Raw genomic sequence first — 286,588 nt, 5'->3', positions numbered from 1 at the left:
GTAGTTCATAACATTAAGTATATATTAATACATATTATTTGTTATTTAAAATTAGTTCTCAAGTATCCGTCCCAAGTAAAAAGTTGTATTCACCATTTTGAATAAGGTTTTACAATCTACTTAACTTTATGATGCAGATGTTTCCAGCATGTACCAGGACATGAATAATTAATAATGTTGCATGGTTTCACAGTTTGACAGTTTTCATTTCACTGTTGTTGATTTTATCATTTCAGTATCCTGTTGTTTTGTGACGTCTGGAGTTCATCTGCTTCTGTTCAAAAAGGTCTGTGTGTGCTTCCTAAATTCCTATTACTGTTGTCTCACAGTTTAGACAACATGCATTCAGTCCTTTATAAAACTGGGCTTTTGGAAATGTGCCACAATAACTGTTCAAAAATCATATACATTTTGTTTATGTAAAAAAAAAAAAACAAGTTAAGTGCAGGAATCGAAATGCATGCATCGAATCCTCGTTTCTTGGAAATTTAGAAAACGGAACCGGTTCTCAATACTTAACCCTAGTGTTCTCAAGTCACGTCTTATAATGAGGAGAGGTTTCTTTATAAGATATTAAATTATAGCCTATAGCAAACATTAAAAAAATATAACAGAGACCAGTATATCCAGAAGATACAAAAGAGACTTCTCAACCCAGAAAAGCTTAAAACTTAAAAACTTATGATTTTCATTTCTAGGAGCATGCAAACTTATTAAAATAAAAATATATATTTAAAATAATGACAGTTTGCTGGCAAAAAACCAGCAACTCCGATCATTTGTGCTTGAGGCCTGAATCATGACATTCAACTAAAGGCTGCTGCATTATCTATTAGGATTTCAGCTGTGTTTTCTCGTTACATAGACGTGCTTTGTTGCATACTGTCCTTGGAGAAACGAACAACAGACACTAGAAGCTGGTAGGTTTCACCGTGTTGTTACAGTAATCATGTTTTTTGCAGATATTGTTGTTTTCGGTCCTTGGGGATGTGAGCATATTCCACTGCCGGCTGAGAGAACTCCATTTCAAAGTCTTCTGCTTCGCTTCAAGTACTTTTGTATGGAAATTGGACAGTATTTTCCCCATCTAAAACCACGGGTCACCGCCTGCCTCCTCACTTATGAGGAGACGTGGCCATGAGAGGAGAGACTGCATGAGAGTTTGTGAAGTATTTCAAAGAACCAACTAGTGCACTATCAAATGGAAATCTGAGATATTTGCAGGACAAAATGAAAATGATTGTTGTTGTTCGGTCATCTTTTATTAATAATTAAGATCTATAAACATGGTCAGTGCTTTTTGTTATAAACTAAATGCTATGGCAAACGGGTTCAAACGCTTCCTGTGCTAGTTCCAAGAAAGTAAAGCTTTTTTTATTATTATTTTAAGTTCAAACGCTGATATGTTGGCACGTCTGCTTTGAAAATGAAGTGGTATTCTAAATAATAAGCCAGGATGAGTGTGTAACTAAGCACAGCCTTCAGTCGGAGAACTGTGAGTCAGACACAAAGCGGGAGCCATCGCCTATATTCCTTATACAAATCATATCAACAAGAGTTTGACATTGTCTTTATTGCCAATATGAGCTTTGAAACACACCTTAAGTTGGTTGAAAGTTGATTGAAACAGTATTTCCAGTATCATAAAACTGTACGCCCACTCTCTGTTTGCTGATCGTCTGATGTTGCGCACAATACTGGTAATTATTTTTTCAATCGGCCAAGTTAGGATCTGATCGGCTGACTTTTTGCAACTTCTACGAGTAAAGGCTCATTCACACACCAAGGACGATAACTATAACGATTCTAAATGTGAAAAAATAGCAGAGTCCACACCACAGCTATAACGGCACAGAGAATTGTATGAATCACTTTCAGAACGATTTTTTTTTCAGTTGATGAATGATAAAAATCAGCAGACAACAAAACTGCTGCATGCGCTTCAAATAAACAGAACAATATTGTGCGTTGGTGTGAATGCTGATGTAGTTATCTTTATAGTTCTCGTTCTTGTTGTGAAGGGGCCTTAAGGGCAGAGGTATTTATTTTCCTCAGACCACGCTAGTCGAAGGCCAAAAGCATTTTGTGCATTATTTCTGATATAGCTTCATTACTTTTATTTTTTTTTAGTTGCTGAACTTTTAATCTATTAAGGTCTCGCCAAACATTATAACCGGGAAATATTCCAAATTACTACAATATTCTATGTAGTATATTTCCAGACAGACCGACAGACAGACAGACAGACAGACAGACAGATAGATAGATAGATAGATAGATAGATAGATAGATAGATAGATAGATAGATAGATAGATAGATAGATAGATAGATAGATAGATAGATAGATAGATAGACAGACATTAAAGGGTAAGTTCGGCGTTTTACAAGTAAAGAAAAAAAATTCTCAGGACAGCGGTATTTGTCCAAATTTTAATCTTAACTGTTCGATTTCATTAGAAACGATCTTAAAACAGGGCTTTACTTGTAAAACGACGAACTTACCCTTTAAGTACTCAGTTTTAAACTTTTCTGATTCTACTTGAAGTCGTTATGTTGTAATTAATTTTGATTCATGACTCAGAACTTATTATTAAAGATTAGTTGCCTATGGAGAAAATTAATAAGAAAAATACTTACACAATGGGCTGCTAAAAACTGCTGTCATGCAGTCCAAGTGACTAATGGACCAGACTTTACAAATTCTCACTTAAAAAGGAAAATTATCAAAACACAGCATTTAAAGTTGGACTTTGAATTTGGAAATGTTCAAACCCGAGCAGCAGGTCTATGATGTCATGCCAACTATTCACTTTTAAGTTTATAAAATGCATCAATGAGTAATTCTATCACAATAAGCCTGTACTGCAAATGTCTGATAATCACACACGTAGAATACATGCCAGCATTGCCATTTAGTTTCTTAATACAGCCGTCAGACAAGAGGATGCTACATGGTTGAATGTCTGAGATATCAAGTACCACGTCTGAATTTATGAAACACAACATGCAGTCAACATATTAGACTGCCAAAAACACTCTCAGATTAGTTTCAGCTCTACTTAAAATGAATAAGAGAACGTGTTTTACTTCAGAGATCACAGGTGAGGATGAGATATTGGCTATAGAGATACAGTTGTGGCCAAAAGTGATGTCCGGCCTAGGAAAATGTACATCTTCACCCTCTATTAAAATTGTATTAAAAATTAGTAGAAGATTCATTTGGCCACTACAATGCACTTTAACACACTCAAAGGTCAAGGTCAAAGTTTATTTATAAAGCACATTCACAAGCAGTCACTACTGTCCCAAAGTGCTGTGCAGATACAGGGAACTGCATGAGAAAAAAACATAATAATTAACCAAAAAACCCTTCTAAAGCAGAATATGCCAAAAAAGAATAAAACACACAACAATAAAACAATATTTAAAAAGGACTTGTCCGAAAACCTTAGATCCATTAGTGCAATTGCCCTGGTTAATGATTGACTTGGTTGTAATCACAGATTTCCACAGGACACCTAATCTAGCACAAACAGAACATAATTTAGCACAGTGTCTATTTCGAACTGAAATTTGCACTGCATTTGTCCTTTGCACGTTTCCCAAGAACACCACCAGGAGACTCTATTTTGGAGGTCACTGTGATGTTTTTGAAGCACATTTCATGGAGAGCTGATGGGGACATAACGCATGAGAACTCATGGAACAATTCAAAGCCCCTGTGCATCAAGTTCACTTACATTCTTCCCAAAGTTTTAGCTTGTTGTTCCAGATGTGCTTTTTGTGCCATGGAAAATTGGCCTTATAAGTTATGGCTCAATTGTGTCTATAAGTGTCTTTAAAGACATCTGCACATCCTGTAATCAGACTCATACACCTAAATTAGTAGCCCAAATTAGCAATGAAGTTCAAAATTGTGCATGGTAAAAACATAGCACTGAACAGTGTAGCTTGACGTTAAATTACACTTTCAGTAGGTAAGATAACAGCCATTACATGGCTGACATTGGTTCTGACCCAGATTCCAGCTGCCAGTTGTTGGCTGGCTGAAAATTACTTGTTATTTCAGGAGACACATGCAGCTATTCAAACCAAACAATGGGAACTGTACTAGTCTTGATTAAGGTTACCCACAAATTTCACCCTATAATGCAAAACCTTGATAAATGCAAGCTGGAATGCAGACTGTGCCAAATACCGTTGGTCTACACATTGTTAGAGAAAATAAATAACTCATTCTTAATTGTCTTGATGAAACCTCTGTAGAAACGCTTGTTAATGAGTACAAATTAATTTTTAATTTTGGAAGAAAGTCCAATTTATTGACCAAAGTTGCAAAAGAGAAAAACACACATTCACTGTCTTATGCACGATTCATAAACGCATGTTATTCCAAAGAAAAGATGTGTTCCTATTCTGTAATCATTTTTTGTATTATTTTCAACTGATGTCACCAAGGTCATAAAGGCTATCAGTTTATGTTAATGTAAAGAAGGTTACAGCAATAACTTAAATATTACCATTGAGGTCAAAAGCCTGAAAAGTGTGAGCCGGTGAAATACTGAGATACTGATATGACCTTTACACAACATTAACCTTAATCAGCATTAAATTAATGCATTAACTCTTATTACGTTTTTTTAGAAGGCATCCATTACCATCGACAGTTGCTGAAGACAATGTCTATAGCTATTTGGCTTTTAGTGAACATTAACATTAACCAATAGCCTGCATGACAAAGCTTATAGGTGACGACAGCTGGAAAAAAAAACGGAGCAAGTTTCTTTCTCAGTAGATTTCCGTAGATTCTCAAGTATATTTCTGTAAGTTTAAGAAAATAAGCATTTTCAACATGCACTGATGAATCATTCACAATAAAACCGGGACATTCAGAAAGTGCATCAAAGTACTGTGAATTGAGTCATTTGTGAGTTCATGTCAATTTTAAGGAAAGTTACTGTGTGAAACTGATTATCTACCTACTTTTTAATTTCTAAAGGATCAAGGACACTGTTCAGATATTCTTGTTGCAGTAATTACTGGTTTAGAGCACTTCTGTTATTCATTAGGCTGCGATGTGTTTTTCATTCTATATGATGGCTAATGTTAAGATTATGGGCTGCATAATTCCAAATGAGCTTTCCCCTTAGACTACACAGTGCGATCCGGTGGATTTATTGGACTATAATATACTCTGATCTCAAGCACACTTGAACAATACGAAATGCGACATCAGCAGTTTTGAAAGCCAGAAGACAAGTCCTTAAATTTTACTTGTTCGAGTCAAAGGGGGTCTATACATATATGGTGTCTTAACTCTTAATTAAGTAATTGTACTCTTAACTTAAGTAAATCAATTTAACCATTTGCTTAAGCCATGCTGTAATTTAGCTTGACCCATAAAACCTGTTTTGCAAAGGCCTTCATTTAATAAACTTTATTCTTACTGAGGGCATCTTTAGGCTTAATTAGTTCCTAAACCTTACAAAGAAAACTTACAAAGTGAAGTCATATTTAGTGATTTTCACAATGCATGATTGTTTAAAGCAGCTTCACAGAAAATCATTTTGTTAATGTTTATAACATCATAATATCTTCAAGCCTTATAGTCGCATTTAGCTGATTAGAGCTGCACGGAAGATAATATAGTTTATATTTTGCGACAATGCATGCAATCGTTAAGTTGAGATTTGCTATATTGGCTATATCGCTCTAAGCCAGCATACTTCACAGTATGTATGCAAATATAGACATACTTATTTATCCAACTTCATTTAAAGATCTGTGTTATAATATGTCATTGTTAGTGCATTAAATTCCAATCAAATAGAGTCTGTCAAATACTAAAACCACCTGACAGCACTCCTTTCTTAGTCCTTATAGGTTGCTTTACTTTACGGAGCAAGAAAAATAATTGACATAATGAGTGACATCTTGCCTGAAAGAAGTGCAGGGATCTTTTAGATCAGTCAGTACAAATACGACACCTCATCCAGATTCATTTTGGAAGTGATTTCATTGTGGACATCACAAATTAATCTCATTTGCACTTTGACACTGATTAAATGACTTGTGCATTTTCACTCTTTAAAAAAAAAAATGAAACCAAAAACAAAGAAGTGAGAAGGCAGAAGAGCCTTATTTCCAGAAGAGGGTCGTGCACAATTATGTAATGCTGAAGCCATTTTCAGCCCAGGATATTTCTCTGGTCCTTGTCTGAACCGCAGGACAAAGGAATTAAATTTGCATTTAAATAACCTCTTTCATCCCCCGTAAGGAGCCAAAAATGACTGAGGTAAACTCAGATCTCTTTCTCAGCTGCTCCCCAAAATGATACGGCTCATAGCAACACCAAATTTAATAACCTTCCCAAATCTACCTTTACAACCCTTGTCCTGTATCATTGCACGTGAATCACTAAATCGTCACCTGGTGTCTTTAATCTGCCTTTTCAGGTTATGGAAGCTCTTCAGAAGTCTGTGTTCATAATATGATGGCTTATTCATGGATAATCCCTGCTCGCTGCTAATCTCAGTTTGCGAAACTAGAAAAAAAAGCGTAATCACCTTATAATGTTACAAACAAGATCACACCCAGAACAGTGTTGATAATGATGGGACTGAACTCCTATGACAGAATGATACGTTTTTTTTTTACAATCTCAATATTATCATTATAAAGGAAACATCATTATATTCTTCAAAGAACAGCACTAATGACCTCAGGTAACTCATAAGGGAGAGATTCATTAACAAGCCCATCTCTGAGGAGAATTCACCAGAGACCTCATTGAACAACTCAATGGTCAGTTAATCATTGTTATTCTTTTCATCTTTCAGCATAATGCTAATACTAGTTTGGCAATGAGAAGTATGCACAGTAAGTATGATATGTGGATTTATGTATATGTAATATTCTGCACCAACCTCCACACTTTCCAAAATGTGACCTCCTATTTCTAGTGCAAATGAATGAAGTATCATCTGTCTTCTATCTTTTCCTGTCTCATTAATTGACTGGACTATCAAGTTAAGAAAGGTTACACTTTATTGCAATGGTCCTTTTACCAACTAATTTTACTAACTATAAGTAACTTTGCAGCTACAGGTCATTATAGAGTATTAGTAGACTGTCTGCTTAATATCTGATAACACTTCATTTTGATGCTCCCCCAACAGACATTCTACTGATATAATTAACTTTGCAACTACATGTCAAATTATTCTACTAACATGTCGAGGTCAGACGCCCGCGAGTGAAACATTAATATACTGGAGCTACCTTATAGTTCAATTTAAAGTGTAATTCTAATTGAAACCAACACTAACATTTTGTTCATGTTTAATCCTGTAAAGCTCTTTGGTTTAAAGCATTTTATTGTATAAAGTGCTATATTGTTTGTGCTTAGGAGGAAATGGAGCAGCACATATTTGAGCGGCATTGAGATGTTCACTAACAGTATATCGCTGAAAAGGTATTTCAAACTTTTTTTTACCCCCATACTAAACCAAGAACGAAAAATAACTTTGCTGTGAGTATATCAGGGTCTTAATACCCTAGTTAGTTATGTACTGTAGTTGCAAAGTTACTCATAGTTAGTAGAATATCTAACGTGGACCATCGAAATAAAGTGTAACCTTAAAAAATGAAATTTAATTAAATGAAAAGAGATGTTAACTGGATGGCACTGGGAGTTTTTCCTGACTCATTAATTGACTGGGCTGTCAATGCAATGCAAAGCAAACATGAGAAACGCAATATTTAAATCTAAATAAATATGATAACTGGTTATAACTGGTAAAATTAAACAATATGACATAGCACATTGTTGTAAACCATACACTAAGCCCAAATCTGATCACAGCTTCATTTTGTATTATGTCATACTGTAAGTGATTTCATCAGTGACATCAGAGATCATCAATTGGATTCTGATCAGCGACCTCATCAGTGACTGCATTTGTCTATATTTGACATTATTTTTACAGATGATTGGAAAACGTTTTGTAACAGTAAGTATCATGTGGCAGAATGTATTTTCACAGTGAATGCACTTTACTTTGTATAATGCGTAAATGAGCATACAGAGCATTTGTAGTTCAACTAAACTGCTCAAGTGCTTCTACCTCTTAATCGGTTTTCTCAAGGATTTTTTAAGACGGACAAAACCTGTAATTGAATAAATAATTTAATACATTTTTGTTACTCTATAATTTTGCAATACAGTATAAGATAATCCCCAATGTCATTATGAATTTAGCAATGTATTCATTTTTTAACTGAATTCAAGGACTCGCAATCAAAAAGAATCCAGAAAAAAAAAAAACGGTGGATTTATTTAGAATGTTATTTTATTTACCCTGAACCTTTTGTGTTTTTCATAAGATTTCATTTTCAAGCCTGTAGACGCCTATGCCTGAACATTAAAGACCCTTTTAGATGTTCGGAGTGAGCTGTATTAGACATTTACTCTAGCATTAATATCACCTCTTTCATAAGAATGTTTTTTTTTCAACTCCATTATAGGACAGCTGTACACAGTATCTCTCTGTTAGCTGAATAACTTTGAATTGCGCCGCTTCTCATGTCTCTGTACCTGAATGATGTCAATCAAATATCAAGGGGTGTTCTGAGTGAATTTAGATGAACTTATACTTATTATTTTTAATTGCAGCTTTGCATATAATCAATAATATCTGCCATGACTAGTTGCTGTTTTAATATTGAGTATTTGGGCTCATAGCCTCCTGTTGCTTTCACACATGAATGCTGATCTGATGGTGGGCTACTCTTTGCCATAATGAGACATTGATTTTGTGCTGGTCAACCCCCGTTCAGAGGAAAATCTATTGGAGACTGCTAATCAGACTTCGCCTCAGAGGATTTGGGACAAAAGCATTGCATTGAATGACATCTTCATAAGGAAATCCATTAACATGCTTGCCTGTACAAATTATTTAACAATTAGACATAGGATTCAATATTTGTCTCCTTCCAATATAATAATAGTATAATGTTAATAGCTAATAATAATATGCTCAGTGTGTAATATTACCTCATGGATCCAACATATAATTTACAAAAAAAAAGTACCATGGTACTTGGAAACACCATGGTACTATACAACATGGTAATAATTTGGTAATGCTTCATTTTACAGTCCTGTTTCCCATGTACTTACTATGCACTTATTATAGTAATTACAATAACTGGGTAATAACTGGGTAATAACTAGGTACTAACCCTGAACCTACCCCTAAACCTACCACTAACCCATGTACTTACCTTATATTACCCAGTACTTTCTAGGTAAGTGCACTGTAAGTACTGCACTGTAAAATGAAGCGTTTCCAATAATTTAAGGCCAACATACTACCATAGTAGTTTGTTAGTATAATCATAATAATAATAATAATAATAATAATAATAATAATAATAATAATAATAAATAAAGTTGTTATTAAAGTTGTATAAAATCATTTATATTTTTGTTATTAGTAGTATAGTTTTCATCTCCATATTTTTCTTTAATTTTCTGATATTTGCAATTTGTAGGCCAATTGCTAAACTCGCTACATTGCTGTTTTACCTGTTAAAATGTATATGTATTGGTTAGAATATATAAAAATATATATATATAGTAAAAAAAAATACCTTTCTGATGTGAATGTGATTTGGCATTACCACGTTCAAAAGTTTAAACACGCCTGATTCTTAATACTGTGTGTTGTTACCTAGATGATTAATGACTGTTTTTATGTTTTGTGATCGTTGATCATGAGTCCCTTATTTGTCCTGGGCAATTAAACTGAGCACTGTTCTTATGAATCCTCCAGGTCCAGCAAATTACTTGGTTTTCCAGCATCTTTTGCATGTCTGAACCCTTTCCATCAGACTGCATGATTTTGATCTTCTCACACTGAGGACAATTAAGCAACTCTTATAACAACTATTACAAAAGGTTCAAACATTCGCTGATGCTCCAGAAGGAAACATGATGCATTAAGAGCCAGGGGTGAACAGGGTGATGATGTGTAAATTGTTCTTTTGTTTAAAGATCATATTTTTCATTTAGCACCTCCCTTCAGAAGCTACAGAAGTTATTTGTTTCCCAGACAGACAAAATAAGTACAAGTTACCCTGATCTTCAAATTCAAAAAGTTTTCATCCCCTTCCTTCCGGAGCATCTGTGTCTTGATTAGCCACGCACTCCCTGGGTGATCACGGACTACATTTCCCTTCATGCACCTCCCTGGACTGATTACACTTTACACCACTCACCTGCACTGCGCTGATTACACACACACATACCTGCATCTCATTCACACACACATATAAACCACTTCCACGCACCACACCAGTGCGAAGTCTTGACTTTCCAGGCTGTCATTTCTGAGTGTTTCTCCCTGTGGATTTATTATTACCTTGACCTTGGATTGTCTATCTTGTTTCTGCCTGTTCTCTGCCCGCCCCGACTTGGATGCTTACTGGACCTTGCTTCTCGCTGCCTGCCCCGACCATTGCCTGTTATCTGGTTTGTCTCTGCCTTGTCTCCGTTGCCCCTTTTGCTGTTGTTGATTCCTGCCTGTGTGACTTCAATAAAAGCTGCAAATGGATCCCCTTGTGTCTGCTGCATCATTACGATTGGTTCATCGTTTCACCTTTTGTAGTTGAGTATACGTCCCTCAATTGTCCTCAGTGTGAAAAAAAACTTTGTTTTTATGATCCCTCTTATTTAACTTTCGACCACAACTGAGTATGTGTATATATATATATATATATATATATATATATATATATATATATATATATATATGGTCACACTTTAGATTAGGGTCCAATTCTCACTATTAACTACGACCTTTGTCTCAATCTCCTAATTATTGCTCTTTAATAGTTAGTATATTAGTTGTTAAGTTCAGGTATTGAGAAAGATTAAGGGATGTAGAATATGGTCATGACCAATACGGCATTAATATGTGCTTTATAAGTAAACAGCCAACATCCTAGTCATACAGCATGCATGCAAATAAGCAACTAGTTAATAGCGAGAATTGGACCCTAAACTAAAGTAAACCATATATCACAAGTTGAATGTCCAAATCTATAGATCACATGCACATCAGAAAGGGAAAAGTAAATGTTTTCTGTATCTCCCAATGTGTTTTAAAGTGTAAAGTAAAAAATAATACAAAATAAACTACAGTATATAATGTTACAAATGCTATATACAATTTAGAATATGCAAAATAGTCCATTATGGGGAGCAACCACAATTTCCTGCAAAAGTGTATAGGGAAACACTTATAGATATGCACATTTTGGTCAATAGTATGCTACCATCCAAGTAACAATAATGTTAGGCCTAAATTATGATTTCATTGGATACCACATTTCAATATTATGCTTTCATTTTATTAATAATCCATGGATTTTGAACAAAGTCAACATTTATGAATAAACCATGTTTCCATTGTCACTTTTCCATTATTTTTTGCAGGTTAAATTATTTATCCATTTTTGAAAGAATGTAATCAGTCCACTTTCTTCTCTCAGTAGCTCAAAATGACAGACCCGCATTCAGCATTTCATTTCCGATCCAAAAACGCTGTTTAATTTACAAAACCAGATTGGACTCCACAGGTTTCCACAGAATGCTAAACCATTGCTGTGCCTTCAAAATAAGCTCCTTGAACCTTCACAAGTTTGTTTTTTAACATTTAGCCTGGAAATTGAACTTGACCTATAATTATTGTGGTGCCCACTTGATAGATTCAGGCGGTGCATTTTTATTAAACCGTTGTGGAAGAGAACAAAACAACGGGGAAATAAACTCGGGCATGCACCGAATCTTAAATGTACTCAGGCAACAAATTTATTTCCTCTGAGTCTGTCAAACTGTGAACATCTATCTTGTGTACAGCGGACGCTCCCAATGCTCTATTTTTGGAGACTGTATCAGTCAGACTCTCAGAACAATGTGGTCGTCATCTAAATGTGGATAAAATCTGAGGCAGAGAATGAAAAAAATATAATTGCAGAAGTGCAATTAAGGTTCAGATATGGGAAATAGTTCTGAAGGGTTTCAAATGGCACTCTGTATAAAGTAATGAGAACGTACATCATCTTTAAGGTTCAGGTCACAGAGGAACAAGGTCTCCACTAATCAATACACCAATAATGAGAAAGCCTTTCCTATCTTTCATGTCAGATCACATACATTCTGTTACATTGAAGTGCTCAGTGTGAAATATTACCTTGTGGATTATCTATAGAAAAAGTACCATGGCTGTACAATGTACTGTAAATACCATGGTATGTGAATATCATATTCAAGGCCACCGTACTGCATAACAAAATATTAGTGTAGCCTTTATGAGCATAGATTACATAAACTGCAACAATACAATCATTTTAATCATACATAAATCAAGAAGCAAAGTTTCTTAAGATACTGAAAAACAATGACAGTTAAATGAGTTAATGCTTAAACCAAGAATACATATCTTCCAATGAGGGTCATAATGTTTTTTCTGACCCCACTGACTTTTTGTTATTGTTGTTGTTGTTGTTGATTTAAGCACAAAGTGGCATCATTTTGATGATTTTTTTTCTCTCCAGAAAACAAAACAAGCATTTTTGCTTTTCAAGTAAATGTATCTTGATTTAAGAATTTTGTAATCTTTGTAATGAAAAACAAGAGAAAAACACTTTCATTTTTTGCAGTGATCGTTTAAGTCTTAAGCTCAAGTTTCATTTGACACAGAATTCAAGACAGAAAAACAAAACTAGGCTTTAATGTTTGTAAGTTAAGAACGTTTCCTTAAGAGAACATCTGTGTGAATCAAAACAATCTTACAATGACAAAAACAGAAAGTAATGATGTATTCAGGGAAAAATAACAATGCAGCAACAATGGAGATAATTATAGACCGTAACATCATGGATGCTTAAAGGTCAAACACACCTCGGCTTGGATTAGAGACGTATAATTATTCATTAGTGCTTTCACATAGAGCCAGGCTCTAATATTCAACCACATCTACCTTAAAACATCACACTGACAAGATTGACTCCTCAGCATGAGCGCTACACAGATAAGCACTACTGCATGTCCATGGGTTTTTAAGACGTGAAACGTGTAAGTGGTGATGACCTGTCAAATCAAACAACCGATCCCATTTCAGAGGATTCACTGATTGTTTCACCATTATTGAGATGCTAATTGAGCCCCACGGACAGGCTGTCAACTGTAAAACAAGAGAGCTCTCCAAAACACTTCACTGTCAGCGCCAGTAAATCCACAGCGCTGTGAAGAGAAACGCTCTCCCAGTGCAAAGCTTGTGAATGCATAGTTCATGTGAAATGTCCTCTTAAAAGACACTGTCCTTTTTCAATGCTAAAATATTCTATTCTGAAGAGTCTAAATAATGTGTGTCTGTTCTTTCTCAAAACCCTGAGCTCTTGTTTGAGCAAACCGCCATGCCAAATTCTGACTCGACCAATGGTGTGGTTTTGAGATTAAACCTGTTTATGTGAACAATGAACTCTGCCGTTCACAAGTTTGAGGTCTGTAAGATGTCTCTTCTGCTCACCAAGGCTGCATTTATTTGGTCAAAAATACCGTAAAAACAATAGCATTGTGAAGTAGTTTTACAATTTAAAATAACTTTTCTATTTGAATATATATTTAAAGTGTAATTTATTTCTGTGATCAAAGCTGAATTTTCAGCATCATTACTCCAGTCTTCAGTGTCACTATTTTCCTGAATAGACGTGTTGCTCCTGGAACAATATTCCTGTCTGAAATGATGTGTCTGAACCTACCCCTAAGCCTACTCGTAAGTTATCCCTAAAATCAGAGGGAAACGTTAGGTGAATAACACTGATGTAAAGCACTGGTTGTAAGCCATAAACTGTATACTTGTCCCTCAAATCTGACTGGTTGAATGGAATGTTGTTCCAGGATCAACAAAGATGTTGATCCAGGAACATCTTGCACTTGGCGAAATCAGGTTCTCCTAATGTGACATACAGCAAAATGCTAATAGAGCCAGAAAACCTGATGAGATTTGTGAATATGGCTGATACAATAACAGGTCTGATTTTATACAAAAGAGGAATGTTTATGGTGAAAAGAACAATAATGACTAAACGTAGATGCAGATTTTAAAGGGATAGTTCACCCAAAAATGTAAATTCTATCAGTATTTACTCACCCTCATGTTGTTCCAATCCCGTAAGACCTTCATTCATCTTCGAAACACGAATTAAGATATTTTTGATGAAATCTGAGAGCTGGATCACTCCTCCATAGGCTTCTAAGGGATTGAACCTTGCCGGCCTCGAAAAGTTATTAAAGAAGTCGTTAAAATATTCCAAGTGACTACAGTGACTCAATCTTAAGTTTATCAAGCGACGAGAATAGTTTTTGTGCGCAAAAACAAACATAAATAACGACTTTATTTCAACTATTTATTTCCTTCTCTTTGGGCCTCTAGTCAGTTAGCGCAGTGTAATTGCGTAGAGCTACGTCACATGTAGGCTCACTATTGGCCGACGCTGGTCATGTGGGTGATGCGTGTGACGTACAACAACAGATCATACGCTGTTAGGCCCAGAGAGAAGGAAATGAGTAGTTGAAATAAAGTTGTTATTTTGCGAACAAAAAGTTTTCTCGTCGTTTGATAAACTTAAGATTGAGCCACTGTAGTCACTTGGACTATTTTAACGATGTATTTAATAACTTTTCGAGGCCGGCAAGTTCAATCCCTCAAGAAGCCTATGGACAAGTATTGGAGGAATGATCCAGCTCTCAGATTTCATTAAAAATATCTTAATTCGTGTTTCGAAGATGAATGAAGGTCTTACAGGGTTGGAACAACATGAGGGTGAGTAAATACTGACAGAATTTACATTTTTGGTTAAACTATCCCTTTAACACGTTTAGCAACTGGTTTAACTTGATTGCAGGTGGTTAATGAATATGACGCTGTGTTTATGCTTTAATTCTGCGAGAAGTTGGTCTAATTGACTTTGCATATCAGTATTCGCATAACATCCTTTCCTAAAATGTAAGTGTTATTCCACCTTAGCCTGCCATGTAGCATTTGCTCAGTCTCACAGAACCGCCACAGTAAGTGAATGTGATTACCTGGAACAATTAGTCATCTTCAAAGAAGGCCCGTTTCACTTTTCTCGGGCACCGTCTGATAGCTTCAACTAAAAATAATGTCGGGGGAAGATGAAAGGTACTCGATGCTTATTCAGTGGCTTATTTTAAGAGAAGTTTTTATTATCTCCGCTTTCTTTCATGAGCAAGATGTCAGCAGGACAGCAAACAAGTTAATTAAAAGAGTCTGAACGTCCAGGTGTAATTATGCATCTTCAGAACAAGAGCTAGAAAGAAGAGACAGTGTGACAGCGAGAAAAGGAGGACAGGGGATTGTAGCGTGTATGGGGGATGAATCGCAGCCTATTAAATTTAGGCAGATAGGTCTGCTGTTTACTGTCCCTTATCTCTGTTTTGCTGCCAAGCCGTGGTGGAATATTCAACAAGAAATGAAAATCTAAGAAATAATTCTGCTCTAAGTACAGAAGCCCCAACAACGATTTGGACTGCTCTCAAAGAAGAAGAAAAACGCACCGCATCAATATAATCAAGTCAATATATGGCTGGAACAAAAGAGAGTTTGTCCTCAAGCATGTCCTTATCATGACTTGTGAAAAGCTGAAAGGTAACAAAAAAAGATACATATAATTTAAACATATATTCTTAATCTAATTACAGTCTATTTTCAAAAAGACTATGCATTTACATTTTACCTTGTAAAATATATATTTTTTAAAGTTAAATTTGCTGTTTTTGCGTCTTGTGAAGTGACTCACAAAACCATTTCTTAGACCTTATTGTAAAGTAGGTACACTGCAAAAACAGTTTTCTTACTTAGTATATTTGTCTTATTTTCCAATACAAACATCTATTTATATTTGTACTTAAAACAAGAAAAATGATCTGCCAATGGGGTCAGAAAGATAAAATTAATTAAAAGGGAAAACAAGATTTTTTTTCTGTCCCCACTGGCAGATTTTTTTTGTTCTTGTTTTAAGCATATATTTGCTTAAATTTGATTTTTTTTTAAAAAAATTCAGAAAACAAAGGTGTTTTGCTTCTCAAGTAAAGGCATCCTGATCTAAGAAAATACAAAATTTTGCAGTATAAAACATTTATATTGCAAATTAAAGTCTATGTCCATGTACATTTGTATAGTGAAGGTTGCAATGATATATTTTTAGATGCAGCAACTGTTCACCATTTCTGTTAACATTTTCAACACTTTTTCAATTTTAAATGGCTCTGCAGTGTGACAAATGACTTTTTATAAGTATAAAGATTTCATGAATTTCATGAATATGAACATCAAGCACGATTATGATAATGCAAAAGGAAAAATACTGTTGTACATTATAAGAAATTGTAATGTTTCTACATTCTAAAAAAACAATTCAGTGGCTTATAAATATCACAGTAATAATTAACTTTATTAACTTAATAAAATCTCTGAATATCATTTACTTGATTGTTGTTAAACATACCAAAATAATAATTGACTAAAAATCCAACAGTTAATTTTGTCTAAAATTTACAGTTATATTTAAGGTTGTTGTTTTTTTTTACTAAAAGAATTTAGTATTTGACTAACCAATTGTTTATTTATAATACACTTAATATATTTGTGAAATTTCTATCAAAATATTTGAAAATGGAGAATTAAACTGATCTGTTTTAATTACTTAATTCAAATCAATATTATTAATATATTTCGCACATTCTTAAGAAATTGAGTAAGTTTACTCAATTGAAACAATGCACCCCTCCCCCCCACCCTCTGATGTGACCGGTTGTTTGAATACTCTCCAGTCTCCAGAACTTCTCTTATCTTCTCAGCGGTGCAGAATTGGTGCATTTCCTCTGTGAAATTCAGGTGTGTGTATGTTTTATTTTATCTATAAAATCATTACTGTGCTTTAAATGATTTTATTTCATGCAAAACAACATAGGCTACTGGGACGCAATGTGAGTCACCTAAACGAATGTCACCACGTCTGTCTTTTCGCTGACTGAAATGCCTGATGCCTTGCATAAAACACACGACTTTATTCCTATAAAGATAATAAATATAATTAATTTGGACGATAAAATGTTCTCAGAACTGTGCACTGTTTGTTTATTGGTAGGTTATGGAATCTGTCGCGTCGCAGCATCTTTCGGCGTAGAGTGAAACGCAGGATGGCGGTCTGAAGTTCGAAGTCCGAATCCCCGGAACGAGAACCAGCGCTGATCCGGTGGAAATTGGATAACAGACCGGTTGATTACACTTGAATTTATTTTTTTTAATTTTTGTTTTTACTTCTAATATTTTTGTTATTTGACTTTAATGGTGTATGGTGTATAGCATACATGTTAAAACAATATAAAATATTCCATATCGCTGACTGTACTCAACGACAATAAAGGATGATTGTAACGTTATACCTGTGGTTGTGTGAAGGTATTTTACAAAGATGTACAGGAAATTAAAAGTGAATATTACTCGTAAATAAAAACAATTAATATTACTCATAAATATATATATTTTTTTATGTTTTCCTCAATTATTTCTACTGAATTTTATTTGTTAATGTACTAAATACTCAGATCTACTTAAAGGTGCTCTAAGCGATGTCATGTGTTTTTTAGGCCAAAACATTTTTTGTCACATACAGCAAACATCTCCTCACTATCCGCTAGCTGCCTGTCCCCTGAACACACTGTAAACAAACGTGGTCTATGCAGACACCCCAGGCTCCACAAACACAACAAAAACAAACTGGGCTAACCCGCGCCACGAAACATAACAAACTGTTCCAGCCAATAACCGATAAGAAGGGTTTGGGGGGTTAGTGTGCGGATGAGGAGGAGGGAGTGTCTAGCTAGCCTTCGTTTGGTTTGACGTCAACAAGAAGTGACGTCACCCGACTTTGCTTAGAGCACCTTTCCTTTTGTTTACTTACATTTACTCAGTTCATATGGTATAAGGTAATTGATTTCATTGCGTTAAAATTGAATCAATATTTTTAAGTGTAAACATTTTTCACCAAAAAAAAAAAAAAGAGTAAATCATAGTAAAAGTTTTTAGAGTATGGACATGTATGTATCACTGTCACAATAATTGTGTTTCCTGTGGGACACTTATTCAAGCAATGACAACATGTGGGTGTATCAATTTGCCTTCAATTTGGGCCGCCCTCACTCGCTGTAATGATCTGACAAAAGCAACAGTGAACCCAAACTGAGACAGATTATACCGTGCTGATGCCAGACAACAAAGATTGTAAAAGCACAAGAGGGTCTTTTCAATCCGGTTATGACACTGAATCTGCCAAGTCATTATCTGACATATGCCCAGAAAGCATTCAAAGCATTCAGAAAGAGGAAAAGAAATATCATTTGGAATGTTGAATGTTGGAATTATTTTTTAGGCTATAAGAACACAACATGTTTGTTATGAATTCCCACCACCTTTAATGGATATAAATTGCACAATGAGTCCAATTTATTCTGCATCAAGGCAATACCAGAGGCTTTGGCATTCAGTGAAGTCATGGGGCAAATCAGATAATGCCAGTTTCGCCTGCAGCAACAACGGCGACAGATTTCGTTTAATGGAGTACTTGAATGAACAGACTTTGCAATAAATGCAACAAAGTAACACTTTATTGGTACGGTGAGCGGCTGTAGACAATTACTGCAGGTCTTCTGCAAAGAGAACTCGAAATGCTCTCACTTAAGTTAGTTAGCTGTGTTTGTAGAACAAATCTATTTTTAAAGCCTAACCTGTTTTACCAGAAAAACACATAAAATAGTATATACTGTAATCTCCTTAATAGCTCAAGTGTCTCTCCTACACAGCAAAGAGATTACATGGACAACAAATGGAGTCTGCTGATTCTCAAATTTCTCCTCAGAGTTTCAAAAGACATCTTAAAGAGGATCTATTATGCCCTTTTACAAAGTCTTCATTTTGGGCACTACTATAGGTTTTCACGCTGAATGTACAAAATACAAGTTATTTTTCACATTTTTGCCATCATTGCAGCACCTTTCTTCCCAGCCTGTCTGTAACGCTCAGGGGTGCGTTTCCCGAAAGCATTATAGTTAGCCAACTATGGTCACTCAAAGCAAAGTTTTGATGTTGGAACGAAAGCTCTCGACCTGTGGACCGAAGCATGTTTGGTGTTTTTATGACTCATGGACTACATAAGGCGTATCTTAAGCAAAATAAGCAAGCTGACATTCAGGACAATCTATATATTTTATTTCGGATATGTCTTTTAGCTTGTCATGAGATTTAAAACACCTTTTTTGAAGAGTGAACGTGTGTATGTGCTCTAGACCATAAGAACGAGCCTTTGATTTAATCTGGAAATAAAGCAAAGTAATTGAGAAACATTTGAATTAGTCCTCAGATGCCATGTCCGTAATTTATAGCCAAATTAGAAATCAGCGTTAATTCGATATCAAACAGATTAATTATAAGTTATCATCCACCAGCTGCGTGACATCATTAACCAACATGGTTGAACAACAAATCTGCGACCATACAGTTTTGGGAAACAGTCATGACCAGCTATACTTGATTTCTTCAACGATGCATCATAATCTGGTAGTTAAGCCGCGAGTTACGTCACTGTACGAGAAACACACCCCGTTTAGTTCCTGTCTTTATGAAGCCCCTCCTTCTGAAAACCAAAAGTTCCTCTGATTGGTCGGCTGGATCAGTGTGTTGTGATTGGTCATTGTTTGCGCATGTTTGGGAAATGCCCCGCTCCTTACCATAACCGCAAGTTTCAACACACTACTAATCCAGCTCAACCAGGCTTCACACCCTTTTTTTTTGTGTGTGTGTATGCCGTGGATGGGAATTATTTAAATAAGGAATATTGTTTAATGTTCGTTCCCAGAAAAAAACTCAAGACTACAATGGAGGCATTTTAGGGAGTTCAGAAATGCATAATAAGTCCTCTTTAACATTACATTATGAAGCAACTGAGCTGCTATCCACATTTGTTTTATAGCTTTATACTGTTGAGGATTGTTTCATTTGTGTCTGAGACCAAGTTGATTTAATAATCATACATAACTGAAACTCTTTCTAAAAGTTTGGATTTTTTTGTTTTACTGCTCCCCCTAAAAGGTTTCATCCAGCTTGAGATGTCATCTTGTCTTTTATGACTTAAAAATGTAAATGTTAATTTAATCACACATGCTGTCATCCATCTGAGGTAAACAGTTTGCAGAATAAATTGTTTATTTCTGATTTGAGGTAAAACATTGCGTACGGCGGTTTAATTCCATTTTCTGTTGATTTGTCAACACAGAGGAAACATCCCATTTCTGACTGAGACTGAACATTTGTTTAGATCTCTGATAAATCAACATGTCATCTTCTTTCATTCTGATCCCTAAAGCTGATGAAGTCATTTTTTATATATCTGTTAAATATTTGTGAAAGTTCCATTCATTTTTTGTTATTGCAAATGAGATGTCTTAATTAACTTGATTAATCCAATTGCGGTTCCTTTCTACAAAACAAATTCCACCAAACAAGAACAAGCTGTGTAACTTAAGCAGGTCAGCGTAATTTGAAAACTACTGTAATTATTATTATAATTGTTTTTGTTTACTAAGCCAAGGATCACTATCGCTAGCAATTGCTTTATGAGAAGACATTTCTTCACACAACAATGCATGGCATGAGAACAGTTGGAGACTTCTGATGCTGTGAGTTTGATCTGAATTTTCTCTTGTGTCTTTTCTCCTCTGGCCAACATTTTCATCAGTTCCAGTTAATGCCTTCGATATACTTGTGGAGCCGGATCAATCTAACCTCCATAAGCCAGCTGGATATGATTCCATTGGCCCTGTCTCTCTGAAAAAATGTGTCTTATACGGTTTTTGTGGCAGTAACTCATTGCTGTAATCTCTTATATGACATGACTGAAGGCCCCGGGGCCCTTTTCTGTTCTACCTTGACAAAGTTGTCTGTCATTTTACTCTTAATTCCAGTTTTTATGAATTAGTGCAAAGGTGTCTGGGTAAACGACCCCAATCAAATCCAAGCCTGAACTGAGGCATTTGAATGATATCACTATATGACCAGATGACTCTTGACCCAGGTTTTGGCGTACACTGAGAAATTAACTTGATTTGCATCAGAAATCCATTTTCATCCACATGAGTTTATCATTTAAAGTGTAATACTCCAGGTTCAATTCTGTGTGTGACATGCCACAGAAAATAATTAACTTGTTCTTCAGCTTATAAAAAATTTGAATAGGCAAGACAAAACATTTTAATTAACATCAATTAGGCTGGAACCACAGAGGTCTCTCGAGAACATTTCTTTACCTCTTCCAACTCTCTCATCACAGTCTCCACAGTCAGCTGAGGTCATTTTAAAAATGGAGAAAGTCTGTCATCTGCTGTTTCATATGAGAAACTGCAGCATTAAAAATGTATGTCTGAAGTGGAGCATGTTTGCTCTTAATTTCATAATGAAGGTCACTTTATGTAAAACCTCTCTCTCTCCCTCTCCCTCTCTCTCTCTTCTCTCTCTCTCTCTCTCTCTCTCTCTCTCTCTCTCTCTCTCTCTCTCTCTCTCTCTCTCTCTCTCTCTCTCTCTCTCTCTCTCTCTCTCTCTCTCTCTCTCTCTCTCTCTCTCTCTCTCTCTCTCTCTCTCTCTCTCTCTCTCTCTCTCTCTCTCTCTCTCTCTCTCTCTCTCTCTCTCTCTCTCTCTCTCTCTCTCTCTCTCTCTCTCTCTCTCCCTCTCTCTATATATATATATATATATTTTTTTTTTATTTTTTATTTTTTTTTCACTGGTCAAAAGATTGGAATAATTAAGATTTAAAAATAACAATAATATTAATTTATTCAGCATATTAGAATGATTTCTGAAGGATCATGTGATGCTGAAGACTGGAGTAATGATACTGAAAATTCAGCTTTGATCACATAAATAAATTACATTACAAAATATATATTACTGTTATACTGCATTTTTTTTTGTGCTGCATTAGTAATAAAATAAAAGTATTTTTTCAAAAACCATTTTTAAAAAATAATATAAAAAAATTACCCCTAGTTTACACAGTAATGTTTATGCAATAACACAAAATGACGTGTGGGAAGAAATGTAAAGTCAAAACTCTCATAATTGAGTGTTTACTTTGTATAGATTCAACTTTATGAGGTGCATCCAATTATGATCCAATGAACACTCCTGAAAGAGCTCAGAGTTAATAAATAAATTTGTCTTTTTATGTAAAGCATAAATGGAGTATTTGTATTAGGCTACCTGTAATGAATTAGCTGCAATGAACGTAAAATGTAATGCTATAGGGGAGAGCGGAAATGCTTTTTGACTTTCTCAGTTTGTGTAAAATTACTTAGGGTTCAGAGAAATTATTTTTCTGATACAGTTTTTTTCTTATATCTGGTACAATTATGTGTTTTTCTTTTTTTAATAGCCTACAGTGTATACTTTTTTTCTTGATATACCCCAAAAGAATGGAAGTGAATTGTGACAACATGTCCCATGTGGGGCACATTGTAACATTACCATATGACAGCTTATAATGCTACCTGATCTAATAAAACAAAAATATACAAGACAAACTAAAATATGTTCTCAGAAAAATACAATTATTAACTTTTTATATAATATAATGGGATTTTTTAATAATTAAAAATAGACCATTTTTTTTTTACGAACACACCAGAAAACACAACTAGGCTATACTACAAAGTTCAAAACATAATAAATAATTTCTGAACATTGACTCAGTCTTTAGTCACCTTTTTTCTCATGTTTTCTCAATAGAATTCATAAAAGCATAGAATAGAATAGAATAGAATAGAATAGAATAGAATAGAATAGAATAGAATAGAATAGAATAAAATAGAATAGAATAGAATAGAATAGAATAGAATAGAATAGAATAGAATAGAATAGAATAGAATAGAATATCTCTAATAGGAATGCAGTGTTACAACATGCACAACTGGGATTTAAACCTAGTGTCTTCTGCTAGTTAGCGAAGCATTAAAAGAAAAATCAACTGTTAAATAGCATATTGGAGATTACATATTTGTCTCATTTTAAATTAACACAAAAAATAGAGATGAAAAAAATAACATAAGAAATTTACTTTTGCTATGGATAATTAAATGTTCAGTGACATCTTCCAAAGATTTCTAAATTTTGCCGCATTTTTTTCTCTATATAGTCTAGTGTTGATATGTGGCAACTAGTAAATACACTAAGTTTCGTCATGCTGGCATGTGTAGAATTATTTAAACCAGTGTGTTACAAATAGCCCCGCATTACATTGTGCCCTGTTATTAATTTGACTATTTGTGTTAATGCTGCGCAGTTTTACACATTTAAAACAATCGTACGAAAAGTAGGCTACATTTGAACTACCCCACAGTATATGCAAGTAGGCCTAATGGCTAAATATTGTTGTGCAACACACAGCTCTGTATTTAATTTCACATAGACTTGGTCAGCAGACTTGATAAAAAAAAAGTGTTACTGAAGTACAAACAAAGTTTAATATAACTGTATGTGTACAAAAAATATATATATATATATATATATATATATATATATATATATATATATATATATATATATATATATATATATTTATACTTATAGGCACTACGTTTTTATTAAAAAACAGGCGAGAGCAGAGTCTCTGTCGACAGATCAAGTTCAAGTTTGTCGCGAAACTCACTCCATCTCCACCTGCTAGCCTCAGCTAGCCCGCCTCAGCTAGCCTATCTCATCTACGCTAGACCGCCTCAGCTAGCCCATCTCAGCTAGCCCATCTCAGCTAGCCCGCCTCAGCTAGCCCGCCTCAGCTATAGCCCACCTCAGCTAGCCCACCTCAGCTAGCCCATCTCATCTCAGCTAGACCGCCTCAGCTAGCCCATCTCACCTCAGCTAGACCGCCTCAGCTAGCCCATCTCAGCTAGCCCATCTCAGCTAGCCCGCCTCAGCTAGCCCACCTGAGCTAGCCCGCCTCAGCTATAGCCCACCTCAGCTAGCCCACCTCAGCTAGCCCATCTCATCTCAGCTAGACCGCCTCAGCTAGCCCATCTCAGCTAGCCCATCTCAGCTAGCCCGCCTCAGCTAGCCCATCTCATCTCAGCTAGACCGCCTCAGCTAGCCCATCTCAGCTAGCCCGCCTCAGCTAGCCCGCCTCAGCTATAGCCCACCTCAGCTAGCCCACCTCAGCTAGCCCACCTCAGCTATAGCCCACCTCAGCTAGCCCACCTCAGCTATAGCCCACCTCAGCTAGCCCGCCTCAGCTAGCCCACCTCAGCTATAGCCCACCTCAGCTAGCCCACCTCAGCTATAGCCCACCTCAGCTAGCCCACCTCAGCTATAGCCCACCTCAGCTAGCCCGCCTCAGCTAGCCCACCTCAGCTAGCCCGCCTCAGCTATAACCCACCTCAGCTATAGCCCGCCTCAGCTAGCCCGCCTCAGCTATAGCCCACCTCAGCTAGCCCACCTCAGCTAGCCCACCTCAGCTAGCCCGCCTCAGCTATAACCCACCTCAGCTAGCCCGCCTCAGCTAGCCCACCTCAGCTATAGCCCACCTCAGCTAGCCCACCTCAGCTATAGCCCACCTCAGTTAGCCCACCTCAGCTAGCCCACCTCAGCTATAGCCCACCTCAGCTAGCCCGCCTCAGCTATAGCCCACCTCAGCTAGCCTGCCTCAGCTAGCCCACCTCAGCTATAGCCCACCTCAGCTAGCCCACCTCAGCTATAGCCCACCTCAGCTAGCCCACCTCAGCTAGCCCACCTCAGCTATAGCCCACCTCAGCTATAGCCCGCCTCAGCTAGCCCACCTCAGCTAGCCTACCTCAGGTAGCCCCCCTCAGCTATAGCCCACCTCAGCTAGCCCGCCTCAGCTTTAGCCCACCTCAGCTAGCCCGCCTCAGCTATAGCCCACCTCAGCTAGCCCATCTCAGCTAGCCCATCTTATTGTACCCTTATATTAAGTTGAACACAATAGAATTTATTTTGCAAATTATCCGAGCTGATCTCATAAAGGGAATAAAATGTAATGGTGGCTGTTGTAAAAAGCCCATACAACTATCCTATATGACTTGTACATTGTGCATGACAGTTTTGAAATCCCTGTTCCAAAAACCATTTGTTTGGTGAAAGAAACTAGATTTTCGGTGAACTATACTCCTTTAATACACTGAGAATACTTTGATTTTTAAATGGATTATTGGTGCAGATTTAAAGGTACACTATGTAATTTTTGGCCCCCTTGCTATTAAAAAAAAAACGTGCATTTTGCGTAAGAACATTATTTAATAAACAATATTTGCATTTTGTTACTTATGAACAAAAAACGTAGTGTGCAGAGGAGCCACTGACTTTGCTTGGGTGATGTACTACATCTATGATCCACTAGAGTACACTAAACTCCATCATTTAAAAACCTCGTACTCAATCCACAGCAACAGTATGCACCGCATATGGTGCATTTATGTTATTTAGCGTTTTTAATGAATGAATGTGGTAAATATATAATCAAGCTGTTTAGATCCAAGAGAACATCAGTCCCAATAGTCATAAACATATTAATCATGCGTATGTTGATTTTCCCAGCACACAGAAAGCCTTTGCAAACAGTATGATTTTTTTATGCCCTTTTAACTCAATAAGGACTGCGGCAATGAGAAAGATCTAATTATTGCTGCACTCATCATTGATTTATTATTATTTTCACATTCAACACAATTATTAAGCAGTACAATCAGAGGCTTTACTTTCACAATTACAAATATTTCTCCAAAGTGTCACACAGTAATTATAGACACAATGCCTCTGTTCAGCGGCTCACTCAAGGACATAAAGATGATGGTTTACAAATGTGAACAAACAAACAACCACCCAGTAGACAACTGTCATTTTCTCTGGACTTAATTTTGATTATGGGTAATTTAGGTATCAATTTAACTAATCCAGGCTTAGATTATATATAATCCTGCATTAGCTCTATATTATTAGGCAAAAGATTTTATCCACAGCTGTGTCTGATCCACGTGCACAAAAGCACAGTGGGGTTAAAGCACAAGCTGTAACCTGAAACATCCTTTGAGAATGAAAAGCTGATTTTATTTTTTCTTTCGTTCTAAGAGTTTCACCGTCATTTCTGACACATCTCAACCTTTTAACCCTTTCTTTTCACACGCATAGAAAATGCCATATTGGATTTTCGACACGGTCAATGCCAGGTTTCTCTTTCTTGCCATCTAATTCCCCCCAAGCTTTGATCAATTGTTATCACCTTTCTCACGGATGAAATAGACAGGGATTTGAAGTTCATGTCGACCGCACTGCTCAGACCGCAATCCTCTTTGTAGTGCATCACTTTAAACTAACAACAGTTTCGACAAACTACTAACCCAACAATCATGTGGCAGCTTAAACCAGCCCCAAACTCCTGTAATGACAGCTGACTGGTACACAAACAACTCCAAACAACCATAAATGTCCTACAGAAGCATGAGTGTGTAGCTTCTGTGCATCTAACATCACCAAATGGAATTGCAAAACCTCACCCAAACATCATGTTGACTGATATGCTTAAACTAAAAAAATAGATAGTTTGATAAATAAATACATATAAATAACATGCACTACTGTTTAAAAGATTTTTTTTTTTCAATAGGCTAAGTCTCTCACCAAGGTTGAATTATTTGGTAAAAAATATAGAAAAACTTTAATATTGCGAAATATTATTAACCTGTAAATGTATATGATCAATAAGTTATGTCAACATGTTTTTTTATTGCTGTAACTCATCAAAATAAGTTAAAGCAATTTTCAACTGTTTTATAAGTTATACAAGATTCAACTATTTTTTAAGTTAGTCAAATGGAATTTAAGTTGACTTAAAAATCCAAGTTGATTGTACTTATATTTTAAAATGTAATTTATTCCTGTGATGTAAAGCTGAATCAGCATCATTTCTCCAGTCTTCAGTGTCACATGATCATTCAGAAATCATTCTAATATGATGATTTGCTGCTCAAGAAACATTTTTGATTATTATTAATGTTGAAAACAGTTGCTTCACATTTCTGCAGAAACCATGATTGTGTTCAGGATTCAAAAGATCTGCATTTATTTGACAGAAATATTTTGTAAAATCATAAGTGTCTTTGCTATCACTTTTATTAAGCAAGGATGCACTCAACTGAAAAAATTATATTCAAATTATAAGTATTTCAAAAGGCACATTGTATAGCCTTTTTCTAGAATAAATAAATAAATAATCTTTGTACAGCGAGTATGTGCGACCATTATGATTAAGTCAAGTCCTCAAATACTTGAACTGAACATATTATCTGATAATATTATCATTAAATTTGCCTTTCTATGGCTGAAGGACAGAGGCTTATTGGTTGAAAGATGAGATTAAGGAGATTTCAGTCCAGATACGAAATTCATCTGATTGTTATAAATGTATATAATTATAAACATAGGAAACAGAAACAACTACTTTGCCCAGAACACCAAAACTGAACACCATCTGTCTTCGATTACAATTACCCTTATCATTCTCCATCTTTCCAAAAACAGAAATGGACAGTGAGGACTTTCAGATTCATGAGGTAAACAGTCTGGATAATGAATGAGAGGTACATGGGAAAACAGGTCAATGTGAGAACGTCCAAAAGTGTAAGCTTGTTAGGTTTGTAAGGAATTGGGAAAAGGATAAGAAGATGAAAGAGTGGGAGCAAGCTGTGGGAATAAAGGAAGCATTGAGGAAAAAAAGCTCTACTCTACACAACTTCACAGAGCTTTGTCAGGATACATTCCACAGTTTCACATATACACATTAAATGTCGTTGTAGTAGTTGTTTTCCCACTCACTTCTAAAATTGCCAAAAATTCAAGGTCTAATCAAGGGTTTTCTTGTGACCCGCTGTTGTAAAGTTTTCCTTCTCCCTGGGGTTGGATGATTGAAACAAACTCTGGTTATAGCAGTCAAATCGGCACAAATGTGGATCTGTACAGCTAGTTCATTGTAAATGTCAAAAAATTCACAAAAATACACTGTTGCAAAGTATAGCCACAAACCACATGCTGATATGAGACTAGTCCAGACAATAAAATGATAATTTAGACACTTACCGCACAGCTCAAATAACACATTTTTATTTTGGAGGAATTAATAAGTGCTTTAAACAAAGTGCTGTTGCAAAGTAATTATTTGGAATGTTGCCCTTAGACTTCCATCATAAGTGCATTACCGAAAACATGATTTTTGTTTGTTATTACAAACTAAGGGATTATTAAAAAAATGTTTGCTTTGGTACTTGACAGCTCTCCATTTGAAATGATTCAGCATTTATGAACTTGTGCATTGTTGTACAAGTAATTATGAAGCAGAGACTTTTGATTTTTTATAAGGCTTTGGTGGTATTTAAATGCCATCAGTTTAATTACATAAGCAGAAGACACAAGTGATGAAGTAAATAACTAAAGGTTCCGTCTCAGGTACCTGTAGAGAACACCTAAACGCTAAATATAATGCATGCTCTGCTGTTGTACGTCTTGTGGACAGTCTTCAGACAGATGAGCTTGTGAAAATTTCATTAGCCATTAGAAAAGACATGAAATAATGCCTCTACATTCATGAAATATGCATGAAAATAATTTCTGAATAAACCACATGATAATGTAGAGTGAGCCACAACATTAGGGAACTCATAACAGCTCATTTAAATCACAAAAAGTAGCTCAAATGAAAATGCCAACTCGGTTACACTTTATTTCAATGGTCCACTTTAGACATTTTACTAACTATAAGTAACTTTGCAACAGCATGTCAACTAGCAGTCATTAGAGTATTAGTAGCCAGTAGACTGGTTAGGGTTAGGGTTAGTAGAATAAGCTGACATGGGGTTGCAAAGTTACTTATGGTCTGTGTAATGTCTGTTGGGGAGCATAAAAATAAAGATGTCAGCAGATATTAAGCAGACAGTCTACTGATACTCTAATGACTGCTAGTTTACGTGTAGTTACAAAATTACTTATAATTAGTAAAATGTCTAAAATGGATCATCGAAATAAAGTGTTTCCGGCAACTTTTTTGCACTAATAATCCAAATCCAATACTAACTTAAAGTCTTTTCTTAAGCTCCATCAATGAAAACCACAGCAACTCAGAAACTTTGCTTCTCAAGTAAATGTATCTTAATCAAGAATGTTTAGATGTTTGTACTGGAAAAGACAAAAATACTAAGTAAGAAAATATTTTTTTTTGCAGTGTACCTGGTTTAACTTGGAAGTCCTTTAACTGAGGCCTGGTTTAACTTAAAAAGACTTTAAGCCACTAACCAAATCCCTAGTTCAAATCAAAACAACTAGGTTTTTTTTTTTACTTTAAAGGGCCATTCGGCAACCCTAGATATTTCTTCGCTGATTTTCACTTTTGTTTTCTCAACGAGCTCCCCCTACAGCTGTGAGGCGTATATTTCACAACAATGTCGTAAGAAAACAGACTTGTGGCCCCCTCCTCCCCCTTTCTATCGCTGCTCATGTGCATTTGTTATTATCGGAGCCGGCCAACTTTATCATGTGGAGCTGTGTCTACCGAGGTGGGTAATACATCATACACATTGAGGGCGGCGTGTGTGTTTATGTCGAATTGCCGTAAAGCAGTTTGTGTTACTTGCTCGTTCTCGCTTCTCATTTTTCTCAACTTACCGGGACGTTAATCCTCATGTTGCAAGGTTGGTTTTCCAACTATAAACGCTGGGGGGAGTGGGGAAAGTCACCATTCTCACTAGAACAGGTTATTAAACCATCCAAATGATTTCTAAACGGTTTTATTAAGCTGAAATAGTTGCCGAATGCCCCTTCAAGCCAAATACCTAGTTCAAATCAAAACAACTAGGTTTTTTTTTTGTTTTTGTTTTTTTAGACTTTAAACCACTAACCAAATCCCTAGTTCAACAAAAACAACTAGTTCCCACCCACTTTGTGTTTTTCAATTGACCCTTCGCAGGGAGCTTGATTGACAGGTGATCTGACCAATCATACTTCGCCATCCGCCATTTTGTCCGACGAAGCAGTCAGGAGAGTTAGTAGATTAACATGGGAGGATTTGAACTTGAAAAACTGAATATACAGACGCCTTTCCGCGGCTAAAACAACATTCCTTCTTATGTTCATTCATGTTTATTTGATGCTATAAATGAACTAGAAGGAAGAGATGATTGGTTCACGAGCAGCTTTAACTGAGGCTCTACAGCGATCTGTCACGACACATTAAAGAGCCACAAAACGGTATTTATTGTTTAAATTTCTTTTTAAAAATGACCAAATTTGAAAGGTGAGACTTTGTTTAATATGTTTAATATCAAAAGCAACCCAAAAGTAAGCAGGTCTGTCGCGATGTATTTTTCACTGCGTGAGAACATGGTGTGTGTGTGAGAGCGGCGTAGCTTGTCGGACATATCGACAGTAACTAAGGGGGGCGGGTCTTTGCGAAGGGTCAATTATGTTTGCAGGCGAACTGATGCACCCAAACTCCCAAAAGTTGCATCAAAATGCAAGCTGCATTTTCTTTCTTTTTTTGCTAGTTCTTGTCGGTTGTGTATGCAATATATGCACCAACAGACCGTGGGTGCACAACAGACAGTATTTGTATAACTGGGGAGTTTGTGCAAAAATCCTCCACCATTATTTCTGTGCATGTTTATAATGACGTCACTGTAGGTTACCGAGGCCACTATCACTACACTGATTTTTAGATTAATTGCCTACCTTTTGTCACACAGAATCAAATGAATTGTAGGCCAATCAACTGCATTAGTAGTATTGAAGCTTCTTTATATAAGTGCCTGGCCATTGATACAGAAACTAATTTGTGGTCATATAAAATATGAGTATACTCTCATAATCCAGTTATGCCTTTTTCTTCTGTCTTTACAATGGTGAGTTCTCAGCCATTAAGTAAAGGAATATTTTCATCACTGAAATCTGAGCAGGTGATTAATGAGGGTATATGAAGGTATATGAAGAGCAATTTAGAAAATAAAGCAATATCCCTCCTATATTCTCAAAGAAAATATTAAAACACATCTATTGTCAGAGTAGGAGGAAGAAGCGAGGGGGGAACTTTCATTTTCATTAGGATAAAGAAAAATCTCAGCTGATAGAATTCAACAACAATCCCAACAGTGCCAACAATCCCCAACATTATCAGAGCACCACAATATTCGGTCTACAATAAAAGATTAAGAAAAATGCACAATTTGGAGAAAAACACACAATAATTGAGACAAGGACTGGTGTTTTTTTCTCGCTAAAATTTGTTTATATTAAAACTAAATAATACAACTAAAATAATAATAATTATTCTAATAATAAATAAATAAAGACAGTGTTTTCTCATAAAGATCCATTAACTGAAGACTGAATGGTTCTTACTCATCAGTCATCAGGGAAAAGCTCTAAAATCTCACTCACACTTATATTTATAAATTCAAATTTGACACATTTTGGTTAGGTTTGCAGACCAACCAATGATATCACTGCCATCAAACGCCATGATGCATCTTGAAGCTCTATATCAGAATGAGATTTGTGTTATGGCGGATGGGATTTTCAGCTAATATGACAGATTTTCTGATGTTCTTCTTTACACAAAGCCATCATATGACTTCAAAATTCTATATATATACACACTATATTTTATGACACTTTTATGGAATTTTACCCTTTTTTTCAGCCAGGACATCTTCTATGTTGCACAACATGCAAAAGCAAAATTGAGTTTGGAATGACGTGAGGACGATCTCTTAAAATAAACCAATAAATATAATCTCGTATTTGTATCACTCTCAGAGATACAGTACAGGCACATGCCCGCATGTTAAATGGTTGAGAGCACTCTAAGTCCTACGCCTCTGATTGTAATGCTGAGATTTCGGAGGTTCTTAAATGTTCCAGTGCATAGATTGAACTAATTCACATCATTGTGCTTGAATCAGCAGCCGACTGCGGTCTTTCTAGGCCTCTCAACCTCCATTTGCTGTCCCTCTCCTGCAGGCTGTTTCCCTAATGGAACTAATGCAGTCCACTAATACAAAAATCACACTGCACAGAATACCAGATTTTCATTAGAGCTCTAATGGCTGAAATGTGAATACTTTCTGATTGCATGAGACAAATTCTATTCTGAAAAGTTCTGTGTACAGATAGAGTAGATAGAAAGCAGCGTGTTTGACTCGCAGAACAATATAATCAACTAATCAAGTGCTGATGTGCTTGATAAAAGTTCCATGACTGGCGTATAATATTATAATTATTCTCCCGAGTACAATGCTTTTGCTATATACTATACAGCAATTCATAACAGCCTTCATTTACTGTAATACAAAGTGTTGCAAAGCGGAGGACATTTAAAAATAAATATATAATACCCGCAAGGGAACCAAAGATCCTATAATCAATGCTCGACTACGCCACCTGGAATACACTAGGGAAATAACAGCCCTATACCAGAGCACACAGGTTCGTTGCCAAATGCAGGGGTGAGCAAGGATGTGTGGACTAAAATACACAAACAACAAGTCACTTTATTAAAATACAAAAGAACATGAATGAAGACATACAATACCTAATGCCACAGTCGCACTAGTAAACCGTAGGCTACCAAATAACATTTACTGAAGACACACAGGAGGAAGATGGCCAGCAGAGACACTTTGGATTTCACCCCACACTCAATTTCCAACACACACACACACAGTGTTAAAATATTAAACGCACTACGTGCAAATACACAAAATCAAATTATAACCACGGCCAACCCCTCCCACTCAGCGATCCAATGAAACAATGGAAAGAAAATACACATTCATAAACCAAAATAACAAATACATTTACTCAGAAACAAAATTAACTCAAGTTTAGACAAAACTCAAAACAATAAAAATGAAGCAAGTTTCGCCAACAAGAGAATTCAATTGAGACCCAGGCAAAGCAGCAGTTCAGTCACATTAGTAGGTTTAAATCCCACCCTAAAATAAATCACAGGAACCCCTGGATATTGTCGCACCACAGGAGGTTTGCGGCACTGTACTACACATCGCCACTCGCCTTATGAGAATGCCGCCGCTTACGAGACAACACACTAGCAGCTATTGCAAGAGCCAGTGCACACCAGAGAGCAAAACCAGAGGATGCATCAAACTCTCCATTACTCACAACATGAAATTTACAATGGGCAGGACCCATAGTGACGCATACCTGGCCAACAAACCACTCACATTTTTATACTCCCCAAACTGGGCACTGATAGGCTCACAGAGTTGGCATGACACCAACCAATCACCGCAAGGGCTATACATCACCCTGCTACATTCGGTACTGTTAGGCTCACAGGCATAGCATGACACCAACCAATAACAGCAAGGGTTATACATACCCTGCTACAAAAGCACACAAAAAACAACCAAATCAATAGGTCCAACCTGATTGGCTGGCTTTGTACAACACTGAGAAAAAAGCCAATTTGGAAACAAAAGCCATTTCAGAGGTCAAACTTCGAACTTGAGAAGTGTTAGGTCAGTGGCATCAAATCTTTGAAAGATGCTCAGAGTTTTGTTTAAAACTTTTAATAGCTAGATATGCATGAGTAGAACTGCATATTCATGTTTTTAATGTAAAAAGGAACTTTTTACATTAATGTTTGGATGAACAGATTTCGATAACAAATTCTATATAGGCTGCATGTTTGATGTCTACACAACTGATCAGCCAAGTTACATTTACTCATTTAGCAGGCGCTTTTAGTGAATTATAAATGAGTAATATTTAACAAGCAATACATCATGAGCCAACATTTACAGTACACAATACCAAATTCAAAGATTAAAGGCCTGTTCACATGACGGACTATAAATATAATGATAAAGATATACAACCCCAAATCAGAAAAAGTTTTTAGTTTTATTCAAAAGATTATCCAAATTAGATTAGCCAACTCTATTAAAACAGTCCACAATGAGCAGGTGAATTGGTAATTGTTGAGGGTATCATGTTTGGGTGTAAAAGTGCTTCTCAGTCTTTTTAAGCAAAGATGGGTCATGGCTCATCATTTAATCCCATTTCTCAATGCAAGATTGCAAAGCATTTATGCCTTTCGTCATCTTCCATACATAATATTGTCACAAGATTCAGGGAATCCAGAGAAATCTCAGTCTGTGTTGGGCAAGGCACTAGACCTCTGTTGAATGTGCGTGACCTTTGAGCCCTCAGATGGCATTGCACAAGATACCATCATGCTACTCTGTTAAATACAGACACATGTGCTCAGGAGTAATTTGGAAAACCGTTTTCACTGAACACAGTCTGACGCTGTATCAAGAAATGTCACTTGAATCTCTGTTACGCAAGGAGAAAGCTTTACATCAGTTCTATGTGGAGATGCCGGCGAGTTCTCTGGGCCCGAGCTCATCTCAGATGGTCTAGAAGACAGTGGACATGTGTGCTGTGGTCAGATGAGTCCATGTTTCAGCTTGTTTTGGGGAGAAAATGGACACCGAGTTCTCAGTCCCAAAGACGAAAGGGACCAACTAGACTTTCACCAGCGAGAGGTGCAGAAGCAAACATCTGTGCTGGTATTGAGGTGCATCACTGCAAACGGTATGGGTAACTTACATTATTGTGAAGGTACCATTGACATGGAGGCATATATTGGGATTTTACAGAGACATAAACTGCCATCAAGATGACATCGTTCCTGGGAAGCAAGACAATGCCAGGCCTCATTCTGCATGTGCTACAACTGAGTGGTTTCTAGACACTCTGCACCACAGAAGGGATGTGCCTGATGTTTACTGCAGTCCAGATATGTCTCTTATGGAAAATGTATGACCCATCATGAAAAGGAGAATAAGGCAACGATTACCACAGACTGTTGAGTGGCTGTCTTGTATCAGACAAGATTGAGCAAATATTCCACAAGCAAAACTCCAACAATTAGTATCCTCAACTCGCAAATGATTAAAAAGTGTAAGTAAAAGGAAAGGTGATGTGACACAGTGGTAAACATGTCTCTGTCCCAACTTTTTTGGGGGGTGTTGCAGCCATCAAAATCAAAATTTGTTCATATTTACAAAATACAATTAGGTTGGTCAGTGAAAACATTGGAAAATGTTTCTTTGTACTTTTGTCAGTTAATAAAAGGTTAAATAGAATGAACAAATCACAGATTACATTTAGCCTCTTTCCCAAATCACGGGAAAGAGGCACGCCGACTGGTTAAACATGAAATTTTGAAGGAGATAAACTATAATAGTATTTTCTTGTAAACCGTCCTTTAATAATCTCTTTTTTTCTGATTTAAATTCTGTTTTTTATTTGCAACAAAAACATTTTCTTCATTCCTATATATATATATATATATATATATATATATATATATATACAGAAGATCAAGAGTTTCTGAATCAAATCTATTATGGTGTATACAGATATTGGCAAATTTAGTATGTCAGCAGGGAATCAAATGTAGCATAATATGTACCATGAACACTGCACACTGAATCCCCTTTGAACCGTGTAGGCTAGAGCTCTATTCAAAGTTTTCTGCTGGAAAAAATAAGACCGCAGCTATGATAGTGCCATGACAGCAGGTGCAGCTTTCAGATACAGACCGGCTGAGATGGACAAGACCAGCTGGACCGCGCGAGCTGGAAGAACACCAGAGCTGCTCGCTAGTATGGTAGTATGACGATGCCATCTTCAGATCTTTGATTATTTACTGGTCATTTGTGGCCTATCTATTGCTCTGGGTGCTGGGAGGCAATGCAATTGTATTCAGGATTTGATGTAAAGCACATTGAATCTGAATCTGACGTGTAATCTGATGTGTCGACTCTCAATAATAATAATAATAATAATAATAATGACTAAAACTGACAGTGGCGAATGAGTGTATGGAGGGATAATCTCATACTGAACATGTTGCCTTGATTAAAAACGTCAATCGTTCCATCTGTCTCTCCATCTCAGTGGCGGTCTTAACATAGAGGCATAGGTAGGCGGCTGCTTGGGGCCCCCTAACAGCGGTCGTAGTAGGGGGGGCCCCAACCAACCAACCTACCAAAAAAAAAAAAATAGAAAAGAAACAAAATGAAAAAGCCTCTTTTCATCGTGAACACTTCAAAAGCATAGTAAATGTTATTAATATTCTTAAGAAATACGTTGAAATGTTGTAGTAGTTAAAATGTCCAGTTCAAGGTTATCTGTCCCTACACATAACACCCCTTACTTTCTCAATGGAATGGACTAGTCCATAACGGTGCGCGCTGAGGCGCGAAACGGCGAAAGATAAACACAATGACAGGAGGACTGGGAAGTACACAAAGAAGCAAGACGAGTCTAAACGCGAAAAGGAAACGAAGTTACCCAAGCGGCTCAAATAAAAGAAAAAAGACGCCGATATGTATTTTGCAACGCTGCCAAAAATGACTAACTTTTTTACGCCTTCTGTTAGGGATACATGCCGCTACAGCAGCAGCTGTTATGTAAAGTGATGCAAGGTAAGGATAACGTGTAAGTTATAACGTTCCATCCAACAGAAAGGGCAAAAGTAAATATGACATTTATTATGGGTTTATTTGATGATTGTTTGAAGTTCGCGGAAATAAAAAGTTGTTATATATTTTTTGAAGCCTAATAAATGTTAATTTTTCGGCTTTCAATTACACTGTCATGTTGGATGGCCATAATTAATGTTTAAAATTAGGGGGAAAATTTTTTTTTTTTTATCCAGACATCAATGGCTGTATTAGTATCTGTCATAGGTCTACTGACCTTCATTCATAAAAAGATGCCATTAAACAAGTATTTAATATATACTGTCTTTATGTTGTCTCTACATTCATTTGTAGATTAGCTGTGAAATTATTACATTATAAAATATATAAACTAATATAAACCTATAAAAATGTTTGTTTGTAGAATGTTTGAAATGTCAATCTCAAGTGCAATGCCAATTGCAACCTCCCTCACTCATACAAAGTCAATTATTCAATCCGGCAATATTTGCTATGTGTTGCTGTTTGTGATGTTTTGCTAAGTAAGCTATATGACTGTTTGTGGGGGTTTACCATAACGACCTGTCTTGCTGGTTATATTGATATTAATTTGATCTTAAAAAAGAATAAACCGTGCTGGTTGTCCTGGCATTTTGGCAAAGACAGGTGTTATCTGAAACCGTATTCTCTGTTGTGTTCCATCATGACTATTAGTTTGTGTAGTGCTACACTTTGTGTGTTCTCTCCTTTCCATCTTCATTTTGGAGTAAAGAAATGTATGCAGGGTTTAAAGGGGAAGGTTTTTTTCCTCCTCTCCAACCTTTACTTCCCCGTAGATTAGCTTTCAGTCGGTACATTTTTTTCGTTCTCTTTTAAAGAAGGGATGGGGGGGCCCATACCTACCTTCGCTTTGGGCCCCCAATTTGCTAAATCTGCCACTGCTCCATCTAGCAATCTTTCTTTCAATCCATCCATCCATCGTGCATTTAGCAGATGCCTTGGTAGCACTATTTCAATGGTCCACTTTAGACATTCTTCTAACTATAAGTAACTTTGCAACTGCATGTCAACTAGCAGTCATTAGAGTATTAGTAGATTGTTTGCTTAATATCTGATAACACTTTCTGTTATCTGTTATATACTTTCTGTTGTCTGTTATTTCTGTTATTCTACTGACTATAAGTAACTTTGTAAGTACATGTAAACTTATTCTACTAAACAACCGAACAGTCTGATACTCTATTTGAGTTAGTTGACAAGTTATTTATAGTTAATAGAATGCATAAAGTGGACAATCGAAATAAAGTGTAACCAACAGTTTCATTCAAAGCTGCTAAATGCATAAAATTAAGAAGGGAATGTATTAATTTATATATGTATATATATATACACACACACACACAAGTGATATATGGCAAATCTCAACTTCTTGATTGCTTGTATCAACACAAAATGTAAACTATTATCTGTAAACTATATTATCGCCTAGCTTTAATATTCTAAATGTGACTAAGGTATGAAGATATTATAAAAATTGACATGATTTTCTGCAGAGCTGCTTTGAATCAATTTTGTGAAACGGCAATACAAGTTGAATAATTTGGTCAAATTGCAAGACACACCTGGTCATGTGATTTTAAAAACAGCTTCGATATGACTGGACTCTTAACCTCATGTGAAGATATTCATTTTGATATGATTAAAATGCTACTGAGTGCACCTTTAACTGTGAGGAAACTCAATCATAATTACAAATGCATTTGCAAAGGTGAGTCACATTAAATTGATTGCTAATTAGCAATTAGCATTAGTATCTGTCAGAAATAAAAGAGGTCTGACAATTAGCATTTAGATAAGCACGATTTTGAGGCAACGTCTTCTACAGAAGACAAATAGCCTGAATAGACAAACATGACTGAATAGCAGATGCAACGTCAAGAAAAACGCATTATTTTATTATCAAAATAATGAGTGCAATTTCTAATCATGGACAAGCTGTGTTCGGTAAAAACAAACCATGGTCACAAATAGGTACAAACAAAGTATTGCAGAAATCAAGATCTGAATCATTACTGATATTTTAATTATAAACATAAGACATACATGAACCACTTGGTTCTAATACCAAAACCTAAATGACATAGAACCATTAATGTGCACAAAACCTGGAGCCCTGGGTAAAAGGATAATGCAATTGAGTCATGCGTCATCCTATTTCCTACCTCCATATGAGTTTAGGTTTTGGAGGAAGCTGTCATCGCAAAATACGTCTGCAAAGTAGATTTTCACCTCCATCTCACTAAGAACCAAAACGTCCTGGTTGCGTATGCAACCCACCGTTCCCTGAAGGAGGGAACGGAGGACGTAGTCGACGCGACTGAAATGGGATCACGCTAGGGAGCCTATCATCTTCGAGTACTATTGAACGAGCCAATGTAATTGGCGTGCGTGATTCGCATCACACACTCCGCCCCCGCGGCGCGGGTATAAATACGGAAGTGGATGCACGCACTAGTTGCTTTTCGCTGAGGAGCCGAGAGTAACCCGGGGTCAGCGGTGGTCCAGCGGTAGTGGCAAGGGGACTACGTCCTCCGTTCCCTCCTTCAGGGAACGGTGGGTTGCATACGCAACCAGGACGTTCCCTTTCAGTCGATAACGTCGGACGTAGTCGACGCGACTGAAATGGGATCAACCATTGAACACGCCACTAACGCTGCCACCTTCCAGTGCCTAAACCAAAGCCTCCTGATGCCCCCGTAAACTTAACGCGGGGAAGGACAGGGCTTAGGCCAGGGAAGTCACTGCTGTTCCTACAGGACCACTGGGAAAGCGTTCCCCGTACGTTGGAAGGAAGGGACGCTGCGGAAGCCACATCCAACCCGAGGGAGGAAATGTGGAGAATACACATATGAACTGGGCGGAAACCGGGCAGTCTAACATATGGAATGTCACTGGGGTGGCTCCAGCCTAAGACGGGGGGAGACACACCGGACAGTGACGGCAGAGAGACTCTGCCGAGGGAAGACACGGGCTCACCGCAGGGAGCCGTATCGTGGAAGAATACACACATGGGGTCACCGAAGGGACCGCAACATATGGACCCAGCCTAACACAGGTTCCACACTGCTTACGAGTGGTAGGCCTAACACCAGACGTTCCGCACGTCCGACGTCGGAGGGGTGTGGAGGAACTCAACAGGGTTCAATTTTAAGGGAACTCAACTGGAGTAGAAAGGCGCACGTATCCAGTCCATAGGAGGGGAATGGCGCAGCAAGCCGACACTTGAACCGGGCTCACGGTGAAACTGGCTTCATGAGAAGGGAGCCCATGGGAAGCAGCGGTTCAACTAGGTGTCGTCCAGCCCCCAACTCTAGAATCTGTTTAGCAAAGTATATCGTCAACGCCCAGGCGGAGCACTTTACACTCATCATAGAGGAGCTCAACACCTAAGTGGACATGTTGCATCTCGGATCTTTGCCGAAATGAAGGCAAGCACTAAGTGCAACTTTGCATGGAAACAGCCTTCCCTCTCTGCTGAATTCCAACAGATATTTGAAGAGCTGGTCTGAGGTCTATGACTTGCATTCTGTACACGTCCAAGCGAACGGACAGAGAAGCCAGGGCTGGATCTGCCTCCTCCAGGGCAGCGCTTGCAGGCTCACCACCTGCTCCTACTACGGGAGAGGTAGGAACCTTGGGCACAATCCGAGCCGGTGTCTCAGCTTGTGAGAGTTAGCCGGCCCAGACTCCAGGCACAATACGTTGACCGAAAGCGAGCAAGTCCCTACCCTCTAGTAGAGACCACGCGAGCAGGAGAACTGATATAACAGAATTTTTAACTCACTACCTGCAGTGGCTCAGGGGCGGTCTCTGCAGTGCAGTCGCACCAGGGACAAGGCCCAAGAGGATAAAGAGGGACACAAGGATTTACAAGACCTTGCTCCTCAGGAACCTGACGATCAGAACGTGCTTCTGCATACTTCTGCAACACGATGAGCGTCGTTTAAACACCGAGGCAACATCATTTTGAGGGTGATTTAGGAAAACAGCCTACCGCAACCCATTTTGCAGGAAAGAGAGCACTGAAGTGATCGAAAGCTTTCAGGATCTCCTCAGGGGAGAAGACGCACTCAACGACTAGGTTCCACTTCTAAAGGCGTAAGCACGCTACCCAATTCTAGGGGGTGCTCGCAGAAGTGATGGTAACTATCACATGTTCTTGTGATAGCCACCTGAACCTCCGCGCTCAGATGTAAGACCGCCCGGAATCTCCGGGGGAAGAACGCGTGTGCCATCGTGCCCCGTCCCCGAAAGAGTTTCCAGGGGAAGTCAGGAAGGCTGTTGAAGGGAACCAGGTCTAGTTGGGCCAATAAGGGGCAACTATGAAGACCTGTTCCTCTCCTGACATGGCACGTAGGTGCAAGTGACGGGCGCAAAAGACAGGAGCATTGCTCAACACAACATGTGAAGATCACTGGGCTTCAGGAGCATTTTCTGCTCAGCACTTGGGTGTGACAAGTTCACTGAGCTTCAGGAGCATTCCTGCTCAACACCTGAGTGTGATAAACTCACCGAGCTTCAGGAGCATTTCTGCTCAACACTTGAGTGCGAGGAACTTCACTGAGCACCAGGAGCATTTCTGCTCAGCACTGCGTGTGATGAATTCACTGAGCTACCTGTGATGGACTCACTGAGCTACAGGAGCATTGCTGCTCAACACCAGAGTGCGATGAACTTCACTGAGTTTCAGGAGCAAATCTGCTCAACATGAAGAGTGATGATTTCACTGACTTGCAGGCGCAAGGCGACCATGAGTCGCAGTCACTTTTAGAAGGCTCACTGGGGTTAAACGCATTTCTGCGGGCCCCTGGGGCCGCTGAGTCCCAGTGTTTGTCCAAGGGTAGTCCGCTCGGTTTACCCAAACACTGGCGGAAAAATAAAACCGGGGGGGCAACTGAGCGGCCCCGGAATGGTCATGACCCAGCCGGACCCAGGGGATGGAGTCTCCATTTGCCCTGGCTATAACTGTCGTGAGGCTCGATGGCGGCACGATTGAGTAAGCGGGAGGAGTGGAATAAGGCGCCCTCAGAAGCGTCTGACTCCAAGGAGGAGGTGACGGGTGAGTTTGTGACATGCAGGGGAAGCTTGCGCAACGGTCGCAATGTCTAACAACTCGAGGCACGAATGCCCGTGTAGTCGGGGGTCGCCCAGGCCCCCGTTAAAACACGCCCTTTGTACATGGCCGCTCTGTTGAAGAGGGTTTGGCAGCAGACCGGGATGAACTATAGTCACACAGGGTGAGCTGCTCTGCCACGGTCACCTCGGGACTCGATCGTGAAGCTAGCGCTGAAGCGGTCACATATGGAGGGAGCCAAAGGCTGCGACTACCATACACCCCAGGAGCCTCTGAAAGTTCTTTCAGTGGGACCCTTTCTCACTTCAACACCAGCTGAACACATTCTCATTGGAGAGACATGTTGGACCGAGTACCTCTCCAAAACTAGAAAAGAGATACTCAGCCCGTGGGCGAGATTACTCTCTTCCAGTTGACCTGAAGACCCAACGGGCTCTGGAGCACTCGAGGGGAAGGACACTGTACTGATACTCCACCCTTAGACGCAACACACAGGATGGCCTGCGGTGCGGGAGGTAGAGATCTGAAGCACATGTCTTTCAGGTCAAAGCTGCAGACCAATCTTGGGCCAAGACGGTCACGACCCACCACCTAGTAGCACGAAGAACGAGTTTACAACTGGCCTTCGTACCGGCTGGAGGAGCGGCTATATCAAATCCTTCGCCAGCAGGATAAGATAAGCACGCACAAGTCAGGAGCACTGCTCAACACTCGGTGTGATGAATATCACTGAATTTTCAGGAGCACGTCTGCTCAACACCTAATGTGATGACTATCACTGACTTGAGCGGGGTAGCCGAGCCTGAGGTGGGGCAGCAAAGTAGAGAGAGTGGTGTTAGTGTGCTGTGCAACACTTACCTGTCTCCACAAGCGGCAGGGGGCGCGTGAGAAGGCGGATGACCGGGTCCTCGAACGCACCAAGCTGCCTGCTGGCGACCAAGGGGGAGCTGAGGGGTGTAAGGCTATACAGGGTCACACCCGCCAGACTGGCCCTCTTGGGACCCAGGAACAGATGAAATTGCTCTCTCTTTGAAGTGTGGGTACCGCTTGCTCCGCTTTTTTTTTTTTTTTTTTTAGGGAGCCAGCGGCGGAACAGACACACACACAAACAAAGGCTCCACCCGGCCCTCACCCGGGGGGAGGGAGTGATCGTGCCACTCCAAGAGCATCTCATCCATTCCTGGGCGGCCCGCTCCAGAATGCTTTCGCTGTCGCTTGCCACCTGGCTTGGCAGCGCCTGGAGCGGGCTGGGCGTCTCTACTGCGGCCGGCTCCCTGCTGAGGCCTGGGTGGAGGCTGCTGCGGAGGCCCAGCAGGAGCGGCGGCCGGAGAACGCCCACGGCGACGAGCAGGCGGAGGAGCTGCCACCGGCGGCGGGTGGAGGCAGCAGCTGGCCACCGGGGCAGGATGTGCCGGATGACCTCCGTCTGCGCTTGAGCGGCAGAGAACTGTTTGATGCAGTTCTCCACCGCGTCGCCGACCAGCCCAACCTGGGAAATTGGGGAGACCAGGAACCGAACCTTGTCCGCATCCGCCATACCAACCAGGCTGAGCCAACGAAGGCGCTACTGGACCACCAAGGTGGACATCGCCAGACCGATCACGCACGCTACGACACCCGTACCCCGGAGGGTGAGGTCGGATGCAGTGCGGTGCTCACCTATGAGCGCACGGTCTGGATTACCCTCGTGCATGCCATGGGTGCCCTAGCCTGCAGCAACGCCATGGCACGCAAGAGGAAGGGGCTTGCCCACAGGCTTTGTAAGCTCTGCCCGTCGGAACGGACGAAACTCACAGGCCTTAGGGGGGAGACGAGGATCCCCCCAAAAGGCAGCGGCCGCCGGACACAGGTGCACCTGTGTCGACAGACCGCTCCAATGGAGGGACACCTCGCAACCCTTCACCGTTCCTCCATCAAGGGTAATGAGGGGGAAAAGCTATTCAGGCAGTTTCTGGCAGAGAAAGATGCTGTTCACCACCTGATAAGCTCTCCATGCATTTCGGGAAAGAAAGGCACTGGGGCGGCGAGCTGAGAACCAGCTCGGCCCGCCCCAAGATACCAAACTCCAGATTCCAACCGAGACTGAACGGGACACGGTGGAGGTTCCACTCGAGCCCGGCAGCCTCGGCGGCCCGTTTCAGCATAGCTGATAATTCTGGATCCGGCTCGGGCAACATTGACCTCCCGGAGGGAGACAATGCAGCCGAGTCATCATCTCCAGAAGTCAGCTCACCCTCTGATGCTGCAATCGGCGTCCTGTCCTCCAGGGGAGCCCCGAGTGAAACCGCTGGCCCACCCATTACAGATGGACCAGCAGACAACACAGGAGGCTCCAGTGGTTGCAGTGGAAGGGAGGAGTGAGGAGCCCACAGGGAATGGTTACCGGGCGGGACATCCAACACTATCCTCCGGTCACCCATCCCACACAGCACCCGAGGGTGGGGCATGGTAATGGGGACTCGCTCTCCGCGAACGAAGGCGAGTCTCGCCCTCAACACTGCGACAGTCATGTTCCCACAGTGAAAACATGAGCTGTCCACAAAAGCTGTCTCAGCGTGCTGTAAGCCAAACACGTGACACAACAGTTGTGACCATCAGAGAGAGACAGGGAACGACCGCACCCAGAAACGCACGGGCGGAATGACATCTTGAAAAAGACGCAAACGCACCCGTGTTGCTCTTTCAGAAAATAGGACCGTCACCAGTGCCGGAGCACACAGGGAAATGACCGCGGCAACACTGAACAGAGAACTGAAACAGTGAAGCACTCACTTTTCCGCCCTCTAACCAGCCATCAACACACACAAACATTTAGAAATTTGTTGCTGTTAAAACAGCAGTTGAGAGCTCAAAGCTCGCGATCACCGCTGCACTCGCGCTGTAGAACACCAGCACTGGGAGAGTCTTCCTGAAGAACACCGACACACTCGCTCGTTGTAGACAACAGCACTCTCAGAGACATCAAACGATCGGCTCCGAAGCGAAAGGCAACTAGTGCGTGCATCCACTTCCGTATTTATACCCGCGCCGCGGGGGCGGAGTGTGTGATGCGAATCACGCACGCCAATTACATTGGCTCGTTCAATAGTACTCGAAGATGATAGGCTCCCTAGCGTGATCCCATTTCAGTCGCGTCGACTACGTCCGACGTTATCGACTGAAAGGGAACTTCTCTACTTGAAGGATGGAACAATTACTATAATACTACTGCACTTTTGAGGACTTGTACAACATTACTTCAAGGAAGACTGACATTGTTCTAAGGCTAACATCATTCTTACTATTGCTCATAGAAGAGAATGAGGTTTGTTCTAAACCCCTAATGCAGAGTATTACTTTTATCCTTCACCGTTTATGCTACTGACATGAATCATACATCCAATTATTTGGCTTGTTTAGGAGAGATGTGTCATAAATATCTATTCTAAGTTATTAGATTCGCGAGAAAAAAAAGACTACCGAGTACACGACATTGACCAAATCTTAAAGGAATGGGATTGCCAAGTATATACATTACAATTATAGCATACAGTTAGTGTTGGCGGTATGGTTCTGTTCTGGGCAAAAACTCCTACACCTGTCCACGCTTCTACTCCTGGACAAAGCGGGGAGAGCAGCAAGTCAAACCCCCCTGGGGTACAGAACAGATCCAGTAAATGCATGCATATTACAATACTCAATTACATGAGTTGTAAAAACGCAAATACATGATAAAAGCTTGCAATGTATGAATGTACAGGAAAAACCAAAAAACAGTATGATTAAAGGTTCGTTGGTGGAGTTGGGGTTGGAGGAGGGAGTTTAATGCGAGCAGCGATGCTATGGAGGAAATGCTGAAGGAAAGGGAGTTTATATGTGCCGCTGTGATAGCTCACACTGATTGGAACACGTCATGAACAGCTGGCTATCAGCTGATGCGAACTTGGCTGACGTGGCCTGTCTGAACTAACGCAATGCTTGATAATTGTGCTGCCAATCATGCATGACCTTATAGGACAAAACTACTGGTTGGAAAAGCCATAATATGCAGTCATTTTCCTTTCAATCACAAAAAAAGAAAAAAGTGTCTTACAAAAGTTAAAACACTATTTTGTTTTTATGTGAATGAGCGAGCAGGATGATTCTCACATAATTTTGTTGCGAAAACTGAAATCCAGTACTCAAAAGTCTTGTGTTAAATAGCTTACTTTGTGTTTTATAACATTATTTCAGTGCCTCTTTTGTTTTTAAGACTTTAGCTTTTAAAATGGTTTAAGAAACATAAATAAGGTCAGAGCATGTCAAAACATCTCCAAAAAAACACCTCAGAATCCAGAACCCATGACTAGCTTAGATTAGAGTTTAGAAATGTGTCATATTGGTCTTTTATTTACTACCAAGAATTAATTAAAGGCATGATTAATTAAAAGCACATGTATTATAGAAAGTCAATTTTAATGTCATGTTGAATAAGTCAATATTTTGTGCCAATACAACCTTAACCTTAACTTAAGAAATCATAAAAAGTGTATAATGTTAATTTAATTATAAAGATGTGTGCTCAAAGCTCACAAAAATATTCTCACTTAACTAATTTTCGCATCCTGAGATTGGTCCCTATGTAAGATCCAGTCTGTTTTCATTGTATTTATCTCGTACACCTACACGAAGGATTCACAACCTACCATCTGCTACAAACTGAGTTAGGTTGAAACTTCACCTAATTAGATATAGGGATGTCATCAACATACACTTCCAATCCATTTCACCACAAAACTAGACCGTACAATCTTTGAGGATCACTGCACTTAACTAAAACTGTTCCAGGATGAAAGTTCAATTCCAACTCTATGAAGTATATGATCTGGAAAATATAACTTATAGGATGATCACCGGTTGAGCAGAGAAAATACCAAGTCGAAAAAAATCTCCAAAAAATTATTTCAGTGCTCTTTGTTTCTGAAGTCTGCAATTTTCAAAAGATTTCAGTTATTGAGATCTATTTTTTATTCTTTTACCAAGCCAAAACCTAATGCGTACCACTTACAATACATATGATCTATATATGAACTTCCTTCGGTAACACATTATTTCAATTGTCCACTTTAGACATTAGAGATTAGACCAAGCACTAGAAGTAACTTTACAACTACATGTCAACTTGCAGTCATTAGAGTATTAGTAGACTGTCTGCTTAATATCTGCTAACACTTTATTTTGATGGTCCCCCAACAGACATTCTTTCTACTGACTATGAGTAAACTTTGCAAGTACATGCCAACTCATTCAACTACCCTTAAACCTAATCTCACAGTCTACTAATTTTCTAATGGGAGTTAGTTGGCATGTACTTGCAAAGAAAAAAAGTCTAACCAAGAAAGTTGCTTACAACTGACTAAATGGGAGTACAAAGGTTGTTTGTGACATTAAACATCATCATGTAAAACTCATCAGGTAAACTCATTTACTCGCTATTCCATTTTTGCAGCCTTTTTGTGTTTTTGCTCTTGCAAATTATTAGAAATCAAAGTTTCCAACTTGTAGATTTTATAGATTGAAAGAGTTGTTGGAATCTCTGGTGTAATCCCTTTACTGCAGTCTAACTCTAGCATAAGACTAGGCTTAAGCTTAAGATATTGCTTAAACCTAAAAAGTTGTTAATTTGTGAAGATTATCTTGATGAAAAACATATGTAAGAATCATAAACTTATTGTCTGCAATGATCCAAAAGCCAATGGAATAATCATGCTGTTTTTTTTTTATTGATTCTGAAGTACAAGTCTGAATTGTAAGTCTGATCACTTAAAAGTAACAGCACACCTCTCCTCATCAAGCCCTACATTCTGAGATATCATTCATCTCCACATGCAGCGTAAACAGTGTGCATAAAAGTGTGATACTTAATGGTTAGTATGAGCAACAGTAAATGATAGTTGCTTTAGCAAGCGTCAAATGAGTGCATAATAAACGTCAACATTTTAGATGCTAAAGGCGTTTAACTAATCTATGCTTTGATGCACGACAGATCAGCATCTCGGGCTCGAAAAACAGAACATATTTCACAATTCAACTGTCAAGAGAAAATGAAATGAGTTTGCTTGCTGTCAAAGTTTCCAATGAGGTTTTGCAAGGTTTATTTGATTATTTCCAAGAGTTTATTTTCCAATACCAGTCTCAGAACTCCTCCAATTAATGTTTAAGAATAGTTGTCAGACAGGGCTGCTGAATAAATCATCATGAAAAAAAGAACACAACCACAACTTTGTTTAACAAGGTAGGATGATTCCATATGTTACACTCCATATGCTGCAATAACTTTATGCAGTGTAAGGCACAATGCCAGTTTGTGTACCTCTGAACCTAATCTAAATTGACATTTCTGTGTTTTTGTATAAGGAAAAGGAAGATGACACTGTATTTCGACATTCCACTAGACATTCAACTAAACTACAAGTAACTTTGTAACTAACTCTTAATAATTTGCAACTGCATGCCAACTTACTCGCATTAAAGTGTTAGTAGACTGTAAGGGTTAGTAGAATAAGTAGACATGCACGTGCAAAATCACTCATGTAAAATGTCTATTGGAGGACCATCAAAATAAAGTGTTAGTAGATATTAAGCAGATAGTCTACTAATACTCTAATGACTGCTAGTTGACATGTAGTTGCAAAGTTACGTATAGAATGTCTAAAGTGGATTATTGAAATAATGTTGCCACAGTGTTGTATTACTATTAATAATTACTAATGTCGTAAAATAAAATCAATATATTGATACTCGTGTTAACCACCTGTCTTATTTCAGACAATGTCTCCCCCCCCCAAAAAAAAAAACCTTCCGAAAAACATTGACTTTGGAAGGATGGACTTATCAAAAATGATAACTCATTTCCAGGGTTTAGGATTTTTTCCTGCAGCACATGATGACCTGGCAACCACCTATAATGTCTAAGCATTCTTGTTACAGTTGAAAACACTTCTTTTTTTTCAGTAAATTTAAAAATATACAATAGTTTTCTTGTTTTTTACATTTTTGTCCTTTAACATAATGTGTCCAATTTAGTGTAGTAATGGTTAAAAAAAAATGTCCTTGCAGCCAGTCTGAGGTAAATCATTTCTTTTTAGGAAGGATTTTTCAGCTCTGAAAGCCTCACACCTGCAGCAACTCTCCACAGCGATAAGCTGGCCAGTTCAACCCCTCTCAAGCAGTCCATCAGAGGACGGAGAGTCGGCTGCCAGCTTCTTCATAGCAGGTCAACAGACCTGAAGTCAGTGAACAACACAGCTGTGCTCTCAGCTGTTCACCAAAATCTCCCTGCATAACAGATCTTCATAGACTGCCGTGTGCCGAAATGTGATTAGTCTTGACAAACACTTCGCTTTCCCAAGTCTCGGTAGAGCAAAAAAGGAGGTAGGGTTGTACTTGTATTTGCTGTAATAACTTACTTACTTACTCACTTTATTCATGTCCTGCAAATGGCGATACAATCATGTTGAGATAGCGAAGAGGAAATGCAATGAGTTTAGAGCTTCACACTACTTGACATTGAGGTTTAATTTAGAAAAGCATGGTGTTAATTAAACTGAAGAATTTCAGATATTACCCTATTCACAGACTATTCAACTGCTAAATCCTACAGTAAGTCTTTTATGCATTAAGGCCCTGTGAAAGGAACAAATGCATGAGGGTAGATGTTTAGGTTCAACACTCAAGTGCTTATACATAAAAAAAAAATGTAGGCATTTTCTCATGAAATTGCTTGCATTCAGAAACTGCATTCAGAATACATAAGCCAGTGACCAAAGAATTTTTCTGAATGTTGCCTGTATAGCTACTGAAAGTCAAGGTATGATGAGCCATGCATTTACATAACTGCAATCCATTTATCCTTTTCCTTGAAACCTTTATTTTTGGTTCATAAGAAGTAGGGGGTTTATTTTCCCCAGTACTCTAATACAACCTAGTGGAGAAATCACTGCCGTCAACATCAATTTCGTTCTCATAAAAAGTGAACAGCATTGACAGTATCGATTTCAAGCATTGATTGTGGTCTCATGAAGTACCATATATTTATTCCTCACGCGTAACAAGAAAAAGACCGCCAAATGCAGAAGGAAGGAAGGTGAAGGCTTGCAATCATCGGCCAGATAAATGCCACCGGCTGACACCAGTGAAATATGGGTATCATTACAAGCACATGGTCAAACGTGATTGGGCAGTGAATGTTTACGGCCACCCTAGATGACTTTCATACCCTATTATCTTTCGACCCTTATACTCACAGCCTTGTAGAACATGGAGTTGCTGATGAGAATGGGTCAGACTTCAGGAAAAACCCATCAGTCTTGTGGATATGACACAGGTAAGAGGCACGCAGAGAGCGGTGCACGAGAAGCATGAGTCACTCTGCCTCGACACGCCAGCCTGGTGCCGCCCGCTGCTGTGCTGAGCTGAGCTGTCTCGATTGGCACTGCCTCTGCCCCATGTGCTTTGGTGAACATAGCCAGGCAGGCATGTGGAATAATGAACAACAAGCCTGTCAGTGTTTCGGGACTTTAAATTAGAATTAGTGGAAAGGGCTTTCTCTTTCTCACACACACAAGCACGCTACGGTTATCTCGCCGACTCCAAACTCTTCAGGCTGGTGTTACACCTAATTTACACGACTTGATGAAATGATGGAACCCCCATTCCTTTTATAAATAACAGTGTGGCACAGCGCAGTCCGCTGTCTTGCGTGCCATCGTGAGTCTTGGATTGTAGTGAAACTGTCTTGGCTGAAATTATTTTTAGGGGTTGAGGAGATGTGCTGAAAACAGATAAACTGACAGCAAGAAGAGTTGTGGCCTGTTAAATGTAACAGAGATGGTGTGTTTGTCCTCTAATACAGTTTCAGGTGTCTAATATTGTCCTGATTTTTTTTAACATAATAAAAGGACATTAAGATTTTTAGTTTTACTAAAGAAATTGTGAAAGTGTTTTTAGCATGTTGCTATGTGTTTGCTGGGGAGTTTTGGGTGGTTGCTATGTTAAAAGAGTCCACCCTTAAGTCTCTGTGATATTCTGACAGACAGACAGTTGCATAAACATAGCCACCATGTAGAGCTGCACTATTCTGGATTTTTTTTTTTTTTTTTTTTTCAAATAGAGATTGCAATTCTCCCATGATTCTGAACAGACAAATAATCAAAATAAAATGTAATTTACTAGAGGTTCTGACCAAATATTAATTGCAGAAGTCTATTTGGCAACACTTTAGAATACGGTTCCTTTGTTAATGAATAACTACACAGGAACACATGAGTAACACAATATTAACAATCTTAACTTCTATTTACTAACAAGAAATTCTGATTAACAAATTAGTAAGTAATAGCACACAGATGAAAGTGGTAGTTCACTATTAACTAATCAATAGTGAACTACACAATACTTATTTTTCACACCTATAGTCAAAAAAGCAATAGGACAGAGAGCATTAATGTTTTAGGCTCCTTCAGACTGAAATAACTTACCTTCAAATATACAATCTTTAACATCATTTCACATATTTAAAAATAGTTTGTCTTCTTATTTTGAACTTAATTGTTCATGTTTCAGATGATACTTAAATATAATTTACAAGTCACTTTATTCTTTATGTTTTTGCTGGCAAGTATTTGATCACAGCCTCTGTGTGGCTAACTAGTGGTTGTATTTACCTAAATACTTATCTTTTGATGTTTTTTTGTCGTCTTTGTGGCAGTGTGTTGATTGTGGTATTGTTTATGTCTTATTATTGTAATGTCTTTGTTCTGTATTGTATTGTATATTGCCCCCTCGAAAACGAGATGGTTCATCTCAAAGGGTTTATCGGATCCTATTCAATAAACTTATATTATATCTATATATATAATGAGTAACTACTATTTTTTACAAAACTAATCAATAACTAATGCAGGACAAATGACTAGCACTGCCGGTGTTGCCAACTTAGCGACTTTGTCGCTATATTTAGCGAGTATTTAGACCCCTCTAGCGACACATTTTCAAAAAAGTGACTAGTGACAAATCTAACGACTTTTTCTGGTGTTACTGGAGACTTTTGGAGACTCTCTGACGTGAAAGCACATATCGTTCTTATTCTTCTCAACGAGCAGCGGGTGCTGCCGTGGGTCCCACCCCCGTCCCAAAAAACTCACAGGCCCAGTCCTCGCGCAGCAGCCCCTCCCAGGTGCAGTTAGAGCACCCCTCCGCGTACACACTGCAAAAGAATCGCGCAAATGAGTCTCTATTTTTAGCGACTTTTCAAACGTCACTCACTCTAGCTAAGTCTACCCTGTTCCGTAAATGGCTGAGAGGAGCAGCAGCACATTCATCTGTTGAGCCCACGGCCGCTGAGAGACGTGTTCATCCGGCTCCCGAACTCTCTCAATTCAGATAATTTTCCACATTGGCCAAAAAAAAATTTAGTCATTCACTAGGCCTATATCATAGCTACTCGTTCTATTGTCTGACAAAACATATATAGGAAATGAGAACAGCTTTATTTTACATTCGGCTACATTATATTTTAATATATTAAATACAGTATGTGAGCTGAGCATTAATTTATAGAGAAAACACATTAGACAAGCAGAACGCAAGTACGACGCGATGACGTCACGAATATGCTAATTGACGTATGACGTCATCTAGCGACATTTAGCGACTTTTAGGGAAGGCGTTAGGTACTTTCCTTTGTAAATATTTGGCAACACTAAGCACTGCATTAACATTTTAACTGCTACTGTAAACAAATACACAATGTTTATCAATATGTAATAGCATAGCAGACTTATGATTTGGGAAATAATTACCCTATGCTCTCTCCTAGAGAACTATTTATCAACTGAATAATTTTAAAGAAATGGATTTTTTAAATGCAGTAGTCTGGACCTTACTTGTCCTGTGGCCAATTTCCGGGCATTCCTCTGGACTGGCATTGAATCACTAGAGTTACGGTGACGACTGGAACATATTTGACTGGAACATGATTTTACTATTTAACCTACCTCACAAATAAACATGTTTTTATGTATGTCTCCTAGCTCATATATGTGTGTGCAAATATCTTGTGAAGGATTAGAAGATTCTACACTTTAGGATTGGCTTTTCATTAGTAACTACTGTAAGAATCATGGTAACTAACTAGTAATGACACAAGTGTTACTACATACTTCTAAAGGAATTACTAATTATTTGGATCCGTATTCTAAAGTGAAGATCATGGTAACTAAATAATAATGACTAAAGTGTTACTACATACTTCTATGGGAATTACTATTTAAAACTTCACCAAAAACCTTAAAAGCTTAAAATAATTAGTAATTCCTTTAGATGTAGTAACACTTGAGTCATTACCAGTTAGTTACCATGATCTTCACTTTAGAATACGGATCCAAATAATTAGTAATTCCTTTAGAAGTATGTAGTAACACTTGAGTCATTACTAGTTAGTTACCATGATTCTTACAGTAGTTCTCTAGGAAGCATTAAAAAAATAGTAGTTATTGATTAGTTAATAGTGAACTAACACTTTCATCTGTGTGCTATTACTTACTAATTCGTTAATCAGAATTTCTTGTTAGTTAGTAGTTACTAGATTGTTAATATTGTGTTACTCATTTGTTCTTGTATAGTTATTCATTAACGAAGGAACCGTATTTTAAAGTGTTACCCTCTATTTCATGTTTAATTAATTTGAACAAATTATTTATTTATTTTAATTGGGTTGAATGAATGATTCAATGACTCACTCATAAATACTTCACTTGTTTCATTACTGGATGACTCAGCATTTTTAAACGAATATCTTGAATGAATGATTCTAAGACAAATACATTTTTTAAGTCACTAATCGCCAACTACTGGTGATTTGGTCTATTTTGATTTTGATCGCTACCATTAACATCAGTGTTAATATCCGAACCATTACCGTTTATCCCAGTACTTCTGTGATAATCTGAATACTTAGAAATAGTAATACTGTGTGGTTGAACAACAGTTTGTGAAGCTGTTTAATACCTATACCCACATGATAACTGCTTTCTCTGTATCAGCAGCACCAACGCAGATCTGAATGTTCCACTGTGATTTTGTAAAAGGTTAAATAGACACAGGTGAATCATTGTCATTTAGGATTATGATCGCGTGGGTGTTTGGATTGACATCTTTTAACAACTGATCGTGCAGCCCTACCACCATGTTAGGACTGTGTCTTTACAGTCTGTTCAAATGGCAATTAGCCAAGGGGAATCGGTCTTACTTTTCAGATCACCACATTAGACCAATCTATGTTTTATGACTTAAAAGGTATGAACAGTTTCAAAGAAAACAATGTGATGACTAACTTGTAAGATTAGTCTAAGCTGTTTGTGCAACTGTCCACTGCTGGTATCTAGATGTGACTCGAGTCCGTCTTTCAATGTCATTTTGTAGGATTCTTTCACACGTAGTATTGTAAACGAGGTACAAATCAACTTTCTAGTAACTAAATAAGAAATTAAAAGGATAGTTCATCCAAAAATATATTTTCTTTTTTCCAGAGAAGAGTAAATGGCAGAATTTTCAGTTTTTGGGCAAACTATCCCTCTAACTGTATTAGTGCAGTAGGCCTATTTATCTCACGCATGATAGCAAGTAATTCTCTCTTTTAAAGGATAAATTATTTAAATGTACAAGCTGGTAATATTGAAAGTGAGAATTATGAAATGAATTATGAATTGTTTGCGAAGATCAGTTGGTGTTTTAAAGCTGCAGTCATGAAGGCAAGTATTATGGCACTGCAACAAGCATTTACAGGACATTAAACTCAAGATTTGATGGATTCTCAATGAGTCACAACCCTTTTTTTAATCAGTACGTTTATTTTTTATATTTGCCCTGCAAATGCACCATGAAGCCTTGTAAAGCATTTCAAGGATCCTTTTGGCTTTATAGCTCATACAGTTTTAGCACGCTTTAAAAAACCCTGTAGTTGGGGCAATAAAGCAGCATATCATATAGACTAAAAAATGTTAATCTGTTTCACTGAGATCCGTACGTGCAGTGTTAAAGAATTTCTAATGTCAATATCTATGTACAGCATGCTATGCTAGAGGTGATAAGATAATTTGTATAACTATTTAGCAAAATTGTAAGATATCATATGAGTTGGTTCATACAAAACAGATCCAATCCAAAAATTAATTTCTAGGATGTGAAAAGGTGCCATTTTGTGATGATTGTGTGTGTGCTGGTTGATAGGTGGATGAAGTTCTTCACATGCATAACTCACATAATTCCTGTAGGTGGAATTTTCAGGATTGAGTCCAAATTATTGCCGCGGCCATTGAAAGCATGTCATAGACGTGATACATAGACATTAGATTCTGAAATCAAAAGGGAAACTTTTGTCAGATGGCATTTTAAATCAGAACGTGTTACAAACTGCTCCGAGGCACGAAAGTTGAGGATCCAAATGCAGTTTTATTGAAAGGGTAATCCACAACCATAGTCGAAAACAGGCAAAGGTCATAAACACCGGGTAACCAGTCCAAACAATAACAAACACAACAAGGAAGGGAACATGGGCAAAAGAGTCATCTACGGAACAGGCAAGAAATCCAAAAACCAAGAGACATGAAGCCAGGGAGAATGCTCAGATTGCAGTGTAACACTAATTAACGCCCGTTTCACACATACTCCTTGTGCAGTGTGTATGCGGTGCGTGTTGTGGTGCGTATGCGGTACAGGAGCAGCACGCGCTATAGTGCTTTCACATATAATGCGTTTGCAGTTCGCTACTGATTCGCAGTTTCTGTGTGCCACAAAATCAAAAATGGGTAAGTAATTTTGATGTACGATTACATAGTTAAAATTAGAACTATATAATTAACAAACTTAAATTGCACTCTGTTTAACTTCTGTATATTAAAAAATGTAACTATATAATTAGATTTACTTAGGAATTCAGGCATAGGCTACAACTACATATTCAGATGTTAATTTATATATTCAGACTTTCTATAAATATTTCCTGTTCAGACCTTCATACATTAAATTTTATAATTAAATAGATTCACATGACATGAAGGTGAAAGGTAATGACCAACAAAATAGATAAAAAGGGCAATAATCATATAAATACATTTTCTACAGGCTATTCATTAGATAGCCAACTAAAGCAAGTTTAAATACCCTACATAGGCCTATGTAAACATCACACTTGAAACAAACATCTTAAAACTTACCATCGACACCAATAGTCGAGGAAATTGCTTCCCATGCCTTTTCCTTGGCATTTAAATCTTTTTACAACATGTTCTTGTTAAATATGTTACAACATATTCTTGTTCAATATGTTACAACATATTCAACATAACTTTTGAAAACAAGTAGCCTAAAACAAGTTTTTGAGTAGGCTACTTTTCTGTCAACCCGCCTATCATGTGATTGCCTGCTGTGATGCCAAAGTTCCCCCCACCCCCTCCCCAATATATATATATATATATATATATCATATATTTTTTGAGGGGAAAAAAATTATATATGATTGCATTTTGCAACTTTTGGGACTATAATCATACTTTTTTGTTTTTCTTGACCCTGTAATTTAGTAACTGTAGAACACATTAACTGTAATTATGCGTATATGATGAAATTAATACAGTTTCTTGTCAATCTATGTCTATTTTAATGTGAACAATGCGTTGTCACTTTGATTCAGTGCGGTGCAGCACAGCCGAAATAGACTCTGTGCGGAAAACGATCTCTGCACATACGCACCGCACCTGGAACGGATCGTCGGACCACACCACGCGTGCAGTGTGAAAGCTCTAACCTGTTAACATAGGTACGTAAAAAAAATATGCACCGTCTACGCACTGCAAACGGAGTATGTGTGAAACGGGCGTAAGACTTCGCAGATAATGAATGAGAAAACCAGGCTTATACTGGGTGAGCTTAACAACAAGAGACACAGGTGAATGTGATAATGGATGAAGAGCACAGGCAGTGAGTTATGGGAAATGTAGTTTGTGAGGGAATAACAATAGTCTGTTGTGGAGTGCCCTCTGGTGGCTCTCAAGGGTACTCCAGCTGGAGACCGTTACAACATGCATGCACTTAAAGGCAGGGTAGGTAGGTTTAAGAAACTAGCAGAAAACTGCTGGATTTTGAAAGTATCCAACAGAGAAACTCCCACCCCCTCCTCAGCTGGGCTCCTTCCAAAGCCATGCCCCCAAAACACATGAACACGTGATGCCGACTGCTCAGCTGGAGGATGCGTTTACCAGCGCCGATCGGAGAGGAACGCAATGCATGAAGTGATATCACCTTTTTTGCCTTGTTTGCCTGCACTGACTGTAGATGCAGGTACAGGTGGTACTGGGAATTTGACTCCTCTTTCTCTGCCATAATTGTGAGACTTCCTAGCTTCCGGCCGGTACATGCCTCTCCTCTTCCGAAATGAGCGAGTCAACCGAGTGCGCGCATGTGGGCAGCTCCTGTTGCAGCAGGGCTGGTAGCCATAGCAACGAAGGAGAGTGACAGTCGCCCAGTCAATCATTTCGGTCCGAATGGAATAAATGAGCTGTGTTTATTGCAGCCCCGAGAGGACTAAAGACACTCTATTTTTATAAACTCCTTTTCAGAGTACTTACATTTTAGATATGTATTGGTATATAAAGACAATTTAAACAAATTTGGCAAAAAGTGTTTTAGAAACAAATTGCCAACCCAGCCTTTAATAGTCTCCATCTATACTTGAGTTAGATACATCTATACTATCTTTTTTTATTTATCAAAGTCACGAAATATCTATCTAATTTGAATAACATTGAGAACTTATGCTCAGGATAAAATCATGCAAACAATCTCAGCTCCCAGTTCGTCAGAGATCAGAACCTCATATATTTCTTTTTCCCTATGACTATGAAATAAATTATTCATGTTATTCAAATCTCACAAACAAGCTCAACAAGTAAAACCTTCATATTCGAATATTCCATGTTTGTGTCCGTAAAGATGTTTGACGCAGGCTGAGTCTTGTAATGGGGTTATACATCATTTTTGGCAATGCATTCCAACAGAGCAATCTATCACAAAGAATTACGCTGCTGTATTATTTACAAACATATGATTTAAAAGTCTAAATTCCACCCTGAAGACTGGCATCTCTGTTTGTGCCACATAATTGTCTACAGAAATTTGAAGGGAATTTGCACCACCTTCTTTAGGAAATAATTGTCCGTACCTAAAACATTTTTCTTAAATATTTCTCTTAAAGGGATCCCACAAACTTGAAAGCTTTACCTGGAGGAAGGAAACCTCAAAGAAATGGAATGATCAAATTCTGGAAGCCGAGCAGGACTTTAGCCGGAGGGACAAGCTCATGGTCAAGCTCAAGTCCCATAATCGGAATATTATTCAAGACACAATGATGATCTCTGTGACATGAAATACGAGGTGCCAAGAGGCGGACGTATGAGCTCTAAATCATGAAAGGGGGTTTTCAAAGTAAAGCTTATGAAACAATGCCTAAAATGTACTGTTCAGATCTGTCTGTTTAATTAAAAAAGAGATTCTCATCTACTAATTGTATTAATTATGAACACTATGCTAGATTTTTTAGTTTTCTGAAGAAATTTGTGAGTAGTCCAAAATTCTTTTTTAATCACATGACCAATGCTATTTTCATTAACTGATTCATCATCTTATAAAGGCTTTAAGCTCAGCTAATCAGTGGATCGCTCTATATCAATTCATTTATTCTCATTAAACACCCACCAAGTGTGTTGGATGGCATCATCCTTCAGTGGAATTCATTTATAATATGATCTACAGCTGACAACACAAGAGAAGAAGGCTTTTCTCGGGAATCAAATAAATACCTGCATGAATAGACATACCAGTATTAAAACAATACAGACTTACATTGAAGGAAGGACCTGAGCAGAATATCACACAGACTCTTTTGATAAGTAACCTCCCAAGCAACCACATACAGTAGCAACACACTAAAAAGATCTCAGAAGCAACCATGTACAGTAGCATTGCCTCAGCAACCACCCACAGCACCCTAGCATTGCGGTGGTGAGTTTTAGACAGGTAAGCACCACTCAGATATTCTTCAGAAAATGTAAAACTCTAGTTTCTGAGTTCTGACTCTAACCCCTAGCTCCACTCCAACAACTAAAAAAATAACCACACATTAAATATCTGTAGGCTATTGTGTAAAATCAGTTGCTGGAAGCAACTTAACCTCTTTTACTCTTTAAAACTCTGAAATCACAGAAAATGTTCATTTAAGTAATCCAAGGCACTTTAATATAGCTGGAAGATTTCTCTGAATGCACTTAAGAATTAATTTAGCGATTCAGTTCTGAATGCTTGACACACAGTGGATTGCACCCAGTTCCCATTTCTACTCTTACGATTTTGGTATTACACAGTTTGCAGTTCAAAAGTTTTGGTCAGTGAGAGTTTTTTTTTTGTTTTTTTTTGTAGGCCCTACTTTTATTCAGTCTGGATGCAATAAATTCATCAAAAGTGGGAGTAAAGACAAATCTTTTGTTACAAAAGATTTCTATTTCAAATAAATGCTGTGCTTTTGAACTTTCTATTCATTAAGGAATTAATTGATTCTTATTATCAACATTGATAATAATAAGGAATGTTTATTGAACAGTCCATAAAAATAGGGCCTGATATGCTGGTAATATAAAGGATTTTTCTGTATAGTTACCCGTATTTTGAATTTTTGCAAAATTACAAAGACCTTTTCGCTTTTTCTACAGATTTTGATTCGTACAGTGTGGATTTACAGCTAGACATAAATATATTGAATTGTCTGTTTCAACTGCAAGGTGAGGTATGAGACATTGTGTTGCATTTGAATCACATGTAATTCAAGGTCAAAGCAGGACAAAGAAGAGATGCTGTTTTCATCCACTGATTCATCTAATAAAGGCTTTAAGCTCAGCTAATCAGTGAATCGCTCTATATCAAATCATTTATTCTCATTGAATACCCACCCAGTGTGTTGGTGTAAATGGATGTAGTGTAGATGAGAACCCAAGTGCTGTTTATTTTTAAACAAGATTAAACATAAAACAAAAGCATGGTGTGACATGGCATGAACTCAAAAACATAAACATGAAAATGACGCATGCCAACAGTGGTTACAGTAGAACAAAACTTGACAAGGACACATTCTTCTTCTTCTTTGTTGTTTAACGGCGGTTGGCATCCAACATGATGCATTACCGCCACCTACTCTACTGGAGTGTGAACCGGAGATAAATAAATAAACCACAAAAAAAATTAAATAATAATAATATCCCTATATCCTTTCTACCAGTCTCGTTTCCTTTAAGAATCGAAATAAGTGTACTCATATCATTTAATGACTTCCCCAGCAATTCCCTAAGTGAATTCCCTTTCCCCCCTAACCTTCTTATGCCCTCTCTCATCTTTGCCCTTTCGCTCACATATTTCTGACACTCAAAAATCACATGTTCCACAGATTCAATATTATCACAAAATTCACACCTACCTGAAATGAGCTTTCCCATAATATGTAAATACTTATTTAACCCACAGTGTCCTATTCTTAACCTAGTGAGGATAATTTCTTCCCTTCGTTTCCTTCCCGTGACCCTCTCTGTCCCAACCTTTTGTTGAATGTTATATAAATGTCTCCCTTTCTCCTCTGCCTCCCATTGAACCTGAAATTTTTTATTAATTTTTGACCAGATTTGTGCTTTGACTTCTGCTTTTCTTATTGAAATTGCTATTTAAACAGCTTCCCGTTTACTAGCTTGTTTTGCCAATCTATCTACAGTTTCATTACCCTTCACCCCCACATGTGCTGGAACCCATGCAAACTTTACCCGTACCCCCATCTGACAAATCCGTGAATGAAGTTCTAATACTTCATATATTATGTCCTGTCTTGCTTGTGACTTAAACGATTGCAAACTCTTCAGAACTGCAGTAGAGTCTGAGCATATGACAACTTTTGCTACTTTAACTTTCTCCACCCACTGCAATGCCAACCATACTGCCAGCTACTCCACGGTGAATACTGATAAATTATCAGAGTGTCTCTTCTGCATCTTTACCCCTATCTTTGGTACACTGAAAGCAGATCCAGCTTTTCCAGACTCAGGGTCTTTAGACCCATCAGTGAATTTGACCAAATAGTCACTATACTTGTCATTCATCCTATCAAAAAATACCTGACATACATCCACCCCCGCTCTACTCCTTGAGCGGCTATTTAAAATCTCTAGATCCACACTCTAGTCTGCCAAAGAAGCCAAGGAGGTCTGACTGGCATCGGAACTGTTGGGCTAAATTCCTTTCCCTCTAGTCCCATCTCTTTTCCAGTAGCATCACCTACCCATCCAAAACTCTGACTTTTAACCTTTTCGTGCTCCCAGCATACCTGCATAACTGCTCTTGTGGGGTGAGACCTACCCTGTCCTTGCAGGTTTGCCTAATAGTCGGCTGCCAGCTGTTCCCTTCTTAATTGTAGAGGCATCTCACCCATTTCCACCTGAATTGCCACTGCAGATGACGTATGAAACGCCCCAGTACATATTCTTAGTGCTTGTGTTTGTACAACATCCAACTTGGCCAATGTGGTTCTAGCTGCATCTCTGTATGCTATGCAACCATACTCTATTACTGATTTAATCAATGCCTCATATATCCCCTTCAGTGCTTTTCTACTCGCATCCCAGTCCACTCCTGCCAAACACCTAATCACATTTAATACCTTTTTACCCTTAACTATAACTTTCTCAATGTGGCCGGCCCATGTCAACCTAGCATCAAACACCATTCCCAGAAGCCTAAAGGACTCAACCTTCTCCAGTACATGTCCATATAGTTTAAGATTGATATCCTCCCCCAACTTCCCCCCCAAAAAACACATGTGTTTTTACTTCTTTTACCAAAGGCATGTGTCTTATCCACTGTGCCATCACCACCCACAAGCATGATATGAATAAAACCAAAACGTGACAGTTGGATGGCATCATCCTTCAGTGATATTCATTTATGTGATCTACAGCTGACAACACAAGAGAAGAAGGCTTTTCTCGGGAATCAAATAAATACCTGCATGAATAGACATACCAGTATTAAAACAATACAGACTTACATTGAAGGAAGGACCTGAGCAGAATATCACACAGACTCTTTTGATAAGTAACCTCCCAAGCAACCACATACAGTAGCAACACACTAAAAAGATCTCAGAAGCAACCATGTACAGTAGCATTGCCTCAGCAACCACCCACAGCACCCTAGCATTGCGGTGGTGAGTTTTGCACAGGTAAGCACCACTCAGATATTTTTCTGAAAATGTAAAACTCTAGTTTCTGAGTTCTGACTCTAACCCCTAGCTACACTCCAACAACTAAAAAAATAACCACACATTAAATATCTGTAGGCTATTACACAGTTTGCGGTTCAAAAGTTTGGGTCAGTGAGAATGTTTTTTTTTTTTTTTTGGTAGGATCTACTTTTATTCGGCCTGGATGCAATAAATTGATCAAAAGTGGGAGTAAAACGTATTTTGAATTTTTGCACAATTACCAAGACCTTTTCGCTTTTTCTACAGATTTTGATTCGTACAGTGTGGATTTGCAGCTAGACATAAATATATTGAATTGTCTGTAGTACAGCAAGGTGAGGTATGAGACATTGTGTTGCATTTGAATCACATGCAATTCAAGGTCAAAGCAGGACAAAGAAGAGATGCTATTTTTTCTCTCTCTCTAAGTGATGAGACTAACGTTTTTATGCCTGAGGGCCAAAATATCGTCCAGATTATCGTAGATACTTGAAGGTGGGCTCTGTTCGCCTAGTGTAGTGAGCAAACACTTAGAAACCACCCTAGAAACCCTATAGAAAGTGCTAAAAAAAACTTCTGCGCGGGCAAACATCAGTCACACGGTTATTGATAATCTGGAATTATTATTTTTTAACATTTCCTCCATCTTCCTTCGTATCTCTCAGTGTAACTTTACTGATTTTGCAAATTTGAGAAAATAAAAGATAGCTACCGCAGCACATCTACTTACTTCGGTTCATTTAAACCTAAGAACGTTTCTGATCAGAGAGTAAATCGTTCGGGAGTTGCTGTAATGGGTTTTACAGCCATGCAGTGAATATGAAAATACACCCCCTGTGAGAGACTCCGGGTACGAAGAGGAACACAGAGCTTGTTCACATTGGCTAACAAATGCATCTATTCATTACATCAGCATGCAGAAGCGCTAAGATACGGCCCAGATTCTGCTCAGATACACACACACACACACAAACTGCATACGCAAAGATGGTGCATCTCCTGCCAGCATGGACTAATTTTGCTGTCCACATTTATTGGAGACTGTTAATGGAGCCATATCAAAAATCAAATGTTCTGATCAAATGCATTGAAAGTAGCTGCAAAAATAGCAGATTTAATGCAATGTTCTGATGTCAGACAGGTGAATACATTAAAGAAGCTATTCGTTTAATGAACAACACATTGACATGACAGTACAGAACAACTCTTTCAGCACTATCCTGAACATTGTATAAACATTTGTTTCATGTGTCATTGAACAGAATTGAGTCTCTCAGGAGAGCGCGTAACCTTCACATAATTTGGATTTTTCCGGCGGAACTGGCCCGTGTCCTTCACATAAAAATCAGTTTACAGGCCTTTATAGACAACCGAGGAAGTCGGGGAAGGTCTAATTTTTTAAGTTTTGTTACAAGCTGTTCACACATTGGCAATAAAAAAGTGATTAATACATGGAAATTCTTACATATACCCTTTAACTACAACCCCAAATCAGAAAAAGTTGGGACATTTTGTAAAATGTAATGAAATCAAGAATCTGTGATTTGTTCATTTTATTTAACCTTTTATTAGCTGACAAAAGTACAAAGAAACATTTTCCAATGTTTTCACTGACCAACATAATTGTATTTTGTAAATATGAACAAATTTTGATTTTGATGGCTGCAAAACACCCCAAAAAAGTTGGGACAGAGACCAAATAAAAGTGAAAAGATTATCCAAATTAGATTATCCAACTATTTGGAAACAGTCCACAATGAGCAGGTGAATTGGTAATAGTTGAGGGTATCATGTTTGGGTGTAAAAGTGCTTCTCAGTCTTTTTAAGCAAAGATGGGTCATGGGTCATCACTTTGTGCCAAATATCATGAGAGAATTGTCAAACAATGAAAAAATCACATTTCTCAGTGCAAGATTGCAAAGCATTTATGCCTTTCATCATCTTCCATACATAATATTGTCACAAGATTCAGGGAATCCAGAGAAATCTCAGTCTGTGTTGGCTAAGCCAGTAGACATCTGTTGAATGTGCGTGACCTTTGAGCCCTCAGATGGCATTGCACAAGATACCATCATGCTACTCTGTTAAATACAGACACATGTGCTCAGGAGTAATTTGGAAAACCATTGTCACTGAACACAGTCTGACGCTGCATCAAGAAATGCCACTTGAATCTCTGTTACGCAAGGAGAAAGCTTTACATCAGTTCTATGTGGAGATGCCGGCGAGTTCTCTGGGCCCGAGCTCATCTCAGATGGTCTAGAAGACAGTGGGAATGTGTGCTGTGGTCAGATGAGTCCATGTTTCAGCTTGTTTTGTGGAGAAAATGGACACTGAGTTCTCAGTCCCAAAGACGAAAGGGACCAACCAGACTTTCACCAGCGACAGGTGCAGAAGCAAACATCTGTGCTGGTATTGAGGTGCATCATTGCAAACGGTATGGGTAACTTACATTATTGTGAAGGTACCATTGACATGGAGGCATATATTGGGATTTTACAGAGACAAAAACTGCCATCAAGATGACATCGTTCCTGGGAAGCAAGACAATGCCAGGCCTCATTCTGAATGAGCTACAACTGAGTGGTTTCTAGACACTCTGCACCACAGAAGGGATGTGCCTGATGTTTACTGCAGTCCAGATATGTCTCTTATGGAAAATGTATAACCCATCATGAAAAGGAGAATCAGGCAATGATGACCACAGACTGTTGAGTGGCTGTCTTGTATCAGACAAGATTGAGCAAATATTCCAGAAGCAAAACTCCAACAGTTAGTATCCTCAACTCGCAAATGATTAAAAAGTGTAAGTAAAAGGAAAGGTGATGTGACACAGTGGTAAACATGTCTCTGTCCCAACTTTTTGGGGGTGTGTTGCAGCCATCAAAATCAAAATTTGTTCATATTTACAAAATACAATTAGGTTGGTCAGTGAAAACATTGGAAAACCTTTCGTTGTACTTTTGTCAGTTAAAAAAAGGTTAAAAAGAACAAACAAATAACAGATTCTTGATTTTATTGCATTTTCCAAAATGTCCCAACTTTTTCTGATTTGGGGTTGTATTAAAGATAGCAGTTTTTGTTATTGTTGTTGTTGTGGTTTGTATCAGGTGCAATATTTCTGTAATTGTGTTGTCTGCGCTGCATGCATTAAATGTATCCTGTGATCTCACACCAAGAGAAATTCCTAATAGGCTACATGAAAATATACATGGTGAATTCAGTGATAATAACAGACAAGTAACCAAACTCAAATAGATTATTCAATAGCAGAGTAGATCTTATTCAAGAATATACACATTTAAAGCAGCTACATTTAGTGCAGAGAGCAAATTAGAAAACATTTCAGTGCTGAATGTTGTGTGAATCTGTTACTTAATTTCATTTCACATGCAAGGACAGCATTTATGCATGGCGTTTTCTGCTGCTGTGCCTTTAAGGCGTCTATTTAACTCTAAGGGTCAGAGAAAGGGTAAAAAAATTGTCAAACTGTAGTACTATGACTGTTTTGGCAAACACAAAAAACGTTTCTATCAATACAAGTGAAAAAAATGCATGACATGACCCCTTTAAAAGAGAATGCCACCTCATTAATCTCCTTGACTCTGGCATGATTGGGAATTTCTGGCACGTTGTGCCACCCATAGAAGGCTTAAGCGATGCCACAGGGCACAGCTCCTATTGAGACTCAAAATTAAAACACCGGCCTCCCTCCGCCTGTGAATTTATGAGGAAGATTTCAAAGCTCAATAACTGTGTGTAAATGGCCAAACTCTCAAACTATTCTGCTTTATAGCATCATTTTAGCAGTGCGTGTGTTTTGTGACCGCACAACCCGTCCTGTTCACTCAGCTCAGCTTTATCATTAATTCAGTACCTGACCTTTCGGATGGGTAGTTAGTTGCTCCGGGATGGTTTTAGGTTGCTACACGCTTGAATTTAGGACAAGATTTTCATAATGCACACTATGTCAGCAAGATGCAGAGGAAGTAAATTATAGTGGACCAATCTGTAAAGTACTTTACAACTTTAAAACTTGAAACCCCAACCTTAGTATTATATATATATATATATATATATATATATACATACACACACACACACACACACACACACACACACACACACACACACACACACACACACACACACACACTTAAGACTTAATATAATATAAAATAATATAGTAATATGTTACTTCATTTACTTTATTTTATTATACATATATATATATATATATATATATATATATATATATATATATATATATATATATATACAAATACATACATATACATACACACACACACACAATTTAGAAATCATTAATAATAAGACAACAACATATTAAGAAATGATTTATAAATAAATATCATATAATATATACACAGTTTCAAAAAGGTTTAAATAATATGCATAATTAAATTTAAATACTCTTGATCATTATTATTATTAATTGTAAACATGTACAGCGCATCGTATAATGCTGTTGCCACCATTTTTTATAAAAGCAACACAAAACTATAGGCCATTAGCCACAACGTAAACCAATGAGTTAACCAATGTAACGCATGGCCTTTATGTAGGTTATTGCTTTGTTTTCATCAAGGCTGCCATTAAGACTGTAGGTTTACACTGTTACACAGTTCTGACAGTGCAAATTACATTATAATCTGTAGGGTAATACCATGGTTCAGCACGCTGTCATCTTATGTATTGTAGCTACATTAAAAAAGAGCTGTACCTATAGCCATGAGAGACGTGTAACACGTGTCTGAGAGACTCCAGTACATGATGATTCGGTTTAACTTACACGTTCACTTCATACATAGAGCACCACTCATGTTAACCTTCTCTTAAAGGTCAAACGACAAAGTATAGATGAAACCGCAAGACCGGTGGCATATACCCTGGAAGAAATGATCAAAGAAAGACCACAAAGGCATTACGAGTTTGAGTTCAGATCAATTCCCATACCTCCTATTTCAGAATTTCTTGAGCCATTATTTGCTTTCAGTGGAGATTCTGACTGAGCTTTTCTGCAGGAGAGAGTGAGTGTCTCATATGTGGGTGGGCGGCAGTGAGCCGAAGAGGAGTCGCAAATACAACAGAACTGTGAAAAGCCCTGAGATCTGCACATGCTCTTTCTAAAGACGTTTGACATCTTGCTCCCGATGGTAATCTCAAAGAGGAAAAACAAGAGAATCACATTGGATTCGATCCATAAATTTGATGAAATCTATCGCTGAAGGTGAAGTGTGCAGTTTCTGAAGAAACAACTCTGAAGAAATTTAAGTGGTGTTTTCCCATGCAAAACTGACAAACAAAGATTCCAGTGTGTTGTATGCGGTTGCAAGGAGAAACGCATTCCAAGCCTGCAGAAAAGTCTAGTCTATAGACATGGCTTCAATACAATGCAAGTCTGTGGCAGTTACAGTGTTTACACTCGAAACAATAATCAAACAATGTTTTCAGAGACACGACATACTCAGACCAGGCTTTCTGATTTTATTGACAGCTAAAATTAGCTGCCAGTGTATATATCCTTGAGCATCACTCATTCCTTATGAAGAACGCTTCAGTTCATCAATTTAAATAAAAGATGACAAACAGATGAAGAGCATTTGATAGTCACTATCAGTCATTCCAGCGCAGTCCAGAATTCAGAAAAAAATCTTTTCAGCAGCAAGTGTGCTGTTGATGGGATGAGCTATTGTACTGTTTTCATATTATGAATACAATAGCAAGAGCTGCATGCTAGAACATAACTTATTAATTTGTTTACGCCACACTAACAAACACGCCAGAGTGTTGCTGTACCGTGCGCTCATAAAGGACATGACACATTAAGTGAGGCTGTCATCCACTCGTTTCACAATATCCATGCAATGTTTTCCAAAGGTTCTCCCCTTCCCCGCAGAGACGAGTAGCACCACAACACAAGGGCAATGCTAGAGTCCCTGTGAATGCATTAATGAGCCTGTCGTTCATTTTAAGCATATTGACAGAGACATTCACAGAAAGGTTAGCAAATACTACGTTGTTCTGATCAAACGGTTTGCCATTTACAACCTCAACAAAATATAGACTTACACAAGCTGTATAAAGATATTCTATTCAAAGGATGCTAGCTGTACAGTACTTCCAGGCTTGTGCTTTGACTTCGAAAAAATGTACAGGTTACAATCAATTAGCATATGAGGCTAGTTTCTGCAAAATGATACTGGTATTGTCTCTGTGTAAACTACAGAAATGCGAATTTGAGGAAACAGTGGCGTTATGCGCATGCATATAACATGTGTTCAGTCTATAGGGTTTTTTTTTTTTTTTTTTTTTTACAAAGTGACATCGCCAACTACTGGCCTGGCATGAATAATGCAGCGGTTTTTGTCTTTTTGACAACATTTTTGGGATCGTTTTGACAACATTGTCATCTGTATGTGAAAAACACAAAGGAAAAACTTTTCTGTTTGTAAGCACAAAAGATTAATGAAAAGATTAAAGCTCTATTCAAGATCGTGTTTAAAAATGACGTACCAACTGAACTAAACCTTACCCTAAACTTAACCAGCGTTAACACAAGCAGATGAGAGATAAAAATTCCTTCATGTTCAATTTTCTCACATTAGTTCAATAACGTAACACTTGGTATTTTAATGTGATGGTATAACAAGAACATCTATGCCAAGAGCTCTTTTCAGTCGCTGCATTCTTTTCCTCCTGATTATTTTATTTTTTTCCTTTGTATTCCACTGTATGAAAAAAAAATACAACATATACTGCACATTTGTGGTCTCCTCTCCCAATTTAATTTACGATACATCTCATGAATAATTCACTGGAGTGCACTAAGAATCTCTCGATTTCTCCCCAAATCCTCACGTGTCGTTCCAGGTTTGTTTTCACACGGATGCTTTAAAATGTAATTGTCTCTCCTTATCACTTCTAATCCCTATTAGCAGTGTTTACTAGAATGTTTCTAAAGCAGGTAAATCTGTCAAAATTACGTAAAAATCACTTTGAAATATTATCACTCAATGTTCCATTTAATGAACATTTTGATTATGGCAATACAGTACAGACATTACTACAGTGACATTTAACAAGTCTGTATTGCTGCAGAAATAACCAATCTTTTATGGGGTTATTCATGGTATGCTGTAATTTCTTAATTCTTTTAAACTTAATTAGTTGAAGGGTGAGTAGAATAATGTCATCTCATTAGTTTTTGAGCGTGCTTATTATTGCATTCAAAGAGCGAACCTTTCGCTGATTGTTTACAGTTTAACGGAAGTTACTCCCATAATTCATGCAAAGCGTCATGGGCCAAAGGAAAATGTGGATAACGCCTTTTATCGCAAGTGCAATGCTGTACCAGATGAGCTGCTGAACAAGTTTACTACGTCAGAAAAGCCATTCATATGGAGCTGGACATGTGATACCAGCATCAAAAATGTATTAGCTTACAAATCATGCACTATTGTAAAAGTGTGCAAGGAAATGCATGAAAGTAAGTTTTTATTAATCAATAATCTGCATCTGTAAAAGTTGTTGGGGTTTCACTGCCACAAGTGTTCAATTCAACTGCAGTGAACTGTTTGTGTGAAAAACTTCGCATCATTGATCATTATTTTTCTCTTCGTGAAGCTGCTTTGTATTGTATAAAGCGCTTTATAAATAAAGGTTTCTTGACCTGACTTTTGCTAACCAATAGGCCAAAAAACGTAAATCACACATTGGCTCAGCAAAAGAGTTTATTCTACACCCCAAACTTTATTAAACTTAAGCTCATAACTCATACCACATTTTTTTGCTATACATAAATTATTCCTCAAATCATGCAGCTTATAAAGATGTGTGCTATTACTTTTCTAAGCAATCAGAAATGCACCTTGCGGATAATAAACAGCTAAAAATGCCTTAAAAATTAGGGATACGAGTCATAGAGACAGGGCTTGATGTTAATACATACACATAACAATACTATTACAACTTTACTTTCCTGTTATCTCTGTAAAGCTGCTTTGAAACAATTTGTATTGTAAAAGCGCTATATAAATAAAGGTGACTTGACTTGACTTGATGTCAATGAAATTTATAGATTTTTGTCAAAAGTGTGGTCAAAAATATAGATTTGTCAATACGTATGGATACTGAAATATCTGAAACAATTCCAATACTAAATTTTTCGCAGAATAGATACACGATACCAGCTTTTTTTTAACGCTCCGACCGAGAGTTGACACACAAACCTGCCTCCCCTCACTCACTCGTTTCTTTTGCTCCGGATGAAGATTGTTGGTGTTACAGGACTTGAGTTTCGGCTTGGGATTGTGTGTATTGCGCATAATTTTACTCATCCCTGCACATTTTGCACTCACATCCAAAAGTGCCCACACATAAAGCTATTTCTACTAAATTGAGTTATTTTTCGCTGCTTATTGTATTTAAACAGTCAAATACACACAAAATAGTGTAAAAATGCCGGTCTTGGCGAGTATTCAAGTAAACAGTCAGGCAGGTTTTAAGTGAAAGTAAACAGTTGAGAAAGAAAACACATGTGTAACAGTATAATGGATCCATGCATCAGGTCTTAAAGTGAAAGCAGCCTAATATGACTGCTGCCAAATTATGAGAAAATATAAAAAAATATCTGAATGGCAGATTTTCCACATGCTATCGACGTCAAAATTGTGGACAGTGAAAATGCTGAGTGGCTATTAATTTTGAAAAAACACTAGTCAAAGTGGTGAGTAAAAAAAGTTAATGTCAAACCCAGTCTAGAGACTACAATAGATGGATACTACTGACCTAGCAACAACCAGAAACCCTAGCAACCGCATAGCAACATGAACACCGGTGTTTGAACTAACATAACCTTATTCTTTCACTCTTCAAAATCTCTCACCTGTCTGAGACTGGAGACTGGTCATTTAAGTCATCCAAAACGTCATTAAAATATGTCTCAGCTTAATAGTTATATCAGCTACAGTGATGAGTCAAGAGAGCCGTATGAGGAGATGTGGAGAGGTCTGACGCGGTATGAGACGGTGAAAGAAAGACTTTGAATCAGGTGTATTTCAAGGTGAAGTGGGTCTGAGATCAAGAATAAAACCCGAGGGTGGAAGAACAATGTCACACTGCTGATGAACTCAGACAACACTCTCCTCTACATTTTTGAGGTACTTGTTGATGTCTTCCTTTTTAGACGCGTTACAAAACTTTAAACTTGTGCAAAATAGTCAAACGCCTCAAGACAAACTTCTTTATAATTTTAAACTCTAAATGTGGACTGTTCAACATTTTTTCTTGTCCCAACTAACCAATTATGTACAACAACAACAAAAAAGTCGTCGTCAATGCTTCATTTATTCTTTAAATCAAATCACAACAAATAACTCTTTCATTTCCCAATCGGTTATTCTAAGCAGAAATTACATCAAATGAAGAGAAAAGGCAGTTCACAGAAAAGACGATAAAGTTATTAATTGTTTTGAGAACAGCAACCATAATGATAACGACCCAGAGGAATGTTATTTTTGATTCACTTACAGAGTGATCTTTTTTCCAGCTGATGAACGATAGAAACTGACAGGCAATCAAAAAGGATGTGCACTTAAGGCAGAAAACACCATAACTGCGCGCGTAGCTTATAATAAACAGAATGTTATTGCCTGTTGATGAGGAAGATAATATAGTTATTGTTAAAATTATGGTTCTTTGTTTGAAAGGGCTGCTTTTCAGTTGTTTCTCTTGAGAGTTTCAGAAGAGTTTCCTCTAGAGTTTTCAGAAGAGATCTGGTCTTTTTCTGTAAAAATTACAAACATTACAGTTTAACCATATGCTCAAATATTCCAATATGCCAAAGTCTGCAATCAAAAGTCAGAGATCAATATGAACGCACATATTTCTCAGTTAATTTTACAGCACTACACTCTGTATGTCAACAACGGTCTGTTTTGAGACTCAAGAAAAAACATTTTACATGGAGCTGAGAACTCAATTATGTCTCCTGAGTTATGCAAGAGCAATCTCCAAGCAATACAATTTTCCTTTTGGTTAAATGGTTTGTACGTCTTCCACTTTGATATGATTTTTTTTTTTCTGAGAGGACGGCGGAACAAATTATTTATTTTCAGTGACAGCACAATATGCTTAAGGTGTCACAATAAACTAAGCAATATGTCTTTTCTTTGGGACTGCGCCCAGAGCGCTGTCTAAAGTGAGAAATATGACGCTTTCCTCTCATTTCCATAGTTCAGCTTTTCAGAGTTTATTCAATTGAAATTTGTATTCACTTACAGGGATTTATTCTACATCAATGCCATAGATAACATGGCTGTGTGGTCATAATGCAGAACAACATCAAGAACATTGGCATACAAGTTCTCCAATCTCACATGGAGTGAATGAATCAACTGTAGAATGAAGTCTCAATAATAAGAACACATTTATCAGACCATAAAAACATGTAATTCTAAGTAGCCTAAACAACCTGGCAACTCAATGGCAGTTGATTTACCATGCCATTTTGAGACAAAAGCAGACTTATTTCAGAATAGCTCTGCCTGTTGTGCAGTCAGAGAGCGCTTTTGCTGATAAATTGCATCTTGTCATTTTCCGAGCAGTATTCCCCATTCAATGAGATTGAAAGAGATTATCGATTAGGTGAATGTTTTAAGGGTTTCATGATGTGAACCACAAACCAGAACAAAAGCAAGGGCGTCTCATTTCTGTCTTTTTAGAACAAACCAAGAGAGTAAAAAACTTGCTAAACGCTAACAAGTGCCACATGAGGTCCTCAATCGATCCACAAGTCTCCATTCTCTCTCGCCTTACGTCTGCCAGGAACTAAAAGCTTTCTCATCTCACACTCGTTCCAGACTCGTGGCCCTCTTCTCCCCTCTATTCCTGCGGCAGTATCAGCAGCTCGCCTGTCTTCTGAACCATTTCTTAATTACTTTCAGATGAGACCTGACAGAGAGCGCTCCTTCTGATTAACTGGACGCAGCGAAAGCTTATACCTCCAGCATTCAGCATTCAGAAAGTTCATGAGGGGAGTTTTGGAGCATTGTTATGATACTGTTCTCCATTTTTGCATTGCTTTCCGCAATCTTGAACAAAGTGCGCTCTTGTTGGGATCCCAGTGGGTAATTTTATGGCAAGTATGAGTCAGTTTAAGTGCTCACAGTGGGTGAAATTAAAAAACACCAGCAGTCTATGCTGGAAGAGACTTTCAGAATGTGCATTAACACTATGGAAACAACTTGCATTATGTTCATGCAGTGATTAAGTCTGTTCTTAAAATACAGCCAAGAAAAGTCTTCAGACAACTGTTGCACCCAGATATTGTGGCACAAGTTACCCCAAAAAGGAATAAATCACCCAAAACTTAAAATTCTGTCTTTTACTCATTGACCCTATTGTCGTTATGATAAGATGATATTTTGAAAAATGTCCTTGGGTTACACATTATTTCAATAGTCCACTTTAGACATTCTACTAACTATAAGCAACTTCACAACTGTCAACTAAAAGTCATTAGAGTATTAGTATACTGTTTGGTTAAAGTTTGGGTTAGTAGAATAAGTTTACATGTAGTTGCAAAGTTACTTAGTCAGTAGAATGTCTGTTGGGGAGCATCAAAATAAAGTGTTATTAGATATTAAGTAGACAGTCCACTAATACTGAGAATATAAGACAGTCTACTAATGAGAGTTAGTTGACATGTTAAATTACCGTGTTTTTTATTTTTTATTTTTTTTATTGTCCATACAATGAGTCAATGGGCTCCAATGATGTTTGCAGCCCAAGAACCTTCAATATATCTGTGTGTGTGTGTGTGTGTGTGTGTGTGTGTGTGCGTGCGTGCGTGCGTGCGTGTTCCACAGAAGCCATACAGCTAGGTTTAGAACAACATGAGGGTGAGTAAATAATAAAATTTGACATTTTTAGGGGGAACTATCCATTTAATGCATTATCATGAAATAACAATGATCAATATCTTCATAGAATTGAGTAATCTAGATGTTATTCATAATGTTAACTTAATGTGCCAGTGCATTTTAAATTGTAAGTGGAGGGGGAAAAAATGCAATGAAAAATATTTTATTACAAATATGTCTTTTAACAGCTGATGAACCAAGAAGAGTCTTCAAGCAAATACTAAAATACATGTTCATTACTTTAATAATTATCACACAGTAGCACTTCAGCTGACCTAAATTTGATTCCCAACTCCAGGTCCTTTTCTGATCCTGTCCACTTCCTCCTTTCCTATAATTTCACGTCTTTACTCAATTATCCTATCAAATTAAAAGCGAAACAAAAAAACGGCATAACCAACAACAGACAGAAATGGATAGGCTATTGAACGTCCAAAAGTGCACTTCTCAGGCATAAGAGAACGTTGGTGTTACAGAAATTTTGCGTTACAACTGACCCTGACCTCTCCTATTTAACGGTTCCAGGTTTCATTATGGTTGTATAAAATCGTACATTTTAAATGCTATGCATTCTGTCAGCCTCAGTAATCTTATGGAGCTGAGGTGGCGTTTACAATACTGGTTTTGACATTAAAAGGTCAATACACAAACACTACACAACACAAACACAAAACACACACAAAACCTTAGAGTATAACATGAAGACGCTTGATAAAGCAGAATAAAGTATGTATAAATGTCATGTCTTTCTCCAAGGGTACCTTATTCCTGAATGAAAGAGATTTTTAAGGGGCCACAGATTATTTATTCATGCTCACTCTATAGAGACACACTGAAAAATGTTTAAGAGGCTTATTGAACGGGGGAAATAAACAGTAAATTGTGTTAACACTCCAGTAAATACCAAAGGTGCATGAATAAAGTCCATGAGTCTGTCGCCACAGGTAATAAGAACTAAATGCTTTTAGAATCAATTCTCAATGTCAGTCATTGTCAAGAAAAAAAAAACGTATAACCATAAAACCCGAATAAATCATGCACTGACAGCAGTAATTATGCAAGCGAACAGTTTTTTTCGTGGTTTTACTGGCACATAGCTCATTTAAGTAATTACCCAGAGGTCAAAGCAGACAGTCTTGCATAAGCCAGGGTAAGTCGTTTCTTGAGAATTGGTCTTGTATTTTCCAGCGCTAATGTGATCAGAAGCGTCAGGATAAAAGTTATGGCTTATGGTCTGCACAGCTGTCGGAGTGCATTCATTCAGATTACAATATCAGTTTAACGTGTTAAAGGTAGAGCTCATCTCTGCCTTTTCTTCATGCTCAAAAAAGAGTGGCCATAAATATGAAAAATGGCATGAAAAGTAGCTTACTGTAGCTGTTTAATCGGTGCTGGACTCTTTACAAAACTTAACTGAGAAGTAATTGATACTGCTTCAAAATGTCATGCTTCTGTGAAACTCTTTAAATGTCTTCAGTGAATTGGTAGGGAAATAAACTTATTTTAGATGTTTAGTTTCTGACTATATTCCAACTATTGATGCTGTTTTCATTTTTGAAACTCAGGAAGTGTTGTTGTGCTTGGAAACTTTGACTTTCCCCTCCAAAGAATCCTCCGGGAGCTCATAGAGCTACACACAGACTGCTGTGTACTTCAGCTGCTGCATATGAGATGAATTTTTCACACAACCTGACATTTAAAAAATTGATTCTTTAGAGATTCAGTATACCAAGACATTCTGTCCCGTTAATTTTGTGATTCACACATATACGTGCTTTTAATGTGAGGCTAGGACAAAAACAAAACAAAAATTACAGACTAAAGCCAAAAATCTATAACTATTTTAATTATATATATATATAATATATATACGTAATGTAATTTTCCCTAACTGAACTTTACAGAACTCCTCTCATGGTCAATTAGAAATCAAGCAAGCATTTAAATCAGCTCAGATAATACTGTAAACGTACAGGTTACTCAACCATCATTTGATCATATATTATACATCTATTATTATCTCTGCGACTGCACAGAGGTAATTCAATGTTTAATGAAGAAGCGCAGGGGGTTGAGAATAAGTGTTCTTGATTAAATATACAACACGCATGTTGGGCCAGGATAAAGACATCACAGATCATAATCGTGTGAGTCATGCTAATATGACCTTTAAAAGTCCTTATAAACAAATATTGCTCTGTATCAGAGCTGATCCCGATCCAAACCGATGGAGCTGCTAATGTGTTTAGCTGGTGAGTCAACAGTAACTCCTGACTTTGGCTGATGATGAGAGAATTACAACATAATTACATTTGACTTTAATTGGAGATCATAAGAGCATCGCCTACTGTCTGCCAACAACTTTAATTTATTCAAAGGGTGATTTCAATGAAGCATTAAATAGTCAAAAAAGCCCTAAGGCACACCAAATCGTTACAAAACTATCCTACTTTTGCATCGATGAATGATGGTTTCTTTCCTAAACATCTGCAGGGCAAACTTTAAAATCATACGGTCATATAAAACTTCTGATATTTATAGTGCCCTCCATGGAATCAATGAGATATAGGGGCTTATTGTGCACAGACTGATTTTGTTGGAGGTAAGATCTGTCATCATTTACTCACCCTCGTTCCAAACCCGCATTACTTTCTTTTTTGTTTGGTGGAAAACAAAAAATGATGACTCTTTTCCATAAATTGTGAATAGGGATGAACTCCATCAAGCTTTAAAATGGCAAAAGCACCATGATGGTTTTATAAAAGCGGTCTTCTTCTTCTTCAGCTTCAGTAAAATATCATAAAGACCTGATGCAAATAGCTGATATATAGAAAGATCTGATGCAGATATATAGCTCATTTTGTAAATATCTTCTCTTAATATAAAACCTGAATAGTGTCCTTCTGCCTGCTTTACAGATGGCACTGGAAGAGAAGTATCAATGATACCTCATTTACATGTCAATCAATGTCTCCTCTTTCTTACCATCAAAACTTTGATATTTTAAACTTTGAGTTTTCACTGTTTGATGCAGCAATTGAGGGATCAGGCTTTTAATTACCCCATGAAACTCAGTTTTCTTGCCTGTAATGATCTCTCTCTACCCTACTGAAACAAGAAGTCAGGAATCATCTAAGACCTTGTCCCTCTTTTCAAATAATCAGTTTGTCACTGGTCAAATCACGGTTTGCTAGTTGGTGGCAGGTGGACATTATAAAACCAATCATAAAAAGTGCATTTTATTTAGTTGGACAAATTTGTAGAAATATCACTTTTTTTTTTAGAAATATCACTCTTATATCTAGATTCTGCAGGGGGTATGTAAACTCATTAACAGACTTTAGTTGCTTTTGAGTGATAAATCGACTGTATGTATCTGCTAAATGTGTTTTAGAGTAAGAGAAGAAAAATAAAGGGGAAAAACAAACAATTAAAACTACAAAACAACACAGATAACAAATCTAATCCATTGCTAATACTGATATATAAGCCCATTCTACGAGGGTAATCGTGCCTTGGTAAATCATAATTATTGCATTTAAAGTCAAAATTGTGACATAGTAAGTCATATTTATGAGATAAACATTCAGAATTATGACACAAAAAGAGTTATATTTTTAAATGAAAAGTAGAAATTATGACTTAAAACTGAATTAGCATATGACATGCAAGATAACATGAAACAGATGAAATTATGATATACTTAGTCTTAATTATAACATGCTAATCCATAATTAGGAGATTAAAAAGTAAACATTATGACTTTTTAAGCCATGATATCAACTTCTAAGTAAATTTCTACCTTGCCATAGTTACAACTTTTAAGTCAATTTAAATTTTCATGTCATATGATTCTGTCATTTCGACTTTCAATAATTATGATTTACAACAGAATGATTTTTTTTTATTTATTTTTTTACTTATGTGGCAAAAATGGGCTTCCGTATAGATATATATGCGGTTGAACTGGATTTTACAGAAGACTAACAGGATGGAAAGTGATAAGTCCGCAGGAAAAATATATTACTATCATATCAACTGACAAATTCTCAAGAAAGAGTGTTTAAGTAGAGGAAGAGGAAAATGAAAAAAAAAAATATTTATTAATAAATTGCCAGATTTTCTCATGCGTGCCAGTGGCATGTTCAAAATCAACATCTACTCAAATCTTTTGTTGTGACATCAAGTGAAATGAACCCCTCTGTTAAAATACAATTGTTGTAATAAAATTTAGAAAAAATATTTTAAGATTATATTTCACCCGATTATAACACAACATGGGATATGACATTCACACATGAAAACGTGCATGTACATATCCTTTAAAGTGCCTGCAAGTAAAGAGTAGACATTGATGAATCAACACTTGTTTGAGTTGAGTTGATAACATGCAGCCTATCAGCTAGCAGCACAGATCTTCAATCATAGAATCAGTAAACCACAGCCACCCCCAGACGCGTGACGTGTGATCACTGCTGTCCATCCGCGACGCTCCTGGATCGCTCGCAGCGCAACAACCGGTGGATGCAACACGTCCTCGGACTCACTGGTGCTGAAGCTAAGCTCATTCGGAAGATTCCAGCATCCCGCAAACCTTCACATCTACAGTATGGATCGTGATGCCTTTTATCGCCTGATGAAACTTCCCTTCGTTTTGTTTTTTCGCTTTAACCATTACGTTCGTGATTTTAGGCAATTGAATGTTCGTGGGAAACAGTAACCTGAGGTATTTACTCGGTTTTTGGTAGTTATGATTGTCAATTTGACTCGCGCGCAACTGCGCTCAATAAACTGACGCTTTCATTTAGTTGCACTTCAGCTTCACCAAAAAGCGAGAGATTTCTGGACTGAATCGCCTTATAAACGCGCAACTGGAGCAGAACCAGTGCCATGGGTAAGAACATTAAGCAAAGAAACATTTCTGTTGGTTTGCTAAATGACCGTGCTCTTACATTTAAGTGCGTAATGACAAACAGCCTTTCATATTCGAGGCGCATGCAAATCATTGAACTTGAATCATCTGGTGTAAATTAGATAATTGTGCGTTTTGGACGCGTTTATTGACTATGGATTTGTGCGTGTGTTTTGCCTGCATTTTGATGGGCAATCAATTTCTCCATTCCCGATTTCAGTCATGTTCTTTTCCACCTTCCTGTTCATTCATCACTAGACCACATACATTAACGCAAACGCCTATAATGTATAGTGAATTATTGAGCTAAAATGTAAAAGCGTGAATGCTTCTGGACTTTTACATATGAGACTTTGTACAGAACAAGCTTTATCATGCGAAATTTTATGAATTTATGAACAAAAGCATCTCTTTTTCTTGTTTCTGATATAGCCTTATTCTTTAATGTTGTATTTTTCTAATTATTAATGAACATTGATCAACAAAACAAATACTTTCTTTACTGAGATGTGTTGCCCACAGTAACGAGTGCAGTAGATGTTGCAGTTGCTACACTTAGTTTATCAACATTGTTGAAAAATGTCTCCTTTTTTGCTATCACTAGTTTACAATTATTATTATTTGTTTTAATGAAAATAAGTATTTGTCACACTGCAGGACCATTTAAACTTATCTAAAGGCAGAAAGGTGACATGATTTATTATATATTCATATACATTGTTACCTAAGAAATTTGATAATTATCCAAATAGTTTCACAGTTATTTTAAAGCTGCAAGCAAGCATAATAATAATACAAAAATGACCACAACGTTGCTTTTGGCACACCCTATTAAAATAAATACTTTATGATAGGTCTGAGTCAAGTGAAAGGAAGCTTTTTGCAGTGTTGTAATTGGTCTCTTGCTGGCAGTCCATTGGAACATGATAGACCTTGCCTTTGTCATTTGCATTCTGGGCTGCACTCAGCAGTTGCTAGGCTTCATAATGGTAAATTTCCTTGTGCTTTACACTGAAATTCACAATTACCTCAATCATCATTTGAATCAGTGGCCATGTTACAATCAATTAAGGATGTGCAGAGCGCCTCCATCTGAACACTGCTAAATCTTTACTGAATAAGGTATAAATAGGAGCACGTCCTGGAGCCCATTACGCTACTCAGACAGATCATTTACTAAACAGAACTATGTTCTGCTCGTCCCCAGATGCATTAATGCCTCACTCAACACTCGAACATACGAAATGTAGGCTATATTAATTCCACAAAACATTCCAAGTTTATGTATAACGGAGGGCGGCTTGTTAGAGCTGTGTGAGTAAACCTCACTCCCCTGGCCTCAAGAGGCGCACTACCGAGTAGAGTTGGGGTACTCGAACTCGGACTCGAGTCCAATTTTGAATGAACTCGGACTTGTCACGCACTCGGGTGAATTTGTACTCGCACTTGACACTTGACTATTTTTTCCGGGTAGCCTACAGTCGAGTCCGGGCACTGGAGGACACAATAGAGGGAATGTACGTGACGTCACCGTTGGCCGGAGTGACTGCGGTTATGCCCACTAAGTGGCAAAAAGACTGAGCGGCAGCATTGGTTTTCAGCGTGAATGCTGCGGAAAAATACAAAAAACGCGTCTAAAACGGGAAAGAGCTTTGAGACTGACTGTACAACTAGATTTGACAAGAAATATGAGGTATATTTTTACAGACTATCTAAAGCTACAGAACAGAGAAGCAAATAGATCGCTGCAATTCATAGAAACAACTGAACTCCAGGCAGCGAAAGGTGGATTTGCAGTTATAATTTTTGTGTCAATATGCTGAATTTAGTGGTAAAATCAGTCTCTATATATTGTATTGTTATATATTGCAGTGACATCTCATCAATCAAATATTTACCACTGTATATTCTGTATAATTTGACATTTTTTAATAAACACGGACAAAAAACTATACAAGGTTTAAGTCTAGACGATATGATGATATATATATAACATTGATATAAGTGATCACCTGGATTTAGACCTGCCTATATTGTATTTATATAAAGCGTTCACAAGCAAATTTGCTGTATGTATTTCCCCGGTGTCAAAATCAGGCACATATAAATGTCAGGAAACACGATTCCTGGCTGCATGTCAATATCCATGATCACTGGATCTTTAGTAAGTTGTAAGGAACACTATATTGAGTCCAATCTATAGTTTAAACTGATAATCGTTTGTTTTACTTGCGTTTTCGCAGTTTCCCCCTATTAAATCCAGTCACGCATCTGCTCTTCTGCCACTCAGTCCGGCTGAGGGGGCGTGTTCCGGCGGGAAAGTGACGTTAATGCATTCCCTCTATATATTATTATTCAAAAACAAATCGAAACTACTGGCATTGTGTTGTTTCAGCGTTGAGCATTGTAACCAATCACAGACATATATCAAGCACATGAACGCAGTGGCCAGTGTTGCCAGATGTACGATAATTATCGTATTTGTATGATAATTTTGACCTCTGTACGATGTACGATCAATAATGAAAAAAATCCCATAATGTACGATAATTTCAGAGTTTTCAGTCATTCGTCCAAACACATCCTACCGCTTCCCTCTCTTACCCAGAATAATTTCGCAGGCTCACCTGCTTAACGCAAGCACATATATACACACACACACACACACAGGCACCACACGGTGTCGCCCGGCCCGCACCTCAACACTACAATGTTCAAATTGTTGGCTATTAAGAAGCCATTTCTTAAGATTAAGCTTAAAAGAGTTAAATGATGAGCACTCTCTAATTGGTTGAGGTACAGTATTCCACTGATGTGAAGCTCTGGGAATATGGGTTTTTTATGAGAAAACAGCTTGACCAAACGATGTTTTCCTACGTGAAATTATACAATCTGCTCTAATTACACCTCTTGTAATTCTGTTTTCAATAGATTTAAATTTAATAAAATCAGCCAAAGGAGGAGGAGCCAAACCATGCATAATCTTATTAACTAAACAATTAGTTTAAGAATAATTTCATACCAAAGTAACCTACTCTGTCTTGTCTGTTGGTGCATTGTCAGTGTCCTCTTTGCTCTACTATATATTTTTCACTGTGTGAGACTGGAGTGAGAGCGGAATGGCTTGTCGGATGTAGCAACAGTAACTAAAACGGGCAGGTTTTTGTGAAAGGTCAATTTGAAATAATTTAAATCTTTGTGGACTCGGCCGGACTCGACTCGGATGTTAAGGAATCGGAGTCTAGTCCGACTCGGCCCCCTTTCGACTCGGACTTGATTGGTAAGGACTTGGACTCGACTCGGACTCAACAAAGGTGGACTCGGACCCAACACTACTAGCAATTGACGCTAAAGACCACAGCTTTTATTAGCGCACCTATCTCCAATGCCGGTTCGAATCCTGCTCAAAGCGGAGCGAGATGAACCGAAGGGGTTACATTTGGGAATTTTGATAAGGTTTTGAACTTTATATGACATTCTTTAATAATTTGGAACTAAATGCAGAAAGCCATCTATGAGAGGAGCATGTGAAGTTCTCCTACAGAAACTACACCCCAAACCAGAGAATCCCCTACTTGGCATAATGTGTGGAACTGAAGATCATCCTATAATGTTAAATGAAGAAGTTACTTGACAAATACTCATTACCACTGGGACCATTTTAAATCTTAGAGCTATACAGTGTTAAATTAAAAATGTTGACATGAATAATGCATTTTCAAACCACAAATATGTTAATTTGAGCAAACACAATGTATGCCAGAATAACTACAAGAAAACACCAGCTGATAACTGCATGCTCTATCAAGATTAATCTAATTTAATATTATTAACAAAATGCATTATCTTAAGGACTCCAGGGCAAAGAGGGGCTTTGTCCATATGGCACAAGTCCAAGCACATTAGGATAATTCTGAAATTCCAGTCATGCACACCAAACTACCTTTAATATAGTATTAAAATAGCCACTTCTGCTTATTTTTGCCAGACTGTATGCAGCAATAATACACTTAAAACATGCTTTATTTAATACTTTTTCTGTTTATATTATTATTATTTTTAATATAATGAAGTATTCCTCCATGATTAGGGTTAGGCTTTTTGACTTAGACTTAGAATAATGCTAACCAATAGTCAAATTGTTAAGCATATATAAGTTTTAAGTTACTGTTTTAGGTAATGCTGCTTATTTACAATGAAAGCAAATAATGATGGATTTGAAACAGCAGTTTTTCCACTGGGATAAACAGAGATGCTCTTTAGTGTAAACTTGACCTCTACGCCTTCACATTCCAGTCCTCAAAAGCCTTCTCAAAAGTGAGTGTTTCAGGAGGGGATTAGTCCTCCACATCGCACTGCAAACTCCATTCAGCTATGAAACTCCCACTTTAAACCATCGAATCAATTCTGATGGATAAAATCAAGTCCCATTTGTTAGTGGCATTGGATATCCTGTTTCACTAAATAAATGTTTTTTTTTTTTTTTAAATACACACACTACGGAAACAAATGTACTGTAATTTACCTTACATTTGACATATACTGTATGTTCTACCTGGGATTTGAATCCTTAACCTTGACGTTGCTAGCACAGAGCTAGCACAACTGCACAGAGAACAGATGAGGTTGAATGCTTGTTAATTTCAGCCTCGCCACATGAAGTTCTCAGAACCACATTATGTTTTCACCTTTCCTCTGGCAAGGTTTAGTTCTCCCCAATGGCTCTTGACAAGGCTTGTATTCCAATCAGATTATGATCGGATGACACAAAATAGACTCAAATTAGGATTATCTACTCCCTTGAACATTAAACTGAGGACAGAGAGGAAAAACATTATAAAAAGCACTGCAAACTCATTGCAGGGGCAGTCTGTTGGGAAAGTCAGTCCCTGTGGACTGAGAGTCTGAAAAAAAGGAAACCTAGACCTCAATCGGCTCATTCTGTGCACTGGGAAATGAAGCTTGAGTGAAAGTTAATCTACCACAAAGCATGACATCAAGCAATATCCTTCAAAGTTTAAACCGGGGCTGTCAATTTATTAATTAATGTTAATTGAATTGATTGCATTATATGCCGTTTAATGAATAATTTTCATGTTGATTGTATATACTGTATCAATATAAGCTGAGGAAAATCTCCTAAATGATAATGCATTAATTCAAGTTAAATTCATTAAATACAGTTAATTGACCTAATCCAATTGACAGTCATCGTTTAAACTCAACATGTACTATAGAGTAACTCATGACCTTTCTCCATCTGCTGCATTTCTGGCAGTGTTGCTGGTTGTTTTGTTCTTTGGATAAAAAGATGGCATTCTGTGCTAGCACCAAAGATGTGTACTTTTGTGTACCTGGAGATATGGATAAATGTGGCTTGTTTGACACATTTGCTTTATTTGTTTTGTTACCCAGCTACATTATTTCTCAAACCCTCACTGCATTCATCTTGCTTCTTAATCATCTCCTGCTGAGTCTGGCCCGTGTATTACTCTCCATGTCAGGGTAATGGAACAGTGCAGGATTCATTTGAAATATCAACTTGTCTTTTTGCCAAAGGAGATGGTAGCTCTCGTTCTCTCACCCTCTCTCCCCGTCATGATGTCGAAAGCCCTGTTAATGGCCTTCTGAACCATAGAATCATGAACTTGAGTGTCCTTGAATGTCAATTAGTTTTCCTTGGGCTCCTAAAAAAGAGGTCTGTTAAAAAGTGGTTTGTGACACATGTGAAAAGTTCACAGTTCTACATTAAATTATCCATGTCATCTTGTGCATCCATCAGATCAGAACTATGGCCTCCATAGTGAGACATTGAGTGAGGTAAGAGACAGGGAGCAACAAGAAGAGACAAGCTGAAACAGAGCTTACAACACAATTTTACCAAAAGTAATGCGATGAATTTCAGAATGAAACAGAAAGCCGTAAGCCAAAATGAGGCAGAGCTATTTACATTTTGATAAAAAATTACAAACACAGACTTTTTTTAAGGAATCATGCTCGTTAAAGGAATAGTTCACCGAAAATCATTCGATCACCCTCAAGTTGTTACAAACAGTCATGTATATTATTTTTTTTCTTCTGTTGAACACGAAAGAAGATTTTTTGAAGAATGTCAGTAACCAAACAGGTTATGGGCCCCATTGACTTCCATAGTTTTTTTTTCTTTTCTTTTTTTCCTCCATACTGCAGACGTCAGTGGGGCTCATCAACTGTTTGGTTACCGACATTCTTCAAAATATATTCTTTTGTGTTCAGCAGAAGAACGAAATTCATACAGGTTTGGAACAACTTGAGGGTGAGTAAACTATGACATAATTTTCATTTTTGGCTGACCTATACATTTACAACCAGGATTGTGTATTGAGGAAGTAAACAGATCAATTTATAAGAAAAATCTAAAAAACAAATAATGTAGCATGTGGACAGTTAGGAACACACACTACAGTTTCGATAAAACTCTCCCTCCATGAAGAACATATTGGGTGGCTATGCTTTTAAAAACAGCCTTATCTGTTCTTGATTTTAAACAGTTAAGTGAGAGGAAAACATTAAGCGAATCAGCTCTGCAAATCTTTAGCCTCTAATGACTCTCAAAGGTTTAATTTGCTCATTGATTTCTTTTACAGCCAGACCTGGAGATTGATTGCAGAGGTTCACATGCAGTCTTTTTTTTTAGTTTAAGTTTTTTCCTGTTGTACCAATTTAATAACAAGCAAGAGAAAATGTTCCAGTTGCTCATGTAATACCCTAGAGAAAAACCTATCCATATCTCAGTGAGAGTGCAACTCTCATCGAATATTTTGCCCCCAATTAAGAGAATGTGCAGTATTAATGGGTCATATAATTCTTTTTAAAATGTTGTCTTCTGAGGCAGCTATATAAGCCAGCCTACTTGGTTGTGCGGTCTCATGTTGGAAGAATTACCACATTCTTATGGGGTCTTTATCCATTAAGACCATGTCGCTAATGATCTCTGCTGCTAAGGGAAGTGATGTGCTCTCAATACCATATCTCTGTTCCAGTAACTAGTCAGCAGGAGATGGGTGACTGGCCTTTAGCCACAGAACGAAACATATTTACTGCCCCAATAGGACTGTCACGATGAGGTGGAAGCAAGGAGGAAGCAGGATCCAATTGCAGCACACTTTATTTAATAAACTCAAACTACATAAATACTCTGGCTAGGGCACAAGACTCAGGAACAGAACCACCAACATCAAGGTACAACAACAACAAGAACTCACAAAGACTGGACTGAAACACAGGGCTTAAATACAAGGCCAAACAAGCTAAACAAGATAACAAGGGGGCGTGGTATACATGAACACAAACGAGGAGCGGGAAAACTGAACAGGACTGAACCAAAAGCACAAAGACCGGGGGAACACAGACAGACATTACAACATAGCCCCCCCTCTATGGGCGGCTCCCGACGCCCATCAAAACTAGAGACATAGTTCGGGAGGGTGGTGGAGCGGAGGCGGTCCCGGGGGAGGGATGGCGGGCCAGGTCCGTGCAGGGATCGGGACCGGGGTCTTGCGATGGCGGACCTGGGCCATGGAACATGGGCGGAGCTGGACGAACAGACTGCCAGGGCGGAGCAGGCTGTGGGCGTGTCCACGACGGAGCAGGCTGAGGGCGAGGCCACGGCGGAGCAGGCTGAGGGCGTGACCAGGGCGGAGCAGGCTGTGGACCCTCGGGCATCCAGGGCGAAGCTGTCGGACCCTCGGGCGTCCAGGGCTGAGCTGTCGGACCCTCGGGCGTCCAGGGCGGAGCTGTCGGACCCTCGGGCGTCCAGGGCGGAGCTGTCGGACCCTCGGGCGTCCAGGGCGGAGCTGTCGGACCCTCGGGCGTCCAGGGCGGAGCTGTCGGACCCTCGGGCGTCCAGGGCGGAGCTGTCAGACCCTCGGGCGTCCAGGGCGGAGCAGACCCTTCGGGCGTCCAGGGCGGAGCTGTCGGACCCTCGGGCGTCCAGTGCGGAGCTGTCGGACCCTCGGGCGTCCAGGGCGGAGCTGTCGGACCCTCGGGCGTCCAGGGCGGAGCTGTCGGACCCTCGGGCGTCCTAGGCGGTGAAGACCCCTCGGGCGGCCACGGCGGTGAAGACCCCTCGGGCGGCCACGGCGGTGAAGACCCTTCGGGCGGCCACGGCGGTGAAGACCTTTCGGGCGGCCACGGCGGTGAAGACCTTTCGGGCGGCCACGGCGGTGAAGACCCTTCGGGCGGCCACGGCGGTGAAGACCTTTCGGGCGGCCACGGCGGTGAAGACCCTTCGGGCGGCCACGGCGGTGAAGACCCTTCGGGCGGCCACGGCGGTGAAGACCCTTCGGGCGGCCACGGCGGTGAAGACCCTTCGGGCGGCCATGCTGGAGAGGACCCTTCGGGTGGCCATGGTGGTGGCCTACTGCCCCCCCCCAAAAAATTCTTGGGGGTAGCTACGGGGTCGTAGCCTGGAGAAGGCACCGGCTCAGGAGAAAGAGGCAGAACCAGCGGTGAAGAGGGCTTTAGGCTGGGCAGGACCAGCGGTGAAGGAAACTCTGGGCTGAACAGGACTGGCGCAGGATCAGCGGGCTCTGGTGCAGGATCAGCGGGCTCTGGCGCAGGATCAGCGGGCTCTGGCGCAGGATCAGCGGGCTCTGGCGCAGGATCAGCGGGCTCTGGCGCAGGATCAGCGGGCTCTGGCGCAGGATCAGCGGGCTCTGGCGCAGGATCAGCGGGCTCTGGCGCAGGATCAGCGGACACCGGCTCAAGTGTGTGCGTAGCCCACACACACCACATGGCTGTGGCCATAATGGCTAGTGTTGCGGTCACTGAGGGCTCAGGCGGCGCATGCGTGGCGTGATCAGTCTCTGACTGGGAAGACGTGACGAGAACAGTCTCTGGCTGGACGGTCTCTGGCTGGACGGTCCCTGGCTGGACGGTCCCTGGCTGGACGGTCCCTGGCTGGACGGTCTCTGGCTGGACGGTCTCTGGCTGGACGGTCTCTGGCTGGACGGTCTCTGGCTGGACGGTCTCTGGCTGGACGGTCTCTGGCTGGACGGTCTCTGGCTGGACGGTCTCTGGCTGGACGGGCTCTGGCTGGACGGGCTCTGGAACTGGTTTGACGGGACGAGATTCAGGCAGGACGGTGATCCTTGCAGACCGTACGGACCTTAGCGGGGAATCTGCCAAGCTGGACATCAGCCCTGAACGCCCATAGACCGATCCGGTGTCAGACCCGCTGACTGGCGTGACACGGGGAAACTCAGGCTCTGCAAGTGCCGAACCGCCCAAGGAAAGGGCCAGATCAACAAACCCTTTCAGGGTCCAGCCAGTATGATCCTCCGGCATCACTTGAGCGATGTGCCAATCCAGCCCGCTACAAAACAGGTCCACGAGCTGGGCGTCATTTAGCGTTCCCAGATGACAACACGCCAAAAAGTCCCTCACATACCTCTCCAAGGGCTGGCCATCTTGAGACAGAGATGATAGGAATTTCCTTAAGGCCTGGTTGCTAACAACTGCTGGATCCATTGGCGGTGAGTTCTTCTGTCACGATGAGGTGGAAGCAAGGAGGAAGCAGGATCCAATTGCAGCACACTTTATTTAATAAACTCAAACTACATAAATACTCTGGCTAGGGCACAAGACTCAGGAACAGAACCACCAACATCAAGGTACAACAACAACAAGAACTCACAAAGACTGGACTGAAACACAGGGCTTAAATACAAGGCCAAACAAGCTAAACAAGATAACAAGGGGGCGTGGTATACATGAACACAAACGAGGAGCGGGAAAACTGAACAGGACTGAACCAAAAGCACAAAGACCGGGGGAACACAGACAGACATTACAACAAGGACACTATTATATAAAATTGATTACTGTGTAAACCGTTTGGTATGCCCCATTACTGTTGCACATCTCTTCTTGTTAAAGCATCAGCGCAAAGCAGCAGAACAGCAGGAATCTTATTTGTCATGTGTTCCTTGCTAATAATACAAACAAACTTTGAGACGGATGACCCTGGTGTTGCCTTTCTCTCACTCTTAATTTAGCATGGCGCCTAAGATGCATTCAGTGTTTGGCTGTTTTGAGCTACATAGATTGTGAAGGCATGCTATTTTTAATCTCCAACATTAGTTAAATCTTTTGAGGGGTTGTACAAGCAACGGCGGACTGCTCTGTGCATATTTTAGACGTATGCTGATTAGCTCCACTCTGATAAGTGGAGCTCATTGATTCCATTCATTTAAAATACTCTCTTCGCTTCCCACTCACTTCCATTTTGTCTGAAACCAGGGTACATTAAAAGGTGTAGCGCTAAATGATGGATAAATCCACTCGAATCCTCGTATTCAATTAGAGGGTCCCCAGTGCGTTTTTTAGATGTCATGCATTATGTCTTAATAGCTTGAAAACACTCGCCACACTCTGCAGGATGTTCCCCATCCATCACAGTCATGAATCGTTTTACATGATGATAAAGGTGAGGCTGTGCATAATGGATGTGCTGCGCACACATGTACTCAGTCACCTGCAAACCTGTTCTCTCTAGGGTGAATACTAAAACTGACCTCAAATGTTGTCTGTCTGTTTTCTGTCTGTGTCTCTCTGCAGGGCCCTTACTCTGGGAAGGGCGCCTGTCATGTTTTCTTCTCCATGCTTCTGTTCTCCTGCTGCTCAGCAAGGGGGAGCGGATGTGCCCTGCGAGTTGCCGCTGCGAAGGCAAGATTGTTTACTGCGAGTCTGGCGCCTTTCAAGACGTCCCGGAGAACATCTCTCTAGGGTGCCAGGGTCTGTCCCTGCGCTACAACAGCCTCCTGTTGTTGCTACCTTACCAGTTTGCTCACCTCAACCAGCTGGTCTGGCTCTATCTGGACCACAATTCCATCAGCGTAGTGGATAGACTGGCCTTCCAGGGACTTCGTCGGCTAAAGGAACTAATCTTAAGCTCTAACAAGATTGTGCAGTTGCAAAATGGCACCTTTGAGACTGTCCCAAACCTGCGCAACCTTGACCTGTCCTACAATCAGCTGCAGGACTTGATACCAGGGCATTTCCATGGACTTCGCAAGCTTCAGAATCTTCATCTGCGATCAAACAACATCAAAAGCATCCCTGTCCGTACTTTTATGGAATGTCGGAGCCTTGAGTTTCTAGATTTGGGTTACAATCGCCTACGGACTATCACTCGTACAACCTTTCTGGGACTGCTCAGGCTGACAGAACTTCACCTTGAACACAATCAGTTTTCCAGGATTAACTTTTTCCTATTTCCACGCCTCTTAAATCTACAGGCTCTTTATCTGCAATGGAATCGCATACGGACTGTCATCCAAGGTTCGCCTTGGACTTGGCACACTTTACAAAAATTGGATCTATCAGGCAACGAGATTCAAATTTTGGATCCTGCTATTTTTAGGTGTTTGCCCAATTTGCATACTCTCAATCTGGAGTCTAACAAGATCAGTAATGTGTCCCAGGAAGTGGTTTCATCATGGATCTCCATTAGTACTATCAACCTGGCAGGAAACATTTGGGACTGTAGCTCTAGTATCTGCCCTCTGGTGTCTTGGCTGAGAAACTTCAGGGGAACCAGAGATGCCAGCATTATTTGCAGCACTCCCAAATCTCTTCAGGGAGAAAGAGTCATGGAGGCAGTGAGGAACAACTCGGTGTGCGAGGAGATATTTACTGTGGAACCGACCACGGAATTAACACTTCTTTTGACTACTACTATGACAACTCTTTATGTGACAAAGCCACCTACAACCACCACTATAACCCCACGCACCACAACTAGACAGTTTTCCCAAGTTACTCACATACAAAGACTCACCCCAAAAGTTGTATTCCCTGTTCAGTCTGACAAAGAATTCTTACCACCTCTAACAGTGAAGCCTAGCACCCTACCCTTCACCCCCGAACCTGAGTTTGAGCATATGACCTTCCACAAGATCATCGCTGGCAGTGTTGCCCTATTTCTCTCAGTCTCATTAATCCTATTAGTGATTTACGTGTCGTGGCGACGATACCCTAACAGCATGAGGCAACTCCAGCAGCACTCCATCCGACGCAAGCGCAGGAAAAAGACTCGAGAGCCTGAACATAACATCAACTCTCAACTGCAAGAGTATTATCTAAGCTACAACCATGCCAATGCAGAGACGATGGACTCTTTGGTTAACGGGGCGTGCACCTGCACCATCTCGGGCTCCAGAGAGTGCGAGGTATGACCCACCATTAAAAAACGCATTCTCTGCACCGGGGAGTCAGAGGTAAACTTTTTTAAGAGCATGACTGCCCGTATAATTCTTTCTTCTCTTTGTCCTGTCGTTACTTTGAAATGCTCACATAATTTGCACAAGTAGTGGAATAGTTCATCTAAAAACATCATCTTTTTATCTTTTTATTTATTCACCAGGTCATTCAATCATGCATGTTGTTATTGTTTATCCCCAAATGAGAATCTAAATTCAAAGATTTTTTTCATACAAGAATAGCTTGTCAAGCTGTAAAAAGGACAACTTCCATTCTCTTCATGGAATTAGCATAAATGCAATCCATCTGACTCGTGCACTATATTCCAAATATTCTGAAGCTTAAGTCATATGAACACCTTTTTTGGTTTTGCTATTTTTGGAGCTTGACAGACATTGCCACTATGACTGTTCACTGTGTTTTTAAAGTTGCCAGCCACTGCCAGCATTTATGATAATTTTCACAAAAGTTTCATGGCCCCCAGAATTTTATTTTCTTGTATGAATATCTGAATATTCAATATATCGAAAGAAAGAATAGACGTGCGTGCTTTTAAACAATTAAAAAAAAAAATTCTAGCTTCATGTATTTCTTTTTTATTAACACATGAATGTGGGTAAGTTTAATAAAAAAGCAACATTTTAAGCAAAAAGCTGAGAAAATCGCGTTTGTCAAGACTACATCCAGATCGGATTCAGAACAATGATCAAAACATAGATGGAGTAGATCAAGTCCATTAACACCATCTAAGGTTTCACAGTCCTATACCTCGTCCTGGGTCGGCATTTCATTCGGTAACATTAGGCAGTTTTGATTTATATGCTTTTGGTGATAGTGTTATTTTACACATGCATCTGCTTGCAAATGATATTGCTTGTTTCTGCTTCTTCTTCGCATGTGGTTTGATCAGAAGATTTAGTACTCTTTCAGAAGATATCGTATCACACCCCGTACCACATAACAGTGAAAACACGGAAAGCTGGAAATTTCCGTCAATGGCTGGGAAGCGTTGTCTCACAAATTACGAACATTTTCGTCTAAGGCGGAGAAAGAGTTAAGAAAAAAAAGACTTCAAAAGATTCCCCTTGCATGTTCTTCCGAAAAAAATAACAGCATACATGTTTAGAAAGAGTAAATAATGGCAACATTTGATGAATTGATGGGGACTTTTGGAGCCCTCCAAAGATTTATACTGTAAACAGTCCACACCCCCCTTATGATCAACACTGCACAGGAATTTAGTCACTATTAGTAAAAAATGAGGAAAGTAAATCAATGGTGGTTCATAGCAACAGTAAAGGATTGAGGTTGCTCACTGATAATTAAATATGTCTTATCGTGGCAGGTAACCGAGCAGCATCTGATCGTGTGAAAATCTCCTAATCTGCAAGCAAGGAGCCAAGAGTGAAAGAGGGATGTTAGAGGTCAGATCAATCAAGTCAGAGATTATATATATTTTAACTTAAAACGATAAACAACAGGATTCAATCACATGACCTCTCCCTTCATATGGAAAGTCATACTACTATACTAGACATCACAACACCTGATCCAACCAACCAATGAATAATGTGTAACTAAGACTCACTGGTTTTAAGTGAACTATTCCTTCATGCTGAAGTGGTTAGAGCTGTGGCACACTGACTAGTATTGCATGTGCTCATATGACAATCTGTTCTGCTACCTTGTTTCATACATTGACAATTGAAATCTTGTAAACAAGTTCATCCTTTGACCACCATAGTAGTTTGTTCAATTTTACAACCCTTGAGTGCTTTTAAATTGGCTCTATAATTTTCTCTTGATGGTCTCCCTCAATTAAACCTAATTCATAGCTAACAATCCCAGCAGAGTTCTGTCATCTTTAGTTGCCTTACAGAAACTAAGTCTTTTGACACGAAACAACACTCACAATGACATTCTATTATCAGCCCTGTGTTTATCATGGAACGAGAAGGAACTGAAATAGTGTTCAGTAATTATGTACTTAAATTATGGAGCTTTATTTTACAAAGTGTTCTTTTTTTCTAGATGCATTATGCTGCATGACTACATTTGCCCTTTACCAGTACCAGCTGTTGGAAATCAATGTACATATTCATGCTTTCCATCACCTTCAATTATTGCCTAGTCTTTCAACTCCTGCTTGGGGCTGCTACATCATTTATTTGATCACTTCTTTGGAGCTTTGTGTTGTAACGGGTCATCACGTATTTAGTTTTGACATTTAATGAGCGGGAGTACTCATATATGTGTGTTATTATTTATCATTTTTTTCCTGTATTTGTTGTCAAATTGACCTGGCTCTAGTTTAATCTCTCATCATTATAGAAAGCTTTTAAAAACCTAACCAAAAACTGCATGACATTTTTGATGGGGAAGATATCTGGCCTAATTTTACCTTGTAATTGTAATTTGTAATAGATCACACTGGATGGCTCTATTAAATCCTCACAGTACTGTATCTTTCAGGCTGAAACACTTTTCTGCTGTGCACCACAGTTGTTCAAAACTGATGGGCTGTATGGATAGGGTGACAGAAAGGGAGTTCAAAAGATAAAAATAGGCTTATCAATTTAACATGATAATTTAATGTAATTAATAAGTAATTAAATGTATTATGCCTCCTAATACTCATGTGAATTCCGTAGTAAGGGATTTTCTTACCATGGATATTCAAGCCGGAGGTATCTCAGTCTAGCTTTTGCGAGTCTGCAATCAGACCAGACCCATATGCTTCTATCATATCATAAATAGCCGCTATAGACATAATTGCTGAGGACTTTAGGTCAGGGTTGCACTTTATTTTGATGGTCACCTTTAGACACTCTACTGACAACTTTGCAACTCAATGTCAACTAACTCTCATTGGAGTATTAGTAGACTGTTAGGTTAGGTGTTAGGGTTCGGGTTAGTAGAATAAGTTGACGTAACCCTAACCCTATTAAAATGTATTTTGGGAGGCCGTCACAAAGTGTTAGAAGATATTAACCCAGTGTACTAATACTCTTATGATAGTTGAGATGTAGTTAGAAGGATGTCAAAAATGGACCATTGAAATAAAGTATTATTTCATAGTCAGTGATATACTTTATTTCTATATTATTGAAAATCAATCTATTTAATGATATATTGTCTTCCAAAGCCACTTTTGAAATTCAATGACATTATTTTCATTAGAGGATTTTCCACAAATCAATTAATTTGATGTATTAATTAGCATGCTTAAATTGATGCACAGCCCTATTTATGGTAAAAGTAACTAACCACAGATAGGTTTATTAAAAGGAAGGAGAAAACACTTCCCATTTTATCAAAATTATATTCCTGTGCTATTTCATCTGTGTATTGCAATCTAGCCAAATTACACAGATGCCAATATGAGCAGATGCATGAAATGCCTTCATCCATGAAAACCACAAATACACTAAAATTACGCATTACAAGGTAAATATCTGCAGAGAGCATCAATCCATTGCAATTCAGAAGACATTTAGAAACCAAAAACTGAACGTTATCCTATTCCTATCCCATTCTTTATGCCCAATGCAGCAAAACCAGCTGAGAACCATTGCCTTAACTTGTCACCATAATGATGAAAGTGATGCTATACTGACTTGTTTCCAAAGTGCTAATGTGTGACATTTAGAGAATGTCATATTTTACTGTGCTTGATAGTTCCATAAAGATGTCAATCATTTTCCCACCAGTCTTTAAAGCTCCTAAATGATAGAAATATACAGTGTGGCATATGCTCATATGCATCATGCTGAAGGCATTTAGATCTCATACCTCCCAGGGATCAGTGAACTGCATCATTCATCTCTCTGTTCACCCATACAAAAATTGTGTATGGTTTTTAGGAGGCTTGAGTATTTTAGGATCTGTACTGTAATTGTTAAATGTAACACCATGGGCAGGATAAATTTTGCGTTTGGGTAAACATCATATTCACATGCTGTTCATGTGCTAATTTTTCAGATCTCCCGTACGGTTGACAGTTCTCAATTCAAAACCAGCTGTTGGTCCTTTATGTTTTGATTCATTAAGACAACCTGGTGGAACAGGCATCTTGAATTTCAAAGGCAATTGTCTTGGCATAACCACTGTACATCAAGCTCTATTTTAATCTGTACTTCAGTACTGTGACTAACTTCTCCAATCTTCTGGTGACCTTATAATCGAGATTGTTTTCCTAGTCTTTCAATGACACTTCCACCTTGGCTTCACACTTAATCTCAGCATGAAATTGCTCATTTTTGCATCCCTGCTGAAGGTTCCTAAGTGGATACTTGCTCGCTTGTTTCTGCTGCCGATAAGGATGCTTTGCCTCCAGAACCGTGAAGTGAACTTGGGAGTTGTAATTTTGAACTTATTTTTTAGACTAAATGCTCATCTCTTCGGGTCCGATTTCAGGCAGTGCGTTTTCAAGGTACATACGCAGCAGGTCACCATGACTTTTATAGAACAAAACAGGGCTTTAAAGTATATGTGTAGGTGATTAGAGGTTAGATATAGTCCCTGTGTGAATCTTGTGAAGCCAGTCAAGAACATGCCTGTGTTATAAAAAATATATATTTTGCATAAAGATATTTAAGCATATTTGCATTATGACAATTAACCACATTTCTACACAACATTCTGATTACCATAATGTATTCTTAAGGTTTAATTTAGATTTATGTTAATATTTCCATTATTCCTACTGTAATTTATTTAGTTAAATTATATTTGAATCAGCACAAATTAAAGACAGTTAAACAAATATTTATATGAATATCTCATAACATACAGTGCTTTTTTTTTATTACCGCAATGAGAATATGGGTGGAAATAAATGGCTGAATGATACAAAAAAAGGCATTATTTTCTTCATCCAAAACGTCATTTATAAACAGTGTCAGGTAAGTTACTAAGTAAAAGTATTACTAGCTACTAATTAGATATTCAACAGTGTAATTGGATTACTGTACTAATTATTGTCTAGTATTGCATCTCTAATTACGTTCTAAATCCCTTAATAACATCAAGCAGTTGAACAATACAAGGATAGGCATGAAAATGTTCTTTTAATTCTGTCAAATAAATAATATAAAATTGCATAAATTATTATTGAACTGACCAAAGTATTTAAAGGGAGAAGGTTACATTAAAAACAATTTTGATATTGATATAATACACTATTGTTTTATAGAATTTTTCTACAGTATTTAATACATCAGACATAACTGTAAAAAAAGTAATTCCTTACTTTACTCCATTACAGTAATGAATTACTTAATGTATTACACCCAACACTGTTTGTATTTTAAAATAATTATTTTAAGATCCTAGCAATATTGATCAAAACTGGGAAGCTGTATGAATAGGCCTACTTTGATTGTGATTGTGGCTCATGCTGATCATTTAGGCAACAACACTATCAATGAACTGATAACTCCATCACTTCCTGCAACAAAACAGGCCTAATAATAATAATTGCTCGAAATATGCACTCAGAATTAAACTGCACGCCGCTCTTCCCGTGCATATAAGCCACCGATGTTTACACAGACATCACATTTATTAGCAATCTTAAAACAACAGGCTAAACGGATGAGATAAAAGACGAAGTGTATTAATAGACTGCAGTTGGCACATTTTTCTGAGGCTGCAGCGTTTTCCGAGGGAGAATGCAGTGCTTGTTTTGTGTCAGGAGCCTGCAGACTGACAGATCGGAGGGAAGATACTAATATTATGCATATGTGCATTACATGGGAAAGGGATTGTGTAACAATGTGAAGATGGATTTGTTTCATGAGCTGTGAATAATCAAATCATAAAGATCAATGTGAATTAAAAAAGGGTTTCTGTATCAAGATTTCATATTAAAAAGTAATACTGTAGAATCTGCAGGGGGGTTTGGTGACTCATAACTGTAAACTGTCCAATAAAATGTGTTGAATTCTGAGGAATATTAAGTGGCTTCACATAAAAATATCAACCTGCATTGTCATATCTTGAGGAAGCCATTCAGAAGATTGCGTATTATGTGTGTAAGGAGAGAAAATATTACAGATAATCCAACAATGCTCTTCAATCCTCCCTCCTGAGACTCACGCTCGTTGCATAAGATGCACAACCCTTGTTTTCTCTTGGATCAAAAGCAATGTTTAAGTCAACATGAAATCCAAACTGACTCTATTTACTTTCTTAAAATTATAAAATCTAATATAGATAATACAAATTATTTGTTTTCAGTGCATATAATTGCAAAGAAAAAACGTAGTATTTACACTATACCGTTCAGAAGTTTAGGGATGGTAAGACTTTTTAATGTTTTTTAAAAGTCTCTTCTGCTCACCAAGGTTGCAGTTATTTAATCAAAAATACAGTAAAAACATTAATATTGTGAAATGTTACTACAATTTAAAATAACTTTTCTATTGGAATATATTTAAAAATTTAATTTATTCCCGTGATCAAAGCTGAATTTTCAGCATCATCTTCAGCATCAGTCTTCAGCGTCACATGATCCTTCAGAAATAATTATAATATGCTGATTTGCTGCTCAAGAAACATGATATCAATATCAAGTCAAGTCACCTTTATTTATATAGCGCTTTTTATAATACAGAATGTTTTTAAACAGCTTTACAGAGATAATAGGAAAATAATGTTATAATAATATTGTTAAATATAAAATTAAATTTCCCCAACTAAGCAAGCCAAAAGCCAATGGCGATGTATGAACAGTGAACAGAAAGTTCAAAAGAATGTATTTGCATGTATTTAAATCATTTATTTTTTTAACAATGTAAAAGTGTTTACTGTCAGTTTCGATAAGTGAATCATTTCTGATGTTCCTTTTTCTCACTAACCCCAAACTTTTGAATGGTATTGTACATTATCTTTTATAAAAAGCAACTGTGTCATCAAGCCCTCTTATTATTCAACTCCTCCTCAATCTGTCACATATAGAGACCATTAAATATATACCAGAACAGTGTTGGGGAAAGTTACTTTTAAAAGTAATGCGTTACAATATTGTGTTACTCCCTAAAAAAGTAACTAATTGTGTTACTTATTTACTTTTTATGGAAAAAATTCTAGGAAAAAATATAAAGGCCCTTTCAAACCAAAAGTGAAATGAATAAGCCTCAGGCTGCAGGAAATGCAAATTTATGAACAGCTCAAACAAACCTTTCAGCAGTTCTGCCAATCAGCAATTAAAATAAAACACAAATGTGATGTTTAACTCAAATCATTTTGCTTATTCGTATGGTTAAATTGTATCATCAAAGGTCAGCAGCAAAGTTAATAAAGTGAGATTAAATACATAAAGTATATTTGCATTATATTTAACTATAGCTGAGTTCTGCCCAGGAACCACAAATGTAGAAGGAAGAGACTGTCTGACCATAAAGATGACGAACCACCGTTCTTTTTGTTTATATGCTCTAATTAGGGGTGTTTTATCTGAAATAGCTCATATCACAATAATATAGACCAATCATTTAAACACTGTAAATTCACAGCAGTGCTGGTCCGTGAGTGCTTACACAGAAAACACGAAAGAAATCTACAGAAATGTGTGCAGGAATAATCTGGATTTTTTGTCTAAAAGTAGTGATTATTTCACAGAAACAAGCCTAGAAATAAGCAGTTCTTCTCATGGATATCTAGTATACTTTCCAACAAATGTCTCAAACAATACACAGGAGTATCTTTCAAATGTTTGATGCACTAATCTGGAAATATTTTGCCAATGCACTCATTGTATCAATGCTGAGTCATCAACGTTTCTGTAGCTCTCGCTTCTCCTGACCTACTGAAATAATGCAACCATTTCTGTTTCTCCTCCATTTTCCTCCATCAGTTAAAGATGGCATACGCACATACAGTATGCCTGCGAACTCACACACACACACATAGTGGACAGCAGAGGTGCAGAGCTTGAGGGACGGTTGAGCTCAGAGTTTAGAGGATGTCCTCCCTTATTAGAGAAATCCATTGGCACAATCGCTTCATTACTGCCCTTATGGTCTCCTCTCTCTCTCTACGCTCTTTAAGGAGTGAGAGAGGAAATTAAAGTGAGCAGAGAAGCATGGAGCAGAATCCATCTTGGATTAAAGGTGCAGATTAAAAACAAACTGTGCGGCAGGTTGTGAAGGCTATTTATATCACACTGTGATGAGACTTCATCAGAGAAAGGAAGAATTTGCCTGAACCCTCGACCCAGTGGCTAATTAAACAGAAGGGTAATTCTCAGATTTGCAGTTCCTTCAGTTTTCTCTTTTAGTTTTCTCTCTTCCATGGAACACAAATTATTATTTTTCCTGAATGACTGGTATGTTTCCATTCAATAAAAGAGAATGCTGGATAACATAATAATGCGATGTTGCTTTATATTCTCAGGGCCTATAATAGACTAATTTATTTTATCTTATTTATAGATAAGATATTAGGTATTATAGAGAAATTTTCACATATGCTTGTTGAACTCCTGCATCTTGAGAAGTAAAGATACATTTTGTTAAAGAGAACTTTTGCCTATCCATTCCTCATTCAACAGATGCTATTAAGCTCCAAAAATGGTAAAAATACATTACATTTCCATTCAAGTCGTTTGAAGTTGGGTTCTCATACTGTCATTTTTAAGTTCAACAGGCCTCATCCTCATTTAAATTAATTGCATGAAAAGAGCAGCAAAGACAAAGGGCCTTTGTGTTTCACTGAAGAAATAAGGATTTTATGACAAAGCAATTTGGGTGAACTACTACTATAGAGCTAAAACACACATTACCCGGTTAAAGCCCAATATACTCATGGCAAAGTTCCCTTTCAGTCGAGAACGTCAGACGTAGTCGACGGTCGACTGAATTGGGATCTCGCTAGAGAGCCTGTCTTCTTCGAGTACTATTGAACGAGCCAATGTAATTGGCGTGCGTGATTCGCATCACACACTCCGCCCCCGCGGCGCGGGTATAAATACGGAAGTGGATGCACGCACTAGTTGCCTTTCGCTTCGGAGCCGATCGTTTGATGTCTCTGAGGGTGCTGTTGTCTACAACGAGCGAGTGTGTCGGTGTTCTTCAGGAAGACTCTCCCAGTGCTGGTGTTCTACAGCGCGAGTGCAGCGGTGATCGCGAGCTTTGAGCTCTCAACTGCTGTTTTAACAGCAACAAATTTCTAAATGTTTGTGTGTGTGGCTGGTTAGAGGGCGGAAAAGTGAGTGCTTCACTGTTTCAGTTCTCTGTTCAGTGTTGCCGCGGTCATTCCCCTGTGTGCTCCGGCACTGGTGACGGTCCTATTTTCTGAAAGAGCAACACGGGTGCGTTTGCGTCTTTTTCAAGATGTCATTCCGCCCGTGCGTTTCTGGGTGCGGTCGTTCCCTGTCTCTCTCTGATGGTCACAACTGTTGTGTCACGTGTTTGGCTTACAGCACGCTGAGACAGCTTTTGTGGACAGCTCATGTTTTCACTGTGGGAACATGACTGTCGCAGTGTTGAGGGCGAGACTCGCCTTCGTTCGCGGAGAGCGAGTCCCCATTACCATGCCCCACCCTCGGGTGCTGTGTGGGATGGGTGACCGGAGGATAGTGTTGGATGTCCCGCCCGGTAACCATTCCCTGTGGGCTCCTCACTCCTCCCTTCCACTGCAACCACTGGAGCCTCCTGTGTTGTCTGCTGGTCCATCTGTAATGGGTGGGCCAGCGGTTTCACTCGGGGCTCCCCTGGAGGACAGGACGCCGATTGCAGCATCGGAGGGTGAGCTGACTTCTAGAGATGATGACTCGGCTGCATTGTCTCCCTCCGGGAGTTCAATGTTGCCCGAGCCGGATCCAGAATTATCAGCTATGCTGAAACGGGCCGCCGAGGCTGCCGGGCTCGAGTGGAACCTCCACCGTGTCCCGTTCAGTCTTGGTTGGAATCTGGAGTTTGGTATCTTGGGGCGGGCCGCGCTGGTTCTCAGCTCGCCGCCCCAGTGCCTTTCTTTCCCGAAATGCATGGAGAGCTTATCAGGTGATGAACAGCATCTTTCTCTGCCAGAAGCTGCCTGAATAGCTTTTCCCCCTCATTACCCTTGATGGAGGAACGGTGAAGGGTTGCGAGGTGTCCCTGCATTGGAGCGGTCTGTCGACACAGGTGCACCTGTGTCCGGCGGCCGCTGCCTTTTGGGGGGATCCTCGTCTCCCCCCTAAGGCCTGTGAGTTTCGTCTGTTCCGACGGGCAGAGCTTACAAAGCCTGTGGGCAAGCCCCTTCCTCTTGCGTGCCATGGCGTTGCTGCAGGCTAGGGCACCCATGGCATGCACGAGGGTAATCCAGACCGTGCGCTCATAGGTGAGCACCGCACTGCATCCGACCTCACCCTCCGGGGTACGGGTGTCGTAGCGTGCGTGATCGGTCTGGCGATGTCCACCTTGGTGGTCCAGTAGCGCCTTCGTTGGCTCAGCCTGGTTGGTATGGCGGATGCGGACAAGGTTCGGTTCCTGGTCTCCCCAATTTCCCAGGTTGGGCTGGTCGGCGACGCAGTGGAGAACTGCATCAAACAGTTCTCTGCCGCTCAAGCGCAGACGGAGGTCATCCGGCACATCCTGCCCCGGTGGCCAGCTGCTGCCTCCACCCGCCGCCGGTGGCAGCTCCTCCGCCTGCTCGTCGCCGTGGGCGTTCCCCGGCCGCCGCTCCTGCTGGCCCTCCGCAGCAGCCTCCACCCAGGCCTCAGCATGGAGCCGGCCGCAGTAGAGACGCCCAGCCCGCTCCAGGCGCTTCCAAGCCAGGTAGCAAGCGACAGCGAAAGCATTCCGGAGCGGGCCGCCCAGGAATGGATGAGATGCTCTTGGAGTGGCACGATCACTCCCTCCCCCCGGGTGAGGGCCGGGTGGAGCCTTTGTTTGTGTGTGTGTCTGTTCCGCCGCTGGCTCCCTAAAAAAAAAAATTAAAAAAAGCGGAGCAAGCGGTACCCACACTTCAAAGGGAGAGCAATTTCATCTGTTCCTGGGTCCCAAGAGGGCCAGTCTGGCGGGTGTGACCCTGTATAGCCTTACACCCCTCAGCTCCCCCTTGGTCGACAGCAGGCAGCTTGGTGCGTTCGAGGACCCGGTCATCCGCCTTCTCACGCGCCCCCTGCCGCTTGTGGAGACAGGTAAGTGTTGCACAGCACACTAACACCACTCTCTCTACTTTGCTGCCCCACCTCAGGCTCGGCTACCCCGCTCAAGTCAGTGATAGTCATCACATTAGGTGTTGAGCAGACGTGCTCCTGAAAATTCAGTGATATTTTTCAGAAGAACTTTCAGAGGCTCATGGGGTATATGGTAGTCGCAGCCTTTGGCTTCCTCCATATGTGACCGCTTCAGCGCTAGCTTCACGATCGAGTCCCGAGGTGACCGTGGCAGAGCAGCTCACCCTGTGTGACTATAGTTCATCCCGGTCTGCTGCCAAACCCTCTTCAACAGAGGGGCCATGTACAAAGGGCGTGTTTTAACGGGGGCCTGGGCGACCCCCGACTACACGGGCATTCGTGCCTCGAGTTGTTAGACATTGCGACCATTGCGCAAGCTTCCCCTGCATGTCACAAACTCACCCGTCACCTCCTCCTTGGAGTCAGACGCTTCTGAGGGCGCCTTGTTCCACTCCTCCCGCTTACTCAATCGTGCCGCCATCGAGCCTCACGACAGTTATAGCCAGGGCAAGTGGAGACTCCATCCCCTGGGTCCGGCTGGGTCATGACCATTCCGGGGCCGCTCAGTTGCCCCCCCGGTTTTATTTTTCCGCCAGTGTTTGGGTAAACCGAGCGGACTACCCTTGGACAAACACTGGGTCTCAGCTGCCCCAGGGGCCCGCAGAAGTGCGTTTAACCCCAGTGAGCCTTCTAAAAGTGACTGCGACTCATGGTCGCCTTGCGCCTGCTCAAGTCAGTGAAATCATCACTCTTCATGTTGAGCAGAATTGCTCCTGAAACTCAGTGAAGTTCATCGCACTCAGGTGTTGAGCAGCAATGCTCCTGTAGCTCTGTGAGTTCATCACAGGTAGCTCAGTGAATTCGTCACACGCAGTGCTGAGCAGAAATGCTCCTGGTGCTCAGTGAAGTTCTTCGCACTCAAGTGTTGAGCAGAAATGCTCCTGCAGCTCAGTGAGTTTATCACACTCAGGTGTTGAGCAGTAATGCTCCTGAAGCTCAGTGAACTTGTCACACTCAAGTGCTGAGCAGAAATGCTCCTGTCGCTCAGTGAAGTTCTTCGCACTCAAGTGTTGAGCAGGAATGCTCCTGAAGCTCGGTGAGTTTATCACACTCAGGTGTTGAGCAGGAATGCTCCTGAAGCTCAGTGAACTTGTCACACCCAAGTGCTGAGCAGAAAATGCTCCTGAAGCCCAGTGATCTTCACATGTTGTGTTGAGCAATGCTCCTGTCTTTTGCGCCCGTCGCTTGCACCTACGTGCCAAGTCAGGAGAGGAACAGGTCTTCATAGTTGCCCCTATTGGCCCAACTAGACCTGGTTCCCTTCAACAGCCTTCCTGACTTCCCCTGAAAACTCTTTCGGGGACGGGGCACGATGGCACACGCGTTCTTCCCCCGGAGATTCCGGGCGGTCTTACATCTGAACGCGGAGGTTCAGGTGGCTATCACAAGAACATGAGAATTGGGTAGCGTGCTTACGCCTTTAGAAGTGGAACCTAGTCGTTGAGTGCGTCTTCTCTCCAGAGGACATCCTGAAAGCTTTCGATCACTTCAGTGCTCTCTTTCCTGCAAAAGGGGTTGCAGTAGGCTGTTTTCCTTCACCCTCAAAATGATGTTGCCTCGGTGTTTAAACGACGCTCATCGTGTTGCAGAAGTATGCAGAAGCACATTCTGATCGTCAGGTTCCTGAGGAGCAAGGTCTTGTAAATCCTTGTGTCCCTCTTTATCCTCTTGGGCCTTGTCCCTGGTGCGACTGCACTGCAGAGACTGCCCCTGAGCCACTGCAGGCAGTGAGTTAAAAATTCTGTTATATCAGTTCTCCTGCTCGCGTGGTCTCTACTAGAGGGTAGGGACTTGCTCGCTTTCGGTCAACGTATTGTGCCTGGAGTCTGGGCCGGCTAACTCTCACAAGCTGAGACCCCGGCTCGGATTGTGCCCAAGGTTCCTACCTCTCCCGTAATAGGAGCAGGTGGTGAGCTTGCAAGCGCTGCCCTGGAGGAGGCAGATCCAGCCCTGGCTTCTCTGTCCGTTCGCTTGAACGTGTACAGAATGCAAGTCATAGACCTCAGACCAGCTCTTCAAATATCTGTTGGAATTCAGCAGAGAGGGAAGGCTGTTTCCATGCAAAGTTGCACTTAGTGCTTGCCTTCATTTCGGCAAAGATCCGAGATGCAACATGTCCACTTAGGTGTTGAGCTCCTCTATGATGAGTGTAAAGTGCTCCGCCTGGGCATTGACGATATGCTTTGCTAAAACAGATTCTAGAGTTGGGGGCTGGACGACACCTAGTTGAACCGCTGCCTCACGTGGGCTCCCTTCTCATGAAGCCAGTTTCACCGTGAGCCCGGTTCAAGTGTCGGCTTGCTGCGCCATTCCCCTCCTATGGACTGGATACGTGCGCCTTTCTACTCCAGTTGAGTTCCCTTAAAATTGAAACCTGTTGAGTTCCTCCACACCCCTCCGACGTCGGACGTGCGGAACGTCTGGTGTTAGGCCTACCACTCGTAAGCAGTGTGGAACCTGTGTTAGGCTGGGTCCATATGTTGCGGTCCCTTCGGTGACCCCATATGTGTATTCTTCCACGATACGGCTCCCTGCGGTGAGCCCGTGTCTTCCCTCGGCAGAGTCTCTCTGCCGTCACTGTCCGGTGTGTCTCCCCCCGTCATAGGCTGGAGCCACCCCAGTGACATTCCATATGTTAGACTGCCCGGTTTCCGCCCAGTTCATGTGTGTATTCTCCACATTACCTCCCTCTGGGTTGGATGTGGCTTCCGCAGCGTCCCTTCCTTCCAACGTACGGGGAACGCTTTCCCAGTGGTCCTGTAGGAACAGCAGTGACTTCCCTGGCCTAAGCCCTGTTCCTCCCCGATGTAGTGTGCGGGGGCATCAGGAGGCTTTGGTTTAGGCACTGGAAGGTGGCAGCGTTAGTGGCGTGTTCAATGGGTGATCCCAATTCAGTCGACAGTCGACTACGTCTGACGTTCTCGACTGAAAGGGAACGTCCTGGTTGCGTATGCAACCCACCGTTCCCTGAAGGAGGGAACGGAGGTCGTAGTCCCCTTGCCACTACCGCTGGACCACCGCTGACCCCGGGTTACTCTCGGCTCCTCAGCGAAAAGCAACTAGTGCGTGCATCCACTTCCGTATTTATACCCGCGCCGCGGGGGCGGAGTGTGTGATGCGAATCACGCACGCCAATTACATTGGCTCGTTCAATAGTACTCGAAGAAGACAGGCTCTCTAGCGAGATCCCAATTCAGTCGACCGTCGACTACGTCCTCCGTTCCCTCCTTCAGGGAACGGTGGGTTGCATACGCAACCAGGACGTTCTGTTTTGTTCTATGCTTTGGGGTGAAAAGAAGTTCAAAATATGTGACCAGCAATATACTGTTAGCAAACATCCCGACACTACCCACGCTGCTGAAAGCGACGTTTAGATGAATCTGTAAATATGTGTTGTGCGATTTCCTTTCAACAACAAAAAAGAAAGTAGTAAAAAAGAGGCAGTTAAGAAAGCAACTGATCATAGTGATGTGGACATGTTTCCCTGGGCTCCGCAATTCGATAGTCCAGTAATGTCATATCACGTTTAGTTATATAGCATGTTATACGATAGATGGTTGCAAAGCATGCAGTTTTACAGCATCAAAAAAAAAAACAGTTTCAGTGTCTATTTCAATTAGAATTACAACTTCAGTTTCTACCATAAAGTGACTCTCCACCACTGAATTTATGTTTTTACTTGCTGACGTCTGACCTCGATTTCCACGTCAAAGAAGGCGGAGTCTCAGAGCCACACCTATCTATTACATCATCGCCATGGACCAATGGTAGTTCAATTGTGTTTACCAGCCAGAGCAAACTTTTCCGCTTTTTCGCTTTGGCAAACTGTTTAGAACCTTCTTTCTAAACGACATCACACCAGTTCGTTTTTTGATTTCGCTTGAAGTATGTCGGGGCTCTCAAACTACACAAAACCTACCAAAATGTGAAGTATTAAAGCACTCCATGTTGAACACTGTAGCTGTGAAAAGAACAGAAGATGAAAAACTCAAACTTGAGGCAACCGACTTCAGGACTTGGAGAAAAAAAAAATGTAAGTTGTTCTGTGCTTTCATCAAACATAATATAAGAAATTCTTTAAACTTAATAATAACAATACATTTTATTTACTAGTGGATTCAAATTCATTATGCTTGCATTTTAAGATAAGATATTATTAGTACATATTATCTAACCTGTGTATAATAATAATAATAACTATAGCTGCAAGCAGCCACTACCGGGGCCAAGCGCAAGAAGCAGCAACAATTGCCATCATGGGTGAGATTGGCAGACCAACTGCAGCAAGGAGCAATTAAAGACATTTTAAGATAATTTTGGCAAAATGGCTGAAAATCTGATATACAGTAACTTTTAAAATGATTTAATGGTTGATCACTTTCGACAAATAGGTGCGCAGTTTTTCGCAGTTATGAAATTGATTTGATGTGGTCAGAGTGAGGTGAAAATGACACAAACAAAGTTTGGTGTCAAAATGTGAAGGCATTGCAGAGATAAAGCCTGAAAAGTCATTTTGGCAGCATGCCTCAAATTTGATGCTGCGGAATGCGAAAACTGTTTTGTCTATCAACACGAAATCCATAAATTTTAGTCGGCACGGTCTGGGGAAGATACGATTCGATTTTGGTGAAAATTGGACAAACGGTCTAGGAGGAGTTCGAAAAAGTAGGTAATTAGTGATAAAATCAAGATGGCGGACAGGAAGTTTGGCTGACTTTGGCAAAAAAATGTATCTTTGTTTTCGGCATAACCCAAGGAATCAATTAAGACCAGAGTCATTACAATAGGCGAATTCATTCAAAAGTTATTAGCATTTTTGTATATTTAATTATGACTTTTGACCAAAAGGTGGCGCTGTCTCAATCTTTTGAGTACCTTCAGGGGATGGTGCTGGTGGCAAATTCTGACTTTCATAATGTTACAGCAATGCATTTGTTAAGTATAGCATTTTACATCAAAAAACTATATTGAAGTCAATGGGAATTTCATGTTTTGTTCTATTATTGTCATGACAGACTGACGGAAGCAAGTGCAGTATAACTCTTTATTTAAGGTAGAACAGTAATGAATCCAACACAGGCAAACAGGTAAGTGATGCAGGAACTCCGATGGTCAGATGATAGGTGAAGAAGCAGAGATGCGGTGATGAGTGTCCAATAGTGCGATAATGTCCATAAAAATCCACAGAACGAAAACCGGAACAAGGAAGGCAAGAGACTGGAACGCGACAGGAACACAGACACACCGGGAAACCACATACAACGATCTGACAGGGTAGATGAGAAAATGGTGAGTATAAATACACATGATCTGACAAGCTGCAGCTGGTGAGAGGGATAATGAGTGGATGGGTGATGAGCGCTGATGAGCGGAACGCCCATCTAATCAGCGCGCTGACATATAACAACAGAAACACAAGACAAGAAGAAAACGTAGGATTTACCAACCGTGACAGTACCCCCTTCCCTAGGAACGCCTCCTGGCGTTCCCAGACTCCCTTACCTGCCGATTGTAATCATCGATAAGGGAGTGATCCAGGATGTCTCTAGCCGGTACCCAACTTCTCTCCTCCGGACCGTAACCTTCCCAGTCCACCAAGTACTGGAATCCGCGTCCCCTCCGTCTAGAGTCCAGAACACGATTGACCGAATAAGTTGGCTCCCCGTCTACGAGACGCGGCGGGGGGGGAACCGGGACTGGCGGATTAATGCAAGCAAAAAATACGGGCTTAATTTTGGAAACATGAAATACGGGATGAATCCTCCTGTACACTGGAGGAAGATTGAGACGGACTGTCACTGGACTAATGATTTTAGTGACAGAGAACGGGCCAATGAATTTCGGTGCGAGCTTATTCGAAACGGAGCGGAGAGGAATGTCCTTGGTAGAAAGCCACACTTTGGAACCGACGACGTATATGGGAGGCCTCCGCCGGTGGCGATCGGCTTTGGCCTTGGTGCGTGCCCCCACTTGGAGTAGAGTCTCACGGGCTCTAGTCCAAGTGCGGTGACACCTCTGGACGAAGGCGTGGGCGGAAGGGACCGCGACTTCGGATTCCAGACTAGGAAAAATTGGTGGCTGGTAACCTACACTACACTCAAATGGTGATAGGCCCGTGGATGACACTGGCAACGTGTTGTGGGCGTACTCCACCATAGACAATTGCTGACTCCAGGAGGAAGGATTCTTAGACACTAAACATTGCAACGTTCTCTCCAAATCTTGGTTGGCTCGCTCAGTTTGACCATTGCTCTGGGGATGGAACCCAGAGGACAGACTGACAGTCGCCCCCAGAAGTTTACAAAACTCTCGCCAAAATTTGGACACAAATTGGGGTCCTCTGTCAGAAACCACTTCTATCGGGAGGCCATGAAGCCGAAAGACGTGGTCAATGACAACCAACGCTGTCTCCTTGGCTGAAGGTAATTTGGGCAAGGGAATGAAATGGGCCGCCTTCGAGAACCGGTCCACCAGGGTCAAAACTACCGTGTGACCCTGGGAGGGTGGGAGGGCGGTGATAAAATCTAGCGCGATATGGGACCAGGGTCTCGAAGGCACCGGCAGCGGTTGGAGTAACCCATCTGGAGGTTGATTGGAAGTCTTACCCGTGGCACAAACTGAGCAAGCCATTACAAAACTGCGAACGTCACGAGCCATGAGAGTTAACCAAAAACATAGTACGATTGACTCCTGGATGACAAGCCACATTGGAACAATGACCCCACTGAATGACGCTGGACCGTAAACTCTCCGGCACAAACAAACGGTTCGGTGGGCAACGAGTCGGAGGCGTTACCCCTTCTAAGGCCTTCTTGACCTTCGATTCGACCTCCCATCTGAGTGTAGAGATGAATAGATTCTCTGGTAAAATGCACTCGGGAGTAGACGGGCGATCGGAACGGTCAAAAATGCGCAATAAAGAATCGGGTTTGATGTTTTTGGAACCCGGGCGGTACGAAAGAGTAAAGTTAAAACGTCCGAAAAAAAGAGCCCACCGAGCCTGCCTGGAATTAAGTCTTTTAGCAGTACGAATGTATTCCAGATTCTTGTGGTCGGTCCAGACGATAAAAGGTACCCCTGACCCTTCTAACCAGTGGCGCCACTCCTCCAAAGCTAACTTGACTGCCAACAACTCTCTGTTGCCAATGTCATAATTGCTTTTGGCAGGGGATAAACGATGTGAAAAAAAACGCACAAGGGTGCATCTTGTCGTCTGAAGGAGAGCGCTGGGATAACACTGCACCTACCCCCACCTCTGACGCATCGACCTCCACCACGAACTGACGTGATGGATCAGGGGTTATCAGGATAGGGGCTGAAACGAAGCAACCCTTCAGTTTGGCAAACGCAGCTTCTGCTGCGTCTGACCACCTGAACGTCGTTCTGGGGGAGGTCAAGGCGGTCAGAGGCGCGGTTAGTCGGCTGAAATTGCGAATAAAACGCCGGTAAAAATTGGCGAACCCCAGAAACCTCAGTAGGGCCCTACGGGAATCTGTAATGCCAAATGCCAAAATAACGCAGCGGGCATATTTTGGCATTTGGGCAATTATGTGTTATTAACCAGCTATGGTTTCAAACTTCTGACGTTGGTTTCGTCTCTATCGTACTAACGGTTTCGAAGACATCGGCAAATGTTTTTTAAGCGCTAAATCACAACGCTACACAAACCGTGAGGCAAAACCTAGCATGTTTGGTATCTGTGGACTCGGCAAGGATTCAGGGACCTAACATGATGACTCCCGTGAAAATAAGTCAACCACACCCAGACTTATGAGCATTTGAAAAATAAAATGTACCACTAGGTAGCGCTGTTTCGAAACTTCTCAGGCTCCTTCAGGGCATCGTACTGATGACCTATAGTGAGTTTCGTAACAATTCGTTCATGCGTTCAGAAAATACAGCATTTTAGCACATAATTCAAAATGGCCGACAGCCAAAATGGCCGATCTGGGAAAATTGGATATCGCTCAACTCGACATGACACCCTGAATCTAACGAGACCACTTTTATGATTTTTGGAAAAACCGTTCAGAAGTTATAAGCAAAAATAGCCATTTTCTGTATCTCCGGACCAGTAGGTGGCGCTGCGCCGAAGCGCAGCATGTAGCCTCAGGTCATGCATGTGATGACATGTACCAAGTTTGGTCTCAATACAATAAAGCAGTGCAGAGATACAGCCTTACGTCCTTTTTCGAAGCGCTACGTAAACTTTTTTCGTGCGTTTTTCGAAAACGGTTTGACGAATCAACTTGAATTTCATGACTTTTTGTCCCCACTGCCTGAGGATGATCTGGTGCGATTTTGGTGAAAATCGGACAAACCGTCTAGGATGAGTTCGAAAAAGTAGTTTTTTTGAACAATTCAAAATGGCGGCCATATTTTTATGATGGAAAATGACGTCATAGGGTGCAATCGAATCGTCATGAGCTCTGGAATCAAAGGAAAAAATAATTTTGTTGATAGGCCTTACGGTTCAAAAGTTATTAGCATAATAAAAGTGAAGTTTTGGACAGGTGGTGGCGCTAGAGGCAATGAGTTAGAGACACCAAAATTTGTGTATTTAATGTTGGGACTGTTCTCTATCAGAATGTCAAACCAAAACAACTTTCCCGCAAACGGTTCTATGGGCTGCCATAGACGCCCAGTCGGAGGAAGAAGAAGAAGAAGAAAAAGAAGCAGAAGAAGCAGAAGCAGAAGCAGAAGCAGAAGAAGAAGAAGAAGAAGAAGAAGAAGAAGAAGAAGAAGAACCGGAACAGATACAATAGGTGCCTCAGAACCTTCGGTGCTTGGCCCCTAATAATAAATGTGGTATCAAATATTGATATTTTTCAAGGTATTGCATTGAAGTTTCAGTAGCGTGCCAACACTAGAGCACAGTATGCTAGTAATTCCTTTCAAACATAGCCAGCTTCCAAAATCCAAACAGCATTGAAGAAATCAAATTGCAGTATAATCAGCAAGCAAAAAGAGTCTTTCCTGCAGAGAGCTTTAAAAGGTCAAAATTCTCTCTCAGTTATCAATACGCCTGCAATTGTAGAACTTATTTAACTTGATTCGGTTATTCACAGCTAACAAGCTGTTCCACATGTTGCCCTCTTTCATAAGGGGGGACTTAAAAGTGCAGTTAAAAGTTTCTTGAAATTTCCCCTCTGAGAATGTCACAGTATTGTGAAGATATCACCATCTCTCCCAGCAGATGCTTGTCTATTTTTTTTTTTCAGCAATTACCAACATTTGACTTATAAAAGTCATTCTCCTGCTAGTAATAGAGACAATTATACAGATCCAAACCCTTTACGACCCCTCTGGGTGTGCATTTGCATACTGCCATCACAGTCATCAAAAAGGAAATTGTTGCGTGACCTACATGCTCATTTCACTCCGCAGGTTTTTCCCTTTTCCATGTTACCTGATAGGAGTATGAGTGAATATTGTGGGTGGGTGTGTAAACGCGGTGTCCACATACATGCAATCACCTCTGGGATCTGTTTCAAATTAGTATAATGTAAAACAATAAACTAGTTACAAATTAGGTATGATTCCACATGCATTTTTCTTCCCTTACTCTTTTATTGTAAATCCTCTCCCGTTAATTCCCAGAGGAAAGTAAAAGAACTTTCTTACACATCTTTTTTTCTTTCTTTCTTTTACATGTTCTACATGTGTCATGCTGTATAATACCTTAAAAGAACCATAGAAGTAGTCTGTGTGACTTGTGCGTTATATCAAGTCTTCTGAAACATCATGAAAATATCATGAAATATTCATGAAATATATCTTTTGGATTCCATCCAGACAGCAACATAGTGTCAGCCCCAATCTTACATGTGGATTCAACACGTACCAGATGAGGGCCGGATCTAGGCCGACACTATGTTGCTCTCTGAGCATGGACAATCAAAGCATGAATGAAAGCACATTTTATGCACATGAAACGTGTGATGCGTCAACAGATAAAATGACTAACAATTACATACATAACAAAATTCTGTCAGACTCTTGAGCTATGAAAGATAAGCCTCCACCTTTTTTTTTTTTTGGTCTCTCTACTGTTCGATTCACTTCATCCGTCTGCCATATAATATGAAATGTGTTCAAACCTTGCCAAGTGTTGATGTTGACATTTTTATTTGTCATCATAAGAATTTATGTGGCCCATCAGTTAATTTGCTTCACCGCATGACTCATGATTCTATTGTACAGGCGGAGGTAGAGTGGCCATCACGATTTATATGTGCACAGTGTTTGGCCCGCTTCTCTTGGAGCTGCTGTCCTCTGTTCACAAGGGCTGATAAATCAAGGGCAAGTTTGCATACAAACATATGCACATGTTAACACGCATGAGTGCAGACGTGTGTGGAAAGGGCAGTTAGGCTACAGAGGTGCATTTATAACAATCCAGAGCTGGCATAATGATAATAATTGCTATTTTGTTTAGAAATGAGTACCTCTGATGGACAGGCTCATTTAGAGTCTCTGAGGAAGACTAATCAATGATAAGGTGAGCGCTATCCATTCTCCGTCTGGAAACCTCTATTGCAGGACTGATGAGGTGCAAATTAAAAAGCCATTAGTGAAGCATCTCCCACCACGGTGAACAGAGTCCCTGGCTAAGTCGTTATCTCTAAGGTCTGAGTGATTTATAACAATCAAAGAAATCCCAAAACTCAAGATAAGCAGTAAACACACATATCCTGACACACTCCAGTGGTGCTTATATGAGCAATAGGAGTTTGAATTTGGCTCACAACAATTATACTCCTCCACATCATGTTCTTTGATTAGATAGACAGACAGACAGATAGACAGACAGACAGACAGGCAGACGATATCAATTATTGGCATCTAACCAATCAAACTCTCTAGTCAGATTGCTGAATTATGCTGGTTGCATAGCACTCCTGCATCCTTAAAAGCCTTGAACAAAACCATGGAATGTAATAAAAAGACCCAAATGTCATCAGATAGTAGTAAACATGGTCTATGCTAATAATTTATGCTAATACAGCCTTTATAATAGTTATGTCTAAATAAATCAGTCAGACTCACCGTAACACTAACTGGATGTTCATTCGACAATGCCAGTTATGAAGAGAGTTTTTATGTAAAATGTTTTGTAAAAATTTCATTAAAAAATGTGAACTTTTGACTTCCCTAAGTTGTTTTGATCAGTCACCATGTTATGCCTGAATGTTTCCTGCACATAACTGTTTTTTAATTTGCCTTTTTTTCAATATAATAACATTAGAAACAAAGTCATGCTCTTGCTTGCTATATCACCATGTTCAGCTCAGGATAAACATGGAGACTTAATCCCACTCGCTCAACTTTGTAAGACATGAAAGATGATTTATTCATAAGCTCAATAATTACAACTCTGTGTAGCCCTGCGATTGAGAGATTAGACCCCTACTGTTTTTGTATCTTCACACAGAATGAATATCATATATTAAACTGCAAAATATAAGCAGCATGTAAACTCCTCCGTTTGGCATTTGATTACACAAAAAGATTGTTGGCTGGATGAAAGGACATTGTAGGGAACAAACTGCACTTTTCTGAGCAGAAGTGGAACCACTGTAAATGATCTGTATGCATGCGGTAACTCACACTTGGTGCAACATGACCAAGCATGCATGGCTTCTTCACCAGAAGGGTGATTTTAATGCTTAATTATTATTTTAAACATGAAGAGCTGTTCGCCACACAGCATAGGTTACTCTCTATTTGAAGATGAGCGGATGTGAAACATGTTTATGTGAATTAAGTGAACTGTTCAGCTCTCGAACATCCCATTTAGAAGTTAATTGGAAAAAGGCATGCTTTTTAAAAATGTTCCTGGCTGCATGAAGAAAGATACCAAATATATAGTTGTGACAGTTAATTGATTCCTCAATGAGAGTCTAAGACTGCATAGCTCGATTAAAAGCAAAGGATTGTTTGCACAAGAAACATCATCTTGGGAACGCTATCAAATTAAACACATTTGAAAGCTAATTTGTCAGGCTGCATTGAGTCTGGGTGTAAACAACATGCTTAGTGCATTCCAATTGTGCTGGAAAAGTGCCCATTACAATGCTATATTTGTTGTGTAAACCTAATTCCTTCTTGGTTGTTTTCACAGAATGCATACACGTATCCCAGACCGCTACCGGGGACCTGGATGGGAGACATCCCCACAATTCACTGAGGGGGCCCTTGAGAAAATACACCACTGCCCATTATGATTTGCAGTGGCTCAGATTAAGCCTTTCCTGGATTTTGCTTCAGCCCTGAACATTTTCCAATACAAAAGGAGCGGAATCTGAAAAGAATTAGGCTGGAGGGGCAGCACACATCCTCAAACGCTCATCTGGGGCCCTTTCAAGAGTGGAGCAAGTGGATACGGCATCAATTTGGCACCCCATCCTAGATTCAAACCGGTTTGGTAGTCACTTCGACCAACAATAAACGTCCCCCACAATGGGGCTGGCAAGCACGCAAGGCAAATCTATCCGTAATGAACCAGCAAAATGTTTCTCGATGCTGCCATTGTTGCTGTATGATAGCTACTGCCTGCTCTCCCCACAGAATCGACACCTTCCGTCCGACTTCCTCCAAACTCCCGTCCTGTTCATCCCTTTGTGTTGTGTAGTGACGTATTCATGCCGATCCATTGGAAACATCTCTCTTGATCAGTGAACGGTAATTGCTCAATTGAGCACAACCCACGAGAACAACGAAACAGAAGATGATGTTGACTGCTGTGAAAACATAATGAAAAAAGCCTGTTTGTAAGGACTGTAACCTCACCGCGAGTTCCCACTGTGATTTGATTTCATCCCTGGCTGAACGTGGACTCACCACAAGAGAGTTGAATTGTGGGTATAGTTTGTGTGTTGTGGATGTGCTTTGTTTTCTTTTTCCGTTCTGTTTAAATCTGGAATTTCCATGCTTTCCCTGGATTTTTGCTTAGGAGTCCTTTCTCTTTGTTCAGACCGAAAAGTTAGCTGACTATTTTTGTATGAGCACCATTTCATCCTTACGCGAGTAATCAAAGAGAGATCGACTTTAAAAACTCTGCGATACCTTCACATTTTTTAAACGCTTGCATCTGGGTGCCTTCTTGTCGCCCAAAATCTAATGCCACTGATCAACCAATCAACAAACTGGACATTTTCTACAACAACAAGTACTGTCATTATTTTGTGCTGCAAACTTGGCATAGCATAAAACTGGTTTTAAACTGATGGGACGCAGATCTGTTCTGATTAGGGTCGTAGACAATAAATAATAAAATGCAGCTAACAATATAATCATGCATAGTCAAGAGAGCAAAATAAATGTGTGCACAGTATTGTGGCACAAATGCATCTACTAGGCAAAATATGAAGCCAAAATGGAGAGGGTACATGAAAAACCATGAACAAAACTACTGAACATAAAGAAAATGTGACCTAGGCTTAAATACGGGTTCACAGGGTTTGCATTGACCCCAATGTGTTTTATATGATGAATTATTTGTCTGTTGACAGCATCGTTAGCTTTTGTCATGGTAATAATTTAGCATACTGTCAGGCCTTAGCATTTCTTGGAAATATTACTACATTTTAAAGTTTGAATTTAAGGACATTTCTTACTTTTTGTACGATAAACAATTTAGATATCACTTCGGGTCACCACTTGATTTTCCTGTTGAGAACCACTGACACAAATCCACACTACAACCATCTACATTCATCACATTAGTATTTCCCCGTCTCTGCACTATGAGGAGATGTACAGGACCAATTCAGAATGATTTCTGAAGGATCATGTGACAAATTTTGCAGACCCCAAACTATTAATGCTAGTGTATTAGCTGAAAAAAGCCACATGTAACAAGTGTGTCTGTGCAACAGGAGGGAACAAACACGCACATATTAAATGTAGCTAAGTGTAACCAGTACATCAATGAATAAATGGAAATGGACTGGAAGGATTATGCACATATGCATGTCCATCTGTCCCCTTAATTGTTGTGTCTTTAGCAAGTAACTTGCTGAATGAGAATGAAACCTGCCAAAGCAAAACAAACGGTTATTGTTATCGGTTAAGGTTATTGGCTAAAGATGGCTGGATTTGAGTTAGAGAAAATGTGATGCTTGCAAATGCAAAAGAAGCCCAGCAAGGGCATTGCTATGCAGTTGCTAAGGTGTACTAAAAGGTTTAAGTGCATTGCTATGGTGTTCTGGGTTATTGCACTGTCATAAAAGGCCCACATGCAAGTCTTTATGGTTTTCTGATCTCTAGATTGAAGGCTTGGGTCCTTCTATTTCTGTGGGAATGTTTTGCCAGACAGAAACCATAAGTCAGATCACTTCGAAAAGTAATAGAACATCTCTCCTCAACAAGCTGCATGATTTGTGGCATCACGTCCAAAGCACAAATGCTGTGGATGAATGGATGAGTCACGCACTAAAACGGCTCTTAATTCTGAGCAATAGTGATAGTTATGTTTGCCTACGCAAACTCCGCTGAGAACATATGTAAAGCAAACCTCTAAAAGGTGTGCTATTAGTGAGAAACGCCCACCCTAAAAGTCTTGTGTTATCAGATCCTCTTAGGGAGAACTGTGTCTGTCAAGAACACACAATCTATCAATGTCACTTGCAGGATGGTCTGACGGTGGGGGTTTCTGTGCAGTTTACTAACATTCCACATCCTCTTGAAGAACAAGCCAAATCATTTAAAGATCTCAGAAAAGGAGAATGGCTCACCCCTGATTTTTTATTCTTCAGAAATCCTCAAGTCAGTAATAAAAAAAACAAAAAAACAGGTGCTTAAATCATGCATCTCGATCTAAAGTCTGATATAGTGTCTTCATACCTCCCACGAAAGAACTGGTCTCCTTTTTGGTCAGATTAAATATCTTTCAGTTCTCTGCGGCTTTTCACATGTTGATCGATCAATTCGAATGCATATTTCTGCTACTCATCCACTTCTCAGAAAGAACAATGACCATAGGTTTCTAAAGCAAAACTGGGCAGTTAATGCAATTTGGTTCTCTAAGAGATTAACATGTTCAAGGTTCTGTACCATTATGACTGATTTGAAGACAGACAGTGAATATTTGTATTTAGAGCTCATGTGTGGACAGGGTCATGGACAAATTGCCTAACTTTGCTCTCTCAAGTAACCCTCACATTTTATTAATTGAATGTGTTTTGTGGGAAAATGAGGATTTTCAAAGCATTGTTATTGTTTAGGTTCTTTTTTATACAGAACCGCTGTGATATTATATTCTATGGATTTGTCTTTGTATACTGTTATTCGAAATTCAAAATCCAAAGTCATCAGAAAACTCCATTTGTTGATGTTTTGACTTTCAATCTAGCCTTTGTAAGTGACTCTTAACCCAAAATTGTACCAATTGCTATTCGGAGTTCCAAAAGTTCACAATGAAAAGCTTGGATTATTTTGCCCATTAAAACCTGGAAAAAAAGGAGAGAAGCTATTCAGTACATCCCATCCTAATTTCTTGTTTGAATAGGAATTAAGTCACAGGAAACAAAACGTACTCGTCCATTACTTTCAACAGGTCACCTATTTCCAGGTCATTAATGCAAGAGAATGACATTGACCTTAAATCCATGTTAATATGACATATCACCATATATCAGCAATTTATCATGCTGATAATGTAATTTGCAATGAAAAACATTTACCAAATTAAACTAAAAATGCAAAATAGAAAAATCTCTTTGTAGTGTTTGATTTTGGATCCCAATGAAAAGTATCAGCCACTATGGACATTAAAACCAGGAGACATATGGGTTGGTTGGAGGTTAAATGCACTGACAATCTGAATCTGTGCTTGTGAGTGTTTGTGCGAAGGATAAACTGATCCTCCTCTACTGTAATACCAGAAACATACATGAGTTCAAGGAAAACAGTCACCCATATCATATGCAACACTCACAGGATCACGTTGACAGTAGAGACATTTGAGAGTGAGTTCAAGGAATATTTCTGGGTTCAAGACAAGTTAAAGCCTATCAATATCTTCTGTAACATGATCTGAACCACAGAAAGACATTGATTTGTACAATTATTAAATTTAAGTTGTAAGTTGTAAGATATCAAGCTGGATCCTTCAAATAGGAACTGCTGCTCCAAAATCTGATTTGTGCACTTTGTATTCAAGTCCCTCTGATGCTTTTGGTTGGTGCATTATTGTCATGGCTTCAGAGAGGACTTTGAATGTTGGGATATTGCACACATACCAGTCTAGACTTTTTATTTATTTTTTCCTTCAGTTTTCATTTTTGGAGCTCAATAGCACCAGTTCTCATTTACTCGTGGGAAATTAAAAGCTAAATTTTTAATTTCCTTTTTATGTTCCAAAGGAAGAATAAACAGGTTTATGACAAACTCGAGGTTCTTCTTTTGTAAGTCGTCTTAGTGACAAAATTTGACGTCTTTCCACTTTCGTGCGATGTTTTCTTTTATAACATATTCTTGAAAGCAAGATAGCCAAAAAGGAATGCATTTTTCTATCTGGAAAAGTGTAATTTGTGTATAGGGAGCAGCAGTATTGACATTGGTTAACAACATGAGACCAGTTTAATGGTTTACATTGATGCACTTACAGTGGTAATCATTCTGAAGGTTTGAGGAGTTTTATATTGGATATGACTTTGTACAGGAAAGGTCAGTACGTATTTTTAAAAATCACCCTATCTCTCATTAACACAACATACATACAGTGGGTAACACATTATATTTAAGTCTTGTCATCATAATTTTAAAAAATTGCGTACTTTAAAGTTTATCCTTGTTCAGTGTCCAGTGCAAGCGCATTAAGGTAAATGCACCTTGTGCTTGTTTTTACAAACTGAAGTTTGAAGTTGAAAAGATTTTTTCTGATAATCAACAGCATGTCACAGATGTTATCCATATAACTTTACTTATTGGACCTAGAACATTCCTTCATTAAGAACCCATTTTAAAGATACATCGAGCACACTGTGACAAACTCTGCTTTTGTACGTTCACCATTCTCTGTGATCTTAGTCCGCACCTGGCTGTGCCTTGCAGTGTGCATTTCATACAAATATCACAAAAAAACAACATAATGCTTGCCATGTTCATGTGTACAGACTTAACTCCTGGACCAGAGGTAAAAGATACGTTGATATTTGTATTTTTATCTGTATCCTTGATATGTATGTTGCTCTGTTTCTTTAGAAAAAATAAAAGTAATACTTTTCCTGAAAGACTGTGATTGGTCAATGTTAAAAATATGAGCTGTTGACTTAAACGTTGCAGGTTTGAATCCTGCAGGTCAATAACATTTCACTTATTTAAAATTGTGCTTATATAAAACAAATAATCATTTAAACTATGTCATTCCAAAAGGCTGTTTCTCGTGAAATTTATCATGAGCATATGTTTTAGCTATTGTCATCCAATGTTTGCCCTCCAGATGTCTTAAAATGCACATATTCTGTTTTTAGATCTGGGGAATGAAATGTACTTACACACACAAAATTGGAATGAATGTATGTAATTGAATTAAAAATATATGATAGATGGATGGATGGATGGATGGAGGGATGGAGAGATGGATGGATGGATGGATGGAAATAAAAAAAAATTCTGCTAAATTACTACATCATAAAGGAATTGGGAATTGTTAATCAATGCACTGTCCCTGAAATGCTGTATTTATATGTAGGCCTAATATAAAAGTTTAATCAGAATGACTGGCGTTGGCATCTAATCAGTCCCATTCTGTATTTCATAATAGCATAGGAAAGAAGAAATTGTTTCTTCATTCTCCCTCTGAAGGCGTGATCTCTCACTCTCACTCTCTCTCTCACTCACTCTCTCACTCACTCTCTCACTCACTCTCTCTCTCACTCTCTCTCTCACTCTCTCTCTCTCACTCTCTCTCTCTCTCTCACTCTCTCTCTCACTCTCTCTCTCACTCTCTCACACTCTCTCACACTCTCTCACACTCTCTCACACTCTCTCACACTCTCTCACACTCTCTCACACTCTCTCTCTCTCTCTCTCTCTCTCTCTCTCTCTCTCTCTCTCTCTCTCTCTCTCTCTCTCTCTCTCTCTCTCTCTCTCTCTCTCTCTCTCTCTCTCTCTCTCTCTCTCTCTCTCTCTCTCTCTCTCTCTCTCTCTCTCTCTCTCTCTCTCTCTCTCTCTCTCTCTCTCTCTCTCTCTCTCTCTCTCTCTCTCTCTCTCTCTCTCTCTCTCGTCAGTTCCTCCTCTGACGGTGAGGCTGGAGTTATGGGTGCAATGGTGTGTGAATAATGTATTGCCAAGCTGTCGTTGTCACTGGCTCGCATCCTTAAGAGAGGACACTAATGCGCTTTTAATTACAAGTGTCATTATAGAGACATATGAGTGACACAGTTGCAGTCATTCCAACATCTTCCTCTTAATCTGCAAGGCTTGCGGTTTAGTTTCTTAGTGGATTAAGCAGTGATGAAGTTGCGCCCTGCGCTGCTTTCTGCTGCGTGTGAATGTTCTCGCAACATGCACTTAAAGGAACCTAAAGGATGTAATGGTTTTGTGATAGAGGACATGTTGACCTTTTTTATAACACAAAAGATCACAATTGGTCAGATAGTTACCAGTGCAGATCTTTACCAGTGCAGATCTACTACGCCACATCCCACCAATATATAGTCCTGATCAAAAGTTTGGAATAATTAAGATGTTGTAATGTTTCTGAAAGTCTCGTATGCTCTCCAATGGTGCATTCTTTTGATAACAGTAATATTATTACAATTTATTAAACATATTTTAAAATGTAATTGTGATGATAAACCTTCAGCATCATAACTCCAGTCTGTGATGATAAACCTTCAGCATCATAACTCCAGTCTGTCACGTGATCACTGTCACAAGAAAGATTTCTGAAGAATCATGTTGAACATTCAGCTTTGCATCACATGAAGAATTGAACATCACAAGAAATTACAATGACATATTCAAATACATTTTTTTTTTTAAATTGTTATAATATTTCACACTATTCCTGTTTTTAAAGTATTTTTTTACTAAATAAATGCAGCCTTGGAGTGCACAAAAGTCTTTTCAAAAACAAACAAATCTTAATTATTCCAAACTTTTGACTGGTAATGTACAGTACACATTATATTAAAATGATATAATATTGTCTTTGCTGCAACAACAACAAAATAATAAACAGAACAGACAGGAATCACCTTTCCCTGCAAGGTGTTTAATTATTCGGCTCACGCAAATGATTTGCCCGTGCATGATTTTGCTGTGCAGACAAATAGTTTTACAGTGCACATCGGAAGTGAAGGGTGGAATTAAACCGTCGTGTATTAGTTAAATACCTCCCACGCTTCATGTAAGATGATGGGCCCTGCTCTGCTGAGTCATTTCATTTTGTTGCAGAAAGATTTCATTTGTACAAGCACCTCACATGAAGTGTCACTCATTTAATCCTGCTCTTGCAGTTATTGTCAGAAGAGACCTGATGGAGGGTAAATACAATGTGAAACATAAATCATAATGAACATTTTTATTATGTAAACGAAGTTAAATATGGTTCTTTTTTTGGGGACAGCGACAATGAAAGTGGTCTTTGATTGCAAGTAAAATGCATCTAAAGAATTTATTTTACTAGTGGTTATGTAAATGTTTTCCATTTGCATGTGCAGTTCAGAAGTTCCTCTCAGGCCTTGTCCACATTAACATGTTTTTCCTGGAAAACGCATCTTTTGGCCTTCCGTCCACACTGAGACAGCGTTTTTGTCCTGTGGAAACGGAGGTACGTTTAGTCATGTGACGCATATTGAACCAATAGATGCGCATGTTAATACCGCTATTGTGCCTGTTATGTGCTATTCACTTTGCACTGTTGCTAAAGATGTTACTTTGAACACTCTTCATATAGCAGTCCTGCAAAGATGACAGAAAAGTTGCGTTTTAGACCAAACATATAATGGTTAGTGAGTGCGACCTGGACGCATCAGTGATATTTTGCTAAATAAAATGATACAATTCTGACTACTATTGCTGTATTTGAAATAGAGATGGTGTGGTGCATTGTCAAAGGCCCTATTAAGTTGCATGTCTTCATTAGTAAAAATATTTAAATCCAATTTTGTGTAAAAATGTCTGATCAAATAAGCAGACAAGAAGAATTCGTGGCTGAAATGGCTTCCTATGCATTTGTCACACTGGAAATGGAACGTTGCATTGAGAATTGTCAGGTTTTATGCCAAAAAGGTTCTGTATAAGGAGAAATGTCTTAACCTTAAGCGTATTCATGAAAGTATTATGCAATAATTTATTTAAATTCCTGACTATGAGCTGATTGATTCATAAAATGTAATCAAATTTAAAAAATGAATTCAATCAAAATGGATTAATCAAAGTTAAATCCATAAAATGATCCCATGACTGGAACCCCTAAAGGTTTTATATACAGTATGAAGTGCCTGACGGTACCCTTTAATACAGAACCATTTATTATATGAGTGCATTGTGGGATATGACATGCTGTGCAGCGTTCTTCTGTTTTGCACATTTTGGAAAAGTAGTACATGCTGCAGAAATAGAATGAGTAGTGTGGTAGTACGCTTTCGAACACCAGATTTCCCCAATCCGTTCAGTTTCAGGCTTTTTGACAAAAATAAGATAAATAGCAGCTTTGAAAAAAGAATTAAGTATATCAGCATGCAAACGCTGTGCACCCACTCTTCATGCAGCCAAGCATGCCGTTTCCAATTACACTTATCAAATCCAATGTGTTTATGAAGTACAGTCCTATAACTAAAAGGCATGGCTGCACAATAGTTTAGTGACCAAATGAAATGTAGCATTTCTGCCGGAACGCATTGTGGCATCAGTGCTCATTTATCATACCGTTATCTGATATCCGGTTAATAAGGGGCTAGAACTTGCTGAATCCACATCACAATGCAATTATCCGCCTCCCAAACTCTCGTCTGACAGCTTTCCCTCCTTCAATTGAAAAGGAGAGAAAATCGGCGCAGAAAACAGTTTTGGTGTCCTGAAGGGAAACTCGGGTAATTGCAGCGCAGCTTTTAAAATGATGTTTATTGTGTCATCTCATGGATTTTTCTCCCCTGCATGGGAAGATTTGGGGAAATATCTCAATCTAATATGAATTTATGTCATAAGTATTGTTTTGCAAATACAGGTTAAAGAGTTTAAAATCACTGTTCCTTTGGTTAATGTACAACAATAATCACAATGCGTTTACAACTCACTGTCTCACTGTTTGCACTCTTAAAAATAAATGTTCTTAATTTCCATTGATGCATGAAGAATCTTTCACATCCATGGAACCTTTCCATTATGCAAAAGGTTCTTTTTTGTTTTTTTTGGCATTAAAAAAACTGTTATCTTTCAAGAACTGTTTACTGAAAGGTTCTGGAAAATGGTTCTTCCATGGCATCGCTGGGAAAACCTCCTTTTGGAACCTTTCTTGTGATATGTTCAGTATTTTCCAGACATAAATCGCAACATCCTCACTGCTGTTTTATTCCAGTGCTCCTGTCATTGGTGGCGTCGCCTATAATGCCCTTTTCCAAAAGCTTTTTACGTGTCAAAGATTGTGCTGCGACACACACTGCCGTTTACCAGACATTACAACTGACATCAGCCCTGACATTTGAGTAACTTTTGCAGGCTTATCCTACAACGCGTGTCATGTGCTTTCAGTCCTGAGCATTATAAATGTCTTGTACGATTTATTTTTAGAAACAGGTCAACCACAAACCTACAGGTTCCTGTATGTGTTTGCTTTATTCCTTATATTATGTACACTCATTTTCCTTATTATTCTACAAACCTAGTTAGGGTAGCTAATATGTTAAATGGGCAATAACAAATATTTTAGATTCTTCTCCAAAAAAGTTCACAAACGGGCAAAATTATGTACTCAATAATTGCACTTAAATTATTATGTATTATTATGTACTTAAATAATTGCAAGTGATTCAGTCAATGCAAGCAACATAAAGTACATATTCCATTTTCCATGTTCCTAATCTGCTATCAATACATTTTCAACAAATAAAAAAAATAAAAAAATAAAAAGTTTAGCATTGGTAATTTTTTTAAAAATGTTTTTGAAAGACTTCTCTTATGCTCATCAAGGCTGCATTTATTTGATCAAAAATACTGTTGTGAAATGAAATTCAAACGTAAAATGTTTATGAATACATTGATCACAGCGGGGAAAAAGTTACATTTTACAAAGCTGAATTTTCAGCATCATTACTCTTCAGTCTTGAGTGTCACATGATCCTTCAGAAATCATTTTAATATGATGATATGATGCTCAAGAAACATTTCTGATTATTATGAATGTTAAAAACAGTCGTGCTGCTCCATATTTTTGTGGAAACCATGATGCATCTTTCCAGGATTCTTTAATGAATAGATTTTTTTTTTCATAAATGCCTTTACTGCAATTTTGATCAATTTAATGCTTCCTTGCTGAATAAAAATTTAAATGTGTATGTTTTTTTTTTTACTGAGCCCAGACTTTTGAATGGTAATAAAGGCCAATATCATCATGTTTCATCATGTATTTTTTACAGTATGTAACTAACTATTGTTGGTAAAAATTGCTCTAAAACCAAAATATATATAATAAGTTTCACAGTTTCCCCTTCACAGTTTCCCCTCAACAACCCCTTCTGCATTTCTTGATAAATGGATGTGTTTGTTTGAGTTAGAGCATTTTATTGTTTTACTGCATACCGTACAATATTTGTAGTTTCTTTTCTTTTTACAGTGTCACTCCAAGGTTGAGAACCTTTCCATAAAACCCTAAAATATTGTTATGCTAAATGGTCAGTAGTATCCCAAACCTTCCATAGTCTTGTATAGGTAAAGTGCTGGATTGTTTCCCTTGACAGAAACCTCACAGCCGAACGAGAGAGAAAAAACACTCAAATTAGTCTGACTCTAGAATTAGCTGAATTTGACCTTTTTTCCCGGCGAAGCAGACAGGTTCCACGGCTGCCCAGCCAATGAGCTCCCTAGTGACAAGCAAAAGATCGCTTTGTGTCAGTATCGGGCAAAATAGTTTTCCTGCGGTTTTCAGCCAAAACCTGTCAATTTGTGAAGGTGTGCATGTCTGCTTTAGAGGAAGAAGAAAAAAGTGACAAGGCAACATGGAATTCTGCTCCATTGTTACAATCTGCCTCAGCTGGCAGCATTCACATGTGAATCATCATGCATTGTAAACCAGTCGTGATGTGTATAATCTGATGAACACTAACTCAAACAAACATCCATTTATCAAGGTGAATGACGTGTGATCAACAATGACACAGCATGAGTAACGAGTTCGACATCTCAACACTGTTGCCTTAACATCAACATGACTTCGCATTCATGAGACAACTTTAGACAACACATGGTTGTTTAAATGAATACATATACACTTCCATGCAAAAGTTTAGTGTCAGACATTTTGTTTATTTCTTTTTAAGAAATTAATACTTTTATTCAGCAAGGATGCATTAATTTGATCAAAAGTGACAGTTAAGATTTTTACAAAAATAAATGTCAGCAGCACAACTGTTTTCAACATTGATAATAATAAGAAATGTTTCTTGAGCAGCAAATCAGCATATTAGGATCATGTGACACTGAAGATTGGCGTTAATGATGCTGAAAATTCAGCTTTGCAGCACAGAAATAATTTACATTTTTAAATGTATTCAAATAGAAAACAGTTATTTGATATTGTAATAATATTTCACAATATAACAAATAAATGCAGCCTGGGTGAGCATAAGAGACTCTTTCAAAACATGAATTATTACAGACCCCAAACTCTTGAACAGTAGGACTTTTTAATACATTGTTCAGTCCATGAAAGCATTAGAAAAAATTTAAATGGTTCTCTGATTGCAGTTTGATTAAGATGTTTATTTAAAGAGGTTGTATAAATTAACTATGTGTATCTGCAGGCAAAACCACACTGAAAGAATATTTATGGATTAACTGTGCCTTGCTTACAGTCATATTATTGCATTTTTCCCTCACAGATGAAAGATGATTGTAATTGCAGTGTTGTGAATTACAGGTTTCCTGGGTCTAGAAGCAAATGTTTTATTTTATTCATATTGTGATCGGATTCTTTTCAGCTCCCTCTCATCTCTGTGCTACAATACAAAACGGGGCTGCAAAACAAATTGTTTTTAACATAAAAAAAAAAAGTTTGGAGTAATGCAAAATCACCACCACTATGCTCAGATAATGTGCACAGGTATTCTGAGTGTCATTTATCATGTTGCTATGGAGTTGCTAGGGTGTCAAGCCTTTATGTTATTCTGATCTCTAGTTATGGCTTGGGTCTCTCTATCAATGCAAATCATGTGCAAACTTGTTAACCATGAGCAATAATATGCCAATAATGATGCCTGGCTTAGCAGCACTAATGAACCGTCTAACAAACAAGAGCAATGTGTCGGGCCACTCAAACAAACAGAGAGAGTCACAGAACAACAGGGTTAAACTCTTCATAAAGTCATAATACCAATGGATAATATACAGTAGTTGACTCTGAACAATAAAGTGAAAGATAATCAATTATTTAAACATCAAATCAAAATTACACAGCACCTTGCTAACATGCATTTATCATACTGATAATTATCATTGATATATTGAAATAGCCTAAAACTGCATATGAATATATAATACTCATTAGCAGAATTCAAATGTTTTTGACTCATTAGCAGTCTCACAACTCATTCTACTTTCTTCACGCTCTTCAGGGTTTTGGTCCTCTAGACTGTGCATTTCATAAGTGGACTGTATGGATTACAATAATATTACAGTGAGCGATGCAGGATCTCTTCTGCTTTTCATCTCACAGTGAGTCCTCAAATGCAGACTTGATGACTCACTTGCATTGTCTGGGTCTCTAGACATCAGCCTTTTAGCCAACTTTGTGGGACAGTCAGGAGTGATGACTGCAATTTTAAAGAAATTATTCCCTGATCAAGCTCCCTTCCCTGCAATCTAAACCACAAAGCCTTGCACTGTCGACTGCTTTTGATTTTTCACAGAAATCTGGCACAGACTGGCTCTTGTTGGCTCTTGTTGTATGTGTTTAAACAGCAAGAACAATGTGAGATAAATGAGGTCAGATTTTTTTTACCATCTGATTGGACTACTGACTACGAGCAATAACAATCATAATATTCTCCAGTTTATATATATATATATATATATATATATATATATATATATATATATATATATATATATATATATATATATTCAGTTTATATATTTATTATAGTATATCATAATGATTGTAATAGCCCTTAATCATAATATAATATAATATAATATAATATAATATACACCCTTATTTTATCCTTAAATTATATACAGTAAATAAAAAATATATACACTGCCACCAAACGTTTGGAAGCATTAAGATCGATTCTTATTATCAATGATAAAAACAATTATGTTTTTGGGGACTAATATGTTTGTGGAAAACTTTTACATACATGCTGTTGACATATTATTGTTGCAGAGTTTGTGCTGAATACAGTGTAATCAGACTTTAGCCATGAAAATGTCACAAGTAACAGAAATAAGCACAAATGTCAGAGCATGTCAGAACACCTCTAACACCTCAGACCCCAGAGGGTTAAGTAAGATTTAAATAAAAAATTAATAAAACTTTTATTAGGCAAAGATGCATTAAATGGATTAAATATGACAGTAAAGACATTTACTGTCTAATGTTTATATAAAATGTTTTTATAATAAGATTTATATTTCAAATAAATGCTGCTCTTTTGAACTATTCATCAAAGAACCTTGGAAATTCCCACAAAATATGAAGCAGCACAACTGTTTTCAAAATGTATAATAATAAGAAATGTTTCTTGAGCATCAAATCATCATATTAGAATGATTTCTGAAGGATCATTTGACACTGAAGACTGGAGTAATGATGCTGAAAATTCAGCTTTGATCACAGGAATAAATTACATTTTAAAATGGAAAATAGTTATTTAAAATTTTAAAAATAGTTCACAATATTAAAGCTTTTTTCTGTATTATTTATCAAATAAAAGGCAGCCTTGAAGAGACTATCCACCGGTTTCACAGACATGGCTTCCAGACTAAAATGCATGTTCTGGCTGTTTTAACTGAAAGACACTTGCACTGACATTTCTTTATGTTTTGTCTCAAGATGCACACCAGTAATTTTAAGGCGCGTTTATAAAAGCAACTTAAATTCATTGAAATAAATTAAAAACCTAATTGAACTAAGGCCTAATCCTGGCTTAATCTAAACCCTGTCAGTGATAGTTAATAGAATGTCTAAACTGTATATTTTGCCTATAAACAATCATCAATTTTAGTGTATGTATATATATATATTATATTGAAGACTTAAATTGCATTCCTTAATATTATTTTCAGTATCATTATCTTTATTGGTAGTCATAATCAGTTTTATTAACACATTTGTGTGAGGATTACATGGAGAGATTATTTTAACCACATGTATATGCAATGTAGCAAATATTCTCCACTGTTGCATATGTCGACTGACGTATTCTCTATAAGTAATGGGGATTATGTAGCATGACATACCGTAATTCCTCAAATAAAAACCGGTAGTCAATTAAACGCCGGGCCTGTGATAGTGGCCGCGGTCAACACAGACTAATAAAGGCCGGTCTCAAATTAAGGCCGGGGAAAATTTAGTGTTGATAGGTAATCTCCTGTGCTTTTCATATAATGACATAACGTAACATACTCATTTTCCACTAGATATTTTCCTCTACATGTCATCATAGATGTCGGTCGGCTCGGATGCACATAACTGCCAGATTCAAACTGTGCTTTCACGCTGAGCTAAAGCCGGACTTTCAGTGCTTGTCATACTGTATATCACAACTATTCAGTGTTTTTAACCACATCATGTTTATTTAGGTTTCAGACTTTTAATAATTTATAGAAGAACAATACATTTATAGTTTGAAAATACACAATAGTGTCTATGGAGGCGGCAATAACAATTCATTCAAATATATTTGCCGAGGTGTTTTATTCATATCACAGTGCAAGTAACTATTAAGTTTACTCTGTTCTTCTCCTAGTTCACCGGCCACTTACTTCAATGTATTTCGTGAGAAACTGATGAATTCACGTGCTGTAATAAATCCAACAGACAGGAATCTCTGAACTGCGGCCCAAACAAAATCTCACGTTACAGATCAAGATCATTTATAACGTTAAAGGTTAACACTATGTCGTTTTTGCGGTTTTTGCTCTCGGGGTCCCCCTACAGTTAGGAAACAGTATTGTCTTCTACTACTGTCGTAAAATCTGTCATGGTTACACCAGGAGATACACGTGTGCATTTGTTTGCAAGCCGATACTGTCGAGTTCTCGCGGGCAGACTGCCAGCGTTGCGTGTGAAATGTCTTCATCCCAGGTACATTGGCATATATTTCAGCATGTCATATGAATATAATTTCATGGGTTTTATTTTTTTCAAACGTCAAAAGATCGCGTAGCTCACCTTTACAAGATAGCGTCATTATAGTAGCCTATTGTCTACTGTTTTACATAACGGATATGCTAATTCAATTCAATGTTTGTGTGGTAGGTAATAGCCATATATCGTCAATATTATAATATCAAGCTACCATAGATGAATCTGCAAATTTGAAAATCGATTTGCATTATAGGTAGAGGCAAGACACTTTCACCAGAAAAATAAATACACAAACATGATTATCAGCCTGCAGACATTAGGATAGTTATCCTGAAAGATTATTTATTATAACCATCGTAAACTAGCATGTTAGTGTAGCTACCAGATTGATAATTCGCTACTCTACTAGCATTACTTGATTCATGAAGATAAATGGAGGACCAGATAGATTCCGTAACATGGCCAGGCCATGTTATTCAGCCTTTTAGATTTCGCGCGGTAGTCAGCTCCCTGACTCCCTGATTTATTTATAAATGTAAAAACACTTTATAGATGACTGACTGCTGCGCTTGTGACAGGGTGCATGTTACTGAAAGAACGAGCAGAGAGAGAGCCAGTCGCGCGTGCACACTCTCACCGTCTTCAAACTGTCTTGCTCTCCCTCCAATAGTGATCCTCGTCCGGTCTTTTAATTTGTCACTCTCCCTTTTTCTTCTTTTAGTCTCCTCTGACAAAACCTTTGCCTTATTCCTTTTAGTTGTTGCTTCGGTCATGAAAACAACATACAGACGGGTATCAAACGCTAGTTGGGCTCTCACGTCAGAATCTGAGGAAGTGGGGGAAGTGACGTATGCCGTAAAGCAGTGAATTTTATAGTTTTTTTTTGTGCTCTGGGTTTTTTGTGCTCCTAACCGAAACCCAAAGTTACATAGTGCCAGTAAGAGCGATACAGAAACTGTCAGGCTATGGCAGACGTGTCATTCAACCTATTGAAAGTCGATGTACCATCACAAGGGTCTCGGAAATATATAATGAAGGTTGAAAAACTACATAGTGTTATTTTAAACGACACAACAAACTATCTTACATGTATTTGAGAATCGGCGTTTAGAAGTTTAAGCAAGTTTGTTAATATTTAGAAAAAAAGTGCTACATTTGTCATACAGCGCTATTTTGGCTGTGGTGAATCACGTGTGTGCCAAGCATGACGCGTCACCATGGAAACAGGGCGGGCCGGGGGATCGCGATGCAGTCTCAAAATAGTGATGTCTGTCAGCCAACGCGATAGATGATTGCATCGTCTATCGGCCCAATCCTATTATTTATGAAAAAGATGGAATTAGAAATAAAGGCCTGCCTATAATAAAAACCTGCTTCAAATAAAAGCCGGTTACCTTCTGCAGTTCAGGTAAATAAAGGCCCCGGTTTTTATTTGAGGAATTACGGTACGTCTATTTTAAACACCTGTTTTAAAAATGAACATGTTTCTCTACTTTGCAAGCATAATATAAGTTCCTTTGGTCAGCATATAAACGCCTAGCTTTTGTGTACTGACTCCATAGCTGGGCATAAACACAATCTCTCCGGTTAATTGTCTTTCTCTTCTATGTCTTGACAAATAATAATAAATGCGATATCTCTTGGCAAAATACAGTCAAACCCAAATTTATTCAAACACCTTCAACATTTCTCACATTATCACAGTTTATTCGTTGTAGTTTAGAAAATGGTAATAACATATGACAAGAACTCAGAGTTATCGAATCAGTTGATATTTCACTGGTTTTGTCCATCCTTCTGTTAGACTGTTTCACAAATGAATTAGGTTGAATATCTGTCAGCTGTTGAAATTTAAAGGAGAACTCCGGCGCAAAATGAACCTGTGGTGTAATAACACATTGGTACCGAATCGACTGTTCTCTGTGATTGGTTTTCATGATGATCAAGTGTAAAGAGTTTTATCTCTAAAAACTGTTTAGCTTATAACGCTAGTATATGGGGCATATAATAAGTAAAACGAGATCGCTAGTTAATACCACTAACAAGGCTCAAAATAGCCCAACACTAACACGGTAGCTTAATGAGGGTCTCTACATACAAACCGAAGCACTGAGAACTTTGTAAGTGTACAGACAGTTTAATAATAATATACTTTAGACAGTACCATCGCGTATACAGGCAGGAGCCATCTTTGGGAAACAGCCTCGACCAGTCGAACCACTAACGCTGTGCTAAGTGAGCTGAACTGTGAGATTCCAAGTCACAGTTCAGCTCGTAGCACGGCGTTCGAGGTCCGACTGGTCGAGACTGTTTTCCAAAGATAGCTCCGCGATGGTACTGTCTTTATAAAGTATATTATTATTAAACTGTCTGTACACTTACAAAGTTCTCAGTGCTCATTAAGCTACCGTGTTAGTGTGGGGCTATTTTGAGCCTTGTAGTGGTATTAACTAGCGATCTCTTTTTACTTATTATATGCCCCATATACTAGCGTTATAAGCTAAACAGTTTTTAGAGATAAAACTCTTTACACTTGATTATCATGAAAACAAATCCCAGAGAACAGTCGACTCGGTACCAATGTGTTATTACACCCCAGGTTCATTTTGCGCCGGAGTTCTCCTTTAAGTACACCATTAGATAATACCAATTTAGCTCAAACAATTACAAAGCAATGCTTAATTTTGATCAGTCTATGGTGTAAAAAGGTCGCATTGGCAATTAAAAAAAAAAACACTTAAAGGCCATGTTGCAGGTTAACCACCACTGTCGATTAATGGGTACATAAATCACTCAAGATATGTATATCATTTTTAAAATGTCTCAAAAATGGTCTTAAAGACCAGTTTTCCACGTTTTTGGTAGTAACCGGTTTTTTTTACGCAATTCGGTGATGACGTCACGTTGGGGAGAAGTGGAGGAAAGGTAGCTTCAGTCTAGTATATGGTGTTACGTCTCCCCTCTTTGTCCAGGGGTATAATAGGGAACGACGAACAGACAGTGGAGAGACTTTGAGGATATCCAGCTCTCCAGTCCCAGATTCACCAAATAATCAAACAAAGTTCACTTTGAAATGGCATGTCTGCCTTTTATTTCTGTACCCTTGACAAAGCTAAAAAAGAAATTAATAACATCAAGTAAACAAACACATTACAAATAAATCCAAAACAAAAAGTGTTACCTCGGGAGGAGGGCACAATTCAAAAGAAAACAAAAATAACCTCTACCTAAAAGGGGAATAACATTACCTTACCTATACAAAACAGAAAACAAAACAAAACAGATAACTTCCCTCACTCCTAACTAACCATTAAACAAGAGAAAAGTTCTGGGTATCCTCCACCCTACATTACCCACAAACTCTTAACTAATCATAACTGAAAAGAAAAATAATTTCAAGAGTCACGTTAGGACACACATTGTGACCACACACATCAAAGAGCGCGACCAGCGCTCACTTGTCTGGGCTTGGAGAGCGGAACAACCTCAAACGCCGCGATGTCTCTCTCTCTTTCCTCAGCACTTTCTCTGCTGCTTTATTAGACTCCTCAGGACACGCACCAATCGGTGCGCGGACAACACTCACAGGTTAACAAGCACAGGTGATAGCCCTTAATCCTATCAAAGGCACAAGAAAAGAGAGAGAGAGAGAGAAGAAAAAAATACACATGCGCATAACACTCCTAGTATGTTACAGACACACAATGAATACGTCCTTGGACGTAACAATGGCGACTGACTGGGATGAGGAAGAGGTGGCAAGAGCCAACATGTATGATGGCCCGCAGCTGTATAATTTCGAACCTGCCAGACGTGAGAGGGCAAATGAGGAATTGCCAAGAACTGATGGCCGTTAAAGCCAATTAAATGCATGGTCCGAGGAGAATGAGTGGAGAGTTGGTGAAGTGTCCTGGTGAGTTGCTATCATTTAGCAACGCAGCAATGAGCACTGGAGCTAGTCTACGAGCAGCAGTGCACAATAACGACACATTTTTTTTTTTTACTGTCATTGAATAGCACCGAGTGAAAAATCGGTCTTTTTATCTAGTGGCAGTGATTATGACGTTAGTTCAGATAAGTACTGGTAACCTTTGTCATAGTGTCGTAGTACTGGTAAACTTTGTCTTTGTCATCTAGAAATAGAAGGTATCATGCTAGCTATATGGGCGTGGTGTGTTCACACCGAATGCGAATTTAATTATTTGCGCGAGTAGATTACATACAAAGTCAATGGAAAAACGCAAATAGACGCATCATTCGCGTCGGGCGTCGCGAATGATGCGAATTGGGCGACGCGTTTGTCGCGAACGTCTTCCGCGCAAGTTGAAAAATTTGAACTCGAGCGAATGTTCAAGCGTCAAACTAGACGCGTATTTGACACTCTATTCGCGTTCAGTGTGAACACACCATGAGCGTTTATCTCTTCCTCCGGTGAAAATGTTGTTGCAAACGTAGCTGCCAAGTGTCTGTCGCTGTGCTTGGAAGGTGCTTGTGTGGGCGGTATAGAGAGAGATAGGCAGACAGCCAGATAGCATAACGTTAGCATAGATAGCTAGCAGCTAGATAGATAAATAGATAGAAATATATAGTAGGTAGATTGACAACGTAGAGTTGGTCGCACGTCAGAGGCGCCCGCGCCATTGTGCTTTGCTTTTCCACTGCGTGGTACGACTCGGCGCGCCACGGCTCGGTTCGCTTTAGCTCGGTTGCTTTTCCACTGAAGTTAGAACCGCTTCAAAGTGGGTGGGATTATGACTGATCGTTATAGTTTATCCGCTCCTCGGCAACTAACAAGAGGAACGTCTGCGGTTCTTGTCCACTGACCACGATTCAGCCATTTCTTTTTTGGAAGTTTTTTTTTCTTCAAGCAAGTCAAGCAAGTAGTTTTAAAACATTGGAGGCTGTTACTGGCTATTTAAATCTAGCGGGTTTGATGTCTCGCAAATACAATGACACTGGTAGTGACGATTCTGTCTGTCTGACCAATCAGTGATCTACAGTGCTTCCACATCACATTTTAGTATCGGTACGGTACGCTTGGAACCTCAGCAGAGGTGGTACCATTTAAAGCGAGCCGAAGCGAGCCGTACCGTACCATGCAGTGGAAAAGAGCCACAAGTGAGCCGTGCCGAGCCGAGCTGTACCGTACCATGCAGTGGAAAAGCGCCAAAGCGTTCCATACCGAACCGAACCGTACCGTACCATGCAGTGGAAAAGCGCCATAATTTTTGGTTTGACTGTAACTGGTGTTCGCTTCTGTGATTCAACAACAACTGGGATAAAGCTTAATTCCAAGTCTACATACTGTACAAGCAGCCCAAAAGAAGCCAAGACACCCATCTGGAAACACCCTGATGCCATATATTCGATGTGAACGTTTCAAAGTGACCCTTGTTCTCCAGCTGAGCATAAAACAGCCCTTCTATCAGTGTGCCGCAGCTTTGAGCTGGCAGCTCCTCCTGGGTTTGGATTCTCCTGGTCTGGCAGGACGAGTACCATGGCCGTGTATGATGAGCTCTGACACAGTTCAGGAGTGAGCGTGAAGATATTCAAGAATTACAGGACAAGCACTGCAAATTCACAAGAGCAGAAAGACTTTGAAGATGGACAGCTGTTCAGAGTCAAATAGGAAAGAAAGAAGGACTAGTCTGTGCATTTCATCTCTTCTCACATCCCTCTGATGGCAGAGTGTGTGTGAATGTAGCAAGAGCTCTACCTGAGATACTTTAGCCATTAAACATTAGGAGTCTCTTGATGCGCTTCTTCCACACAGTGGAGACTTGCAATGCCTGATCTGATTATGAGAGAAATATAGCCACTGAGAGAGAGAATACTAGAGCCGGCGTTATCATTTATTTAATTTCTATTCAATTGGAACTTTCTATTATATTTCAATAGACATCCGACGTATTCCAAATGGTATTTTTGCATCCTTTAAGGGCTCTGCGAGAGGACAACGTTGCATGTAGTGCTGTTAGAATCTAGATACTTTTATTAAAAATATACAATGGTCACGTCAAGGAAGAAGTTTGCAGTTTTTGGCCTTTGGCCTTTGGCCTTTGGCATGTCTTCATCTACTTATGTTGAAAGCTAATTTATTTTAAATGTTATCTGAGATGGTAAAACCCACGAGGACTGAATAAATATGAGCATGAATTATTCTTTAAATATTTTCATGTTTGTTTATCAAACACAGCATGAAGAACCAATAAAGTTGAAAAAGTCTGAATTAGAAACACAAAAAGGCAATATTTGACGGACGTTGGGGCTTCTTCAATAATTGCATGTTTAATTAAATAATTCTAAATCAGAGGAGAACTTTGCATGAAAAAAATCCATACTCATATCGATTTGTTCTTAACCTTAATGAATTTGGAGTATTCTTAATGAGAGACTGTGCACAGGAATAATTTATTAGAAATGAATACAGTAATATTAAATTGTAATAATATTTTACAATATTACTGTTTTTACTGTATCTTATTCAAATAATTGCAGACTCGGTGAGCATAAGAGACTGGTAGTATAAATCAGACACCAATGTTCTAGCACTCAGTTCATGTGTCGTGATCAATTGACTTGCTATCATGTAGGTATACATATTGTGCTTATACTTAGCCACATCATCTGGGGCCTCATTTATAAAACTTTGCGTAGGTTTTGCGTCAGAAGTGGCGTACGGATGAAACATAGGACGTGCGTACGCACAGAAATATTCGGATTTATAAAAGCGTGCGCACGCACATCCTACGCATTTTTTCCTTAATAAATCCCAATCAATTCTAAATGTAGCGCAGCTTTTGTGGCTTCATGTCACGCCCATAGTTGCCCATAAATAGTCCGTGAAACGCCCACAAGTTAATATTCATAGATTGTGAAATTATGGCAAACATAGAGAGGAAATCAAAAAAACGTAACTTCACTCAATGTGAAGTAGAAGTTATCGTTGGCGAGGTGGAAAAGAGGAGAAAAATGTTGTTTGGAGGGCACAGTGTGGGCATTACTAATGCCAAAAAGGCACTTGAGTGGCAAAAGGTTGCAGACGCTGTAAATGCTGTAGCCTCACAACCTCGGACTGTGGCCGAAATAAAAAAGACATGGTCAGACATCAAAGTCGAGGCAAAAAAGCGTCTAGCGCTCCATCGCCAGAGTGTGTCTGCCACGGGTGGGGGAAAGGGGACACCGGAGCTGACCCCTCTTGATGAGAAACTGTCGGCAATTATTGGGGAATCCCTATTAAGTGGAGTGGTGACTGAGGCGGAGGGGGACACTGACGCGCCAGATGCACCGGATGACACAGGTAAGTGAAATAAGTCAAATGAATGCAGTCAAGTCACATGTATGTAGGCTACACGATTACAATTTATTCATATAGAACAATCTTTATTTCAGTCGCTGGGTGTTCTAGCTGGGCCAGTGCCAGTGGTTCAGAGGCTGCAGCTGAGCAGCCGTCTGTGCCCAGCGTCTCCACGGCACGCGGCTCTCAACCCTCCAGCAGCGGGCGTGTCCTCACCGATGCAGTCCTTGAAATGCAGAGGGAAGTCATTAACTCAGTCAGAGAGGTGGCAAAGGAGTTGGGTGAAATCAAGACTGTCCTAACTGAAATAAACAGCACAATGAGGGAATTCTTGAATAAATAATATATTTTTTCCACACCTTTTGTTGTTCTTTACAAGCGACGCATCACTTCCAAACGCTGGCGCACAGCAGCAGCATTTGGCTCAAATGCCTGGGGATGGGGGTCAGGGTCTGGGCCAACACAGCAATCGGCGTCAGGGGGTAGAGGCATGTTTTTAAGCTGTGCCACATTGTGTAGCACAGCACATGCCAGCACGATTTTGGACACCTTTTCAGGAGTGTACAATAACCTCCCTCCAGTGCAGTCGAGGCAGCGCCATCTGCCCTTAAACAGGCCGATGGTGCGCTCCACTATAGCGCGAGCTCGGCTGTGGCACATGTTGTAGTGCCTTTCCTCTGCATTATGTGGATTGAGGAAAGGTGTAAGCAGCCACTGTTTGAGGGGATATCCACTGTCCCCTGCAAGGATAGTGAAAGGGTTAAGACTTTGAAGTACAGTAAAATGTCTAGTAATCAAACGTAGCCTACCTAGAAGCCAGCCATCACGCACAGCACCAGCCTCGAGTCTGCGCCCAACACTGCTGTGTCTTAAAATGAATGAGTCATGGGTTGACCCAGGCCACCGAGCTACTACGTTAGTGAGCAACATGTCTGCATCACAAATAATTTGGACATTGATCGAATGGAAATGCTTTCGATTAATGAAAGCATTTTCATTCACATTCGGTGCCCTTATGGCAACATGAGTGCAGTCAATAGCACCGATAACGTTTGGGAAACCGTACATAGCTGCAAATTGAGCTTTCTTGTTTGCCTGTTCACCCGCCGTGTATGGAAACTTTATGCACTCATGGGACAAAGCTATTATGCCTTTTAAAACGTCTGGCATTATCCGGCTAAGGGTCGGCTGAGATATGCCTGACCTGTCAGCCAATTCCCTCTGAAAAGTGCCAGTCGCCAGGAATCCTAGTGTTGTTAGGACTTGAAGTGGGACTGGCACGACATGGTTCCTCCGAGTGCTCCTCTTTAACGCGGGGGCCAAAAGACCGCAGAGGTCCAACAGGACAGCTCGAGGAAGTCGGAACCGGCTCATGAGCCACTCGTCCTCATTTGCCAGCAAATCTTCTTGCTGTCTGAAGATGCGTTCACTCCGAATCCTTCCATTTGCCACATCTTCTAAGAGCGCAAGATCAGCCATTGTGCGTCATTACGCATTGTGATGGGGCATTTTATTTCCATCCATTTAATTGCATCTGACAAGCTACAGATGTTGGTTATAATCTACTTGGAAATGGGAATTAGTTCAGCGCAAATGTAATTTCTTGCAGCTTTCTGAATGGTTGAGACATAGGCTACGTCATACGTTATTTTATCAAAAATAAAACAAACTAAAGGCATATGCATGAATACCATGATTCCGTAGCTGATGAAGACATTTTTAGTATGAAAACAACTTTCCCCAGAGGACAAATAATACAACTATTTATCTATCTGTCTATAAATCTATCTAGGCTATATATCTCCCTAATTATATATCTTTCTGACTGACTGACTGACTGACTGACTGACTATCTAATTGCATCTATATCTGCTCCGCCAGACGGACACATTGGCGAGAATATCAGTTTTGTACATTATTTCGTTCTGTTTACCATCTTATTTATGAGGATGAATTGTATAACATGCCAATATTATTGCAGAACATATTTGACTTTTCTTTTTGGAAATATTAATTTGCATTTCTGTTTCAGATCGATCAAACGGGTGTTCGTGTAGGCTGTTGATTGTAAGACTTGCTTTGTGAAGTCTTCGTGTTATTTATGAGAGGCAGTATTGCCATTTATTTTACACAACGGTCTACAGTTTCACACACTTTCACGGGTTTCTTCCATCTGCCGACGGTGTCGCCATTTCTCATTTCACCCGTTTTTGTGCGTACGCCTGGGTCAGAGCTTGCGTGAAGGACCGCACATTTTCCCGTCAAGTTTGCTTTTTATAAATACCAATTATTGCGTAAAGAGCGGCGTACGCCTTCTTTTGTGCGTGCGCAACGTTTATAAATGAGGCCCCTGGTCAAAATTGATATACATCTTACAATTCCCATGCTGTATGCAAATTTAACACTATTTCCATAATAATACTAATGGAGGAAAACACTACTTGGTAACGCTTTATTTTGATGGTACCTTTCGAACATTCTGTTGACTATAAATAACTTTGCAACTACATGTCAACTAACTCTCATAGAGTATTTATATCTGAAGACTGCTTGATATCTGCTAACACTGACTATACAGGAAGTAGCTTTGTAACTACATGTCAACCTATTCTACTAACCCTAACCCCGCAGTCTAATACTCTACTAACACTCTAAAGAGAGCTTAGACAAGTACATGCAACGTTACTTATAGTCAACAGAATGTGTTAAAGGGACCATCAAAATAAAGTCAAACCCAAATTGTTCTGTTGAATGCTTTCTGGCTAAGTATATGCGTCTCAAAACGCCTCCTGAGCGATCGGAAATCGCTATACGTCTCAAATGTGTATTAGAGGGCAATTTAACTTGGTCTTTTCATGACCTGATAGTTATCGGATCAGTAAAAAAAACGAATGAAGTGACCAAGTGTAAAGACCCCCTTATTTCCCAACTGTTTACTGACAGGCTCATTTCACAGACCAGTTGTGTTCTCTGCGGGTCGCAGCTGAAAGCAACGGCACACCTTTGTCAGAGTGAAACCCTGTTCTAGACTAAACTTTGGAGGTTGTGTTTGTACGCTGTATTCTGGGGTTTGGACTAAAGAGAAATTGTGTTTTTTGCTTATACTTTATTTTGATAGTCTACTTTAGACACTCAAACTATAAGTAATTGTCAACTACATGTCAACTAACTCTAGTTAGAGTATTAGTAGACTGTTAGGTTAGGGTTAGTAGAATAAGTTGACGTACTTGCAAAGTTTTAGTCAGTGGAATGTCTGTTTGTGGAGCATCAAAATAAAGTGTTAGCAGATATTAAGCAGACAGTCTACCAATACTCTAATGACTGCTGAATTGTAGTTGCAAAGTTATAGTGCAATGTCTACCAAAATAAAGTGTTTACTTTTTTCTTTTCTTTTTTGCAGATGGATCACAGCAGTTATAACAATGTTTACAAACAGAGTATCATTATTTGAGTGTGGGACCTGAAACATCTAAGTTATAAATGGTAACCTTCATTCCCTGAAGGAGGGAACTGAGACGCCACGTCGGGAACCGACGAATAGGAATCTCACTAGAGAGGCCAATCTACTTCGAGTGAAACTAAGCGAGCCAATGCACATTGGCATGCAATCATTTACATCAGCTGTTCAGCCACGCAGTGCGGGTCTATATTGAGCAGAATGTGCGATTGCACTTCAGTTTTTTGCTGAGGAGCAGTGCCGATAAGCTGGCTGCCCCAGCGGGCTGCAGCTGATGTGGCGACGGGACATGGAGTCCCGTTCTAATGCCGAAGATGATAAGTTTGTGGAAGTTAGGCTGCGTTTACACTTGGCATTAACATACGATCACCGTGATCCGATCTAATCCAATCAGGACACGGTGCGTTTACACCTGTCCACATCAAGTGGCTTCTGTATCTGGATAACAGAAAAAAAAGGATGGTTCTGGTGCAACAGTTTTCAGTCGGGGTACATTTTTTAAATCTCGCAAAATTATTGAGTACTAATAATGTGGATAGATGCCGTTATGAAAACGTTACAGAGAAACATATCTGAGAACGTTGCCAGCTGTGGTTGGAAAAATGCGCGTTCTTTACAGAAAATGAATGGTTCTGCAACTTTAGGGTGCGAAAGCAAACATTTCAGTACATTTCAGTACATACAGTATATTGTACATCGCACTCGACTGTATCGCAAAACCCCACAGCTACATGCAGGAATTACTGGAGAGAGCAGGGGAAATAATGAAAGTGGACGGGACGTCCACCTGTGAATGCAGACACAATGGCTGGATTGCGTTTTACACTGATCACAATGCGTCCCCGATAACATTCCGATCAGAAGCGTGTTTACACTTGTCTTTACAATGTGTTAAAGATTTTAACCATTGTATTATGGATAAGGCTAAAAGGCTACCATCAATATATTACATGCGCTACTCTCGCTGATAATATCCTGGATAGATGTTATGGTCCGATCCCGGGAGCGTACAGGTCTCTGTCTTTACCTCCTCTTGGTTCAGCTGATCATAATATGGTTTTACTGACTTCTGTATACATCCCCATTGTAAACCAAGTGAAGAAAGAAATATGATATGTGAAAGAATGGTCACCTTCTAATATTGAAGTTTTAAAGGGTTGTTTGATTGCACCGATTGGAATATGTTCTTAAACACATGTTCTGATTTGAACGATCAGGTGGTTACCATTTCTAAATATATAACTTTCTGTGTTGACTCAGCTATACCTACAAAAAAGATCACTCTGTATCCTAATAACAAACCTTGGGACACAAAGGAGTTAAAATGTATATTGAACATGAAGAAGAGAGTATTTCTGTGGGGACTAATGAGGAGAAAAAAACAGATAAATAGGGAAGTTAAAAGTCGGTTAAAGGCCACACCGCTTAAGGCCACAGGTCCTGATGGTATATGTGGTTGAACATTGAGATACTGCCCCGATCAGCTTAGTGGAGTTCTCCACTTATTTTTTCAGTCGTCCTTAGATCAAGGGTTGGTACCTGATTTGTGGAAAAGTTCAATTATTGTACCAATACCTAAAACAGCTTAACAAGATTCTTTAAACAACTACCGTCCTATCCCCTTGACCCTCTTTAGTTATGAAGGTTTTTGAAAAAGAGATCAAGAGGTATATAATGACAGTTGCTGGACCACTTCTAGATCCATTGCAGTTTGCATATCGCGCCGGAAGAGGCGTAGATGATGCAAAAGTGTTTTTGCTAAATACTCTTAGTCGTCATCTGGAAAACAGTGGCAGCTTTTGCGCGGCTTTTGTTTGTGGACTTCTCATCTGCATTTAATCTTTTGCAACCTGTTACGTTAGGGGGAAAAAACTTATCAGTCAGTTTAATTTTGATCATGGTTAGGTTCTATGGATCATGAATTTCTTAACAGACAGGCAACAGAGGGTTAGGATTAATGATGTGTTATCAGACATTGTAAATATCTCCACAGATACCCCTCAAGGATGTATGCTCTCTCGTATCTTTTTTATATTATACACAAATGACTGTCGGAGTTTACAAGATAATAGTTATTTGGTCAAATATGCGGATGATACTGTGTTGCTTTCCTTGCTTTCACATTCAGATCAGGAATATGGTTCTGTTACAATTTCATTTCTTGGTGTAGTAGTATGAAACTAGATCTGAGTGTCTCAAAAACTAAATAAATGATAATTAATTTTAGTAGGAGAACATTGGCACTTCAACCTATTGTCATTAATGGCACACATGTGGAGGAAGTTGAGCAATACAAGTACCTGGGAACGGTTTTTGATAAGTTAAAGTTTGACCAAAATGCGGATGCAATTGTTAAAAAGTCACACCAAAGATTGTTTGTGCTGAGAAAGCTTAATTCTTTTAATGAACAGAGTTGTTCTTAAGTCATTTTATAATTCATTTGTTGAAAATATCCTGTCTTTTTCTTTTATTTGTTGGTTTTCATCATTGTCTACAAAGAACAAAAATCGGTTGCAGGGTATTGTTAACATGTGCTCTAAAATTATGGATGTTCCCTTACGAAGCCTTACAACTTATTACTAACAGCAGGTGCTGAGGATGGCTCATAAAATAATAGGAGATAGTACACACCCGCTACATTTGGACTTTGAGTGGATGCCCCTGGGACGACGTCTAAGGGCAATTAAATGTTCTACAAATCGCTATAAATTTACTTTCGTGCCTGAAGCAATATGGCTATGTAATAAACTTAGGTGAATTTTTTTTAATGTTTTTATGTATTTGATTGTATGTGCTAAGTGTTTTATGTGAGGCACCATGTAAGCTCAAACTAATTGCCCCATGGGGATTAATAAAGCTCTAAACCTTCAGGGAACGAGGGTTATCATATGTACCCTAGACGTTCCTCTTCAGTCAGTCAATCGACACCACGTTGAGACCGACGAATAGGAATCCCTACCAAAGGGCCACAACTGCTGACCCCATCCAGCACTTTGTGCAAGCCTCTTGCCCCTTCTTGCCTGGAAGGACGATAGGAAAGGGCTTACACATAGTGAATCTGTCACTGTTGTTCCGTGATAACCCATACAGTGAGATTATTGGATAACACTGGGAAAGCGTGCATTCAACTCAGATTCAAAACTCGCAGGTCCAAGATCGGTCGTAATCCACCGCCTTTCTTGGGTACAATGAAGAAGGGACAGTAGTGCCCTGACCTGATATCAGCTAGAGGGGCCGGCTCTATCGCGTCCTTCACCAGTAGGAATGAAAGCTTTAGCATAAAGCTCTGCCAGGAAGACTTAATTACTACGTCACTTATTACCTTCCATCTATCCAATCACGTCCTTATATGCGCTGGGGAAGCTAGGTTGAACGCAGGGACGCGGCTCGGGAGGCTCTCTTTGGGAAGCGGCCCGTAGTGGGGTCTGAGTGTTCTGTGCAACACTTACCTGGTACCAAGGGGCAGGAGGCGCAGGAGGAGGCTTGGTTGAGTTGCTGCTGCCTGCTGGCGATAGAAGAGGCAGATGAGAGTAGTGAGGATTCTCTCCCGCCACTGCTCTCCGGACCCTCTTCTGACCCAGAGATGAAAGAAACTGCTCTTTTGTTGAAAATATGGGTACCGCTGGTTTTGAACACGAACAAAAGGAAACAAGATTTACCACCCGGCCCTCTTGAGGGAGTGGTGCGGTCACCATCTCCCGAAGAGCAATTCCATCCATCTCCAGGTCGTTGTCCTAGGGCTGCTTACCCCTGGCTTTTCCACCCCTCTTGGCAGGGCCATGGAAGGGCGGGGCAGCCTGCATGTGACTGGCACCACGGCGCTGTTTACGTGGAGGCTGCTGCTGCAGTGTGGGAGAGAGGGCAGACGTAAGAGGACGCCCCCAGCGACGAGCAGACTGAGGGGCAGCAGGATGGGGTGGAGGCAGCAGCTGACGGACGCGATAGGATGTGCTTAATCGCCTCAGTCTGCTTTTGTATAGCCGAGAACTGCTGAGTGAAGTTCTCGACCATCTTGCCGAAGAGGCCGGTCTGTGACATGGGGGAGTTAAGGAACCTGACTTTGTCGGTCTCCCTCATGTCAGCCAGACATGGCATTCCTGGACTACCATGGTGGATATCGCAGGACCCACCGACTGCACGGTCACCTTCGTCGCACGAAGCGCGAGGTCTGTCACGGCACGAAGTTCTTGGAGAACTTGGGGATTATGACCACCCTCGTGCAGGTCCTTCAGTGCCTTGGCCTGATGGACCTGCAACAACGCCATGGCGTGAATGGAACAGGCGGCTTCCCCAAAGGCCTTGTAAACCTTGCAGGTTAAGTCCGGTGAGTACTTAGAAGCCCGGTAAGGGAGAGACAGCTCTCCGTACCAAGTGGAGTTAGGGCACAGTTGCATAGCAACGGCCCGCTCCACTGGTGGGATGCGCGTGTAACCCGTAGCCGCCCCGCCATCAAGGGTGGTGAGGGAGGAGGAGCCTCCGAGACGGTTTCTGGCAGTGAAAGGTGCAGTCCACACCCCAGTGATCTACTCATGCACCGGGAAGAAAGCCTGGGCTGCTGAGAACCAAACACTGTTCAATGCCCAGACACGCAATACAGCGCTCGTGACCATCCCGTGATCCCATGTAATGACCACATCCAGGAACACACAAGTAGTGAAATCTTTAAAAAGACCCGCTCTATAAGCTCTTTTAGGGACTGCTCTCCTTGGTCCTGAAGCACGCAGGGGAATGGCCGCAGCAAACATGGACAGGAATGTATACCTGTTGTGTGCTGTCTCTCTTGCTGGCGATCTTACCAGCCGTAAGAACAGCCTTTCAGCGCTCTCACGGTGCACCTTACCAGCTGTAAAAACAGCTTTTTTGTTTTGCTCAATTTCAAAATGAAAAAGATTTCAAGCTCGTTCTCGTAACACTCTTCTTAGAAGAGTACACAGCATCGAAGTGTTCGGCTCCAAAGCAAAAAACTGAAGTGCAATCGCACCTGCTGCTCATTATATATCCGTGCTGCGTGGCTGAACAGCTGATGCAAATGATTGCACGCCAATGTGCATTGGCTCGTTTAGTTGCACTCGAAGTAGATTGGCCTCTCTAGCAAGATTCTTATTCTTCGGTCTCGACGTGGCATCGACTGACCGACTGAAGGGGAATCACAGATTCAACAACATGTACTGTACTTCTGATTAACTAGACATTGGAAAACATTGATGTAAATGATGCATTCTTTGAGATAAATGTCAGTCTAGCTTTATATCAAAAGATGCAAAGAGTAAGGAAGTTTTCAATGGAAGTCGGAGGCTTAGCTAACATGAGGGATAGCAAGCAAAGCTGACTATGTAATGTGGCAGTGAAAGTTTAATTCTCAGTACTGCTATATTATGTGTGTGCGTGTGTGTGTGTGTGTGTGTGTGTGTGTGTGTGTGTGTGTGTGTGTGTGTGTGTGTGTGTGTGTGTGTGTGTGTGTGTGTGTGTGTGTGTGTGTGTGTGTGTGTGTGTGTGTGTGTGTGTGGTGTTTTTGTTTTTAAGCAGAAAGAAACAGATTCCTTGTCAAAATCGAATTAGGGCAATTTTGTTTTTTAAGGGCAATAAATAAAACGCCCGCCACGATCAACAGTACAGTGACTGTGAGCGTGAGCGTGAACAGTTCTTTAGTTTTGTGCACATGGAGTGCACATGGCACAAGTACCTTTTATATTTACACTCACCTGTACTTTTCATCAATAAATCTTAGTGAGTGAGTCACACAAACACTTGGACCAAATCAGCAAAGCAGAAGCGACCATAAATATGCAGCAAAATAATCATCATAAATCCCCTACACTGAAGCTTGCCGGATTTTAATATTACTTGTCTTTTGGCCTGAAACTAAACCAGGTCATTGAAGTGAAAAGTAATCCATTTTGAGGAAAATCTTGCGTTGTGGGTCTTTAAATTGCTTTACCAACAAATTGTCCTTTCCAGGACATCTAAGTGAGTTGCCCTCTTCGCCCTTATAAATTACGTTTTCAGTTGGCTTACTTAAAAACAGGATTAAGACTGACACACATTCTTCTGGGTTAAGCTTGCTGTAATCTCTGCTGATTAGATAGAAAAGACGGCCATGTCCAAACTTCTTGAATATCTCGTGAGGAAAACCAATTCACTGGGGTTCTGCTCGTGCCACTGCACAGCTCGATTTAGACTTATTACACAGCCCATTTCATCTACTGTACGCTTCAACCTACCCAATATGGACTCAATAGGTATTCTGAATGTCCTATTTAATAATTAAAGGATGTGGCACAAAAGACGAACTGAAATAAATACAGTAATAAATGAATGGAGTGAATATCTAATTAGTCTCATCTTGGAAAAAAACTAATAAAACCGGAATACAAGAATAAATTATTGAATTAAATAATTTAGCATTAAAAAACAAATGCAGGACTAAATGTTTTAAACCTTAAAAAGATAATGATCATAAATAAATAAATATGAAACAATTAAATACAACATAAATATGAAATAAAATATGGAATACAACAAATAAACTTATAAATAAAACCGTAATGCAAGAATAAATACATTATTATTGCAATTACCAATTTAGCATTTTTTTTAAAATCAATAAAAAATGTAATTCAGGAGCGAATTTTGCCTAAACTTAAAAAGATAATGATCGGACCATTTATAAATAAATACAGAATAAGTAAGTATGATAAGACTACCAATGATCTTAACGGTTGAATACTTTTGGCTGATTCTAGATGCCTGGATATTATTTCACTGTATAGCTGTGTCCCAAATCAAAGTCCATCCCTTCAAAGTCAACGAATGTCAGAACAAGTTTTGTTAAATGGGAAGGTCTAGCCTACAGGGGATTCCTCTTGTTGCCTAGCAACTGTGACAGCTGCCATTGACAAGCGGTAGTAACGTTTTTATATTCAACTACCTACAAACAAAACAGGGTTTTCAACTTGTCTAAAATTGTTCACCTCAGTCCATTTAACTGCATAATAAATAGCATAACTATAAAATTGCATCTTAGTAAGATATGAGTCAACATTTAAACCGCTTTAAAGTTTATTTTTTGTATCATTAGATATTCGAGTAAGTTGAAAACCAGTACTTTCATTTAAAATTATAATTAAATAATTCATTCATTCATTAATTCTTTAATTACATTTTTTGACTGCCGTTTGCAATATTTGACATACTTTAGCAAGTCTCTGTTTGGGTAGAAACATTTTTGTCATCTGCTTATTTTCTTTTACTGTATTTGTCATTGTGGCAAGGGGAAGTGGTTTAGCGAAGTCTGTGACAGGAGAGAGGATCGAGAGACAAGTGCGGCGTAATTGGGTTAAGTGCAAATGACGAACTGTGTCTTGTTTCAGTGATTGGCATGGAGAGACCGTATAAAAGCCACAAGGAAACATCATTTGGGAGGAGAGTACTGGAGAAAGGGTGACCACCATCAAACAAACCAAATGTGGGACATGTTACCAACACTAAAACATAACCTGAAACTGTTATATAATGTTTATCTAACTTAATAAAAACATTTGTATTCTGCCTTTCAGCTGATAAAAATTATTTGTTCTTTAGTCCCTTCCAGAACACCATTACATCACAGTATAACATAACATGTCTTTATTTTACATGTAATTTAAATTCAACATCACGGAGCCCAAAGGCAGCAGCATCATGCAGATCACTATTTTTGAAACAGTTCTGACCAAGTCCAACTAAAGTCCAACAAAATAAATAATTAATAAATAAAATATTCATAAACCAACATGAATTTAGATAATTGACAGTCTTTTATATATATATATATATATATATATATATATATATATATATATATATATATATATATATATATTTCTGACAGGGAACACACGGAACGAATTGACTCAGTTTTATAATTTTATTTTTTCATCATTATTTAGTTTTAAGGAGGAACATGGTATTTATACACCTTGGTTTTCATGAGAATAGAATTCTATCACATTCTTTTGGCAGTGAATGATTTGGGTGAGTTTTTGAGAGCTTTTGGGCAAGAAATCGTCGATCTGATCTGGCAACACTGTTGTATCCTTCATTGCTTGGGAAACGAAGGACACATTTCAGGGTCACAGGGATAGCCTTCATTGCACTGCTTTGACATAATTGGCCTTCAATTGCGGCCTTCAAATGACTTTTCTCAGCATTGCTGGACATCGCCGATTCAACTCAGTTAAAAGTGGTTTGCATTAGCTTTCTTAGTCAAGTCATACTGTACCAAGCACTAATCACAACCATAAAGCTATATTTGCATTCAGATGCAATGTAGAATCCCCAAGGCAGGATCTTGAGGCTTTTCATTGGCCTTCAAAAAAACACAAAAGCATTCAACACTTGCTATGAACCATGTGATATTTGAGGAGCTAATCTTGTGACGTGTTTCCATGGACTTTCCTCGTTGCTTTGTCGAAAAGCAATCTGCTTTATAGGAGCTGAAACGTTCTCCAGAAAACAATAGTTGTGCAAGTTGGAATTATATTTGGGAAAGCAGTAATCATTCTCAAGAAAGAACCCTTGATTATTTGGCTGTTTCAAAAACTTGTGGGACAAATCATTTTTTAAAAGATTTCCCATGACAACAGTTGTGCTGCTGGAGTACATTTATGAGACACTAACTCATTTTAGAGAAGCAAATCTTAAAATAATCGCTTTCAGAAGGAAATCAGTCACTAAGAAAAGAAAGTTGTGACTGAAGTGCTTTTAGCCGTTGTATTAAATGATGTGCAGCGCTGATTCTGTTCACCCCATCAGTCCTTGATCGCTGTAGATGATTCAGCCTCAGCAATGACAGAAGCTCTTCAAAATAGCTCTATTTGGACAGTGAATGCTACTGTAGGTAGAAATGTGTTTCACCGACATACTTTGTGATTGTAATGCTGTCCGGATGAGAAAAAAAAAACATGCCTGTTTATCCTCACACAACTTTAGTAAACAGTCTTTTTTCAGCAAATTTGGGCATGTTCTGAGAAACGTAATCTCATTCGGATAGGATTGTCTGTTGGATATGATTGTAGTATTTTTATTGTTTTTCTTCTTCTCATTTTGACCATTAATAACTAAGTTCAACTAAAGCTATAATTTTTTACATTTTTTTATATAAAATTTTAGAACTATCAGACTAAAAAAGAAAATTAAAATAATGAGTTTTGTGTGTATATATATATATATATATATATATATATATATATGTGCTGCTTCTCTGTAGCCCAGGTCAGGCGCTTCTGCCGCTGTTTCTGGTTCAAAAGTGGCTTGACCTGGGGAATGCGGCACCTGTAGGCCATTTCCTGCATACGCCTGTGCACGGTGGCTCTGGATTTTTCTACTCCAGACTCAGTCCACTGCTTCCGCAGGTCCCCCAAGGTCTGGAATCGGTCCTTCTCCACAATCTTCCTCAGGGTCCGGTCACCTCTTCTCGTTGTGCAGCGTTTTTTGCCACACTTTTTCCTTCCCACAGACTTCCCACTGAGGTGCCTTGATACAGCACTCTGGGAACAGCCTATTTGCTCAGAAATTTCTTTTTGTGTCTTACCCTCTTGCTTGAGGGTGTCAATGATGGCCTTCTGGACAGCAGTCAAGTTGGCAGTCTTACCCATGATTGCGGTTTTGAGTAATGAAACAGGCTGGGAGTTTTTAAAAGCCTCAGGAATCTTTTGCAGGTGTTTAGAGTTAATTAGTTGGTTCAGATGATTAGATTAATAGCTCGTTTAGAGACCCTTTTCATGATAAGCTAATTTTTTAAGATAGGAATTTTGGGTTTTCATGAGCTGTATGCCAAAATCATCAGTATTAAAATAATAAAAGACCTGAAATATTACAGTTGGTGTGCAATGAATCTAAAATATATGAAAATAATGAACTTTATCACTATATGCTAATTTTTTGAGAAGGACCTGTATATGTATATATACACACACACACATACATATTAATATACACAGACATACAAACATATACATATTATATATACACTTTTTTGAAAGCAATTAAAACACATCAAGGACACATTCAATTGAAAACAAAAGCGACAGTAAAGAAATTGATAAGGTTCCAAAAGTAACTGCTGTTCTTTTGAACGTTATACTCAAAGAATCCTAAAGAAAAATTTATGTATTCAACAGAAATTTTAAGCAGCACAATTGTTTTAAACATTGGTGATGATGATGATAATAATAATAAGAAGAAATGTTTCTTGAGCATCAAATCAGCATATTAGACACATCACGGGCCTCGAACCCAGCATTCCGGTGTGAGAGTCAGGCGCTCTAACAAGGAGGCTAAAGACTGCAGCTTCTCTGTAGCATCAGAGGAGCGAGGTTTACTCATTACATATACATTTTATAATATATATATATATATATATATATATATATATATATATATATATATATATATATATATATATTACACACATATATACAGTATATATGATACCTATGTATCGTGAGCTGTGTGTGAATGCCAATTTCCCTTGTCCGGGAATTACAGTCACTGTGAATCAACACAGAGATGAAATCAGCGATCTACACTGTTGGTCTGATTATGCAGATGAGAAGCAGGAATCTTCTCAGTGTTCAAAAACCTCATCGGCAGGTCACCAGCGAGCTGTCACCACTTCCATACTGGGCCGTCAGTAGAGCGTTCTCTTGAAATGTTTTCAAACAGACTGTCAAACAGTACAGCCATTCTCATCAATCTAGACAGCCAAGCAAAACAGACGAAAATGCTTGTCACCGAAGAAGTGTGGAGGGGGGACATTATACCATCGTAAAGGAAATGGAAAATTTGTAAAAGGAAAATGGGGGAATCGGTGATGCTTATGAATTTTGATCTGTGAAGAAATTAGAACAGCACTTTATTGTTGTCTGCTTGGACAAATCGTATTTTAAAGCATATTTTACCCACTATCTTTATGTAGCCTACACAATAAAAATCTTTTACATTGTAATCCTTTTATTTGTAATATTTGGCATGTTGGTGTGCTGCTGCGAGTCCCTGTGTGTGTGTAATAAGCAGTGTATGCGCGTTGTGGACCCGCCTATCCAAATAATTCATACACCCCATGACACTTTGCATGAATTATGGGTGTAACTTCCGTTAAGCTGTGAACAATCAGTGAAAGGCTCGCTCTATGAACGCAATACGTTAAAAAAAAATTTCACTATGAGATGACATTAATCTACTCACCCGTCAACCATCGAACATTAAAAGGAAATTGAAAAGTGTCAAAGCATCAACAAGGTACTTTCAACAGACCCCAAAAGCACGAGTCTTTGATTAAATATCATTGTAGTAGGCTAATATCTGTATTATGTTACTTTAATCAAAAATGTTAATTAACTTCAGCATTACGTGATACTATTTCAAAGAGATTTCTGTCATTTTGACAAATTATAAATTGCATTTACCTGTGAAAGCAAACCTGAAAAGAGACGTGAGGATTTGAGGAGAATAACGAGAAATTCTTCATGCATTACAGTGAATTATTAATGGAATGAATTGTATCGTAATCGTAAATCGTTGCAAAGGGAAAAAAGAAAATAATAATGAGGAAAAGAACTGAACTGAAAAGAGCTTGTTATATTCTTGTTATAACAACGTTATATGTAATACCAAGTATAAGTTATTCTAATGATGTCTGAAAATAAATCATGAAGGAAAATGTACAGCTCATCCAGTCAAACTGACGGATCAGCTTTATTTGTAGACCAACCTTCAACCGTCAACCTTCGTTTCAGTGTTTTCAATGGAAGTTTCCCAAACCAGAAGTGCCACCTATAATTCAAAATGCAGTAAGGTCTTCAGGAATAAAGTGGATGGACTCATATTACAAACACACTCTTTAAATAACCAAATACTGCACCATTGACTTTAGACCAGGTTTTTGTTGGTCAATGGCGCAGTCTATTTCAGGACAGGTGCCTCAAAATAGCAACACGCCAACATCGCGCCTGAACACACCTTGTTTTCAGACCCGCACACCCATGGGTGAACAAATGGGTGCAAATGCATTTGCCATTTAAACAACGTGGCGCAGGACGTTAAAATGATAACTGTGTTAAGCTGTAACTAGCAATAAACTCTTGCATCGCACCTGACGCTGCATTGTGCCAGGAGTATGATAGGGCCCAAAGACTTTAAATCAGACACCCTGCTCTTCACTAAAAACATTTTTTCTCCATTATTACCTCCATTTGTTCCTCCTCATAATGATTCACGTTCAAAGAAGACTCTTAATAAATTGATATCCCCAATTATAATCACCAATATTAAAAGGCTAAACAGAGGCCAAAGCTACATAAGCAATATTCCAAAACAGCTGCAGGCTGTTAGAGCTACTTTTTTCTGCAAAGCTCAATTCCTCGGAGCTGGTCCAGAACCAGTAAATCAGCTTTATGAAACAGGCACCTGTGCTGGACAAATATGATAAGTGCGGCGCCGGCCGTGGACATTGGCTGAACGGCACTGTGGGGATTAAAACTGTTCACAGGAGAACCTTCAGGGGAGCTAAACACAAGTGGCTGTTTTTTGCCTATGAACCATCTTCAAAAGCAGGAGAAGTCTAATGATTCTCTTCTGAAGAGTCTTTTAAAAATATGCCTGCTTATGTTCTAGTGCTATTCTAATTCTGTGAATGACGTCCTAGAGAAAATGGCATTTGCAATTTCAAATTACAATGTCATCACCAGCCAAGATGTGTTGAACGATCTCTACAAAACGAGAATTGAATTGAGCTTATAAAGAAAACCTCAAAAGTCGTGATCTTTTAAAGTTTTCGAATTGTGTTTCGAAAAGTTATTATCTCCATCTGTACATATTTTTGTCTTATGCATCTCTCTCAGTAACTACTCAGCCTGCAGAAATATCTGATCTTTTGATAAAAGTCTCTTTTATAAAATTCAAAGAAACTTTTTTTTTTCATTCTTAATTTGAAGAGAAATATCCAGGGAAAAGCAACAAAAATTTCTCAGAATGATTTATTCAGTACTTAAAATATCCAAGTTACTGAGATTCTGTCCCATTTTAAATATTACTTTATATATTGTATTATGAGAAGAAATTGTACCCACCCATAAATATAAATGTATTATATTATTAACAATATAGCATATTCATTGTACAATACAATACATTATAATTTATATGACAGATAGATAGACAGATAGACAGACAGACAGACAGACAGATAAAAATATAAAAAATAAATACAATAAATCAATAAATACAAATAAAATAAAAAAGAAAATATACTATAATAACAGTATATACAGTATATACACAATACAATGTATAAGCTAAAAAGTAATAACAGTGTATTTTAATGACTGGTCTACTGGGAAAAGCTTTAGTTATAAAGTCTAACAGCAGCAGGGAGAAAAGACCTCCTGTAACGCTCCTTCAGACACTTAGGATGTATCAGTCTGTGACTAAAGGAGCTGCTCAGTGATGTAACGGTTACATACAAGGGGTGAGAGGCGTTCTGCAGCAATGATGATATTTTTGCTACTATCCTCCTTTCTCCCACCTCCTGTATAGTGTCCAGGGGAATCCCCAGGACTGAGCTGGCCTTCCTGATCAGCTTGTCTAGTCTCTTCCTGTCTGCAGTAGAGATACTGCTGCCCCAGCAGACCACTCCATAGAATATGGCTGAGGCCACTACAGAGTCAAAAAAAGTCTTCAATAGCTCTCCTTGCACCCCAAAAGACATTACTCTCCTCAACAGAAAAAGTCTGCTCTGCCCCTTCTTATAAATTGCCTCAGTGTTGTTTGTCCAGTCCAATTTATTGTTTAGGTAAACACCCAGGTATTTGTAAGAGTCCACTCTCACAATGTCCCTTCCCCTGAATCTTCACTGGTGATAAAGTTTGTTTGTTCCATGCAAATCCACCACCAGTTCTTTTGTTTTCCCCGCATTTATCTGGAGGCAGCTCCGCTGGCACCAGTCCACAAATTTCTGGACAAGTCCTCTGTACTCCCTGTCATCATCATCCGTAATCAGACCGACGATGGCAGAGTCATCAGAGAACTTCTGTAAGTGACAGGTTGCTGAGCTGAACATGAAGTCTGCAGTGTAGATGGTGAAAAGAAACGGGGCAAGAACCGTACCCTGCGGGGCTCCAGTATTGCAGACAATCATGTCAGACTCACAGTCACAAGTCCTCACATACTGTGGTCGGTCTGTGAGGTAGTCCAATATCCAGGCAGACACATGATGGTCCACTCCCATATACACCATCTTATCCCTCAGGAGCGCAGGTTGAATGGTGTTAAAAGCACTAGAGAAGTCGAAGAACATGACTCTCACAATGCTCCTAGCCTTTTCCAGGTGTGAAATAGCCCTATTTAGGAGGAAGATGATTGCGTCTTCCACTCCAATGCCCGGTTGATAGGCGAACTGAAGTGGATCCATTGATGGACTCAAAGGTCGGAGATGAGTAAGCACCAGCCGTTCCAATGTTTTCATCAGATGTGAGGTCAGTGCTACTGGTCGATAATCTCCGAAGTCTTTTGGGCACGACGTCTTCGGAACAGGCACCACGCAGGATGTTTTCCATAACTGTGGCACCTTTCCCAGCTTCAGGCTATGGTCAAATATGTACAGCAGTATGCCACACAGCTGATCTGCACAGGTCTTAAGGAGCCTGGAGCTGATGACGTCTGGGCCTGCAGCCTTTCTCGCCTTGATCTTCCTGAGCTCCATTCTCACCTGGGCTTCTGTAAGGGGCAGTGTGTATTTGATGGAGTGTTGGCTGGAGGGAATCGACAGGGGGGGGGGGGTAGTTAGGTGTATTTTGTATTGTCTTTGAGCCGATAGCTGTGCAGAGAGAGGTAGGGCTGGAGCTGCCTGCTGTGGAGGCAAAGAATGGGGATTTCAGCAGGGGGGGCTGGATGAGGTCAGTGGAGGGCAGCTGATCGAATCTGTTAAAGAATAGATTGAGATCATTCACCCACTTCTGGTCACCCTCAGTCCGGAAACTGGACTGCTTATGACCCGTGATGGTTTTGAGCCCCTTCCACACACCGCTGACATTGTTCTGCTGCAGTTGATCCTCCATCCTCCTCTTGAAGCATGCTTTTCCCTCCCTGATATTCTTTCTCAATTCTCTCTGGACAGTTTTCAGCTCTCCCCTGTTTCCTGATCCAAACACCCTCTTCTTCTCTATAAGGAGAGTCTTTATATCAGGGTTAATCCACGGTTTATTATTAGCAAAACACCGTACAATCCTGGTGGGTACAGTATTCTCCACACAGAAATTAATATAGTCCGTAATACAGTTTGTTAGACTGTCAATATCTTCCTCATGTGGACTACACAGTTCCTCCCACACAGTTGTTTCAAAACAGTCTTTCAGAGCCTCACTGGTCTCATCCGACCATGTCCTCACTGTGCGGGTGGAAACTGGTTGCCTGCATACAAGGGGTTTGTACACAGGTAAGAGATGAACCAGGTTGTGATCCGATCTTACCAAGGGGGGAGGGGTACTGATGTATAAGCCTCCTTTGAGTTGGCATAAAATAGATCCAGTGTTTTTTTATCTCTAGTGTGACATGAAACATACTGAGTAAATGTGGGCAAAGTGGAGGATGTAGGGGCATGATTAAAGTCTCCAGAGATAATGAGAAGTGCATTTCAGCTCTGTGTTAACAATCTGTTAACAACAGAATGCAGGACATCACATGCCGATTCACCATCAGCAGAGGGGGGAATATACGCAGCTATCGCTATAACATGCGAAAATTCTCTGGGCAGATAGTACAGCCTCATGCTAGCGGCTAACAGCTCGATGTCCTTACAGCAAATCTGTTCTTTAATAGTGATGTGACCAGTTTTACACCATTTATTATTCACAAACACTGCCAGCCCTCCTCCCTTTCTCTTACCGCTCTCCATCGTTCTGTCCGCGCACAGTAAATCAAATCCATCCAAAGCCACGGCCGTATCCGGTGTTAGCTGTATCCGGTGTTAGCTCGTCCATCTTGTTGGGTAAAGATCTTACATTTCCCATAACGATGGACGGAAAAGTTGGTCTGTAACGTCTCCTTTTATTCCGACACATAGCTCCAGCACGGTTCCCCCATCTTCTCCTTCTTAGCTCGCGTGGAATATCCTGTTTTCCTTCTATTAGTATCGGCGTGTTGCGGACTGCTAACAACTGATCCCTGGTGTAAACAATAGGACCGCAGCCATGAACAGAGTTTCCAGACGCGACTATAAACAAAGTCCAAAGAAGTAAGTAGAACAAACTCTGTGACTTTGTTGGTGTCCATTTTGCAGTTTGCAACTATTTCGCGTACATACACTATATATAGATTAAAAAACACAATTTTAACGAGAGCTGCTGCTGCATAATTGTATACAATAAATTAACAATGTTTAAAGGTAGGCACAATCTGAATTCTCAAATACAGTAGGTGAATATAGTTCTGGTTTCACAGACAGGGCTTAGATTAAGCCAGGCTTTAGTTCAGTTAGGACATTTAAGTAGCTTTTATAAACATGCCTTAGAAAAACAACATGGTATGTATCTTGAGACAAAACAATGACGCATTTTAAGATATGCCAGTGCAAGTTGCTTTCTGTTAAAACAGCTCAAACATGCATTTTAGTCCGGGACTAGACTAATGCCTCATCTGTGAAACCGGGGGATAGTATAATTTCCGCACGGTTTATATACTGAATACCCCTCAGGTGTATGGCCCATCTCCATCGGCTCATTGAGGTCGACATCCTTCCCTTACAAGACAAATATGAACCTGTATTCATCGTTTCTGCACCAATCAAACCTCAACATCCTTTCCTGGCGAGTCTTGAGACGCTTTCAACCTCCCTGCAGCCTGGAACCGGTCATTTATTTCTTTTCACCCCTGTTCTGTTGTTTACCAGTAATTTGGACATCTGTCAAGGTGGTGGGTTTGCCACCGCTCAAGTGTCATTTGTGAGCATTTTGTTGCCAAATCAACTAAGATAGATGGGGTTATCAGTCGAGCCCTGGATGCAGATCAAATCCAGTCCTGTTGGCTGCTGTTCCTCCTTTTGCAAGCGAGGACAATTACTATACAATGAAGGACACCAGCACTGACTTTCACAGAGGCCAGCATCTTCAAGCACATCTAGAATAGTACAGTATATATAAGTTAATCTGAAGTCATTGAAGAAGTCCCTTGTGTATGTGCAAAGAGATAAATGTACAATATTTCCCATAAAATCTCTCATACATCTTAAATGTTTCCATGTGAAAAATAAAGCCTCAGGCTAAAATGATGAAATATGAATCAGAGCAACAAAAATCTTTTGGTGCATTTATCATAGTCATGCAGATGCAGACCCTAACCAGTGTTCAATTACTCAGTTCAGTGTTCAAAAACAGTTCAGGTGCAACAGTTCCCATTGCAAGATTTTAATCGACCACTGCCTACATAGACAACTGCCTTTCTAATTTGTGGCTGTTTTTTTTACTCACTACTGATTTTAATACAACCAAGGTTGTTGAGCTTGTTGCAATGCATTCTGGGATTTCACACTCTGGGAATGATAAAAAGGCTACCTTAGAGTTTGGCAAGGCATCTTAGAGGAGCATAATTAATTTTAAAATCATCTTTTGGAGCAGGCTTCGTGACAGGAGCGTCTGTGAGGTCTTAAAATGCTGCCTGTGGAGGAAACTCACTAGGTTTTGGAACAAAATGCTGGTCAAAAGTCCGTTTCTATATACTAATGATTTCTGTACTCGGCTTGTATCCTCATTATTAGAAGTCATGCATGGACCAGTTAAATATAGAAATAAAAATGCAACTTTCATCATTTGTTTCAAAATTATAACGATTTATGTATGCTAAAAATTCAGCTTTGCCATCACAGTAATAAATAACATTTTAAAATATTCAAAGAGAAAACTGGTTTTAAATTGTAATAATTTTTCACAATATTACTGTTTTACACTTTCTCACTTGTTTCTCACTGTTTTCTCACTGTTGTTTTCATATTTGCATTTTGCATATTTTTAGGGAAGTTTTAATTTTCTCAGGCTGTAAGAATGCCAAGATTACAAAAACATAAAAATCGCAATGATAAAACCTGAAAGTTAGAGAATGAAGCTAGAGAAAGTGTAGCATCAGAGAAGCAACATGGAATAAAGAGCCAATGGCCCAGAACAGACAGAACAATGTCATTGAAAACTTGAGTCTTTAACCCCGTTGCCCAGGAAGGCTCAGGTAAAGAGGAAATGAAATCAAGTTCAAAACTGAGTACTGGTTACAATGATTTTTCATGCTTTCCATGGCCGTGTGACTAAACTAAACTAGAGACATTCCAGGTGACCAATCAGCACACTACAGCTGCCCCCACAGAACTAAAGTTGCAAGCATAAACACCTCAGATGATAGGTTTTAAAGGCCAATTCGCACTGCACCGACAGACGCCTTCTAATGAGAACAATCACCAAATTAATCTACGACTCAACTAGGGCTGCAACAACTAATCGATAAAATCGATTATAATCGATTATGAAAATCGTTGTCAACGAATGTCATTATCGATTAGTTGGTCTGCTTACGTCACGGGGAGCGTTTACTGGTACGCACACACACGCAAGGTCTCTCTCCCTCAGGCGCTCTGGCGAGCGCGCGCTACACGGTTTGGAGCAGTCTCTTCTGTCTCGCATGCGCGCTCTTGCGTGCATAGTTTGAACTATTTCGTTGTTAGTTTGAACTAATTCGCGGGCATCAGGGAGCCGCAATCAATATGCGGGAGACTCCCGGGACTTCCGGGATGTCTGTATTTTGTCTCGAGCATCAGGTTGCGCAATCAGTTCGCTCGCAACGTAAGTGATGGATTAAAATAGCGCTACCGCAGAAATAGGTTAAATTAAAACGGTGTTTACAAAGCGAAGCACTAAATACAAAGGCAGTTAATAACAGCAGCAGTAAAATATTGTTTTTTAGTCACTGTACTCAGTGGTTTTCAGCGAATGCTTGTGCACTAATGCATAATTTCTCCTGTCCTTTACTCAAGCCTGTTAGCTTGCTGGGTAACGTTACCTCCATTCCGTTCTCTTTTTATAGCATTTGTTTACTAAGTTTTAATTGTTTTTCAAACGCGATCTACTGCGGCTCTACATTCACACAATTGTTTTCAGTCTTTCTATATTTATTTAATCAATTTATCCTTATATTATATTCTTTTACATATTATATATATAATATATATTATATTCTTTATCCTTATATTCCTTATATATAATTAATCTTAAATAAAAATTAAATGAATTATATATTTTAGATGTTTTTAGTTTGTTTTTAGTTCAGATATTCACATCTGAACAACATGTCTGTGTAAATTTGTTTTAACAAAAATTGTATTAAAACATATGTTGGATATCATTTTTTAACAATAATCATGTTTGTCAACTTGCCATCAGCAATTATCATTAAAAACAATGCAAATATTGATATTAGTAAAACTCAATGTGTGGCTTTTGCACTTTTTAAAGTACACTTTTACACATAAATACCCTGATTTACGGTTTTATTTAGTTATAATAAAAAAAAAATCTAATTTAATTTCTATCCGATTAATCGATTAATCGAAAAAATAATCGTCCGATTAATCGATTATCAAAATAATCGTTAGTTGCAGCCCTAGACTCAACAAACATGTTTAGTCTGTGAAAACAAGCGGCAACCAGTGGCAATAGGAAGTTCTGGCAGGTCAAAGTTCCATCTTGTATAACTTGGGAAGACCCATTGACCGGCTATAACTTGGAACCAAGCTGCCCCTGGGCTCCAGACTCCTCAAAACCAGGATGGCTTGGTTCCCGAGTTACAGCTGGTCAAAATTAAAAAATTTGGAGGGCTATAACTCTGGAGCCAAGCTACAACGGGGCTTGATACTCCGTAGATAGAAAGGAGCCTTAGGAACCTCTCAGACCCCGGAGTCTAGAGGCAAGAGGAGGCTCGGTTTCGGAGTTTCGGCCAGTCATAACGCCACAGGAATTGGCCATATCCCAGGCAAGGGGCTCGGGACTTTGGGGCACACTAATCCGACAAAACCTGACGAAGTGCCGTGTGAATTGGCCTTGAAGGGATAGTTCACCCAAAAATGAATATTTTGTCATCATTTACTCACCCTTAAGTTGTTTCAAACATTTGTGAGTTTCTTTCTTCTGTTGTACACAAAAAGAAGATATTTTTAAAAAATGTTGGTAACCAGACACTTGACCGTAGCCATTGACTTCCATAGTATTTTCTTCCTACATGGAACAACATGAGAGTCAGAAAACGATTTTTAAAAATATTATTGAGTGAACTACCCCTTTAACTTTGCTCTAGCTATGACCAGCCTGGCTAGTTTCAGACCTTGAGATCAACAACACTCGTTTGCGAGAGATCCTGTGTGACATAAGCTCCTTAACAAACAACTAGAATGTAAAAGGAGGACCATAAATCCAAATTAAGAAAACGTTTTAAACAATGATCAGTGGTTAATTAAACATCTAGTCTAAATGTAAGTTCTTGTGAACTGAGGTGGATTTAATTAAAAAACTTAAGTTAATTGCAACCCCATTTCAACAATTGAAGTGTTTTGAATAGTAGAGCAAAAAAGATGCATGCACATTTGAACAAAAACATGCACTTTCATGCTAAGAACATCTCGACATGCACATAACCACATCGAACATACACTCGTGCACTGCATGCAGCTCTCCACAAGCTCACACTGCAACATTCGCACAAATCCAGGTGTATTCTGTAAGGCGTCACTTCTTCATTAGCCTTCTTCACTTTAATGAATGCCTATGGTTTTTTTACTATTCTGACTCAGACTTTCAAAGACCCCAAAGGCCGAATTACCATCGTACAGTCACAGCATGATCAAGCGTATTCCCTGCCGATCGATGCAGCATAATTACGTGTCATCTCTCATTCTACAGAATTAGCTCTGTCGGCTGATGTCCCCTCTTCCTGTCTGCCTCTTTCTCATCACACATTGTTCTGCAGAAGAAGATCAAGGTTTGATCAGGTCCGATGTGGGTGCATCAGCGCTACAGCAAACCTACTAATAGGCATCCTGCCGAGCTGTCATTGCATCCATCTATGGATGGCAAAGATAAATTACTCTGCTTAAGAAACTCACACTGCAGACAAAAATGGAGCAGCTACAATTCCATCAGGCTTTTCCCCATACAAAAGTAACAACAAACGGAGCATTGATACAATTATAATGGTCAAATCATGTGGACTGTACTGACAAAGCACACCTAAGGTGACTGCGCCATTGCCAAAGTCTTTGTTTCCACTTCTCGTTTTAAAAGTCCAATTCAAGATTTCATTACTCAGAAGAGTGGCCTTCCGACCAGCCGGGGAATTTCAGAAGGAAACCACCGAGCAACCGTTTCCACTTCAGTACCAAAGGTGCAAATAAACAAAAGCACAGCAACTCCGTGAAATCAATCAGGGGAGCCAACAGGTGGCGGCGATCCAATCCAAAATTTGCATTCAATGGCACAATGAGGAACACAACCTGGGCTTCGCTTTCTAAAGACTCCATTAGCATTTGATTGAAAGCAGTAATGGGACGACAAGCGCAGCATTTCCCCATGTGTTTTACCTTATGTGACCTCAATAATTTAAGTTTAAACACTTTCACGCTGACGGAATCACACTCAAATAGGAGGCAGTAGCAAATTTAAATGTCTTTTATCAATGTTTTACTTCAAAAGAATTGAGTAGACTGCAAAATAATCAAGCTCTTTTATTGTACAATTAACCTTTATGTTTTGGAGTAAATCCTGTGAATTCACAAAGCGAAACATTTAAAAACAGATTTAGAAAAAAAATGTTCCATGAACATATGTTTTGAAAATATTATAATAATAGACGACAGGCCACTGAATTATTATAATGCACACCTTCTTAGTGTAGTGGCCACATTGACAATGTACAATGCTGTTCAGCCAATAAGAATCAAGAACATCCTATTAGTTACTGCAAGAACGTTAGCAAAATGTAACAGAAAACCTTGCTAGAACATTAGCCAAAGTTTTGATCCCTGTTTGCTGTGGTATTGCAGGAAAGTCGAGTACATAATATCTTTTAATATTTTGAATTTATTATATTTACAATTTATTCATTCAAAACTGAAGCGCTTGAGTGTGACGTGATCGCAAGGTCTGAAGTGAAGTCTAGTGAAGTAAAGTCATACCATGCTGAGATCACATGACTGGCTAAATACTTCAGATTACACCCCTATATTCATACACTATCATCTAAAGGATCAATTAATCACAGGAGGTAATATGCCTGTGAATACATTGATAACCATAAATATTTACACTGCATACACACCAGTAGGTGTCAGCAGGGTCCAAAATGAAGACTTATCAAAGCACCAAATGCAAGAAAAAACTGCCTTTGACCAGAAAAAAAACAAAATGTTAGTTGGTAACTGCAACACATTGCATTATTAATCAAACTGAAATGCTTGCCTGACCCTCGCTAAATGTTAAACCAAACTAGAACTGTCATGACCCATGCGTCTTCCCCATCATACGTTTATCGAGGACATCATTTCTTTCCTCCAGAACTCCATTTGGCGGCACATTGAGTATTTCTCACATTAAGCCACTAAAACAAAAATAAACAGAACAAAATGTCCTTATGTTGTTTATGGCTGGTGCAGCTTTATCAAAAGATGGAGACGCATCTCATTTTATATACGATGCTGCAAAAGACATTATCCTACGCTCCATGCAAACACACAACAAACGGCTTGAAATAAACATATTGTCACAAGGAAAAATATTTTCTACTTAAGATAATGATACAAAATATAGTCTCATGGCCAGTAAGCATTATTTATTGTATATTTTCTCCATTCACTCACCAAGTCGCCATTGTTTGGTATAAAATAAATTATAGAGTGTTTGTTTAAATCCCAACACCACTGTAAAAGAAAATTTATCTTGCACCATAGAGCTCTATAAAATAATCCAACAAATCGTTTTCAGATAATAAAAATAAATATTGACATTACAAATAGGGGTACATTTGTTGTTTATATGAAAATATATGTTGGAGTCAAACTGGGTCAAGATGACTCATGAACTGAAGAATTTCTGAGATTTTTCAGTCTATGGGACTACGGATGGATGTGCTAAGTCCGGCGTATTTACGTTCAACTTTTATTGTACGTTCATGAATATGCATTGTCCCATAAAAAATAAAAATAAAATAAAAATAAGAAAAAAAGATTTTTCAGTCACCACTGTGTCAATTAGAAATGACTGAAAATACTGTACCGTTTTTAAAGTGATGGCTTGAAGTATGGTTGCTCTTTAAAGTCAGATGTTAGATCAAGTCATTCATTATTCGTAGGCACAACAAAACAAAACCACAGAGTTATTTTCAAAGCATCATACCATATAGAAAACAGCAAAGTACGGTCACGTCCTCTCATCTGGTGTCAATGTTTTCTCAGTACTAATGGACTGAGTTCACTGGATGAACTGCTTCATTGAAAACCACAACAAGATGCTTTCTTTGTTCTTGATAAGAAGAGATAAGGATTTTAAAGCTCATATCTCAAGGTCTTCAGGGAAAACTACATTGAATGGTCTTAATTTCCTAATCGGCACCAATTATCAGCAGCTGCTATCTCAACGATTAGCTGTAGCGGCTGTCGGCCTTGAAGCAAAGCCTACGAGAAAGAAATCAAGACGAGGAGAACGTTGCTTTTGTGTTAGCAAAGAATCAGACTGAACATCAAACACAGAACTTTGGTCATGTACACCACTGAATACATCAGGCTAAATCCTTTATATTACTGTATGTATTAATCATTTAATTGTATACAGGGGCTATGTGTGGACCCTTTATTAGCGATGGCCGTTAAGTGAACTGCAGTCAGCAACATAAGAGACTGAACGTAATTCAAGGCTCCAATATACTCGCGGTGAAGTTCTTTTTAGTTTTTTCGCTTAGAAGTAAAGTTGGAAACACATTTGCAGTAATATACTGCTAACAAACATCCAGACGCCGTCCACACTGCTGAGAGTGACGTGTAGATGAATATGTAAATATGTGCTGCACGCTTTCCTCTCAATAAAAAATAAACACACAACAAAAATAACAGCGGTGAAAAAACGAACGTTAAGAAAACATCCGATCATTGCGATGTGGATATGTTTGCACAGCTAATTCATCTGCATTTTGTCGACAGATGAGGTCATTAAAATTACACTAACAACATGCTAATTCATGTTAACAATATGCAAATTCATGTTACCAACATGCTAGCAACATGCTAATTCATGTTAACAATATGCAAATTCATGTTACCAACATGCTAGCAACATGCTAATTCATGCAAAAATGTTAAATCATGCTAAAATCTATCTAATATTTCTATCTATCTTATATTTGTATCTGTCCATCTATCTTTCTATCTATCTAATATTTCTATCTATCTATCTGTCTATCTTATATTTTATCTATCTATCTATCTATCTATCCTTTAAAATCACTCAACTAAAACTTCAACTGAAAACCTTCAAACTTCAAGCTTTTAAAACTATACTTCAAACTTCCTGGCTATATGGCTTTTTCAAGCCAACTTAGTCTGTCAACAACCTTTTTTATCTAGTTTGAATTAATCCCTTCTTTGAATGAAACATTGACTTTAATGTGCAGAACCGCTCTTTTACATTGAATTGCTAGACGAAGAAAAATCTTGTTAAACAGAGACAAATTCCTGTAAGAAAGATAATTCAATTCAAATTCATACTCATGAACGAGACCGGCTTCCTCAATTCTGAATTGTACACACACTCACACTCACCTTGTGTTTCTGTCCTCAGAGGCTCAGTGATGTTGCCAGGGTGATCATGTCAGCATTTCCACAGTTCTGTGTGTAGCTGTGGGAGTTTGAGATGGCACTGATGATCAAAAGAGCTCTTGACTGACAGAAGACTTCATCTGAGACCGTCTACGCACATCCATCGCCTACAGTGACAGCAAAGATTGATTCTCCTTGTATTGTACATGTTTTGTATTGATAATTAGTGTCTGAGTAATGCGAGCAAACAAGCCGATTCCCCAGTGAAACAACAGTATATAGGTATTTACATCAGTTTAAATTTCCAAAATAAACACTAACCAACACATTGGCCTTTTGGGTTTAATATCAAATAAATGTGAATAAAATGTATTTCAAAAAATTGACACAAAAAAAAAGCTTACATTTGTCATGTGATATGCAACATAAGACACTGTGCAGTGGTTCTCACTCGGTCTTGCATTTTATATTAGGACAGTGCCAACACCGTGTCAAAAATTGTTTATCAAATGTAAAGAAAATGATAATTAAACCAAAACTGAAACGCATTAATATTACCCTAAGTTGCACAGGCCAAACTAAATGCTAAATGACTCACATGGCCAGGCTGAAAACCTAGTTTTGAAAACCCATAAACAACAAGTGTAATGTATCAACCTAACACTCAGAACAAGAACTAATATTGAATTAGTATTAGTCATATTTTCCAAAAACAAAACAAAAAAACAACAGGTGTATTTTCACCAAAATACAATGTGTGAAGGATTTCACCTTCAACACTAACAAATATGGGAATCTGCCCTTTTAAATGTAAATGTATGTTGATATTCTAACTACGGATGACTTTATGGCTACTTCTTCTGTATTATTCATTTTTAGCATTGTTTTCAATATCCAAATGTGAACACTGTGTTTGCATCATGAAATCCTCTCGAGGACTCTTTGATTCAAAATAGCTGATTTAATCCACTTACTTACTGTGATTCTTTGAAACACATTTCACATTAGATAATCCAAGGGGAATATTTCACTGGAATGAAAGCTCGACTGCCAACACAGAGGCCATGAATCATAAATCAAACATGTCAGGTGTAAATAGGCGGGTCAGCAGCGGGTTTCACTGAGTTTTTGTTTCTCTCTGATTGGTGGAATGTTGCGAGGGGGCGGAGCTTGTGCGGAAACACCTGTTTACCTGCTTCAGGTGAGAGTATGAGTTGAGGAAACCGCAAAAAAACAACTGATACTGATAGAACTGCAGTCTGTTGGATTATTCTGAAATTGGTTGCTCCGTTGATAGGTAATTGATATTGTTTTCACAGAATTCTCTTATTGAGTTTACATAAGATCTATAAGAAGAAGAAAAAAATAGAGCTAGTTGGTTGTGATAGGAAGAACTGTAGTTTGGACTTTGCTCTTTAAAAGATCCTTGCCTGCTCTGACCTCCATTAATTCGTTTTTCTGGCTTATTTAATTTCTTATGAGACTGAAATTATTATTACAGACTGCCAGTAAGCAAGTCCTCAAAGTTTAATTGCTGTGTGTTTTATTGGCAGCTACACTGACCCATGATTTGTTCCTTAAATGATTTATAGACACACTGATAACAATCACAGTTTCAGTGCTTTGAGATTTAACCCAAGTAACCCAATTCCATTTCTTATTGTCCCTTTTTTCTTTCTTTTTTTTGATAACTCCACCAGGTGTTTCAAAAATTATAATCTTGCAGGCTATAAATGCCTTATTTGCCATTCTCTCGAGTGATTTACAAAGGATATGCAATCCTAAGTGATAGGCGAAAATATGGGTCAGGCAGATAAATCAGGCAGTGTTTGAGATTTCTGAATTTGTCTGATGCCAAACTGGTCAAAAATATCCAAACACACTTTTCATTTGTTAGGGTACAATTTCTGTTTTGAAATGTTTGTTTTAAATTGAGTAAATATTGTGTATGAAAAAAAATCAAATTATTAAAATTAATGTATTCAATTATTAATAGTGTTATTATTAAAATTGTATTTTATATAACATTATATATATATATATATATATACAAATATTTGTTTTTCTTTGATCTTGAAAGTGGATCAATCGGGCAAATATACCACTCCAACACTTTTAACCAAGAACTAATTAAAGAGACAATAAAATACATTATTTATTTAAGTGAATTATAAATGTTGTTTTTTATTTCAATTTATTTCTTATAAATAATCGTATTTATTTCTTGTTTATTTGTTTGTATATACAGTATCATTATAAATTGGGTTCAGTATTGGCTTTTAAAAAATAGGCTATATCTGTCAGATACAAGTCTATAGTTCCTGATTTCATTTTTCTGTGCCATATTTATTTTGTTGACATTTCTCCTTTACTACTTCAGAGTGATTAATGTTGTTTTTTTACTGCTTTGAATTGAAACTCGACACTTTCTCATTCCAGTTGCGTTAAAATGACATTTGAATTTGCCATAACTGAGACCCTTATCAGAATCAAATGACTCACACTTGCAAATGAAGTGTCCAGTCAGCGAGAGACAATGACAGTCTGTTCTTTCCCCCCTCCCAGGTTTTCAGTAAGAAGTTGACATTTGGCTATGAGCAAGTTTTGGATCAACTTCCCCTTACCGCTGGCTGCGTTATACATCATTGCAGCGTGTCTAAATCATGCAGGTGTGTGAAAATATATTTATTTATTTATTTATTTAACAGTCTCTTTGAGGGTTTTCTGTGTTAAAGGTCACTTTTCTCTTCACTTTGTGTGGGCTGTATTGAGTTTCCACGGCAGTGTGACCATGTTATGCATAAATTAACCCTGCATATTAAGAAGTTGCTCTGGCCTCCCACTCTGCTTTATGCAGATTCTAGTTCTGAATATTACTGGTACTGAGATTCAGTTCTATGCACTTGCATGTTCATTTCAGACTTTTAAAAAAGCAGCAGATGTAGCGTGAACAAAACAATAGTTATTTATGTGTGAGCGCGATTTGCATCGTATTGAGTGCACTGAAATTATAGAGCATGAAAATGCATCATTTTTGACCATTCATCATGGGTTTAGCCCAGCGGTGTTGCTCAACACATTCATGCTTGGACTGTTTTTACTCCAGCTGACAGACGCGATCCGTAAATCACAGACACTCCCTGCATTTTGTGTGAAAGTGCAATGCTAATAGGAATGACATAGTTGTCTGACATGTTCTGTTGTGTTGGTGCTGCCAAAAACAAGACAAACCCGATAATCTGTAACATTTCCCAAAAAAACAAAATCATATGCCCCAAGCAAATATTGCTCATTGGTAATCAAAGCAGTTGTTTGTGAATCTGAGACACAAAGATAGTAACAGGAGCATCTGAATACAGTAGGCCTACATCAGCTCACATTGCATAGATCACTAACTGTTGTTTCAGGCTTCAAGTCTTATCATTCAGTTTCTGATGGCAGTAAAGTGTTGTTGTTTGGTAACATTTCTGTGACCTTCACAGCAGTGGCCTTTGTCGAAGCTTTAACTAGCACTAAATGTAATAAATTAGCATTGTGCCATGAGTATTCATTTTGTTTCCAGCATAAACATGCCTCTTAAAAAATAAAGGTTTTATTGACATCACCAAAAATTTTTATTCTGTAGTGCTTTTGGAACATTTATTTTTAAGATATTCTGCTTGGTGCAGTTCACGTTATGCTATTCCATCCGTAAAAAAACATTTTCTAGTGATCATGGCTCAGGTAATTCATCAAATATGGGAGCAGAAAGTTATTACCGTCCAAATATCCAGAAGCACCATGCAAGTGCACTTTCAGCATTTTAAAGAGCCGATGGATGGAGTCTGGATATGTGGAGTGATGCTGTACAGTCTGTATCATCCTCCACACAACCAAACCCACAAGACTGAGGCATGGAAAGTGCACCTCGCAGATTTTCTAGCACAGACAGAATGTGCAAATAAATAGCATTATTAGCAACCGTGATTCATTATAGCAAATCCCCCTCTTGATCCCTTTTTTTAAAGTGCATATCATACAAAACAGGATCGTTTGTGCTCTTTTGAAATAAATGGTGTCATGTCACTTCTTCCTCAGACCAATCACTGAAATTAAGCTGCAAAAATGGTTTCATCAGAAATAGCCACAGTTATGAAGTCACAATATGAGCACATTAACACATGAGCACATATGAAAGGGCTAAGTATTCAGCAAATTGGAGATGTCATTGACATGCAAAGAGGTTAGCCAATCATAACAGAGCTCATTTACATATAAAATGTGCAGTTGAAAAACTGTGAAAAGCCTGTTTAATTTGCATTAATTTATAAACAAAACAGCGGCTGGTTTTGGTGCAGGAAACCTTGACTAAGTTTCAGGGAGAAAATGCAACTCACAAAAGTGCTCTTTAATTAAATGTGCAAAAACTGATGGTCGTGGCCCGAACACAGGGATGTGCAGAGAGTTCCTCAGGGGCAGGCGCTCATATGTAAAAAAGGGGCATATTTACATTTAGGTGACGCTTTTATCCAAAGCAACTTACAATTGCTACATTTCAGAGGTCGCACGCCTCTGGAGCAACTAGGGGTTAAGTGTCTTGCTCAGGGACACATTGGTGTCTCACAGTGGATTCGAACCCGGGTCTCTCACACCAAAGGCATGTGTCTTATCCACTGCCCCATCACCACCACCTATAAAAATATATATTTTTAATGTTTTGAAAGAAGTCTCTTATGCTCATCAAAAAGGCTAAATTTCTTTTTAATCAAAAAACAGTAATATTGTGAAATATTACTACAATCTATTTTAAATAGAAATCTTTTGTACCAATATCCACTATACTGTTCCAAAGTTTGTGGTCAGTTATTTTCTTTCTTACTTTCCTTTTTTTAAAGAAATTAATACTTTTATTCAGCAAGGATGAGTTAAATTGATAAAAAGTGATAGTAAAGACTTATAAATTAATTATAAATTTCTATTATAATTAAATGCTATTCTTTTAAACTTTTTATTCATCAATGAATCCTGAAAAAATATCAAAGGTTCAAAAAAACATTAATCAGCAACTGTTTCCAACATTGATAACAAATCATCATATTAGAATGATTTCTGAAGGATCATGTGACACTGAGGACTGGAGTAATGATGCTGAAAATTCAGCTTTGCATCATAGAAATAAATAATATTTTAAAAGTAGGCCTATATTAAAATAGAAAACCATTATTTTAAATTGTAATAATTGTTTTCTGTATTTTAATCAAATAATTGCAGGCTTGAAGCGCATAAGAGACTTCTTTAAAAAACATAAAAAAATACTAATGTGTCCACATTTTTAACTGGTACTGTACTAGCCTATTGTATACTATTACTGCATTACTATCAGAAATATTAATATAATAAAGTCCTTTCACATTTCACTTGTTTCGATTTGTTCCACCATTTCGCTTGTTGTTGTCAGCCTACAGTTAACATAATAGGCCTGTAGGTGATAGTTTGATGAAATGATAGTTTTCAAAAGTGTAAATGGTGTATCAATATAAATAGGCTAAATAAAAGTGACTTTTATACTACTTATGATTAAAGCGACTTTTGGTGCTGGTTTTGTGCAGTGCTTTGTAGTCAATTAGCCTCCATTGTTTCAATGACACATATCCAGATCGCTTCATAAATGTAAATTCGTCTGTACTTACCGCTGGACTTCCCATTGCCCATTGAAATTTGAACTTGTTATGCCAGATGACGATTGGTCAGTGTATTATATAATAACAAACAGGCATCAATGAATTATGTAATATTTTAAAATATGTGATATTTGGGTTTTTTGAATCAACACACTACCTTTGATTATTGAAAAAAAAAATTTAAATGGTATGGTTCATTTTTTTCCTGCCGTCCAGCCATATACTCACTGAAAGAGGCATATTTGACGTGAGAGCATCGGTTCGGTTCCCAAGCAAACTGCGAAATACCTAGATTTACACTAGTGCATTTTCATTTTAAAACACATAACTTTTGCTACGGTTACGCCTGCCGTCCACACACTACTCCAGAGTTTAGACCCCTCGAAAACGGAGACTGACCCCATCAGTCGGTCGAGTCAGAAGCATAGACAGTAAAAAAAATATGGACGTACTGTCCATGACGTCGCCCATAGGATTCTGAAGAGTGTTTTTGAAGCCTAAAGTGGGCGGAGTCAGCCGTCGCCAACTTGGCTGCGCGTCACTCCTGGATAAACGAAAATGGACAAAAAGGCGGGGCACAAAAATTCCCGCCTTTGCTCAGGCTCAGGAGCGAATGTGCTACTGACCTCGCGCTAAAATGACAGCTGACTTTAAGTAGGCCTAAAGCCAATAGTTAAAGTTCATGTTTTTTCCCTTCGAAATACTATAATAGTTAAAAGACATAACTAAACGTGAGACTATGTGTATTGTGATGCATCATTATTCTGCTAGATAAAAATGTATAATCATGCAGTTACTTACAATATTTGCTTGAATTATATTCATGCGCATACATGTAAGTCGGCGCGGCATCGAACGTCAAGTTCGTAGAGAGCTTTATTTAGTCCATTTTAAATTCTGATAGATATTACATAAGAAGTTCCATAAAATGCACTAGAAATCTGTGCTCATTTAAGGGACGGAGAGAAAGCACTGACACCTGCAGGATTTCATCTGATGGTACTTTTTATTTGAAGGACAATTCCGGCCAAAAACGAACCTAGGGGTAAATAACACATGGGTACCGAGTCGACCGTTCTCTGGGATGTGCTTTCATGATAATCAAATGTATCCAGTTTTATCATTAGTTTTAGTTTTACCAGAGATTAACTTATAACGCTAGTATATAGGGCATATTGTAGAATAAGTCAAAATAAAAATCGCTAGTTAATACCACTAACAAGACTCAAAATAGCCCCACACTAACACGGTAGCTAAATGAGGGTCTCTAACTGCAAACCTAAGCATTGAGAATTTTGTAAGTGTACAGACAGTTTAATAAGGAGATACTTTATAAAGACAGTACACTTCGCGTATATAGGCAGGAGCCATCTTTGGAAAACAGTCCCGACCAGTCGAACCACGAACACCGTGCTACGTGGGCTGAACTGTGACTATCGACCAGCACCTAGCACGCCGTTCGTGGTTCGACTGGTAAAGTCGAAGCGTTGTAAACAGATGTTGTTTATGCTCAAACAGAAACATTACACACTTACTAAAGTTTTAAAAGTGACATGCATAATCAACCACCCCTTTAAAACTTTCGTTTATCTTCAGAACACAAATGAAGATCTTTTTGATGAAATCTTATAGATTTCTGTCCCTCCATTTACAGCTACGCATCTACCACTTTAAACGTTTCAAAAAGTTTATTAACAGATTGTAAAAATAATCCATATGAATTGAGCGGTTTAGTCCAAATTTTCTGAAGAGACTCGATTGCTTTATATGATGAACAGATTGAATTTAGGCTTTCAGTGATCTAGTCTCATATGGATTAGTTTACCGACCTCTTTATGAACTTTTTGAAGCGTCAAAGTGGTAGTTGCGTAGCTGTCAATGACAGAAAGCTCACAGAGTTCATCAAAAAGATCTTCATTTGTGTTCCGTAGATTTGGATTCGGGTTTGTGAGGGCGTGAGGGCGAGTAATTAATGACAGAATTATAATTTTTGGGTGATCGAACCCTTTAAACAAACTAGTTGAGAACCAAATTAAACGAAATTGGACAAGACAGGTGTTTGTAAAATGAATGGTCATTAATTCATTATTCTGTATCTCTCTCTGTGAACCTTTAGCTCTTACGTGGGCTATACAGGTGACTTCCACAGGACCACAGACAATCAAGAAAGCCCAGGGGGAGAGTCTTACTTTGGGCTGCATGTACACTGTGGACCCCGCAGATGTCGGAGACCTGGACATTGAGTGGTCACTCGTCAGTCAAGACATGACCCAGAAAGATGAGCTGGTGAGAGGGCACTGAGAGTACAAAATGCAGATTAAAGTGGTTGTGACATGGATATTTTTATTGAATATGTTCCTTGAGGTTCACTTATAGTGTTCATAAAGTATTTTGCACAAAAAAAAAAGTTTTTTATTTTCAACTATTGTTCTGAAATTATCAAATTTTCGAGATGTGTCAGTAAACAGCCATTGTTATGATTGGCTAACTTCATTGCATAGGAGCAGTATCAACACGCACTCGCTATAGCACACGAGTAAAGGCATGTTTACACGAAAATGATGTACTAAAAGTGGAAAAGTTTTTACTTTGTGTCTTTTGTATACAGGTGACACATTGTCAAAACGATCCCTGTTCACACAGATCCGTGAAAATCACTAAAATTGCGTTATTCTGCTGCCAGGCCAGTAGTTGGCGATGTCACTTTGTAAAGAAAAACTGCGCCTTCAGACTGAACATGTAATACGCGTGCGCATGATGTCACCGTTTTTACAAATTCACATTTTTGTAATTTACACAGAGACAACAGTATTGTTTTCAAAAAACATGCACTTTGAGACCCGTTTTCAAAAGTTTGCATTTTCAGGTCCTCAAAATGCCGTTGTGTAAATTAACAGCCATAACGCAAAAGCATTTTGAGACTGTTGTCAGGACCTGTTTAAAGCACATTCACATCTTATATTGATGTTCGGGCTGTCTATTAGCATCTTTAAGAAAAATAAAAAATATAAATAGTTCCATCTCCTTTCGAAGCACCCGAATCAAATATAAAGGTAATTTACAATTTGTCATTGTGGTTTAGTTTAACTGGAAGTACGAAAATATCTAAAATTTAAATAAAAAATATTTAAAACTATCTGGACAGTTTATATATGTGTAAAGACACAAAAAAAAAAATATATAAAAAGAAAACAAAAAGAAAATATAAAAATTATATAAATTAATTGTACAGAGACAGTGAAAAAAAAATACTTTTGGAAGATTATTTGAGTATGTTTTATACGAGGAAATAGTATTTGAGTTTTTCTCCATCAAATCTTCATGTTTATCTTGCTGTTTCTTTGTAATTGTTTGTGAAATATATTATAATTTCTGAATGAAAATTGTTTCTATACCTATTTTTTTTTTTCGGTGTACATCAATGAGACTACTGGAAAAAAGGTGATTTTAAAACTGCAAAGAATGCATGCCATGCAGCTTTTCTTGACGTAACATCTGGTGTTTCTGATAAGACAAGAATGTAAGAATGTTGTCTCAGCTCCAAGGAGATCACAGTCTCCACCTGATCAATTGTATATCATCTTGACGGATTTTGTAATTTACTCCCATTTCTCCCTCGTCCAAACTACTTAACCTCATGCTTTCCAGGGATGTGTGTGGAGATTTGGAGAAATCCGTGTGTACGGTGCATTAGCGGCTCCGTCTTAATGACGGCAGGTGGTTAGACCTGTTATATTAGATAAGGCTCACTGAGCAGGGTTTCTCTCTCTGACAGATCTTATCCTACACCGGAGGGAAACTCTATCAGCTAGGAAACGCAGACCTGATGAGTCGCTTGAAGTTTGTTGGTGACCCGAGCCTCGGCGACGCCACGATCACCTTCTCCACCCTCAAGGTCTCGGACACGGCCACGTACCAGTGCAAAGTGAAGAAGACACCCGGCGTCGACTCCAGGAAAGTCACTTTAGTGGTGCTGGGTGAGGACGAGCACATTCTCTGTCTCTGCTGACCTGCTCTGGCGCTCTTATCAAGCTGCTGGGTTTCTGTTGTACCGGTTCTCTCCACCCCAGCATGCCCCTTTCATCCAGTCGTTCAGGATGACATGACTGGAATGGCAGGTTGGGTGGATGCTCTTTGTTCACGCCTGCCTTCTGTTTTCCTCTGTTAATCTCAGCCCAACCCCGCCACCTCGTCTGTCGAGAGCCTCAATGATTTCCTCTTGTTTTTTGGAAAACTCCAGTTCAGTCAGTGCTGTGATTTTTTAAGAGTCCAGTGAGATTATAGTTTAGGATTTTTAGATCTTGAGGCTGATTCTATTTTATTTCAAAAATATTGTCTTATTTTTTGCAGCCTTTACTATTTTCAGTTGAGAGATTATAATTTATATTTATCTTTTAATTATAGTATTTGTACTATAGTACTATAGGGGCTTCTTTAGTGTTCAAATCTGAAATGAAAAATAATTCATGAGTATTTATTGGAGCCATGTAAATGTATTTACTCAAGTTTCTGTTTTATAGTATTCTTTTTTTATTCCAGTGAACAATTATAACATTTGTAGTTTTCATTTATAATAATAACAACCCTACAGGGCCCATATTATTTCAGTATCATTGAGATACTTCATACTCATATTTTGAAATCGTTTTTATATATTATCCATTTTCATTTTAATTCTAGTTAAAGTTTTAGTAATTTTGTTGTGTGCTGATCTTTTTTTTTAAAACCCTTAAATGAATGAATGTTTCGCCAATCATTATTACATATTCGGGTCTTTAGCGACCCTGATCTATACTATCTAACACAGATTGATCTCTAACTGCCGCAATAATATAAAACTCTCCTGATGTTTTAATAACAATTGCAAAATAATAAAATAAAATATATTTCGTTACTTTTTGGAACTTCATCAGAGCTCATTTCCACATCTGGCACATATTTGCGATCTCAAACTTAATGTGTAATATAGTTTATTTTTTATTTAAATTTTAGATGTTGTAGCACATAATTTTAAAATAAACATGAAAATTAGAAATGTTGCCTATGACTACGCCCCCCCCCCCCCCAAAAAAAATTTAACATTCAGTTAACACTTATTTTATTTCAAGTAACTTGATTTCAAGTAACGAATATTATTTCACTAAAGTTATTATTTTAGTTAACTATAATAACATGACAATATATATGTCAAGGGCTGGACAATATATAAAATATACCCCAATATATTTGTAACTTTGCTGCTGTCATAAAATTTGGCATCATTGTGAATATTGCAATGCTTTTAATCAGAGCTCATTTTTATCTGGCCATTCAATTTTCTAAACAGCGTGACACTAATTTCGCAATCCTTCCAAGTATGAGTGTGTCAACATGAAATTACACTCCAAACCCATTTTACCTCCTTAAATGTGAGGCCTTTCTATGTGAAACAGGATATTCAATGAGGAAAACATTTATAGCACTTGATTTTATCTATGAGGAATGAATTAGATTGTGAAAAGCTGGTGTTGTACACCTGAAAGTGATATTCATATATACACTTTTTTTTTAAATACCCTTTTAATCAAATTGGCTACAATGTGTGATCACTGTCAAAAAAGTATTTTATATAAACAGTATATAAAGTAATTAAAAATATCAACATGTATTATTATTATTATTATTATTATTATCATTATTATGTAACTCTATATTGCCCAGGCCTAGTGCAATCATTACTGACGTTGCAGGCTCAAAACAGATCAATTTGTTCCATGCATCAGCCATGTGATTTTGTCCATGACCTCTGATTATTTTTCTTTTGGTTTCTGTCAGTACGACCTTCGCCCCCTAAATGCTGGCTGGAAGGTAGCGAGGAGAAGGGCGGAACCGTTTCGCTCCGCTGCAAAACCTCCCAGGGTTCATCACCTCTGAAATATGCATGGACCAAAGAAAGTGGAAACATGCCACCAACTGCAACACAGAGTGAGTGAGTCCCCAGCAGTGAACGCAGGTCTAGCACAACACTAGCGGATAGTTGAAGCGAAAGCTCAATATTTGGTTGCGCTTGAATAACCTGTAGCTTCAGGCCTGTGTGTGGTAAAGCCAGCTGCTGTAGATGAAAACAAAAACATTTTTGAGCCTCATAGCAACCAAACAAGTTTTACTGTGTGCACTCTGCCGTAAACGCCGCTGCGGGCCTTTCGCAATGGCAGCTCATTCTGAATGACTCTTTTGTTTAAAGATCCCCTGACTGGAGAGCTGCTTATCTCAAACCACAGCGAGAGCTACACAGGGAAGTACTTCTGTGAGGTCAGCAATGAAGTAGGAGCAGAGCGATGCACATACGCCCTTCAAGCATATAACCGTAAGTATGGGTGGATCCGCAACGTATTTGCACAAGTAAGACACACTTGATGTCTGAATGTCAACAACGTGTCAGTGTCGAGTATTGAGTGCCATATAGCCTACTGTATCTGACAGGAAGCAAGAACACACATTTCACAAAAAGATTCATTATCATAGATAATTAAACCTGCAGTTACTCTGCAAGGACACAAAGGCTGCATTAATTTGATGAAAATGTCAGTAATAATATGAAATAGTATTGCAATTTAAATAACTGTTTTCTTTTTTAAAAACATTTTAAAATGTAATTTATTCCTGTGATCAAAGCTGAATTTTCAGCATCATTACTCCAGTCTTCAGTGTCACATGATCCTTCAGAAATCATTTGAATATGCTGATTTGCTGCTTAAACATTTCTTATTATTATCAATGTTGAAAACAGTTGTGCTGCTTCACATTTTTTTGGAAACCGTGATACTCTACTATTCAAAAGTTTTGGGCAAGTAAGGTTTTTTTGTTTGTTTTTTGTTTTTAAGAGAGAGAGAAGAAAGTAATACCTTTATTCAACAAGGATGCATGAAATAGATCAAAAGTAACTTTAAAGATATGTTTAATGTTACACAAGATTTCTATTTCAAATAAATGCTATTCATTGAACTTTTTATTCATCAAAAATCCTGAAAGAAAATGTAACATGGTTTACACAAAAATATTAAGCAGCACAAACTATTTTCAGCATTGATGATAATAATAAAAAGATGATTAATAATTGAGCAGCAAATCAGCATATTCGAATGATTTCTGAAGGATCATGTTACACTGAAAACTGGAGTAATGATGCTGAAAATTCAGTTTTGATCACAGGAATAAATTACATCTTAATATATATTCAAAGAGAAAACAATTGTTTTAAATTGTAATATTTCACAATATTGCTGTATTTTTTGATTAAATAAATGTAGCCTTGGTGAGTAGAAGAGACTTTCAAAAACATTAAAACTGGTATTGTGGTAAGTGTACATCCACTAAAAATCACTAAAACATCAGCTCATTTAAAGATTCTGTGAGAAAAAAAATGGCTTAAAACGTGAAGTAAGTGAATTGAAAAGTTCCTACGGCTTTGAGACCTTTTTAATCTATTTCTTTAAGTAGCTTAAGTGTCCAAATACTTGAATGCTGAAAGTTATTTGCATAAAAAAGTGTATTTATGCTTATTGAACCAATGGAGAAATGGAGAAATCCAGTTATTCTCATGTGTATCCAGCACATTTCTGTTTCTAGGTTCATATATTATGCTCAGGGTAACTGCAGTAGCATGTCTGTTTATGAAGGCCATTATGCAGCATGTGTCCTTGAACAAAATATGTAAGACTCACTCAACAGAGCATTTTTTGTGCATATTATATTGATTAACCCATTTATTCTCCAGATGATTTTGTAAGGAAATTGAAGCTTCAGCAGCACTGTCAAATGAATTGTTTCTCAGGATTAGACTCAAGTGAGCCATTTCTGCACATAATCTATTGGCTTTTATCGGAATCTTTTATCTCTAGCAACCAATAAAGTGGGAGTGATTGTGGGAGCTGTGATTGGTGCTTTGCTGCTGCTGCTCCTCCTTCTTTTGCTGATCTGGCTCCTGATTTGCTGTTGCAACAAGCGGCGCTATGAAAAAGAGATAGCCAATGAGATCAGGTAAGATATTGCTTGTTTACATATTTTAAAAAATTAAATGTTGATGAAACAGAAATATAGCGGCATATCTTTTCCTCCGTATTATGACCTGCATCCGAGTGAAACGGATTATCAAAAAGTAAAATATGTAGGGTGGGGACTTGGTTTCTATGCGTCAGTTGTTGATTGGATCTAAAAATGGAGGTAGATAAACGCGAGTTTAAGTGGACTTAATGATTGGAGAAGTCCTGCATACATCATCAGAGAGAGGTCATTTACACCGATAGGTCCAGTTATGACACACAAAAAAATGAAACTTAGGCATGAATTGTTTTCAAGAAGATATATTACATGATTTGGAAAATAGATAAGGTGAATTTTCAATTCATGTGACGTATGAAATCCCACAGACACAGTCGCAGATACAAGAATGTCAGTGAAACTTGAAGTTGGACCTCTTTTGACATGAGCAATTATGCAAGCACTAATAAACACATTACACAACTACATTATCATCCTCCCACAACACCCTAACAATAGTGGGAAGGTTTGCATGGGTGTAGTCATAGTACTAGAGGATATTTTGTAAGCATTTTAGTGGATTTTCAAATTTCTTTTGGAAAATATTGCCCAAAACTATTGTTTTTCTTCCTTCTAATTTTGTGAAACTTAATTATCAAATGTGAACATCCATTTTTGCTAAAAAAAAAACTGAGTGGTTTGAATGGGAATGGTGCCTCTGGTGGTATAGAGCTGTGTTCACGCTATTTCGGAATTACTGTAATTCAGTTTCCAACTTGTAAAAAGCGTTCATGTCCTCGTAGAACTCGTAATTACAACTTCTAACTTCACCGCTGTACCACCTGACCTGCCGTTGATAATGTCGCCATAGAAATGCATCCAAGAACAGCTAATTATGAGAACAGCTTAAAGTAGAACGTCACACATTTTCATAAGGTGACATGCGATCATGTGAATGCAACATGTCTCAACACTGGCGTACTGTCTCACACTACACCAGCGGAAGTAGCCGACATACTTTTAGTTCATCGTTAAAGAATGTCTCACAACAAATCTCACGGGTAAATACCTGACTGACAAGTCACCAATACTGGTACATTGTTATTCATCAACTGCAACCACACCCAATACTACCAAATGTACTGGCCCCAAATATGTGTCCTTTATATATATATATATATATATTATAAATCGAAAAATAAATGTGGCTAACACCATGTGACATTGCTCCTTTCTCAGGGAGGACACCGCAGCTCCAGATAGTCGCCCTGGAAGCCGTAACTCCAGCTTCCGGTCGGTAATGGATTACCGCGTCCACCCCGGGATCTATTACAGCTCCGTAGGGAAAGCCGATGTCACGCGGGATGGATCCGGTCGTAGCAGTGCCCACACCGAACGCAGCAGAGTCCAAAGGGAAGCAGGCATGCTTGCGTCTGATCACAGGCCTCAGCTCACGTATGACAGCAAATACGGATACCCCGTATAACATCTGACGTCTGCCAGGGGACACTGCGCTCAAAAGATTTGAGGACATTAATACTGCACAGAAAAAGATTCACATTTTGTGAATTCTCCTATTGTTCAGGATAGAGATCTAATAATATATGTGTATAGTTGTGTTGTTGTATTTTTGTAAGATTATTTTATAAGTATTTACATAGTCGTTTTGGTGAAATTTGGTCGAAATGATAATGGTAATTTAAATACATTACACTAACAAACCTTTTTGTTATTACAATAAATTCAGTCTTTTAAGATTGAAAGTAAAACAAAGTGTCATCTGAGTGGTGGTTGTTTACTAGGCCTGTTTTTCAATTATTTTAAACTTAATTATTTTTGATTAATGAATTAGCCTTTAAATAGTTATTTTTATTTAAATTAAATTTATGAAATCTAATATATAAAAAATTATTATTACTGAATGAATCATGCCCCCGATCCATATGCAAATTACTTAATGAATTTTCCTATCATCACAGTAGTTTCAAGGATCGGATTGCACAGAATTTTGTTTGTTTGTTTTTTGAGTTCAAAAAGAGCTAAAGCGGTCTGAGCTGAGACACATGGGGTAAATCTGTTCTTGTTGAAGTGATATAAGTCCAGTCCCTCAAGTAAATTTGATTTATTAAGCTTCTCAAAATGGACAATATTTCAAACAAAACATCTTTACAGAAAAACAATAATGTCTCAAATTCTGTACGGTCCTCATTTGGAAGTTCAATTACATGAAAATTATGCCTTAGTGTATTTTTCTGTAAACCCAGAGTGAGCAAGCCAAAGAGAGCTCCCCCTCTCTGGGTGTGATTTGGGCATTAAGGCTGGAGAAGGTCCAAACACACCTAACCCTGCACATAACTCTACAGTGAGCACCACTTGAACACAAAAGGACCCCAACTTCATACAGTAGGTGTCCTGTCAGTTCTCCACTATTCTAAAAGATAATGCAATGCTTACGGTATAAGCATGGTTCGAATTACGTGGGAGCCAGTGGTAGCTGAGCTCCCATAGAGAGAGTATGAGCTTTCATGAAAGCAGTAAAATCCTACACCTGTGGGGGCTCTAAAATCATCAGCACCATCATTTTAAATTACAAATAAAGCACTTTTTCCTTCAATAATCGAGGCATATTTGTTAACCCTTTCGAACGTACGTTCATAGCGGTGTGATTAGAACAGTCAGTGCATCACGTGATCAACTGCTAAATTCAAAAGTGCTTTCGCGCGTTGGCTGGCGCTGAGCCAGAGACAGGTGTGCTCAATATATCAACTATTCAGTGTTTTTAACCACATAATGTTTATTTTAGGTTTCAGACATTTAAATACACAAAAGTAGCTACTAGCAAAAAAAAATTGATTTGGGGGGACGCTAGGTAGGCCCCCACCAATATTTTAGCGAACTCCTTTCAGGGTTTTCCTGCATGGAATCACGAGGCAGCCGCCTCCGGCTCTCAACAAAACTCGGCCTGTGGCCATTAAGTTTGCCGATAGTGCTGCGCGGGTAGGGCGAGACAAATAATAATAAAAAATTAGCCTACATTCAAATTAATCGAGGATGGATGACAGATAAATCATTATAATGTGTTGATTTTAATAAAGACACGGAACTCTTATCATGGTAAAACGAAATGAGCGTCACTCTTTTACTTTCGTTTTCAACAACGTAAATCTCTTTAGAGAAAATCAATCAAGGAAAACATATCAGGGCATTTACTAAAGTTGTATTTTTTCAATGTAAATTATTTAATTTGATTGGTAACAGCCTACTGTCTTATTCTGATTCAATGTATTGATCAAATATTTTAAAAGAAAGATGGAGCATAGGCTACATAAAATTAAAGGGAAAAATGCCCTATTTTAAAGGTAAAAAATGTATTCTGATAAGAGTGTTTGCCAACAGTGATGTAATGAAACATTGACAATTTAACTTTGAAGGGAGTAAAAAGCCTCTGTTTAGGATATTAAGGAAATGTAATTTTGGCCAAAGAATAACTTTTAATTTAAATAAATGTTAATTTTAAATCAGCCTACTTCAGTGTGATATTTTACCATATTATCATGCTTAACATTGAGAATTTGAAAAATTGTAATGATGATCAGATGCAGATCTAAATCAAAGAATATCATATGTTTGGGCGGTTGGATTATTTTTAACAGCGGATTCGGGTGACTCAAAGTGCACCAGATTAATGAATTTATCTTTAAAATGTACAAAATTTTCTTCCTGGGGTTGCATGCCCCCAGACCCCCCTAGAGGTAACGAACTCTACCCAAATATTCTCTACTCCTGTATTAATAAACGTATGTTGAACTCAAAATAATGAAGTGCAGTATTTAGCTATTCATTTATCACATACACCACGCCTGCTCGTGGGTTACTTTTTTTCTTTTTTTTAAAGAGACCTCCACAAAGATGAAATCATAATTCGAACCCTGGGTATAAGCATTGCTTGTGGTATCAATGCTGAAAAAGTCAAGCCACATTTATTTATATAGCGCTTTTTACAATACAGATTGTTTCAAAGCAGATTTACAGAGATAACAGGAGAAAAAATGCAACAAAATTTGTTTCCAGAACAAAATAGCATCACAGTCCAGCTTAAGTAAGTTCAGTGATGTTTCATTTTTGTTGTAAATTAAAGTTATTAATTTAGTTCATTTATATAAATACAGCCGCTCTGGCTAAAACCGTGATGTCATCGTCCAGCTCAGTTCAGTTCTCAATTCAGGCAGATCAATAATATTGCTGAATATTAAATGAAATGTCCCCAACTAAGCAAGCCAAAAGCCAATGACAACAAAGGTGAAAAAGGCGACAGTGGCAAGGAACCAAAACTCCATCAGGTGACAGAATGGAGAAAAAAGGCTTGAGAGAAACCTGTCGCTCAGTTCTCCTATGGCCAACGAACAAACAGTGTATGATAGGCAAAAGCAGAGTGAAATGGTACAACAGACAAATTTTGCACAGTTTACAAACCAACCAACAATTAAAAAAAATGATATATGGAATGTGTCTTGCATTATTCTTGTGCTCTCATAATCTTTAAAGTCAGCATGAAACAGAAGTTGTGATAGTCTTGTCTTCCTTATTGTGATGTGTATTTGAGTAAAACGGATTCTGCATTGAGAAATAAATCTAGGACTGGATTGGATCGGGATTTCCGACCTCTGGAACTGATTGGATTGTAGGAAGTTGGGCATTGTTGACTAAATAAGGATAGATATGAATGGCAATTTGCAGTCAGTTGTGGAGAATATAGTCCCACCCTCCACCAAGACACAAGCCTGTCACTCACATGGGAATGACCAATAGCGAAGCACAACCGTCCAATCAATTCCCACCCTACATTTTTTCCTTGTTCAAGACGGCATTTCAATCAGACATACGTCACAATAGGGAAGAAAAGACGATTGCAACTTCCGTTTCATTTTGGCTCATATCAACAAGGCCATGTTTCTGTTGTGTTCGTAATTACTTGAAAATCTAGTGTGTGATCCTCAGTTTTACTCTGTAACCATTAACAAAGTCAGCAAGTGTAGTGTATTCCAGCCCAGTTTATCCTTTGTAACCATTTAAGTGTTTTAAAATCTGTTTGTGTTGTGTATTATTTGTATAGTTTACCTCAGACTGACTTAAATGAAAATGAATTGCCAGTGCCAGTGATGGACTTGTGTTCAATGACAAGACATAAACAAAATAATAATTTCTAATTTATATTATATATTTTCTGCTGCAATAATTTAGATTTTTTTTAAAATATTTACATATGATTTTATTCTGCAGTTTGCATGGTGGTGGTTGAATTGGTAAAGTCCTCCGTTTCTAATACGCTGTTTTTTGAGTTGCTGTCTAACTGTTTTTCCCTTGATGGACCTGCACTGACAAGCGTTCAGTTCAAATCTGCGCTCTGATTGGGAGATGATGGGAAGGAAATTGTTTGCTCTTTGTGATTTGCATTTTCAGGTCAATCACTGTATGACAGCGAGAGCGTTGAGCAAGAGCGCCCCCTGGGGGCAGTGCACATCCTCCATCACCTCACCCTCTCAGTGCCCTTTTGCCTCCAATCCATTTCTTCTTTTCCACTTTTCTCACAGAATTGTTTGACCAATAACCCCTGATTATGGGATAATGGGTCTGGACTAAGGGATGGATAATAAGAAGCGAGTGGCAGAAAGACATGAAAAGATATTTGAAATTAAATTAGTGCATTTTCACACTGTGTTTCAGGGACACATAGCTACACTGTGTGGTCGTCTTTGTGACAGACTGCATGCAGAGGAATTCACATTTAATTGCACAAAGTGAACAAGATTTTCCTTTCCTTGCCAAGGTCCATCAGGCATGAAAAATCAATATTCTGATTCAAGGAAACCAATAGGCCTATCCTTAAATAAGAGAGCAGAGAGAGTTTCCTTGCTAATCATGGCTGTTCTGGTTGGTTGTCAGGAATGGTTGTTCAGTTGCTAAGGTGTTTTTGAGTCTGTTAGCACTTGCTATTGCTAGGTGGTTATTTTAAAGCATCCTTTAAGCCTTATATTCTGGTCTTTGGAATTGGCTCAGGCCCCTTCAATGTACATCTATTGGATTTTTCTTGTCTGTTTTATTAGCCGCCAGTAAAAAAAAAAAGAAGAAGAAGAAGAAGGTGAATCACTGCTTTCGAAAAACCCAGAACACTTTATGGTATGATTTGTGTCAACATTCATGTCAGTAGCACAAACACTGCAGGATGAGTTAAAGAACTTCGGCTGTACAAGGATTCACCAAGACCATTTCTAATGACTATCTCAAAACGGATTTCAATCCAGTAGAATGACTCAAGTGCCTTTCATAAAGCGCGACTGTATCCAATAAGTGTAAAAAGCCTAATGGTTTCCTAACAGAAATGACAATGTTGATCATATTGTACATTATGAGTTTATTAATGCTCTGATGGATCAGGTTTTATCTCATCCTCTGTTGTTTTATGGCTCATTTCTGTTCTTGAGCATTTGAACTCTCTATGGCTGCGTCCGAAATCACACACTATATGGTAGGCGAAAAAAAGTATGTGACAAAAGAAGTGTGTACCAGCCTTAAAATAAATGACTGTATTTGAACTAAATATTATAGCTAGAACATGATGAAAATAAAGAGTTATAGTGAGGGCTGATATTGGCTATCAACTTTAATCAATTTTGATATTATCCTAATGATTTCTGTGATTGAATGTATTTTAAAGTGAAACAACACAACTAATACAACAAAACATCACAGAATTCATCCAATCTTTTGATAATACTTACTGATGTTTGTGCTGTTGCTGTTTGTCCCTCTGAAATGATGTCACTTCCTGGAGGATGATGTCACTATGACAGGGATTTTTACCAAGACTAACAGGAAATACACAAGAAAAGTCTATAAGTTATACAACAACTGAAATATGTTTGAGCATAGAAAGAAAATAATGAAGGAATTTCCTAATAAATAGTCTATTTTTCATCAAATTTGAGAATAGAAGGAAAATAATGAAAGAAATGGAATATATCCTAATAAATAGTGTGTTTTCAGAGGTGAACACCCAGACAAAGGAAGACAGTGAAATTACTTAAAATGAACCCTGTGATTAGTTTAAAGTTTATTATTTGATTATACTGTTTTCTTTAATCAAATTCTGTTTGCATTACTCGATCATAACTTTCATGTTCATCGCTGTAAAGCTGCTTTGAAATAATCTGAAATAAACACTATTAGGTGACTTGACTTTACTTCATTCCATATTTAAAAAAAGTCAATTTGATATTTTATAAAGACATATATGACGAGGGCGTGAAAATGTACCATTTATCTTATTTTTAAAAGTAACTGTAGCTGTGTGTGTGTCCAATTAAATCACTTTTGTACGGATCTACATGAATGCATTATGATTTATCATTTACCCATTACAGCTTCCATGGTTTATGAGATGCACAAACAGAATATCGTAAGTTCTCCTGGTAATCTGATGCTTTTATCTGCTGGATCTGTGGGTAAAATGTCAGGGTCATGTAAGTATTCTCAGTATCAGACGAGAAGCAGAGAAAAGCGACTGCTGGGTTACTAAGGAAATGAGAAGACGTTTGGCTCAAGGCAAGGACTGCTGGATGTGCTTGAATGTTTTGAACAAAATTAACATGAAAGCACCAAAGTTCTTTAAAAGCAACATGCTTACATGGCCATTTTATCACCTGCATGTTATACAGCAATATTACAATTAATGTGCGTCGTGCATATGAATGCCAGGAGAGCTATATTTGTCTTGTGAATGAGGACTGGATCTTCTCATTATGAGTCTCTGTGGGATGTGTGCTAGTCAAATAAAAACCTCTGGGTGCATTAGCACAGGAAGGACGGGTGCAGGCAAAGCAGTTTGTCCACCACAGGATTTGGCTTCGATTTACATTGAGCACATCTGAATAATTATACAATATGATTTCATAATGAGAACAGCAGGTTTGTGCAGGTGCCTTTCAACACATGGCATAGAAACAATGATTAAATATAGGCTGTGTTAAAATATCAGTTCTTACAGCCTTGTTGGAAAGAAATTTAAAAATGTCAACCATAGTGTCAGTTAGATTTGACTTCTTTTCATCTTTAGTAAAAGTACATTCAATATTTTATTCAGACTTATATGATGAGGGCATGAAAATGTTCTCTTATTCAAAAATAACTGTGTTTGTCAAATGAAATCATTCATGAATGCATAATGATTTATTATTTAATACCCATTACTGCTTTTGTGGTTTATGAGATGCTCAGATGTGGCAGATTTGAATTGCATAGCAAAATAAAATCTTTAGCTGTAGTTAACCCCTTTTTTGCCAAATAATTTTGTCAGATAAATACCAAGCTTATTATTTTGTTCTTCTCTCATATTTAATATATATAGCTCATATTTTGATGGTTTAGTCAAACTTATGGTCATTAAAAACATCCCATCACTTTTGGTCACTACTGTATTTGTCCATCTTATTCCTCTTAGTGTGCATTATTTAACACAATCTCTTGTTTTTAATGTAAAAAGACAGATTTCATTTTCTTTTTTCCCTATCTAAGAAAATAACTTGTGGCCCTTAATAATGCTGGATTATAAATGGTGTAATCATCAAAGTAAACACAGATTATCCTTACCACATGTGAAATTGTGTCTGACAACATAAAGCTTTAAGAAAGGAAAGAATCATGGCTGAATGAATACTGACGCACAAAACCCGAAACTAAAAGCCCACAGCCCCCAATGCCATTTGAATTGTACCACAATGTTTGGTCAGCTATAGTGGATAGAATGACTAGTCATGCTTTTGTGCCATAAAATACGCTGCTTTAAATATGGTTACTGTCAGCATATGAAAATTGTCCTTCAAATCTTGTGTATAAAAGTCACTTGTCTGTTATCAAGAGCTTGCAGCACCAACCTTAGCAATTCACTTTCAATTTTCTCCCTATCATTTACTATTTCTTTTAAAAGAAAATGCATTTTCCCATGACAATAGAACATCATTTTCTGGTATTTTTATCCCCTAAATGCACGAGGAGCTCAAGCACAGTGAACATGAAGGAAAATATTTGAGAACTCCAAACAAGGTAATGAAATATTATTTTAGAAGAAATTAAAACTCTTACTGTATGTGTGTGCATATTCACAGGGAAAATATATATGTGTTCATATTAATTTATTTATCAATGTTGTGTCAGATGTTTCTCCTTTGTTTATTCTTTAAAGAAATAAAAGCACACAAATGAGTCAATAGCTGTCGTACAGTAAGAGAACATAGCAAAATATGAAAGTATCAAAAAGCTGATATTGATCTTTGAAGTTTGAGTGTTTTAGTATCTTTACTGTTTGAGACCAGTGTTATTTTAATATTATTTGTAGTATATATTGGATTAGCTTTTATTTTTATATTTTCAGTTTTCATTTTACTTTTTTAAATGTTTTGACTTTTGTCTTTTAATATTTTTTTCTTTATTTTATTTTTATTTAGTAATTTAGGTGCTTTTAGTATTTCAGCTTAAACCTTTTATTTCAGTGAGTTGCCAACATTTATAATTTTCGTTTTTCAAGTTTAAGTTTATATTTTACTTAGCAATAACACTGGTTCACAAAGAAAACATGCGTGTTGTTCATTCATTTAGGCATCAATTTTGTCAGTAGAAATTCAGAGAATCAATTGATTTAACTTTTACATTTTGAGGAAACCCGTTGCCTAAAGTTTAAAAGTAAATAAATGTCATGGTTCATCGAAAAAATTAAGTAATGTGGAATTATCAAGTTCACATAGTTTATTTTTTTTCAATTAAGCATTAAGTTTATATACTTAATTTTAAGGCAACAAGTAAACTGAACACTTTTACATCTACACACACACACACACACACACACACACACATATATATATATATATATATATATATATATATATGAAATATTATTTATTAATGTTTTATATTAGCTTTTTTATATTTTCAGTTTTCATTTTTATTTTAGTTTGTCACTTTATTAGTTTGTTTTCTTTAAAAAAAAGATTTAGCTTTATTCAGTATTTTTAGTTCAGCTTTAGTACTTCAGGGCGAACAGATTGGCACAAATGCATTTGCTATTTAAACGTGGCGCAGGACGTGAAAATGATAACTGCGTCGGGCTGAAACTAGATTAAAAAAAACTTGCGTCTGGCGACGCATTGCGCCGGGTGTATGATACGGCCCATAACCTCATTGAATATATTTTAAAGAGATCTTCTTTTCTTTCTTTTGTGTATGTTGAGACTATCGATCTGACCATCATCGATCATGCTGTCATCTGTGGGCAAACTCGTGGCCTGGCTGCTGACCGGCTTCTTGGCAATTCTCACCATCTTCTTCAACATGTACCTGCTTCTGGTCACCCACAGAAGCTACCGGAAGAAGCACAAGCTCAACCCTGCCGACTTCATCATCACGTTCATCGCCCTGGCCAGCATCTCCCAGCAGGTTCTCACTTACTTATGGCAGACGATAGACGTGATCGACACCGTGTGCCGGATCAGCTTGATGGCGGCCATCCTGCTGGTGCTCATCTTCAGCTTGAAGCTCATTATATTCTGGAGCACGGCGTTCCTGACCTTCTACTACGGCACAAAGCTGGTGATGGAGCCCGTCCACTGCTACACACGCATCCAGGAGGCTATCGTCAAGCACGTCCACACCGCCCTGGCGCTCATCTTCGTGAGCGGCTTCGCCAATTGTGTTCCCTTGCTGAGCGTTATCACTTATTACAACGGCACTGAATTTGGCGATTGCGGGTCCATCATGCCCACCGATACGACCGGGCTCGCCTACGTCTTCTACTATGTGATCATCTCCGACATCCTTCCGGGCATTGTGATGGTCAAATGCAGCATTTCGATCTCATACCACCTGGCAAAACATCTTCTGGAGATGAAGGCCAGCAGCAACGGAGCCCACGGGCCCAAGTTAGGCACGCAGATGCGGGTCATTAAGATGACCCTGAGCCTGGTGGTGGTGTACATTTGCTTCGTGGCCGTGGACATCTACACACAGATGACGGTGGTGCTGATGAGGCAGAACACGCTCGCACTGACCATTCTCTTTGCCAGCGTCTACACCACGGTCAGCGCGTTCGTTCTGGTTTACGGTAAAAAGAGCTACTGGAAGGAACTGATCGCCTCCTATAACCTCTTTTTAGAAGAGTACCCTTGTTTCAGCGGCATGAAGGTCGAAGAGGTCAAAACAGAACCGCATGAGCACAGCCACGGGCACTAACCTGGAGTTAAGGCCCGTTCACATCAGGGACGATAACTATAATGACAAGATATAGTTTTAAAAAAACCATATAAATATAAAAGAGAAGCAGAGTCCACACAGCAACTATAGCGATAACGGCACAGATAAAGATTGACAGCCAATCAGAATCAATCCTGCTTTACGGGCTTGAGCATTTAAAGCGACAGACGACAAAACGGCATTGCGCTTAGATTAAACAGAGCGATATCGTCTGCTGGTGTGCACACTAATATAGATATCGCTATACTATTTATTAGGGCTGTCACAACTATAACAGCACAGAGAAACCATATCGGTGGAATCACTTTCAGAACGATTTGTTCCAGCTGATGAACGAGAAACATTGACAGCCAATCAGAATCCATCCTGCTTTACGAGCTTGAGCATTTAAAGCGGCAGTTGAACAAAATCGTCCATTGGAGTGGAGGCTAATATCGTTTTTATAGCTATCATTCTGGGTGTGAACGTGCCTTTAGAAATGATATAGTAGCTTGTGTAGCTTCTTGCTGTTTTTCTAAGGCAAAGACATTTTTAGATTTCTTTTCACCCGAGATAATACAATGCAATTTCATAACTCATTCTGAGCATTAGATATTATTGTACATTGTGTTGCCTTGAAAGTTTGCACAATCATTCTGCTCTACTAGTCCTTGAAGGTTCATGGTAACTCAACTTGTCAATGGTTGACATGAATAAAGTATAAAACATTTGTTTGCCTTTTGTGTAAAGAAACTCCTTTGCGGGCTGAAATATGCTGCAGCGTCTTCTGTGCAAGTGTACTGCAGTTCATCAAACATTTATTTTTTTTCTTTCTTTTAAAATTACAAAACAAAATGTTTACATTAAACATTCTTGCAATAGTTTGACAGACTCATTCATATGAGGGGTCATGAACTGCATTATTTTATGTTTCCTGGGGTGCACTTATGATGTTAATATGATTTTTACATCAAAAATTGGCATAATTTAGAAACACAAGGCATTTTTCCTAGCCTGATTTTATCCCTCTGATTTGAACGCTCTGTTTGAAGGGGCGTGTCTGTGTAAGACTTCAGTGTAAACACCCTCTACTGTGATTGGCTGACATCTTTGCATATGAAATAAGTATTACAAGTTGAACTCTCTCGAAAACTTTTAGCACTTTTTTTACTATTACAGCTCTTAAGGTTTACTAATCATGAAAGGTGTTGATTATAGCATTATATTTAGATTGTGGCATGAAAGGTTACAGTGATGAGCATTGTAGCCGATCACAGACATGTTGAGAGCATGAATGCAGTGATCTCATCAATGCAACTCGATTTCGCCAGTCTAACGAATGCTTTCATCATAACTAAAAGTGCAAACACAATGTAAATAAGTGATTCTATGACTATAACGGGAGAGTTGGCGAGAGTCCTGCTGTTTGATTGACAGCTCCTGTGATTTTAAAGGGAGCGTTCTTTGATCGCTTTCTATAATTTAAGAACAGTTTAAATAACAGGTTATTTACATACTACTAAGAGAAACAGTGTGAAGTTGATCGTTTAGTCACTGGTTTGATTTACTGACACATCGATAAAGAACATCTGACTGTAAATGAATTATTATATACCAGAAATCACTGGTCACAGATCAAGCATTAGAATAAACATGGTTACTTAGGCTGCATGTTGTTGCATTACTGTCGAGTCCATATCGTAAAAGTCTGTTTGCAAATTGACCAAATAATACAGTGTAATGTAACTAATACAAATAAATAATGCTCAACTGAGACATTCACATCTTGCCGTCCCCGAAGCCATCTTTATCACTTGCTAGCTCTAGTAACACAGCATTATGGCCCGGTCACACAAAGGTATAAAGATAACAATAAAGATTTGGGGTTTTATATGGGTTATAATTATTATAAAGACCTCACAGGAGAAATTGTTTTTGAAGTAGGTTCATAATTACACTCATTTTTGTCAACCAAAGCAAGCATTTTAAGTAGGCTACTGGATGCAAAAAAAATCTCTGTATCATTTTGGACTTTCGGATCAGCAGAAATCTTCAGTGACAGACAGAGTGGACACAACACAACTAAATTGTCTGAATGTCATTGCATTATATAACAAAATATGATATTTTAAATATCAAAGCAAGGCAACTAAACAAACTATTTTTTCTTTAAAGTAAATGCCGCTTGCTTTGATATTTTTTCCACCCATCTAATTCATTGACATTTAAAGTGTGGCGCAAGTGTTTAAATACTTTTAAATAAGTTATACACAATTTTATACATTCTATCAATCATAAAAACAGTAAAAATTGTGGTATATTATTACAATTAAAAAATGTTTTATTTTAAAAATATATTTAAAAAAATCTTGAATGATCCTTCATTCATAACTACATTATTATTATTGAACATTACTATAACATTAACATAATATAATGTTATAGTAATAATGTTATAGTAATAAGTAATAAACATGTTATAGTAATAAACAAATAACAAGTAATAAACATTTTATAGTAATAATAATTACTATAACATTAATATAATATTATTATTGAACATTACTATAACATTAGTAACATTACTAATGTATACTACATATACATTATTATTACAGTTGTGCAGCTTCGTATTTTTATGGAAACTATGATATATATTTTTCTTTAGGATTCCTTGATGAACAGAAAGTTCAAAAGAACAGTATTTGTCATTTATTTTGTAATATTATAAATGTCTTTACTGTTGCTTTTGATCAGTTCAAGGCATCCTTTCTGAATAAAAGTAATAATTTCTTCCTTTTTTTTAAAATCTGAAGCCAATAGACAGAGAACATTTCCTGAAGAAGAGAGAAATGAGAGAAAAGATCAAAGAAACTCAAGTGCAGGGAATCAAACCATATTTGTCCAATAAAAAAAACCCAATGCTTTCACATCTCATCATTGACCAGATACGACACTACCTGATGGAAAAGATTCATTATTTCAGAAAAGACCAACGTGAACATGCTCCTAACCCTCCAGTATCTGTTAAACAGTTTGGGTCTTACAGAAGAAAGACTTTATTAGGCTAATAATGATATAAAAATATAGTCTTTAATATCTATGCTTCACCCGACTGAGAATCCGAGGATCTCCTGTTCTAAAGGCAGGTTTAAAGTGGTGTTACCATGGAGACATCCATCTGTGAAATGTAAGATTAAAGGCTATTTAGCAGTCAATCATTTTACAGGTGTATACAGAGACTATGACGTTCAAGCATCAAGCAATTTATTCAGAAGGAGAACCGTGGAGAAGTAAACAGCACATATTTTACGATCAATTCCGGTTTGGGATCAAACAAGATGAACAGAAAATCGCATCTTCAACATTCAAAATAAATGGAAAAAAAATAAAAGGGACATATATGATGTGCAGGTTTAGAGGATACTTGACTTTGTGTGGCTCATACTATCATGCAGCACAACAGAGAGGTTTCCATTAAAAAAAAAAATGTAAAAAAAGAAGTGTAAAAACACTGTGGACCAAGAAGTATTTGACACATGAAGTCACTTAATCGCCTTCACTGCAGGGTGCCATGTTTTTGTTTGTTTTTTTAATTATAAATATTCAATATTGTCAATATGAGGTCATAAAAAGTGCATGTATATGATTTTAGATTTTTGTGAAACATTTGAATACTTTTAGGGCCACTGTAAATAGCAAAATAAAACATTGCTTATGTTCAATATAGCCATAAATGACTATTACATTAATAATAATAATAATAAACTTTATTTTATATATAGCGCCTTTAAAAGCAGCTTATCAAAGCGCTGTAGAAGAAAAACATACATAAAACAATGAATAAAATAATAAAAATGAGTCATCAAAAGCATATGCTAGCCTGAAGTTGATACTGAATTAATACTGATTTTTTTTAAGTTTCTTGTATAAGCCAATCATTAATAAAACACATATAAATCATTATTTTTTATAGGCCTGTTCAAATTAAAAAACTAATTTTCAATGTGATTATTTGACAAGTGTGTAACAATTTCTTTCTCATTTGATTTCACCTGCAAATTCTAAAAATTTAAATAGAACAAGTTACAACAAATCTCACTCTGGCAAGTTCTGAAAAGAAACTAAATGAAGATTTATTTAGACTGAAAAGTAATTTGACTCAATTATTAAACTCCATTAGTGGAAAAACTAGTAAAGAGCTTGATTCAAGACTTTTTTGGGCACTTTTATTCAAACTCGAGTGCAAAAATACTCAAATAACAGTTTCTTATTGGTGGTTGTCCATTGGCTGCAACAGGTTTCTGCCTGCAGGTGGAAAAACTGCCAACTTTGGCCGCAAAAATATAAATAATTACTTTAAAAACATGCATTTACTAAACTGAAACCATTGTTTGAATGTTGCAGGCCAGAATCCCAGTGGATCAATTTTTGTTCAAAATGAAAAAATAAAAAAAACACTAATTCATTAATTCAAATCTAATTTAAATTACAAATTTCAAGTTTAAATAATTCTGTAAAGAAAAATTCTGTATTTACACCTACAATCCCTTTATAAAAACATTGTTCTGGATTCCCTGGAATTTTGTATAATCACATTTGTTCTGAAAATTTCATGGTTTAATACAGAATGTACAAAACATTTCATTCAGAAATAGAATTTCCCATGTGCACATCAATTATATATTATCATATTTGCAACAAAAAAAAACACTCTTAAAGTACAAAACTATGCAATCTTTATGCAAATTACCTTAATATGAGAACCCATTACAAAAAACATTAATGCCATGTAGTTTTTACCCAGTGAACCTTAACTGAGAACTCCTGCTATTCTGATGTTTATACGTACAAACAAATTCATAACTGGAGCGCTGTATTCAAAAACATTACAATGAATAATTTACACATCCGAAGTCTCAGCTGTCACAATGGAAGAGACAAATTTGGAATCACAAAATAAAAAACATATGAAGAAATATAAAAAAAAAACACATCATGAGCAAAAAACACAGTATACAAATACAGCTTTTCCATACAGTGCACATACTACTGAAGTGATACTTTGACATGAGGTACATGAACCAGCAAACCTTAGATATGACTTATGATCGCACACTTTCCTAGCATGTTTCATAGACGAGTATATGTTGATCCAAACCAGGGCCGTCCCAAGCATGGAGCGGACGACCGGTCCAGCTCCAAACTAAATGTACCGTTCTGCGAAGAACTATGCGTCACCTAGGGGAGATTTAAGTGCTGACGCATTGCTGAATTCTGTTTTTTAATTTGATAAAACTTGCATTATTATACTGATTTAGATCACAGGCTTTCTTAAATGTCTGGGGGTTTTCATACAAATGTAGCTCTCTCCAGTGAAAACACAAAGACAATCAGTCTTTTCTTATTGGTTCAACAAGTTCAACTAGAAAAGGTTTAATTGCATGAATGCACACCTCAACAATTATGAGCAATGTGCAAAGTGAATATGTGCACCGAGGAAGTAAAAACTTCAATAACTTTAAATATCTCTTTTTATAAGGCACAGCTACAGGTCTAGATAAACTAATGAATCCAGTGGATGTGAGGCCGATTTAAACATTCAAACCAACCTTTGGTCACGTTCCTGCCCAGCAGTGATGAATAAATACATTTTTCAGTTCCAAATAAAAAAACAGCATTTTATCATAATTAAACTGCTGTTTTGCTACAAAAAAAAATGTAATGATAATCTTCAAAAAAAAAAAAATCATCACAAATCCCAGCTCAGAATATCTTAAAAGAGGAGTAAGTACCGTTCAGATGTTTTTCCTCTATAAATTGAACCCTCACAGCACCTCGCAATAATATGAGACACGGGTACCGCGGGCGTCAGGAGAACCGGAGTGTCTTTATTGTGGATTGCTCTCATATGTGGAAAACATAGACTTGCGTGTTTTGGGTGGCGGCGGTGGAGGCTTAACTTCAGCTTTCGTCGGTAAAGGAGGCGTTAACTATGGGTGACACAGGAAAAGCTTATTATTTTCAGTCTGTAAATGTTGTTTCAGCTTTCTATACCGTTTTTGTCATCAATATTTTAGGTCAAAATACAGATGAATGCACAAAGGAAAGTGTAAAATTAATGCTAAAAATGTAACTTTTTTCCACATGTAGACTGTACATGCCATGTCTCACCTCAGAAGTAGAGTTATAGATGCTCTCGCTCTCGTGAGGGTGTTTCTTGGGTGGCATTGGTGGAGGGATGTTTGTGATGTCAGGTGTGCTGAAGTCACTCTCGCTCGGGAGACATGTATAACCTAAGGGAAGGTGATCCATATGAGGTTTATTAATGTCAATACAGATGTGCCATGTCCTGGATCAGTGTGTTCGATCATGATGATCTGTGTATTTATAACATCATCCTTACACGCCTCTAGGAATTGTCGTTTGTTTAAAACTTTTGATCGCTGCATAATTCCCATATTTACATTTGTGTCTTTTTTGGTAGAAAACACATTAAATTGGTCAAAAGTCACCATTAAGATATTTACATTGTTACAAATGGTTCAAACAAATGCTAAATCTTGATCATTGTATTCATCAAAAAATGTATGAAACTTATCAAATTTATCCAGGATTCCACACAAAAATCCACAACGGTTTTTTAACATTGATAATACTCAGAAATGTTTCTTAAGCAGCAAATCAGCATATTACAATGATTTCTGAAGGATCATGTGACACTGAAGACTGGAGCAATGATGCTGAAAACTCTAATTGCCATCAAAGGAATACATGATATTTTCAAATATATTTAAATAGAAAGTTATTTTAATTTGTAATAATATTTCACAACATTACAGTTTTTACTGTATTTCTGATCAAATAAATGCAGCCTTGGTAAACATAAGAAACTCCTTTCAAAAATAGTTAAAAAATCTTACCAAGCTCTGACTTTTGAATGGTTTTGTATTTTGAGAACCTTTTCATTTTTTTAACATTACTGTAGTGGTACCATGGTATAGAGATATTAGCATACAGTAATACTATAATGATTTGACATGTAGTTTATCATATTTAAGCACTATGGTAAAGAAAACTCACAGATCAAGTAAAAAAAGCCCACCGTCTCCATAAGTGTCAGTGTTGTGTGTGTGTGCACTCACTCGAGCTGCGCGGTGTGTGTGGTGTGGCAGGCAGAGGGCTGAGTGGGTTGTGTAAACTCAAATTGGATGATTCTCCATGAAACAGCGACAGCGTGAGTCTCCGGTCCCCTATCGTCAGACTTTTCGGCCTTGGCTGCTTCTCTGGAGGAATCTGCCACCGCACAGAGACAGAGACAGAGACAGCGCATCAAATGAATCATATCTCTAAACATTAGATTAGTCCATTTTATAAATGTCTACAACTCTACAATTTACTCCACTCGCTATGAAATGATACAAATCAACGTCAAACAGATCGTGATCATGTTAACATCCCAGAGTCGTCACATATAGGGCCAGATTTACTAAACAGGGCAAATTAGCATTACTGATGACGTGCAAATTAAAGAACAAAGAGGCAGCAGGACCATTTCTATAATGACCAACGCAATCTCAACTGGTTTAAGACCGGCTTTTTTGGGGGCGTTAAATAATGGCGTACCATACCAGTAAATTGACGAGCGCAAACCTTAGTAAATCACCATTCGTAATTCATTTAAATACTCTCCTTCCATAAATGTTGCATCTGAAAGGGAAACTCCAACAAATGCATATGCAATAAGCATATTTTTCACTGTGTGTCTTTAGTAAACCCTGACAGTAGGTTTTTTTTTTTTAACGGCAAAAGACGGTTTGCGCTGGCGCACGCTGTTAGTGAATCCGGCCCTAAATGTTTAAAACTGCTCACTGACAGCCACGAACAGAAGAATGAACACAAAAGCACCTGGTCTGTGTGAGCGGGTCGCTCCAGTAAGACCTGAGACTTGCTCATGCTCCATTCCTTCCTGTTCTTCTTACTTATCCGATTATCTTCCTCTGAGCGGGACAGAACCGAAACCCTGCTGTCGCTCACGCGGGAGAGCAGCGAACTGAGAGAAAGAGAGACAATCAGATATTTGTGCACCTGTACAAATCCTCTGAGCATGCTGCCATGTATTCTGCATTTGTGCAACAGCATTCTGCTTATGTAGTAGTTTAGTAATCTCAGGTCTAGAAACATATTTGAATGCAAGAAAGCCACTCGTGGGTTGAGTGGCGCAGAAGTAGAAACCTTCAGAAGTAAAAAAACAATGTATATGCAATTATTCTTGGGAGATTCTTCAGAGATCTTTGACTTATTCTCCCAGCTGCCCGTCTTGGTAATTGCTACTTATATGATATACGCACTTCATTGGCATTTCAATAAAAGCACATCTGCTAAAAACAGAAATATTAATATTAACATAAGATACATATGCATGCATACATATAAATGGATATTAACGGAAGTTAAGTAAACCAAAGATGTTCAAACATAAAATGGAAACATCGGAAACAATGCAAAAGTACAAACACTATAAAACACTCAATCATGAGGTTAACACACACAGAAGGAAACATTAAGAGTTTCCAAACTCTTTCACTTTAATGACATGAAAGTTCTAAATCAGTTTATGTCAGTCTGAAACAGTTTGAGTGACACATTTTAGCACTGATTGTTTTATGAATCTTTCACAATGTATTTCATTTTGAATTTCCCAATTACAATGTTGATTCATTCCATGTCATAGCCGATAACCAATAAAATGACTGATATTAAGTGAATATTATGGAGCACAGTACATAACATGCGGGGGAAATATATACTACAGTATATTGTAGCCACAAATTAAGAATTCATTCACTTGGTTTATTCATTTCTTCCCTTGTTTTACTAATTTGTGGCCACTTTGTAATAATTCGTTCCATTGTATTAGTTTAATCAAAACAAGGGAGCTACATTAGTACAACGTGGCTAACCACTTACTAAAATGAGGGAACATATTAAGTTGTGGGAACGATTTCTTAATTCGTGGCCACGATATATATATATATATATTTGTCCGCATTTCATGTTCTCCATAGAATACAGTTTTGCCTAGATACATTAAAAATGCATAAAAAATTAATTCTAGTTTTAAATCCTGCAAGGGAATTAAGCCATAGCAACATAATAAAGAATGAATAATGGAGATTGCTAAAGATTACATGTAACACTGCTAAACTACATGTGTTTTTAAAGGTTAACTTTACGTGATCATCATCTAAATGTAAAAACAGGGGAAATGAACATGCAATTACATATCTAATCAGCCAATATATCCAATATCATCCACTAAAAATAAAATGTTTCAGTTAACACAACCTTTCATACAATATCTAAATAAGGCAAAAAAACATTTGCAAAGAAATATCTAGGATAGGAAACGTGTGTTAATATTGAGTGTAAAGACAACCTATGTCAAACAGGCATTGCTTTGTGATTAAAATACTTAATAATTGATGTGAATCTAAAATGAACTAAACTGAATTCTAAAAGGTCAGACTCTGAAAATGCAAATGGACATAAAAAACGAAATTATTGACTGTTTTGGCACACAAAAACTTGACTAGCATTATAAGTGGACCTCAGGGGAAATAAGAGTTAATAAGAATTATTTACCAAGAACATTTTCTAAATAAAGCAGCACACTCTCGGATGGCATCAAACGATGCATAAAGTGGCGGAAACTGCACTTTTCATGTTCTTTCCGACTACGCATCATTCATCCACAATTATGATTTTCCAGAAAGAAACATTTTTAGGCAAGTGCGATGACCAGTTAGGAATGACTAATTTAGAACAATTTCATCTGCAAATACTTGAGGGAAAACAAGGAGGTTGTGATTGACTCCGATAAGATAGATTCGATTTTTTTCAGATTTGAGGCTAGATTATTTTTTTTTAATCTAAATTATTGGGGAGTTAATAGTAATCAAGGACTTGTTTAACGAGAACCCGCTTAACCAGCGGATAAAATAATCAATTAAACATGGAGGTTAAACCGGATTAATGTCATGTTTGTCCACTAGCAGAGGCATAATTACATGGGAAACTGAATCATTCCATGACCACGGGAACTCTGTTCAGCGATAAATTAGCCCCAGTGCGCTGCTGAAAATGAGGAAGATTATTTCTATGAAGGAGAGAATACTGACTCCTGGGATGCAGGCCTGGAGGAGTTTCCGTCGGAGGAGCCTGAGCCGCTGGAGTGTCCCGAGGAGGCGTTTGAAATGGTGGACATCCGTCTGAGCGTGGAGGACATGATGTATGGCATCACCATCGACCCCACGCGACTCTTTTTCTTTTCGGTCAGAGAGCAGGGCTGGAGATACAGATACAAACACAGACATGTTTCTATTTATATCATGACTTGAATCTCACTGACCTCTATAGTAATTCAATCAAATGCAACGCTTAACTTTTAGCATTTATACCGTAAATGTGAATTTAGCATTATTAAGTCTCCTCTATTAAAGTGATATTAAATTTCTTCCCACCCAGTAAGATTTATATACATAAAAATTGCAAATAATACTTATATTTAGCAAGGATGTATGAAATTGATCAAAAGTGACGGTAAAGACATTTATAATATTTTTTCTATTTGAAATAAATTCTGTTTTTTTACTTTTTTATTCATCAAAGAACCCTGAAAAAAAATGTATCATGGTTTCTACAAAAGATATCAAGCAAACTGTTGATTATAATATTGATAATAATCAGAAATGTTTCTTGAGTAGCAAATCAGCATATTAGAATATTTTCTGAAGGATCATGTGACACTGAAGTCTGATGCAGAAAATTCAGTTTTGCATCACAGGAATAAATTGCAATCAAATAGAAAGAGTTATTTTAAATTGTAATAATATTTCACTATTTTTACTGTATTTTTGATCAAATAAATGCATAAATTGTGAGCACAGGAGACCCTAAACTTTTGAAGGGTAGTGTAAATCTATGGGATTTTTGCTTAGTAAAAATTGCTAGGTAAAGTAATAGCATGCTTCTGCACAGGTCGTCACATGATTTGAGGCAACATTCATGTATTTAGGGGAAAAGATAAGGGACAAGTTATTTGCCATCTAATAAGAACTGTGCTTACTTATAGTTAATTGGGATGGCAGAAAGATTTTTAACATCAAAACAATGATATACTTCACCTTTAAGCTATTTTTTCTTTTTGGTGACCAACTTTGTGGCATACACCAAGAAAAATATCTTAATAAAGAGACTGGAAAGTGCAGGTTTTACTATGTTTGTGGGGACCAAATAAACCTGTAAAAATCTGACACACAAAGACAAATATCACTTCATCAAAGCAGATATGTCCTCCTCTTGTGGTCTACTGACTCATGAAAATGAATCTTGAAGTCTTAGCTGATTTCAAATCTCCTTCAAAGTAATAGTTAGACAATATCCCGTATGAATCATTTCATCAGATCTGAAACATTTCCACCCAAAAACAGCAAACCCTCGATCTGGCTCTTCTCAATAGAGTTGTGTTTGTCAGACTCACTAGAGTAATGACGCCATAGAGTTTCTCCACTTTGGCGCGCAGGTCCTGGAAGCAGGAGACGATTCTGTTGTGAAGGGGTTTCAGCTGCTCCGTGGATTTCTCTCCGTGGATCCGAATTCCCTCATCAAGCAATGGGACCTGAGATGGAATAGACATTAAAGCATTTTCAACATTAAAAATTTAACACAGAATGGATCACTCTGATGATTTTTCAGTACCTGATCTAAATATGACAAAACATACAGTGCAACAGTACAAATGTATAGATGGTTTTACCATATAGATGGTTTCAAAGCTAACTGAAATTAAGATTTTTTTTTTAAATGAGATTACTTTCATCAAGTAATTTAATCCATTTAATTATCAAAAGATATTTGATTATCTAAAATCAGGCAGTTCGACGTGGTTATATAAATATACACTAGCATTCAAAAGTTTGGGGTCAATAAGATTTTTTTTTTTAAAGAAATGAATAGGTTAATTCAACAGGGATGCATTAAATTGATCAAAAGTGACTGTAAAAATATTTATGATGAATTAATATAACATTAATATTAAGCAGCACTAATACTTTACTGTATTTTTGATCAAAATCTTTTCCAAAACATGAAAAATTCTAAACCCCAAACATTTGAACGATAATGTAAATACATTTAGATAATATAATTTATATATACAGTTGTGGTCAGAATTATTTCCACCCCTGGTAAATAAGAGCAAAGACGGGTCTAAAAATAAATCTGCATTGTTTATCCTTTTGATCTCAGGGCAATAATTATTTTACTTCAATGAAAGGTTAGATTTTTGCGATTTTTTTTTAATGAAAGATCAAGGATAAACAATGCAGATTTATTTTTACAGTCATCTTTGATCATATTTACCAGGGGTGCAAATTATTCTATATACATAGTTAACATGGTATATGGTCATATCTCCCACTTCTATGTGAATAATCTGAGTATTGTGTGAATGGTTAAACACAACACATATCTGCGGAAGTGTCACCTGCAATGCAATCAGGTGTTTTAAGACTTCAATGCGTTCCAGGTGGTCGGGGTTCTTCTTCATGTAGGCGTCCGTGAAAAACGCCTGAGGGGTGAAACAAAAATTTCAATCAGGATCAGCCGGTGCTCCAGCAGACCTAACGCTTCGAGACACACATCAATTTTTCATATCTGACCAGGACTAAAAGGTACAGAGCAACTCTTGAGCACATCTGACTGATTTAGCTGAGTATTATCAGGGTGTAAGCTTGATTTGGGCTTGATTTCTTTTGGTTAAAAATTAATAGAATCTAAAGTACAAAAAAGCTCTGCACATCCCAAACCTTTATTGGACTCAGGTGCAGGAGAAAATAACGACAATCATAGAAGAAAGAAGAGTAATGTCCGCACACTGCGCTTACAGCTCTGAAATTAAAGGCAGGGTAGGCGATTTGTTCTAAGTTACTAAGTTACGTGGTCTAAATGTATTTATATGTATATAAACCGTCTATTGAAAGTGTAGGACCATAAAATGTTCGTCCGAATTCAATGACACGTTGTCCTACCTGCCAGTCAGCGTATGTATTTCCATATCTCCGCACACCTGTTCGCGCAGACATCACGTGACGTCATCAGTGCGTTTCATGCTATGCAGAGTTAGACAGACGTCAGTCACCGAGCGCCGCAAAGGAAACAGGAGCCGCTTTATACAGTTCCTCCTGAACCAAAACAACCAGCTTATGCTGCGTGCACGCCATTACTACTGGGATTTGGCAGAGATGGAAACCTGTGACGTTATACTCGGAGCACTTCGGGACTTGAATTTATACGTTTCAACGTCGAAATTAATCTGCAGCAGTCAGGTGGTACAGGTCAGAGCTCTTTAAGTTATGTTCATTATTATTGTAATGTAATGCTTTGAGACATGAGGAGGTTTAACGCCGTCTCTCGTGACACATGCTCCCTGCTGTGCACGTTTATGTGTTTTGAAGGAGGCATGGCATTGGAGACACTTTGAAGGGAGCATGTGATCTCATGGTATCGAAGCTAGCTCGCCAATGCTAGCCTCTCTGAAAATTGCCTACCCTTCCTTTGATAGAAGTAGCAGAAGAGAAGAAACAGGGGAGAAAGACTGACCTTCTCATAGTTGGAAAAGCCGCCCATGACAGCCGGGTCCACGATTCCATTGAGCATCATGGAGAGCGGGTGCACAGGAAGAGAGCGGTCACACGCCTGCTGCTGTACCAGATTACTCAGCTTCTCATTGGCCAGCTCCATGGTTTCTATGGCGTTGTCCAAAGGGCTGATCTCCTCCTACAAACGAGGGACAATAAGAGACGAGCAGATGGGTTAAGATCTGATTGTGATCATACACTACCTTCTTTTAAAAGAAATTAATAATTTTATTCAGCAAGGATGGATTAAATTGATCAAAAGTGACAGTAAAGATATTTATAATGTTGCAAAAAAAATTAAATAAATGCTGTTCATTTATACTTTCTATTTATCAAAGATCCTCAAAAAATGTATCAAAATATTAAGCACCACAACTGTTTTCAACATTGATAATAATAATCAATGTTTCTTGAGCAATAAATCAGCATATTAGAATGATTTCTGAAGGATCATGTGACTAAAGACTGGGGTAATGATGCTGAAATTTCAGCTTTGCATCACTTTAATAAATTACATTTTTAAATATATTCAAAAAGAAAACAGTTATTTAATAAAACTGGGTTACACTTTATTCAAATAGTCCACTTTAGACATTTCACTAACTACAAGTAACTTTGCAACTACATGTTGACTAACTCTCATTAGAGTATTAGTAGACTGTAGTAGATTGTTAGTAGACTGTTAGGTTAGGATTAGAATTAATCAATTAAGTTGAAAAAAAAGTTAATTAAGTTAATCAGTAGAATAAGTTGACATGTACTTGCAAAGCTTCTTATAGTTAATAAAATGTCTAAAGTGGACTATCAAAATAAAGTGTTATTCTATCTAAATATTCTCTGTTTTACAGTATTTTTTTAAAATAAATAAATGCAGCCTTGGTGAGCAAAAGACCCCAAACTTTTGAGAATGACATAAAATGGCATATCTTGAAACCGGAATATCACAAAGGCTTGTAGGAGGGCTATTTTAATCTAAATATTTTAATATCCTAGCAACAGTACAGCAACACACAAGCACCACATACATTTTCTTGAGTAAAAATCTACTCGGTTAATATTACATCAGCAGAAACATTATTTCAGAAAAAGACACAATTTGATGAAAGAATATGAAAACAATAACGTGCACTGATTAACATAATTAAGTGGCATTTGAAAAAAAGGTGAATAGGGTTAATTTTGATAATGTTGTCTTTTGTTAATAGGTAAGTATTCAGATAGCACGTTTGACATTTAACATTAAAAGTCAGTTTTAGAGTATTTCGAGAAGGACGAGTTACTCACCACAGACATGGATTTCACTTCAAACCACTTGAGGATTCCTGGAAAGCGGTATGCTGTAATAAAAGTGGTCCTTTCGATCCACATGGTCTGTGAGGTCAAACGTAGAGAGGCACATTTACACAGAGGAGTAACACGTTCTGAAGGTTAATCATCCACATTTATTAATAATTATATAGAACTGATTTACAGGTACTTGAACCGCCTAGAAACTAGTGAAATGGTTCACAGAATCACATCAGAGTATCACAGTATAAATAAATCACAGTATTAGTGAGTGGCAACTTTCTTTTAAAAGTTTAATTAAGCATCTACATCATTGTCATCATCAGGGGGTTGAAAATCTGTACATTTTTAAAGAGGACCTATTAAGCCTTGATTTGGTTTTTGGCATCTACTAGAATAGGTTTTATGCTTTAACGACAGAAACGTCTGTCAGTAACTATGAAGCCCCTCCTTCCAAAAAGCAAAGTGTGCTCTGATTGGTCGGCTGGACTAGTGTGTTGTGATTGGTCTGTGAGTTTCAACTAACGCAACTCAACCAGGTTTCGCACCTTTTTTTGTGTGTGTATACCTTGGACAAGAAATATTTAAATGAGGCATATTGTGACGTGTTCGTTCTCAAGAAAACTCAAGACTACAAGACTTCAGGGAGTTCAGAAATAGTGCGCACTGATATAGAGAAGAACTCACTTTTTATGCTCAAACAGGAACATTACATACTAAAAGTTAAAAATGTAAAAAAAGAATAATAGGAGCCCTTTAAATGACTGCTTTTAAATTATTTCTTTTCAGTCATTTGTGATTATCCGATATGGATTTTTTTAATAATTTCATAGAGATTGCATATAAAAAGGTTTCAAACCAATTAATATTGAGCATAAGCTAGAACTAGAAATATTTATATTCACTTTTACAACAATTTTTATATTGACTTTCTTCTAAGAAACCAAGTCCAAGCAGCTTTTTACAAAACATAAATAAAAAATAAAGAGTAATTTTTACTGCCAAGCTGCAAAGACAGCATAATAACACTGATGTCTTTGAACTATTCCTTTAACATTTCATTCATTTTAATGACTCTTTTAGACTTGGAAATAACACTTTTTTTCAGACACAAATTTCAGGTTTGCCATGCCTGTGAGATCCCTGCATTCATTTCCTTGGTTGCAAGTCACAAACAATCTTGATGAAAACCATCAGTCTCTCACCCATGGGGTTTGAGCTTGACACTTCAAACTAAAGCTTGCAAAACAGTTTTGACAAGGTTAAAAAAAATGTATAATGTCAACAATGTTAAAATAAAAATTACAGTAATTTAATCTGAAATCATCTTTTTCGTGCATTATAATTTAAATACCCTCATCTGCCTTATCGGTCAGCCTCAGCGATTCAATATTTGATCAATGTTTGCAACTTACGGCAAACTCATTGTCAGGATCTTTTTCTCCTTTCCTAAACGGTCTTGAATACTGGAACTTGTCCACCTCGTTCGTCCTGTAGTAACTGGGAAAACAACAGAAGGGAAATAAGATCGATAACAGCATTATTTACAATAGATGTGAATTGTGACAAGGGCGTTGATTCATACTTGAGGATTTGTTCAGGAACTCCCTTGTCCTTGAACTGTGAAGGTAAAGTTAGGATAGGCTTCACCGTAAAACACTGGATATCTGCAGGGAATCACTTAAGGGCAGAAAACTCTTCACATTCACTTAATTAGGTCCAAAAAAGCATTTGGACACAATACTGATTTAATGTGAGGCACATACACTACTAGTCAAAGGTCTGGGGTTGGTAAGGTTGTTTTTATTTATGTCTTTGGAAAAACTCTCTTACCAGGGCTGCATTTATTTGATCAAAAACACAGTAAAACTGTAATATTGACAAATGTTATAATTACAATATAAAACAATTGTTTTTTTATTTGAATATATTGTGAAAAGTAATTTATTCATGTGATGTAAAGCTGAATTTTCAGCATCATTGCTCCAGTCTTCAGTGTCACATGATCCTTCAGAAATCATTCTAATATGATGATTTGCTGCTCAAGAAATGTTTCTTATTATTATCACTGTTGAAAAAAGAATGTTGAAACCATTCTTTGATGAATAGAAAGTTCAAACGAAGAGCATTTATTTGAAATAGAAAACTTTGGTAACATTATAAATGTCTTTACTGTCACCTTTGATCAATTTAATGCATCCCAGCTGAATTTAAGTATTATATTCTTTTAAAAAAAATGACTGACCCCAAACCTTTAAATGTTACTATATTTAATTTAACAGTAATTTTTTTTAAACATAAAACAACAAACCCATAAATCTTCAAATTCCACAGAATTTAGCCAACAAAAAAGCTTTTGAAAAGCTTTAACATCAGTATCTTGCTGGGTTAAAGGTCTAGGATACGTTGACCGGGTGAGTTAGAGATGTTGTCACCAGGGGGCGATGTGCTGGTTATCTTCACTGCATTGGGAAACTGAGACATCAGCTTGAGGCTAAAGTCTTCCAGCCACTCATACTCTTTACCACGGTAAATGAACATTTTGTTCTGTTTGAAACAGGGAGAGTAAAAAGTTTAATTGAAGACTGTAAGCCACTGCTATTAACGTACTGGCAACAAAGTTCTTTCTAAGTTTGAGTGATTTTCATGGCTTGATATCTGGCATGCAGAAACAATAATAACTACACAAAGCCTATCATTTTATTAGATGTCTAAGGGGCTCTTGTATCTGTAAACGTAAGGCACCTGGGTCCAAACCCCTGACTGTGAAAAAAGTATTATTTTCTTGTTAAAAAAAACCCCAATTACTCTGAGAGCTCTTTGGGGAGAGCTGCAATCAGAATATCGTTTTTTTTTCTTTGGCAATGCCTGATGCCGAAATGCCCAACAGCGGGCCGGCCCTGCCAGCATGTTTGTGTCACTGTTTAATCCATACTTTACACCGCATAGACAAAAGAAAATTAGACATTTGAGCACCACATGGGAGAATAATTATCCAAGTTGTCGTTTGAAAATCGTATCCCATATTAAATCCATTAAAACAGGCAAAACTGGGCAACAGCAGCAAAATTCGCTCACCCTGAGGAAGGAGGGGAAACCTTGACCGTAGTATCCCACTGCGAAATATTCGGGCTGAGGTCTCATAGCGTGCATGATGTTCTCATAATACTGTGCCTGCTGTTTCTGTGTACAAAACAACAGGTGTTTTTACATTTGAATTAGCAATTAAGGCATTTAAAAGTCAAGCATAAAAGGAATAGTTCAGCTGAAAAAGAAAGCACTGTCATCATTTGCTCATCCTCAAATCTATATTACTTTTTTTCTTCCTTAGAACATACTAGGAAAATTGGCTCTGGTTCATACAATGAACGTGAAAGAGGTCATAATACTTGTGAACTATATTGCAATTCTTGTGAAGTCACATGACAGCTTTGGGTGAGGAACATTTTTATATTGCACATATTCATCTATTTTTGACCGTTCTGATGGTTCCAAAACACTGTTGCGTAACTAGTTTGAACTCTATTGCACGTAATCCTGCTAATACAAAGGCTTCAGTCAACTTCAATTACTGTTATCTGCCCCATAATGCCTTTGATCATAGCACTTAACCCCTGGTTCTTCCAATACTTGGAAAGACGAACAATTATGATCCTTTTAGTAACTTATTTTAAGAGGTTAATAGTAATCATGGTCGTAGTAGTCATAAAAAATATATATAATTGTTGTAATTGTTCCTACAGCTCTCTGATAAAAATGCTTTTGATATAATTGTGGCAGTCTAAGTGGCAGCAATCTAACACTGAAGAATTGCCAATACTACCAATCATTTTGAATGTTATTATGATTCTGTAAAAGAATTTCACCTATTTTCTATATCGTAGGAGAGCCTGTAATTCATATTTATATACATTCAGTCATAAATGGAGATGATTAACGTTCAGAATCAGATCTTGGAACCCCTCTGTGTAAATGTGGCTCTCTGCCTTTGGCCTCACAGACCATGTGGCTCTTTTATAGTTAAATATGGAATTTCAATTGTGTTTCCATCACTGTTTTTCCTCCCACCTCATATTATTTCCATCCCAAAAGTTTTGCGAGCAAACACGAAGATTGTTGGGTGAACACAAAAGTTTCGTGAGAGAATGCAAAAGCACTGAAATATCATTTTTGCAACCATCTTAGTTTTCATGTGCCTTTTGAGAGTTATGGCAGAGGGTGTTCGAGGGGGGTTAGGGGGGGGGCAAGGGTTCACACTAGGAATATAACATGCAAGCCATATGTACTACACAGTGTTGTTATTGTTAGCTAAAGCTTAAACTGTTAATCTTTTCAATCATTTAAATAAAGCTGAAATAAAAAAATAGAATACAAATATTAGAAATTAGAAATGTTGCCTTGGAAACTAACTGAAATATGTTTAAGTTCAATTATTAAAATGACTAAATCTGAAATTAAAAAAGCTAAAAAGAAATTGTAAAAAAAAACTAATAAAAGTTAGAAAAGCACAAAATTACTAGAACTTAAACTACAAATAAAACTGTAAATATAAAAATAAAAGCTAATTAAAAGCATTAATAAATATTACACTAATGCATAAATAATACTAAACAATATTTGTACAACAAATGCTGTTTTTGTCATTTTGGAGTTTGACAGCACTCCTGTTCACTTTAAACGTATGGGAACATTTTGCATCCTGAACATTAAAAATCTAAATATCTCATTTTGTGCTCCGGCAATAAAGAGAAAATGTAATGCAGAATGACATGAGGATAAGTAAATGATGACAGAATATTAATTTTTAAGTGGTCTACATACTTAAGCTTTGGTATTTGTTACTGTACATTCCATACAATGATTTCAATTCACACAAGAATTGAAAAGAAATAGGATTTATTCAGATTAAATGGGAGATAAATGTATTCCAGTCATCTCAATGGCAAAAATTTCCCAAATTTACCTCGAATTCACCTAACTAATGTATGGCACACATTTTATGCACCACAGAACAGAAAAGTTGAAGCAGTTGTACACCCAATTCATCAGCACAAACTGATCAAATTGAAGTCAGCTGCCAAGTGAGAACTTGACAGAGCCAAAGGCAGAACTGAGAGGAGAGTGTGTAACTGCTACAGTAGCCGTTATCGCACCAGTTTCCTTCCTCCTCCAGCTTGCCAATTGCCATGCTTATTTCCTGTGCTGAGTGACGGCTGCTACCCAGCCGACAGCGTGATGGATTACCAACCCAGAACGTGAATCAATAAGAAGTGCGTGAATCAAAACGAGCTTAAGCTTTAACTTTTGTCTCGCTAAAATGTTTGTACATCACAGAGCATCTCCTGTTCTGGCAGAAGCTCGGGGGAGGTTTGTCTGCGGCGTTACCTTCGGATCGTATTAACAAAGAAACCAGGGAATTCTGTCACGTCTGTCTTACCAGCAGTTGACTGAGCTCTATGAAATCAAACATTTGGTTTTCGTGAAGTTTAACAAGCTGTTTGGCCATCTCGATGGCCTTCTCCCACATCTGTGAACAAAGAACAAACAAACAATAAATGAGAACGTGTTTTGATGGCAACACATCTGCTGTGTTTATTCTTCTTTAAGGAACAGCTTTTCAATAATGAAACATCTGTTATCATTTAGTCTCCCTCACAGTGTTCCAAATCATTGACTTTCTTCATAAAAGATAAAAAATACATGTTGTCCATACAACTTGTGTGCAATATTATAAGTCTTTTGAAGCCAATACAATCATTATGTGACTGAATTTTAAAACATGATGCGTTATGACATGAAACATAGAGCAAAAGTCAACTATGTTGTCTATGTCTATGTTTCATATATATATATATATATATATATATATATATATATATATATATATATATATATATATATATATATATATATATATATATATATTAGTGGTGGGCCGTTATCGGCGTTAACGTGCTGCTTTAACGTGAGACTCTTATCGGGCGATAAAAAAAATATCGCCGTTAATCTATTCTCAAAGTTGGGTTGGGATCATAAAATGAATTTTTCGAATATCGTTATCTTTTCGCGCAATTCCATGTGCATAGCCTATATTTGACATAATTGACGCCGCGCCTACTGTCACAGATCGCGCAGCAGGGTATTTTCCTGTCAGGGACACAAGGTGGGCGACGTTCCTCTCGTTACTTTATTTTAATGCAATACGTTGTTAAATGAGTTTATTCCAAGCGCGCTGTGTCCTTTGTATGGGCATGAGCGATGCTCATTTACAAATGAATCACTCTTTTGAGTCGATTCTGTTCAAAGACTTCATCAAATAAGTTGTCAGATGATCTGTCTAAATCGGTTCGCGAATCAGTTGATCTGTTCAGTTCCTCGCGCACTGAATCGTCTGAAGCGCTTTCAATCACACTCGGAGTCGAAACATGAAGATTTAAGAGCATCAAGAGCGTTGGATGAAGTGGCCGATCTACAGTCTAGTCTAGTGAAAGCAAATCTGCAAATGCATCATATTTTTGCCAGCGATCAAGATCTTTACTAGTTGAACATCTTCGTATACTGTCTGTGAATGAATGATTCCACAGGACGATACATTCGATTTCATTTCATTCAGGTAATACATTTTACAACCAAACAGATTATTACGCCACGATAGCACTAATAAAAAGTATGACATTATCCGGTTTTTGGACATACATTAATTTATAGGCTACAAAAAAAACCGCTTCAGAGCGTCGGCGCACTGGTTAACAGGTTAAATAAGCTACCATTGTCCACAGTATGAAATGAACACTCGCCATCCAGCGGTAATGTGTGTGTATTGCGCGTGTATTGCGCAGTGGCATAATCACACGAATAGTTTACATTGATTGAAACTAATTTGTTTAAAAATGAGGCTATTGCAGTAACAAGGCAGGTTCACATAAAATCATTATGGCATATGATGACATTATTTTTTGATCTAACGAGCATTGGCGATGCAAAAACGGACTGTCGTGCGTATTGTTTTTTTTTCTTCTTCCAAGCCTACTATGTTAAAAAAGGACGAAAACATGTTACTTGTTCAATTAATAAACAGTTTGTTCGATGACAAATCGCTAAAGATGAAATTGGCCTCCCTTTCTGTCATTGCGGTTTTTTTTATTTATTTTTTTTGTTTTTTTACGATATTCGACTTTTGCTCCTCGATTGTCGAATGGCATTTTTGGCAGAAATGCACAGCCCTACGCGAGGCGAACTATTCACAAAGACTTACTTTTAGTCATTATTTGGGTAGCACACATATTCTGAATGCCTTCGGGAGAATTCAAATGAGCCATTTTAATCTAGATTAATTTCAATATTAATCTAGATTAATCTAGATTAAAAAAATTAATCTATGCCCACCTCTAATATATATATATATATATAGCTATATATACATATACATTTATATATAAATATATATATATATATATATATATATATATACTTCAAAATTTGTCTGATTGTGCTCTACGGAAAAAAGGGAGTAATACAGGTATGAGAAACACAAAAGCATGTTTTCTTTTTGGGTGAAATATATCTTTAAATGCACAACCACTGAAAAGTTTGGGGTCAGTAAGAGTTTTTTTGTTGTTTTTAAAGAAATTAACACATTAAATTGTTCAAAAGTGACAGTAAAGACATTAAGAATGTTACAAAAGATTTCTATTTCAAAAAAATGCTGTTCTTTTGAACTTTCTATTCATCAAAAAATCCTGAAAAAATGTATCATGGTTTCCACAAAAATGTGAAGCCGTTTTCAACTTTGATAATAATGAGCAGCAGTTTCTTGAGCAGCAAATCATCATATTAGAATGATTTCTGAAGGATCATGTGACACTGAAGACTGGAGTAATGATGCTGAAAATTACAGGAATAAATTACATTTTAAAAAAGACATTTTAAAAAATTCTTACAGACCTTAAACTTTTAAATGGTGTTAAACAGCAACATGACAATAATTCTACAGCTCTTTTCTGTTCTTTACAGCTGTACTTCCCTAAAAATGGTGTGAATTGCATATTAAAAAAAAAATCATTAGATTTAGATGTGCATACTTTGCCCTTGTCCAGATTGCACATGATTTCCTGAAAAAGTCTTTCCTTCAGCTCTTGTTGTGTCCAGCCCTGAGCTCCGTCCCGTGGGATCAGGTGGGGCGCACACGGCTTGTCGGACCACTAGAAAGAGATTGCACAGTTCAGTCATGCCAATCACACTGATCTGATAATCACTAAACTCTGAAGCAAATTTAACCAGCACGCTACAAGAGCAATACGATTCTGAGTGCAGATATTAAAATGCAAACCAGACTAAGTTAAGCAGCATAATAAGATTTTGGGGAGTGACAGGCTAAATGTTTGGCTTTTATAAAGATTTGGAGGATAACAACTGACTTTCATTAGTTTTCCAAAGCAAAGGTCATGTCATTTCCAAATCTACAGACATCCTTGTCATTGAATAATTATATATTTTTTTAAATAACAATTTTTTTTTAAAATTAAGCAAATTGTGAATAAATGTGAATGTGTAAAATCTCTTTAAAGGGTTAGTTAACCCAAAAATGAAAATTATTATTATTGTCGTTCCAAACCCTTTAAACTTTTGTTTATCTTCAGAACACAAGCTGCATTTCCATTACCTTTTAACATGGAAAACTCCCAATTCGAAAAAGGAATGTTTCGCAAAAATGCAATGGAAACAGTTTTTTAGCATTTACAGGTCACCGGGCACATGTAAAAGTCACATAAACATTCTTTAAAAAAGGCAGAGTATGTTTGGACCGAAGACGAGACGAAGTTATTCGTTATAGTTTTCATAGGAATACTGGATTCCAAACAACAAAGAAATGCCACAATTTATCAAGACCTTCCAGAAGCCGTGGCAAATATTACAAAAAAACAACAACTCTCAAACAGAAGTATCTTTTGGAAAGAGAACCTCTGCAAAAGCTGTGCTGATGGGAAAGGGGAAATAAAATTCAAGTTGAGGGACAGAGGACAATTGTCACATCGATGAGCACAGGTCTGAACAGCATAGGTAAGGCAAACATATTTGGCATGAGCTGATATAACTATAAAAACTCAAATACACCAGGCTTATGCAAGCTGAGTTGACATTAAGTTAGCCTTTTAATCAATATTTAGGAAATATCGCCAACGTTTTGAGTAAATCTGTAATCATAACCCCATGCCTACTCATGACCTTAAGACATCTTGATCTAAAGGCTTATGCTTAAATGATTGCAATTACTGTAAAAGACAAATATTAATTGAATATGATACATATGAATTTTTCTATAAACCCAGCATTTTTATTAAAAACACTTTTTATGGATGAGTAGACTGGAAAGCAGCTTAAAGAATGTATATTTGCTAAAAGCTCAAAAATTAGATTTAATTTAGTTAATAAATTTTTTTAAAATAATTTTTTTAAATTCGCTTTTATTTAAGTTTAAATTTGCTTTCTTTTTTGGTCACTACAAACTTCTTTTAAAATTTGAAGGAAGTTTTGCGTTCTGCGTTTAAACTTTTGAAAGTATATATATATATATATATATATATATATATATATATATATATATATATATATATATATATATATATATATACATACATACATACATACATACAGACATACATATACGTATATAATAATAATAATTATTCATTACATTTATATAGCGCTTTTCTGGGTACTCAAAGCGCTTCACATATGGTAGGGGGAATCTTCTCAACTATCACCAATATATATATATATATATATATATATAAACAACCCCTTTGAAAGTTAACAAATTACTCTTTGCATAGAAGAGTTCTTAGAGTTTCTTGAAGATGTAATGTTCCAGCAAGTCTCCTTGATCAATTACCAAGGAACCATGCCAATATTAATCAGGGAAATAACATTTTCTTATCAAAGTGCTAATTGCAAAAATGAGTACACCCTCCTCAAAGTTACAAAATAAAATGAAACAAAAATGTTCTGTGCAAGTTAAAGGTATTTTGTGATCAACGAGTGAGTATATTGAACCAAAACGTTTATATAAGAGTAATATCTTGACAATTAAAAGTTATGAAGCCCATTGAATCATTCTCAGACTTAATTTAGACAACAATTGAAAGAGAACTGTCAGTAGATGTATTTCTTTGGTAATTCTCTTGTACTAATGTCCTCTTTTGTGCAAAGCAATGTTCTAAGCGTGAAAATAGATCCCTGAAACAATACGACCTTAACTTTAAGCTTTCATTTTGTATGAATGAGTGATTTTTTTTGTTAGGAAAAGAGCAGGAGAAATGCCAAGCAAGTGTCTCAGAGCTGGAAAAAGCTGTCAGAAGAGGGCCCGTTTCATCTTACGCAGTAAGACGCAACGTGCAGAAGTGAAATGCATTGTTGTCGTCTACACAGGAACTACCTATGCCTTCCCTAGGGTGCCACTGTACAACTGGCCAACAGGACTACAGATGAAAACTAGGCTAGCCCTTGGCTAATTCTGGCATGTTACAGGTGTATTGTTGTTAATATGCAATGTTCTGGTAAATAAATAAAAATCTACTGTAGCCAAAGCACAAGAAACTCGTTTAGCCTTTTCCAAGGCCAATATTAACAAAATAGAGTCTTCTGGTAATCCATACTCTGGTCTCATGAGACCAAATCAATCATCTGGAACCTAACCGCATCCAAAAAGGGATTGGGGGAGTTGTGCTTAATCAATGTGTCCTGAATTTACACACCATTGTGTGATCTATTTCAAAATCTTGAAACATAGGAGATGCAATCCTTTTCCTTATTCCAATCTTAACACTATGGGGGGATTTTGTAGAGACAAGTGCAACACTTCTTATCAAACATCAGGGCACTCTAGGGGCCCTATCATACACCTGGTGCAATGCAGTTATTTACACGTCCTGTGCCACGTTGTTTAAATAGCAAATGCATTTGCACCCATCTGTTCACCCATGGGCTGCTGGTCTGAAAATCAGGTGTGTCCAGGTGCATTGTTGGTGCGCTGCTATTTTGAGGCAACTGAAATAAAGTCTAAAGTCAATGGCGCAGTATTGTTTTTGTTATTTAAAGCAATAAATTGTCCAAGCAGTATATTTAAAGTTATGCAGGGCATACTACGTACTAGAATATTACACGTTTGTTGAATTTAATCAAGGTTGTGCTCATTTTTGCAACCCCTCATTTTCTTTTTTGGCCGTTTTTGCCTTTTATTGGATAGGACAGTAGCTAGACAGGAATGGAGGTGGTACAGAGAGGGGGGGATGGGATCGGGAAAGGTCCACGAGCCGGGACTTGAACTCGGGTCCCCCGAAGCGCAACTCCGCTACATGTCGGCACACTTCCCCACGAGGCTGGCATGCAACCCTTTATTTAAGCAAAATCGGCTAATTTATTTATTTTACAATATTGATATCACATTTTTCTCTGTTTTTATTAAGTATATGTTTAATAAATATACATTTTGTCATCTTTCCATGAATTGCAATCAATTAGAAGTAGAAAAGTATCTTTATGTTCAGAGGGGGTGTACTCATTTATGAGATATGCATAGATGTCGGTATCTAACCATAACCGTGACCAGCACAAAGCGAATCAACATCATCCAAACCTCCAACAGTTCAGCATGCAGCAGCAGGGTGTAGGCAGCCTCTGTGTAATTCTCACAGGCCAGATGTAGATCACGTAACTTGTACAAATATCTAATGAAAGACCATAAAACATTCAGAGTCATGTGTTGGTCAACAAGCCAATAACTTTCACTCATCTGGCACACTTACCGGATATAAATATCCTCCCTTTTCTTTTCTTTGTAAAAGTTCTGTGGGCATGAGAGAGAAGATACATGTGATTTTTATGAAAGCATTTTATTCCTGATTAGATGAATATAACTACATTGTTAGAAAAAAAAGGTTTTATTGGGGTTTTATATAGAATGCTAGGGTTCTTGACACAATTTTAAAAAACACTTTATGCCAAAAAGGTTCTTTTATAAGGGAAAGGTCTTTAACGTTTGCAAAAATACTTTCATGTTTAACACGTTTTTTTTCTAGTAATTAACTATGTTTAATTCATAAAATAAAAAAAATGAATTAAAACAGTTAATTAATTAATACTAAATCCATAAAATGACCCCATGTTGGGTACCCCTAAAAAAAGTTTCTATAAATGAAGCACCTGACAAAACCATTTGTGTTTCTATATAGAACCTTTGGAAACACTATTTTAAAGTGACGTAATTACACATAGTAAGTAAGGTAAATATCTCTAGTAAGTACATGTAGGTAATTAAATCGCTGGTCTTTTCAGCAGGTTGAGCGCATGATAAAGGATGTTTTCGAAAACTAAAGGTGTGTTTGAGTTCACGCGGTGCGGTCCTCACCAGGACGTTGACGGTGCAGCTCATGCGGAGCTCGGGGCTCTCGTCGTGGTTGATGGTGCGGTAGGCCAGCAGGTTCTCCAGCAGACTACTCAAGAGCAGAGCCAACTCCTCACCAGGCTGACACAGAGACCGATGCAGCCGACAGCAATCCAACAGTCTGGACACAACACAAACAAACAGAGACAGTCACTCAGGAACAGAAACTACAGAAAAGAATAGAAGCACAAGGCTATCAAAAATATATGAGTGGCAACACAAGATGCACTCTTAAAAATCAAGATTTTCACCAGTGATGCCATAGAAGAATCATTATTTTTTGGCATCTATGATTTCTTGAAGAACTAATGGAACCTTTCAATTCCACAAAAGGTTTATAGAGGAAAAAGGCTCTTTAGAATTTTAAAACACAAAGAAAAGTCACTGAAAGGAACCAAAGATAGTTCTTATATGGCATCGCTGCAAAAAACTCCTTTTGGAAACATTATCTTTAAGAGTGTAAGGGGAGAGAAAGATCTCACATTTTTTCCAGCAGGATCTTGTATTGTTCATCACCACGGCCTCCTTCAACTTCCTGGTCCAGTTTTGTGATTAGCTCATTCTCAAACTGCAAAGCAGACAAATGCTTCATCAAACTCTCTGAGCATCATGTAGGAGCCTACATAGACAACATCTTAAAAAGACATGGACCTTCCCAAGTCACTGATCTTAAATGTTCTTCGTAATCAGTGACTCAAGCACCCACACAAATAGAGAACACTTACAGTTGATTTCAATCGAAAGTGTCATTAGCATTAGAAGTGTAGAAATACATCGATGTGGATCGATGGATCAATCAAATGACTAACGATATATGTATTATTATCCATGTTGCGGGTAATGCATTACAAGTAACGTAAATTAGGTAATCAGATTGCTTTTTAATAGTAAAGTAACGCATTACTTTTAAATTTACAACAAAATATCCTGCGTCGTATTCTTCTGCGATCCAGAATGGCAGTGAACTTTCTTTTGCCTTCAGCCTTAGGCTTGATCATTTGACTTTTGGTGTGAAAGGGCCTTTACATTTGCCAAAAAATTAACTTTTGTTTCTTTTTTGGCATTAAAAACAAACAAGCAAGCCCTGCCCAGGTGAGAAAAACTAACGCAAAAGTAACGTAACGCATTACTTTTTCAATAAAATGCAATTAGTTACTTTTTTAGGGAGTAATTCTATATTGTAATGCATTACTTTAAAAAGTAACTTTCCCCAACACTGATTATTATAAATATACATGTTTAAGATGCATCTATTTAGTTGATTTTTCTAAAGAAATACCTCTCGAAAGAGACCAATAGAGATAAATGAGATGTCCAATTGTCACTGCAGCTGTCATCAAATATTTGATCTGTTTGACAACTTTATTTTTAAAATGTATCTATGTTTCTGTAAAAATGTATTTTTTCAACAACTGGAGAACCTCATTTTATTGTGCATGTCCTAAGGGGGATACTAGATTTGCACATTTTAGAAAGAACACTAGACTGAAAGACTTTCTTGACTGTTGTCACTGTTTATCTCACTGCACAATCCAATAATGAGCTGTAATCAACTCACTAATAATCTTGACTGACTGTTTATAAATATTTTTTTTAACTGCATATTTTTTATATTTAAATTAACAATGATGAAGAAAATAATTTCTGTACATTTTTAGATCATTAAACCTAATGCATTAACAAATGTTCACAAAATTAACGACATTGTAAATTATCACTTTTTATATTTAAATATATCTATATTTGAATCGATGGATATTTCTGCACCGAATAAAAAATACCAGCATCTTATAAGGAAGAATTATTTGGCTGTCTACACCATATTACGTTTGCGCATGCTGCCTAAATAATATGCTGCCTAGGTAGACAACATTTTGGAACAGAAGTGGTACAAAAACAACCCTCACCTTCCCGAAGGTGTGGTTGGAGCTAAAAGTGTGTTCACACTGCATCATATCAAAGAAGATGGGGATGGTGGCTTTCCTCAGGTCCGGCTCAGGCACTAACGTGGCGTCCAGGATCGGCCCAACCATTGCAGGGATGAACTTTATCTTCTCTGGGCCTGGAAGTGACACGTACATCCAATGAAGTCCCAAAATAGCCGAAATGTTCTTTTCCATTTTTATATGCAATATGTACTTTGCCTCAGCCATTAAAGACAAACAGTACAGTAGTGATTTTACCCTCTATAATAAGCAATTTGAACAAAAAGAGAGTCCTTAAGAACATCCTGCAAAATTCCTCTTGACTCTAGAAGCTTCTGTAATTGTTTCTGTCTCAAACAGATAAGAGGCACAGGAAAAAGGTTTTACCAAGATTCTGCCACATATCTCCCAGCTTAAAGCCGATGCTTTTCCGCATGTCTCCGCACCTGTTTACATTTTTAGGAACACAATTTAATTTAATGTCAGCCTTCAAAACAAAACCAACAAAAAACCAACAACACTTGAACTCAAAAATAGACAGAACAACGTCTCTCACTAACTTGTTGAGTATCTTGTCTCGTTTCTCAAGCGAGAAGGATTCCAGCTGCAAGGACTTGTGGGTAAGGAAGGCAACAATCAGGTGAAAGTAGTTGTTCCAAAGCTATTGAAGAAAAACAAAAGGAAATCATCACTGCAAAACAATTTCCTGAGTACAAAACGGATATAAAAATATCACAAATATAAGGCAAAGATAAAAAAAAAAAACCATCTGTGTGCAGCAATATCCATCAGCAATTCAGACAATTGGCCCTTTGATAAGTTTTGGTCTCATTATCATTACATTAAAAAAAAACAGTACCAAAACATACCATGGTATTACTAGGTTTAAGACATGAACCATGGTAATATCCTAGTATTCTTATACGCATATTTTATAGGGCATATATGCATATGTGTGTGTGTAACTGTGTGCATGTATGTATTTTAACAATTTGAGGTATAATTTATGTCTGCAAAAATGGTGAAGGATATATTTAATACTTATAACAATAGTAATTGACAAAAAGGGGATTTACTTTGTTGAATCTGTATTTTCTATTTCATTATTTCAAGGACCAAAATTGTCCTCGTTCTACCATTGCAAACCCAGAGCTAGAAATTCACTCGGACGCTGCTTTTAAATTATCCTTGAGTGTTGGGTTATATATCACATATGAGATGAGTAAGGCATAGTCACGCTTTGATTATTTAAACAAATTAGTTTGTATTGATATACTGTAATGCAATTGCTTTTTGAGGTCTTACGGGTGAAATACTTCGGATGCACAGGGTGCTGGATGAATGGTAACCAAGCAACAGAAAGTTTAGCTGTATTTCAACAGCACTATAGATGATATTTCCCAAATGCCTAAAGTGCACAAGGCTTCCCGTGGGTGCAAAATCCATACGGTTTCCCAAAAGATAATCACAATTGAGCAGCATAAAAACATTTTACATAAGAGCATGCAATCACCAGAAAGCGTGATTGCACTTCATAGAAATGCGCTTACATTATTCTCTTGGAAAATTGTACTTGTACATGGCAATACCACACTTGCGTGCAGAGATATTCCCAGCACTCAAAATATAAAACCAGTGGTCAAATCACTACTGTACAATCTCACACACAGAACATGATGTTTTATTTTTATCTCTGGTCTTATAATAATATTCATCAAGTTTTTTGCATCAAAAACAGCCATAAATTAGATTTTCGTGACCATTTTTTTACACTCTCTCGGACCCTTAGGATTAACCAAGATGAGAATTCACTGTTCACATATTAAATGAGAATCAGAAACGAATTTCGAATTTGGATTTGCTTTTGGATACCTGGTTTTAGATGGTCCTGTTTAATGATCTAGAACACATTAAAGTGAGTTTCAGAATATTTAATGACTACAATGTGTATTTCCTGGTGGAAACAGAATCATAGATTGGACAATAATACATTTATTTACTTCTTTTAACCACTCTGTCAGATGCCCTTCTCATTCCAACCAACAAAAAAATAATCTATGCTGCCTTTAAAAAACAACCAGCACTAGGTAGGCAGCAGGTCTTAGCAGGCAGGATGTTGTGCAAACATCAGATTTGGACATCAGATTGCCTTAATGCCTTCCTGCCTCTATATACTGCTTGTAAAGGCAGCATTTTTCAAATGAAGGATTCAGCAGTGCTGTTCTTAGGATTGGTTGGAAGTACGAGATCTGAAAATTACAATATGGTTAGTAAAACTAACTCTTTTATCTCAGAAGATTAAAGAAAAATAATATTCCTTTTGACACAGGCCTTTTTTTAACAACAGACAACATTCATTACTTTCTTATTCAACATACCATTACGGTTCATTAAAGGTCAAATTAATGATTCTGTTAGTAGTTTTACATATTTGAAAAGAAATGCAGTTCCATTTAATTTAAAATAATTCCTACAAAAGGCATGCTTAAACAGATTTTTCACAACCTTTTTGGTCTTTATTTCACATACTATTTGGCCTTAACGAAACTAAAACAAAAAAAGTGGAAACATATTTCATGCATTTATTTTTTTTTAAATACCACTGACAAAACACAAAGTGTGTCTGTAACCCATCAGTCAGTAACTACGCTATTTAAGCCACACTACAAGATTTGTAAGAGTACTATCGTTCAAAAGCTTAGGGTTGATATATTTTTTTATGTTTTTGAAAGTAGTATGATCGTGATGTATTTGATAAAAAATACAGTAAAAAACAGTGATATTGTGAAATATTACAATTTAAAATAATTGTTTTCTATTTTTATATATTTTCAAATGTAATTTATTCCTGTGATGCAAAGCTGAATTTTCAGCATCATTACTCCAGTCTTCAGAGTCACATGATCCTTCAGAAATCACTCTAATATGATGAAGAACAATTTATTATTATTATAATAAATAAATAAAAATCAGGACTCTTTTAATGAATTGAAAGTTCATAAGAACAGTATTATTTAATATAGAAATCTTCTGTAACATTATTAATGTCTTCACTCTCACTTTTTAATAAAATTAATCCTTCCTTACGGAATGAAAGTATAATTTCTCATTAACCCCAAACTGTGAAGAGCCATTTGTTGTGTCATCAGACAACACTGGCCTCCGAATGTCTTCCTGTTGGAAAAATAGAACCGGTTCTGGTGAGTTCCCTACAATGTGCAGTTGTTTCCGGAGCAACACTGGGAAGCACTGGTGGTTTGCACAACCAGAAACACTATTGCATTTCTGGAAATATAACCTTGGTCTTGCCTGAAGCATAATTGCGTACTTGAAACCCCTTTTGTTTTAGTTTTTCTCTCCAGTGTGTGTGTGTTCAGAGTCCTGAGTTGCCTACTTTGTATCAGTTCAATCGACGTATAACATAAATTTCCTTAGTGTGATTTGTGCTTTACGCCAATGTTCTGAGTATAATGTTCTTTAGGCCTAACAGGTCAGTAGATCACGCGATGTACATTGTGCCCGTAGTAATGCCAGGTGTTAGAAACACTAGATAAGTGTGCGCCAACCTTTGTATTTTTGTTTTCTTAGTTAGAGAAGGATTTTAGGGCATCGAATATGCCGAAGAATCCGGTTTATTTTCCACTTTTTCTTTTATTAGGTTAGAGGTTGTGGCAAATAATTTAAGGGAATTATTTTGTTATATTTGGCGCCACTTCAGTTCCTTTTCCCTATAATTATTTGTATGTTAATTTTCCTTCTGTGTGTTTTCATGTTCATTTACATTGTACATAGTTCACTCACTGTATCTAGTGGCTTTGGCTTTTTGTAATAAATGATCACATTTCCAACACTTTGTGTATTTTCATGTTTTTTTCTGCTGTACCCAATCTACCAGCAGTAGTGTGATATCTGAATGTTGCGTTCCATCTCCTAGACCTTTAAAGATCGTAACAACGAGACCTCGTCAAACTGACCTGTAAGTGGAAGTGAGCAGAGTCCAGAAAGTACTTGTTGAGAACATCAGAGTACTGGTCGATCGCCCGCAGAAAGACCTTCATTTGGAGGAGATTCAGGATCATCCAGTCAGGCGGAAACACGTTGCCCATCAGGTTTTTGAACATGATGAAAGTCTCCATTAGAAAATCCTGGTGGGGGAGACAACAAAATACATGATTTATTGTTGTTGCGATCATATATGTACATGCCAAGGAATTCTATGATTAGATGCAGACTGGCAAATATATAAATATATGACCGAGCAGAAAAAACAGATGCTAATTCGAAGTGCCGCTTTGAACACACTTATTTCGTTCTGCTATTAAACCCTGACTCACTTCGAACGACGACAGGGAACAGAGACACATGCGTCGCATCAGGACAGCTGTGCAAAAGGTGGATTATTTATAACTAAACTCTTGGAGCACAGAAGGCTCGTTCTGCATTTGCGATGATGGATGGCTCCTGCGGAGAGAGCGGGAGACTTACGATAATGTCCTGTCTTGTTTTGAAGGTGCTGATGTATTGTGCATAATGCGCGTCTTCCATTTGTTTCAGGATAGCGGTCATGCATGCCAGGTAGTGGCCCTGTGTCCAGAGGAAGAGAAGGAATAATCAATAACTTTACATGTGCTGCCCACACCGCTGAGAAAGCTCATAGCCAAGAGCATGGGCAAAGAAATAAACAAGCTAAGTTCAGTGGTGCAGACTGTTGTTGTTATGAGTTTCAGCAGGTGTGTGTGGGCTTTGCCGTGGTGCGGTCGAAATAACACCAGCTTTGGCAGGAAGGTAAGCGGATTAATCTCTGCTAAATCTTTCTAGAAAAGCTCCATTTTGTGACATGCTTGTGTCTTACTATGAAGGGAGAGTCCAAGCTCAGGTTGATGACCGTACGGTTGACCCTCCGCAAGAGACGGTCCACGATTAACTTCACATGACCAGACGTGGGACCCTGAAAGAATAAAAAGGTGAATGACATGCACCGAAGGACGGTTGAACGAGTGATGACTGAATCCAGAAACTACTCTCTCTCTCTGATAAAATGATCTTAACTGACCTTATTTTGGAAATTTGCAATGCAACTGCTCCAGCAAAGAGCTGCTCACAAGTCACAAGAGTTTGATCTGAAATGTCTGTCGGTCTCAATACATATCAACCAAAATGTCAACTAATCTTGAATGTGCTGTCATATCAACAAACCAGTGAAATGCATCATGGTTGAAAGATCATGCAATAGTCTCGTGTAGCCAGATATTTCACTATGAAGTAGCCACCATGACACTCTACAATGCTGCATTTATTTGATCACAAATACATTAAAAACAGTTAGACTGTGAAATGGTATTATTTTGTTTCAAATCTTTTATTTGAATATATTTTATGATGTAATTTATTCTAGGGAGGAAAAGCTACATTTCTCAGCATCATTCCTCCAGACTTCAGTGTCACATCCTTCAGAAATCATTCTGATTTGATGCTCAAGAAACACGATGTGGTGTGCTCTACCACATCACTCACAATGTTTTTGCCGTCCAGCATGTCCAGTACAGTGCTCAGCAGCTGTACACAGGCCTCCAGATCAGGTTTGTTGGAGTGATCGTCCAGTTGTCCACTCAGCTGATCTGTGATCAGCGGCAACAAAACATCTCTGCAATCTAGAAGCAAAACAGAGAATATGAGGGGTTTTGAATGACACACAGCTTGTCCACTACGCATTTAGTGTGATGTCGATGAGACAAATGATATGTTGTGTCAAGTCCTACCCGGCTGTTTGAACAGGTTACTCTCAGCAATTTTCACCAGACAGCCCAGCTTCTGCCTCACCATCTGAAAATCTGGGATGCTCTCGATGAACTTAGCCAGCTGAACACTGTGAGAGAGAGAGAAAGAAAAAAATGTGTTCCACGAAAACACGAAGTGTTAACTATAAAGTAAAAAATGTAAGTCAGAGAGGAATTTATTAATTTTGAACAAGAAAAGAAAGAACTGACATACTTTTTTTTAACATCTGTGAAGTAAACATCTGAGATGCACTACCCTTAATTTGTCTAAACTGGTCTTCAAACATTGGATGTTTACAAGCCTGTTAGAGATGTCAACCAATTTTCCACAAGATCTACCGCACCAAACACATTCTGTCAGTGATAATGGTTGAAAGACATTTATACTTTAAAGCTTAAAAAAATAAACTGTTTTTTATTTTTTTATTGCTCATGCTTCAACGAAAATACAAGCTTCGCATTCCTGTTTTTTAACTATCAGGACTTGCTGGTTGGTGTTTTAATGCCATGCCAGCTTCCTTGGCTATTTTCATGGCAGGTAAGAAGTTTAAATACTATAAAAGATTAATTTAAGGTTATTAAAGTTTGCTTTAGATAAAAACTCTAGAATGGATACAGGGCACTATCTTCGAAAGTTCTGATGGGTAATATAATTTCCTAAGGGAACTTAAAACCACACAATTGAATCAAATATCTTTCAGAGATACTGGGCTCTGGCATGAGGATCATAGCGGTGGATCTTCGTTGATATTATTAACTTAGATTCTGGAATGTCCAATTCTGCATTGTGTATATATGATCTGAATTATTGAAAATAAAATGTGATATTCTTTACACACAGTCATAAAATGTATGTGTATGTACACACATACATACATTTCATTCAGTTTTTTTTTTTTGTACACTGATCCCATTCATTTAGCAGTTTTTTAATCATGTAAGTTACGATGGTATTTGTAACATTTAAGGGTGGTATGAAACTACAACCATCAGAAACACTGACGCAATTTAATTACATTCATATGTGTTTTACTGTAACCATGATTTCTGAAAAAAAATGTCAATGAAGGTTTCACTTTACCTGAGCTCTACAGCGTCAAAGACCTTCTGCAATTCATTGATGATGGTGGGAAGATATTTCAAGATTGCTCCCTGTGAGAAAACCAGATATACATTTTATATAGATATATATACATATATACACACACACACATACATACACACACATTATTTTTATACATTTTATATATATATATATATATATTTATTATTAGAAATCATTCTAATATGCTGATTTGCCACTCAAGGAAAAAATCTAATTTTTATCAATGTTGAAAACATTGATACATTTTTTCCAGGATTCTCTAATAAATTGAACAGCATTTATTGGAAATAGAAATCTTTTGTAACTGAATAAGGGTATTATTTCCTTTCAAATAAAGAAATTACTGACCACAAACTTTTGAACAGTAGTGTGAATCTTTATTTGTGGCCTTTACAAATGGCTGGGTTCTCAAATGACATCAATAAAGGTATCTTCTAAATGTCAATATCCATGTAGTGAAACCTGCCTTTATCTTAACTCCTTCATCCAGAGGTCTGTCCATCAGATTGCTGATTGAGAGAAATAAGGTCCGAATGGAGTCGAGAAACTGCCCCGCATCTTCACTTTTCCCATAAAACCTGACAAATAACAAATAGAAAAACATTGTCAAGAACATTTCAATGAACATTTCAATGTTTCATATCATTCATGTCTGTGGCACAATGAGTCAGGTGTCTATCCATCTCCCTAACCCGAAGTATGAGCAATACTAACAGCAATTCTGGTCATAAAGCACCATTAGTGTCTGTATGTCTATCTATCCATCTCTAATTCTGTCTATTTCTCATGCCATCTATCTATCCATCTATCTATCTATCTATCTCATGCTATCTATCTCTCATTCTATCTATCCATCCATCCATCCATCCATCTATCCATCTATCTCTCTATCCATCCATCCATCCATCCATCCATGTGTCTCTCATCTATCTATCTATCCATCTATCCAGCTATCTATCTCTCTATCCATCCATCCATCCATCCATCCATCCATCCATCCATGTGTCTCTCATCTATCTATCTATCTATCTATCTATCTATCTATCTACCTATCTATCTATCCATCCATCAGTCCGTCCATCCATCCATCCGTCTCTCATCTATCTATCTATCTATCTATCTATCTATCTATCTATCTATCTATCTATCTATCTATCTATCTATCTATCTATCTATCTATCTATCTATCTATCTATCTATATATATATATATATATATATATATATATATATATATATGAATGTCCATATGGAGGTTTAATCAAGCCATCTTTTCCAGAGGAAATAAGGGCCGGTACCCACCTCAAATAGAGAATTCGAGACTGCACAATGAAACGAAAAAGATATTTGAAGGCTTTCAAGGCGGCGTATAGTCGTTCTGTATGAGCCGGGTTCTCGGCATGACCAACAAAATAATTCAACACTTTGGTCAATTTCCTGTGAAAAGACAAGGCAATTACAGCACACTTGCAAATAAATACAAGTCACAACTGAGAGTGTCACTGGACAGGTGTATATGGAGAACTAAACAGGTTAGAGAAGAAGAGAGTGTTAGCCCGAGGTGGCAGAGTGAGAATTAAATGTGGAAAAATATGGCCGAGTTATATTAAAACATATGAACAGTGATACAAAGGGCAGCGAAATCCAAACAAGACATTAAGTCTTACTGATACGCCAGAGTAGCGCTGAAGTGTTTGCTAATGTAGGTCTCCAAAACAGGGTTGAAATGCTGAAACTTTACATCACCAATCAGTGAGATGATGAAAACCTGGACAAATAAAGCAGAAATAAAAGGTCTAGAGCTTCACATTATAATCATATGACTTTAATCAAGTTTAAAGACAACATGAAATTTTAATTTACTTTCTTAATAAATGTATCTTATTGTGAATAATTCATCAGAAGAAAAACTTTTGTTTTCATTATATTTCATCAAATTGAAGTAACTCAGTCCCTGCCTCTGCAAGAGTACCTTTCTTTTGTACTTATGCAACCAAGATCGAATTGGCAGGAAAAACTTGATTTTTATATCTTCTGACATGATGCATAACCTCAAAGGATTATAAGGCACTAACGTCACTCTCTATCCCAAATGTAATGCAACTACAACAGTGGTTGAAAAACTGACTAAAATAAAAAATAACTACTTAAAAAAAATGATGTACGGATAAAGTACGCATCATATGGCGGAATAATCTGACTAGTATGTCTGTGAGGGGGAAGACATCCCACATGCAGATGGCCATATGGCGTGTAATGGCATTAAGGTTACTCATATGAATAACTAATGAAGACGCAATGACTCGGCAGAAGTGGCAGGGCACTCTTTATACAGTTGGTAACTTTAATCTAACTTTTGTGCAATGATTTGGCCCCAACAAGCCACATGATTTGCATCACGATGAGAAAACGTACACACCAATGTTTAATACTTGTTCATATCCTAGACCGCAGCTATGAGTAATGAGTGGGAGTATCACTCATTTGGAACAAGCTTCCCACACTATGAATACCACTGCAAAAATGAAGTCTTTTTTCAAGATTTAGCCATTTCAATTAATAGTAAAATTCAATCAAATTGAATTTAATAATCCTTTCATACAGTATTATTCATATAATAAATTAAGAATTTTAAATGAGTAAAAAAAAACTAGAGCTTAATAAAACATTTTGTATAAATCTTTTTTTTTTTTTTTTTATTAATACCAATCACAAACTTAACGGTCCATTCTCTTGTTCCACTAAGATTTATACAAAACGTTTTATTGAGCTCTAGTTTATTTTTTTAATTCATTCATAAGATGAAAAATATGTAAGGATTATTCAATTAAATTTGATGAAATCTTAGTATTAATTAAAATGTTTTTGAGTGTGGATAAATATATTATTGATAATAAAATAATTTTGTTCACATTGCACTGGGAAAAAAAATTCTAATCCATGAAAAATGTTACAGTTGAGCATAACTATAAAAATACATAATGTTCAAAGAAATATACATTTCCTAACATTTCATTATTTTTCATGACTTTTTAAATAAATGGTATTATTATTATTAATGATAATATGATTATTAATTATAATTAATCTGAATATTTCATTAGTGTCTGTGACTTTTTAAAAACTGTATTTTTATTATTATTATTATTAGATATATTAATTATTTGTAATCATAATAATATCCATATCAGTTAATAATAATAATAATAATAATAATGTAAATTTAATAAAATCTCTGAAAAGTCACATAAAGTAAAAATTTAATTTTAATGTTACTATTAGCAGGATTATATTTATATTAATAACAGTTATTAATAATAATCATAAAATCTTTTAAAAAGTCAAGAAAAGTAATAAATAGAAGAAAATCTAGATTTCTATAACCATCATGTATTTCTGTAGTTATGCTCCACTGTATGCTGGACAAGAATTTTTTATGCAAGTGCAATGAGAAGAAAGTGATTTTTATATATATTTATCCATTGAAAAATCATGGTGATGCTTGTTCCGAATGAGCGACACTTTTACTGTTACTCATGTCTGGGGTTAGGGATCTGAACAAGTATTAAAGGGTTAGTCCACCCAAAAATGACCCAAAAAATGTAAATCAACCTCATATTGTTCCAACCCCGTTAGACTTTCGTTCATCTTCGGAACACAAATTAAGATATTTTTAAGATAGCAACGATAATACTTATTGTGCGCAAAAAAACAACTTTATTCAACTCTTCATTTTCTTCCGTGTGGGCCTCTGATGTCAGTTCACGAGAGCGCCACGACTTAAGCGTGATAACTGAGAAGATGACGCAGACGGGTCTCGATGTAGTGTTTAAAATGGTTCTTAAGTGTGCATTTCCTGGATGTCCGAATCGTGAGAAACCAACAAGAAAACGTAAAAGTGCCTTAACCAATGCCGCAAAATAAATGGCTTACCTTTCACACTTTCCCATCAAATGATCGTGAGGGTCATCTTCTCGTGAACTCACATCAATGGCCCACACAGAAGAAAATGAATAGTTGAAATAAAGTCGTTTTTTTGTTGTTTTTCACGCACAAAAAGTATTCTAGACGCTTGATAAACTTATGGTTGAGGCACTGTAGTCACTTGGACTATTTTAATGATGTCTTTAGTGACTTTTCTGGGCCGGCAGAATGAAATTACCTAGCAGTCTATGAAGGAGTGAGACAGCTCTCGGATTTCATCGAAAATATCTTAATTCGTGTTCCGAAGATGAACGAAGGTCTTACGGGGTTGGAACAACATGACTGAGTAATTACTGACAGAATTTTTTATTTTTGGGTGAACTTTCCCTTTAAGCTTTGGTGTGTAACTTCTATTCGGGATACTTAACACTTACACTCATGTGGCATGTTAGGATCAAATTATTGCATGAATTGACAGGAAAGTTTACATGTAATTTCTTTGATTGTTTTCTATTACTGGAAAAACTCCAAAACAGAAGCATAGTTGGCAACTAGTGGATCTCCGAAGAGCGAGTTAAATAATCAATACTTGCCAAGGCATTGAAAACTAGTGTATCATAGGTTTCTTCCTCTGAGGTCTCCATCATGATATTAAAGAGAGCGTCTAGTGTGTCCTGCAGGAACTAGAGAAACACACAACAAAAACTTTAGATCATAAAGCAGCATTTTGCAGAAGGCCAAGTGTTGCGTTTTCTCACAACCTTACTTTAATAATCTCCCCTCCATCTACTTCCATCAGTTTCTGAAGAATTTCTTCAAGTCTCTCAGTGTTTGATCTCCAGTTGAGAAGCCCCAGAAGGTCAACTGAGTCAGAGGAAATTAAAAAAGTTTTACAAATCCACCTACTGCATGAACTTTGCTGCTTCATACTGTTACATACTGTGAGAGTTTAGCACAAAATTTAACTTTTGTCTTTATTTTGTCATCCCTCTTGTTCCAGATCATATGATCACATTATGATCACATGTAATCATTGCTTTAATGTCTTTAACGTCATTGCTAATTGTTTCTGCTTAAATGAATACATGACGTTAACTAACCGTGTGATTTTCTTAGAACTGTGTATTTCTGCCATATGGACATTATTTTGACACAGTCACCTCTGATCACAGATTAATCTTAATCTTAACCTAGAAACATTGATTTTCTGTAAAGCTGCTTTGACAATATGCATTTCGAAAAGCGCTCAAATTAATGTGAAAATGAAATCTGAAGGTAATGTGTGTAAAAACAGTGTCTCCTAAGTTTAATATGCAGAGACATCAAACAATGTCAGGTTTGCAAAGACATGAGGGTAAATTATGACATATTCTTGGGCGAGATATTGTGGATATATTTAAATTAAAAATATAATAAATGACTGTGGTGGAAGTGCTGTTGATTTTACTAAAGGAAATACCGTTTTGAGTAAGCTTTGTAGAGCAGGTGAGGGTGGCGATCTGGAAGCTGTCTTTGGTGACAGGAATGAGACCGGCATGATGGAAGGATTTTCCCGTTTGTCTCTCTTTCTCTTCCACTTCAGCATACAAGCCAGGCAGAGTCAAATACGTCTTTGCATCGTCAGTTTTCTTCACATCCACCTGTAGGAACAGAAGGGGAACTTGTCGTGGCACTGCATGTTTGAAACAGAAAGGCCATATGATATGGAACAACAACAGATACTGCAGGTATAAAGGGAAGTTCAGAAAAGTTTGAAGAGAATCAAAGGTTACATGCTAAGATGAGTTTCACTGACTGAAATGCTTTCAGCGAAGAAAGAACACTGCTTTTCAAAAGCTTGGGGACAGTAATATTTTTTTTATTTGAAAGACATTAATACATTTCACATTCAGCAAAGATGCCTTCTATTTATCAAAAGTGACAGGAAAGACATTTATAATGTTTCAAAAGATTTCTATTTTAAATAATCTCTATTCATTAAAGAAAACTGAAAAAATTTATCACGGTTTTCACAAACTGTTCACAAACACAACTGTGTTTAACATTGATAATAATCCGAAATGTTTCTCGAGCAGCAAATCATCATATTAGAATGATTTCTCAAGGATCATGTGACACTGAAGACTGGACTAATGATGTTGAAAATTCTGCTTTGCATCACAGGAATAAATTACATTTTAAAATATATTAAAATAGAAAACAGTTATTTTGAATCCAGAACATTCCTTTATGATGCCCACCTTGTAGACAATGAGATCGTGTTTTCCATCTGGGAGTGTGGTGCCATCCGACTTCATCAGGCGAACAAAGGCCATGCCAAAAGGCTTCTCAGATTTATCTCTAGCTACAGAAATGTAAGCAGACAAATTTTCAGCATTAAAACAAACTTGAACAGAGTAGTGCAGAGGTTCTCAACCTGGAGTCAGCAAATATGCTAATGTGTTTAAGTGAGATCTCTATTAACTCTATTCTTCTTTTTTTAGCATAATATTTAGCCCCATGTTGGACTTCCATATAAAATGTGAAATGCAGGCAACAAACATGACCTGGACAAAAAGGTTGTGAACCGCTGCATAAATGCATTAATAAAAAGAAAAAAAGAGAACCACAGTATTTAGCTTCTACACACAGTTCTTGCAACCTCAATGTCACGCACAATAAGGACTCACAATCTTGAGAAGATCTGTGTCTAAAGGTCAGCTTCAGGTGACATCGACACACATCCTCAATAGGGATGGCCACCTAATGAACAGAAGGGAGCGAGTGAATGAAAACCCTGGTGCAGCTCTTAAGTCCCTTTCATATGACCCATGTGAAGGGCTTCAACACACCTCTTAACACAAGCGTCAGGAGTTCAATTGACCTTGACATGAAAAACATTGCTGGCAGTGTCAAAGAAGGGCAATTTTCTTGCTAGGCAGCATGAAAGTGGCAGGTGTATGCGGAGAAAATGGGAAATGGAAGAGGGACCACATTTGAGCTTAAAATAAGAAAAACTCCTGGAGATAACTTAAAAACATTACAGAAAGAATGAACAGGAAACACACTCTCTCTGATCGGCATGATATGCATTTCACATCGTGTGTGTTTACATGCTTAACAATGTACCAGATCATATTACACCATTTTTACTTTGAGGAACTATTATAAATAGTGGCAACACTTTTTGGTAACAATTTACAATAACGTCTCATTTGCATAAGCACAAGCTTAACAATAAGCAATATATATTTTAAAGCATTTATTAATCTTTGTAAAAGTTAGTTAGTAAATATTAATTGTTTATCGTTTGTTCGTTAGTTCACTGTCTGTTTACTGAACTTAACAAATAAAACTTTTGATTTAAATATTGTATTAGTAAATGCTGAAATTAAGATTAAATAAAATGAATAAATGCTGTTCATTGGTAGTTCATGTTAACTACTGTAGGTAAAAAAATTTAACGTATTAAACCTTATTGTAAAGTGTTTTTTAATGGACAAATTTTTTAATGGACATTTATTAGAGAGTTGGGTACCGATATGTGTTAAAGCTACAATATGTAAGATTTTGTAATAAAATATCCAAAAATCACTTGCACAGTGTGATATATTTCCTGCAGTTGTGTACTTACAAGCCCAAAAGTTCCCAAAGAATTTTAATTTCAGAGAAATTCCAATTTTAAATAATGGCTCATCCATGTTCACTTGTCGCCTTTCAATGACATAAAATCCGCGTTATCCCTGGTTTCTGCTCGTACTGCCATAGTAACCATGACGACAGACGTGAACAACTGCCTTACGTCTAGCGGCACGCTCACGCTGTTGTTGTTTCATTCAAACATTATGGACCATGGCAAACAGACATTGGGACAAAGGGAGAACTAAAACGAGGGTCAATATCAGCGTGGCGTTTTCGAGATGCCGAGAGCTCCACATCCGTGACAAACTTCGACTTGACAGACTAACTTTATTAGACAGGTGAGCAAATGTACATAAAACTAATCAAAGTTATATAGCTCAAAATGATGAAATGTTAGAATATGATCAGCTTGTTTTCCTAATGTTGATCTAGCTTACTGCTAGTCTCATACAGACAAACTAACACATAGAATAACGTTATAACTTTCAACACACTCAAATGCAGTTTAGCGTGATAGTGTAGACCAAGTGAAACAGCGCTGCGTTACCTCACAAGTTTCATTCGTCTTATAAACTGACCTGTGTGAGTATTAATACAGCACTTGTGGGTAGTTCGGTAGAATGAAATGTCCTTATTCCTTTAAATCCGAGGGACTCGCGTGTGGCGCCGATATCTGATATCTATCACGCCCTGCTTCATACCACAGACATGTTAAAAACATCAATGTATTCACTCATACATAAACGTTATTAGATCCATCAGCATGACAAGTTCCATAATTCCGCTTATATGTCATCAACCGTCGTCTTTGTTTTTTAAAAGGGTTATATGTAAAATTACATATTATAGCTTTAAAACAAATTATAACAGATACTGAGATGGAAAAAAAAATGTTTTTACTTCTGGGAAGTGCTTCAAAAATAAATCTAAAGTAAATTTTTTTGTTTAAAATCAGCTGTAAAATGTTCATGCAAAAATGCATCAGCATGGTTGAGTTAGAAAAGAGGTTTTAATGAAAGTGATATTAAATAAATGAATAAAACATGCAACTTCAGTTGCACAAAGAAACAGTCACTCTTCCATCTTGTTATAATATTTGACTGCGTTGAAAAAAGTTGAAACTGTTGAACTTTGCGTTACAGGTTACAACGCTTGAATACGCACCATGGAAAATAAAGCGAGGTTGTGCTGTACAGTAGATTAATGCTTTGCATTGGAGAATGCTTGCGCGAGTCATATGAAAGGGCCTTTAGCTTCAAAACTTCAAAAAGCTGAACCCAGATTCTTTTGTTTTCATCCTGGTGTTTGTACCTTAACCGTCTCATTCCAGCAGGGCTGCTTGACTTGATAGTAGATGACAGACTTATATTCAGCGATCCCTTCATAACCAGCTCCAGGAAACATGGCTTTCTGAAAAAGATTGAGAAGGTAAAAAAAAATATATTTACTGGAATAAAATAGTTTTTCTTTTTACATACAGTAAGTGGTTTGCAGCAGAAAAAGTTCAATGTTAACAAGACCTGAAGTTGACAGCGCACAGCTTGAGTTGAAGGAAACTGTTGCATAATGTGCAGTATATAAATTGACAACAAGACTGAAAGACAAGCTTAAATCTCTTAAAAGGGGGAGATCTTTTTAGGAAATGTTTCAGAATGAATTTTTTTGTATTTTTTCGTGTTCACGGGTGTAAACAGGACACGGATTTCTGTGCATTACATATCAAAATAGCAATTGGCAAGAATAGAACTGTAAAAAGCTTTCTGTACTGCGTGTTTGGACATTTAAAGACAGCAGCCGTTTCATAAAGGAGAAAGATCTGCGAGCTGTTTTTATGCCAGCAACAGTTCTGCTGTCAAAACACAGAGATAAAGGGGGTGGATGAGCTATGCATGCTAAATAGAGAAAGTAAAAACTGTTAGTCTATATAAACAAGAAGAACGGAGGACAATGGAACCAAAGAAAGTGTTTTTTTTTTTATTCAGATCATTCATATTAAAATGATGTTATTTCCTAAAAAGTTGTGCCATGGTAATCCCATGTAAATTGTTAGATATGTACCATGGTAGCACCTGCAAATGGAATTATGCAAAAAAATATGTAATTGAAGCTGTTGTCATGCGTTTATTTTGAATCAGGATTCAGTTACTGGTTTTTAACAAGTGCCCTTTTCCAAGTAATGCTGTGGGAATATCCTGATTGCGCCCTAGATATTAATGTAAGTAAATATTTAATTTTATGGGGTTTTTTTTACCTCCATGGGATTTCCTTCTTCATCCAACACACTCATTATAACTTCTACATTTTTGGGGGTCTTCTTCTTGCCACGATCAAATTCTCCTTGTAGCAGTGTAACATATATATCATTCCTTACATAACCTGTAAAGACATTAAAGTTGCACTAACTGAACTGTACATAAAGTTTGACTAGTAATGGTCACTAGAGGATCTGGGAGAAGAGACGACTGCAAATGGATTTACTAAAGTGGGTAAGAAAGGCTTTAATAGCACTGTTATTAAGACGAAGATGTTACAGTCTGAAAGATGTGCAGACCAACCTGGCAGGATAATTTCAGGAAAGCCCATTTTCCTGACTATAGCAGTTGTGCGATCCACAAAATGAGGGTAATCTTTTTTAACCTGAAACACATCTCCAGGGAGCAGCTTTAGGGTCACAAACAGACCTGAAAGCAAAAATACGCCATTATAAGTCGGACAGGTCTCGTCAGTCAACAAACTCCAGCCCTGAGGACGCAGAATCTCAACACAGACTAAATCATCTCAGAATCAATTACCAGACAGATAGCAGACAGAACGAATGACAGGCAGACAAGACAAACAGACCAAACGAAAGACAGAAAGACAAGACAAACAGACCAAACGAAAGACAGAGAGACAAGACAAACAGACCAAACGAAAGACAGGCAGACAAGACAAACAGACCAAACGAAAGACAGAGACAAGACAAACAGACCAAACGAAAGACAGAAAAAACGAAAGACAGAAAGACAAGACAAACAGACCAAACGAAAGAGACAGACAAGACAAACAGACCAAACGAAAGACAGACAGACAAGACAAACAGACCAAACGAAAGACAGAGAGACAAGACAAACAGACCAAACGAAAGACAGGCAGACAAGACAAACAGACCAAACGAAAGACAGGCAGACAAGACAAACAGACCAAACGAAAGACAGAAAAAACGAAAGACAGAAAGACAAGACAAACAGACCAAACGAAAGACAGACAGACAAGACAAACAGACCAAACGAAAGACAGAGAGACAAGACAAACAGACCAAACGAAAGACAGGCAGACAAGACAAACAGACCAAACGAAAGACAGGCAGACAAGACAAACAGACCAAACGAAAGACAGAAAAAACGAAAGACAGAAAGACAAGACAAACAGACCAAACGAAAGACAGACAGACAAGACAAACAGACCAAACGAAAGACAGAGAGACAAGACAAACAGACCAAACGAAAGACAGGCAGACAAGACAAACAGACCAAACGAAAGACAGGCAGACAAGACAAACAGACCAAACGAAAGACAGAAAGACAAGACAAACAGACCAAACGAAAGACAGAAAAGACGAAAGACAGAAAGACAAGACAAACAGAGCAAACGAAAGACAGAGAGACAAGACAAACAGACCAAACGAAAGACAAGACAAACAGACAAAACGAAAGACAAGACAAACAGAACATACGAAAGAGACAGACAAGACAAACAGAACATACGATAGAGACAGACAAGACAAACAGACCAAACGAAAGACAGACAGACAGACAGACAGACAGACAGACAGATAGACAGATAGACAGATAGATAGATAGATAGATATGATTGGCCTTAAATAAAGTGCTACTAAAATAAATAAAGTGAATTTTTAGTTTAAAATCAACTGTTAAATGTGTCTCTACCAAAGTTATCCGGTTTTCATTCTCTCAAACTTTTAAATACTCGACATTCATACAACAATCGAGAAACTTCCACAAGGTCACATTTGTTGCCAGAGACATAAACACAAGACCAAAGATTATTTTTTGGGGCTTTTTGGTCTGGATTTACCCTGTCCTTTGTGGTTGACCTCTCGTGTTGCGATGACCTTGTTGAAGACGGCAGCCAGTGGCTCGTTCTCGCCAATGACACGAGACGGGATGAGAGGAGACATGATTAGCTGCCTCTGACGGATGTACGTTTCCATGGCAATCCTAGGAAAAGAGAGTCCAAGTGGAGAAGGACAAAATTGAAAGAAATGGCAAAATAAAGCCTAGGGGTAACAGTGTATGATGGACTCTGCCCAAGATAAACAACAATGCATGAAGAAGTGCACAAAAAAAATCATGAAAAGAGCAACAAATCATGCAAATGAAGGATATTTTAATATCAAAAAGGACATACTCACTGTTGAAAAGGGATGAAATACTGCTTATCATCATCATCAATTTTCCCATGGGCAATATCTGTGATATCCATGACTGTAAACACAAAGAACAGGAGGCTAGAGCTGATCCGAACCGCAGATACATTACATTTAATTATTACATTCTGTATTGTTCATATTCCCTTAGAGAGAGAAAATAACTTGCATTTTCTAAGTATTAGTTTTGAGATGTATTCGGAGGTCAAATATGTGGCGCAAACTATTCATTTCAATTCTTTGAATATGTTTCTATGTTGATTAAAGATTTTTGACTAAAGATTTCAATAGAAACCTCAATATCGACTTGTGATTTGCAAGCTTGAATACCAAATGAAGTACACACACTAAATCATCTTTAAAATCAGATTATTAAATCTAAGAAAAAAATAATTATTCTGTGATCATGCTGCCTACTTATAACTGCTTTTCCTGAAACTCTCATGTCTTTTAGCTCTCTAATTGTGTACCATCAACCATGAGAAATTGGACAGACATGTTCACAACAAGATAACCCAGGTATTGTCTGTGCTCAGGATGAATGTTATAAGCCAGTGATGCAATATGTCTGAGCTTACGGTAAAAATTGCTTCAATTTTCTTCTTGAAAAATACAATGCAGGCGTTTAACCTGATGTTTTCGTCTACAGTGAGTCAGCAGTGAAAAAAAAGGGTCAAAACACTTGACACAGTGTCCTTTTGAAACAAAAAGAAACTATTTTCCACAAATGTGGGTCACCTGTATAATGTTTACAACATCTATTCACAATGTAATCATTTCATATGACATTATTGAGTTAGACCAAGGAAAGATAATAATAGTATCATTGGGTCTTTCAGCTACCTGCACAACTGGAAACTTTAAACTGAAATATGATAAACAGGAGAAAGAAAGGCAAGAGAACACTATAAGCTGCGAGATGCGAAACGTCATGCATGCTTGAATGGGGAAAGGTCATTTTTCTCAAAAACAAATCGGCAATATGGATAAATAATGTCTTTTGCTCAGTTATTTGACAACACGAGGCAGAGCAAAAAAGTAAAAGTGTTATCATCAAAATACTAGAGAAACACAGATTGTTGTTATTGTCTTGATGCAATTAAACTCTTTTTCACACACATCTGTCAAGTTAAAATCTATTACCACACAAAATGAAGTTGATGCATCCCTCAAGATCATGAAAACATTCAAAAAGTGCACTCGCAGTACTGCACTCATAATTGAAGCCCAGCAGCCAAGACAGCTGAAGAGCTTAAAAGCAGAAATGTGTCGTTTGTATCGTTGTTTTTAAAGCACTTGTAGTCAGCAGAACAAAATGTGTGTTATTTGAGCTGTAAAGCTGTTTGTGTCGTCCTGTTGAGGAGGAATGAAATCTGCCTGACAACTGTTTCAGGATGCTAGTGGCACAGAAATTACTTCACCTTTATGGATATATAACTTGTGAAGAGCACTGTGCATTCATCTTAATGGCTACAGATAACTATCGTAGTTAACAAACTAACAATGAAAAATACTTGTCAACCATTTATTAATCTCAGTACATTTAGTAATACATAATTAAAAAAAAAACCTATTCATATTTAATGGACCTGAGCGAACATGAACTAACAAACGAACACTTGTGTTTTTATTAACTAACATTAACAAAGATGAATAAATACTGTAACAAATGTATTGCTCATAGTTAGTTGCATTAACTAATTGGACCTTATTTTAAAGTGTACCATTTTAACCACTTAAAAGGACAAATACTCATGGTTCTAAACAAATTCCAAAAATGAAGTTTGAAATGAAGAGAAGATCTAGGAAAGCTCTGGATCTTCTACAAATATACCATCTATACATAATCAAGAATCTAGAACCTGCTACTCCAAACGGCCTCCTCAGCCCTGCTGTGTGTTTCTTTCCGTCCTTCAGCTCCATGCATCCCACACGGATGATCTGACACACCAGGAAGAGGCGCTGTCTGATGAGGTCACTGCTGCTCAGATCCTGAACACAGGGAAGTCACAGAAGAAGAACAGCAGGTAATGCTTACAATTATTCAAAACAATCACATGCTTTTTTTTAATCATTTTTAGATTTGCTGTTCAAACGTTTGTTTGTTTGTTTGTTTGTTTGTTTGTTTGTTTGTGACCGTAAAGACTTGCATTATAACAAAAAATATATATATTTCAAATAAATTGGTGTTCTCTTGAACTTTCTATTCATTAAAGAATACTGAAAAAAAGGATTTACAGTTTCTACAAAAATATTTAGCAGCACATATCGTTTTCAACATTGATAAGAAGAAATGTTTCTTGAGCAGAAAATCATCATATTAGAATGATTTCTGAAGGATCATGTGACACTGAAGACTGGAGTAATCATGCTGAAAATTCAGCTTTGCATCACAGGAATAAATTACATTTTAAAATATGTTCAAAAAGACAAACAGTTGTTTGAAATTGACTTCTTTAAACAACAACAAAATCGTACTGACCGGTAGTCAAAAAACCTGTTCTTACCGTAAAGAGTGCAGGAAGGTTGTTGAGTTTTTCGATCTCTTTCGGCATGCCTGTGCTGTCCCACCGCACCAGGAAGTTTTCACTGATAGGAAAAGACCAAATTTGTCACACAAATTATTTCCACAAAGATCAAACAACATTTATTAACCAAACTAGGTCTGTGAAGAAAAGGTTGCCTTTATAGGACAAGCTTATGACAAGGTCCACTTATAATGTTAAATGTTAATTTAATATTCATGACTATTTTCCACCCTCATCAAGTTTGACTTTAATAAACAGTTTTAATGGACTCAGGATGTTACAAGTTCTTGTCTTGTATGTTTTCATAATACAATATACCCTTTTAATTCTAAATGTCAAGGAAAATTTGATGATTCATGATGCAAGCTCTTAAATATAATGGCTATAACTGAAAGCAAAGAGCCACATTGACTAGGTGTTTTATGCATCTTTTGAAAAACTATTTTGTTGACTTGTAAAGAACAGATTAGTTTCTCATCTCATGAAATAAAATAACATGTTATTCATTGTCCAGTTCGTGCCATAATATTTTCACCGCTGAAACCGACACAAGCACACTAGCTGCTCATTGTGGAATATACTGGTGTACTTTTAAAGAACTAATACATCTGTCTATTTCAAACAGAAGTCCATCAATACACAGCAGACATTCAATACTTTTGCCCTTCTGCTTTTAAAAAACAATACAAAAGGAAGAGACAGACTCACCTAATAAATTCAGACTTGTCAGGATCATATAATGACATGAAGAGTTCTGCGTCTTCGCCGATGTTGCATACAAAGTTTTTGAGATTCATTAGGATGCTGTACGTGTGCACGCCGCTGAAGAGGGCCTGACGCCGCTTCTCCAGGCTCTGAAGCCGCATCTACCCAAAAAGAACAGAGAAAACTCAGGACTGGACACAGAAGTGGTGGACAGTTTCACTGAAGTTATGTCATGGGTTTGATTATCAATGCCAGGGAATGCATTAGCTGATAAAATGTATACCTGAATGCAAGGTAAAAAAGCATCTATGCAAAAAGAAATGTACAATTTTAAAATTTAAATGTAACCTTCAAAAGACGCTTGAGAGGAAAGTCAATAAGTTCTTTAAGTAATAATGTTTTGATATTTTTTATGCAAATAATGATTTGAAAAAGATTTTAGGACCATTTTCACAACAAAGCAAACATTAAAAAAATTATATAAATAATAGTTCATATTTAAAAAGGTTTAATCACCACACCAATATGTTTAACTGAATGAATATTGATTAGGGGGGATTATTTATTATCAAGATATAACATTACAAAGAAAGCGCTCATGCAAAGTCCAAAAATAGCTTTTTGACACGCTTTTCAGTTGCAGGTCAATTTTAATGACAGCCGTAATTATTTCTCACCAGCCATGGAAATAACCTTTGCATTATTTTTATTATATATATACATAGCTACAGTGCTTCAAAGGGGATTAATAAAAATTCCTTGTGCAATAAAAGGTTAATAGACATTTAGCCTATTTATTTGTCAAAACACAACAGCAGAATGACCAACCAGTGTATCAGTTTTTCTTTAGCAGTCCATTTGTATCCTTCCTAATTTTATTCTGTCAGCTATTCCTGTGAATTTACATTGCAACTCAAACCATGCATTATACAATAAACAGCCAATTATTTTAATTACTCATCAAATCCAATTTAGCAATAGTCATGTGCTAATTCTGGACCAAGGGTTCAACAAACAGCTAGAAAGAAAATATTTTCCTAGTACCAGCATATATATTATACTAATTTGATCATGAACAGAGCAAAAACGAGTGTTTTACCTTCTCCTCCTGTATCCTCTCATCTATACTGAGGGATGCGGTCTCATGAGCCCTAAACAGACTGACCGTGCTGGTGCGTTCGGGATCTAATGTGTTTCCGGCTTCATCACGCACCACTAAATCAAGACCCAGAATCCTGTGCAACAGCCACAGTCATAGTTTACCACACAAGAGTGCTGACACATTCTTACTGCATTATCATCATTAATTATAAACAGTTATATTAAAGGATTCCATCAACTTAAATAGGTTCAATTCAATATTTCTGCTTGAGGATATCAGCAAATCCCATATACAGACATTCAAGCCCTTCAAATGAAAACTTATCAAAAGATCTGTTTGGTGAAACAAGGTGAGGTTCGGGAAGCTGTATCGCACCTGTTCCCATAGTCGATTTTCGCGGTGACTTTCTTCCTCAGCTCCACAAGTTCATCGTTGGGAAGCGTGCCGGACACAATCTGCGAGCGGTACTCGATCAGACTGTAGGCCATCTGCTGAACGCTCCGGAACAGCGTGGTCTTGTTGTTCTGGTATGTAGACGAACAACTGGTTAAAAACCGTATCACAGCTTACAAAACACTAGGGATGGGATTTGTCTTTGTTGAGCAAACACATTGTGGGAAGCTCTGTTTTGAGCTGAAACGGACGATGAGTTCAACTCAAACTAACCACAAATGACACAGGTGGGTTCACGTACCACGTAAAGCTTGTGCCATATTTGTGTCCATTCCCGTAGTGTGGCACCAAGTTCCTGGACCAAGGGCAAATCTGTAGGTACGACAGTCTCTTGTTTCCTGCACATCAACAGAAGGTTAGAAGAAAAACCTAATTAAGTCAGGTTCTCAGATAATCAAATAAAAATTACTTTGCAGTTATTTAAATCTGGGAGACCCAAACACTGATTTTCATCATGTATGTTTTATTTTTTATTTTTTATGTCTATAAGAAGCCATCATTATAAAAAGAATAATTTAGAAAACATTCGCAAAATTGCAACGCTGGGCATTTTGGTTGCAGAGTATTATTTTGTCACCAGTATTATTTGATACAGTAAGTGATTATTTTGAATTAAAAACACAATTCAGCATATTGAATAATATATATTTCAGTCAGTAAGCATACAGTCATGACAAGTTAAGAAATGTCACTATTGAACCATTTAAATAATGTAATAAATATTCAAATCAAAGAATATTTTAAATATATGTTTTTCATTGAAATACTACTTATTAAAAAAAACATATATAAACCATTGCATGAGAACCAGTCATTTCACTTTAATGGCAATGAAAAGTTTATTAGTAAGTTATTGAAATGCCTTATTTTCAAAAATGTCACTGGTAAGGGTCAAATTAAAAATATAAAATGCTAATTTAAAAGATAAATGTCAGAAAAATCTCACTAATTACACTAATTTTTTTTTACTATGACTAAACATGTTGAGAATCGAGAAAAAAAAATATTCTGTTGAAACACTTGCTTAGAAGATTGATAAATTTGGTCCAAACAGTCAGCAATTGTGTCAGCAATGCAGTGACCATGTTGTGTGAATTTGGCATGCTGGGAGATTCAGACTACATTTTCTTGCCAAATGTGTTGCTATGATACATTTCAGAGCATTTTAACCCATATTTATTAATCATGCAATATTTTAAAAGGCAGGGTAGGCGATTTGTTCCAGAAACATTTTTGTGTTATGCTGGTTGAAAGTCTCTTGACTTCCTGATAACAATCACTAAGTTAAGTGGTCTAAAAATGTATTTTTATATGTATATATAATCTGTGGAAGGCATAGGACCATAAAATGTTTGTCCAATCATTCATCAAATCATGCATTCGGTCCGAATTCAATGATACGATGTCCTACCTGCCTGTCAACATGTATTTCCATATCTCCGCGAGCACACCTGTTCGCGCAGACATCACATGACGTCATCAGTGCGTTTCATGCTATGCAGAGTTAGACAGACGTCAGTCACCGAGCGCCGCAAACGAAACAGCAGCCGCTTTACACAGTTCCTCCTGAACCAAAACAACCAGCTTATGCTGCGTTCATACCATTACTACTGGGATTTGGCAGAGATGGAAACCTATGACGTTATACTCTGAGCGCTTCGTGACTTCAATTTTTGCGTTTCAATGGCATTAATCTACAGCAGTCAGGTGGTACAGGTCAGAGCTCTTTAAGTTATGTTCATTATTATTGTAATGTTATGTGGTTTGAGACATGAGGAAGTTTAATGCCGTTTCTCGTCTCGTGACGCTTTTTTTTGCTCCCTTCTGTGCGTGTTTATGTGTTTCGAAGGAGGCATGGCTTTTAGAGATGCTCTGAAGGGAGGGTTGGATCTCATGCTTTCAAAAATAACTTGCTATTTCCAGCCCCTCCTTTTAACTGCTTTGAACAAGTGTTACAATCGTGCAACAGTGGGTGTCAAGAGTAAACGAGAAAACTACAAGCCACGGTAGATGACTGGAACTGTAGATTTTTCTGACAGCACAAGTGATAGACAATTTTTCATTAATGAATTATAGAGCATAATTAACATATGATCTGCCTCTTACCCAGTTCCCTCAACTTTCGCTTCTTTCAGATGAATATAGTTGGCAGGGAAAATGCCCTTTGAAATAAGACAAAGAAGCATTTGTGAGTACCCACGCAATTCATTCCGCCTGCTGCAGAATGTCAGGTAATGATTAGATTGTCATTTTATCAGAAGGATGATAATTATCCCAACACCTTTTGTGATTTCTGTCGTAGTGTGTATCCTCGGTACCACCCTGGGAGAAGGAAGGAAAAAGAACAAATCTTTCAAGACAGATGATGCCACATGGCAGATGCTATGTTCTATATTATTTATATAACAGGAATAAGGCAGATGTTCTGTTCGGATTTAACAATATCACTAGCGAAAATATTGAAACTAGGGCAGTTGTAAATAACAAAATCAGGTTTCTATTTTTAAATAAATCATATTTACAAGAAGAGAAACATTAATGCAAGCACTACAATGTAGTGGCACTTAATTACCAGTGAGAAACTCTGTATTGTCTTTAAAACACAGCTTTCCCAGTTGGGGGTGTAAATTAAATAATAATGGTGGAAGCTGATTATTGATAATGGTAATATAATAAAGTTTTTATTGTGAATGTTGACTGTATAATTTAGTTTGAGTGCATTTTGTGTGATATTGAAGAAGAATATCCATAAACCTTGCCCGAAAATATTTATTTAGCGAGTTTACAAGGAGACCGACTTACAGAAAATGTCCAATGATTCTTTGTAGCAGTAAAAGAATGCTAAAATGCACAGATAGAGCATCAATTGTGTGCATAATTGCTGCTAAAACGTTTCCTGTCCTTTTCAGCAAGTGAAAAAAACTGAAATTGGCCAATCTGTCCCATTTTACTCAGACAAAAATCACTTGAATTTACATCACAAATTTAACTTCTAAACTTTTAGTCCTTCACAGATGGAATGGTATTTTGAAATCAGATGGTTGTTTATTTTTTTAAGCTGCATGTGGACAGCAAAGTTAAAAACCCTTGTCCCCAAAAATATGAACCAACCCAAATGTTTTCAACATAATAATGAGAAATGTTTCTTGAGCAGCAAATCAGCATATTATAATGATTTCTGAAGGATCAAGTGACACTGAAAACTGGAGTAATGATGCTGATAATACAGCTTTGACCCCAGAAATAAATTACATTATAAAATATATTCAAATAGAAAACAGTTATTTTAAATTGTAATAATATTTTACAATATTGCAGTATTATACCCTCAAGTGTTTGCAAACCTGTATGTACCGGTATTTCTTTCTTCTGAAGAACACAAAAGAAGAACTTTTTTATTATTATTATTTAAAATGTCTTATAGGTTACACAGAAAAAAAGCAAGTCTTACATATTTGCAATAACATGCAGGTCAGTAAATTCTGAGAGAATTTATATTGACACCAGCTTAACGGTCAGAGAGAGTAGGAAATGGTCATGGAAAAAACTTTTAACATTATAAGTGGACTTTGGTTAAATAAACTGCAACAAAATGTAAAATATGATCCCTTTAAATCCTCTAAGCAAATATGGTACTTTGTGTGTTCAGGTCATGTGTGAAGTCCATTTATTCAAACATCTCTCAAAGCTACAACAGAACTGGGATACCCCAGATTATGTCTTCAGTGCAAGTGTGAACACGCTATCAGAAAGTGTAGGTGGACATGTCAAAACGTGTCCAAGAACTCAACACTCACCTTCAAACGTCTCAAGTATGTGTACCGTGTCCCCAACCTGAAGACTCAGCTCTGGCTCTCCTTTGGCATCATAGTTATAGATAGCTGAAATTTAGATAAGAGCGTGTCACAAACTGCAGAGAGCAAAGAAAAAACAAAAGACAAAAACAACAAGGCTGCTGTCTGTCCTGTGAAAGAGGGAAAAAATGACAGAGCACCAACTGTTGCACAAGTTCTTAAGTGGAAAGTTCTCAAGTTCTGCAGGGAAACAGCCACTTGACATGTCTGACGCCTATCGGAATGACTCAGATCTTCAAACAACGTTAAATGCAACCCAAACTCCCTGTGAGATTACAACCAAAAATTATTTTCAGAATATAATGCAAGTTTATTGTCGTGCCCTTAAAAACATCCCATCATGACCCAAGGAAGTTGCTTTGCAGTTGATAGGGTGTTCTGGGTAGTTATACTGGTCAAAAGAGCTCACATCATCTGGTGATTTACTAAACAGGGCAAATTAGCGTGAGAGCGCAATTCCCAAATAGTGCCAATGGGAGTGAAAAGCTCTGATCGTGATCTACTGACAACGTGCAAATTAAAGAACACAGGCCAAAAGAGGTTTTGCTGGCGCAAGCTGTTAGTAAATCTGACCCCAAGTCTTTATAATATAATAAAGATAACTTTAAAGGCACAGTATGTAAGTTTTGCCGCTAGAGGTCGCTTTTTCTGGAATCATGGGAGTTGTCATCTTAACCTCCACAGCCAATGGAAACATCCAACAGGACTCAGGCAGAAATCATGATCATGGGTGAGCTATACGCTTATTTCACGCAGCCGTTATTTTGAAATCGAAAGTGAGGCTCCTGTGGGAAGAAAACCGGAAGTGTCGCCTTTAATCACAGGAGATCGCGAATGCAATGGTGTATTGTCGTGTTTAATGTAGAAATTAGTTATTCTAAAACTGTACATACATGTCTTTCATACTTTAGACTATATACAGTGAAATTAATTTATAAATAAAATATTTTTTTATATATATATATTTCAGAAAGTAAAACAAGAAGCAGGAACGAACTATATATTAACATCCAATTTATATACTATATATTAACATCCTGATGTCAGTGCCCATACTCGGCACACTTGTTGAACTGATAGCGAGGGGATTGATGAAGATGCCGAAGGCAAAACGCTCCACGATTTGGCTGCATTTCAAGTGTAAAATTAAGCGTCAGAACGCTTTTCTGTGCCAATTGTCTGAAGCCCATATAGAATCACGCCAATCCATTGGCTAATGGAGCGTAAAAAATAAAAATACCGAGTAGGTACTGGTATCGGATAAAACCCAACCGATACCCAACCCTAGAGAGCTATCATGGGTTATAGTTTATATGACGTCACTGGCAAAGCGCCGCAATGAGACGGACCATTGCACTGGTTAAAATAGATGATTTCTCTGGATTTAAACATTGTTGGAAACATTTGGGATAATGTAAGTACACAAGTCAACAAAATACATAAAATTGTTTTGATGGACATTTTAATCAATAAATCTTACATATTGAGCCTTAAACTATACTTTATAATACAAAATAACCTTAAATTGTTTTAAAAATGACATACTGTATATTGGTAATTGTTAAACTCACTTATGATTGCTTGTAATTAATGATTTGATGATGAGTTATTTTATGATGCTGATTGTAATGTTAGATCCTTACTTGGCACACTTAAACTAAACCTCAAAGATACAGCTTGGGTCCTTCAGACACAGCAGTATTTATAGTGATGCTTGTCTTATCAAAATAAGTAAATTTCATCATGCTGTGGGGATACAACAGATGACAGAAGAGTTTGTGATATACTTGGATGCAATATTGGCTTGCACAAACAGCATCTGAAATGTTTGCCACTGTACAAGTGCCGATTTGTGGAATGTGAACACACTAAGAGGTGCTGAGGGCTTACTAGTAGTAACATTTTTGGGCTGGTGAACTGCAGATGAACCTGAGAGTGCATGTCTGCACTACAAGGCCTGAAGTTTTCCCTCCCTCTTAAATGCTGAAGGACACTAGTGGGAGTGCAAGATTTCCTTGTGCCATGCAACTGCCTCCACACTGCTTACTCACAGAGTATGTGCATACAAAGATGAAATCTAGGAAAATTTAGCGCACTAACACAATTCTGTTTGCATCATCGTTAATTTCCTGTTTATCACTGCAAAGCTGTATTGTATAAAGCCAAATAAAGGTAACTTGACTTTCCTCATTCCTCATTCACATATTAAATTACATTAAAGAAACAGTATCATGACAAAGCAGTCACTGAAACATGATTGGCTGATACTAGGGGTAGGCGATAAACCAGTTTGTTAACCGATTTAAATAAACTGTCCAGTATCATATCTCAATCGTTCAAAGCACATGGGTCACTTTAAACATTACCTGCGAAGAAGAAAAGGATCAGTCGCTAAGCCTCACCCCCTTAGTTACGGTCTCTAAAGCCGTCAAGCCCTCCTACTAGCACTTGCTCTAAAGCTGACGGTAAGCGTGAATAGAAGCAATAGAATTGAGTGAGTTACCACAGAAATTATTAAATAACACACATATATATGTGTGTGTGTGTGTGTGTGTGTGTGTGTGTGTGTGTGTGTGTGTGTGTGTGTGTGTGTGTGTGTGTTGCGCCCGCGGCCTCGCACACACTCACTCTCTCACACATACAGAGAGAGAATTTCATTGAAATCTAAAAGTTTATGCATTCATTAATATTCATTTTTAAACACAAAAACTGTGTGTGTGTGTGTGTGTGTGTGTGTGTGTGTGTGTGTGTGTGTGTGTGTGTGTGTGTGTGTGTGTGTGTGTGTGTGTGTGTGTGTGTGTGTGTGTGTGTGTGTGTGTGTGTGTGTGTGTGTGTGTGTGTGTGCGTGCGTCATGCGCCCTCGGGCTCGCGCGCACTCACTCACACATACAGAGAGAGTTTCAAAATCTCAAAGTTTATGCATTCATTAATATTCATTTTTAAACACAAAAACAGCTAAATACTACAAGTGTGTGTGTATACATATATATATGTGTGTGTGTGTGTGTGTGTGTGTGTGTGTGTGTGTGTGTATGTGTGTGTGTGTGTGTATATATATATATATATATATATATATATATATATATATATATATATATATATATACACACACATATATACACACACACATATATACACAATGCACAAAAGTGACAGTAAAGACATTTTAAAATGTTAAAAAAAGATTTTAAAAAAATTATGTGCTTTCTATTCATCAAAGAATCCAGAAAAAATATATGCATCACAGTTTTCGTAAAAATATTAAGCAACAACAGCAATGAAGACTGGACTAATGCTGAAAAATCACCTTTGCCATTACTGGAATAAATTACATTTTAAAATAAAATATATTATAATATGAATATTATTAAATACAACCTTGGTGAGCATTAGAGACTTTTGAACAGTAGGGTATGTATAAATGTTTTGCTTAAATCTCCCACTCAGGATGCATTTAACAATAAAAAAGATCAAGTACAGCTAAAAAACTATTGCTATTTTTCAATGCCACACTATCTACAGCGCGATGACACTCAGCCCAGGGGAAAATAGCTCAGGCCTTGTTCAGGCATGCACATTGTTCGGTTCAAATAAAGACTCGTAGATAAACCAAAAGGCTTAAGGCTACGTTTCCTAACATGCTTCCACTAGCGCACTGCAGATCTCAAGCACACTCAACTGATAAATCTGTCCGCTTCTTTTTCACGGCAAAGAAGTAAGAAGAAACTTCTTTCGGTTTAATCTACCGCTGAGTTTGTATGGAACAGGTTCATTACAATCTGACTTTCTTTGCACATTGAAGAAAAGAAAATGTGCTACCGTATCTCATAACTCATCAAATCAGCACATAAACTTTGGTCTGGTTCGCTCAGATTAATCATTGATAATACAGGTGCATGAAACTTCCTGTCCACACCCAAACAAATCTAGATCTCAAAAGAGGAGTGTCAAACACGAAGGAGAATTTCGCCACCCGAGGCTACATTTAGAATGACAAAAATACCATTTGATCCATATTAAGACTTTTTATCACTTAAAAAAAAGCTTTCACGGTCTAGGCATCACAGACAGTGCTTCAGTTCACACACTAGGCACCATTTGAGCGTGTGATTTGTTGTCTGGGCCAAATGGGCCATAGAGGTGTCACAGTGTTGGCCTGGTGCATGCTGGGATGTGGGCTGTGCTAACAGGCTCCATTCTGACCGTTTGTGTAGGATCGTCTATGACATCACTGACAAGCAAGTCACACACTAGCACACTGCCACTTGTCATTTTTCCACAAGCATTTTCATGCGCTTTGCTCAAGTACCACGATGAACCGAGCAATTTCAAAGATAAAATATGTGATAGCACTTTACAAGGGTAGTGAGACTAATGCCTTGTGGTCATAGTGACAAGTGAAAAAATGCTGAAGTCATGGTGTAAAAACAGTTTGAATGAGTGCGATTAGAGTCCAGAAGCAACAAAAACATTGGTTACACTTTATTTCGATTGTCCACTTTAGACATTCTACTAACTATAAGTAACTTGTCAACTACATGTCACCTAACTCTCATTTAAGTATCAGTAGACTGTTAGTAGACTGTAAGTAGTTGCAAAGTTACTTATAGTCAGTAGAATGTCTGTTTGTGGAGCTTCAAAATAAAGTGCTATCAGATATTAAGCAGACAGTCTACTAATACTCTAATGACAGCTAGTGACATGTAGTTGCAAAGTTAATTATAGTTATTAGGCCTAAATGTCTAGAGTGGACCATCGAAATAAAGTGTTATCAAAATATACTTGTATACTAAGTATATTTATAGCATTAATTAACCTTTGTAAATGTTAGTGAATATAAATGTTCACCCTAATGTTAGTTCACAGTGCATTAACTAATGTTAACCGATGTAACTTTAGATTTAAGAAATGCATTTGTAAATGTTGAGATTATCATTAACTAAGACTAATACATGCTGTAGAAGTATCATTGTTAGTTCATGTTAACTAATGCAGTTAACAAATGTTAACAAATAAAACCATATTGTAAAGTGTTAGCACAAAAAGCAAAAAATGCAAAAAGCACCTTTAATTCAAATTCCTCAAGTGTATGTTAAAGTCCTCGGGCAGGAAAAACGGCTGAGTATGAACCAGACTGCTTGACGTCTGACCAACAGATTACAGATCCTTTAAGAACATTCTACCACAACAATCGATCCTGTGTGCGTTAAACTGGCCAGCTGACCACTCTTGGCATAAACACTAAGTACAGTATCATACCAGAGCAACAGAATAAATACATGTACATCAACCACGGTCAGAAAGGAACCAGCGCTCAGGGGAAAAAGGTCAACAAAAGTACTCCAAATATTAAAATGTGCTCCGAATCTGTTTTCTAACATGTACCGTATTCCAATAAATAAAAAATACACACACATATATATATGTAAATATATATAGTGCTATCAAATCGATTAATCGTGATTAACTGCATCATATATATATATTCAAAAAATATATATTACATGCAATTAATCGAGAAAGAACGGTTAAATCTCCCATGCACCTCTATGATGCATTAGCATTAAATGTACTCCCTCTGCAGACACGGTAGCTATAAGATTTGCTCTTAATTACTGTTTCAGGGGCAAGTGTTGTTGGATGTGTAGATAATATAGAGTGGGGTTTTTTTGGTGGAAAACATGAAGAAAACAGAGACTGGACAATTGCATGAAGCAAGCAGAGCAGGATATCTATTATGATATGTTATGATATCTTGTGAATTTGAAGTTGATTAAATTTCATTGGTAAGAGCTTTAACTGTCCTCAGAATTTAAGTCATTTCAAATGAAGCATGTGACATAAATTGGATGATTGGAAAAATAAATGCAAATCCCATTCAGATTCTTCTGGGGGGGAAAAATCAATTCCAGGGAGCAAATGTTGCCCTTGAAAAAAATAAGTGCGTGCAAATTGCAAGAGCACAAGGGTACTTTCAACTAAAAATTAAACTGCACAAGGGTAGTTTACATAAAAAAATAGTTTTAGATGGAGTATAGCCTGTTAACTGACCACAAATGTATGCAAATGTATTTTATTGTTGTTTGTTTGTGGGTTAATAAGGGCATTTACGAAACAATCCAGCAACTGCATGTGTCACTGAATAGTGAGAGATAAAGAGTTCCTTCTGTTTGGCTTTATGGGTGTGTTAACCTGACCTCATGTGCACAGATTAATGTGACTGGAAGGGAAATGCTGTTTATGACTGTGATCACTGTAACTCTGGCCGCACTGTTGCTGTATTTATTGTAATTGTATTGTCCTGTCAAGCCTTCAGGAAAAACATTCACTGTACTGTGTACTTATACCAATGCGGCAAAGTATACTAAAATAAACATGTTGTTTGTGACCATAAAGTGCAATGAGATACCCATCCAATCTTCTGAAACAAAATGTCAACAATCTAAACCATTTTGCTATATTAAACCATCAGAGTAGTTTGTGTATAACAACTTTTCATACAGGTATCATAAGCGCGTGTGTGTTCAGGTAAAGGTGCGGCTGAACGCTCCTCAAACTCCAACGCAAGTTTCCAGAGTGAAACATTGGTTAAAAACTAATAAAAGCGCTTTGAAAGTCACTCACCCACTCCGTATTTCTCTCTTTTAGTGGGAATCCAGAGCGTCATGGCAGGAAAACTTGAGAGAAGTTAAATTAATCATATGAACAATAATTGTGTTGTGGAGTTGCAGGACTGCAGCGGTCCGAATATCACAGTTCCGGTGTTACGCAAAGGACCGCTCGTTTGCTCGCTGCGTGTGCGTGTGTGTGTGTGTGTGTGTGTGTGTGTGTGTGTGTGTGTGTGTGTGACGCGCCCTCGGGCTCGCGCGCACTCACTCCCCCACACATACAGAGAGAGAACTTAACTGAAATATAAAAGTTTATGCATTCATTAATATTCAGTTTAAACACAAAAACTGCTAAATACTAAAAGTTGTCAGGACATAACGTCAATGTGCTATATATTTAAGATTTAGTTATGGGTTTAGAATTAGGTTAAGGTTAGGGTAAAGGTTAAGGTTGTGCACTTAGTTGTGATGATAGATAGATAGATAGATAGATAGATAGATAGATAGATAGATAGATAGATAGATAGATAGATAGATAGATAGATAGATAGATAGATAGATAGATAGATAGATAGATAGATAGATAGATAGATAGATATTGTCTGTTTGTTGTCTGAGACTACGTCATTTTTGTCTTTCTCTTGGCTATGCAATGAGTGAATGAATGAAACAATGAACAATACAACTGTCTTTGAATTTGAGTAAACAGTCATTCTTGTCATTTTTTTAGGAAGTCCGTGGGATGCACACCCACATTTCCCCCTCACTATATATATTTTAACAGGGTGGATGCAAAAATGCAGTCTTTTTTATTATCGTTTTAAATTTAGTATGTGGCTTTAATCATTTTTGGAATAATTTCAAGGACGGTGAACTGAGCCAGAATGAAATTAGATGGGAAGGAATGTTTGGAATCTTCTATTGTTACAGCAACTGCTACATCTGTGTGTGTGTGTGTGTGTGTGTGTGTGTGTGTGTGTGTGTGTGTGTGTGTGTGTGTGTGTGTGTGTGTGTGTGTGTGTGTGTGTGTGTGTGTGTGTGTGTGTGTGTGTGTGTGTGTGTGTGTGTGTGTGTGTGTCCGTCCGTGCGTGTGTGTGTGTGTCAGGTTTTTATCAGTAGCTAGAGTACAGAAAGCAACAGTCACAGTGTGCCATAGGGTGGAGGGGTGACGTTCCCATCCCCCTGATTTCGGCAGGACCCCAGCTGTTTAAGTGTGGATTTAACTAACTACCCCTCTCCTATGATTGCCACTTCTGTGTCTCCAGTTTATCTGGACAAAACTAATTCCATGATCCTTCAGCAAACAGAGACCTTCAGTTGCCAACAAAATGTGTTGAGAGAACATTCTGTCATTCTGCCTGGGCTTATTGTTCTGTCTTCATTTTTATACAAATTCAGGGTTTGTATTATTCAGCAAACAACTCTGAGTAAAGCACATATGGTCAGTATGATTCCTTTCAATGTTAATATTGGTGTTTATGTTCTTAACATTTGGCTCTTCATTCTTGGGTTGAATCTTACAAACTCCACCAACCAGTCAATACAACTGTGTTGAACAGATACACAAGCTATATATATACATATATATGTATATATTTTTTTTTTTTTTTTTTTTTATGATCCAGTCATCTTAGAGTTTCAAACAAGATAAAAAATGCTTTGAGTATGTAGTTTAACTTTAGTGCTCTTTAAAAGTGAAAATACTAGTGAATTTCAGAAGTAGACAGGAGAACTGAAATGTGGATTGAATTAGGCCCAATGACAGAATATAATATTAGTCATCTTCTTAAAGCCCTTCCAAAGGCTAAAAGCTTGATTTTTTTATATAGGGACAGAGTGCCATCTAATGTTTACTCTGAGTACATTCATCTCAGTGTTTTATTTAAATCAAGCATTCTGATTCTGAAGTAAAAACCACTGTGCAATAGAATATGAAGAACATTATGGTATTAAGAATGCCATAGATCTAAAATGTTAATAATTTTATTTTTATTTATTTGTTTGTTTAATTTATTTATGTATTTATTGGAGTTTATCATTCTTGGATGTTCTACTTGACTTTAATTTAATTCTAGGTTAGTAGTATTTTATTTTATTATTATTTTTATTTTATAATTTAACTATAATCCTTGGATGTTCGACTTGTCTTTAATTTAATTTTATTTTATTTTACTTTGGAATTTAAATATAACCCTTGGATGTTCTACTGGACTTTGAGTCAGGAACATCATAAATGGGATCTGAAGGTCGTGATCTTACAACATTATAGATGCCGATTGTGCATAATTCACAGTTGCACATTGATTTGAATGGTTGCTTACTGTACTGCATTGGTTAGCTTTTTTTTATCTCCTCAGTCATTAACTGACTCATCAGTGAGGAATGTGCCCTTTAGCCAGTGCAAAAAACCTTCAAACTCACCCATAGAGTCAAAGACGAAGTATCCTTAGTGTTTAACAGCACAGAGCAAGATGTTGAGTCAGTATTTAACTGTAAACTGCAAAGAAAGGAAAAACATTGTATGACTGGACAGTAGGCTACACTTAGTCTTATAAGGGAGAAGTAATGGATTTATTTATTTTATTTTATTTTTTGTCTAAAAAGATAAAAGTATTAGAGAAACATATGGGCAAAAAACACGACTGCATTATATAATCATGGTGTGTGTTTAAAATTCCCTGGTCATGGTTTACATATTGCTCAAAACTATTTTGAATTTATTCAACAAATATTGAGGAGTTACGCACAAAATGTAGGCCTACTTGTGCATTATATTTTGTGTGTGACTGAGGGAGAAGGGTATTCCTGCACAACGCTGCAGTTTCAGGACCGCAGTTCCAGGACCCATAGATATCATATAGAGACTAGATGCCCTATTGGTCGCTGAGCACCGAGAAATGCGGCCGCCATCTTGAACCGGTCATACTCCTAGTTTCGTTGCGTGGCAGCAGATAAGATGCCAGAGCATTGTGGAGCATTTTCCTGTTCTAATCGCCGGACCATCGAAAATAGGGCTTTTCACAATTAAGTCTTAACATTACTGTACTATTGGTTGTATTTTGTGAATAGAATATTACCAGATAATCGAGAAGGAGCAAGGATATTTGCTATTACTGTACTGAAATCGTTGCGAAATGCTGTTTAACTTACTGCATCAGCCGGTGTTCACCCGGCATGGAGAGGTGGGGTAACGTTAACTGTTAAAGTAATAATTACAAGAGCTTCTAGGTTATCAGATAAGCATTCAACTGCCCTGTTGTATAGGTTATTTGTGTTTGCGCACAAGATATCAGGAAGCAATGTAATACACGCATGACAGCGATGCGCAAATTGAGTTAGCCCTCCAACTTCTAGTGTTATTGATAACCTAGGCTATATCTTATCACAAGCGATTTGGCTATTAGATATTACAGAAGTCCTGTGGTAAAATTACATTATTAACTTACTCCATCTACCCTTGTAAAGTTAATCCGAATAGGGCTTTAGTCTCGACATTTTCCCCTCCCACATCCACATACAATAAAAAAGGTAGGCTTAATGTTGTCCGAAATTAATTTTTAAAAATTTCTGATGCAAACACGTTGAAAATCTTCTTCTCAATTTTTATTACAGGTGGCTGCGTTCGGTGGATTCGGTGGCTGCGTTCTGTGTGTGAGAGAGAGAGAGAGAGAGAGAGAGAGAGAGAGAGAGAGAGAGAGAGAGAGAGAGAGAGAGAGAGAGAGAGTGTGTGTGTGTGTGTGTGTGTGTGTGTGTGTGTGTGTGTGTGTGTGTGTGTGTGTGTGTGTGTCTGTTCGTGTTTGTTTGTGTGTCTGTTCGTGTGTATGTGCGTGTCACAAATCATAAATTGTTTCTTCAACTTATTAAAATATCTTACTTTACTGCAACTATCTGTTTCTGCTTCTTTATTATATTTATAGTGTGTGATTTATAAAATACATTATATCCTTCATCACACATAATGTGTCTGGTCACTTTATATCTTATATCAGAATATTATATTACTGTTAAGCCTACTATGGATATTAAAATACGCCGAACCATGTGTCCTGTATCATAGCTACATGAATGACCTTTGCAGCAAAAAAAAACCGCGTGAAAATCAGGTCAGTATTCAGTGAGATATGATTAATTTAATGCGCTGACAGCTCATTTCACCTGCCATTCAGATTACACTGAGCGGAGGGGGTGACCGGTTTAAGATGGCGGCTCCAATTCTCGTCCGTGCCAATAGGCAGTAGCGGTCGATAGGGCGTCTACCTATATGATGTCTATGCCAGGACCCTAGTTTTTTTTGTGACAGCGCCACCTACCGAACTGGATCACCAAAAACACTAATTTAACCACTTTCGCGGCAAAGATCACACTCACAGAAGACCGCAGATTATTGTTGTTCAATATTCATTACTCGTTAAAACATCACACTCTTACTTGATATGGACAAACTGACCGTCATTAGAAAGATTTAAGATGTTTATGATAAAACTGGTCTGCAGTGACATTAATTTCTTAATTTATGCCAGGAGTGCAAAATAATTCATCTGTAACATTCGTTATTTTGATATCGTCACTCATAAAGCAGTCATGTCTTCTCCGGTTTATTTGTGTTCACAATCACATACATGTACAGCATCCGTCAGTGTATTTAGACCAATGGTGCGCATATTTGGAGAGATAATGATTTATCATCACATGTTTGTAAAATATTTCGTCATACAGAATAGAGTGCCGAAGTTATGACGTCACTTTGTAGGACAACTCGGAAGCTGAAATGAGGAAGCGCATGGGTTCCCTCGATCGAAAAGGTATGCATTTTCCCCATAGACTTTTGGAAAATCGCAAAAAATAAGATCTGTGTTCAACAAAGAGTTGTGCCCCTTACACGTTTTGTCTATCAAGATAATCTTTACAAGTTAATCCAAAATGTAGGCCTATACATTTTGAAGCCTAATTAAAGTTTAAAAAACCACAAGCAGACACAATAAAGTTTAAAAAACCACAAGCAGGTTATAACTGGTGTGTTTTATCAAAACGTGAAAATATTTAGAGGCTTTGTTAACCACAGACCTTATTTCAGGCGATTTAGCAAAAACCCATTCAAAAAACACATAGGGCGAGGGAACCGGAAGTGCTAAAATGCTAACTCACTTCCGCGTTTTGGCCTACAAAGTGACGTCATAACTTCGGCACTCTACAAGATTTCATCAGTTATGATCTCAGCGCTCTCTCTTTCGCTGTACAGCTGTCAATCATCTCACGTGGTTCTCAACGTGACCATATGACATGTCCTGTGTGTGATAAAGCTAAAGACACATCTCTTCACCTGAAACAAGAAGCTAATAAAAGCACGATTTTGAATATGTGTGGTTTGTGTGTGATTTTCGTGCGAATTAGGGTATTTTCATATGAATAAAGAACGCTTACCCATATTCATGCTAAGCAAGGTGTAGCCATTAGCTGCATATAAAATACTAAATATAACATATTTCAACTTTTTTTTAACTTAAAACCATTTTAAACCGCGACCGGAATATGATACAAAAACTCAATGGTGGTTTTTAAAGTCAGCTTTAAGTAAAATTGTGTCATGTAACGTTAGCTTGATGCTACTTGTAGCTCAAATCCACCTGCTGCTGGAGCTTTTCTATTCCATATTCTTATTTATTAAAAGAATTCACATAAGGTCCCAAGAATAGTTGTTGTTGTTGTTTTTTTGTTGTTTTTTAATTAAAGGTGCTCTAAGCGATGTTGGTTGACGTCACTTCTTGTTGACCAAACCAAACGGAGGCTAGCTAGACCCTCCCTCCTGCTCATCCGCGCACTAAACCTCCAAATCCTTCTTGTCAGTTATTGGCTGGAACAGTTTGTTATGTTTCGTGGTGCGAGTTAGCCCAGTTTGTTTTTGTTGCCGTTTGTGGAGCCTGGGGTGTCTGCAGAGACCGCGTTTGTTTTACAGTGTGTTCAGGGGACAGGCAGCTAGCGGATAGTGAGGAGATGTTTGCTGTATGTGACAAAAAATGTTTTGGCCTAAAAAACACATGACATCGCTGAGCACCTTTAAGATAATAGGTGGATTTTGATAGTATGTACAAACTAAACCACCTGGGTCCTAAAAATCCAGCCGCCGCTATGTCATCCAGTTCTGAAGGTGGCGCTGTCACAAAAAACTATGGTCCTGGAACTGCGGTCCTAGAACTAAGTCAGGGAATGTCTAATAAGGGGAGAACTTCCACTGTCAGTAAACTTCCGGCTTCTGAACTGGTTTCAATTCCACTCTGGTTCCATATGAGGGCGCTCACAGGACGAGTGCAGAATGAATGGAGGTCAATGGAGCTATACCCCTCAAAATCCACTTTTCTCAGGATATAATTTTTTGACGAAAATAATTTTTTGAAGAAATTACACATTGCTGGGTGTTAGATTTTTTAGAGTCACTTATTTGCTTTAAAAAGTCTTTTAAAATGTCAATGACGTCATACACATCGTACGACCAGAGATACTGCTATACGGCAATCCTTCAGTCACTTTGGTGCTTTCGCGCTCTGCACTATCTTTTCTCTCGAGGCATCGACAACACCGCTGACACAGGTAAATACACGTGCTAGAAGAGTTTTTGTTTTGTTGTTTTAAAAGACCACAGAAAATACACACACACATTCTGGTCCCGCTTCGGATGCCACGATGCCATCAAGCGGTATCTCAGGTCGTAATCAGTCCTTCACTGACTAATCAGCGTTCATTAGCAGAATGCTAGCGTGTTATAGGCAACAACAACTCAACCTGTAAGAAATCATATATAAGTACATAAGTACTCTTTCATTCAACTTTCGACCTATACCCCATGTTGAACTTGCAAAACCTACAATCAAATCTGAGATTTCTCTACGACAATCGGGTGAAAGAGACAAATTTAGCCGTCTAGCTCCATAGACTCCCATTCATTTTGCACTCATGGGCGATCGCCCCCAGTGGAACTCTGGTGGAACTACAACCAAAATTCGGTACAATAGGACTTAAAGGGTTAGTTCACCCAAAAATGAAAATGATATCATTAATGACTCACCCTCATGTCGCTCCAAGCCCGTAAGACCTCCATTCATCTTCAGAACACAGTTTAAGATATTTTAGATTTAGTCCGAGAGCTTTCTGTCCCTCCATTGAAAATGTATGAACGGTATACTGTCCTTGTCCAGAAAGGTAATAAAGACATCATCAAAGTAGTCCATGTGACATCAGTGGGTTAGTTAGAATGTTTTGAAGCATCGGAAATACATTTTGGTCCAAAAATAACAAAAACTACGACTTTATTCAGCATTGTATTGTCTTCCGGTTCTGTTGGGGATCCAACTATACAAGGACAGTATACCGTACATAGATTTTCAATGGAGGGACAGAAAGCTCTCGGAATAAATCTAAAATATCTTAAACTGTGTTCTGAAGATGAACGGAGGTCTTACGGGCTTGGAGCGACATGAGGGTGAGTAATTAATGACATCATTTTCATTTTTGGGTGAACTAACCCTTTAATAGGGATTGGGCAGGCTCTCCGTAAACTCTATATGGGGAGGCTGCAGACCTGGAGCCGGTAGATATACGCCGCTGACAGTTTTACGCCCCTGTTGTTCCTGATGCGTCCAGTAGGGGGATATACTGCAAAATAACATAATTACAGTTTTTTACAGTCGCTAGGATACATTTCTTAATACTTAGGTCACTTTTTCAAAACTCTTCACACAGTGAGCACAACAGAAGTATATGTGTGCTAAACTGTGTATCATTTATCATTGCTTTGGCACAAAATGCACTCAATGACTACATCTTTCAAATAACATTAATTGTTTTCTCCCTTCGACACAACAACCTTCAAAACTCTGTGTACTTACAGGCCAATTTGCACATGCTTACATACTTTTTTCAAAACTGTTAAACTTATGTTCAAAAGAATAACATAATACAAAACTGAATATGACAGCAATTTGCTACATTTCTACAGTAATATTGTAATGAAATATATTTCGAATCTAAAAATGAAATGCTATAAAAACAATTGGACAATTGGACCAACCACATCTGATTCCTATTGTATCTGTATCGGTGAACGGTGTGTACAAATTCTTGTATTTTGTAATTAGTCTGTGCAAAAAACAAACAAAAAAAGTCATAAAATATATTGAAGCATACTGCATCATGTCTGATTCATTCCAGTAAAATATATTGCAGTGAATTCTAAACAGTAGAGAGGTGTGCTTGTTTTACAGAAGAAAACATTGTATAATGCTACCTGTTGTTAGTGTTTTTTAGGTCATTGTTTTGTGGGTGACAAAGTGTGTTTGTTGTCTGTCAACCTTTGCTAGTGTTCTCGAAGAATATGTTGCTTTGAGACATGTATTAAGTGATATGGTAGTTTTATTGCATTTTGAAAGTGAAATGAACTGCTGTGCCGAGCTGAAAGTTGGTTTGGAGATCTGTGTGAAGAGTTTTGAAAAAGTGACCTAAGTATTGAGAAATGTGTCCTAGCGACTGTAAAAAACTGTAAATCGACTCTTACACATGAATAATCCATCCATAGACATTTTTTGTTTGTTTTTTGTTCATTTAAATATAAACGTTACAGTTTAGATCTGCACGGATTAAAATGTCTTTAGCTATTCAGTTGGGCTTCACTCTCTTCACTCAGCCTACAGAAGACTATGTGTTTTTGTGAATTGAAAATTTAAAAATACACAGTTGGATCAACTATGTTATGACAAGTATATGACCTACTGCAGTTATAGGCCTTTTCACCATAGGTTTTTATATGGAAGACACATAAATTTATAGTTACATTCAGATATTAACCAAATTTAGCCCATTAGACATACAGTAGTACCGTGTAATCATATGGATGTTTACTGTGTGTGTGTGTGTGTGTGTGTGTGTGTGTGTGTGTGTGTGTGTGTGTGTGTGTGTGTGTGTGTGTGTGTGTGTGTGTGTGTGTGTGTGTGTGTGTGTGTGTGTGTGTGTGTGTGTGTGTGTGTACACATAAAATACAAACTGCAAATAGGAAAGATGAAAAAGAGAAGATTTGATGGTTACTTTCTAGAGGGGAGGTTAAAACTATGTAAAAGTGTTTTGCCTCAAGGAGTTCATTGAACAGTGGTCATATTTCTAGAATATTTTCACACTTCCTTTTAGTTTGATTTACAAAAGAGCCTTTTACAAATTTGGACATAGACATCATATCAACAAAGCTAAAGTAGCCTAGTGTTTTTTTAATAGTACAATGGCATTGACAAGGTGTTTTACTTCAAATTTGCAAACAGAATTATAACACTTAATTTTGACACAGGGCTAGTCAGAACTCAGTAACCATTTCTTGTCACACTCAATTCAAACAGTCAGAATGCTGGTGGTGGCTCCACAGCCTCTGTATATTATGTAAAAAATAATTTGAAATGTTACTCTTTTATTGGTTGTGAATAATCAGATATTCAGTGTTACATCAAAGCCTTATCAGAAATAGTATCTATTTTTGGAACACAGACACATGTTTTGTCAGGTGTAAATAGGGTGTGTCCATGAAATGACCAGACCAGCAAAAAATGTAATTGTGAAAAAAAACATGTTTTATTTTAAATCAATAGTTATGTATTCAGCTATACTCATTTAAATCGTATTTTATTGTGGGCTACAAAAGTTTACTATGATGACTTCAAAAAATTCAAAATAGACACGCAATGTCGTTAAACATTATTTAATATTTCAAAATGAACACAAATTATTCAAAATGATATATATATATATATATATATATAAAAAGTTGTCAACATGGAAGGGGCATTATGCATAAACTTCAAAAACTCAATTAATTGTGGGGTTTACTTAATTAAATATTACATTGAGTGTGTTTTTACATTTATTCGTTAATAGACTATAGCTCTAACTTAAACTAAAAACTAGCTAAACAACAAGCTACATGTTTTATTTACATCAATGTTTTCCTCATATTTGATGCTGCCATAAATGTTTTGTTTTTCAATGGTTAACCATTTTAAAAACACAGCTTGAGAGGCAGTTTAATTGAGTGCTGCAAATTCAAAAATGAGAACCAATCAAAAGCACCAGAACAGCAACAAACTTTACTAAACAACTGTGGCTGGAAATGGCAAAGGAAGACAATGTGCACATGAAATACACATAATGCAACAAAAAGAATATTATTCAATATATAGTCAAGCTTATTAAAGAAAATATTCATTTGGCATCTTAAACATTTTAATAAGAAATTGTGATTTAATTACATATTTTACCAGTAGGCCTAACTGTAACAGATAACACTTACATATACAGTATGTTGTAATTAAATTATTTGACTAAATTGCATGTATGTAGTTAGCCTAATCCCCAACACTGCCTGTATGTTTGTCTACAGTTGAACATTAAATGGTGTTCCTCTAGGTATAGAATCATGGGAGCTTTATATTATGAGCATTAAGTGAGTCGGAAATTACGTTTGTATCATTGTATAATAGTATGCTGGTTTCTCTAAGTGTAGCATCCCGATGGAAAATGAAGAACTTCACTGAGGGTCTTAAGATTTTTAATTTGCTGTCTTGTACTTCAAGAACAATGTAATTGCTGAAAAAGTGCAGACATAAAGCAACATATATCTTATAACTCCTTTAGGATTACATTGATTAGTAACGCATTTGCATGATCAAAATAATCCAAATCATTATGCAGAAATATGCATGTAAAATACTTTGTTGCCAATAAAATAACCAAAGGCAAATGCCTATAACAAATAGCCTACAGTTAATAACAGAAATTGAATGAAACAGCTCTAATACTTTATTGATTAATTTTATAAGTAACTGTAGACCTAATACAACCATTTTCACATTGTGGGGAAGTGAAAGCATTATCTTCCGTTGGCACAGTGAATCCAAACAATAAAGCACAACACGTGAACTGTGTTATGAACTGTAGGCTACTCCAGAGTTCCCAGTCGCCAGAGGAATAAAAGCATTTATAACAGGCTGTACAAGAAATGACTTGAATTCACTCAATAAAGTTAAAATAAAGTTACACTGACAATGGGTACTGGTGGCGACGTACTTAGTGACGACGTGTGTGTCACACGGCTTTGAGGCGACGTACCTAGTTCAGACGTTGTTAGTAGGCGTTATTTTTTACTGGAATTCTAATATACGTCGCCGTGACGTCGCCACCGGAAGACGTTCCTCCTGTGTCGTCGCCGCCAAGTCGCCGCTGGTCTCCCGTCGGCAGTCCCAATCAATCCCATTAAAAAATCCACACGTTCTGGCGGCGACGGCAGGGTAGACTTCTCCTTCTCCTTCTCCTGGTAATCCATGATTTGGCACTGAATACTCGCCATAAGCAACCTGACGCAGAACCACAAAACAGCCACGACGCCGTAGGAGTGACGACGTAGCTACGCCGTGGAGTTGACGCAGAAGCATAATGAGTCCTGAAACTGCCATTAACAGTAAAAGAAAACTGCAGACTCCGGTTGTGCAGGAACATAGCCTACTACTGGACTGAGGGGTTAAAAATGTCTCTTGTATGTCTCTGCACTGTAAAAAATAACAAAATAAAATACATATATGATCAATAAGGTATGGCAACATATGTTTTCACACTGCTTCAACTCGTCAAAATATGCACGCAATTTTCAACTTTTTTTTAATAAGTTTAACAAGATGCACCCCATTTTTTAAAGTCAGTTTAACGTAATTTAAGGTGAAATTACTTAAACATCCAAGTTGGTTGTACTTAAAAATTTAAGGCAGCAATATTTTGTACAGTGCATGGTAAGTAATATCAGAGCCCATCTAGCCTTGGCACTTCCTATTAGCCCCATTGTACAGTAAATCATCTTGGTTGCAGTTCCATTAGAATTCCACTGGAGGAGATCGCGGGCGAGTGCAGAATGAATGGGAGTCTATGGAGCTAGACGGCTAAATGTATCCCTTTCTCCTGCTTGTCCTTGAATCAACGTAGATTTTATTGTTGATTCCGCAAGTTCACTATAGATTATAGTCCAAAAGTCGAATGAACGAGTAGTTATGTCCTTTCGATTTCTTACAGGTTAGGTCGTTGTTGGCCGGAACACGCTAGCATTCTGCTATTATGTGACGTCATCACATTTTTGAAAGGATTTTTAGAACAGATAAGTGAACTTAAAAAAGCAATTTTCAGCCGAGTGTATTATCTTAGCCCTTGTATTATCTTATTCTCTGGTAATATGACAACTCTGACAATCTGAAAGCAGTGCTCCCAGTGCCCAGTAGAGGGAGTTATTGTCCTTCAGACAGAGATCCATTGCAGAAGGTTCTGTTTATGAGTCAGATTTATTGTGAAGTGCTGAAGCTTTTATTAAACTGTTGAGGGTATGAAAACTGTTGAAAGGTTTGGAATACTTGACTGACTGATAAAACAAAGTTCAATATAAATAAGCACATATTCTCAACTATATCAACAACATAATTATATTATACAAGATTTCTGCTTTGATTGGGTGTTTTCTAATAATTTCCCCCCTCCTCTAGCCATTTATATTTTCACCACGGATTTTCTCGATCCCCTTTTCTTTTCTTCCTGTCACGCTTATGTTAATATTTCTAACCCAACTTATGCACTGGTTTCGTCTACCACCTCCTCCTTCTCGGAAGCCCGTGCTGTTGAAAAATCCGTTTTCTCGTCAATCAATGCCCTGTGTTTCCTCAGCAGAATCAAGTGCTGGGTTCTCATTTTTCTTTCAGCGTCACGAGGTTTGTTGTTAGTATTTATAGCACATTCCACAGATATTTTCAGTCAAATGTCGATGTTTCCTTACACAGGTCATTTATTTTATTGCAACTAAGAGGAAATAATATTGCGCAGTCAGTTGCTCTTAGTTTCGTATCTCGGGACTTAATGGAGTTGTGAGTTCGGCTACGTTTCTTTTACAGTAGGCCTGCTGCACATTCGTCTTGGATGTTTCTCCTAAATTGTATAAATAATATAAACAATGGGCCTAGATAGGCCTAGTGCTTTATACAATAGGCCTACTGATTGTTTCAAAGCAGCTTCACAGAAATAAACAGAAAAATAACGATCTATGATGCAAACTTGATCAAATATGAGACAATTAAAAAAAGCAATAGTCACAATGAATGTAGATCAGGTTATTTTATTTTATAATAATTACTGTTCTTTTGCTCATGCAGGAAAACAAAATCAGTCTCCATTTACTCTTCATAGTCTCACTGCTTAAACAGATTTAGTAAGATGGCCGGTGATGATGATAGTTCATCATTTTTTTGATCATTTTTTTTATGTAATTTAAGTTGAAATGACTTAATCATCCAAGTTGTTTGTAGGCCTACTTAAAAAATGAAGGCAGAAACATAAAGCAAAAATATTCACCGCAGCCACTAAAAAAAAGAAGGGAATGATGGTGCGTGAGAAGAGCTTACAGTACATCAAGTCTGATGAAGTCAGTGAAAGCTTCGATTCAAACCTCTGCCAAAACAAATACTGCCTTTCATCTACTTGTCAAAAAGCGTGTTCAGGTTTCATGCAGTCTGCTTCTTACTGACAAGTGCTGTTTTGAAAACTGAAAAAATGAGTTTAACAGAAAAGGAAAGAAAGAAAGCAGAATGTCTTTGCAAAAGTACGAAAGGACATGCACGGTTTAGATGACACTCTCCTCTCCTCAAACCCCATCCTGCTTTTCCTGCCATTAAACTGAATTGATCAGCAGTGCAGGAAACATCCAATCCGTAAGTGCTTGCGTGACCGAGGCCAGAGCAGCGTCTTTCTGCTAAAACATCTCTGGAAGTCAAAGGCTCAGCACTTCCACCTTAAATCTTGTCAAGGAAATGCAGCGTTTCGGGGCTTGGAACTGCTGATGTTGTTGATCCACTTCCATGGATGTGACCGGCTGCTCTCATTCCTCCAAAACGATGGCGACCATCTGCTTTTTTGGAATCCAAGACTGGGATTGATTAGAATTTCAAATTCCATCCATTTATGAAATGACATTTACATTGCAGAATGCTAATATACATTGTTCAGTATTGATTCTCGTGCTTTTTCGTCCATGACTGTTTCCATGCACTTTTTTTTTTTTGCGCAAAAACTGAGTGGCGATTGCCTGTGGTTTTGCATATAGCCAAGGTCAGGTCAAGTCACATATAGGCTCGTATAATACTTTATACAAAACATTGTTTTAAAGCAGCGTCACGTTATTAGACAAGAAAATAACATTGCAAAATTCATCAATTATGAAACCAATTCAATTTAAGCTGTAAAGCAGCTCTATAGAAGACAATAGTGTCATTATTCAGCTCAATTGTTGTTCATTGGTTCTATTCCCTAGAAAAGTCCTTTGGATAAAAGTGTCTATCAAATGCATTAATGTGAATATAAAACTTGCTGACAGGGTGTTCTGCACTGTAAAAATAGTTTTCAATGTTGTAAATTGGAGAGTTAATTTTACAAGAAAATACAAATAAATTTCTGACATTAAAATGCTACACCAGAAATCACAGTCTGATTCATATGGCATGGGGGAAAAATAATGCAAAACTGTCCAATCTTTTTGCTAAGAAAAGTAAAAGCACAAACCTATTTAAAAGTCCACGTGATTTTAGTACAGCACAAACAAATCAAGTCAAGTCAAATGCATTTTTATTGTCATTCCTCTATATAATAGGCTATGCATTGGAACAAGAAGGCGTTTCTTCAGGACCATGGTGCAACACGCAACATTACACAAGACTACATACTGTAAGTGCAAATACGCAATAAATACAAAAATAAATAGAAAAAATAGATACACTGAATATGGACTGTAAATAGTAAATATGGACTATAGTTATTTTATGGCATAGCAGCACAAATATAACAGCAATACAGGCGTTGAACAATCGGTACCAAAAAGTGCACCAAAAATAGGCTATTGTTACAGGTTTGTTTAAATTATTTGTGAGCGTCACAAATAAGTGCACTAAACGAGTGCTCTTACTCATTCAGTGATGCTTCATTCAGTTGAACGCATTGAACCGGATTGCTTTGGTGGTGTAAACGCTCATGTGGACGAATGTGTCACAAACGCTTACTCTGTTCAAACACAATGTTCTCTCACCATTCCTGATTAACACACACTCACAGTGTCTGGTCTTGCGGCTGTCAGAAACTAAAGCTGCTGCTCTCTGCATGTTTTTTTCTGTCGTCTGCGGGTGAGTTTATATGTAAATTGCTTGAGCTTTTGTCACTCATTCGATCGTAAGATCTGGAACAGCCCATAGCTCACATTTACCCGTCCATTAACCCTCCTCTCGAAGAAATCAGGACAGAAGTTGTTGTAAGTGGACAAAAGAGACAGATTAAAATACCAGGTGTAAACATGAATGTGTCCCCCTCGTCTATTTGTGATCCGATCAACCAAAACGCATCTTAACACCAGGTGTCAACAGGGCCTAAGAGAACCGAACATGTCCCCCCACGCTCACCATATTCGTCAACTCATTCCAACTCATTGTTACTTTAATGCATTTTAGTGCTTTTAACACAACCCTACAGATGATGTCTTCATTCAGCGACAATTACTGTTTCCTCCAGTGCATTATTGAGCATCTCAGCACAGAATAGATGATACAAGAGCGTGGCTGGATAAAGCAAATAAACTTGCTGAACTGTAGAGCACCAGGCTGTGCCAATCCTCCTAAAACAGGCACTGCAGCACAACTGGCTCAAATATATGCAGAGATTCATCAGTGTCCGTCACTGCTGCCTGTAGGTGCATTGTGGTGTGTGTGTGTGTGGTGTGTGTGTGTGTGTGTGTGTGTGTGTGTGTGTGGTGTGGTGTGTTTTGAGGTGTGGTCTCGGTGCAATGCAGTGCTGGACTGACCCACGTCACAAGTGGGACCACCTCTCCCCATCTGTGACTGCGCTTGCCAATACTGTACTGAGAAGGAGAGTGAGGAGGAAAGCACTGCAGATTCTGGGTGTTGCCTTTCAGGTCCTGGACAGAGGGTAAAGGTCAGGTGACACTGACAGCAATGGAGCTGGACTGCTTATAAACAGAATGCAGCATCTTTTGCACCGAATGCATGGTGAAGAATTCACATGCAACTCAAAATAGTCCTGTTTTTACTGGTCACAGCTAGTGAAACGGCATAATGAGTTAGGCAGCTGTCCCGATACACTCGTATAATGGAAATTAAAATAAAAGCCGACGTAGACCTAGAGGATATTAATCATCTTGGCTCAGTGGCCTTAGACATATTGTGTGTGTGTGTGTGTGTGTGTGTGTGTGTGTGTGTGTGTGTGTGTGTGTGTGTGTGTGTGTGTGTGTGTGTGTGTGTGTGTGTGTGTGTGTGTGTGTGTGTGTGTGTGTGTCAGCCACACATGCATTTGTGGGAGATTTATATCCACTGCAGTAATGAAGTTACACTCGTTCTTTGGCAGAAGCATTAAACACCTATAAGAGCTCTGCAGCAGAGGATGATGATACAGTCTTACCCCAGACACCACCGTATCATATGCACAAAGTGAAAATGCTCAATATTTTTTCCCAAATGATAACAGACAAGATCATTTTTATTATTAAATCTTCCTGTTTATATATTTTGTTTAATTTGTGCACATACCTCTGGTGGAATAAAGCTGTAGTTGTTGTTGTTTTTACACAATTCATCTTTTTCTTTTACCAGAAATTAGATAACTTGCATAAACTACAAATAAAATAAATTTAGACAAAAGCACATTTAAATAAAATAAACAATCGCTTAAAACTATTACAATAACATTTCTAATTCTACGGATTTTAAATTCACTAAAAGCAATTAATGTACATCTTAAACATTTTCGCAAATTGTTCCAAAAAAAGGCACTGAAAGCCTGAGCTTTAGAAACATTTCACCCCTGTGAGTCCTATTCGTCAGGTGATTCTTGCTGTTACACCAATAGGAGGCGCTCTGTCTATACACACACACGACAGATGGACAGTGGGACCCAGAGGACAGACATCGTTCTCAAACATGACAAAGAAAGATTCTTGTTTCAAGGTGTGTTCATTTAAAGAGACATTTGAATATAGACGAGTCGTTGGAACATCCACAGTCGTGCGTTCAGAATATCAGCTATTGATTTTGTCTCTTGTTAGTGATATATTGTTGGTGGCAGTGTTAATAGTTCATTAGGTTGCTGTTGTAGTGATTTGAGTTTGAAAGCTGATCAATACTACAGTGGTCATATCATGAGGAATAATTTTACTCCCTTTTTTCGACATTGGAATGACATGAAAACATACGGTAACTTTTAAAGCCCAAAACTTCCTCTTTATTACAAAAAGAGCATTTATTCAAGCTGTAAAAATTGCTTATTTTGCAACTTTCTGATGTCAGACAGGTGAAAACATTAACACACGCCTGTCCACGGCAGCCTATTCAGCGTTTCCCAAATATTGCCCATCAGACACAGTCAGGCAGCAGAAAATTATTTTTTTTAAAACAGCAGAAAAAACGTACTAAGAGTAAAACATGTGGAAATCTCCCATGCTCCAGATCATTTCATTCTGATCTGAACATTTTGATAGGACAAATGAGGGTTGTTTTTTCTTTTGAAAAGTTTTTCCTTTGCGTTTTTTTGTGTACTAATGACAACATTGTCAAAATGATACCTGTTCACACGGATTTACAAAAACGCTGTATTATTCTTGCCAGGCCAGTAGGTAGCAATGTCACTTTGTAAAGAAACCCAACACACCTATAGACTCGTAATACACATGAGCATGATGTCACCGTTTTCACAAATTTGCGTTTTTTGTAGTTTACACAGAGACAATAATGGTATTGTTTCCAAAAACATGCACTTTGAAACCCATTTAAAAAAGTTTTTGTTCCCTTTCAGTAACGTCGAGCTGCGTGAAACGCTACGGGAACGCCTCTTGCGTTGTGCGTCATGAAGCACGTATGGAATCAGCCCAATGGCGAGACGGAACGTCACGAGTGATGTCATCGACCAGGAAACTATAAAGCACACCCCTGAACACAATGGCGACAGCTTCTGTTGTCTTCAGCAAGCGCTCTGTGTGTGAATCTGTCCCTGTGTTTTTGTCTGTTCTTAGTGATTGCTAGGCAGGAGTTTTTGACTTAAAAAAACTATATATATATTCACATATATCAGTATGACGAGCGAGCAGCAATACAGAAAGTGTGTTCCCCCCTGTACTCGTTTTCTCACGGGTGGGGATACATACGATCTGTGTGTTGTTTGTTTGGAAGTGCAGCATGCCCAGTCAGCTCTCGAGGGGGCTGATTGTGAGCATTGCGAGCGTTTTCCATTAAGAACGCTCCGCTCCCGCCGATCACTCTTCGAGGAGAGTGGTTCGGTTCGCGCTCCCCACGGCTCGGGTCCGGCTTCTGTCGAGGCAGAGCGGCGGCGCCTGTCGTGGGGATCGCAAATGGATCTGTCAGCGGGGTTTGAGACGGGCTCTGCCTTATCTCAGCCTTTACCTGCCAGTTCCAGTGCCTCAGTTCCAGGTGTGGAAGCACGCATTGCGGTTTCTTCCCCCCAGGCGGAGGCACCAATACTGCAGCTATCCAGTTCTGAGGAGCTGGATGTTGTCAGTATTGAGACAGGGGATGTTGAGGACTCGTCACCTCATTCCCCTGAACACGAGGAGCTTATGGAGGTGCTCACTCGTGCTGTGTCAAAACTAAGCATTGAGTGGCCAGCTTTTAGGCAGGAATATGTTTCTAAAAGCAAGCTTGACGAACGATTTTTCCCGCGTTCAGCCTCCACGGCGGTGCCTTCCGTTTCTTCCCGATCTCCACGTCGAGTTCGTGGAAGAGACCCGCCTCTTATCATGTGTTTAGCCCCCAGACTTCCACATATTCTAATATATCGGGGGCTAAGTTATATGGTTATGGGGCGATGCCCAAGGCGGAGGAGACTCTAGCTAGCCATCTTTCTGCTGAGTCTTCCTCGTCTCTTAAGGCACCAGCTTTACCCACCAAGCCTCTCAGAAATACTTCGGCTCTGGTGGGTAAGGCTTATTCGGCGGCTGGTCAGGCTTCGGCGTGTCTGCACACGATGTCAATATTGCAGGCATACCAAGCCGATCTTTTAAAAGATATGAGTGAGAGTGAGGAGGTCAGCACTGACGTGGTTCGAGAACTGCGTCAGGCTGCAAATTTATCTCTGCGTGCCACCAGGGAATCGGCTAAACTAACGGGCCGTTCTATGGCAGCCCTGGTGGCCGCAGAGAGACACTCGTGGCTTAATCTGTCTGATATGAAGGATAAAGAGAAAGCTTTTCTTTTGGATGCTCCACTTTCTCCATCTGGTTTATTCGGTGACGCGGTAAACACGGTCATAGATAAATTTCAGGAAGAAAAGAAACAAGCTGCAGCTTTTCAAAAATTCCTCCCACTTAAAGTTCATGTCCCAGAGTCTGCTGTGCCCTCAGGGGTCCCTTCTGCCAACCCCGCCTTCGTGTCGGGGCGCAGACGGGCGCAGACGGGCCCATCGAGCGCTTTCCCGAGGGACGCTCGCCCCCTCTGAGGAGGGGTTTAGAGCAGTCAGACCAGTTGTCCCCTGCCGGTGCGCCGTTACAGGGGGCTGTGTCTGCTGCTCAAAATATTCCAGAGGCCAGCCTCGAGAGGCTGGTACCCTTAGTAGATTTTCTGGCAGAGTGGAAAAGTCTTCCAAAAATATCTCAGTGGGTTCTGCATTCGATAGAAAGGGGTTATGCCATTCAGTTCAGATCTCCTCCTCCTCGATTCAACGGGGTCCTGCCCACCGTGGTGGGCCCCGAGCAGGCTCTGGTAATGGAACAAGAGGTGAAAACGCTCCTTCAAAAGGAGGCTATAGAATGGGTTCCTCCTCCCAGCGAGGAGTCAGGTTATTACAGCCGATATTTCATCGTTCCAAAGAAGGATGGGGGATTGCGTCCAATTTTAGATCTGCGCCTATTAAATCGTGCTGTAGCCAAGCTCAAATTCAAGATGCTTACGCTAAAGCAAATCGTGTCACAAATCAGGTCCGAGGACTGGTTTGTCACGATAGATCTGAAGGACGCATACTTCCACATCTCCATCCTTCCGCAACACAGGAAGTTCCAGAGGTTCGCTTTCGGGGGCGAAGCGTACCAATATCGTGTTCTTCCGTTTGGCCTAGCTTTATCTCCCCGCACGTTCACGAAGTGCATGGACGCAGCGCTAGTCCCGCTGCGGCTCCAGGGCGTTCGTATACTGAACTACATAGACGATTGGTTGATTCTAGCTCAATCGCAGCAGCAAGCGGCTCGGCATCGAGATGTCGTCCTCGCACACATCAAAAAGTTGGGGTTGAGGCTGAATGCCAAAAAGAGTGTTCTATCTCCATCACAGATAACATCTTTTCTGGGGGTACTATGGGATTCTGTGGCAATGCGGGCTCGCCTGTCGCCTGCCCGCATCGCTTCGATTCTCTCAGCTGTAAAAAGAGTAAAGCTAGGCCAGTTGCTCACTGTAAAGCAGTTCCAGAGACTGCTGGGTCTGATGGCAGCAGCGTCCAGTGTTATACCCTGCGGCCTGCTGTACATGAGACCATTACAGTGGTGGCTCAGGACCAAGGGGTTCTCCCCGAGGGGAAACCCCCTCCGCGTGATCAAAGTTACACGGAGTTGTCTCCGTGCTCTGGTCATGTGGAGGGATCCTTGGTTTCTGTCCCAGGGACCTGTGTTGGGAGCTCTTTGTCGTCGTGTAACGCTAACGACGGATGCTTCCCTCACAGACTGGGGAGCGATCATGAGTGGTCGCCCAGCCCAGGGTCTGTGGCAGGACCATCATCGATTTTGGCATATAAATTGTCTAGAGATGTTGGCAGTGTTTCAGGCTCTGAAGCACTTCCTGCCAGACCTGAGAGGTCATCATGTTCTTGTCCGGTCCAACAACACATCGGTGGTCTCTTACATAAACCATCAGGGGGGTCTGCGCTCTCGCCCGTTATACAATCTGGCTCGCGATTTATCTCCCGGGGTATTTAAATCAGGGAGCGGACATCCTGTCGAGGCAGGGGCCGAGGCCCGGGGAATGGAGACTCCACCCCGAGATGGTGGAGCTCCTTTGGATGCAGTATGGTCGTGCCGAGGTAGACCTATTTGCGTCCAGGGAGACATCACACTGTCCACTGTGGTTTTCTCTCAGTCATCCAGCCCCGCTGGGGTTGGACGCTATGGTGCAGGCGTGGCCGAGGTCACGCCTGTACGCATTTCCCCCGATTGCTCTGCTCCCAGGAGTTCTGGAGAGGGTTCGCCGGGACGGGGTCAGTCTATTATTGGTAGCCCCGTTTTGGCCGGCCCGAGTATGGTTCACGGACCTAGTGTCTCTTCTAGACGGCTCTCCTCTGGAGATTCCGATCAGGAGGGACCTTCTCTCTCAGGCGAGCGGGTTGATACTTCACCCCCGCCCAGAGTTGTGGAAGCTATGGGCTTGGCCTCTGAGGGGGCCCAGCTCGTAGGGGCTGGTCTCTCAACCGAGGTTGTTGAGAGCATCCTTCATTCCAGAGCTCCTTCCACGAGGAGGTTATATGCCTTGAAGTGGAGGCTCTTCACTTCTTGGTGTGGCGAACACCTGTTGGACCCAGTTAACTGCCCAGTGGGTGCAGTGCTGGAGTTCCTGCAGGAGCCTTTCTCCTCAGGGCTATCCCCCTCCACACTAAAGGTGTATGTGGCGGCACTTGCTGCTTACCATGTCCTTTTCAGTGGAGTCTCTCTGGGGAGACACCCATTTATAACTCGCTTTCTTCGTGGTACTTTGAGGCTGAGGCCTGTAGTCCGCACGAGGGTGCCAGCATGGGACTTAGCTATCGTCCTAGAAGGTCTTTCCCTAGCTCCCTTTGAGCCTATTGAAGAAGTTGCTGATAAGTTTATTACTTTGAAGACTATTTTTCTCCTTGCCATTTCTTCTCTTAAGAGAATCGGAGATATTCAGGCTCTCTCGGTTGCTCCTTCGTGTGTGGAGTTTTCACCTGGGATGGTGAAGGCTTTTCTCCACTCCAGGCCAGGTTATGTCCCTAAGGTTCCTACCAATGTGGCCAGACCTATAGTTCTGCAGGCCTTCTGTCCTCCTCCTTTTACATCATCTGATCAGGAAAAACTTAATCTGCTCTGCCCTGTTCGGGCTTTAGATGCTTACGTCCACAGAGCTGCCCTGTGGAGAAAATCAGAACAGCTGTTCGTTTGTTTTGGACCACCTAAGAAGGGGTCCCCAGTGTCTAAGCAGAGGATGAGCAAGTGGGTGGTTGAGGCCATCTCACTTGCCTATGAGTCGGTTGGTCAGCCTTCACCTTTGGCTGCCCGAGCTCACTCTACCAGGAGTATGGCGGCTTCCAAAGCCTTATTGTAAGGAGTCTCCCTCCAGGACGTTTGTGATGCGGCAGGCTGGTCCTCACCGCATACTTTCGTCAGGTTTTATGACCTAGACCTCAGCTCCACCCCTGGGGCGCAGGTGCTTTCGGCTGAATTTAATCTTTGATTCACACAGTCGGACACTTGCTCTTATGGTGACGTGGGTATTAGTGTTCCCGCAGCGTTTCACGCAGCTCGACGTTCCTGAAAGGGAACGTCCCGGGTTACGTATGTAACCCTAGTTCCCTAAAGGAACGAGACGCTGCGTGTCGTTGCCATACTCCCGGCATTCCCTTGATCGACTTGCTTCAGACTTTTTCCAGAAGCTGTCGCCATTGTGTTCAGGGGTGTGCTTTATAGTTTCCTGGTCGATGACGTCACTCGTGACGTTCCGTCTCACCATTGGGCTGATTCCATACGTGCTTCATGACGCACAACGCAAGAGGCGTTCCCGCAGCGTTTCACGCAGCGTCTCGTTCCTTCAGGGAACTAGGGTTACATACGTAACCCGGGACGTTTTCAGGCCCCCAAAACGCCATTGTCATGTTAAAAGAATAACAATATAATTTGATATAACTAAAAAGAATATAATTTATGCTAAATGTTTTTATTTCCCTTATTACAGTTTTTCTCAGTCGCTTTGGTGCATTTCTCACATCACTATTTACATTTTCACAACAGTTAATGCAGTTCTCAAAACAATCAGTACAAACTGCTAAACCTAGTTGATAACCTGCAAAAGTGTGTCACTTGCTCAAAATGGATCGCCCATTTCTCAAAAGCAAGTATTCATGTCAATGAAAGTGTCAGTGTCATCAAGATGTCAAATGGCTTTTTCATGTTTTCATTATGACAGTTTACTCTGTAAATGTTTTCCAATTCAAAAAAGTCAGATCTTGGTGACACTACCTGCAAATGCTCAAGACAGCACTATATACTATTTGCACAGCAATTTGAAAACTACAGTAAAGTTACTCATTACTGTATTTAGTGAGGTAACTGAGTACAATACACTGAATATGTGTGTTTCACATTTTACTGCATATGCTCTTTGCAATTCTAATTTGTTCACAGCATTGTGCAAAAGAAAAAATACACCCTTATTTACAACAAACATAAACTCCCAAAATCAAAGTAATAATCCAAGGCACTCGAATTGTGTATACAAAAAAGTAAAAAGCCTTTATTGAATCATGGCTTCTATCATTAAAAATTGGTGACAGATACACCTACGCGTTGCGGCTATTGCCTTCGTCAGGGTGTGTGTAACAAACAAAGTCACAAGTGCATTTTAAATAGCAGTTCATTAATCTAAATAGTAAACACCTGGTCACACACTACGCAAGGTAACCAACAGGGAGCAGAATTCAACAAATGAAATAGTATATTGCATAATATCAAGCCAAATCAAACTCAAAAAAAAAAAAAAAAAAAATATATATATATATTTAAAAAAAAAAAAAAAAAAAAAAATATATATATATATATATATATATATATACACACATACAAACACATACATATACACACACACATACATACATATATACACATACATACATACATACATACATACATATACACACATAAAATAAAATAAAATAAAAAATAAGAAAAATAATAGTAAATAAATAGAAAGAAAAAAGAAAAAAAAAAAGAAAAAAAAATTTAATTGAAATATTTTCAGCAATATCTAGATTACAGTATACAAATCAAAACATAACAATAAAATAGAGCAAAAAAACATCAAAATATACACGTCAATGGATGTATACATCTAATGATACACAATACGACTAATTTCATGAAAAATTTCACAGAAATGGTACAAAATCTAATTCTCCATTTAAACCTGGGAATGTGGTGGCTTTCAGTGAGTAAATCCAGAAAGATTCTCTTTGTAGTAACTTCTTAACCCTATCACCTCCTCTTATGGACTTGGGGATGTGTTCAATACCGATTATCTTGAGTGTATTCGGACTACCATGGTTTGTATCTCTGTAATGAATGGCCATAGGATATAGAGGGTTACAGATTCGAATGGCGTTTTTATGCTCTGATAGTCGTATCTTTAGTTTTCTAGTCGTCATCCCTATATAGAAACATCCACATGGACACTCTAACCTGTAGATCACAAATGAGGTATTACAATTAATGAAAGATCTTATTTTCAGTTCGGAGTCAGAGGTTACGTCTCTAAATGTTTTTGTCCTGATCATATTATCGCAGTGATTACAGTTGCCACACCTGTAATTTCCTGCACTTGAACTTAACCAGGTATTGGCTTTCTTAGGAGAAAGATGACTTCTCACTATTTTGTCTTTAATTGTTGGTGCTTTCCGAAATGCAATGGAAGGAGATTCGGGCATGACTTCCCTGAGATAAGGGTCACTCATAACTATTTCCCAATTCTTCTTTATAATTTTCTTAATTCTGTTTGCCTCAGTGCTATACTGTGTCACAAAATATACAGAGTTATCTGGATCCTGTGATTTACGTTTTTGTTGTAATAGTTCGTCTCTACTGATGTTTCTCACTTTATTGTATGCTTTGTTAATCACGCTATTTTTGTAACCGCGTTCCTTAAATCTTTGAGTCATGTCTTGTGCTCTGATGTTAAAATCTTCTTCCTTATCACATATTCGTTTCAGCCTCTGGAACTGGCCAACAGGAATATTCTCGGTCATCCATAAAGGATGAAAGCTATCTGCTCTCAATATAGTGTTTCTGTCAGTTTCTTTTCTAAATATAGTAGTATGCAGCGCACCACTACTTTCTTTGAAGATTTTTAAGTCCAAGAAATTAATCTGAGTATGTGAATAGTCAAGACTCAGCTTCAGATTTACATTGGTATTATTAAGATAAGCGTGAAAAGCTATTAAATCCACCTCCGATCCTGTCCATATCAATATAATGTCATCTATATATCTTCCCTACCACTCCACATATTTTAAATATGGGTTTAAGTCAGAAAATACAAAATTCTTTTCCCAAAATCCCAAAAACAAATTTGCATAATTAGGGGCAAAACATGCACCCATAGCTGTACCTTTAATTTGTTTATAGAATTTATCTTGAAACAAAAATATGTTGTTTTTCAATGTCCATTCCGCTAGTTGTATAATAAAACATGCAGGTGTCCTTTCGGTAGATGATCTCATATCCAGATAGTATAATAGTGCTTCTAGTCCATCTTTATGGTCTATGTTTGTGTACAGTGATTCAACATCCATAGTCACCAAAATAGATGATTCAGTAGTTTTAGTCTTTTTAATGGTATTTAATACATGGGTAGTATCCTGAATAAATGAAGGAAGTTTTCCAACCAATGGTTTGATAAAGCTGTCTACAAATTTTGAAGCTGGCTCTGTAATAGATTCATTTCCACTAATTATAGGTCTCCCTGGCGGATTTTCAAGATTTTTATGTATTTTAGGAAGCATATAAAATGTAGGAATCCTAGGATTTTTACAGGAAAGAAAATCACATTCATTTTTTGAAATCCATCCCTCATCTTTAGCATGTGATAAAATATCAGTCAGTTCATTTGTCATTACTTCTATTGGATTGGATCTCAGGCACTGGTAGTACTCACGGTTTTGAAGTTGTCTCAATGCTTCTTCAATATACTGATCTCTGCCCCATACAACAACAGCACCTCCCTTGTCCGCTCTTTTTATTACTAGCTCTTCATTATTAGAAATCCAGTTCAAAGCTTCTCCTTCTTCTTTTGAAAGATTATATTGTTTTCGTTTTTTTGAAGTGAAGATCTTGTCAATGTCATACATTACTTTCTTGTAGAAGGAGTTCAAAGTTGGATTAGAAAAACCTGGCATGAATGTTGACTTGGGTTTGAATGTTGTTGCCTTCTTGTCATAGGTACGAGTAGCTGCTTCAGAAGTGTAGTACAAAGCTTTCAGGTGAAGACTCCGATGAAACTTGAATAGGTCCACTTTAGTTTGAAAATCTTTGGCTGTATTTATAGGGGCATAGGACAAACCTTTTGACAATACAGAAACACAGCTTGTTGATAGAGTGTTTCTATATAGGGATGACGACTAGAAAACTAAAGATACGACTATCAGAGCATAAAAACGCCATTCGAATCTGTAACCCTCTATATCCTATGGCCATTCATTACAGAGATACAAACCATGGTAGTCCGAATACACTCAAGATAATCGGTATTGAACACATCCCCAAGTCCATAAGAGGAGGTGATAGGGTTAAGAAGTTACTACAAAGAGAATCTTTCTGGATTTACTCACTGAAAGCCACCACATTCCCAGGTTTAAATGGAGAATTAGATTTTGTACCATTTCTGTGAAATTTTTCATGAAATTAGTCGTATTGTGTATCATTAGATGTATACATCCATTGACGTGTATATTTTGATGTTTTTTTGCTCTATTTTATTGTTATGTTTTGATTTGTATACTGTAATCTAGATATTGCTGAAAATATTTCAATTAAATTTTTTTTTTCTTTTTTTTTTTCTATTTATTTACTATTATTTTTCTTATTTTTTATTTTATTTTATGTGTGTATATGTATGTATGTATGTATGTATGTATGTGTATATATGTATGTATGTGTGTGTGTATATGTATGTGTTTGTATGTGTATATATATATATATATATATATATATATATATATATATTTTTTTTTTTTTTTTTTTTTTTTTTTAGTTTGATTTGGCTTGATATTATGCAATATACTATTTCATTTGTTGAATTCTGCTCCCTGTTGGTTACCTTGCGTAGTGTGTGACCAGGTGTTTACTATTTAGATTAATGAACTGCTATTTAAAATGCACTTGTGACTTTGTTTGTTACACACACCCTGACGAAGGCAATAGCCGCAACGCGTAGGTGTATCTGTCACAAATTTTTAATGATAGAAGCCATGATTCAATAAAGGCTTTTTACTTTTTTGTATACACAATTCGAGTGCCTTGGATTATTACTTTGATTTTGAGCATTACTATCCCAAGCAACCAAAGAGCACCGAGATTTTACACCCTGTGCAGCACTTCAAATGCATCTTTATGCTGTGATAAACATAAACTCCCTTTGGGTAGAGCTGTGCACAACTGTAAACAATATTGCAGTACATATTGGAACTGAACATACAACATACAATGTAGGTACTGTAAATCATTCATGCACATCCAGACGTTCCTCTCTGTCTGGCCACATAGGTTCACAGGTTGTGCTAATGTGAATAATGATGTGAGAAATGCACCAAAGCGACTGAGAAAAACTGTAAAACATTGGCTAAACATAGCTATATAATATATGTTATAATTGAAAAGTAAATGCACGTTGTTCAATCATACACTCTTAAAAATGAAGGTTCAAAAAGGAGGTTTTCCTTCCAAATAACTATTTTTGGTTCCTTCCTCAAAGAACTTTTTAGTTTTTTTTTACTGTGAAGAATTTCAAAATTCTAAGGAACTTTTCCACAAAGAACTTTGCGTGGAATGGAAAGGTTCTGTGAATGTTAAAGATTCTTCATGGAACTGAAAATACCACTAAAGAAGCTTAAAGAATGTATGTGCAAAAAAGGAGAGACTTCGGTTTGGTGTACTTTATAGGGACTAAAACTTTTAGGGACTAAACTTGCCCGCAAGACTAGTAAAATCTGATGATATCACTTGGTGCAGCAAATGGTCCTCACGAGTAAAACTGCTTATTAAACAAACTCAGTAATGTGCTGATGAAAAAGCAAAAGGTTTATAATTGGTAGTGGGTATAAAATATCATTAGCTCATTATAAAACAATTTATGTCAATGGAAGTCCACATCGTGATTTAAAAAATCAAATGCGTATTTGTGTAATAGGCTTACTATCTTTATAGACTGACACAAACACGGTTTCTAATATGGAATTCCAAAGCTGCCAAAATATCGAACCCGTCCGGCTCTGTAAATGAGATATCTGCCTGGAGTCTGTGTGCAGTGGTGTGCTGCAGAGGGGCGGAGCTTGTGATTTACACCCACCAGAGTGTGTGTGTGTGTGTGTGTGTGTGTGTGTGTGTGTGTGTGTGTGTGTGTGTGTGTGTGTGTGTGTGTGTGTGTGTGTGTGTGTGTGTGTGTGTGTGTGTGTGTGTGTGTGTGTGTGTGTGTGTGTGTGTGTGTGTGTGTGTGTGTGTCTGTCTGCAGGAAAAACAGTGCTGTCAGCCCGTGCGGGCGCTCACGATGCCGGAGAGCTGCTGACGGAGGAGAGGATGCTGAAGTGTTCAGTGGGAGACGCAATACTCAAAACACCTGATAGTTGTCCAAGTATGTCTTTAACCTCACGAAAAGAGAGTTCTGCACACTGAAATGATACAGATTTCTTTCTAGTACCAGTATGTTTATGTTTCACATCATTTTTTTTTTTCTGCTTCAGCACACACACAAACACGCGTATATGGTGTACTACTATCTGTCTTACATTCCCATTTGTGTGCAACAGTAATGGAGCTCCGCTGTGTTCCTCTGTATCGGCTCTGAGCTGACTCAGCATCTCTGCACCCCTTCTGTTGGCTCGCAGCCTGGGTTGAAACATCAGCCGGCGCACTGTCTAAAAGCATGACTGTGCAATTTTATAACCGGCAAAAAGGCAACTTTGTTGGGCTTTACAATTACATTCGAGCGTCTAGTGTTTCACTGCGGCAGGCGATTCCCGATCACAGAGTCAACAACGACATATGAGACGGATGAGTTACTAGAGATGATGCACAAACAGCTAGCTCAACATATTATAGCGGATATAACTCTAACTAGGCTATATATACACTATATATATATATATATATATATATACCGGTATATATATACTGTATATATATATACACACACACACACACGTTGTGTTTTGATGTTTTATGGGGACTTTCCATCGACATATTATGATTTTTATACTGTACAAACTGTATATTCTATCCTCTTTCACTACCCCTAAACCTGCCCATCCCACACAACTTTCTGCATCTTTACATTTGCAAAAAAAACATCACTTATGATTTATAAGCACTTTTCCTCATAGGCACCAAAAAAATGTCCCACAAGAACAAGTATTTTGGATAATCTTTGTGGGGACATTTTGTCCCCATAATGTAGTTTACTAGGCCCCACGCGCGCACACACACACACACACACACACACACACACACACACACACAGCTATATATTGCCTGAACCCTAAATCTTGAGCATCAGCAACAGGCCACTTTCCTCTCCTGATTGTCAGATTTTGTATTGATTATCTATGATTTGTATTGATCTAGTTTGCAAAAGCTTTTTGTATATAACCTCTGACATATGTGTACAGTATTTCCCATCATGCCCCACTTCTTCCAGTTTGTGTCTGCTCATTTTACTCGTCATGGCTATAATCTGGATAAATAATTGAAGTGCAGTATTATTGGATTGGTCTTATATAATGATATTAATATCATAACATCTTAGTGATTTGCGCCCTTTTTTTAATTGATATCAGTATTCAAGATGCTTTTTTAGGTCCTTTGGGTACTTCCTTATGAAGAAAGTATAATTATTATTTTAGCAAGGCCCTTGGTTTTCTATTAAGCATTGAACTAAAATGACTCCCTTGTGCACTCTAAAATGAATTAGAAAACTTCTAATAACCTTGGTACTTTGCTGAATTATTAAACCTTCCTGACAACAGAGGCCGAATCCTCAATGCATCAGCTGAGGCTGACGGCGGATTGGCTGCTTCGTATTTCCATGTGTACACATTCAAAAATGTCAATGTCTAGTAAAGCAAAGGAAAAAAATTACACTTTATTAGAAAGTGATCAGTTAAAGAGGTGAATGTTAACATGGTACACATGTTATCCATAAATATTATATTGGTATTTAGCCTTTCTATCCGTCTTTGATGTTCATTTTAATTTTAATAGAAGTGCATATATTAAGCTACTTTATTTTGTGTTTAGCAGTGCTTTCATGTCCCACAGCATTGAATTTTATAATTCATCTGTATATTGAAAAACTTTTTTTTTTATAAAAACTGTTATAATTCTCGTATAATTATTATGTATGCATTTTTTTGACTGCAAATGAATGCAGAGACTACATGGAATATCTAATTTTAAAAGTACTGTGTATATTTATTGTTTAGACAGTGATGAATATTTGTTATATCTCTGCAAATATTTTGTTAAATCTCTGCACAAATTGCTTTTCTCTTCTTTGCATTGCTCTGCAAGTGCAATATACTTGAATTTATTTAAGTTTGTAAGTAAAAAATAAGATATTACTGAATTTGAAGCAAAATTCACGTTTATTGGCAAATAAAGTTGCACTTTTTGGGGTTGCTCCAAAGGACACAGCAAACATGCCATAAGTTAGAATTGGGACAGACAGACAGACAGATAGATAGATAGATAGATAGATAGATAGATAGATAGATAGATAGATAGATAGATAGATAGATAGATAGATAGATAGATAGATAGATAGATAGATAGATAGATAGATAGGGTGGATAAAGTCGTATCTGCAATACATTAAAAATAAGTGCATCACGTGCACTAAACACCATGTGATGCAGAAAGTCACAGCCTCTTGACTTTAACTTTTAAACAATTTTAAAAGACTTCGACCACTGAGGTGAATTGCTGAACAACCCAACGACCCAAGGTCCTCCTCCATCTTCATCGATTTTCCAAGGGGAGGGTGGTGCTCCTGCCTCGTTGACAAAGTAAGCGCATATAAATAGTACAGGACCGAACACACCATGCCCTCATCACACCACCAATTCACAAGCACCGTTCAACATGGACATGATAGGTACCTCCTCCCGCCGAAGAGCTCTGGAGACACGGACTATCCGCCAGCCGTCATCAACTATGCGCTCTTGGGCTAAAAGCAGTCCTCTGTCTTTCAAAAGAACCGCAAATGTGACTGCATCGAGAGCTGCGTACAGTCCTTCCGTGCTCGCGTCTCCGGAAGGGTTCGAGTTGAGCGCGGCACTCAACGGAGACCCGGCGCGCCATAACGAGAAGGAGCAGCTCCATGGGCTCAACGACCGCTTCGCCAGCTACATCGACAAGGTTCGCTTCCTCGAGGAGCAAAACAAGCAGCTCGAGGCTGAGATCCAAGCGCTAAAGCAGCAGAAACTGTCGCAGTCCCTGCAGAGCGATGGGTACGACCGCGAGCTCCAAGACCTGCGCTGCGCCCTGGAGCAGCTCCACAAGGAGAAGGCGCAGATCCTGCTTGACACAGACCACATGGATGAGGATCTCCAGCGGATCCGAGAGCGCTACGAAGATGAATCCAGGCTCAGAGAGCACATGGAGGCTGCGATCCGAGGGATGAAGAAAGACAAGGACGACTCGGTTCTGATGAAGCTCGAGTTGGAGAGGAAAGTCCAGTCGCTTGTGGACGAAATGGACTTCGTGCGGCAGAACCACGAGGAGGAGATCAGCGAGCTTCTGGCTCAGCTTCAAGCCGCGCAGGTGCCGGTGGTGGAGATGAGGGACCTCCAGAAGACCGACATCACCTCTGCGCTTCGGGAGATCCGCGCACAACTGGACGGGCTCTCCTCCAAGAACCTTCAGCAGGCTGAAGAGGTGTTCCAGTGCCGCTATGCCATGCTGACGGACGCCGCGGAACAGAACAAGGATGCTATAAAGTCAATACGGGACGAGATCGGTGACTACCGCCGTCAGATCCAAGCCAAGAATGTTGAACTGGAGACTCTTCGAGGCACCAAAGATTCACTGGAAAGGCAGCTGCATGATATCGAAGACCGCCACAACACCGACGTTGCCAGTTATCAGGTCAGTATATCAAGACCTAATAAAACATTTAAAACCGAATCCATTATAAGTTTAATTCAATAATAATATAAATAAAAAGTTATTATTATAAATTATAACTACTTAATTCATATAAAATTAATAATAATTTTTTTTTTAATTTATATCAGATGTGACAGAAATCATGCAGCCCTAGCTATAATGTAAGTATGCACACTGCACCGTTGCGCGTAAATACGCACGCAGTGCGCAAACCACCTGTGAGATAATTGCTTTTTTCATAATATGAACGATGGATTTTGTTTTTAGAGTTTACTTATTTATCAATTAAAATGTCTTAAATGGAAGCAAATGCACATGGCTGTGTTGCAAAACAGAAAGCACCCACGATGGCCAAAATTACTGCTTA

General features: G+C 38.2%; 5 protein-coding genes and 1 long non-coding RNA gene across 11 annotated transcripts in view; 4 read left to right on the top strand and 2 right to left on the bottom strand.

Annotated features, from left to right (window-relative positions):
* Positions 1-46,302: 46,302 nt before the first annotated feature.
* On the bottom strand, positions 46,303-166,665 carry LOC143732774 (uncharacterized). Of its 2 annotated transcripts, none has more exons than XR_013201178.1 (3): positions 166,584-166,665; positions 165,613-165,776; positions 46,303-46,475 (listed from the first exon to the last, which is right to left on the bottom strand). It is a non-coding gene; the product is annotated as an uncharacterized LOC143732774 (long non-coding RNA). The 2 variants fall into 2 exon arrangements; XR_013201177.1 differs by lacking the exon at positions 46,303-46,475 and adding an exon at positions 164,080-164,472.
* On the top strand, positions 78,538-119,743 carry lrrtm4l2 (leucine rich repeat transmembrane neuronal 4 like 2). Of its 4 annotated transcripts, none has more exons than XM_077224058.1 (3): positions 78,538-79,021; positions 89,639-91,299; positions 92,628-93,129. In XM_077224058.1, exons 1-2 carry the CDS (start codon positions 79,018-79,020, stop codon positions 91,255-91,257), a joined length of 1,623 nt encoding a protein of 540 aa, XP_077080173.1. In that variant the 5' UTR covers positions 78,538-79,017; the 3' UTR covers positions 91,258-91,299; positions 92,628-93,129. The 4 variants fall into 4 exon arrangements, with proteins under 4 accessions (XP_077080173.1, XP_077080172.1, XP_077080170.1 ...); XM_077224057.1 differs by lacking the exon at positions 92,628-93,129 and adding an exon at positions 114,631-119,743 and having other exon boundaries at positions 78,580-79,021; XM_077224055.1 differs by lacking the exon at positions 92,628-93,129 and adding an exon at positions 114,631-118,223 and having other exon boundaries at positions 78,638-79,021; positions 89,639-91,251.
* Positions 166,666-166,803: 138 nt separating the features above from the next.
* On the top strand, positions 166,804-181,061 carry vsig8b (V-set and immunoglobulin domain containing 8b). The gene is made up of 8 exons (XM_077224542.1): positions 166,804-166,906; positions 168,175-168,278; positions 173,386-173,555; positions 175,045-175,246; positions 177,084-177,233; positions 177,493-177,615; positions 179,150-179,288; positions 180,528-181,061. Exons 2-8 carry the CDS (start codon positions 168,203-168,205, stop codon positions 180,772-180,774), a joined length of 1,107 nt encoding a protein of 368 aa, XP_077080657.1. The 5' UTR covers positions 166,804-166,906; positions 168,175-168,202; the 3' UTR covers positions 180,775-181,061.
* Positions 181,062-188,207: 7,146 nt separating this feature from the next.
* tas2r202 (taste receptor, type 2, member 202) lies at positions 188,208-192,349 on the top strand. The gene is made up of 2 exons (XM_077223993.1): positions 188,208-188,387; positions 189,569-192,349. Exon 2 carries the CDS (start codon positions 189,594-189,596, stop codon positions 190,563-190,565), a length of 972 nt encoding a protein of 323 aa, XP_077080108.1. The 5' UTR covers positions 188,208-188,387; positions 189,569-189,593; the 3' UTR covers positions 190,566-192,349.
* Positions 192,350-195,100: 2,751 nt separating this feature from the next.
* On the bottom strand, positions 195,101-254,229 carry dock5 (dedicator of cytokinesis 5). Of its 2 annotated transcripts, none has more exons than XM_077223991.1 (51): positions 254,041-254,229; positions 247,360-247,443; positions 245,844-245,884; positions 245,669-245,724; positions 243,804-243,900; positions 243,485-243,633; positions 243,107-243,242; positions 242,011-242,168; positions 241,282-241,363; positions 240,637-240,766; positions 238,760-238,832; positions 238,423-238,565; positions 236,901-237,026; positions 236,597-236,721; positions 235,657-235,755; positions 233,394-233,466; positions 232,965-233,068; positions 232,184-232,364; positions 231,491-231,588; positions 231,318-231,407; positions 228,468-228,568; positions 228,103-228,237; positions 227,268-227,379; positions 226,778-226,848; positions 225,679-225,785; positions 225,434-225,570; positions 224,772-224,867; positions 224,405-224,503; positions 223,894-224,064; positions 220,480-220,580; positions 220,307-220,365; positions 219,902-220,056; positions 218,477-218,562; positions 217,959-218,115; positions 217,357-217,397; positions 217,188-217,278; positions 213,634-213,753; positions 210,990-211,079; positions 208,631-208,735; positions 207,958-208,099; positions 207,138-207,219; positions 206,968-207,052; positions 205,550-205,636; positions 204,228-204,404; positions 203,113-203,196; positions 202,108-202,245; positions 200,747-200,913; positions 198,474-198,618; positions 197,711-197,861; positions 196,740-196,861; positions 195,101-196,558 (listed from the first exon to the last, which is right to left on the bottom strand). In XM_077223991.1, exons 1-51 carry the CDS (start codon positions 254,081-254,083, stop codon positions 196,457-196,459), a joined length of 5,604 nt encoding a protein of 1,867 aa, XP_077080106.1. In that variant the 5' UTR covers positions 254,084-254,229; the 3' UTR covers positions 195,101-196,456. The 2 variants fall into 2 exon arrangements, with proteins under 2 accessions (XP_077080106.1, XP_077080107.1); XM_077223992.1 differs by having other exon boundaries at positions 226,778-226,844; positions 227,264-227,379; positions 254,041-254,210.
* Positions 254,230-285,163: 30,934 nt separating this feature from the next.
* The window catches only part of nefmb (neurofilament medium chain b), a 3,506-nt gene continuing 2,081 nt past the window's right edge, over positions 285,164-286,588 (top strand). The window contains exon 1 of the mRNA XM_077224306.1: positions 285,164-286,200. Coding sequence (XP_077080421.1) covers positions 285,196-286,200 — 1,005 coding nt within the window. The 5' untranslated portion in view covers positions 285,164-285,195. The remainder of the gene's footprint in view (positions 286,201-286,588) is intronic.

Source organism: Siphateles boraxobius, unplaced genomic scaffold, assembly GCF_051911475.1.
Source record: "Siphateles boraxobius isolate OS27281-9 unplaced genomic scaffold, OSU_SipBor_1 9, whole genome shotgun sequence".
Taxonomy (NCBI): Eukaryota; Metazoa; Chordata; class Actinopteri; order Cypriniformes; family Leuciscidae; genus Siphateles; species Siphateles boraxobius.
The sequence above is the reverse complement of the archived record's forward strand: the minus strand, read 5'-3'. Positions and strand labels throughout refer to the sequence as shown.

Coding starts and splice junctions, on each gene's coding strand:
- lrrtm4l2 (XM_077224055.1), top strand. Junction 91,252..114,630: donor CGGGCTCCAGAGAGTGCGAG/GTATGACCCACC, acceptor TTGTTTTCACAG/AATGCATACACGTATCCCAG.
- dock5 (XM_077223991.1), bottom strand. CDS start 254,083: ATGACGCTCTGGATTCCCACTAAAAGAGAGAAATACGGAGTGG. Junction 231,589..232,183: donor TACAAAGCTTACTCAAAACG/GTATTTCCTTTA, acceptor CCTCTGACTCAG/TTGACCTTCTGGGGCTTCTC. Junction 224,065..224,404: donor AAACAAGACAGGACATTATC/GTAAGTCTCCCG, acceptor CTCCCCCACCAG/GATTTTCTAATGGAGACTTT.
- vsig8b (XM_077224542.1), top strand. CDS start 168,203: ATGAGCAAGTTTTGGATCAACTTCCCCTTACCGCTGGCTGCGTTATAC. Junction 175,247..177,083: donor AGTCACTTTAGTGGTGCTGG/GTGAGGACGAGC, acceptor GGTTTCTGTCAG/TACGACCTTCGCCCCCTAAA. Junction 177,234..177,492: donor GCCACCAACTGCAACACAGA/GTGAGTGAGTCC, acceptor TTTTGTTTAAAG/ATCCCCTGACTGGAGAGCTG.
- tas2r202 (XM_077223993.1), top strand. CDS start 189,594: ATGCTGTCATCTGTGGGCAAACTCGTGGCCTGGCTGCTGACCGGCTTC.